Raw genomic sequence first — 288,214 nt, forward strand, 5'->3', positions numbered from 1 at the left:
GTCACTTTGTGCACTCAGCCCAGGGGGACCAGCGTAAGTCCAGATCCCTGGAAGGAACGGCTTTTCCTGGGAGCTGCTAAATGGAGTGGCTTGCACAAAGTCTGCCCAAGGAAGCCCTCTGAAGAGCTGCCAACCTTCCTCTGAATGCACACGACGGCTCGTCCAAATCCTCCCCCTGTCAGCGTCAGGCAGGATATCTGTATGGCCGTGAGTATAATTGTGTATACGCCATTCCCAGGAGAACACGTTGTTGCACGTAGTCACTAAATTAATCGTCTGCTCTGGGAAAAGCGTCTCCCCCCACAACATACTGACAGACAGCAGAGACTTGGAGATCACAAATTATCGTAGATAAATCCAAAGGAAGAAGAAATCAGCAGCAACACTTGCGTTATGTGAAGAAGAAACCTTAGTCCTTTATTTCCAATATAAATTCACGGACAAAGTAATAAGAGCAGGGACAGTGCAAGTAAAAGGACGATGGCCGTTTCGCGTTATACACGCTTGCACGGGTCCAGATGGTTATATGCACTTTTAAATGGCCTTCCAATAATCCGCAGCGCTTGCCCAAAATTTGTATAACGATGAACTATTATTAGGACAGTTCATCAATAACAGATTAGTGGGGTCCGACACCCGGCACCTCCACCGATCAGCTGTTTCCAGGATCGGCAGCGGCCGGAGCCGCACAGCACAGCGCCGTTTACTCAATAGTGGCCGCGGAGAGGTACTACACCCAGCCTCTATTGGTTTGAATGTGCAGTACCCATCCGCAGCCACTATACAGTAGACGGAGCTGTGCGACTCCGACCATGGCGATACAGAGAGCAGATGATTGGCGGAGGTGCCGGGTGTTGGACCCCCCACCGATCAGACATTGGATAGGCCATCAATGCTAAAGTCCCAGATAACCCCTTTAAAGCTCCTAGGCCCAATACAAAAAAAACAGTAACGGGCGCAGCCCACCGTGTGACATTTTGAACTGCTGTTTTGCACCCCCTTTTGCTACACAAAAGTCTTAACATGCAGGTCAGACACGTGTCAGGCTTCGGATTATTGAAAATCTAGTAATTTTAATCAGTTTGGCAATTAAAAAAATTAAAAAACAAAAAAATAAAATCCTCAATGTAAAAATCCCGTCAGTCCGCGGGTGCCCGCTGTCCTGTCGGCGTCTGCCTACGTTTACGTTAAGTGCAGCCATGTTTTGTTTGTATCCCCTTGGAAGGCGGCTGCTTCACGGGCACTTTGCACATAGGTTCGGTGGTGACGCGCCGACCCTTCATGGTTGTGACATGAGCCCGGGCTTCGTGTAACCTGTCATTAGCGTTCTGCAGAACAGCAGACCCGAGCGCGACCTTTTCAGAAGCGTTTTCAATCTGGAGCACCAGCTGCCTGCAAAGAACAAAAAAAGAAAGATTGAAAATGATGTAAAACCTTTGTCTCCACATTCAAGGACTACAATTGATTTCCTTTTGCACCGTGTACATGAAGCGCTCAGGTCCGGCCGGATCTAACGTTCTGCAATATTTAGTAAATTACATTGACATTTCTTCATTTCGCTCCTGTAATGACTTTTATATAAGAGAAAATTTAATGTAAAAAAGGTACAAAAAAGTATTTCCTCAAAACTAAAAACCTGTCTGCTTTTATGGTCCACTGAGAAGAGTCCTCTAAAAATAAGCTGATTGCACGTTTCTCCACCGCTGAGATCTAATGCAATCAGCTGTAATGTCCAGGGAAAGTGTTACATTCTCCTGCAGCACCCCCACAGGAGACATGGAGCATTACATGGTGGCATATGTGTCGGGTCCTCCGGACACACTCGTTGCAACTTTTGGCTAACTGATGGAGATATTAACTCAAAATTTGATAATAGTGGATTTTAGGAGGTTTCCAAACCAGACAGTCTGTTCAAATTCTTAAAAATTAAGTGCATTTCAAGGTGGTGTCGCACTTTGTACAGCTTTGTTATTCCTCCTGGTCCTCTATTCACATGCACATTGTGGTGTAAGTCGCTATTATAGCAGGCTGGCAGTGGCTATTCTGCCTTGACAGCAAAAGATCAGGCATATTGGAGTTTAACATGTCCGATCCTTCTTTTTCCAAACATCTCAAGTCGTGGGAGAATCAGGAAGCCACCAAAATAAATATTGATGTTTCATGTGTGTCTCTGGCCAACATTCATACGTGCCAACAACTGGAATGCTCCTGTAATAAGTGGGGCCTCCTGGACTGAAATGAGGTAGCCAAACCGCCCAGATGGCTTCCTCCACCATAAGGAACTATGGTACATGGACACTCAGTTATGATTGAGTCAGAAAAAGCTGGGTGACAACCTATATGGAAGTCAATGGACGTTCCAGAGAGGTTGTCAAACAGAATTTACAGCCCTTAAATAGGAAATCTGCCTAGAAACACCTTCATTTATCCAAGTTACAAATAAATGGATGTGGCTGGAAAAGTAAGGGCAAGCAAGCAATAAAAAATAAGGAAAAGTAAGGAAAACAGAAAAAAAAATAAGGAAAAGTAAGGAAAAAAAAGCAATAAAAAAAAATTAAGGAAACAATTAAGGAAAAGCAAGCATTAAAAAATTCACAGTTCCTCAAGTTTACAGATTATTTTTACCAGGTTAACCCTTGGATGCCAAAATTCTCAAGAGTAAAAAGGCGAATACGGACGGAAACAGAACAATGACATAGAGTTTTTTAAAAAAAATACACATTTCCATTATTACTGCGAGGACAGAGAACGAGACGCCCCATCACTAATGAAAAATCAATAGAACCAAAGAGGATTCTAATCGTCTTGTCAATGTTACTAACCGGACCCGTCTACATGGTCGAGTCACTGGATGCCCTATTGGAGGGAGACACCGAGAGAACATGGATTGTGCTTTGGTAGATGGTTAATAGCCCTTGCAGCGTTTTATCTGTATGATATATCAGAGGTGAGATGTTCAATGGAGCTTAGGGTTAGGGTTGACTAAAAGGATAGGTGATACATGTAAGAAAATGGGGGTCCCATTGCCTGGATTCACATCAATCTGAAGAAAGTGGATCCCGATACCCCATTTGAATGGAGTGATGGTCACACATGAGCACAACCACTTTTCTCTTTGTTGGTCCTATCGAGTATGAATGGAACAGTAGTGTTCATGCACGACCACTGGGTCATTCTCGTAGATTGGTGGGACCCTAGCAGTAAGAACCGAACGATCGTATAATTATCACTGCTAATGTGGGTAAGTCATATGTGTTGTTTATGGGTCAAGCCCTCCTCACCAAGATAGTACTGTTATTTTGGAGAAGGGTCTTTTGGGTGGATAATGGTGTGATCGCCACTTCCTCATCCCTTAAAGTTATGTAATTTTTGGCCTAATTTACAATGACCTTGTTATCATCACTCAACCACTGCGCTACCCTTCCTTGGTCTTGGGCGATCAGTCAACATTCATGGTATTACTGACAGCATTGCTTTCACCGTGGGTCAAGCAGCTGGGTGTGGAGCATTACCTGTGCTCCTGGATACACTTTGTAAATTCCTTTTGCCTTTCATGGTCTTCTTTCAAAGCTTGTACTTGTCCGATCTTCTCCTTCATCTCCTCCTGGCTTCTGATCATCCGGTCGTGTCTGATCAAAGTCTTGGTGACAGACAAGTGGTGCAGATTAAACTCTTTAGCCAGTAAATGTTCCGACCTCTTTGCCTCTTTTTGCTTACAGAATTGTCTGTGTCTATATTTGACTTTGTCCATGAAGTTGGAATTGTCCAAGATGTTGCCTTGTGCTTGCTGCTGTATGGTCAGAGAATCCATCGCATGCTGGTCTACGGCCACTTTAGTTTTGTTTCCCAGAAACTCTCCGATGTTATATTTTGCTCGTTTTCTGTCGTCGTGCATCTTCATCACCAGATTCCTGTTCTTCATGAGACTGTCATATTTCTCCCGATTTTCATAAGCCTTGTCTATGGCACACAAGGATAACAGTTTTATTAAATGTTTGCCTCTTGCTGAACGTCTCGCACAAGGCTGGTCTTTTCTAAGCTTTGCCGCTTCTCTCTTTGCCTGTATAGCGGAGTGGATGTGTTGAATGGAGCGGCGGATGTCCTCTGCTGACTTTTCGTTGGATATCGTGATGTCTTTTGGGTCAGATATGTAGACGATTACTTTTTTTCCAAAAACACCAAATTGTATATCACTTTTTTGGTCAGGCTCTAAGGTGCCTAATGAGATAAAAATTTTTGAGTGTGAATATTTTTGTGAGAGTCCATAAAAAAGATTCTTCTCACCCACCAATCTTTATAAATGTTCTACCAATTATTCATCAAGGTCCATAAAACAAAGTATCAGAAAAATAATTTAAAGGGTTATTCCCGACGTTAAAAGTCATCACCTATCTAAAGAATATGTGATAACTTGTGGATCGAAATGTGTCCAACTATGGGAACCCCTACCCATCTCAAAAACAGTTCTCTGAAATGACCCAAAGGAAGGTGTGGTGGCCGGTGATGACTAATCCATTATTTCCCTCATGGTCTGCCAAAGATAGAGTACAGAGCCCATGTGTGACCACCGATCCCGTCTAAGGGAGTATTTCAGAGCCATGTTCTCAAAAAACCAGGGTCCTAGTGTTCAGACCTCCACTGATCTGCAATTTATCAACTATTCTTTAGGCAGGTGATGACTTTAAATGTTCGGAATAAACCTTTAAGTAAAGATATAGTTGTTTGGTCCAACTATTCAAAAAATCTAACAATCCACTGCTTGATCCTTGCTCGAAACTTTTCGACTGTAATATTTTAACATGAAATAAAGGCAACCAACCAATTAATGAGTCTCGTCTAATTAAAGGGGTTTTAGGCTAGGCTATTTTAAAACACAATCTAAATAGACCCAAGGTGGTGGGAAAAATTTGAGATTCAATTACCGGATCAGCGCTGTGCCTCCTTACATCCCTCACAAGACTCCTGACTTCTTCTGGATGCGGTGGATGTTACGTGACCACTGCAGCCAATCAGTGGCTGCTAATTGGTGGTCAGAGCTGCTGACTGGCTGCAGCATCCTTTGCCTTTGATCATGTACAAAGCGTTAAACTGGGAGCAGCGCGAGTTTAACGCTTTGTACATGATCATCAGGCCTATAGATATTGGGAACACCTATGTAATCACACATACCGTACTAGATATAGGGAGCACGTATGTAATCACACATACCAAACACACCCTAGTTTTTCAATGAATCCCCTCTTTAGGGCATTTAGTAGGTGGGGGCTTTTTTACATACTTTTAATTGGAGCCCAGGTTAAATCTCTGTTAATTATCATCCCCCAATAATGTCTGCACAGCAATCATTTTATACACAATTCCTGCCCACGAATAGTGAAGAAGATATTAATATTTCATTAAATAAGGTTGTAATGATTCCGCCTTCTGGCCACACACGGAGGTGCAATGTTCATCTGTCAGGTAATCAGTCAGTAAAAGAGCAGGAGAGGAGCACTAACCTTGGTCTCTACGTGTACAAGCTGCTAATTTGACATCTTTTGCTCTTTTTTCTCCATGTAACCCCTCTGATCTGGGAGGAGGTGGCAGCGGCTGATTTTGCTTCCCCAGATCATAAACAATTTCTGCTTCGGGCAAAGCCTGCTCATAAAAGTGACACTCGGCTTCAGTTGTGGACACATGACGTTAAACAGTCTTATCTGATACAATAGATGTTCGGCTTTGTTAATGTCACATTGTTTAAACCCATCATGGCTTACAGAAGATTTAGTTACAAGGACACAAGTCCAATGCCCAGAGCAAGATTCATCTAATGAGCCACTGGCATTAACATCAGGAACAACAAGAATACTGATGAGCAAAAATACAAAACAAACCACAAAATATAGAGGATCACATTCACACAACAGTGAGATAGTTATCCTTTACTGATCATAAATAGTATATCCAGAGCTGTACTCACTATTCTGCTGGTGCAGTCACTTTGCACATATACACATTGCACATATTACATTACTGATCCTGAGTTACATCCTGTATTATATTGCAGAGCTGCACTCACTATTCTGCTGGTGCCGTCACTGTGTACATGCATTACATTACTGATCCGGAGTTACATCGTGTATTATACCCCAGAGCTGCACTCACTATTCTGCTGGTGCAGTCACTGTGTACATACATTACATTACTGATCCTGAGTTACATCCTGTATTATATTGCAGAGCTGCACTCACTATTCTGCTGGCGCAGTCACTGTGTACATACATTACATTACTGATTCTGAGTTACATCCTGTATTACACTCCAGAGCTGCACTCACTATTCTACTGGTGCAGTCACTGTGTACATACATTACAGATCCTGAGTTACATCCTGTATTATACTCCAGAGCTGCACTCACTATTCTGCTGGTGCAATCACCGTGTACATACATTACATTACTGATCCTGAGTTACATCCTGTATTATACTCCAGAGCTGCACTCACTATTCTGCTGGTGCAGTCACTGTGTACATGCATTACATTACTGATCCTGAGTTACATCCTGTATTACACTCCAGAGCTGCACTCACTATTCTGCTGGTGCAGTCACTGTGTACATACATTACATTACTGATCCTGAGTTACATCCTGTATTATACTCCAGAGCTGCACTCACTATTCTGCTGGTGCAGTCACTGTGTACATACATTACAGTACTGATCCGGAGTTACATCCTGTATTATATTGCAGAGCTGCACTCACTATTCTGCTGGTGCCGTCACTGTGTACATGCATTACAGTACTGATCCGGAGTTACATCGTGTATCATACCCCAGAGCTGCACTCAATATTCTGCTGGTGCAATCACTGTGTACATGCATTACAGTACTGATCCGAAGTTACATCGTGTATTATACCCCAGAGCTGCACTCACTATTCTGCTGGTGCAGTCACTGTGTACATACATTACATTACTGATTCTGAGTTGCATCCTGTGTTATATTGCAGAGCTGCACTCACTATTCTGCTGGTGCAGTCACTGTGTACATACATTACATTACTGATCCTGAGTTACATCCTGTATTATACTCCAGAGCTGCACTCACTATTCTGCTGGTGCAATCACTGTGTACATACATTACATTACTGATCCTGAGTTACATCCTGTATTATACTCCAGAGCTGCACTCACTATTCTGCTGGTGCAGTCACTGTGTACATGCATTACAGTACTGATCCGGAGTTACATCGTGTATTATACCCCAGAGCTGCACTCACTATTCTGCTGGCGCAGTCACTGTGTACGTACATTACATTACTGATTCTGAGTTACATCCTGTATTACACTCCAGAGCTGCACTCACTATTCTACTGGTGCAGTCACTGTGTACATACATTACATTACTGATCCTGAGTTACATCCTGTATTATACTCCAGAGCTGCACTCACTATTCTGCTGGTGCAATCACTGTGCACATACATTACATTACTGATCCTGAGTTACATCCTGTATTATACTCCAGAGCTGCACTCACTATTCTGCTGGTGCAGTCACTGTGTACATGCATTACATTACTGATCGTGAGTTACATCCTGTATTACACTCCAGAGCTGCACTCACTATTCTGCTGGTGCAGTCACTGTGTACATACATTACATTACTGATCCTGAGTTACATCCTGCATTATACTCCAGAGCTGCACTCACTATTCTGCTGGTGCAGTCACTGTGTACACACATTACTGATCCTGAGTTACATCCTGTATTATACTCCAGAGCTGCACTCACTATTCTGCTGGTGCAGTCACTGTGTACATACATTACATTACTGATCCTGAGTTACATCCTGTATTATACTCCAGAGCTGCACTCACTATTCTGCTGGTGCAGTCACTGTGTACACACATTACATTACTGATCCTGAGTTACATCCTGCATTATACTCCAGAGCTGCACTCACTATTCTGCTGGTGCAGTCACTGTGTACACACATTACTGATCCTGAGTTACATCCTGTATTATACTCCAGAGCTGTACTCACTATTCTGCTGGTGCAGTCACTGTGTAACATAGTAACATAGTAACATAGTTAGTAAGGCCGAAAAAAGACATTTGTCCATCCAGTTCAGCCTATATTCCATCATAATAAATCCCCAGATCTACGTCCTTCTACAGAACCTAATAATTGTATGATACAATATTGTTCTGCTCCAGGAAGACATCCAGGCCTCTCTTGAACCCCTCGACTGAGTTCGCCATCACCACCTCCTCAGGCAAGCAATTCCAGATTCTCACTGCCCTAACAGTAAAGAATCCTCTTCTATGTTGGTGGAAAAACCTTCTCTCCTCCAGACGCAAAGAATGCCCCCTTGTGCCCGTCACCTTCCTTGGTATAAACAGATCCTCAGCGAGATATTTGTATTGTCCCCTTATATACTTATACATGGTTATTAGATCGCCCCTCAGTCGTCTTTTTTCTAGACTAAATAATCCTAATTTCGCTAATCTATCTGGGTACTGTAGTTCTCCCATCCCCTTTATTAATTTTGTTGCCCTCCTTTGTACTCTCTCTAGTTCCATTATATCCTTCCTGAGCACCGGTGCCCAAAACTGGACACAGTACTCCATGTGCGGTCTAACTAGGGATTTGTACAGAGGCAGTATAATGCTCTCATCATGTGTATCCAGATCTCTTTTAATGCACCCCATGATCCTGTTTGCCTTGGCAGCTGCTGCCTGGCACTGGCTGCTCCAGGTAAGTTTATCATTAACTAGGATCCCCAAGTCCTTCTCCCTGTCAGATTTACCCAGTGGTTTCCCGTTCAGTGTGTAATGGTGATATTGATTCCCTCTTCCCATGTGTATAACCTTACATTTATCATTGTTAAACCTCATCTGCCACCTTTCAGCCCAAGTTTCCAACTTATCCAGATCCATCTGTAGCAGAATACTATCTTCTCTTGTATTAACTGCTTTACATAGTTTTGTATCATCTGCAAATATCGATATTTTACTGTGTAAACCTTCTACCAGATCATTAATGAATATGTTGAAGAGAACAGGTCCCAATACCGACCCCTGCGGTACCCCACTGGTCACAGCGACCCAGTTAGAGACTATACCATTTATAACCACCCTCTGCTTTCTATCACTAAGCCAGTTACTAACCCATTTACACACAATTTCCCCCAGACCAAGCATTCTCATTTTGTGTACCAACCTCTTGTGCGGCACGGTATCAAACGCTTTGGAAAAATCGAGATATACCACGTCCAATGACTCACCGTGGTCCAGCCTATAGCTTACCTCTTCATAAAAACTGATTAGATTGGTTTGACAGGAGCGATTTCTCATAAACCCATGCTGATATGGAGTTAAACAGTTATTCTCATTGAGATAATCCAGAATAACATCCCTCAGAAACCCTTCAAATATTTTACCAACAATAGAGGTTAGACTTACTGGCCTATAATTTCCAGGTTCACTTTTAGAGCCCTTTTTGAATATTGGCACCACATTTGCTATGCGCCAGTCCTGCGGAACAGACCCTGTCGCTATAGAGTCCCTAAAAATAAGAAATAATGGTTTATCTATTACATTACTTAGTTCCCTTAGTACTCGTGGGTGTATGCCATCCGGACCCGGAGATTTATCTATTTTAATCTTATTTAGCCGGTTTCGCACCTCTTCTTGGGTTAGATTGGTGACCCTTAATATAGGGTTTTCATTGTTTCTTGGGATTTCACCTAGCATTTCATTTTCCACCGTGAATACCGTGGAGAAGAAGGTGTTTAATATGTTAGCTTTTTCCTCGTCATCTACAACCATTCTTTCCTCACTATTTTTTAAGGGGCCTACATTTTCAGTTTTTATTCTTTTACTATTGATATAGTTGAAGAACAGTTTGGGATTAGTTTTACTCTCCTTAGCAATGTGCTTCTCTGTTTCCTTTTTGGCAGCTTTAATTAGTTTTTTAGATAAAGTATTTTTCTCCCTATAGTTTTTTAGAGCTTCAATGGTGCCATCCTGCTTTAGTGGTGCAAATGCTTTCTTTTTACTGTTAATTGCCTGTCTTACTTCTTTGTTTAGCCACATTGGGTTTTTCCTATTTCTAGTCCTTTTATTCCCACAAGGTATAAACCGCTTACACTGCCTATTTAGGATGTTCTTAAACATTTCCCATTTATTATCTGTATTCTTATTTCTGAGGATATTGTCCCAGTCTACCAGATTAAGGGCATCTCTAAGCTGTTCAAACTTTGCCTTCCTAAAGTTCAGTGTTTTTGTGACTCCCTGACAAGTCCCCCTAGTGAAAGACAGGTGAAACTGTACAATATTGTGGTCGCTATTTCCTAGATGCCCAACCACCTGCAGATTTGTTATTCTGTCAGGTCTATTAGATAGTATTAGGTCTAAAAGTGCTGCTCCTCTGGTTGGATTCTGTACATACATTACATTACTGATCCTGAGTTACATCCTGTATTATACTCCAGAGCTGCACTCACTATTCTGCTGGTGCAGTCACTGTGTACATACATTACATTACTGATCCTGAGTTACATCCTGTATTATACCCCAGAGCTGCACTCACTATTCTGCTGGTGCAGACACTGTGTGCATACATTACATTACTGATCCTGAGTTACATCCTGTATTATACTCCAGAGCTGCACTCACTATTCTGCTGGTGCAGTCACTGTGTACATACATTACATTACTGATCCTGAGTTACATCCTGTATTATACTCCAGAGCTGTACTCACTATTCTGCTGGTGCAGTCACTGTGTACATACATTACATTACTGATCCTGAGTTACATCCTGTATTATACTCCAGAGCTGCACTCACTATTCTGCTGGTGCAGTCACTGTGTACATACATTACATTACTGATCCTGAGTTACATCCTGTATTATACCCCAGAGCTGCACTCACTATTCTGCTGGTGCAGTCACTGTGTACATACATTACATTACTGATCCTGAGTTACATCCTTTATTATACTCCAGAGCTGCACTCACTATTCTGCTGGTGCAGTCACTGTGTACATACATTACATTACTGATCCTGAGTTATATCCTGCATTATACCCCAGAGCTGCACTCACTATTCTGCTTGTGCAGTCACTGTGTACATACGCCCAATTCCACACATTGTCTTCTGACATCACGCCTGCATTATTACAAAACAACAGTGATTGTCTTTCCGCTGTCTCCAACATCATGTCCACCCTCAGCAATGTAATCTGTCAAAAACTTCGCTCTCTCTGTCCCCCGTATAGGATATTACAAAACCCGTATGACTGGTGACTTGAGCCTGTTTATAGGGTCTCTTAGATAACCCTTCTCTGTGGGTGTTACCGTGCCTCTCGGGTGTAGGTGCGGACAGGTAACCTGCAATTAGCTGTCCTGCCGGTCTCTGAAATAAGGCGTAGAGGTCCTTACTTCCTCGGTGTTCCAGCTAGCCTGTTTGGGGCTGGTCCCCTTCTGGTCCCCTCTTCTTTGCTTTGACTTCCTTCACGCTTGCTGCAATACAATTCTGCCTTCCAATGTCTCTTTCTGGGAGCTGCAGCTCTGAGGGCATGCACAGCTCCGTTGACCCTCTGAACACCTCAGACTACTGTCTGGAACTTTCTCCTAACTGGAACTGACTAACTTTCCCTACAGACTACCAGTTATATATATGTGGGGAGTGACATAATAAATAGGAGCAGAAGCTCCCCCTGGTGGCCTGGAGTGTGAATGTGCTGCATGTTTGTGATACCTGGATGCAGTTATCCTTTCTTGCCTCCAAACGTAGCATCACTCTCCCCTGGAGGAAAGCAATACCACTGCGACGACCAGGACCCTGGGGCGCCGCATATATACCAGGATGGGGAGCATATATACCAAGATGGGGCCATATATACCAGGATGGGGAGCATATATACCAGGATGGGGGATGTATATACCAGGATGGAGGACATATATACCAGGATGAGGGGTACATATACCAGGATGGGGAGCATATATACCAAGATGGGGCCATATATACCAGGATGGGGAGCATATATACCAGGATGGGGAACATATATACCAGGATGGAGGACATATATACCAGGATGGGGAGCATATATACCAGGATGGGGCCATATATACCAGGATGGAGAGCATATATACCAGGATGGGGGATGTATATACCAGGATGGGGGATGTATATAACAGGATTTAGGACATATATACCAGGATGGGGAGCATATATACCAGGATGGGGGGCATATATACCAGGATGGGGGATGTATATACCAGGATGAGGAGCATATATACCAGGATGGAGGACATATACAGTACAGACCAAAAGTTTGGACACACCTTCTAATTTAAAGATTTTCCTGTATTTTCATGACTATGAAAATTGTACATTCACACCGAAAGCATCAAAACTATGAATTAACACATGTGGAATTATATACTTAACAAAAAAGTGTGAAACAACTGAAAATATGTCTTATATTCTAGGTTCTTCAAAGTAGCCACCCTTTGCTTTGATGACTGCTTTGCACACTCTTGGCATTCTCTTGATGAGCTTCAAGAGGTAGTCACAGGTAGTCACTTCACAGGTGTGCCCTGTCAGGTTTAATAAGTGGGATTTCTTGCCTTATAAATGTGGTTGGGACCATTAGTTGTGTTGAGCAGAAGTCTGGTGGATACACAGCTGATAGTCCTACTGAATAGACTGTTAGAATTTGTATTATGGCAAGAAAAAAGCAGCTAAGTAAAGAACAACGAGTGGCCATCATTACTTTAAGAAATGAAGGTCAGTCAGTCTGAAAAATTTGAAAGTGTCCCCAAGTGCAGTTGCAAAAACCATCAAGAAACTGGCTCACATGAGGACCGCCCCAGGAAAGGAAGACCAAGAGTCACCTCTGCTTCTGAGGATAAGTTTATCCGAGTCACCAGCCTCAGAAATCGCAGGTTACCAGCAGCTCAGATTAGAGACCAGGTCAATGCCACACAGAGTTCTAGCAGCAGAAACATCTCTACAACAACTGTTAAGAGGAGACTTTGTGCAGCAGACCTTCATGGTAAAATAGCTGCTAGGAAACCACTGCTAAGGACAGGCAACAAGCAGAAGAGACTTGTTTGGGCTAAAGAACACAAGGAATGGACATTAGACCAGTGGAAATCTGTGCTTTGGTCTGATGAGTCCAAATTTGAGATCTTTAGTTCCAACCACCGTGTCTTTGTGCGACGCAGAAAAGGTGAACGGATGGACTCTACATGCCTGGTTCCCACCGTGAAGCATGGAGGAGGAGGTGTGATGGTGTGGGGGGGGCTTTGCTGGGGACCCTGTTGGGGATTTATTCAAAATTGAAGGCATACTGAACCAGCATGGCTACCACAGCATCTTGCAGCGGCATGCTATTCCATCCGGTTTGCGTTTAGTTGGACCATCATGTATTTTTCAACAGGACAATGACCCCAAACACCTCCAGGCTGTGTAAGGGCTATTTGACCCAGATGGAGAGTGATGGGGTGCTACGCCAGATGACCTGGCCTCCACAGTCACCAGACCTGAACCTGTTATGAAAGGCAATTCAGTACCACAATGGACATAGCGGTCAGAGCACATACAGTGATCTGACAATAACCAAAAATCATAGAACGAGCTCTGAGACGTGGGAACTCTGCAGACCGCAATCCCTAATCCTCTCCAAACAACACTAGAGGCAGCCGTGGATTGCGCCTAACTCTGCCTATGCAACTCGGCACAGCCTGAGAAACTAACTAGCCTGAAGATAGAAAATAAGCCTACCTTGCCTCAGAGAAATACCCCAAAGGAAAAGGCAGCCCCCCACATATAATGACTGTGAGTTAAGATGAAAAGACAAACGTAGAGATGAAATAGATTCAGCAAAGTGAGGCCCGACTTTCTTGACAGAGCGAGGATAGAAAAGGTAACTTTGCGGTCTACACAAAACCCTAAAGAAAACCACGCAAAGGGGGCAAAAAGACCCTCCGTACCAAACTAACGGCACGGAGGTACACCCTTTGCGTCCCAGAGCTTCCAGCAACAAATTAGACAAGCTGGACAGAAAAAATAGCAAACAAATAGCAAAGAAGAACTTAGCTATGCAGAGCAGCAGGCCACAGGAATGATCCAGGGAAAAGCAAGTCCAACACTGGAACATTGACAGGAAGCCAGGATCAAAGCATTAGGTGGAGTTAAGTAGAGAAGCACCTAACGACCTCACCAGATCACCTGAGGGAGGAAACTCAGAAGCCGCAGTACCACTTCCCTCCACCAACAGAAGCTCACAGAGAGAATCAGCCGAAGTACCACTTGTGACCACAGGAGGGAGCTCTGCCACAGAATTCACAACAGTACCCCCCCCTTGAGGAGGGGTCACCGAACCCTCACCAGAGCCCCCAGGCCGACCAGGATGAGCCACATGAAAGGCACGAACAAGATCGGGAGCATGGACATCAGAGGCAAAAACCCAGGAATTATCTTCCTGAGCATAACCCTTCCATTTAACCAGATACTGGAGTTTCCGTCTAGAAACACGAGAATCCAAAATCTTCTCCACAATATACTCCAATTCCCCCTCCACCAAAACCGGGGCAGGAGGATCAACAGATGGAACCATAGGTGCCACGTATCTCCGCAACAATGACCTATGGAATACGTTATGTATGGAAAAAGAATCTGGAAGGGTCAGACGAAAAGACACAGGATTAAGAACCTCAGAAATCCTATACGGACCAATGAAACGAGGTTTAAACTTAGGAGAGGAAACCTTCATAGGAATATGACGAGAAGATAACCAAACCAGATCCCCAACACGAAGTCGGGGACCCACACGGCGTCTGCGATTAGCGAAACGTTGAGCCTTCTCCTGGGACAAGGTCAAATTGTCCACTACATGAGTCCAAATCTGCTGCAACCTGTCCACCACAGTATCCACACCAGGACAGTCCGAAGACTCAACCTGTCCTGAAGAGAAACGAGGATGGAACCCAGAATTGCAGAAAAATGGCGAAACCAAGGTAGCCGAGCTGGCCCGATTATTAAGGGCGAACTCAGCCAAAGGCAAAAAGGACACCCAGTCATCCTGATCGGCAGAAACAAAGCATCTCAGATATGTTTCCAAGGTCTGATTGGTTCGTTTGGTTTGGCCATTAGTCTGAGGATGGAAAGCCGAGGAAAAAGATAAGTCAATGCCCATCCTACCACAAAAAGCTCGCCAAAACCTTGAAACAAACTGGGAACCTCTGTCAGAAACGATATTCTCTGGAATGCCATGTAAACGAACCACATGCTGGAAGAACAATGGCACCAAATCAGAGGAGGAAGGCAATTTAGACACGGGTACCAGATGGACCATCTTAGAAAAGCGATCACAGACCACCCAAATGACTGACATCTTTTGAGAAACGGGAAAATCAAAAATAAAATCCATAGAGATATGTGTCCAAGGCCTCTTCGGGACCGGCAAGGGCAAAAGCAACCCACTGGCACGAGAACAGCAGGGCTTAGCCCGAGCACAAATCCCACAGGACTGCACAAAAGCACGCACATCCCGCGACAGAGACGGCCACCAAAAGGATCTAGCCACTAACTCTCTGGTACCAAAGATTCCAGGATGACCAGCCAACACCGAACAATGAACCTCAGAGATAACTTTATTGGTCCACCTATCAGGGACAAACAGTCTCTCCGCTGGACAACAATCAGGTTTATTAGCCTGAAATTTTTGCAGCACCCGCCGCAAATCAGGGGAGATGGCAGACACAATTACTCCTTCCTTGAGGATACCCGCCGGCTCAGACAAACCCGGAGAGTCGGGCACAAAACTCCTAGACAGAGCATCCGCCTTCACATTTTTAGAGCCCGGAAGGTACGAAATCACAAAGTCAAAACGGGCAAAAAAACAACGACCAACGAGCCTGTCTAGGATTCAACCGCTTAGCAGACTCAAGATAAGTCAAGTTCTTATGATCAGTCAATACCACCACGCGATGCTTAGCTCCTTCAAGCCAATGACGCCACTCCTCGAATGCCCACTTCATGGCCAGCAACTCTCGGTTGCCCACATCATAATTTCGCTCAGCAGGCGAAAACTTCCTGGAAAAAAAAGCGCATGGTTTCATCACTGAGCAATCAGAACCTCTCTGCGACAAAACAGCCCCTGCTCCAATCTCAGAAGCATCAACCTCGACCTGGAACGGAAGAGAAACATCTGGTTGACACAACACAGGGGCAGAAGAAAAACGACGCTTCAACTCTTGAAAAGCTTCCACAGCAGCAGAAGACCAATTGACCAAATCAGCACCCTTCTTGGTCAAATCGGTCAATGGTTTGGCAATACTAGAAAAATTGCAGATGAAGCGACGATAAAAATTAGCAAAGCCCAGGAACTTTTGCAGACTTTTCAGAGATGTCGGCTGAGTCCAATCATGGATGGCTTGGACCTTAACAGGATCCATCTCGATAGTAGAAGGGGAAAAGATGAACCCCAAAAATGAAACCTTCTGCACACCAAAGAGACACTTTGATCCCTTCACAAACAAAGAATTAGCACGCAGGACCTGAAAAACTGTTCTGACCTGCTTCACATGAGACTCCCAATCATCCGAGAAGATCAAAATGTCATCCAAGTACACAATCAGGAATTTATCCAGGTACTCTCGGAAGATGTCATGCATAAAGGACTGAAACACTGATGGAGCATTGGCAAGTCCGAATGGCATCACTAGATACTCAAAATGACCCTTGGGCGTATTAAATGCAGTTTTCCATTCATCTCCTCGCCTGATTCGCACCAGATTATACGCACCACGAAGATCTATCTTGGTGAACCAACTAGCCCCCTTAATCCGAGCAAACAAATCAGATAACAATGGCAAGGGGTACTGAAATTTAACCGTGATCTTATTTAGAAGGCGGTAATCTATACAAGGTCTCAGCGAACCATCCTTCTTGGCTACAAAAAAGAACCCTGCTCCTAATGGTGACGATGACGGGCGAATATGCCCCTTTTCCAGGGATTCCTTCACATAACTGCGCATAGCGGCGTGCTCAGGCACGGATAAATTAAACAGTCGACCTTTTGGGAATTTACTACCAGGAATCAAATTGATAGCACAATCACAATCCCTATGCGGAGGTAGGGCATCGGACTTGGGCTCATCAAATACATCCCGGTAATCAGACAAGAACTCTGGAACCTCAGAAGGGGTGGATGATGAAATTGACAGAAATGGAACATCACCATGTACCCCCTGACAACCCCAGCTGGACACCGACATGGATTTCCAATCTAATACTGGATTATGGGCTTGTAGCCATGGCAACCCCAACACGACCACATCATGCAGATTATGGAACACCAGAAAGCGAATAACCTCCTGATGTGCAGGAGCCATGCACATGGTCAGCTGGGTCCAGTATTGAGGCTTATTCTTGGCCAAAGGCGTAGCATCAATTCCTCTCAATGGAATAGGACACTGCAAGGGCTCCAAGAAAAACCCACGACGCTTAGCATACTCCAAGTCCATCAAATTCAGGGCAGCGCCTGAATCCACAAATGCCATGACAGAATACGATGACAAAGAGCAGATCAAGGTAACGGACAGAAGAAATTTTGACTGTACCGTACCAATGGTGGCAGACCTAGCGAACCACTTAGTGCGCTTAGGACAATCAGAGATAGCATGAGTGGAATCACCACAGTAGAAACACAGCCCATTCAGACGTCTGTGTTCTTGCCGTTCAACTCTGGTCAAAGTCCTATCGCACTGCATAGGCTCAGGTTTAAGCTCAGGTAATACCGCCAAATGGTGCACAGATTTACGCTCACGGATTTACGCTCACGCAAGCGTCGACCGATCTGAATGGCCAAAGACATAGACTTATTCAAACCAGCAGGCATAGGAAATCCCACCATGACATCCTTAAGGGCTTCAGAGAGACCCTTTCTGAACATAGCTGCCAGCGCAGATTCATTCCATTGAGTGAGCACGGACCACTTTCTAAATTTCTGACAATATACCTCTATCTCATCCTGACCCTGACAAAGAGCCAGCAAATTTTTCTCTGCCTGATCCACTGAATTAGGTTCATCGTACAGCAATCCGAGCGCCAGGAAAAACGCATCGATATTACTCAATGCAGGATCTCCTGGCGCAAGAGAAAATGCCCAGTCCTGAGGATCACTGCGCAAAAAAGAAATAACAATCAAAACCTGTTGAACTGGATCACCAGAGGAGCGAGGTTTCAAGGCCAGAAATAATTTACAATTATTTTTGAAACTCAGAAACTTAGTTCTATCTCCAAAAAACAAATCAGGAATAGGAATTCTTGGTTCTAACATAGCTTTCTGATCAATAGTGTCTTGAATCTTTTGTACTCTTGCCGAGAGCTGATCCACAAATGAAGACAGACTTCTAATGTCCAGCGCTACACCTGTGTACTGAACCACCCAAATGTCTAGGGGAAAAAAAAGGCAAAACACAGTGCAAAGAAAAAAAAATGGTCTCAGAACTTCTTTTTTCCCTCTATTGAGAATCATTAGTACTTTGGGCTTCCTGTACTGTTATGAAAGGCAATTCAGTACTACAATGGACATAGCGGTCAGAGCACATACAGTGATCTGACAATAACCCAAAATCATAGAACGAGCTCTGAGACGTGGGAACTCTGCAGACCGCAATCCCTAATCCTCTCCAAACAACACTAGAGGCAGCCGTGGATTGCGCCTAACTCTGCCTATGCAACTCGGCACAGCCTGAGAAACTAACTAGCCTGAAGATAGAAAATAAGCCTACCTTGCCTCAGAGAAATACCCCAAAGGAAAAGGCAGCCCCCCACATATAATGACTGTGAGTTAAGATGAAAAGACAAACGTAGAGATGAAATAGATTCAGCAAAGTGAGGCCCGACTTTCTTAACAGAGCGAGGATAGAAAAGGTAACTTTGCGGTCTACACAAAACCCTAAAGAAAACCACGCAAAGGGGGCAAAAAGACCCTCCGTACCGAACTAACGGCACGGAGGTACACCCTTTGCGTTCCAGAGCTTCCAGCAACAAATTAGACAAGCTGGACAGAAAAAATAGCAAACAAATAGCAAAGAAGAACTTAGCTATGCAGAGCAGCAGGCCACAGGAATGATCCAGGGAAAAGCAAGTCCAACACTGGAACATTGACAGGAAGCCAGGATCAAAGCATTAGGTGGAGTTAAGTAGAGAAGCACCTAACGACCTCACCAGATCACCCGAGGGAGAAAACTCAGAAGCCGCAGTACCACTTCCCTCCACCAACAGAAGCTCACAGAGAGAATCAGCCGAAGTACCACTAGTGACCACAGGAGGGAGCTCTGCCACAGAATTCACAACATGAACCCAATCGAGATGGTTTGGGGTGAGCTGGACCGCAGAGTGAAGGCAAAAGGGCCAACAAGTGCTAAGCATCTCTGGGAACTCCTTCAAGATTGTTGGAAGAACATTCCCGGTGACTACCTCTAGAAGCTCATCAAGAGAATGCCAAGAGTGTGCAAAGCAGTCATCAAAGCAAAAGGTGGCTACTTTGAAGAACCTAGAATATAAGACAATTTCAGTTGTTTCACACTTTTTTGTTAAGTATATAATTCCACATGTGTTAATTCATAGTTTTGATGCCTTCAGTGTGAATGTACAATTTTCATAGTCATGAAAATACAGAAAATTCTTTAAATAAGAAGGTGTGTCCAAACTTTTGGTCTGTACTGTATACCAGGATGGGGAGCATATATACCAGGATGGGGACATATATACCAGAGTGGGTCCAGGATGGGGAACATATATACCAGGATGGGGACATATATACCAGGATGGGGACATATATACCAGGATGGGGACATATATACCAGAGTGGGTCCAGGATGGGGAACATATATACCAGGATGGGGACATATATACCAGGATGGGGACATATATACCAGGACGGGGGACATATATACCAGGATGGGGGACATATACATGGTTTAGGGGCCATATATATGGAATGGAGGAGCATATACAAGGATGGGGGCATATGCATGGAATGGGGGGAGCATACACTGCCACATGATGCCTATTCTTTGGCCGCCTATATGTTGTATTGACAGAGTCCCTTCCCCTGTAAGAAGAGATGCTTTTAATGTACAGGGCATTTATCTGTTCCATGTCAATATTTGGACAGATGGCACGCTCCCAAGGAAGGGGGAGCAGTTACGGGAGATCATTTCCAGATATGCAGAAGTCGGCATTAATTTCTCCGATTTACTGTACAATGTAGAATTTATGACTCCTACTCTCATCATCATTTTATTGTTTATAGATTGAGTGCCGGTTCCGCGCCACCAAGCAGAATGAGTATTTAAAGCTAAGCTGATAAATCCAAGAAGCTTAAATAGCTTTTTTGCAATGAATTCCGTATTCTCATTGCTGGAGAAATGGTCTACAGGCTGCAGGAATGAAAAACTCTGGAAAATACATATCTAGTAACGAATACACATAATGGTCATTAAAGGGTTATTCCCAGAAATGAACATAATCCCCATCAATAGGATAGGTATAAACGTTATGACTGTTGGAGGTCCATATGTAGGGACCCCCAGTGATACCAAAAACGGGGCTCTGTATCCCAGGACCGGAGCTCTGCAGAGGAGCCCATGCTCTTCCTCCACTCCATTCATTGTCTATGAGACTGCCTCCGAGTACAGCGCCCCACAATCTCCGGAAGTCCTATATAAAGTGAGTGGAGTGGATCATACTAATCCCGTGCCATTCAGAATATTTCAGAGCCTTGTTTTCAGGATTACAGCCATTGCACCCCAGTGATTCCATCTTTTGGATTGGTGATAACGTTCGTTTTTTGGGAATGTGCAGAAAATCTGCAGCAACAGTAGTGAGAGTTACATGCAGATCTGTAGCGGATTTTGGTGCAGATTTCCAACAGATTACAAAGAATGGAATCCACAGGTAAATTATCCAGCAGTATGTCTATTTAGCTGGTACTGGTCGGTTCACAGTGACTCTTCTTACATGGATACACTTCAAAATCCACATCAAAAAGTGTTCAAAGAGCATTTGCAGTGGTTTTCCATGAGAATTTTGAAGCAGATTTAGTCTAAAAAAAACAAGTAGAAAAGCTCAGTGTGAACTTACTCTTGGTTTTGAAGTGGGCCAACTTTTAAATCCACATCAAAGAATATTCAAAGAGCATTTAAAGCAGTTTTTGATGATAATTTTGAAGTGGAGTTTTCTGCCGAGAAGATGAAAAATCAGCAGCGTATCAGCCCTGGGTAAACATACTCTTGGTGAGCTGAAATCGATGGACGATGCATTTAATCCTGCATCCTCCAGACACAGAGAACCTGTATTAAACTTGAGAGATTATGACTCAGTGACTTTTTGACTATTTTTGGGGCTTTTTTTCCGTACATGACGCCGGTATCAGTCCAGAATATTTGCTGGAGATTGGATAAACAGCAGATGAAGCGGCGACTGCTGGGAATGATTCACACGTTCCGTCTCGCTGTTAACTCTTGCCTAGATTTATCTCCGAAGGGAAAGCAATCAAGAAAGTGAACTAGATGCTGAATCCCATGGAGAGCGGCTGCTGAATTCCCACTTAGCAGGCTAATAATAAATGTATTTTGCTTCTCCTGGGCGGTGAGTCACTGGAGGTTCTTAAGATGGCAGATGTTTCTTATATTACAGTCTGAATCTTCTATTCCTTGGAAAATCTGACAGGAGCAGATAACGTCAATCATGGCGCAGCACGACTCTGCGCGGATTATTTAGTGTTTATGTTCTTGTGACCGGTATATTCCAGATACACCCTCTGCATACAGGAGAAAGGCCGTGTGACTCTGTGGAGAGGGTGGAGGACGTCGGGCACCTTCTTAACAATTGTATTTTTGATGTGTTGGGGCAGAACGACCTCGGCAGAAAGATATATATGTGTGCGCTTGCTCTGATTCACCACCATGTTGACGTGGGCATGAACTGTTTCCTGCGAGGGGTCAGTCCACGTAACGAGAGACTAAAGTAGCCAGAGTACCAAAGAAAAGAAAAAGCTGTGAAGTGACCAGAAGAGCACCATCTGGTTGTGCGAGTGGGCACTGTCAGGACAAGGGTCTGGGGTGCAGCCGTGGTGACCAGGATACAATCATCATGGTAGTGTGAGTGGTAATGGTGAGGATGATGGCCTCAGGTGCAGAACAAGTCACCAGGTGACGACTGGTTGTGTGAGTTGGCAAAGTGTAGACGGAAGCCTGAATGGCACTAGTGGCCAGGGGGGTGACCATCCGGTTGTGTGAGTGGGCACTGTGAGGACAAGGGTCTGGGGTACAGCGCTAGTGACCATGGGGTGACCATCCAGTTCTATGAGTTGGCGCTGTGAAGATAACTGACCAGGGGGTGCCTGTTGCGTTGTAAGAGCGAGTGGGTACTGTGAGGACAAGGGTCTGGAGGACAGCAGCGGTGACCAGGATAGAATCATCTGGTAGTGGGAGTGGTAATGATGAGGATGATGGCCTCAGGTGCAGAACAAGTCACCAGGTGAGGACTGGTAGTGTCAGTTGGCAAAGTGTGGACAGGGGCCTGAATGGCACTAGTGGCCAGGTGGGTAACCATCCAGTTGTGTGAGTGGGCACTGTGGTTATTAGGTCATCCCATACAGCGCTAGTGACCATGGGGTGACTGTCTAGTTGTAAGAGTGAGTGGGCACTGTGAGAACGAGGGCCTGGAGTACAGCACTAGTGACCAGGAGGGAACCATCTAGTAGTGTAAGCATGGTGAGGACGAGGGCCTGGAGTACAGCACTAGTGACCAGGAGGGAACCATCTAGTAGTGTAAGCATGGTGAGGACGAGGGCCTGGAGTACAGCACTAATGACCAGGAGGGAACCATCTACGAGTGTAATCATGGTGAGGACGAGGGCCTCGAGTACAGCACTAATGACCAGGAGGGAACCATCTAGTAGTGTAAGCATGGTGAGGACGAGGGCCTGGAGTACAGCAGTAGTGACCAGGAGGAAACCATCTAGTAGTGTAAGCATGGTGAGAACGAGGGCCTGGAGTACAGCACTAGTGACCAGGAGGGAACTATCTAGTAGTGTAAGCATGGTGAGGACGAGGGCCTGGAGTACAGCACTAGTGACCAGGAGGGAACTATCTAGTAGTGTAAGCATGGTGAGGACGAGGGCCTGGAGTACAGCACTAGTGACCAGGAGGGAACTATCTAGTAGTGTAATCATGGTGAGGACGAGGGCCTGGAGTACAGCACTAGTGACCAGGAGGGAACTATCTAGTAGTGTAAGCATGGTGAGGACGAGGGCCTGGAGTACAATACTAGTGACCAGGAGGGAACTATCTAGTAGTGTAAGCATGGTGAGGACGAGGGCCTGGAGTACAATACTAGTGACCAGGAGGGAACCATTTAGTAGTGTAAGCATGGTGAGGACGAGGGCCTGGAGTACAGCACTAGTGACCATGAGGGAACCATCTAGTAGTGTAAGCATGGTGAGGATCAGGGCCTGGAGTACAGCACTAGTGACCAGGAGGGAACCATCTAGTAGTGTAAGCATGGTGAGGACGAGGGCCTGGAGTACAGCAGTAGTGACCAGGAGGGAACAATCTAGTAGTGTAAGCATGGTGAGGACGAGGGCCTGGAGTACAGCACTAGTGACCATGAGGGAACCATCTAGTAGTGTAAGCATGGTGAGGATCAGGGCCTGGAGTACAGCACTAGTGACCAGGAGGGAACTATCTAGTAGTGTAATCATGGTGAGGATCAGGGCCTGGAGTACAGCACTAGTGACCAGGAGGGAACTATCTAGTAGTGTAATCATGGTGAGGATCAGGGCCTGGAGTACAGCACTAGTGACCATGAGGGAACCATCTAGTAGTGTAAGCATGGTGAGGACGAGGGCCTGGAGTACAATACTAGTGACCAGGAGGGAACCATTTAGTAGTGTAAGCATGGTGAGGACGAGGGCCTGGAGTACAATACTAGTGACCAGGAGGGAACCATTTAGTAGTGTAAGCATGGTGAGGACGAGGGCCTGGAGTACAATACTAGTGACCAGGAGGGAACCATCTAGTAGTGTAAGCATGGTGAGGACGAGGGCCTGGAGTACAGCACTAGTGACCAGGAGGGAACTATCTAGTAGTGTAATCATGGTGAGGATCAGGGCCTGGAGTACAGCACTAGTGACCAGGAGGGAACTATCTAGTAGTGTAATCATGGTGAGGATCAGGGCCTGGAGTACAGCACTAGTGACCATGAGGGAACCATCTAGTAGTGTAAGCATGGTGAGGACGAGGGCCTGGAGTACAGCACTAGTGACCAGGTGGAAACCATCTAGCAGTGTGAGTGAGCATGGTGAGGACGAGAGCCTGGAGTACAGCACTAGTGACCAGGAGGGAACCATCTAGTAGTGTAAGCATGGTGAGAACGAGGGCCTGGAGTACAGCACTAGTGACCAGGAGGGAACCATCTAGTAGTGTAAGCATGGTGAGGACGAGGGCCTGGAGTACAGCACTAATGACCAGGAGGGAACCATCTAGCAGTGTGAGTGAGCATGGTGAGGACAAGGGCTTCAGGGGCAGAACAAGGACCAGGAGTCCGGTTTTGTGAGTTGGTGAGGGCCTGAATGGCGCTTCTGACTAGGGGGTGACAGTCCAGTTGTGTGAGTGCGCGCGGTGAGGACAAGGCCCTGAGGTGCAGAACAAGTGACCTGGAGGGGGCTGCTTGTGGTAGTGGGAGTGACAGCACTAAAGGCCAGGGGGTGACAGTCCAGTTGTGTGAGTGGGCATGGTGCGGATAAGAGCCCTACATTATGCTGCTATCAGATTAAATAGCAAAAACCTGATTCCCTTTAACCCTAGCTAAGGTTAGAAAAAGAGTAAAAACCTAAGAGCAGTTCTTAGTAAAAACGTAAAAGCAGCACGTGTGTCACTAGCCGCCCATGTTCTGTCATCTCGGTCGCTGCATATGCAGAGCGCAGCAGTGGAGACGTGCTGGTTATTGGGTGCTGCGCTCTGCATTGGCAGTAACAGAGATGACAAAGCTGACTTCATTGTACTCGGTCTAATAAGTGCTGGAAATGTTCTCATTCTCCATTTTTAACAAAAAACGGTCATTTCAGCTGTGAGATTATTTGTGGACATTGAGCCTCGTGGGTTATTCTGTAATGTCGCCGCTGGTTCTCTGAGCTTTATCGCTCCTCACCTGCAGAACGTCTCGCTGCAGCTTCCACAGATCCACCGTAATGTGCGTCACCGGCGGCCGGTCCGGAGCGCTGCTTACTCTTCTCACAGGCTGTTAAATATCAGTAATAGAAAAAAGCACCATGAAATCGCGTCCTCCTGCTCCGCAAAGTCACCGCGCCACCATCCCATCTCATCACGCCACCAACCCATCTCATCACGCCACCAACCCATCTCATCACGCCACCGTCCCATCTCATCACGCCACCGTCCCATCTCATGACGTCACCGTCCCATCTCATCACGCCACCATCCCATCTCATCACGCCACCAACCCATCTCATCACGCCACCAACCCATCTCATCACGCCACCGTCCCATCTCATCACGCCACCGTCCCATCTCATCACGCCACCGTCCCATCTCATCACGCCACCAACCCATCTCATCACGCCACCAACCCATCTCATCACGCCACCAACCCATCTCATCACGCCACCGTCCCATCCCATCACGCCACCGTCCCATCTCATCACGCCACCGTCCCATCTCATCACGCCACCGTCCCATCTCATGACGCCACCGTCCCATCTCATCACGCCACCGTCCCATCTCATCACGCCACCGTCCCATCTCATCACGCCACCATCCCATCTCATCACGCCACCGTCCCATCTCATCACGCCACCGTCCCATCTCCTCAAATTATGTTGCATTTAACTCCGGCAGTGACGATAACCTCCCCCGTCCTCCATAAAGCAGGGCTGTCGCCAGCCACATCGCTGCCATTATCGGCGATTAAAGGGAAACTCTACTTTCCGACAAAAATTTACAATACACATTGAAATTACATCTGGGAAAATCCTTAGCTTTAGGCCTCGTCCAAATGTCAATTATGTTTTTGCATAGAAAAAAAAGAAAAAAAAAAGAAAAAGAAAAAAAAGATCAGTTTTTCATGTATTTTTGGCACGGGTGGCAGTGTGTCCTTTTTTAGTATTAGTGTCTTATCTATTTTGTTCAGTGCAAAAAACAAATACATTTCCCATGTTTTTCTTAGACTAAGCTCACGTTGGGCATTTTTGCAGCGTTTTTTTAAGTACTTTTTTTTATGCTGCTAATTTTTAGCTGCGTTTTACAGCACCAGCAAAGTCTATGAGATGTCAGAACTCTCATGCACGCATTGTTTCTTTTGTCTTCAGTATTTTGTGCTTTGCGTGGTTTTTTTGCACAATGGACAATGTCACTTCTTTCCACGTTTTTCACCCATTGAAATGAATGGGCGGTGAAAAATTGCTGAAAAAAATGCACCAAAAACGCAGGTATCAGGTTTTGCTGCATTTTTTGTGCCAAAACCTGATTCTACGGAATAGGACTTTTTTTTTTTTCAACACGAAACTTTATCAGCGTACACAAGAGACAAATCGAGCATGCCAAAACCGCAGCAAAAAAACGCATAAAAAACTCGAGAAAAAAAAAAAAACATGTAAAACCAGGAAAAAATGCTTTTATTTCTGCAGCTTCTTTCCTGCCAAAAGATCATGTTTTGCTACAGAAAAAGAAAAACACTGAGTGTGAACATAGCCTTACGGATCATGTAGCAAAACCAGATGACACATAGATGGCGTCTGTCTGCTGCGGTTTTTTTTTTGCTTTTTTCCTTTTACTGATCCGTTCATTTAAAGGCCAAGTTTGATCTGGATGAAAAATGGATGTCACCTATTTTTTTTCAGTCAATAGGTTTGAAAAAAGAAGTATGAACAGCCCTGTAAACTATAAAGGGTGCGTGCTCTATGTGAGCAACACACGGGTAAAATACGTACTCTAAACGCATTTTACTGGGGTCTTAAACCATGTTCCCAAGAGGAGGAAACAGCTGTAAGTAATGGGTGATCCTGGAAGCAAAAACAAATCTGCTGCAGCACCTCCGCAGGAAGAATGAAGCATTACACATGTCAGGTCCTCCAGAGCAAGAAATTGACTAATAGGTGAACGGACGTCCTGCTGACCCTATATATAATATACACTTCCCCTTTAAGGCATTTTTTTTTTCCATATCGATCCCTTATTTCCATTTTTACCTGTATAATCTCCGGGAGGCGTCCGCGGTTCAACGGAAGGTCCCACAAGTTCGGTTCCACCACGGCTTTAGCAGGAGGGCTCGCCCTCCGCTCCCGACTTCCCCAGTAATGTAATTTCACCCTCTTGGTCTCCAGCGGAGGAGTGAAGCTGTGAATATAGACCCAGAGAATTATTTCTAGCCTACTTTGCAAATATTCTAAGCCCGGGGTAATATATGAAGGATGGAAAGTCGCACTGTGACCCTGCACATTAATAACGGTGATTCGCGTCGCCGCCATAGTGAAGATTGGATTTTCTGTATCTTACTTTACTTCCTATACGGATACTTCATTTTTCTTTTTTATGTCGCCATCACTTCTCCCTAAGTCCCAGCGCCCTCCTTAGCTGTGAGCGATCTCCCAGCCGCCTGCGCGGCGCTCTCCCTTCACTTGCTAACTCTTCACCCAGACAGGTATATCTCCCGGAGGAAAACTCAGCGGCATTATCCGGATCAGGGGATGAGTGGACAGTGGAGCGAAAATAGCAGCGAGACTGCAGGAACGGAAGGCCGCAGACTGAAAACGTGTGTGTGGAGCGAAGGCTGGAAGGAATGAAAACAAAAAATGTCAAAATTATGAAATTTGCCCAGATGAGCAGGATGACACAATGTAATGGGGAAGGATTCAGTGTCACCCGTGTAATCCCGGCTCCTTGTGGGTTTTACGTCCCCGATGCGGCATGTACTTCATGATTGACAGTTCGACCTCTGCACAAATACACAGATACGGCTGTCAGTCATCCATACAGCACTCTAAGTAGCAAGTGTCAACTTGTAGGCAATGCCATCGTGATCAAGGTTTCTATTCAGGGAAATCGCCATATCGAAAGGAGATCCAGTATACTTAAGAAAGTTGTTATCCCCTTAATTAAGAAATATGTGGCAAGTACAGAAAATGCTATGGATCGCCCCCAGACACAGGGCCACGAGTTCTCGGTACCGGGCCTCTCTGGTTCGGTTCTGAGGCTGTCACGGTGGCTAGACCCGGTCCGTGACCCTGCTAAGGGGCGTCCAATAAAGGTGGTGCAGTCTGTCAGGGATTCGTGACGCCACCTGTGGTGTTCGGTCAGGGTGACCGACGCTGCTGTGGGGTCCGCTGGGGTGATGGAATGGCAGCTAGATGGTATACCTTCCCACAGGTGAAGTGTGTCCCCAGGGCTTCCCAGTAAGGAGGATGGTGATGGTGTGAGGTGCAGTCAATAACGAGGACACAGGGTTGCAGTCTCTTTACCTCTTTACTGAAGACTTCAGGATCCTCAATCCAGAGCACGCTTAACAGGGCTATCAGAGACCGGCCGGTCCGATGGGCACATCCAGAGTTCCCTTTGCAGGTGGAAATCGTTGCCTACTACTAGCACCTGTGTGTTGTAGTCCTACCCTGCTGAGCATTCGGAATAGTCCTCACAACTTCTGTTCTCATTCGTTCGTTTTTTCTAATGTGTTCCAGATGTTTCTAGTTCAACGTCCCCCAGATAAGTTTTGGCTAGGACGCACCCGTATGACGGGAAGGCCTGGAGGTCTTCCGGGAACCTAGAGACGCCCCTTTCCCACTGTTGCCCCCTATGTCTTCGTAGGTGTTTAGGTGAGACAGCCAACCTATAATTAACTGTCCTGCGGAGTTTGAAGTAAGGCCTAGAGTCAGTTACTCCCTCGGTGTTCCGGCCACCGGCTACGCGCCTCAGTAGGATGTTGCCTCGGTTTCACGGCACAACTACTACTGGCTCTCCTTTGTGCTTGATCTCGTTTCTCACTGTCTCACAATATCCTTCGCTTCGTGTCTCTTTCTTAGGATACCGCCGCGGGGTGTGCAGGCGCGGTTCCGTAACGTTCTATTCTGGTCGCTAGGTGCCTGCCAGGTTCCCACGCCTGACAGGGACCCCCCTGTGTCTTCTCCCTGCAACACCCCCTGCCACGGGATGTTACCTGAATACAACCCAGTCAGCTTCTGCCTAACTTCCTCCCCAACCCCTAGTTTTACCAGTGTGAGGAGTGGCCCAATAAATAAAACCTTTGTCTCCCCCTAGTGGCCGGAGTGTGAAGTGTAGTGTGTGCTGGTGATACCTGGTCAGTAGAATTCCTTCAGTGCCATCAGACGTACCATCACTCCCTTTAGCGGCAGAGTGTCATACTGCAACAACCAGATCTCTGGGGCGCTGCAGCTACATTACTGATCCTGAGTTACATCCTGTATTATACTCCAGAGCTGCACTCACTATTCTGCTGGTGCAGTCACTGTGTACGTACATTACATTACTGATCCTGAGTTACCTCCTGTATTATACCTCCAGAGCTGCACTCACTATTCTGTTGGTGCAGTCACTGTGTACATACATTACATTACTGATCCTGAGTTACATCCTGTATTATACTCCAGAGCTGCACTCACTATTTTGCTGGTGCAGTCACTGTGTACATACATTACATTACTGATCCTGAGTTACATCCTGTATTATACTCCAGAGCTGCACTCACTATTTTGCTGGTGCAGTCACTGTGTACATACATTACATTACTGATCCTGAGTTACCTCCTGTATTATACTCCAGAGCTGCACTCACTATTCTGCTGGTGCAGTCACTGTGTACATACATTACATTACTGATCCTGAGTTACATCCTGTATTATACTCCAGAGCTGCACTCACTATTTTGCTGGTGCAGTCACTGTGTACACACATTACATTACTGATCCTGAGTTACCTCCTGTATTATACTCCAGAGCTGCACTCACTATTCTGCTGGTGCAGTCACTGTGTACATACATTACATTACTGATCCTGAGTTACATCCTGTATTATACCCCAGAGCTGCGCTCACTATTCTGCTGGTGCAGTCACTGTGTACATACATTACATTACTGATCCTGAGTTACATCCTGTATTATACCCCAGAGCTGCACTCACTATTCTGCTGGTGCAGTCACTGTGTACATACATAACTGATCCTGAGTTACATCCTGTATTATACTCCAGAGCTGCACTCACTATTCTGCTGGTGCAGTCACTGTGTACATACATTACATTACTGATCCTGGGTTACATCCTGTATTATACTCCAGAGCTGCACTCACTATTCTGCTGGTGCAGTCACTGTGTACATACATTACATTACTGATCCTGGGTTACATCCTGTATTATACTCCAGAGCTGCACTCTCTAGGTCTCCTGGGCGCCATTACATGTAGCAGACGCTGGGTGGTAGTGGCTGGACTGTCATCTTGTGAATATTATGACCTCCATGTAATGTCGGGGCTGCAGGTTGCGGCCATGCTCTCTGGCCGGTCACCTTATTTTACGGGCGGATATTGTGCATCGAGCCTCTGAACTCCGCGGCTGCATTTTCTTCCCAGTCCTCCGTACATTGGAGAGGCCTCTTTTCTCTGCCCTCCAGACTTTGCTACTTAAGCGTTTATTTCACCCTGAAGATCGGAGCGCAGAGAGGCGCGGGCGCTTTATGGAGCCTATTACTGTTACGTAGCAGCATGTTCACGGCACGCTGGGGCCACACACTTTATGGGGACATAAACCACTTTCTCAAACACGATTTTCTTTTTTCTTCTTTTTTTTTGTTGCCAATTTTGCTCAAAACAAACATAAACCGAGAGTGACCGTGCGGCACGCACCCCATCCTCCGACGCAGTAAATATCCGCGGATCCATTTCTGGACAATTAGCACCGGGGAACAAGTCGCCAGAACGCGATTGATTTCTCTAATGATTTCGTCCACCGCTTTCATTTCATTCTCCAGGCTGAACACCTGCAACATAAGGAGAGCACAATCAATGGCGCACGCGATTCCCAAAAAAGGAGAGACGCTGCGCACAGGCGCTCGTTTCAGGATTACGCATGAAACATTGAAGATTCACCGCGGAGACGGAGCGTTCGTAACTTCGCCTTCCAATAAACAAAGTATCGTCTGATTAATGTGTAACAGCCCGAGCCTCCGATACGTGGGCCATAAAGGAAGGCCACAAAGATTCTCGAAAGGACGAGCTCGATTACTGGAGGCGTCTGCAGGGGATTCTCTAACCTTTACACCCAAGACGTAACGCACGCGCCACCAGCTTCCGGCTTCTTAAAGGAAATGGGAGAAGAATCTTCACTGCTGGATTTATCATACGAGTTCTCGGCAGATGAGACGTAGACTTATCTTTACATTTGCGTTGCAAAGATTACAGCGAAGGTTCTAGATTCTGAGGTTTAATCCATTTCCCAATCGGACACTTTTTCATTTTTTACTTTTCTTATTTCCTCCCCTTCTTACAAGTCCCATACCCTTTTTATTCTTCCATCTTCCCAGCCGTATGATGAGGGCTCATTTTTCTGCAAGACGATTTAAATTTTGAATGACACCATTATTAAAAACAAAGATAAAAAATACAACGCGTTTCGGCTGCTAACAACCTTCCTCAGGTGCCTAAATGGTCTCAGCACCGAAGGGGTTAATGATGCCTGCACCCGGCAATGGGGACCCTCCACATACCTCCACATATGTGCCATCTACCCCTTCAATGATGAGAAGATATAGGCACCTGAGGAAGGATGTTACCAGCCGAAACGCGTTGTGCTTTTATCTTTGATTTTTATTTAAAAAGATTTATAACATTGTAGATATTTTTGTCAACACTCCATTTTTTTTTTTAATCATTTCCCAACTGTGGGAGTGCCAAAAATCCGGGTCTCACCGCTACCGTTGTGTTTTGGCTTTTTTTTTGTGTGTGTGTGTTCATTATTCGGAAAAAATAACCTAATAACATAATTATTCACTTCTTTATGACTACAACGATTCCAAACTTGTATATGTATTATATTTTATTCAAGTGGTAAAATAAAAATTTGATATTGGAAAAAGAAAAGAAAAGAAAAGAAAATAAAAGTGGCTTTTGACTATTTTTTTCTGTGACCCATGACTTTTTATTTTTTTCCGTATTGGTTAATGAATTTGATATTTTGATAAATCAGACTTACGTATTTGGCAAAAACAAATATTTTTCATTTCTTTATTTTAAGAGGGAAAAAATAAGTGAAGAATTTGTATTTTTATATTTTCCTTTTACCCTAATTTTTTAGTCCCCTTTGGGGACTTGAACATGTGACCCCTTAGGCTATATACTACAATACTATTGTATTACAGTATACAAGAAGACTTTGGTCTACATTCCCGGAATCCGGTAGGGTCTTCTCAGCTTAACCCCCCCCCCCCCTCTTTATCTGCTAGAACCAATACCCCCCATACTCCATAGTATCTCCGATTGCACGTTTCGCAGCTGTGTTGACCAGTCTCTTATTGAAACCAATATCAATCCAGGGCTTTTTATGGATTCACTTCCTGACGGACAGGCTATCAAGATCTGATCGGGGAGACTTAGAACCGTAAGATGAATTCAAAGGTTTTAGGTGCGACTGGCCGTATAAGAAGTAGACAATGTGGGCGATGAGTCCTTGTCTCCATCATTCTTCTGATCGGCAGCGGTGCCAGGAGTCGGAACCATAGATCAAATATTGTTTGCCTGTTTTAAGACTAACAATCGTTATAAAAATCCCAGATTGGTTCAAAGGAACCAATTAATAAAGCTCGGAGATAAGGGAACCTCCAAATGATAACGTTTGAAGGCAACTTTGCTCTAACAGCCGGTGGGACCATGATAATATTTCCTTACGTGACGGTGTACCTTCACCTTTAACATTATATGTGCCCATGTGCTCAATCACTTATTAGCAAAAGTGAATATCCTATTGGTCGATCGTTATATTGGGGCCTTATCCACACATTCGGGAGGAGACCATGAGTTAATGGGGACCCATTTTCACCTTGGCTTTATCACTTTTTGGGGTTCCTAATATGATAACCATTGGGCCTTCTGACCTGTGTGCGACATGATAACAAAAGAATGGACATTGCTCTTAAAAGTGGACGTGCACCTGTTCTGCAAAATTCCAGAATGGACCCTCAAATGATTTCTTATGGTGGACCCTAGGTTCTTTAGAAGTCATGTATACCGCATATACGTTATTTTCTAAGGCCGTACTCCGCTGTTATCTCCATCTCACATTACCTTGCTGGGTACAGGTGACATGTCGATGTATAATTCAGGGTTAAGAGCCTTGAACCTTCCCCCGAGTTTCCAATCTTCAATGATTTCTTCATCGGAAACAACAAAGTTATCCAGGGCTTTTAACGACCATATGCTATTGACGACTATATGCCTGTAACCCTTCTGCAGGCTCAGCGGCGTGTCATACAGGGTCAGTCCGGTGAGATTTGGGCAGGAGGACAGGGATTCGATGTTATCCACACTTCTGATGCGGTTGTCATGCAGATACAGCAGCTTCAAGCTCCCTAATTGCCTCCAAAATTCCAGATCTGGAAGATTCTGAATCTGAAAGAAACAGTGTGAAATTGGTATTTAAATGAGACGTAGTCCAACCCTCGCTCTCCTACTCTGACCTCTGTTACAATAACGAAGCTCCGCCCCCGAGGAACTGATGAACCAAGAAAAGTATGTGGATGCATATGGTTCATGGTGTGGACTACCTAATTAGGAATGCTCACATTACTTTTGTTTCTTTATAACATTCTCCTGCCCAAAGTATTCTTGGCAATGACGAATTATGTTAAAGTTAATTACATTTAATTTTCATACATTTTAAAAAAAGATATTTTTGGCGACGCTCGTCACGAAAGACCATTTTCCCCAGATTCTCTGTATATTTAAATGACTTTATTTTTAACATTCATTTGTTCATGCAACAATGGACAGCGCGGTCACCTGATGGCACTTATAGACCTGATTAAAAGCGCTGTCAGCTGGGAGAAAGTGGCGAGAAGATAAATTATGCTCTTGCAATTAAATTGTCCTTATTGTACTTCAACAGGAAGCTTCCCGGGTTCCTTCACTAAAAATAAATGAGACGCTGCAAACTCTTTTCATCCTCTGTTTTCTAAGTGAGTCGCAAATCCAAAAGTTAGAGGAAAGTTCTTGGGTCTCCACAACTTCTTCATTTTAATTATAGGTTGTTTATAATAGGTTCTTGTATCTTGCGCTGTGCTATTTGTCCTGCGCGACTCTGTGGGTTATTATTTGGCCATTGTATGGGTATTTCTGACTATTCTGAAAAGTACAGGTGACCCTCCTGGAATCAGTGCGACGTTTCTCATGGGTCCAGAGTCCGGAAAGTTTACGTAGTCCGGGCCGCGGTTACTGGAAATTATTATTATTATTTATTATTATAGCGCCATTTATTCTATAGCGCTTTACATGTGAGGAAATTGACACATTGTTGCTCCTTTGACGTCAATTCTGTTAATCCCTTAACAACCAGTCAATGTTTTTCATCTATTTTTCATCAACACCAGGTCTTGTTTTACGCAGGATTGATTATTTTCTTTTTTTGCCGCTGTTTTGGGGTACAGATAAATTACTGTGTAATTTAGATTATTTTTTTGTAGTTGCATAAATAAAAAAAAATGAATTATTATATTTTTATACTTTTTATTTGATTTTATTTTTTATTATTTTTACTATGCGCGTTTCATACAAAATCACCTGCTTTGTTCTTTTTTTCCAGGTTGTTATGGACGTATTGATACCTAAATTGTGCAGGTTTTTTTTTGCTTTTTTATATGTATTGTAATGTATTTGATATAAAAAAAAATGTGTCTGACAGCCAGAGAATATGGTAAAGACTATAAAAATTAGCGTTAAGTAAAAATGACCATATTTCTATGATCTATGTAAAAAAAAAAGAAAAACAGAAAGTCTCAGGGGAGCAGCAGGAATAAAATAATAGCAAAAACTGGACACTTGTGACCTGGTAACCGGTCGTCAGGTACGGGCACACGTAGATGAAACCTCTGCGGATTTTTCCGCACCTGTTTTGAGAAATCTGCAGGTAAAAAGCACTGCGTTTTACCTGCGGATTTACCACGGATTTTATGCCGTTTTTGTGCGGATTCCACCTGCGGTTTTACCCCGTGGATTCCTATTATGGAGCAGGTGTAAACCGCTGCGGGATCCGCACAAAGAATTGTCATGTTGCGGAATAAACAACGCTACGTTTCCGCGTGTTTTTTTCCGCAGCATGTGCACTGCAATATCAGCCACATGGTGGCTCAGTGGTTAGCACAGCAGCCTTGCAACGCTGAAGTCCTGGGTTCTAATCCCACCAAGGACAACATCTGCAAAGAGTTTGTATGTTCTCCCTGTGTTTCCGTGGGTTTCCTCCGGGTTCTCCGGTTTCCTCCCACATTCCAAAGACATACTGATAGGGAATTTAGATTGTGAGCCCCATTGGGGACAGTGATGATAATGTGTGCAAACTGTAAAGCGCTGCGGAATATGTTAGCACTATATAAAAATAAAAAGAATAAAGAACCTGTGGACCAGAGTGACCATGTTTTTTTTTTAATTCCTAAAACCCCCGTTTTTAGGATGGATTTCCTCTTTAATAAATTGGTCACATTGTATTTTAACACTTTAATGAGGCTAAAGTGCAATCTGATAAAACTAAAATAGGAGTAGTCGGAGTAATGATGCCTCTGGAAACAGTCACCGTGTATTCCTCTTTAAATATTAAGTGGTTGTACAGAAGATGCAAATCCGAGCTTAGACTATTGGACTATTTTGGGAGAAAGTGGAAAAGATTTTTCCAATCTCAAACATCCCTTTAAGATGACTTTACCCTTTAAGGGTTGGTCCCATAAACAACATTTTTCACCTATCCTCAGACTAGATGATAAATATGTGATTCCCGGGGGATCTGATGGCTAAGACCCCTGGTGAGGCCATGAGAACGTGAGGCCCAAAGTGCACTGTGTGAATGGAGCGATAGGGAGCGCCTGCCACCTCCATTCCTACAGACGTGACGGAGGCAGCGGCTGCACATGCTCAGTACGGCTCCACACCCTCATTATCTGGATGGATGGAGCAATCATACAGTTATCGGCTGTACTGTGGATAGCGGATAAATGGTGGTTATGGGACGGCCCCTTTAAATTAAAGAGAAATTCTCAATAGAAATTAAACACGAGACCGAGCTGCAATACCAAGAACGGCCAATGAAGAAGGGGGGCGCTGTTTATAAAAGAAAGTAACAACGTTGTATTTAAACATCATATTGAAAACTATTTACAACGGCCATAAGACGCCTCACCTGGTTCCCGTGCAGGTCTAAGGTGACGACGTGCACGCAGCTCCTCAGCGCCGCGACGTCCGTCAGGTAGTTATTAGCCAGGGTGCAGGACCTGAGGGCCGAGCAGGAGGCCAGGACCTTCACCTGCCTCAACAGCTGCTTACTTAAATCTAAAATCACAAGTTTCTCGAGCTCCGCGGTCCGACAATTATCCAGGGAGCGCCCATGTGCAAGTAACATGTCCTCCGAGGCCGACACCAGATATCGTTCCTCCATGTTGTCAGATCATCGGTCGGGATCCTGTAAGAGATCCAGAAGGTCAGACGAAGTCACAAAGGGCAGCCGGGCCGGCGCTAGAGGGGGGCAAACCGGGCGGTTGTCAGGGTACCGCTTCATAGGGGGCACCAAACAAAAACGATGCAGGATTAGTTAGCGGGGGGTTTATTTGGGGATTGAGGTGCAGCATTATGTGGGGACTATATGGCATTATTATATGGCCACGATAACGCATTATTATATGGGTAATGTACTGTATGGTTCTGGGTATATGTGAGTGACACGGCACCCTATAACAGTATAATATAATCGCTCTATGGCAGTATTATCTTTGCACGAAACGGAATGATGTAACTTTATGTGGCAGTATTGTCTTGGCACTTTATAGCAGTTTTATGTATCTATATGGCATTATTATATGGCCACGATAACGCATTATTATATGGGTAATGTACTGTATGGTACTGGGTATATGTGAGTGACACGGCACGCTATAACAGTATAATATAATCGCTCTATGGCAGTATTATCTTTGCACGAAACGGAATGATGTAACTTTATGTGGCAGTATTGTCTCGGCACTTTATAGTAGTGTTATGTATCTATATGGCATTATTATATGGCCACGATAACGCATTATTATATGGGTAATGTACTGTATGGTACTGGGTATATGTGAGTGACACGGCACCCTATAACAGTATAATATAATCGCTCTATGGCAGTATTATCTTTGCACGAAACGGAATGATGTAACTTTATGTGGCAGTATTGTCTCGGCACTTTATAGTAGTGTTATGTATCTATATGGCATTATTATATGGCCACGACAACGCATTATTATCTGGGTAATGTACTGTATGGTACTGGGTATATGTGAGTGACACGGCACGCTATAACAGTATAATATAATCGCTCTATGGCAGTATTATCTTTGCACGAAACGGAATGATGTAACTTTATGTGGCAGTATTGTCTCGGCACTTTATAGCAGTTTTATGTATCTATATGGCATTATTATATGGCCACGATAACGCATTATTATATGGGTAATGTACTGTATGGTTCTGGGTATATGTGAGTGACACGGCACCCTATAACAGTATAATATAATCGCTCTATGGCAGTATTATCTTTGCACGAAACGGAATGATGTAACTTTATGTGGCAGTATTGTCTCGGCACTTTATAGCAGTTTTATGTATCTATATGGCATTATTATATGGCCACGACAACGCATTATTATCTGGGTAATGTACTGTATGGTACTGGGTATATGTGAGTGACACGGCACGCTATAACAGTATAATATAATCGCTCTATGGCAGTATTATCTTTGCACGAAACGGAATGATGTAACTTTATGTGGCAGTATTGTCTCGGCACTTTACAGTAGTTTTATGTATCTATATGGCATTATTATATGGCCACGATAACGCATTATTATCTGGGTAATGTACTCTATGGTACTGGGTATATGTGAGTGACACGGCACGCTATAACAGTATAGTATAATCGCTCTATGGCAGTATTATCTTTGTACGAAACGGAATGATGTAACTTTATGTGGCAGTATTGTCTCAGCACTTTACAGTAGTTTTATGTATCTATATGGCATTAATATCTTGACACTATATTATGTTAGCTCTATATGGCAGCATTATTTTGACAGTAAACACCAGTATTATGTGACTCTGTTAGGCAATATTATCTTCGGACTTTATAACAATATTATGTAAATACTATGTAACAGTATTACGCGCTGTATTTGACAAACTATATTGGCACTTTATAGCACTACCACGTAGCTATATGGCAGCATTATCTTGACACCTTTTAGCGGTACTATATACTTGTATATTGCATTATTATCTGCAATAGGGCAACACATTCATGGGCAACCCCCGAAAAATTAGACCTTGCGACTCCTCCATGCACCTGTAAAAATACCATGGGCTTTTTCATATTTTTTATTTTGCATTGTAACTTGTTTTTACAGGAGTTTCTCAAGCTCTATAAAGAAATTTAACAGAAAAGTGCCTCCAAAAACACCATCCCGAGAGCACGCGGAATATTAAAAAACACAAAAATACAATGAAAAATCAGATTTAATGAAAGAAAAGCCACGACAAGGAGGAATTTGCAGCATTAATACCCATGAGATGTATGGACAGTATGCAGTGGTGTGAATAAGCCCTTACTCAGACTTTTTGCCAGGCTGCGTCTGTCCTGGAGAGAGATGAAGGGTTAATCAGGGTGCCAGCTGCTGGCAGTGCCCATTATATATAGGCGGGCAGGTATACAGTATATACCGGCTATTCCCAGGTGAGAATCGCCCACAATTACCTGCGCTCAGACGCTTGTCTCCCAATGGAATGTTCAGATACAGGACTGTGTGCTACATTCCGTTGCCATAGAAACCACAACAAGCCTTAAAGGGCCAGAGCCACCAGGCCTGCCCTGACTCTAGTCTACACTGTCAGACAGCAAAGCCAGAACTATCACATGGGGGGAAAAAATCACCCAAAATATTTTAAAAAAATCAATTTTAAGCAAATATTAGATTTAAACAACAGGTGATATTGTGATGATTGCTTCCCTGTAACAGGTTGTATTGAGTTGAGGTTTAACAATGATAAATGTAAGGTTATACACATGGGAAGAGGGAATCAATATCACCATTACACACTGAACGGGAAACCACTGGGTAAATCTGACAGGGAGAAGGACTTGGGGATCCTAGTTAATGATAAACTTACCTGGAGCAGCCAGTGCCAGGCAGCAGCTGCCAAGGCAAACAGGATCATGGGGTGCATTAAAAGAGGTCTGGATACACATGATGAGAGCATTATACTGCCTCTGTACAAATCCCTAGTTAGACCGCACATGGAGTACTGTGTCCAGTTTTGGGCACCGGTGCTCAGGAAGGATATAATGGAACTAGAGAGAGTACAAAGGAGGGCAACAAAATTAATAAAGGGGATGGGAGAACTACAATACCCAGATAGATTAGCGAAATTAGGATTATTTAGTCTAGAAAAAAGACGACTGAGGGGCGATCTAATAACCATGTATAAGTATATAAGGGGACAATACAAATATCTCGCTGAGGATCTGATTATACCAAGGAAGGTGACGGGCACAAGGGGGCATTCTTTGCGTCTGGAGGAGAGAAGGTTTTTCCACCAACATAGAAGAGGATTCTTTACTGTTAGGGCAGTGAGAATCTGGAATTGCTTGCCTGAGGAGGTGGTGATGGCGAACTCAGTCGAGGGGTTCAAGAGAGGCCTGGATGTCTTCCTGGAGCAGAACAATATTGTATCATACAATTATTAGGTTCTGTAGAAGGACGTAGATCTGGGTATTTATTATGATGGAATATAGGCTGAACTGGATGGACAAATGTCTTTTTTCGGCCTTACTAACTATGTTACTATGTTACTATGTATGAGGCTGTGCTGCTGTTACATCAGGTTATCATTTCATGCAATCGGTCATTAATTATAAGGCCGCGTTCACACCAGGAGCTTTTGATGTTGCAGATTTTCTCCTCCTATACGGAAATCAGGCTACATTCATTCTTTCATTGCATTTCTTCATTTGTGTTTTTTTACGTATGTTAATATTGCTTTTTTTCATTGTTTTTTTTTTTTACATATGGTATTATTGCATTTTTTCATTGTGTTTTTTTTTACATGTTATTATTGCATTTTTTCATTTTTTTTACATCATATTATTGCATTTTTTCATTGTTTTTTACATACGTTATTGCATTTTTTCATTTGTGTTTTTTTACACGTTATTATTGCATTTTTTTCATTGTGTTTTTTACATGAGTTATTATTGCATTTTTTACTCTTGTTGGTCATTCATGTTTTATATTTGGCTACTTTGTTTTTGTTACTTGTGGGTATTTGGCTTTGACACAACTTTATTCACATACAGACACAAAAGAGAATAGTAAAACCAAAAACACTCAGTTTGAAAAAATGTTGCAGTAATCCGCAAGTGCTAGTAAAAGATGTAAAAAACAGGGTATTTGGTTGATACGTTTTTTGCAAAAAATGTATACTAAGCTGCTCTACCAATCTTCACGGTATACCCTTATCAGAGCAGTCCTAACTAATGTATGCAATCCCTATCTGATGTATTAAAAGCCTGATCATCTGTATATAACCTGTGTGAACAGGGTTCAGAGAGGAAAAATCCATGTGTGCATACAGGGTAGAACAGCTTTTGTGCAGATAGCCCAAGAGGAGTGGTGGAACTCCCCAGTCTTGTAGACACAAGAGAACAATTATGGAAACAGGAACACATGGGCTACCTGCACAGTGAACAAGTCTGTATGATCATGTTCACACACCACCAAGAAACCTGAAGACACAAAAGAGAATAGTAAAACCAAAAACACTCAGTTTGAAAAAATGTTGCAGTAATCCGCAAGTGCTAGTAAAAGATGTAAAAAACAGGGTATTTGGTTGATACGTTTTTTGCAAAAAATGTATACTAAGCTGCTCTACCAATCTTCACGGTATACCCTTATCAGAGCAGTCCATGTGTTCCTTTATTCACATACAGTACAGGCCAAAAGTTTGGACACACCTTCTCATTTAAAGATTGTTCTGTATTTTCATGACTATGAAAATTGTACATTCACACTGAAGGCATCAAAACTATGAATTAACACATGTGGAATTATATACTTAACAAAAAAATGTGAAACAACTGAAAATATGTCTTATATTCTAGGTTCTTCAAAGTAGCCACCTTTTGCTTTGATGACTGCTTTGCACACTCTTGGCATTCTCTTGATGAGCTTCAAGAGGTAGTCTCCAGGAATGGTCTTCCAACAATCTTGAAGGAGTTCCCAGAGATGCTTAGCACTTGTTGGCCCTTTTGCCCTCACTCTGCGGTCCAGCTCATCCCAAACCATCTCGATTGGGTTCAGGTCTGGTGACTGTGGAGGCCAGGTCATCTGGTGTAGCCCCCCATCACTCTCCTTCTTGGTCAAATAGCCCTTACACAGCCTGGAGGTGTTTGGGGTCATTGTCCTGTTGAAAAATAAATGATGGTCCAACTAAACGCAAACCGGATGGAATAGCATGCCGCTGCAAGATGCTGTGGTAGCCATGCTGGTTCAGTATGCCTTCAATTTTGAATAAATCCCCAACAGTGTCACCAGCAAAGCCCCCCCCCCCCCCCACACCATCACACCTCCTCCTCCATGCTTCACGGTGGGAACCAGGCATGTAGAGTCCATCCGTTCACCTTTTCTGTGTCACACAAAGACACGGTGGTTGGAACCAAAGATCTCAAATTTGGACTCATCAGACCAAAGCACAGATTTCCACTGGTCCAATGTCCATTCCTTGTGTTCTTTAGCCTAAACAAGTCTCTTCTGCTTGTTGCCTGTCCTTAGCAGTGGTTTCCTAGCAGCTATTTTACCATGAAGGCCTGCTGCACAAAGTCTCCTCTTAACAGTTGTTGTAGAGATGTGTCTGCTGCTAGAACTCTGTGTGGCACTGACCTGGTCTCTAATCTGAGCTGCTGTAAACCTGCGATTTCTGAGGCTGGTGACTCGGATAAACTTATCCTCAGAAGCAGAGGTGACTCTTGGTCTTCCTTTCCTGGGGCGGTCCTCATGTGAGCCAGTTTCTTTGTAGCGCTTGATGGTTTTTGCCTCTGCACTTGGGGACACTTTCAAAGTTTGCCCAATTTTTTGGACTGACCGACCTTAATTTCTTAAAGTAATGATGGCCACTCGTTTTTCTTTACTTAGCTGCTTTTTTCTTGCCATAATACAAATTCTAACAGTCTATTCAGTAGGACTATCAGCTGTGTATCCACCAGACTTCTGCACAACACAACTGATGGTCCCAACCCCATTTATAAGGCAAGAAATCCCACTTATTAAACCTGACAGGGCACACCTGTGAAGTGAAAACCATTCCTGGTGACTACCTCTTTAAGCTCATCAAGAGAATGCCAAGAGTGTGCAAAGCAGTCATCAAAGCAAAAGGTGGCTACTTTGAAGAACCTAGAATATAAGACATATTTTCAGTTGTTTCACACTTTTTTGTTAAGTATATAATTCCACATGTGTTAATTCATAGTTTTGATGCCTTCAGTGTGAATGTACAATTTTCATAGTCATGAAAATACAGAAAAATCTTTAAATGAGAAGGTGTGTCCAAACTTTTGGTCTGTACTGTAAGTGCAGATTACAATGCGTTTACGACACAGAAACGCACTAAACCCCCGTGTGTGTACAGTGCATTTTTCCAAGAATAATCCGCCTCAAAAACTCACCAGAGACGCACTGTGTAGAGATCTCATGATTTGACGCCGGTAATTAACCCCTTGGTGTTTTTCGTGCCATTCCGCGCCGTGTCCGCACCATTAACTACAATAAGCTACTTGCATTTTTTTTTTCAAAACTGCGCAGTGTAGAAACGTCACCAAAAACGCCTCGTGTGAACGTCGCCTAATAAACACTAGTTGTAGAATTACATAACACAGACTGTAGCGGCTTCAGGACATTTTTTTTACTTTGCTATTTTTTCTATAGATGTAAAATCCAGGTGATTTTTTCTCTTATGATCGCGCCGCTGCAGCTTTAATAGGAAGTTGTTGTTGTTTTGCAGCCACATTATATCTGACCCGGGTGAGGGAGGGGTCTACAGGGGACGCAGACCACGCCCCTCACACAGGAGCCCCGCCCTCTCACCGACGTCACACGGACCTTCCTCGGCCCTCGCCCTGAACAATCATGGCGGCTGCGGAGGCCACGTGTTCGCTGACGTCAGAGGTTGGAGTCACCGGTCCCTGCACCGGGATGTGTGAGCCGGGAGCCGGGGGTCTGCAGGGGGAGACCCGGCGGAGGCTGGCGCGGTACAGCGCCCTGAGAGGTAGGTGTGCACTGTGGAGTCAGCACGCTGGGACTTGTAGTGCGCTCTGCAGCCTCACACTTCTTGTGTCACGTGACCTGAGCTGTCAGGATCTCTGCTGTGATGGACACCGCCATTATTTGCACCTGGTGTCAATGCACTGACAGAAAGCAGAGTTCTGACACAATGGACACGACCGGATCTGCTTTATTATTTCTGCAAGAATCTCACGAACTTTTCTGCTTTTTTTTCACTATTTTCGGTGACTTTTTTTTTTTTTTCTTATTTGCGATGAAAATACAGAACTGTTCCCACCCGTGTGCTGTGCCAGGAAGTGTTGTCATAGGGTCTGTTCCGTGTATTGTATGTATCAGAGTCAGGCACGTGAGCCGGCCTCCGCAGAGCGCACGTGTATCCGCCGTACACCACCGCCGCCGCCACCTATCTCCCAGAGGATAAGGCCTGTGATTGGCTGCGTCGTCCAGGCGCCTGGAGAAGGCTGCAGCCGATCACTGACGTGACTCCTCCTCACCTGGCAGTAAGGAGTTAACACTAATCGCCCCATGCGCTGCCTCCACCATCAGGCCCAGGTTTTCTCCCACCTCGTCCCAGGATAAGGCGACTGTGTCCTAATCCAGACGCCAAAACGCCACACGTAGCCCAGAACTGATCAATGGAAACGTACAGCTCCGAGCGAAAGAAAATAAATTATCAACAGAAAAGTGAAACACTTACAGGTCTTGGAATCAGGACACGCAGAGCATCGCAGCTGTGATAGAACGGAGTCAGGACACGCAGAGCATCGCAGCTATGATAGAACGGAGTCAGGACACGCAGAGCATCACAGCTATAATAGAACGGAGTCAGGACACGCAGAGCATCACAGCTATGATAGAACGGAGTCAGGACACGCAGAGCATCGCAGATATGATAGAAGGGAGTCAGGACACGCAGAGCATCACAGATATGATAGAACGGAGTCAGGACACGCAGAGCATCACAGCTATGATAGAACGGAGTCAGGACACGCAGAGCATCGCAGATATGATAGAACGGAGTCAGGACACGCAGAGCATCACAGCTGTGATAGAACGGAGTCAGGACACGCAGAGCATCACAGCTGTGATAGAACGGAGTCAGGACACGCAGAGCATCACAGCTATGATAGAACGGAGTCAGGACACGCAGAGCATCACAGCTATGATAGAACGGAGTCAGGACACGCAGAGCATCACAGCTATGATAGAACGGAGTCAGGACACGCAGAGCATCACAGCTGTGATAGAACGGAGTCAGGACACGCAGAGCATCACAGCTATGATAGAACGGAGTCAGGACACGCAGAGCATCACAGCTATGATAGAACGGAGTCAGGACACGCAGAGCATCACAGCTATAATAGAACGGAGTCAGGACACGCAGAGCATCACAGCTGTGATAGAAAGGAGTCAGGACACGCAGAGCATCACAGATATGATAGAACGGAGTCAGGACACGCAGAGCATTACAGCTATGATAGAACGGAGTCAGGACACGCAGAGCATCACAGCTATGATAGAACGGAGTCAGGACACGCAGAGCATCACAGCTATGATAGAACGGAGTCAGGACACGCAGAGCATCACAGCTGTGATAGAACGGAGTCAGGACACGCAGAGCATCACAGCTGTGATAGAACGGAGTCAGGACACGCAGAGCATCACAGCTGTGATAGAACGGAGTCAGGACACGCAGAGCATCACAGCTGTGATAGAACGGAGTCAGGACACGCAGAGCATCACAGCTGTGATAGAACGGAGTCAGGACACGCAGAGCATCACAGCTATGATAGAACGGAGTCAGGACACGCAGAGCATCACAGCTATGATAGAACGGAGTCAGGACACGCAGAGCATCACAGATATGATAGAACGGAGTCAGGACACGCAGAGCATCACAGCTATGATAGAACGGAGTCAGGACACGCAGTGCATCGCAGCTATAATAGAACGGAGTCAGGACACGCAGAGCATCACAGCTATGACAGAAAGGGGTCATTATGTTGTTAGATTATGTCCTGGGGACACCGTTTCTTGGTGCCCAGAGGTGTTGTCTCGTTTCCCTCCCTAGGAGTGTGTGGTAGATGGACGCTCCTACTTGAGGCGCGGTGTCGGTGTGCAGCGCTCTCGGGATGAATCGCCTCTCTTATCCCAGGTAATTGTGCTCTGATTCTGTTTCTGCTCCCCTGCACAGGTAGAGAGGCGCCGGCCGGGGAGTTCTGGGATGTGGTTGTCATTACCGCGGCTGACAGACAGCAGGAGCGAGCTTATCACCGGCAGATCGCTGATAAACTGGCGAGGAGAGAACTTCCTCTCGGAGTTCGTTATCACGTTTTCTCTGATCCGCCGGGACCTAAAATAGGTGAGTTCTTCAGCTATCGTTATAATTGGTAGCCTTACACCCGGAGCAGCGCTCCCATCTGTGGCTTTGTGTCTCCGCTGAGCACACGGGCTGCCAATTAGTGTTTGATCTGAGCCTATAAATATCCGTCCGTTCCTCCGCCTTATTGTTAGCGGGAGAAATGCCGGCATCCCCTCTAATCTTCTCCCCACAACACTTGACTTCCCAAACAGCCGCGGTGTGCGCCCACCGGGTGCTGCCCCCTAATGAGCACGGCGCCTGGCAGGGACGGGCCGCACCGCTCATCTCCACAGGCAGGGACGGGCTGCACCGCTCATCTCTACCGGCAGGGATGGGCCGCACCGCTCATCTCTACCGGCAGGGACGGGCCGCACCGCTAATCTCTACCGGCAGGGACGGACCGCACCGCTAATCTCTACCGGCAGGGACGGGCCTCACCGCTCATCTCCACAGGCAGGAACGGGCCGCACCGCTCATCTCTACCGGCAGGGACGGGCCGCGCCGCTCATCTCTACCGGCAGGGATGGGCCGCACCGCTCATCTCTACCGGCAGGGACGGGCCGCGCCGCTCATCTCTACCGGCAGGGACGGGACGCGCCGCTCATCTCCACAGGCAGGGACGGGCCGCACCGCTCATCTCCACAGGCAGGGACGGGCCGCGCCGCTCATCTCTACCGGCAGGGACGGGCCGCGCCGCTCATCTCTACCGGCAGGGACGGGACGCGCCGCTCATCTCCACAGGCAGGGACGGGCCGCGCCGCTCATCTCTACCGGCAGGGACGGGCCGCGCCGCTCATCTCTACCGGCAGGGACGGGCCGCGCCGCTCATCTCTACCGGCAGGGACGGGCCGCGCCGCTCATCTCTACCGGCCGGGACGGGCCGCGCCGCTCATCTCTACCGGCAGGGACGGGCCGCGCCGCTCATCTCTACCGGCAGGGACGGGCCGCGCCGCTCATCTCTACCGGCAGGGACGGGCCGCGCCGCTCATCTCTACCGGCAGGGACGGGCCGCGCCGCTCATCTCTACCGGCAGGGACGGGCCGCGCCGCTCATCTCTACCGGCAGGGACGGGCCGCGCCGCTCATCTCTACCGGCAGGGACGGGCCGCGCCGCTCATCTCTACCGGCAGGGACGGGCCGCGCCGCTCATCTCTACCGGCAGGGACGGGTCGCGCCGCTCATCTCTACCGGCAGGGACGGGCCGCGCCGCTCATCTCTACCGGCCGGGACGGGCCGCGCCGCTCATCTCTACCGGCAGGGACGGGCCGCGCCGCTCATCTCTACCGGCAGGGACGGGCCGCGCCGCTCATCTCTACCGGCAGGGACGGGTCGCGCCGCTCATCTCTACCGGCAGGGACGGGCCGCGCCGCTCATCTCTACCGGCCGGGACGGGCCGCGCCGCTCATCTCTACCTGCATCCACACTGCAGAAGTCCTCTAATCTGGAATCCTCTGACAGTTTATCAGATATTCTGGATTATTGGACAGAGAACTGCATGGGATGTGCTGTGGCCGTGTTATATCGGCCTCGTATTTATCCTCTGCATTACCTCCTGCCAGCTGACCATGTACATAGGTTTTGGTTCCAAGACTCGGAGACATGAAAGTTGAGGGGCGCAAGGCATGGTGGTCTGTCCCTCCAGACCCCCCCAGACAATGACCCTGCACGGCTCTGGTCTATGGCTGCTGGACCGAAGCCCTGCGGACCTCCTCCTACCTGTCGGAATCTTCCGAGAGGAGGTTTTTATTACTTTAGGTTTTTTTGCTGTATTTTTTACTGTAGTTTTCCTTCTTGCCATAATAAACTATTATTTGCATTAATGGGACAGTTGTGACTGCTCAGTGCTGCCCCCGCACAGATGACCGAACAGGTGCAGTGCGACCATGACCTCTGTCCGGTCTCCCCGGTGCGGCCCCTCACATCGCTGAGGCTGAGATGACACTTTCCCTTTAAGCTTCTAAAATCTTTGCAGTTTTCTCGGCTTCATCCCCCCCATGTGATGAGTGTAACATCTGACTGATCTGCTCCTCCTGTTGTCTGATAGATAGTGACGCCGCTCGTCCCCTGCCGCTGTGCTGCTGCAGGCGGATCAGCGGGGGGCCGGGCAGGCCGCTCTACCGCAGTCAGCCATATAATCTGACCCCAATTTTACTAAAGTTTCTGCCAAATTGTAAATATTCGCCCAGGACCGAATGCAAATCCCAAATCTAATAATCGTCTGCTGCACACAGGGGTCCGTGTCACTGGCGCATGCGGGGGGTGGTAGTCTGGCTTGCACATACGAGGAACTCTTTTTTTTTTTTTTTTTTTTAGCGCACACTGGGGGACCATTTTTCTGGCAAACATGGGGGACACACCTGGCCCCCTGCTGATCACAACCTCTGACGTCCTCTGCTGTTGACTCCTGGGGGCCATTTCTGTAGCCCGTGAGCGTGTGTCTGACCGTGCGCACAGTGTAGGGACGCATCCTCATCCGACAACACCCGGATGTTCGTTCATACATCTCCAGGAGGAGCAGCGCACTACAGAGTCCAGGATTGTCATTTTGTGGGAAATGGAAGAATTTGTTCAATAAGTCAATAGAATCGATCTGTCCTGCTTTACATATTACAGTATTCGTGTGCGTTACCTTTTTTTCTGGATTATTGTAATTTTATAATTTTGCTCTTTTTTTTTTTTTTTCTTTGTACATACAGGTAACGGGGGCTCGACGCTGTGCGCCCTGCACCGTCTGCAGCAGCTGTACCCCGGCGCGCTCTCCTCCTATACGGTGATCCTCATCCATGCCGGTACGTCGCAGCTTTCTCTGATAATTTTCCCATTATACGAGGAATAATTAGCAGCCGGGATAATCGATGGATAATCTCCACTCATCGTGTTGTAACTAATTAGACATAATCAATGCGCTTACATGGAGCGGCGGCTCTACTAATGATTCTCAATTATCCAAACATCCTTCCCGTGTCGAGAAGAGTTTGTTTAATGGTCTCTGTTGGGGTCAATGTCCGCTAAGTGCTTCACATCTATCCACATGTACCGCTGCCGCTCTGCGGGGAAATGTCTATAGGAGAGCCGCCGATATAACATAGGTAGTCATTGGCTGCAGGCTGGTTCACCTGAGAGACATCCCCCTGCACCCTCACATACTCAGGCACAGTCAGGTCTAGTGTACATGTGTTCTCAATAGGGAGAGGGGAGTAAGCTAAACTGCTACCAAACCCCATCCTCCCCTCTCCTCTTTCGACCTTCTCCTCTGGGCCCCCCTCCTCCTCCTCTTTCGACCTTCTCTTCTAGGCCCCCCTCCTCCTCTGTCGACCTTCGTCTCTGGGCCCCCTCCTCCTGTTTCGACCTTCTTCTCTGGGCCCCTTCCTCCCGTGTTGACCTTCTTCTCTGATCCCCCTCTTCCTCTGTCGACCTTCTCCTTTGGGCCCCCTCCTCCTCTGTTGACCTTCTCCTTTGGGCCCCCTCCTCCTCTGTTGACCTTCTCCTCTGGGCCCCCTCCTCCTGTTTCGACCTTCTCCTCTGGGCCCCCTCCTCCTCTTTCGACCTTCTCCTCTGGGAACCCCTCCTCCTCTTTCGACCTTCTCCTCTGGGCCCCCTCCTCCTCTTTCGACCTTCTCCTCTGGGCCCCCTCCTCCTCCTCTTTCGACCTTCTCTTCTAGGCCCCCCTCCTCCTCTGTCGACCTTCGTCTCTGGGCCCCCTCCTCCTGTTTCGACCTTCTTCTCTGGGCCCCTTCCTCCTGTGTCGACCTTCTTCTCTGATCCCCCTCTTCCTCTGTCGACCTTCTCCTTTGGGCCCCCTCCTCCTCTGTTGACCTTCTCCTCTGGGCCCCCTCCTCCTGTTTCGACCTTCTCCTTTGGGCCCCCTCCTCCTCTTTCGACCTTCTCCTCTGGGCCCCCTCCTCCTCTTTCGACCTTCTCCTCTGGGCCCCCTCCTCCTCTTTCGACCTTCTCCTCTGGGCCCCCTCCTCCTCTTTCGACCTTCTCCTCTGGGCCCCCTCCTCCTCTGGGCCCCCTCCTCCTCTTTCGACCTTCTCCTCTGGGCCCCCTCCTCCTCTTTCGACCTTCTCCTCTGGGCCCCCTCCTCCTCTTTCGACCTTCTCCTCTGGGCCCCCTCCTCCTCTTTCGACCTTCTCCTCTGGGCCCCCCTCCTCCTCTTTCGACCTTCTCCTCTGGGCCCCCCTCCTCCTCTTTCGACCTTCTCCTCTGGGCCCCCTCCTCCTCTTTCGACCTTCTCCTCTGGGCCCCCCTCCTCCTCTTTCGACCTTCTCCTCTGGGCCCCCCTCCTCCTCCTCCTCCTCTTTCGACCTTCTCCTCTGGGCCCCCCTCCTCCTCCTCCTCCTCTTTCGACCTTCTCCTCTGGGCCCCCCTCCTCCTCCTCCTCTTTCGACCTTCTCCTCTGGGCCCCCCTCCTCCTCCTCCTCTTTCGACCTTCTCCTCTGGGCCCCCCTCCTCCTCCTCCTCTGTCGACCTTCTCCTCTGGGCCCCCCTCCTCCTCCTCTGTCGACCTTCTCCTCTGGGCCCCCCTCCGCCTCCTCTTTCTACCTTCTCCTCTGGGCCTCCGCCTCCTCCTGTCGACCTTCTCCTCTGGGCCCCCTCCTCCTCCTCCTCCTCTGTCGACCTTCTCCTCTAGGCCCCCTCCTCCTGTTTCAACCTTCTCCTCTGGGCCCCCTCCTCCTGTTTCGACCTTTTCCTCTGCGCCCCCTCCTCCTTTTTCGACCTTCTCCTCTGGGGCCCCCTACTCCTGTTTCGACCTTCTTCTCTGGGCCCCTTGCTCCCGTGTCGACCTTCTTCTCTGAGCCCCCTCCTCCTTTTTTGACCTTCTCCTCTGGGCCCCCCCCTCCTCCTCCTCTGTTGACCTTCTCCTCTGGGCCCCCTACTCCTGTTTCGACCTTCTTCTCTGGGCCCCTTCCTCCCGTGCCGACCTTCTTCTCTGAGCCCCCTCCTCCTTTTTTGGCCCCCTCCTCCTCTTTCGACCTTCTCCTCTGGGCCCCCTCCTCCTCTTTCGACCTCCTATGGGCCCCCTCCTCCTCCTCCTCTTTCGACCTTCTCTGGGCCCCCTCCTCCTCCTCTTTCGACCTTCTCCTCTGGGCCCCCTCCTCCTCTTTCGACCTTCTCCTCTGGGCCCCCTCCTCCTCTTTCGACCTTCTCCTCTGGGCCCCCTCCTCCTCCTCCTCTGTCAACCTTCTCCTCTGGGCCCCCTCCTCCTCCTCTTTCGACCTTCTCTTCTAGGCCCCCCTCCTCCTCTGTTGACCTTCTCCTTTGGGCCCCCTCCTCCTCTGTTGACCTTCTCCTCTGGGCCCCCTCCTCCTGTTTCGACCTTCTCCTCTGGGCCCCCTCCTCCTGTTTCGACCTTCTCCTCTGGGCCCCCTCCTCCTCTTTCGACCTTCTCCTCTGGGCCCCCTCCTCCTCTTTCGACCTTCTCCTCTGGGCCTCCCTCCGCCTCCTCTTTCTACCTTCTCCTCTGGGCCTCCGCCTCCTCCTGTCGACCTTCTCCTCTGGGCCCCCTCCTCCTGTTTCAACCTTCTCCTCTGGGCCCCCTCCTCCTGTTTCGACCTTCTCCTCTGCGCCCCCTCCTCCTTTTTCGACCTTCTCCTCTGGGCCCCCTCCTCCTCCTCTTTCGACCTTCTCCTCTGGGCCCCCTCCTCCTCTGTCGACCTTCTTCTCTGGGCCCCTTGCTCCCGTGTCGACCTTCTTCTCTGAGCCCCCTCCTCCTTTTTTGACCTTCTCCTCTGGGCCCCCCTCCTCCTCCTCCTCTGTCGACCTTCTCCTCTGGGCCCCCTCCTCCTCCTCTGTCGACCTTCTCCTCTGGGCCCCCTCCTCCTCCTCTGTCGACCTTCTCCTCTGGGCCCCCTCCTCCTCCTCTGTCGACCTTCTCCTCTGGGCCCCCTCCTCCTCCTCTGTCGACCTTCTCCTCTGGGCCCCCTCCTCCTCTGTCGACCTTCTCCTCTGGGCCCCCTCCTCCTCCTCCTCTGTCGACCTTCTCCTCTGGGCCCCCTCCTCCTCCTCCTCTGTCGACCTTCTCCTCTGGGCCCCCTCCTCCTCCTCCTCTGTCGACCTTCTCCTCTGGGCCCCCTCCTCCTCCTCCTCTGTCGACCTTCTCCTCTGGGCCCCCTCCTCCTCCTCCTCTGTCGACCTTCTCCTCTGGGCCCCCTCCTCCTCCTCCTCTGTCGACCTTCTCCTCTGGGCCCCCTCCTCCTCCTCCTCTGTCGACCTTCTCCTCTGGGCCCCCTCCTCCTCCTCCTCTGTCGACCTTCTCCTCTGGGCCCCCTCCTCCTCCTCCTCTGTCGACCTTCTCCTCTGGGCCCCCTCCTCCTCCTCCTCTGTCGACCTTCTCCTCTGGGCCCCCTCCTCCTCCTCCTCTGTCGACCTTCTCCTCTGGGCCCCCTCCTCCTCCTCCTCTGTCGACCTTCTCCTCTGGGCCCCCTCCTCCTCCTCCTCCTCCTCCTCTGTCGACCTTCTCCTCTGGGCCCCCTCCTCCTCCTCCTCCTCCTCCTCCTCCTCCTCCTCCTCCTCCTCCTCTGTCGACCTTCTCCTCTGGGCCCCCTCCTCCTCCTCCTCCTCTGTCCACCTTCTCCTCTGGGCCCCCTCCTCCTCCTCCTCCTCCTCCTCCTCCTCCTCCTCCTCCTCTGGGCCCCCTCCTCCTCCTCCTCTGTCGACCTTCTCCTCTGGGCCTCCTCCTCCTCCTCCTCCTCTGTCGACCTTCTCCTCTGGGCCCCCTCCTCCTCCTCCTCCTCCTCCTCCTCCTCCTCCTCCTCCTCCTCCTCCTCTGTCGACCTCCTCCGGGCCCCCTCCTCCTCCTCCTCTGTCGACCTTCTCCTCTGGGCCCCCTCCTCCTCCTTCACTGTCGACCTTCTCCTCTGGGCCCCCTCCTCCTCCTCCACTGTCGACCTTCTCCTCTGGGCCCCCTCCTCCTCCTCCTCCACTGTCGACCTTCTCCTCTGGGCCCCCTCCTCCTCCTCCTCTGTCGACCTTCTCCTCTGGGCCCCCTCCTCCTCCTCCTCTGTCGACCTTCTCCTCTGGGCCCCCTCCTCCTCCTTCACTGTCGACCTTCTCCTCTGGGCCCCCTCCTCCTCATCCTCTGTCGACCTTCTCCTCTGGGCCCCCTCCTCCTCATCCTCTGTCGACCTTCTCCTCTGGGCCCCCTCCTCCTCCTCCTCTGTCGACCTTCTCCTCTGGGCCCCCTCCTCCTCCTCCTCTGTCGACCTTCTCCTCTGGGCCCCCTCCTCCTCCTCCTCTGTCGACCTTCTCCTCTGGGCCCCCTCCTCCTCCTCCTCTGTCGACCTTCTCCTCTGGGCCCCCTCCTCCTCATCCTCTGTCGACCTTCTCCTCTGGGCCCTCTCCTCCTCTGTCCAGAAGCCCATGTTTGGCGTTTAGCGCCGGACACTGGTACAAATGCTCATCTCTGTCCGGCCCCTCTTTCGTTCTGCTGACGGACTTGCTACAAGTTGTTTATATACTTTGTTTTTCCTTTTTCCCCATGATATAGGCGGCTACAGTCAGCGATTGCCGAATGCGAGTGCTCTGGGCAAGATCTTCACAGCATTACCGTGCGGTGACCCTGTGTACCAGATGCTGGACCTGAAGCTGGCCATCTACATAGATTTCCCCTCCTGCATGAAGCCGGGCGTGCTGGTAACGTGCGCAGACGACATAGAGCTGTACAGCAGTGGCGGGCTGGCGGTCACCTTCGATAGACCGGGCATCACCGCGCTCGCTCACCCGTCCACCCTGGAAATAGGAACGACGCACGGGGTGTTTGTGCTGGAGAATCCCCCCTCTGAATATACGGCCTTGCAGTACCGGACGTGCCGATCGTACCTCCACAAGCCCAGCATTGAGACAATGCGCCAGGCGGGGGCCATTTCCGGTCCCAAGTCCGCGTCTGAGGTGGTCTATACAGACAGCCTGTATTACATGGATCACGGCACCGTGGCGTTGTTTCTCCAGTTCTTCGAAGAATTAGGAGTTGTTACTTGTGAAATCGATGCCTACGGAGATTTTCTGCAAGCCCTGGGACCCGACGCGACCTTGGACTACACCGAGAACACGGCCAACGTGTCCAAGATCGAATCCCAGCTCGCGGAAGTGAGAAGAAGAATCTTCCATCTCCTTAGAGGAACGGAATTCACGGTCATCGCCCTCAACAAGTCCAAGTTCTACCACATCGGGACCTTGCAGGAATACGTCCACCACTTCACCTCCGACGCCTCGCTCCGGGCAGAACTTGGGTTACAGTCGAAGGTTTTTAGCATTGTTCCGGATCATGATGGAGATGTTAGCGAGAAGGCGTGCGTCATCCACAGCCGATTAGATGCCAAGTGCAGAGTCTCACCTGGGGCAGTCATCGAATATTCCAGGCTGGGCCCCGACGTGTCCGTGGGGGGATCCTGCGTTATCAGCGGCTCCTCCATGAACCTCAGATGTGTCGTCCCAGACAAGTCTTTCGTGAGTTCCTTCAGTCTCACGATTGACGGCCGAGTGATGTTTGCAACCGTCCTGTTTGGGATTGAGGATGACTTGAAGAAGAGCGTGGCTTCCCTGACGGATCTGAACGTGCTTCAGATATTCGGATCCAGCCTCGTTCTGCGCTTCCAGCTCTGGGGCATAAAAGTTTGTGAAGAGCTTTTCTCCGGCGATAAGAAGTCTTTCAGTTTATGGAACGCCCGCATTTTTCCGTGTTTTGCGACGATGCAGGAGTCTGCTCGGGCCTCGGTGGAGATGCTGGAGGCTATGAGCGGCAAGGCGGCGGTGGATCTTGGAGGCGTCAGGAGGGTTTCCATCGAGGAGATGTTGGCTTACAAAAACATTAATGAAATGTTAAACTTCAGACGGCTTCTTCATGAAGAAATCCAGACTCAGCGGCAAAGAGAAGCCGCTAATTAAACATCGTGTCTGTTGAAATGGACTTAAAGGTACCAGTAGGCGACTGCTCAGAATAATCTGTACATGAGGAATAAGACCTTTTCTGGCCATTACCTGACGTGTAGCCTGCATTTTTCTCCATTATTCCCCTTTTCAGACTGCCTATTTCATTTTCACTTGTCTCTGAGCTAGTGGGTATAGATAAGCGGTTATGATGTCTCCCATACACAGCACACAGAAATTAGGGATTCCTGTCTCTTTGTAGCAGTACTGAGCAGTGTAACTGTGAATTCAGCTCTAAGGTGAGAAACACTTACTATTCAGTTTCTGTTGCACAGAGGGCATTGCACAACAGTACTGAGCACTGTAGCTGTGTATCAAGTTCTGAATAGAGATAAGAACAAACACTTGCCAGTAAGTAGCAGCATAGGTATGCAAGTTGTTTGGTTTTTTTTTTAGTCTTGCCCCAGAGCTGGATTCTCAGCTACTCTGCTCAGTGCTGTTACATAATGTCATCCAAGCTGCTGCTTTTTACTGTGTCTTTTGGCTTCTCTCTCTGTCAGTTTCTTCCTCCTCTCCATAGACTTTAATAGGCAGCTCTATTTTGATGTCCCGGTGAGTTGGCAGTCTGTTTGTCTTGTTTTAACCAGGGCAGATTTTAGAAGAATTTTTAAGTGAATGATGAATTTAGGAGGAGCTGGGAAGGTGGTAAGAAGTTGCTCATAAGTGGTGAAAGGAACAGATTTCTCTTATGATATAATATAAAGTTTTTTTTAAATTCACTTGTACTATTGTTTAATCTGACAGTCTCCATTTTCTGTAGTGAAGCCACACACAGAGAATGTCTCTATAGATCTATATATTATATACTCACCACCGTGCAAAAAATGTCCAAGATGGAGACTTGTGCCTTGTCTGTTACTATGTCTGTCCAGGGATTGTAGACTTTTTCATACATTGTATCACGCGGCTTTGTATTGATGCCAATCTGTGTTTTATGTTACATAGTATCTTTCCAACGTAAAGGAGATTTGTTTGATAACCTATGAACATTCTCTTGTTGGCCCCGTTGCATTGATCCGCCGGTCACCATTCTCTTCTGACTGTAGCAGCGTACGATTGTAATAGCTAAGCCAGACCCCTTCTCCGATCTATAGGCGGCTTAGCTATTAAAAATAGCGGTCAGACAGTCTCCTTCAGGCAATGTGCCAGTAACCGCCAGACCTAAGATACGCCGTCCTGTGTGGAGCAGCTGGGACCGCGACCGTTGGGTCAGGACATCGGGATTAATGGTAGCGTATTAATGATGTATCTTAACCAGTCCACACGCCGTCAACACCGCTATGTGGGTTTCTATAGGACAATGAGCCGGACGTGGCGTCTTCCCATAGCAGACGTGCCTGTATATAAGGATGGAGTGATAATTCTCATTAATTACCGAGTCACTAATGTAGACGGCACGTCCGGCTGTGATAACCATCACCATTCCGTAATGTGACTACAGCACTAATTACTCCGCTGCTGGAGGGGAGTGTTCACCGCCCAAACCTGGGGATAGCGGCATTCAGGTCCCGGCGGAGGCGGCTCACATCATCACATAAGACGTCCATTGTAAGGTGCTGCAGCGCTCCGCTTGTTACATGCAGATTGGCCGCGCGCTTGTTACGAGCTCACCCTTTGCAAAGCCTGACATCTGCAACAAGTCCGCACCTATATCTTCCAGAAAATCGATGTGATACAAGCAGAGTTTTGGATAGATTTACCGTGGACAAATCTGATGTGCAAACTACCCTAATACAGCCCCATAGCAAACTGTGCGGCCGCGCTGCACCCCGTATACCTCCCTTTACAGGTGACATGGTTTTGCATGCTGTGTTAGTATCCAGATAGTAGCTCAAAAATTATCAAGTTTTCTCCAGGCCGTGATGGGAGGGCATCCCAGGCTGCCGATGGCCGTGACGGGAGGGCGTCCCAGGTTACGGATGGCTGTGACAGGAGGGCGACCCAGGCTGCTGACGGCAGTGACGGGAGGGGTGACCAAGGCTGCTGGCAGCTGTGACGGAGGGCGACTCAGGCTGCTGGCGGCCATGACGGCAGGGTGTCCCAGGCTGCCGATGGCCATGACGGGAGGGGTGACCAAGGCTGCTGACGGCCGTGACGGGAGGGCGAACCAGGCTGCTGACGGCCGTGACGGGAGGGCGAACCAAGGTTGCTGACGGCCGTGACGGGAGGGCGTCCCAGGCTGCCGATGGCCGTGACGGGAGGGCGACCCAGGTTACGGATGGCCGTGACGGGAGGGTGACCCAGGTTACGGATGGCTGTGACGGGAGGGCGACCCAGGTTACGGATGGCCGTGACGGGAGGGGTGACCCAGGCGGCCGACAGCCATGACGGGAGGGGTGACCAAGGCTGCTGGCAGCCGTGGCAGAAGGGGTGTTCCAGTTTGTGGATGGAAGTGGAGGCTAAGACTGCGTACTGCCGTGACAAAGCGGTCGCCCAGACTTCGGATGGCCATAACTGTTTAGGGCAGTTGTCCCCAACTCCAGGCCTCGAGGGCCGCCAACAGTGCAGGTTTTCAGGATTTCCTTAGTATTGCACAGAGGTTGGAATCATCACCTGTGCAGATGATCACATTACCACCGATGCAATACTAAGGAAATCCTGAAAACCTGCACTGTTGGCGGCCCTCGAGGCCTGGAGTTGGGGACCACTGGTTTAGGGGGTGTTCAATGTACCGTAATTTTGTTTTGTTTTGTTTTTTAACAAATCTAATTAGAAGAATATTAGAAATATTTGTATTTTTTTTCCCAGCTATTTATTATTTTATTGGTGACATTGATCTTTCTTTCTTTCTATATGGTTTTGTTCGGGATGTTCCATCACTTCTCATCTTTCATGGTGCTGGTTACTTACGCTGTTTTTATCTGTTTGTGCCTCTGACAATAAATCCACCTTGAGATCAGTGTCCGTGTCGGCCGCTCTCTCTGCACACAATTATCATCTAATGAATGAAGACACCGGGATGACGTCTGCCACATCTGCACCTATTATACACCCATTTCGGCTGTGTCCTGGGGAAAGCCTTAGAAACTGAACAACAAGAACATTCTGGGAAACCGACGATAAGAAATAATATACAAGATTAGAAAATCACAGGTATTTTTATTATTAAACAGTGCCCCTTCTATCCACAGGTTGGGTCTGGTATTACAACACTTAAGGGGAATGTGTTAAAGACAAAGTTATCTGTTTGGTAGACAGCACTCCTCACAGTCATCTCATTATCATCACAGACAGGATCACATCTATAGCAAGATGATGCAGGATCTCCAATTTTCAGTATATGATGTCACAGCTCACCTTCTCCTCCTCCTCCCTGCACAGTGACCTCTGCACAGATCACAGAGCATGCTCACAAGGAAATCAGTTGGTGATGGTCACAGCTCACTCTCTCCCCTTCTCTGCACAATGTCCAGTGCATGCCCACAACTCTCTCCCATTAGTCAACTTCAGACTATTGGTACCTAAGCGCCTTGCTCACTGAGCCGGCCCGTGGCAGCACGTGCTATGATTTTGTATCGTCGGCCCGTTTTGTGATATAACATTCCATTTGGTAACAATGTTTTTGCCTCTTGTATCTATACAGAAATAGTTATCATTTTGGGGCCACAATCTGAATTCCCTGTCATACACATACTAGACCCTAATATAGGTGAGATTCACCTATTTTTATTTATTTTTTTTTAATTGTTCATTTTCTTCCTAAGTGTAGAGTTAGTTTAAGAATAGTCAAAAAGTTTCCTTGTTTCCAGCCTTTTTCCAAAGTGTCTGCAAGTTCTGTATATTGACAACTGTTCTGCAAAAATGTTACGAAATCCATCAGAGCTCCTGGTTTTCACAGCTCTCTCTGCCTTCCCTTGTTTTGTTGTTAGAAGTAACAGCACAGGAGGGTGGTGGGGTACACAGATCTCCTCAGTTTGAACATGGAAGAAAGCATCTACGATATCAGGGAGGGCAGATAAAACAGGTTGCAGATGATGAGGAAAGTACTTGAAAATGAAATACGTGCAAGATAGACACTGTACTGATATGTAAGCTAATGAATATAGCAGCACCTTTAATACACACAGAGCTCACATCCAGACTATGTTACTGGGAAAGACACACAGAGCTCACATCCAGCCTATATTACTGGGAGAGACACACAGACCTCACATCCAGATTATGTTACTGGGAAAGACACACAGACCTCACATCCAGCCTATGTTACTGGGAGAGACACACAGAGCTCACATCCAGCCTATATTACTGGGAGAGACACACAGATCTCACATCCAGCCTATATTACTGGGAGAGACACACAGAGCTCACATCCAGCCTATATTACTGGGAGAGACACACAGAGCTCACATCCAGCCTATATTACTGGGAGAGACACACAGACCTCACATCCAGCCTATGTTACTGGGAGAGACACACAGAGCTCACATCCAGCCTATGTTACTGGGAGAGACACACAGAGCTCACATCCAGCCTATATTACTGGGAGAGACACACAGATCTCACATCCAGCCTATATTACTGGGAGAGACACACAGACCTCACATCCAGTCTATATTACTGGGGGAGACATAGAGCTCACATCTAGCCTATATTACTGGGAGAGACACACAGATCTCACATCCAGCCTATATTACTGGGACTGACACACAGAGCTCACATTCAGCCTATATTACTGGGAGAGACACACAGACCTCACATCCAGCCTATATTACTGGCAGAGACACAAGGACCTCACATCCAGCCTATATTACTGGGAGAGACACACAGAGCTCACATCCAGCCTATATTACTGGGAGAGACACACAGAGCTCACATCCAGCCTATATTACTGGGAGACACACAGATCTCACATCCAGTCTATATTACTGGGGGAGACACACAGACCTCACATCCAACCTATATTACTGGGAGAGACACACAGACCTCACATCCAGCCTATATTACTGGCAGAGACACAAGGACCTCACATCCAGCCTATATTACTGGGAGAGACACACAGAGCTCACATCCAGCCTATATTACTGGGAGAGACACACAGATCTCACATCCAGCCTATATTACTGGGAGAGACACACAGATCTCACATCCAGCCTATATTACTGGGGGAGACATAGAGCTCACATCTAGCCTATATTACTGGGAGAGACACACAGATCTCACATCCAGCCTATATTACTGGGACTGACACACAGAGCTCACATCCAGCCTATATTACTGAGAGAGACGCACAGAGCTCACATCCAGTCTATATTACTGGGGGAGATACAGACCTCACATCCAGCCTATATTACTGGGGGAGACACAGAGCTCACATCCAGCCTATATTACTGGGAGACACACAGACCTCACATCCAGCCTATATTACTGGGGGAGACAGAGCTCACATCCAGCCTATATTACTGGGAGAGACACACAGATCTCACATCCAGTCTATATTACTGGGGGAGACACACAGACCTCACATCCAGTCTATATTACTGGGGGAGATACAGACCTCACATCCAGCCTATATTACTGGGGGAGACACAGAGCTCACATCCAGCCTATATTACTGGGAGACACACAGATTTCACATCCAGTCTATATTACTGGGGGAGACACACAGACCTCACATCCAACCTATATTACTGGGAGAGACACACAGACCTCACATCCAGCCTATATTACTGGCAGAGACACAAGGACCTCACATCCAGCCTATATTACTGGGAGAGACACACAGAGCTCACATCCAGCCTATATTACTGGCAGAGACACAAGGACCTCACATCCAGCCTATATTACTGGGAGAGACACACATACCTCACATCCAGCCTATATTACTGGGAGAGACACACAGATCTCACATCCAGCCTATATTACTGGGAGAGACACACAGATCTCACATCCAGCCTATATTACTGGGAGAGACACACAGACCTCACATCCAGTCTATATTACTGGGGGAGACATAGAGCTCACATCTAGCCTATATTACTGGGAGAGACACACATACCTCACATCCAGCCTATATTACTGGGAGAGACACACAGAGCTCACATCCAGCCTATATTACTGGGAGAGATCACATCCATCCTGTATTATAGCTTCAAATTTAGTGCAATCTCATTAACTTAAAGTAACTACTCTCTTCTGTCAATATTATTTTAAATAATTCTTTATTTAAACATTTTAGTAAACAAAATCACACAACTGCGACAAGTCATGAAATGCAATGGAATCATAACATGTGATGTCACAAGAGGCAGCCTAAGGTGCTCAAAAACATTTTGAGACAGACCAAATTAGAAAACGGACAACTATGACTATTAAATGAAAAAGAAAAAAAGAGTACATAGAAAGGGACCTAACCATTTTCTGGATATGCTAGGCTGTCTCACAACAGAAAAGTAGTTTCACGTGAGGTCAGTGACTTCTAAAAATAATTATTTTGATGCTGGAGAATTCCATAATTTTTAACCATTTAGATTAAGGGGTGTAGGAAAAAAACACAAGTCTAGGGCAAAATTACAAACTCCTAGTAGATGTTTTGATTGATGACCGTTCTGCCGCTTGTCTACAACCCTCACTCCTGGGATCTAACAATTCCACATATAGACAGTGTGAGTCCTGGCCATTTTGTGATTGGCTGCAGCGGTCTTGCTGGTGGAAAGGCGACTTCTTCTGTTCCTGTGTAAGCACAGACCGTGGAGCGGACTGCACTGGATCCAGGTGGGTGCCAATAGGGGAGTATCACTTGATTTCTTGTTTTTTTTTTTGCTATTGCTACAAACCACTGATGAATTTTTCATTTTGCCTGGAGAACCTGGTTCTGCCCCAGGATTTGTTTCCAGGCTTCAAGAACGTCACGACTATAGCACGTGACCACTGCAGTCAAACAAAGCATTCCCAGGGACTGGCTGCAGTGGTCATATCTATGCAGTAGTTGTGACGTGACCACTGCAGCCTGTCGGACAAAGACCGAGGGTGGCAGCAGAGGAACGGATTGCTTTGTTTTTGAACCACATAGTCTTGACTAGTGTAAAAATACCAAAGTTAATCTTGAAAAACCCCTTTAAGGGGCAGGAGTTCTCCTTGCGCAGATCTTGCAGGTGTAAGGAGTGTGGAGGTGATAGCACGGAGCCAACAGGCGGCCATATTGGTACTCTGGAGAAGACGAGCCACCCTAGGACTCTGTAACATTGGCGCTGTGTACAACTAGTGATCAGATGATCGCAGGTCAAGTTGCCTAAGTGGACAAAAGAAAAAAAAAGTTAATAAAAACATAAAAGTTCACAACTTTCCCCCCTTTAAAAAATAAAGCGATAAACGAACACATTTGATATTGACACGTCCATAAATCGATCAAAATATTACAAACTAAAATAAAACTAAAGTGCGAAAATAAAAATTGTCCATGGTGGAAAGGGGTTAATCAAATGGAAATCACGGGCGCGGAGCTTGCAATCTAATGATTGGACGGAGCGTCTGATGGTCCCGGGGTCCTGCAGGTTTTTGGTGCACACCTAGATATTGGATGCGGACTGCTATCGTACATTTGCTTGAGAGCCGAGATCTTAAGAAAGTAGTGTAGGAATTAATCTGCCGTCTCCGAGCCTTTGTGTCGGCCTAAACTTCTGTAATGGATTTTGCAGAGAAAAAAAAAAAGAAGTTGTAATTGGTGTAGAATTGTCTGCGCTGTCATGTCAGTCTAATATCGGGTGATGGATTACCAGCAGGATGGCACCCGGGCTTTCATTAGAAAGGTGTTTGTGCAGATTAGTGGTCTGTGCAAGTACAGCACTGATAATTCTAATGGCCGGACGGCAGGTAATTAATTTTATTTTTAATCAAGTTAATGGCAGGAGAGTAAGGAAAGGGCAACGATGTTCCAGTCCTCCCAGCTATACTGCCTCGATTCATTCTCGCATCCGCTATTTCATAGGAATAAAATCATCTGGAAAATTTAAACCTCAGATATGATGGTGACTCTTACTGGGAAAATAAATAAGAGCAGATTTCCTTCAATTTATGTTCAGCCCCCAAAAATTCCAGATTTTAAGAATTTCATTTTTCATAGTGAAATTTTTATTTTTTTATATCTTACACGATGATTACATCTGAAATTCCCGATAAAAATTGAACAAGAGTAACAAATTGTAATGAGCGGCTGGAACATGGTTTATCAAATATATTTCTCCCTAAGTAATTGAATGCCTATTCGTGATGAGCGAGCGTGCTAACCAAGTGTCTGTGGCGTGCTCGCATGTTAAGGGGATTTGTAATGTCTATGTTTGTGATGCCACCTGTGGTGTTCGGTCAGTGGGGACTGATGTTGCTTAAAGGGGTCTTCTGGGGTGATGGTATGCAGCAACATGGTGATGCTTCCTATAGGTGAAGCGGGGTCCCCACGGCTTCCCAAGTGTAGTGCACCGATGGTGTAGTGGATGGTATGGCAAAGAACGAGGACACAGGTTTGCACTCTTTACCTGGTTTACTGATGATAGCAGTCCTCAGTCCAGGGTACCAGGTGCAGGGTAGCTGTGGTCCGGCTGGCTTGGAGGCAATAGGAGATCCCTCTCCCAGGTGACGTCCGTAAGCCTTTCCTATTTGCGCTACTTTAATTGGCGAGGTCCCTGCAGCTTGAAGCTTGGTTGCAAAGTCCTCTCCTGTCCTAAGACAGTGGTCTGTACGATAGGCAGTGCGATCCTGTTTATAGGGTATCTATCATGACCCAGGCTCTCAGTTTACTACTTCACCTCAGACTTGATGCAGGCAATTGACATATAGTCCTATGCCCTCCGGTTCTGGAGAACAACACGACCTCGGGCTCCCGGTACGCGGTTTCTGCGCTCTGACTGAGGGTGTCCTGCTGCTCCCCTCCTGAGCCTCTCCCTCCTCTGTGCTTCTTCGCTCTAAGCTCCTCCACTGTTCAACTCCTTCACATTTTCACTCTTTCCAGGGGTCGCAGCTCCTACGTGGCTGTGCGACTCCTCCGTCTTTTCCAGACGTCCTCCTCTACTCACTCCTCTACAACTGGCTGACTCCTCCTCCAGACCAGGATACATAAAGTCTAAGGAAGCTCCCTTGAATCTGGGTCCTGAGCTCCCCCTCCTGGCCTAGATTCAGATGTGTTGAATGTGAGTGCCTTACCTGATAGAAAGAATCTCCCTCGCCTCCAAGCGTGACATCACCGTCCCCGAAAGGAAGGCAACATCACTGCAACAACCAGTTACCTGGGGTGTTGCACTCGTGTGCTAACCGAGTGTCTTAGGTTTGCTCATGTGCTAACAGAGTGTCTTCAGCGTGCTCTTTTGCTAACCGAGTGTCTGCGGCGTGTTTCGGTGCTAACAGAGTGTCTGCGGTGTTCTCGCGTGCTAACCGAGTGTCTGTGGCATGCTTGCGTGCTAACCGAGTGCGGCGTGCTTGCGTGCTAACCGAGTGTCTGCGGCGTGTTTCGGTGCTAACAGAGTGTCTGCGGTGTTCTCGCGTGCTAACTGAGTGTCTGTGGTGTGCTAACCGAGTGTCTGTGGTGTGCTAACCGAGTGTCTGTGGTGTGCTAACCGAGTGTCTGTGGCGTGCTAACCGAGTGTCTGTGGCGTGCTAACCGAGTGTCTGCTGCGTGCTAACCGAGTGTCTGCTGCGTGCTAACCGAGTGTCTGTGGCGTGCTAACCGAGTGTCTGTGGCGTGCTAACCGAGTGTCTGCTGCTGCTAACCGAGTGTCTACAGTGTTCTCGTGTGCTAACAAAGTGTCTTCTGTGTGCTCTAAAACTATGTTCAAGTCCCGCGTCTGTTCGACAGCTGTAACACATGCAGGGATTGCCTGTTTGCCTATTTGTTAGGCAATGCCTTCATGTGTTACAGCTGTCGAAAAGACGCGGGGACTTGAACATAGTTTTCGAGCATGCCGATGACACTCGGTTAGCACACGAGCATGCTCGCTCATCACTACTGCCTAGTCACTGGTAGAGGGTCTAAAAGGAGTTTTCACTGTAAATCTGTCTATGATTACTCAGACCCCCATTAATCATCAGAGTATGTGAATGCTGGTCCATTCACTTCTGTGGGACTGATAAAGGAAGAGAATGAAGCCCCGCTCACACCGCTGCGTTTACAAAGGGGACTTTGGTGCGCCTGTTTTGGGGTTACGTTAGGTTACAAGTGGTCAGACACCGATGGGTCACATCACCAGTGACAATCTTTTGTCCTGTGAGTAGGAGATAAAGGGGTCCTCTGCTTCAGATGGTCCCCTTCTGTTATTGCTCAGCTGTGACCTGGAAGAGGATCTGTTACGAAGGTTCAATTTTTCTGCAGCTCCCCCACAGGTGATATAAAGTATTACATGCACAATGGATTGTGCTGATTGGATGTGTTGGGTCCTCCAGACAACCTCTGGTCAAGTGTGACGCTGCTTCTGGAGAAAAATAGAGCCATGTTTTACTGAAAAAAGAAAGTTTACATTGTTTTTACCAACTCTTAAATCGCTGTAATTTTCACGTTTCGAGGCGGCGCCATTATGGTAGAGATTGTCTTGCGGTCTCTTACGTGACATAACGATCCTACATGGAGCACACACTGGTGGTTTTATATACCCGGGTGGTTTACACTGGAGACCTCAAATCCGCTGCTGACGGATGAGAAAGTCCGGATTCGTGAACTTCATTTGATCCCTTCCCGTGGGTGCTACCCCCTCGCCAGGAGGCACTATCACAAGTAATAAAAATTCAGGCTTGTTTTTACAGTACGGGATCTTTGGGGTCCATTATGCCCATTCAAAATGGCAAAACTAATTCCACCCGGCGCTGAAACACTTCACCGTAACGCTTCATCCAGGAACATTTCAGTTTTAAAGCTTTTGTGTTAATATAAACATAAAACTAACAGAAATGTGGAGGGGAAACGGTCGTAAAATTGGCTAATTATTAAATCTCATAAAAAGTAACGATCAATTTCCTTCATTAGATTCTAATACGGCTTCTCCATCCCGGCTGCGGACATTAGATAAAGTATAATGTCTGACTTATGAACATTATCACTTCATACAACACAATTCCCCCGTGGGCAAAGCTTAGATCTCTCACTTGGCTAATCGCCAGAGAAATAAATTCATCATTTCATGGAAATTATACCTAAACAAAGAGCCGGCGAGCGTAAATTACTTATTACACTATTATATCTGTATCCGAAAGAGAAGTGACAGAATGTGTTATACTCATGTACATGATAGGAAATACTATAGCTACATAATAATGCAACAGGGCAGTATTATAGTAGTTATATTCCTGTACATAGGGGCAGTATTATAGTAGTTATATTCCTGTACATAGGGGCAGTATTATAGTAATATTCCTGTACATAGGAGCAGTATTATAGTAGTTATATTCTTGTACATAGGGGCAGTATTATAGTAATATTCCTGTACATAGGAGCAGTATTATAGTAGTTATATTCTTGTACATAGGGAGCAGTATTATAGTAGTTATATTCTTGTACATAGGGGCAGTATTATAGTAGTTATATTCCTGTACATAGGGGCAGTATTATAGTAGTTATATTCCTGTACATAGGGGCAGTATTATAGTAGTTATATTCTTGTACATAGGAGCAGTATTATAGTAGTTATATTCCTGTACATAGGGGCAGTATTATAGTAGTTATATTCCTGTACATAGGGGCAGTATTATAGTAGTTATATTCTTATACATAGGAGCAGTATTATAGTAGTTATATTCTTGTACATAGGGGCAGTATTATAGTAGTTATATTCTTGTACATAGGAGCAGTATTATAGTAGTTATATTCTTGTACATAGGAGCAGTATTATAGTAGTTATATTCCTGTACATAGGGGCAGTATTATAGTAGTTATATTCTTGTACATAGGGGGCAGTATTATTGTGGTTATATTCTTGTACATAGGAGCAGTATTATTGTGGTTATATTCTTGTACATAAGAGGCAGTATTATAGTAGTTGTATTCTTGTACATAGGAGCAGTATTATAGTAGTTATATTCTTGTACATAGGGGGCAGTATTATAGTAGTTATATTCTTGTACATAGGAGCAGTATTATACTAGTTATATTCTTGTACATAGGAGCAGTATTATAGTAGTTATATTCCTGTACATAGGGGCAGTATTATAGTAGTTATATTCTTGTACATAGGGGGCAGTATTATTGTGGTTATATTCTTGTACATAGGAGCAGTATTATAGTAGTTATATTCTTGTACATAGGAGGCAGTATTATAGTAGTTGTATTCTTGTACATAGGAGCAGTATTATAGTAGTTATATTCTTGTACATAGGGGGCAGTATTATAGTAGTTATATTCTTGTACATAGGAGCAGTATTATAGTAGTTATATTCTTGTACATAGGAGCAGTATTATAGTAGTTGTATTCTTGTACATAGGAGCAGTATTATAGTAGTTGTATTCTTGTACATAGGGGGCAGTATTATAGTAGTTATATTCTTGTACATAGGAGCAGTATTATAGTAGTTATATTCTTGTACATAGGAGCAGTATTATAGTAGTTATATTCTTGTACATAGGGGGCAGTGTTATAGTAGTTATATTCTTGTACATAGGAGCAGTATTATAGTAGTTATGTTCTTGTACATAGGGGGCAGTATTATAGTAGTTATATTCTTGTACATAGGGGCAGTATTATAGTAGTTATATTCTTGTACATAGGGGCAGTATTATAGTAGTTATATTCTTGTACATGGGGCAGTATTATAGTAGTTATATTCTTGTACATAGGAGCAGTATTATAGTAGTTATATTCTTGTACATAGGAGCAGTATTATAGTAGTTATATTCTTGTACATAGGGGGCAGTATTATAGTAGTTATATTCTTCTACATATGAGCAGTATTATAGTAATTATATTCTTGTACATAGGGGGCAGTATTATAGTAGTTATATTCTTGTACATAGGGGCAGTATTATAGCAGTTATATTCTTGTATATAGGGGGCAGTATTATAGTAGTTATATTCCTGTACATAGGGGGCAGTATTATAGTAGTTATAGTCTTGTACGTAGGAGCAGTATTATAGTAGTTATATTCTTGTACATAGGAGCAGTATTATAGTAGTTATATTCTTGTACATAGGGGCAGTATTATAGTAGTTATATTCTTGTACATAGGGCAGTATTATACTAGTTATATTCTTGTACATAGGAGCAGTATTATACTTGTTATATTCTTGTACATAGGGAGCAGTATTATACTTGTTATATTCTTGTACATAGGGAGCAGTATTATAGTAGTTATATTCTTGTACGTAGGGGCAGTATTATAGTAGTTATATTCTTTGTACATAGGGAGCAGTATTATAGTAGTTATATTCTTATACATAGGGGGCAGTATTATAGTACTTATATTCTTGTACATAGGGGGCAGTATTATAGTAGTTATATTCCTGTACATAGGGGGCAGTATTATAGTAGTTATATTCTTGTACATAGGGGGCAGTATTTTAGTAGTTATATTCTTGTACATAGGGGGCAGTATTATAGTAATTTCATTTAGCTTTGCTGCATTATCTTGGTGCTCGATTTTTCTTTATGTCCCTGTCTGTCGCATTTTATTTATCGAGCAGAACATTATCTCTTTCCATCTTCTAAACATATGTAAATATAATGTTGGACAGACATTAAAATATGCTCAGCCTGGAATAAATGCATTTGTTATTGCAGACACCAGGCATTCATTGTACCTGAATCCAGCCGGCAAATAACTATTATTAATACAGTAATGATACAATAACGCGTCTCCAGCTGGGTGATTTATCGCTCGCTCGCACATATAAACAGCTCCAGCTCCTGATTGAAAATCTGACGCCTCGCTCGGCCGTTTTTCACTTTTTGTCATTAAACGCATGTAAAGTAGGTCAGTTATTACGCTGAATGATGTATAGATTAATTGTGGCGGCTGATGAAAAGTCTGGATATTCTGCATCTAAAGTGACACCGGACGGATATTTATCGCCCTAAATAAAATCCGATATTGAACGAGCGAATTTCGGGCTTTTGAATGAATTTCTGAGTAGCTCCGGATTTTACATACAGATGTAGCGGAAATGTCATCTGGTTAAATGTCTAGCGATTCCTTGTCATTCGTGATTTACATAGGGCTGCAGATAATATTTATCTTAAAAGGAAAACACACATAGAAACCTCTTATTTCCCAGAATAATAACTTATTTCTGACTCTTTTTAAAGGGGTAGTCCAGGATTACAAAAGCAAGGCCGCCTCTTTCAGAATCTGCTCTACACCTGTCCATTGAAGTGAATGAGGGCGACCTGCAATACCACACACAACCACTGGACATGGGCGGCGCAGTTTTTTTTTTTTTTTAATAAATATATAATGTTTTGTCTAATACTAAATACCCTTTTTAATAATGTTTATGATAATCAGATAGGAACTTTGTGAGTGGTGACAAGGCCCTTATGCCTTCTAAGAAAACACCATTATTGTACATGGCACATGATGGGTGCATTTATTTGAGATGCTAAATTTGGGATCTTCCCAGGAATACGGACACTTGGGTGTGCTGGTGTTATACTGCTATAATACTTGGGTATTAAATCAAAACTATAAGGCTATGTTCACACTTTGCGGATTTTGCTGCGGATCTGCAGCGGAGTTTCCCATGAGTTTACAGTACAATGTAAACCTATGGGAAACAAAAAACGCTGTGCACATGCTGCGGAAAAAAACGCGCGGAAACGCAGCGGATTACATTCCGCAGCATGTCACTTCTTTACTGCGGATTTTCACCTGCTCCAATAGGAAACTGCAGATGAAAATCCGCAGAAGAAACCGCAGTAAAAACCGCGATAAATCCGCAGTAAAAACCGCAACGGGTTTTCACTGCGGATTTTGGAATTCCGCTGCGGAAAATTCCACAGTGGAATCCGCAAAGTGTGCACATAGCCTGAACCAACAGTCCCGATTTTTTTTTTTTTTTTTTTTTGTTAAGCCCCCATTGTATCTGCACCTTCCTGCGACAATCCAGAAACGCCTGCATCTGTTCTTAGATCGTTGTCCGTTCCCAATGTTTGGTTTTGGATTTCTTAAAATGACTTTGCAACTTTTTTTTTAAAGTTGCAATTCATAAACCAATCTAAAACCTCATATAAATAAGAATATCCACTTTCGAAAAGTGCCAAAAACAAAATAATATAGCAAAAAGTAACTTTTTTTTTTTGCACCAAAAAAATAGCTTGCTCCAAAATTTGCAACTTTTTGACTTCAGAAAACATCTGCAAAATCCTTGATGCCCCCGAAGCCCCGCACCCGAAGCCCCGCACCCGAAGCAGATGAGAAAGTTGCAGACAGATCATAAGTGCCATCCTCTGCCTGCCAGTCATTACTGTGCACGCACACGTTCGGCTCTGCTACATCTGCGGACTGATTAGCTCCTCTCCTGGCATTGTTGTCTGGCATTCCATGGACAGGAGGATATTTTTAGCTGGGGGCCATCGCTTTGTGTTCAGCAGTTGTGATAGCTGCGACTCATATTCCTGGGATCCGCGGCCGCTACAGAGGAGACGTCCTATAAAGTAATGGGGAATTATAAATCTAGGCCGAGCCAGACCTGCACGGGTAATGTATAGGATTCTATATGTCTATAGTGGGTGGGATGGACGCTTACTATTACAGGCTCCGTTGTATGGACACCGTGTGACCCCACTGTGGATTATTGGTGATGCCCACTATTGGGCACTGATAACTCGTGTACTCCGCTGTCACAGAAGCCAGGGGAGGAATAATTGGGACGTCGCCTGAGTCATATTTTGGGAAAAAAAAATCTGATCTGTGCAAAAACCCCACTAATATTGGTGAAGCAATCCTACACTGGGCTCGCCGCTCTACAGAAATGACATGTCTGCTGTCGTGGCCAAAAGTTTTGAGACTGACCCAAGTTTTATTTTTTTTACAAAGTTTACAGCTTCAAACGTTTCAGAAGTTTTTACAATTTTATTGTCAAATACATGAAATTTCTGTTAAACCTCAATATTCCCGGCGCCGACCCTTTATTTTTAAGGTGAAAATAACTTTGCAGGAAGTTCAAGGACCGACAGCAGAGGTCGGGGGACAGATATTTTGATGAAGACCAGGTCACACGGCAAAAGTGATAACTAAGTGGCTCAGAGAGTAAAACTTGAATATTTTTGGTCAATGGCCAGGAAACTCCCCAGATCTCTGTCCCATCAATTCTAAAAAGCCACAAACAAAACAAAAAAAAGACAAATTGTGATAATTCCAAGCTCTGATGAGACAAGAACGGGCGGCCAGCAGTTAACATTTGGCCCAGAAGCCGATATCCAGCCACGGGGTGAAGGGCAGGAGCGCAGAGAGTAAGGGGCAGGAGAACGTAGAGTAAGGGGCAGGAGCACGGAGAGTAAGAGGCAGGAATGCGGAGAGTAAGGGGCAGGAGCATGGAGAGAAAGGGGCAGGATGGCAGCGAGTGAGGGGCGGGAGCGCGAGAATAAGGGGCAGGAGCGCAGAGAGTAAGGGGCAGGAGCATGGAGAGTAAGGGGCAGGAGCGCAGAGAGTAAGGGGCAGGAGCGCAGAGAGTAAGGGGCAGGAATGCGGAGAGTAAGGGGCAGGAGCATGGAGAGTAAGGGGCAGGAGCGCAGAGAGTGAGGGACAGGAATGCGGAGAGTAAGGGGCAGGAGAGTGAGGGGCAGGAGCGCGGAGAGTAAGGGGCAGGAGCGGGGAGAGTAAGGGGCAGGAGCGCAGAGAGTAAGGGGCAGGAATGCGGAGAGTAAGGGGCAGGAGCGCAGAGAGTAAGGGGCAGGAGCGCAGAGAGTAAGGGGCAGGAGCGCAGAGAGTAAGGGGCAGGAGCGCAGAGAGTAAGGGGCAGGAGCGCAGAGAGTAAGGGGCAGGAATGCGGAGAGTAAGGGGCAGGAGCATGGAGAGTAAGGGGCAGGAGCGCAGAGAGTGATGGACAGGAATGCGGAGAGTAAGGGGCAGGAGAGTGAGGGGCAGGAGCGGGGAGAGTAAGGGGCAGGAATGCGGAGAGTAAGGGGCAGGAGCGCAGAGAGTAAGGGGCAGGAGCATGGAGAGTGAGGGACAGGAATGCGGAGAGTAAGGGGCAGGAGAGTAAGGGGCAGGAGCGCAGAGAGTAAGGGGCAGGAGCGCAGAGAGTAAGGGGCAGGAGCGCAGAGAGTAAGGGGCAGGAGCGCAGAGAGTAAGGGGCAGGAGCGCAGAGAGTGAGGGACAGGAATGCGGAGAGTAAGGGGCAGGAGAGTGAGGGGCAGGAGCGCGGAGAGTAATGGGCAGGAGCGCAGAGAGTAAGGGGCAGGAGCGCAGAGAGTAAGGGGCAGGAGCGCAGAGAGTAAGGGGCAGGAGCGCAGAGAGTAAGGGGCAGGAGCGCAGAGAGTAAGGGGCAGGAGCGCAGAGAGTAAGGGGCAGGAGCGCAGAGAGTAAGGGGCAGGAGCGCAGAGAGTAAGGGGCAGGAGCGCAGAGACTAAGGGGCAGGAGCGCAGAGAGTGAGGGACAGGAATGCGGAGAGTAAGGGGCAGGAGAGTGAGGGGCAGGAGCGCGGAGAGTAATGGGCAGGAGCGCAGAGAGTAAGGGGCAGGAGCGCAGAGAGTAAGGGGCAGGAGCGCAGAGAGTAAGGGGCAGGAGCGCAGAGAGTAAGGGGCAGGAGCGCAGAGAGTAAGGGGCAGGAGAGTGAGGGGCAGGAGCGCGGAGAGTAATGGGCAGGAGCGCAGAGAGTAAGGGGCAGGAGCGCGGAGAGTAAGGGGCAGGAGCGCGGAGAGTAAGGGGCAGGAGCGCGGAGAGTAAGGGGCAGGAGCGCGGAGAGTAAGGGGCAGGAGCGCGGAGAGTAAGGGGCAGGAGCGCGGAGAGTAAGGGGCAGGAGCGCGGAGAGTAAGGGGCAGGAGCGCGGAGAGTAAGGGGCAGGAGCGCGGAGAGTAAGGGGCAGGAGCGCGGAGAGTAAGGGGCAGGAGCGCGGAGAGTAAGGGGCAGGAGCGCGGAGAGTAAGGGGCAGGAGCGCGGAGAGTAAGGGGCAGGAGAGTGAGGGGCAGGAGCGCGGAGAGTAATGGGCAGGAGCGGGGAGAGTAAGGGGCAGGAGCGCAGAGAGTAAGGGGCAGGAATGCGGAGAGTAAGGGGCAGGAGAGTGAGGGGCAGGAGCGGGGAGAGTAAGGGGCAGGAGCGCAGAGAGTAAGGGGCAGGAATGCGGAGAGTAAGGGGCAGGAGCGCAGAGAGTGAGGGACAGGAATGCGGAGAGTGAGGGGCAGGAGCGGGGAGAGTAAGGGGCAGGAGCGGGGAGAGTAAGGGGCAGGATGGCGGAGAGAAAGGGGCAGGATGGCGGGGAGAAAGGGGCAGGAGTCTGGAGAATAAGGAGCAGCGCTGGGAATATTGAGGCGTTACAGAAACTTCATGGATTTTTCATTAAATTGTAAATAGTTGAGTCAATCTGAAATCTTTTGGCTGCTCCTGTATAGGATCCAGCGCCATGACGGATCCCCAGGGTGGTCCTGCCAATAAATGCTGTCGGGGGGCAGCCAAATGGTGGCACATGAACTACCGTAGACGCTGTAATATAAAGAAGTCCGGACTCCATATTGCATGGAAAATATATTCAAACTAATAGACAGGAAAAGGGGAACTACTGAAAATCAGGTTCCCAATCCCCCATTTTTCGAGGTGACCCGGCCACATTACCTTCACCTCACAACTGCATCCAGAGATAACGAGGGGCTTATTAACCACTATAATGTCCGGCTTGTTATAGATGAGTGGAAGAAAAAAGTGAGCGAGTCGTATCAGGTGATTGTGGAGCGGCTGGAGGACGACCTTCACCTGAAGGAGCTGGAGCAGACGGAGCTACAAATGGTTTTCAGGTAAAGTCCTTCTGTGAATTCTCCACTATCAGATGTAGCAGAGTTGGTTTAGCCCAGCCCCTCACCATGAGCTTTACATGGGACTGTCAGCAACCCCATTCATTATATACAGTGGCGCTAACCTATTCCATAGTGTTGTACACAGCGTGTGGTTATTAATATCAGTTCTTGCCTCCCAATGTCTCATCTCACACCCACGGGGGTCATCCTGAGTTTTGTGAAGCTGTGGTCATCCCATGGGGAGATGATCTCCTCTTCTAGGAGTAACGGTGCTCCTCATTCACAGGCTGCAAGCGGTGATGTTGATGGTCACCCACAGCGAGAATGGACAATCGGCTTTCACAGATTTCCCAACTATTCCAAATAATTGCGTCGACCCTGGAAAAAATAAATCTGAAAGATTCCCTAAAAAGCAGCAAATACACTACGGTTCCAAAGTTTGGTGTCACCCAGACAATGTTGTGTTTTTCCATGAAAACTCCTACTTTCATTAATCCAATGAGTTGTCAAATGAATTGAAAATCTAGTCCAGACATTGACCAGGTTCGAAAAATAATTTTTATTTGAAATAATAATTTTCTCCTTCAAACTTTGCTTTCCTCACAGAATGCTTCCTTTGCAGCAAATCCAGCATTGCAGACCTTTGGCATTCTAGCAGTTAATTTGCTGAGGTAATCTGGAGACATTTCCCCCCATGCTTCCAGAAGCCCCTCCACAAGTTGGTTTGGTTGATGGGCACTTTTTGCACCATACGGTCAAGCTGTTCCCACAACAGCTCAATGGGGCTGAGATCCGGTGACTGCGCTGGCCGCTCCATTACAGATAGATACCAGCTGCCGGCTTCTTCCCTAAATAGTTCTTGCATAATTTGGCGGTGGCTTTGGGTCATTGTCCTGTTGTAGGATGAAATTGGCTTCAATCACGCACTGTCCACAGGGTATGACATGGCATTACAAAATGGAGTGATAGCCTTCTTTATTCAATATCCCTTTTATCTTGTACAAATCTCCCACTTTACCAGCACCAAAGCAACCCCAGACCATCACATTACCTCCACCATGCTTGACAGATGGCGTCACACTCTTCCAGCATCTTTTCAGTTGTTCTGCGTCTCACAAATGTTCTTCTGTGTGATCCAAACACCTCAAACTTGGCTTCGTCTGTCCATAACACTTTTTTCCAATCTTCCTCTGTCCAATGTCTGTGTTATTTTGCCCATATTAATCTTTTATTAGCCAGTCTCAGATATGGCTTTTTCTTTGCCACTCTGTCCTGAAGGCCAGCATCCCGGAGTCGCCTCTTCACTGTAGACGTTGACACTGGCGTTTTGCGTGTACTATTTAATGAAGCTGCTAGTTGAGGACCTGTGAGGCGCCAATTTCTCCAACTACAGACTCTAATGTACTTGTCTTGTTGCTCAGTTGTGCAGCGGGGCCTCACACTTCTCTTTCTACTCTGGTTAGAGCCTGTTTGTGCTCTCCTCTGAAGGGAGTAGTACACACCGTTGTAGGAAATCGTCAGTTTCTTGGCAATTTCTCACATGGAATAGCCTTCATTTCTAAGAACAAGAATAGACTGTCGAGTTTCACATGAAAGTTCTTTTTTTCTGGTCATTTTGAGGGTTTAATGGAACCAACAAATGTAATGCTCCAGATTCTCAACCAGCTCATAGGAAGGTCAGGTTTATGGGTTCTCTAATCAGCCAAACTGTTTTCAGCTGTGCTAACACACTTGCCCAAGGGTTTTCAAGGGTATTCTACCATCCATTAGCCTTCTTACACAGTTAGCAAACACAAAGTACCATAAGAACACTGGAGTGATGGTTGTTGGAAATGGGCCTCTATACACCTATGAAGATATTGCATTACAAACCAGACGGCTGCAGCTAGAATAGTCATTTACCACATTAACAATGTATAGAGTGTATTTCTGAATCATTTAATGTTAGCTTCATTGGAAAAAACTGTGCTTTTCTTTCAAAAATAAGGAAATTTCCAAGTGACCTTAACCCCTTCCCGACCTTTGACGCATACGCTGCGTCATGAAAGTCGGTGCCATTCCGACCCATGACGCAGCATATGCGTCATGGAAAGATCGCGTCCCTGCAGGCCGGGTGAAAGGGTTAACTCCCATTTCACCCGATCTGCAGGGACAGGGGGAGTGGTAGTTTAGCCCAGGGGGGGGTGGCTTCACCCCCTCGTGGCTACGATCGCTCTGATTGGCTGTTGAAAGTGAAACTGCCAATCAGAGCGATTTGTAATATTTCACCTAAAAAACTGGTGAAATATTACAATCCAGCCATGGCCGATGCTGCAATATCATCGGCCATGGCTGGAAACACTTATGTGCACCCACCCCACCCCTCCGATCGCCCCCCCAGCCCCCCGATCTGTGGTCCGCTCCCCTCCGTCCTGTGCTCCGCTCCCCCGTCCTCCTGTCCGCTTCCCCGTGCACCAATCACACCCCCCGCGCTCCAATCAAACCCCCCCGCACTCCGATCCCCCCCCGCACACAGCGACCCCCCCCCCGTGCTCCGATCCACCCCCCCCGCACAGCGATCCCTCACCCCGTGCTCCAATCCTTCCCCGTGCTCCAATCCTCCCTCCCGTGTTCCGATCCACCCCCCCCATGCTCCGATCCACCCCCCCGTGCTCCGACGCCCCCCCCGTGCCCTGATCTCCCCCCCTTATACTTACCTGGCCGCCCGAGGTCCGTCCGTCTTCTTTCCTGGGCGCCGCCATCTTCCAAAATGGCGGGCGCATGTGCAGTGCGCCCGCCGAATCTGCCGGCCGGCAGATTCGTTCCAGAGTGAATTTTGATCACTGAGATATAACCTATCTCAGTGATCAAAATAAAAAAAATAGTAAATGACCCCCCCCCCGTTGTCACCCCCATAGATAGGGACAATAAAAAAAATAAAGAATTTTTTTTTTTTTCACTAAGGTTGGGGTAAGAACTAGGGGTAGGGTTAGGGCTAGGGTTAGGGCTAGGGTTAGGGCTAGGGTTAGGGTTTCGGTATGTGCACACGTATTCTGGTCCTATGCGGATTTTTCCGCAGCGGATTTGAAAAATCCACAGTGCTAAACCGCTGCCGATTTATCGTGGATTTACCGCGGTTTTTCTGCGCATTTAACTGCGGTTTTACAACTGCGATTTTCTATTGGAGCAGTTGTAAAACCGCTGCGGAATCCGCAGAAAGAAGTGACATGCTGCGGAATGTAAACCGCTGCGTTTCCGTGCAGTTTTTCCGCAGCATGTGTACAGCGATTTTTGGTTCCCATAGGTTTACATTGAACTGTAAACTCATGGGAAACTGCTGCGGATCCGCAGCATTTTCCGCAGCGTGTGCACATACCTTTAGAATTAGGCTATGTGCACACGGTGCGGATTTGGCTGCGGATTCGCAGCAGTGTTCCATCAGGTTTACAGTACCATGTAAACATATGGAAAACCAAATCCGCTGTGCCCATGGTGCAGAAAATACCGCGCGGGAACGCTGCGTTGTATTTTCCGCAGCATGCCAATTCTTTGTGCGGATTCCGCAGCGTTTTACACCTGTTCCTCAATAGGAATCCACAGGTGAAATCCGCACAAAAAACACTGGAAATCCACGGTAAATCCACAGGTAAAACGCAGTGCCTTTTACCCGCGGATTTTTCAAAAATGATGCTGAAAAATCTCATACGAATCCGCAACGTGGGCACATAGCCTTAGGGTTGGGTTGGAATTAGGGTTGTGGTTAGGGTTAGGGGTGTGTTGGGGTTAGGGTTGTGGTTAGGGGTGTGTTGGGGTTAGGGTTGTGATTAGGGTTACGGCTACAGTTGGGATAAGGGTTAGGGGTGTGTTGGAGGTAGAATTGAGGGGTTTCCACTGTTTAGGCACTTCAGGGGGTCTCCAAACGCAACATGGCGCCACCATTGATTCCAGCCAATCTTGTATTCAAAAATTCAAATGGTGCTCCCTCACTTCCGAGCCCTGACGTGTGCCCAAACAGTGGTTTACCCCCACATATGGGGTACCAGCATACTCCGGACAAACTGCGCAACAATTACTGGGGTCCAATTTCTCTTGTTACCCTTGAGAAAATAAAAAATTGCTTGCTAAAACATCATTTTTGAGGAAAGAAAAATGATTTTTTATTTTCACGGCTCTGCGTTGTAAACGTCTGTGAAGCACTTGGGGGTTCAAAGTGCTCACCACATATCTAGATAAGTTCCTTGGGGGGTCTAGTTTCCAAAATGGGGTCACTTGTGGGGGGTTTCTACTGTTTAGGCACACCAGGGGCTCTGCAAACGCAACGTGACGCCCGCAGACCATTCCATCAAAGTCTGCATTTCAAAAGTCACTACTTCCCTTCTGAGCCCCGACGTGTGCCCAAACAGTGGTTTACCCCCACACATGGGGCATCAGCGTACTCAGGAGAAACTGTACAACAACTTTTGTGGTCCAATTTCTCCTGTAACCCTTGGGAAAATAAAAAATTCTGGGCTAAAAAATTATTTTTGAGGAAAGAAAACGTATTTATTATTTTCACGGCTCTGCGTTATAAACTTCTGTAAAGCACTTGGGGGTTGAAAGTGCTCACCACACATCTAGATAAGTTCCTTTGGGGGTCTAGTTTCCAAAATGGGGTCACTTGTGGGGGGTTTCTACTGTTTAGGTACATTAGGGGCTCTGCAAACGCAACGTGACGCCCGCAGACCATTCCATCAAAGTCTGCATTTCAAAAGTCACTACTTCCCTTCTGAGCCCCCACGTGTGCCCAAACAGTGGTTTACCCCCACACATGGGGTATCAGCGTACTCAGGAGAAACTGGACAACAACTTTTGTGGTCCAATTTCTCCTGTAACCCTTGGGAAAATAAAAAATTCTGGGCTAAAAAATTATTTTTGAGGAAAGAAAACGTATTTATTATTTTCACTGCTCTGTGTTATGAACTTCTGTGAAGCACTTGGGGGTTCAAAGTGCTCACCTCACATCTAGATAAGTTCCTTTCGGGGTCTAGTTTCCAAAATGGGGTCACTTGTGGGGGGTTTCTACTGTTTAGCCACATCAGGGGCTCTGCAAACGCAACGTGACGCCCACAGAGCATTCCATCAAAGTCTGCATTTCAAAACGTCACTACTTCACTTCCGAGCCCCAGCATGTGCCTAAACAGTGGTTTACCCCCACATATGGGGTATCAGCGTACTCAGGAGAAACTGGACAACAACTTTTGGGGTCAAATTTCTCCTGTTACCCTTGGGAAAATAAAAAATTGCGGGCTAAAATTCATTTTTGAGAAAATAATTTTTTTTTTTTATTTTCATGGCTCTGCGTTATAAACTTCTGTGAAGCACTTGAGGGTTCAAAGTGCTCACTACACATCTAGATTAGTTCCTTTGGGGGTCTAGTTTCCAAAATGGGGTAATTTGTGGGGGATCTCCAATGTTTAGGCACACAGGGGCTCTCCAAACGCGACATGGTGTCCGCTAATGATTGGAGATAATTTTCCATTTAAAAAGCCAAATGGCGTGCCTTCCCTTCTGAGCCCTGCCGTGCGCCCAAACAGTGGTTTACCCCCACATATGGGGTATCTGCATACTCAGGACAAACTGGACAACAACATTTGTGGTCCAATTTCTCCTATTACCATTGGCAAAATAGGAAATTCCAGGCTAAAAAATCATTTTTGAGAAAAGAAAAATTATTTTTTATTTTCATGGCTCTGCATTATAAACTTCTGTGAAGCACCTGGGGGTTTAAAGTGCTCAGTATGCATCTAGATAAGTTCCTTGGGGGGTCTAGTTTCCAAAATGGGGTCACTTGTGGGGGAGCTCCATTGCATAGGCACACAGGGGCTCTCCAAATGCGACATGGTGTCCGCTAACAATTGGAGCTAATTTTCCATTCAAAAAGTTAAAAGGCGCGCCTTCCCTTCCGAGCCCTGCCGTGTGCCCAAACAGTGGTTTACCCCCACATATGAGGTATCGGCGTACTCGGAAGAAATTGCTCAACAAATTTTAGGATCCATTTTATCCTATTGCCCATGTGAAAATGAAAAAATTGAGGCGAAAATAAATTTTTTGTGAAAAAAAAGTACTTTTTCATTTTTACGGATCAATTTGTGAAGCACCTGGGGGTTTAAAGGGCTCACTATGCATCTAGATAAGTTCCTTGGGGCGTCTAGTTTCCAAAATGGGGTCACTTGTGGGGGAGCTCCAATTTTTAGGCACACGGGGGCTCTCCAAATGTGACATGGTGTCCGCTAAAGAGTGCAGCCAATTTTTCATTCAAAAAGTCAAATGGCGCTCCTTCCCTTCCAAGCCCTGCCGTGCGCCCAAACAGTGGTTTACCCCCACATATGAGGTATCAGCGTACTCAGGACAAATTGGACAACAACTTACGTGGTTCAGTTTCTCCTTTTACCATTGGGAAAATAAAAAAATTGTTGCTGAAAAATCATTTTTGTGACTAAAAAGTTAAATGTTCATTTTTTCCTTCCATGTTGCTTCTGCTGCTGTGAAGCACCTGAAGGGTTAATAAACTTCTTGAATGTGGTTTTGTGCACCTTGAGGGGTGCAGTTTTTAGAATGGTGTCACTTTTGGGTATTTTCAGCCATATAGACCCCTCAAACTGACTTCAAATGTGAGGTGGTCCCTAAAAAAAATGGTTTTGTAAATTTCGTTGTAAAAATGAGAAATCGCTGGTCAAATTTTAACCCTTATAACTTCCTAGCAAAAAAAAATTTTGTTTCCAAAATTGTGCTGATGTAAAGTAGACGTGTGGGAAATGTTATTTATTAACTATTTTGTGTCACATAACTCTCTGGTTTAACAGAATAAAAATTCAAAATGTGAAAATTGCGAAATTTTCAAAATTTTCGCCAAATTTCCGTTTTTATCACAAATAAACACAGAATTTATTGACCTAAATTTACCACTAACATGAAGCCCAATATGTCACGAAAAAACAATCTCAGAACCGCTAGGATCCATTGAAGCGATCCTGAGTTATTACCTCATGAAGGGACACTGGTCAGAATTGCAAAAAACGGCAAGGTCTTTAAGGTCAAAATAGGCTGGGTCATGAAGGGGTTAAACTTTGGAACGGTAGTGTATATCCTGCTCTCAAATACTGTCACCTCTCTGCGTATCTGCACTTTCCCTGCTCCTCTGTGCTGATACTGAGAATATTCTGTGCACGGTGCTGCCGGGAGCGGAAGGAGAGGGGTAAGCAATGGAGCGACAGTGTCAAGAATACACAGCCAGGGTGATCAAGCAAGCTCCATCAGTGTTATCACGCGGTTAGAGGAACGCGCTCATGTAATAGTCTGACAAGTGATGGCCGCCGCTCCGGATGCTTCCACTGCTAGATCGGTTATTGGGCAAATCACAGTAAGCATATGGTATATACACCTTTGATGCCAACGCATGGGACATATATTTATATACACGGACCCCTGTACGGTCACTGTCAACTCCGCTGCCACCACCAATCATTTATACAAGCCGATTGGACACCCGTTACAGGAAGCGTACAGAAAGCTATAGGATGCATCTTAGTCTTTAAACATTGAGATTCTCCGCTTTTTTTTTACCCTTGAAGATCCATGGTGAAAGATATCACCGTCATGTTTCCTATCACAAATGTATCTGTTCATAGATGGGAGACATGCCATAGATCTTGTCGTCTATCTGGCAGATCTCCATTTGGCGGTATGCCGACCATCGCACAGCGATGTGAAACCTTGTTTTCCATTTGCCATTTCATCACGTTTCCAAAAATAGGAATTTCCTATCTATTACAGTGGGGCAAAAAAGTATTTAGTCAGTCAGCAATAGTGCAAGTTCCACCACTTAAAAAGATGAGAGGCGTCTGTAATTTACATCATAGGTAGACCTCAACTATGGGAGACAAACTGAGAAAAAAAAATCCAGAAAATCACATTGTCTGTTTTTTTAACAATTTATTTGCATATTATGGTGGAAAATAAGTATTTGGTCAGAAACAAAATTTCATCTCAATACTTTGTAATATATCCTTTGTTGGCAATGACAGAGGTCAAACGTTTTCTGTAAGTCTTCACAAGGTTGCCACACACTGTTGTTGGTATGTTGGCCCATTCCTCCATGCAGATCTCCTCTAGAGCAGTGATGTTTTTGGCTTTTCGCTTGGCAACACGGACTTTCAACTCCCTCCAAAGGTTTTCTATAGGGTTGAGATCTGGAGACTGGCTAGGCCACTCCAGGACCTTGAAATGCTTCTTACGAAGCCACTCCTTCGTTGCCCTGGCGGTGTGCTTTGGATCATTGTCATGTTGAAAGACCCAGCCACGTTTCATCTTCAATGCCCTTGCTGATGGAAGGAGGTTTGCACTCAAAATCTCACGATACATGGCCCCATTCATTCTTTCATGTACCCGGATCAGTCGTCCTGGCCCCTTTGCAGAGAAACAGCCCCAAAGCATGATGTTTCCACCACCATGCTTTACAGTAGGTATGGTGTTTGATGGATGCAACTCAGTATTCTTTTTCCTCCAAACACGACAAGTTGTGTTTCTACCAAACAGTTCCAGTTTGGTTTCATCAGACCATAGGACATTCTCCCAAAACTCCTCTGGATCATCCAAATGCTCTCTAGCAAACTTCAGACGGGCCCGGACATGTACTGGCTTAAGCAGTGGGACACGTCTGGCACTGCAGGATCTGAGTCCATGGTGGGGTAGTGTGTTACTTATGGTAGGCCTTGTTACATTGGTCCCAGCTCTCTGCAGTTCATTCACTAGGTCCCCCCACGTGGTTCTGGGATTTTTGCTCACCGTTCTTGTGATCATTCTGACCCCACGGGGTGGGATTTTGCGTGGAGCCCCAGATCGAGGGAGATTATCAGTGGTCTTGTATGTCTTCCATTTTCTAATTATTGCTCCCACTGTTGATTTCTTCACTCCAAGCTGGTTGGCTATTGCAGATTCAGTCTTCCCAGCCTGGTGCAGGGCTACAATTTTGTTTCTGGTGTCCTTTGACAGCTCTTTGGTCTTCACCATAGTGGAGTTTGGAGTCAGACTGTTTGAGGGTGTGCACAGGTGTCTTTTTATACTGATAACAAGTTTAAACAGGTGCCATTACTACAGGTAATGAGTGGAGGAAAGAGGAGACTCTTAAAGAAGAAGTTACAGGTCTGTGAGAGCCAGAAATCTTGATTGTTTGTTTCTGACCAAATACTTATTTTCCACCATAATATGCAAATAAAATGTTAAAAAAACAGACAATGTGATTTTCTGGATTTTTTTTTCTCAGTTTGTCTCCCATAGTTGAGGTCCACCTATGATGTAAATTACAGACGCCTCTCATCTTTTTAAGTGGTGGAATTTGCACTATTGCTGACTGACTAAATACTTTTTTGCCCCACTGTATATCAAGGCAGTTCATAAAAACCTCACTTCATAATTTCTGTGAAGTAGACAAACGGGTTTTACATTTTCTGTTTAGGTCTTATTTCTACCGATCATAAATCTGCCCTTCTCCACATTCCTATGCATTCAAACTGATTGACCTAACATCTGCTAGCTATTAGGATTTTCCTTAGTTACCTGTTTCCAAAGGAGGGTGTGGGCTGCATAGGGGGTCAGTTGAAGGTAACTTGCTAGATTGCCAACAATTTTATCCCTTCTCTGAAGATGTCTGTAAAGATTTTAATTTTTATCTCTGACAGTCAGTATTAGGGTAGCCGAGAAGAAAAGAGGGGATGTTCCCAGCTCCATTTAAAATGGTTCTTTTACTGAAAAACTAAGATTAGAATATGCTTTCCATGGGAGGAAAGGTCATACGCACTCTGGCGTCATTTGTCAAAGGATGTAGGAGAGTGTCTGAAACGAGTTGCATTATGTCCATTGTATATATATAAAGGATATTGTAATCTTAGTTTTTCAATGAAAGAACATATTTTAACTGGAGCTGGAAACATCCGCAATTTTCTTATCTGTTGCCTCTCACCTGGTCAGGACAAAACTCCTGCACATTGAGCCACTGCAGGTCAGCTGGTTTACATCTATGCACTTTATCAGTATTGGGGTAGCTCCGCAGTTTGTATACAGCAGAATAGCGAGTGCAGCTCTGGAGTATAATACAGGATGTAACTCAGGATCAGTAATGTAATGTATGTACACAGTGACTGCACCAGCAGAATAGTGAGTGCAGCTCTGGGGTATAATACAGGATGTAACTCAGGATCAGTAATGTAATGTATGTACAATGACTGCACCAGCAGAATAGTGAGTGCAGCTCTGGAGTATAATACAGGATGTAATTCAGGATCAGTAATGTAATGTATGTACAATGACTGCACCAGCAGAATAGTGAGTGCAGCTCTGGAGTATAATACAGGATGTAACTCAGGATCAGTAATGTAATGTATGTACACAGTGACTGCACCAGCAGAATAGTGAGTGCAGCTCTGGAGTATAATACAGGATGTAACTCAGGATCAGTAATGTAATGTATGTACACAGTGACTGCACCAGCAGAATAGTGAGTGCAGCTCTGGAGTATAATACAGGATGTAACCCAGGATCAGTAATGTAATGTATGTACACAGTGACTGCACCAGCAGAATAGTGAGTGCAGCTCTGGAGTATAATACAGGATGTAACCCAGGATCAGTAATGTAATGTATGTACACAGTGACTGCACCAGCAGAATAGTGAGTGCAGCTCTGCAGTATAATACAGGAGGTAGCTCAGGATCAGTAATGTAATGTATATACACAGTGACTGCACCAGCAGAATAGTGAGTGCAGCTCTGGGGTATAATACAGGATGTAACTCAGGATCAGTAATGTAATGTATGTACACAGTGACTGCACCAGCAGAATAGTGAGTGCAGCTCTGGAGTATAATACAGGATGTAACTCAGGATCAGTAATGTAATGTATGTACACAGTGACTGCACCAGCAGAATAGTGAGTGCAGCTCTGCAGTATAATACAGGATGTAACTCAGGATCAGTAATGTAATGTATGTACACAGTGACTGCACCAGCAGAATAGTGAGTGCAGCTCTGGAGTATAATACAGGATATAACTCAGGATCAGTAATGTATGTACACAGTGACTGCACCAGCAGAATAGTGAGTGCAGCTCTGGGGTATAATACAGGATGTAACTCAGGATCAGTAATGTAATGTATATACACAGTGACTGCACCAGCAAAATAGTGAGTGCAGCTCTGGGGTATAATACAGGAGGTAGCTCAGGATCAGTAATGTAATGTATATACACAGTGACTGCACCAGCAGAATAGTGAGTGCAGCTCTGGGGTATAATACAGGATGTAACTCAGGATCATTAATGTAATGTATGTACACAGTGACTGCACCAGCAGAATAGTGAGTGCAGCTCTGGAGTATAATACAGGATATAACTCAGGATCAGTAATGTAATGTATGTACACAGTGACTGCACCAGCAGAATAGTGAGTGCAGCTCTGGGGTATAATACAGGATGTAACTCTGGATCAGTAATGTAATGTATGTACACAATGACTGCATCAGCAGAATAGTGAGTGCAGCTCTGGGGTATAATACAAGATGTAACTCCGGATCAGTAATGTAATGTATGTACACAGTGACTGCACCAGCAGAATAGTGAGTGCAGCTCTGGAGTATAATACAGGATGTAACTCAGGATCAGTAATGTAATGTATGTACACAGTGACTGCACCAGCAGAATAGTGAGTGCAGCTCTGGAGTATAATACAGCATGTAACTCAGGATCAGTAATGTAATGTATGTACACAGTGACAGCACCAGCAGAATAGTGAGTGCAGCTCTGGAGTATAATACAGGAGGTAACTCAGGATCAGTAATGTAATGTATGTACACAGTGACTGCACCAGCAGAATAGTGAGTGCAGCTCTGGGGTATAATACAGGATGTATCTCGGGATCAGTAATGTAATGTATGCACACAGTGACTGCACCAGCAGAATAGTGAGTGCAGCTCTGGAGTATAATACAGGATGTATCTCAGGATCAGTAATGTAATGTATGTACACAGTGACTGCACCAGCAGAATAGTGAGTGCAGCTCTGGAGTATAATACAGGATGTATCTCAGGATCAGTAATGTAATGTATGTACACAGTGACTGCACCAGCAGAATAGTGAGTGCAGCTCTGGAGTATAATACAGGATGTATCTCAGGATCAGTAATGTAATGTATGTACACAGTGACCGCACCAGCAGAATAGTGAGTGCAGCTCTGGAGTATAATACAGGATGTATCTCAGGATCAGTAATGTAATGTATGTACACAGTGACTGCACCAGCAGAATAGTGAGTGCAGCTCTGGAGTATAATACAGGATGTATCTCAGGATCAGTAATGTAATGTATGTACACAGTGACTGCACCAGCAGAATAGTGAGTGCAGCTCTGGAGTATAATACAGGATGTATCTCAGGATCAGTAATGTAATGTATGTATACAGTGACTGCACCAGCAGAATAGTGAGTGCAGCTCTGGAGTATAATACAGGATGTATCTCAGGATCAGTAATGTAATGTATGTACACAGTGACTGCACTTTCATGTTGTAGAATATTTCTATTTGTGATCTGTATATGAACCTTTGCTCTCAGCTTTCAGTAATTATGTTTCTGGCAGAAATAAGGTGGCCGTCTAAGAACACAAATAAAGACAAGTCTTGAGATTTGGCAAATTGATTATTTATTGCTTGTATTTGTCTTTTCTGCACAGAATTTACAAGCGCGGGGCGATGTGCGAGGAGAGATTTGCGGAATGTCATGGTTAATTACATTGTAATTATGTCAGTGAGATATTATTTCCATTAGCGCTGATGCAGATTGTGGTTTAACATTATCTAAACAATCCTTCTTGGCAAGCAGATAAATATTGCAAAGAAATTTATTAAAGGTTCGCCATGAATTCTTCACACAACTTTTATTGTTCAGAACTTGCATTAGCATTAATATAATTACACGGAGTATCTTAAAGTCGTAGAGGCAGATTATCCGTCTAGCTATTTTAATTTTACAGGGTTAATATGCAGAAACAGCGCCACTCCTGTCCAATGGCCGGGTATGGCATTGCAACTTGGCACCATTGAAAAACTTCACCATCTATGTGCAGGATAATACATTTTTTTCTGAATGGAAAAAGCTGAATTTTTCTAACCTCTAATCTATGTGGAACTACAATGTTCATCTGTTCATCCTGGACCTCCTAGTTCACGCACATTCTGTCATTAGATGTAGATAGATCAAATAGTCAGATGCAATAAATGGTTAACTCTTCAACTTTGACTGCTTGGTTTTGGAGATGGCAGCTGCCAGCTGATGCAGGTAGTCACTGCCGTTAGTGGGATGGGAAGTGAATACACATGTATACTGGAAAGATTGCAGGATCCTGAAGCCACTGGTTCTGTGATGATGTCCTGTCCCAGGAGGGTTTATTGGTACATTTGTTTTTTTGTGGAAAATGTAACTTATACATGCAGCACCCCAGGTAACCGGTTGCTGCAGTGATGTTGCCTTCCCTTAGGGGAGGGTGATGTCACGCTTGGAGGCGAGGGAGATCCTATCTATCAGGTAAGGCACTCGCATTCAACACAATCTGAATCTAGGCCAGGAGGGGGAGCTCAGGACCTGGATTCAGGGGAGTTTCCTCACACTATATGTATTCTGGTCTGGAGGAGGAGCCGGTCAGTTTGAGGGAGACAGTGGAGGGAGACAGTTGGTCTCCAGTAGCTGAAGGACGTCTGGAGCAGATATGGGGACGAGCAGCCACGAGGGAACTGCTACCCCTGGAAAGAGAAACAGAAGGAGAGTTGAATTGTGGAGGAGCTGAGAGGAAAGAAGCACAGAGGAAAAGGCTCAGCAGGGGAATAGAGGAAGGACACGCTCAGAGTCAGAGCGCAGAAGTCGGGTACCGGGAGCCCGAGGTCGCGTTGTTCTCCAGGACGCGTGACCGAATCGGAGGGCATAGTACTATATGTCAATTGTCTGTAACAAGTCTGAGGTGAAGCATTAGCCCTAAGAGCCGGGTCATCTAAGAGATCCTATGAGCAGGCTCAAACTGCCTATCGTACAGACATCTGTCTTAGGACAGGAGAAAGGGGACTTGCACTGAGCTTCAAGCAGCAAGGACCTAATTAACTAAACGGCGCTAGCAGGAAAGGCTTACGGACCTCGCCTGGTAAAGGGTTCTCTTATTGCCTCCAAGCCGGCCGGACCACAGCTACCTTGTACTTGGTACCCTGGACTGAGGCCTACTACTGCCATCAGTAAACCAGGTAAAGACTTGCAAATCTGTGTCCTCTTTCTTTGTGCATTTATCGGCTTACACCATCTTGCCATACACCTGGGAAGCCCTGGGGACCCCGCTTCACCTGTGGGATGCGTTACCATCCTGCAACAAAATCACCCCAGAGGACCCCTTTAAGCAGCGTCGGTCCCTACTGACCGAACACCACAGGTGGGGTCACAAACATAGACATTGCAAATCCCCTTAAAGACCTTTCCCTTTAATTGGACACCCAGGGCCACGGACCAGGTCGCAGCCACCGTGACAACCCCTTTAAGACCGGACCCGGTACCAAGTACACCCATGCCCTGGTGGGCGCTCCATACAAAACGAGACTTGAACTGCGCTACTGTCTATGATGAATTCATTATCCAAACATGGAGAGAGGAGACATCATAAATCACACCCCGGACAGAAAACAGAGGAAACACCATAGTCACAAAGTGATACATAAAATGCATAACTTATACCTGCTAAATAAAAATAATGTTAATACAGTTACACATTCTTCTCCAGAGGGGGCAGTATTATAGTAGTTATATTCTTGTACATAGGAGCAGTATTATAGTAGTTATATTCTTGTACATAGGAGCAGTATTATAGTAGTTATATTCTTGTACATAGGGGCAGTATTATAGTAGTTTATTCTTGTACATAGGGGCAGTATTATAGTAGTTATATTCTTGTACATAGGGGCAGTATTATAGTAGTTATATTCTTGTACATAGGAGCAGTATAATAGTAGTTATATTCTTGTACATAGGAGCAGTATTATAGTAGTTATATTCTTGTACATAGGAGCAGTATTATAGTAGTTTATTCTTGTACATAGGGGCAGTATTATAGTAGTTATATTCTTGTACATAGGGGCAGTATTATAGTAGTTATATTCTTGTACATAGGAGCAGTATTATAGTAGTTATATTCTTGTACATAGGGGCAGTATTATAGTAGTTATGTTCTTGTACATAGGAGCAGTATTATAGTAGTTATGTTCTTGTACATAGGAGCAGTATTATAGTAGTTATATTCTTGTACATAGGGGCAGTATCGTAGTTATATTCTTGTACATAGGAGCAGTATTAAAGTAGTTGTATTCTTGTACATAGGAGCAGTATTATAGTAGTTATATTCTTGTACATAGGAGCAGTATTATAGTAGTTATATTCCTGTACATAGGGGGCAGTATTATAGTAGTTATATTCTTGTACATAGGAGCAGTATTATAGTAGTTATATTCTTGTACATAGGAGCAGTATTATAGTAGTTATATTCTTGTACATAGGGGCAGTATGATAGTAGTTATATTCTTGTACATAGGGAGCAGTATTATAGTAGTTATATTCTTGTACATGGCAGTATTATAGTAGTTATATTCTTGTACATAGGGGCAGTATTATAGTAGTTATATTCTTGTACATAGGAGCAGTATTATAGTAGTTATATTCTTGTACATAGGGGGCAGTATTATAGTAGTTATATTCTTGTACATAGGGGGCAGTATTATAGTAGTTATATTCTTGTACATGAGGGCAGTATTATAGTAGTTATATTCCTGTACATAGGAGCAGTATTATAGTAGTTATATTATCGTACACAGGGGCAGTATTATAGTAGTTGTTGTCACGATTCACACCGTGACCATCACCCCTACGTCACGGATCGGGGTGACTTTAGGCCAACAGACGGCTATCACATGTGCAGGGGGGCTTATCTTAGTTATCCCTCCACTGCTACAATGTGATTAAAAAACACACACAAGGCTATTGACCTCTTAATTTACAGCAGGGGCTTATTTTAGGTATCCCACTGCTCTTCAATATACCACGAACTGCAGAGATTTATGTATATTCAGCTTTACAGTTCCGCTTGAAAACTTGCAGCTCTCTGGCGCCCCCTCACCCTCAGGTCAGACTAGGTACTGCACCTAGTTTAATTAGTCACCAGAAAGGCTCCTTGCTATGTACTGGCTATTGGGCATGCTGCAGTGAGGCGATATAAATACACCCACTCAGGCAGGAACAATAATTATCAATGCCGCAGTCGCTACAACGACTCCCAAAGGCAGAGCACATGCTATGCTGCCACCAGCTTCAATTAAACGGGTCCGACGCTAACCCAAAACAGTAGCGTAATCCCCTTCAGAAGACAGGGTACGTTTTAGAGCAGGAAGAACGAAACTAGTATTTTATGTATTTTACTCCGTTAAAATTAAGGCAGTATTTATAAAAAGATGTTACAATATGAGACAATTGAAAATATGTAGAAGGTAATTATAAAAATAACATGGATTAAAAAAGAAAGGTAAAACTCACATGTTTTCAAATCATGTCAGGCAAAACCATGCAGGCAGGCAGACCCCCAAATGTCCCAGTGCATCAGGAGGTCTGGGTTGAAACAGCTCCTCAGGTAAGATTCAGGCTCCGACTGAAGACTGGGTTAAAGGGACACTGTCACCTGAATTTGGAGGGAACAATCTTCAGCCATGGAGGCGGGGTTTTGGGGTTTTTGATTCACCCTTTCCTTACCCGCTGGCTGCATGCTGGCTGCAATATTGGATTGAAGTTCATTCTCTGTCCTCCATAGTACACGCCTGCGCAAGGCAAGATTGCCTTGTGCAGGCATGTGCTACGGAGGACAGAGAATGAACTTCAATCCAATATTGCAGCCAGCATGCAGCCAGCGGGTAAGGAAAGGGTGAATCAAAAACCCCAAAACCCCGCCTCCATGGCTGAAGATTGTTCCCTCCAAATTCAGGTGACAGTGTCCCTTTAAGTGTAGAGATTTTTAAACCCCAGCCTCGTGACCTCACAAAAGGGCTGGTTAATGATATTAACTGAGGTCAGAGATCTTTACATTCTCAGACCCTGGAGACAAAGAAATTCCTGACTGAGAAGGGATGGACCACAGGTGGCTTTGCAGGATTGGTCACCTGTAGTTTTTAAGCCACACCCTGCTCACACACAAGCTTCAGGTTACCCAGTGTCTGCCATAGGGCTGGTTTGTTGTATTCAGAGGAGGGGGGGAGAAATAGAGGGGGTTTTACAGCTGCCATGAGTTTTCCGGACCATGGTTAGAAGTGCAAAAATCCCTCAGCTAAACGCAGAGTGAAGGGGTGTCAACGCCCACCCTATATGTGCTGGCAGAGAAACTAAAACGTATATTATACATTTTCCTCACAGTTGTATTCTTGTATATAGGGGGCAGTATTATAGTAGTTGTATTCTTGTATATAGGGGGCAGTATTGTAGTAGTTATATTCTTGTATATAGGGGACAGTGTTATAGTAGTTGTATTCTTGTATATAGGGGCAGTATTATAGTAGGTATATTCTTGTACATAGGGGCAGTATTATAGTAGTTATATTCTTGTACATAGGGGCAGTATTATAGTAGTTATATTCTTGTACATAGGAGCAGTATTATAGTAGTTATATTCTTGTACATAGGGGCAGTATTATAGTAGTTATATTCTTGTACATAGGAGCAGTATTATAGTAGTTACATTCTTGTACATAGGGGCAGTATTATGGTAGTTCTATTCTTGGACATTGAGGACAGTGGATTGTTCATTCTAGGGTGTTTCCATAGTTGTCATTGATTTCACTGATCAATCTCCAGCTCTGCTACATCTCTGCTTGTACGACTAGGAGTAACACATATGGAAGTTGTAAAATGTGCAGTTTTACTTCTTAAGTTCACTTCTCCGTTATTATTGTGCCATCAATCACTTTAACCCTATCATCACTTCTCTTTTTTTTTGTACTTGTCTGATTAATAGTCACATACCTACATAAAGTAGCGGCAGCGATGACGCTGGTGTGATCAGCTGTAAAATCTTTTTCGCAGCTCAGACGAAGCCTTTGGCAAAGTTAATTTAAACTATCGAACAGAGCGCGGCCTCTCTCTCCTGCACTTGTGCTGCATCTGCGGCGGTGAGTACACGACTTCCGACTCCGCAGATGTCCATAATGCTGCAATGTTAGTGGATTCAGCTCTGCTTTATCTGCAGGTAATAAATCGCATGTTAGGACTCTGATGCTGAAAGGGTTAAGACCATCCAGGCTGACGAAGAACGGCTTCACCGCGCTCCATATGGCGGCATACAAGGTAACACCGAAAGGGAGACTGTGAGTAGTAAAAACGGAATTTACCTGCTGATACAGTTGCGATCTGTGCAGAACTGCGGGAGAACAAGAATTGATATTCTCCCTGCAGCCGCTTGCTTCTCGCACTGTCGCCCATTGCACCTTGTCATTACCCCATGCCCAACACCAGCAGGGATTATTTTAATAAACCTGATCGTAGACCGCAAGTGATTACTTTGAGTCCTGGTTCTAGACTCTAATGATGTACTGCTGAGGTCAGCGATTGGCTGCAGCGGTTCAGTTGATTTGTGATATCTCTGCAGCCAACTAAACAGAATCAAACCGAGGAAGGAACGATCTTTACTAAATCCTGGAAAACTGCTTTACTCCTTGGGCGCCTATTGCTCACCAGGGTTTTCTTGCTACGGACACAATCGTACATCGCCAGGAATATTAGCATTGCCTCATAGTATTACCTCGACTCGTTACTCGCCTGGTGGAAATGTCGCCGATGACCTGAATCCGGCAATGTTTTTCATTCCTTCATGCGCATCTCCATTCCCAAGATATGTTTAAAATGTATTATGTTTTACCAAATAGGCGTGGTCCTCAGCGATTATGGGGGGACACACCCACTTGTCTAAAAAGAGTGAAATAAAAGGCCATATCTCAGGAACGGAAAGGAGCAGAAAGAAAAGAAAAACATCGCCGGATTCAGGAGAACAGCGGCAATTACACCAGGAAAGAAATATTGTATATTTATGGCAAGTGACCGGTCCTAAGAAAACAGCATTAACCAATTAATTACAATAAATGTTAATATTCACCCTTCACTGTGCTAGGAGACATTACAAGCTTTACCTCCACAATCTCAGATTTTTTTTTTTATCCAGAGATCACTTGAGATCCCCTCCCCCTATACTTTCTCCAGGAAGTATCAGATGATGATTTTAGGTGACATTTCTCTTTAAATGTATCCAATATTTTTGTATTTTTGTCTGATCCTTATGGTGAAATAAGATTCCGGGTACATTGAGATGGCTCCTCTCCCGGGGGACCGCGGCTGCCTCCCTGACACCGCATGCATCACTGCGCCTATAAACCAATTACAGCAGCTTCTCCCTTATCGCCATCACATCTGACTACAGAGCCGCCGCCACCGCCGCATCTCTATGGCAGTCTAAATGTTTCTTAGACAGCCTAATTCTCCCGCAATTAAGTAAATGGCAGGTCAATGCATCAACAAAGAAAACTTTAACAAAACTGCATCCTGTCTATTAAATGAGGTTCCACTCGCTAGTTTTGATATTTAATCAAAATCCAGTTAATCCAGTGCATTATGTTTACAACGCGCTGCAAACAAGAGGATTGTGCTGGGATAAAGCAGAAAAAAAGAGACTGCTGGAAAATAATGGTCATGAAATAGATAAGAAAATCGCCACCTAGTGGTGAATATGAAGCCAGGACAAGAATATAACTGCTATAATACTGCCCCTATGTATAAGCATATAACTAATACTACATAGTGGCCCGATTCTAACACATCGGGTATTCTAGAATATGCATGTAGTTTATGAAGATTTCAGAATAATGTAATAAATACACAGGATTCGGCCGGCCGGGCGCGACCAATTAGCGAAGCGTGATTCAAATCCCGTGTCAATTCGCGGCTGGACTGCGTCTGTTGCTGATTGTTCGTAGTCAGCCAGGCACAATTAATCAGTGAAGCCAGGGCCTGCTCCAGGTTTTTGAGTTCCCCGGGCGAAAGAGTCTCACAGTCCACGTAGCATATAACACAGCCCACGTAGTATATAGCACAGCCACGTAGTATGTAACACAGCCATGTAGTATATAACACAGCCATGTAGTATATAACACAGCCATGTAGTATATAACACAGCCACGTAGTATATAACACAGTCACGTAGTATATAGCACAGCCCACGTAGTATATAGCACAGCCCATAGTATATTGCACAGCCCACGCAGTATATAACACAGCCCACGTAGTATATAACACAGCCACATAGTATATAGCACAGCTATGTAGTATATAGCACAGCTTACGTAGTATTTAACACAGCCCACGCAGTATATAACACATCCACATAATATATTGCACAGCCACGCAGTATATTTGCCGGCTATGTAGTATATAGCACAAGCTACGTAGTATATAGTACAGTAACATAGTATATAACCCAGCCCACACAGTATATAACACACCCCACGTAGTATATAGCACAGGCCATGCAGTATATAACACAGGCCACGTAGTATATAGTACAGCCCATGCAGTATATAACACAGCCCACGCAGTATATAACACAGCCCACGTAGTATATAACACAGCCCACATAGTATATAGCAATGTGGGCACCATATCCCTGTTAAAAAAACAATTAAAATAAAAAATAGTTATATACTCACCTTCCGGCAGCCCCCGGATCCAGCGCAGGCCTTTAGCGATGCTCCTCGCGATGCTCTGTTCCCAGTAATGCCTTGCGGCAATAACCCGTGATGATCTAGCGGTCTGGCGAGACCGCTACATCATCTGGGGTCATTGCCGCAATGCATTCTAGGGACCGGAGCGTCGCAAGGAGCGGGAAAGGCTGCCACGGACGCTGAAAGGTGAGAATATATTGTTTTTTTTTCCATTATTATTTTTAACATTATATGTTTTTACTATTGATGCTGCATATGCAGCATCAATAGTAAAAAGTGAAGCAGTGTTTAAATCTCGCCCCAATATCGCTGATTGGTCGCGGCCTGCCGGGCGCGACCAATCAGCGACCCGGGATTTCCGTTACAGACAGACAAACAGTCGGAAGTACCCCTTAGACAATATATATATATAGTATATATAGATAATACTGCTCCTATGTTCAAGAATATAACTACTATAATACTGCTCCTATGTACAAGAATATAACTACTATAATCCTGCCCCTATGTACAAGAATATAACTACTATAATACTGCTCCTATGTACAAGAATATAACTACTATAATACTGCCCCCTTTGTACAAGAATATAACTACTATAATACTGCTCCTATGTACAGGAATATAACTACTATAATACTGCCTCTATGTACAAGAATATAACTACTATAATACTGCTCCTATGTACAAGAATATAACTACTATAATCCTGCCCCTATGTACAAGAATATAACTACTATAATCCTGCCCCTATGTACAAGAATATAACTACTATAATACTGCCCCCTTTGTACAAGAATATAACTACTATAATACTGCTCCTATGTACAGGAATATAACTACTATAATACTGCCTCTATGTACAAGAATATAACTACTATAATACTGCTCCTATATACAAGAATATAACTACTATAATACTGCCCCTATGTACAAGAATATAACTACTATAATACTGCCCCTATGTACAAGAATATAACTACTATAATACTGCCCCTATGTACAAGAATATAACTACTATAATACTGCCCCTATGTACAAGAATATAACTACTATAATACTGCCTCTATGTACAAGAATATAACTACTATAATACTGCTCCTTTATACAAGAATATAACTACTATAATACTGCCCCTATGTACAAGAATATAACTACTATAATACTGCCCCTATGTACAAGAATATAACTACTATAATACTGCCTCTATGTACAAGAATATAACTACTATAATACTGCTCCTTTATACAAGAATATAACTACTATAATACTGCCCCTATGTACAAGAATATAACTACTATAATACTGCTCCTATGTACAAGAATATAACTACTATAATACTGCCCCTATGTACAAGAATATAACTACTATAATACTGCTCCTATGTACAAGAATATAACTACTATAATACTGCTCCTATGTACAAGAATATAACTACTATAATACTGCTCCCTATGTACAAGAATATAACTACTATAATACTGCTCCTATGTACAGGAATATAACTACTATAATATTGCCTCTATGTACAAGAATATAACTACTATAATACTGCTCCTATATACAAGAATATAACTACTATAATACTGCCCCTATGTACAAGAATATAACTACTATAATACTGCCCCTATGTACAGGAATATAACTACTATAATACTGCTCCTATGTACAGGAATATAACTACTATAATACTGCTCCTATGTACAAGAATATAACTACTATAATACTGCCCCTATGTATAAGAATATAACTACTATAATACTGCCCCTATGTACAAGAATATAACTACTATAATACTGCCCCTATGTACAAGAATATGACTACTATAATACTGCCCCTATGTACAAGAATATAACTACTATAATACTGCCTCTCTGTACAAGAATATAACTACTATAATACTGCTCCTTTATACAAGACTATAACTACTATAATACTGCCCCTATGTACAAGAATATAACTACTATAATACTGCCCCTATGTACAAGAATATAACTACTATAATACTGCCTCTATGTACAAGAATATAACTACTATAATACTGCTCCTTTATACAAGAATATAACTACTATAATACTGCCCCTATGTACAAGAATATAACTACTATAATACTGCTCCTATGTACAAGAATATAACTACTATAATACTGCCCCTATGTACAAGAATATAACTACTATAATACTGCTCCTATGTACAAGAATATAACTACTATAATACTGCTCCTATGTACAAGAATATAACTACTATAATACTGCTCCCTATGTACAAGAATATAACTACTATAATACTGCTCCTATGTACAGGAATATAACTACTATAATATTGCCTCTATGTACAAGAATATAACTACTATAATACTGCTCCTATATACAAGAATATAACTACTATAATACTGCCCCTATGTACAAGAATATAACTACTATAATACTGCCCCTATGTACAGGAATATAACTACTATAATACTGCTCCCTATGTACAGGAATATAACTACTATAATACTGCTCCTATGTACAAGAATATAACTACTATAATACTGCCCCTATGTACAGGAATATAACTACTATAATACTGCTCCTATGTACAGGAATATAACTACTATAATACTGCTCCTATGTACAAGAATATAACTACTATAATACTGCCCCCTATGTACAAGAATATAACTACTATAATACTGCCCCTATGTACAGGAATATAACCACTATAATACTGCTCCTATGTACAAGAGTATAACTACGATAATACTGCTCCTATGTACAAGAATATAACTACTATAATACTGCCCCTATGTACAGGAATATAACTACTATAATAAATATAATATGAATGTTGCTTTATCCTTCCCAGGAACCTAATGACATATGTTCCACCTTTTAGGACAACTCTGAGCTTCTTACCGCGTTGCTCCATGGCGGAGCCGATATTCAGCAGGTCGGCTATTGCGCGCTCACCGCTCTTCACATTGCAACAATCGCAGGGAATCATGAAGTGAGTGCGGTAATTATTTCATGGCACGTAGCTGATTACTTTCTTATGAGAGGTGGTGGTTTGATCAGTTGGGTTCGGCCGCAGTTATCACCGGACTGATCGCCGTGAATCGTTCTTATATGAGGATCAGGACAGCAGAGAATTTCTTCGCCTATAAACTACGGAGATTTCTATAAGGATGAGTAGAGTTTTTGAAAATAAGGAGGATTTTTTTTCTATTTTATTTTTGCTTATGTTTTTCTGGGGTACAATGCAATTGTGATATAGTCACTCTGTGAGGTGGACGCGTGATGTCTGGGTCATTCAGCGTCACTTCTCTGCAGTTCTGCGTTGGTGCGATAGTCTGTAGTGGAGTTTTTTTTTTTTTTCAAAACTGCCGCAGAATTTAGACCTTCTCCTCTTCTGATTTTTTTATTTTTTTTATATTTCTTCTTATTTCATGAAGCACATTGCAGAAAACTCAATGTGAACAGCGCCCGGCGTGTGAGCCGCGGCTCCATTGTATCTGTGAAGTTTAATTGGCGCGTAACAATAATAATTGTAGTTGTTTTGTGCTGGGGATGAAGGCGTGCGGAGAGGTGAGAGGTCTGCAGATTTTATTTTATTTTTTCCCCTAAAGAAGCCTCTCATTTGTCAGCGCACAGCGTGTTCTTCGGAGATACCCTCAGTCTCAGACCCTTGTATTAAATCATGTGGATGTAAACAAGACCCCGACTCTGACCCCGACCCCGAATGTTTTGCCATCCAGGGAAATTGATATAGACTTCTATTTAAAAGCAAATGCCGAGGTCACCGCTTTTCCATTCTCTTCTAAAAGGCTTCACTAGACTTCAATATATTTCACCGTCTCAATTATTTGTCGATGTCTTGTGGTCTCGACATAAATCCCTCAAGGACGCCTATGTGGGTCGGGGCGTCTGTGATTTGTCTGCAGTTATCAGGGCTAATGTCAGGTTTTTGCATCATTTTTATGTCCGTGTTCTGATTCCTGGATGTTATGAAGGGGGTCTCCAATGTCAGGTCCTCTTCTATTAGATTTGCCCCCTAGGTAAGAGGGTCTTCTGCTCTGGAGGACTCAGCCTGTCCATAAGGACTTGATTCATGTTAATGGGAGGGATGCAGTTCTACATTTGTCCTGTAGTGGCCACTGTAGGGGAATCGCACAACTTCACCTGGTGATTGAATCTGACGATCACCAGGGATTTTTAGAAACTGGATCCCCGGATGCTTCAGTTAAGAATTAAAAAAGTTATTAATCATATTATATAAGAAGTTAAATGTCCCAGTAACGCTCTAAAGCCAAATGTTGCCCAGGGATTGGTTCAAGGTACAGGGTTAATGTCCACCACTATGGATTCTGGCAGGATGAGGCATTGTTCATCATAAAGTCACGATGGTAGACCAGAAGGGTTTCTGAAAATATTAGAGATGAGTTACTAGATTGGCAGGACCTTTCTCCAGTGGGGTCTCAGTAGGCCATGGCCGCCTCACCGGAGCCCTGCCATCCGCCTCCCACCTGCCGGCATCTCCAGCGCCAATTCTGGCCGGCAGCCTCGGAGCAGTCTCATGCGTGCGGCAGTTTTGTAATCACGACATTGTGTCAGGCCTACAAATCAGAAGAAGAGACCGGTAGGGTGCGGTTCACAGAGTTCTAGTCCGGTGGCCATGGGCCAGTGATGAGGCCGCCGGAGCAGCGTCCTGCCAATCTATTCGCAGAAAATATTTTTTACCCTTGAAATTCTTCTTAGTTCTTTGTAGTCCAATGACCTGCAATAAAAAAAAAAAATTATGATTATGATACTCTGTCTGGAGATGTTTCTGCTATATGTGTCTATGTGGCCACCTGGTGGCTCAGATGGGAACTGCAGCCTGTTGAGGGTCTTTCCAGCATGTCTTGACCATGCATTGAATTATATTGTAAGAAATTAGGATTCTGAAGCAAATTTATAGAAATGTAAGAAGGAAGGCGGTCTCCTTTGCCCCCCAAAATTGTAATCTATAATCAAGGGTTCACTTATGACTTTACTGAACCGTGATTGGCATGAAGTGGCCGCTATTGGGCACATTTCTAGGTGGGGGTCTCAATAATGGGTGTTTCTTTCCCCGCTGTTGACCTCCGACCGCCCTCGTGTCGTTCCTTCTCACACATGAAATGTTTCATCTTTTGCACTCAGGCTGTGGACATCTTACTGCAACACGGGGCGTACGTCAACGTTCAGGACGCCGTATTCTTCACCCCGTTACACATCGCCGCATACAACGGCCACGAGCAGGTGAGACCGTAACTGAGTGTCGGGATGTAGCAGAGCTGAATGTGTTATATCAGACTATGGAGTCCTGGGCAGAAAACATTCCATGGTTCTTCCAAGAGTGAGGACTGAATAATGCCGTCCATCCACCGACATACGGACCGTCCATCGGCTGCAGACACACAGGAGGACAGGAGGGCGCCAACGTTATATACACGGGAGGAAGATGCTGCAGAGTGAGAAGCTGTAAAAATAGAAGTGTTCAAAGTTTATATCAAATGCAAACTGAATGAAAAAAGAGAAATGGAAATCCCATCATCAGTATCTGGTGACTGCCCATCACCTCCATCATCAGTGTCTGATGACCGCCCATCACCTCCATCATCAGTGTCTGGTGATCGCCCATCACCTCCATCATCAGTGTCTGGTGACCGCCCGTCACCTCCATCATCAGTATCTGGTGACCGCCCGTCTCCTCCATCATCAGTATCTGGTGACTGCCCGTCTCCTCCATCATCAGTATCTGGTGACCGCCCGTCACCTCCATCATCAGTATCTGGTGACCGCCCGTCTCCTCCATCATCAGTATCTGGTGACTGCCCGTCTCCTCCATCATTAGTATCTGGTGACCGCCAGTCTCCTCCATCATCAGTATCTGGTGACCGCCCGTCACCTCCATCATTAGTATCTGGTGATCGCCCGTCACCTCCATCATCAGTATCTGGTGATCGCCCGTCACCTCCATCATCAGTATCTGGTGATCGCCCGTCACCTCCATCATCAGTGTCTGGTGATCGCCCGTCACCTCCATCACATCTTCACAGATGGAGGATCAGGTTCTGGAGGATCTCAGCAGGAGGTTGTTCCAAACATCTTGGAGACCTGACCCCAGATCTCCTGTGTATGATTCTTGTGCGGATCCTTCTGTGATCCCCGACAGACAGGATGATGTGAGATCAGGGGTCCGGATCATCCCCTCCAGAACTCCTGGTTATTAATGACACTGGCTGGATGTTGGGGGTTGTTGTCCGGCTGTAGAATAGATTTGGAGCCGATCAGCCGCCTCCTGATGACATTACATGATGGGTCGGTATCTACCCGGATTTCTCACCATTGAGGACACCAGGAATCCTGACCACATCCACAACTACATTGCAGAAATGCAGCCACCAGGACTGATGGGATTTACATTTCTCTTTTGTTCGTTCACTTTGTATTTAGTTAATTGCTAAAAGTAAACGATTAACATTTCTATTATAGAATCGTCTTACTCTGCAACATGTTATTCAAACTACCTATGAAACCTCCGTGTCCTGCCGTTCTTCTATTATCCAGCCTGAAAAACATTGAGTAAATTGGCAACTGGGCGTTACTGGTTAAGGTGTATGGTAATCAGTACTGACCAGAGCATGTGGACAAATTCCTCTAAAAAGGAGGAATCACAACAAACTGTCGAGGAGAAACAACAGAACAACGAAAAAGGTATAAGAATAATACAGGATATAACTCAGGATCAGTAATGTAATTTATGTACACAGTGACTGCACCAGCAGAATAGTGAGTGCAGCTCTGGAGTATAATACAGGATGTAACTCAGGATCAGTAATGTAATGTATGGGCACAGTGACTGCACCAGCAGAATAGTGAGTGCAGCTCTGGAGTGTAATACAGGATGTAACTCAGGATCAGTAATGTAATGTATGTACACCGTGACTGCACCAGCAGAATAGTGAGTGCAGCTCTGGGGTATAATGCAGGATGTAACTCAGGATCAGTAATGTAATGTATGTACACAGTGACTGCACCAGCAGAATAGTGAGTGCAGCTCTGGAGTATAATACAGGATGTAACTCAGGATCAGTAATGTAATGTATGGGCACAGTGACTGCACCAGCAGAATAGTGAGTGCAGCTCTGGAGTGTAATACAGGATGTAACTCAGGATCAGTAATGTAATGTATGTACACCGTGACTGCACCAGCAGAATAGTGAGTGCAGCTCTGGAGTATAATACAGGATGTAACTCAGGATCAGTAATGTAATGTATGGGCACAGTGACTGCACCAGCAGAATAGTGAGTGCAGCTCTGGAGTGTAATACAGGATGTAACTCAGGATCAGTAATGTAATGTATGTACACCGTGACTGCACCAGCAGAATAGTGAGTGCAGCTCTGGGGTATAATGCAGGATGTAACTCAGGATCAGTAATGTAATGTATGTACACCGTGACTGCACCAGCAGAATAGTGAGTGCAGCTCTGGAGTATAATACAGGATGTAACTCAGGATCAGTAATGTAATGTATGGGCACAGTGACTGCACCAGCAGAATAGTGAGTGCAGCTCTGGAGTATAATACAGGATGTAACTCAGGATCAGTAATGTATGTACACAGTGACTGCACCAGCAGAATAGTGAGTGCAGCTCTGAAGTATAATACAGGATGTAACTCGGGATCAGTAATGTATGTACACAGTGACTGCACAAGCAGAATAGTGAGTGCAGCTCTGGGGTATAATACAGGATGTAACTCAGGATCAGTAATGTAATGTATGTACACCGTGACTGCACCAGCAGAATAGTGAGTGCAGCTCTGGAGTATAATACAGGATGTAACTCAGGATCAGTAATGTAATGTATGTACACAGTGACTGCACCAGCAGAATAGTGAGTGCAGCTCTGGAGCATAATACAGGAGGTAACTCAGGATCAGTAATGTATGTACACAGTGACTGCACCAGCAGAATAGTGAGTGCAGCTCTGGAGTATAATACAGGAGGTAACTCAGGATCAGTAATGTATGTACACAGTGACTGCACCAGCAGAATATTGAGTGCAGCTCTGGAGTATAATACAGGAGCTAACTGAGGATCAGTAATAATGTAATGTATGTACACAGTGACTGCACCAGCAGAATAGTGAGTGCAGCTCTGGAGTATAATAACTGTAATGTAATGTGTCTGTTTTTTCTTGATATGTGACAGGTCACTCGTCTCCTCTTGAAGTTTGGGGCAGATGTTAATTTGAGCGGAGAGGTGGGGGACAGACCCCTGCACCTGGCCTCAGCCAAAGGATATCTCACCATCACAAAGTTACTGATGGAAGAAGGCGTGAAGGCAGATGGTAACACTTCAGCTCTTTGCATTTTCCTCCCTCCATTCTCCGCTGAGTGTGGTCGCTCCGGCAGGTTCTGGGATCGCTGCTCCATGTAGGGTTTGTTTCCAGCGGTCGGACATGAATCTATCAGACCGTTAATATCTTCTTCTTTATGGGTTCACTCGGTGGAAACACCCCTGAAAGTCCCGTTCTGCCCCTCACTAACATTGGCCACATGTAGTCAGCCCTAAATTCTTACAAATATTTGCTGATGACCCAAGTTCTTTTTCTCTTTTTACTGTCTGGTACATGGAAACCATCAACAAGCAGGTGAGTTGCTTTTGATGGATTTTTTTCCGGGTGTTTTTTGTTTTATGTTTATTATCAGTTCAGTTTATTTACATAATAAATTCCATAATGTCTGATAACATCCTTAAATATAGGAATACTTATAGCATAGGGCGAGCAGGAGGGACCAGGGGCTGCTGGGAACCCTCATTATTCAGGCCTGTCCTTTATCTTGCACCACTCATCTTAGGAAAGATAATCGGCTTTGAGAAATAAAAAAAAAAAACATCATCATTTTGTGATACTCTGTAGGGAGATGTTGACGCTATATGTGTCTCTATGCTGCCGCCCAGTGGTTGTGATGTTAATTGCAGCCTATCATGAATTTAGCTTCCACATTAAATGGGATCTGTCAACAGCAGCTCGTTGCTTGTTTCCAAGTATTTTTCATATTTTATAAAGAGAAAAAGTAAGATCCAAAGTGTTGTTCTACAGACGGGACTTAGACCTGGGGTTAATGAAGCATGTTTTCCACAGTCAACGCCCAGGATAATGAAGATCACGTGCCGCTGCATTTCTGCTCACGGTTCGGACACCATGAAATTGTCAGATATCTTCTGCAGGATAACGCCGACGTGCAGCCCCACGTGGTGAATATATACGGGGACACGGCCCTACACCTGTGAGTATACAGGACCACCGGTCATGGGCCCCAGCGGCTGTAGGGGCACAGTCTACAAAAGGGGTCTCAAGATCCGTGTCAGACGGGAGACCCCACATCTATGGAAAAGACTTGTCCATGATGTAATGGGGTCTAGTGCGGATTATGGGTTATGGGGTCACGGACGGGTCCTCTGCTCAGTCAGTTTTACTGGAAAGCATAAAATATCTGGTGTCTTCCACCTCTCCTCGGGGTACATGGGTCCAGAAGAAGGAAGCCGACCTGAGCCGGGGCCCTGTACACCGCACCAGGGGCCACCGCTGGATGACGCTTCTCTCTTTCTCACAGCGCCTGTTACAATGGAAAATTTCAGGTCGTGAAAGAATTGATTGAGCTGTCGGGTTCAGAGAGTCTGAGCAAGGAGAACATCTTCAGCGAAACGGCGTTCCATAGGTAATAGAAAGTCACAGAGAATATATAATATAGTGTGGATTGTAATGTGTGATACAGAGTAACGTAAACCAAACTGTGCACATCTAATATACCGCACTAGATACATTCATGTGATACAGAGTAACGTAAACCAAACTGTGCACATCTAATATACCGCACTAGATACATTCATGTGATACAGAGTAACGTAAACCAAACTGTGCACATCTAATATACCGCACTAGATATAACCATGTGTGATAATTATTGTATCTGATACGTTATACATCATACTGTACATAATGAGTGATACATTGTAATACAGAATATGCCGAACATTCTAATGTGTGATACATAATACACTTATTGCATCTGACATGTGATACATTATACACAATATATTTGGCGAGCATTTTGCTCTTTCCATTAAAGTCTATGGGAGTTTTTCCAACTGCTGGAGATGGCGGGAGATTAGTGATGCTCCGCTGCTCCGCTCTATCCGCTCTGCGAACCTGAGCAGAACCTACAGCCCCATAACTAGATAGTCACATCCTGGGGAGAGGTTCACACCTGCGTTTTGTTAATTCCGTTTTTTTTTTTTGCTCCGCCATTGGGGCAGAACAATAATATTATGGTCAGTGCTGGAACCGTCACAGGGTGGAAGCCCATTGAGTGCCGTCATGGTGTCCGCCATAGAGCCGCACGCTGCTGTTTGTGGCGCAGTCTGTGCCGCCTCCAGCGCAGGTGTGAACCGCCGTCATGATGTCCGCCATAGAGCCGCACGCTGCTGTGTTTGTGGCGCAGTCTGTGCCGCCTCCAGCGCTGGTGTGGACCAGTGCGAAGCTTTGAGGCGATGGACTGTGATACCATGAGATGTTTTGGGCTTGTTACGTTGCATCGTGATATTTTCTGGGTTTCCCCGCAGCGCCTGCACATACGGCAAAAATCTGGAGCTGATTAAATTCCTTCTTGATCAAAATGTCCTAAACATCAATCACCAGGGAAGAGACGGACACACAGGTAAGAGGATGAGGCGGAAGGAGACCCCCTGTGCACAGACAATAGATGGGACCTCTGCAGTCTAATAACTCATCATAGTGCACAATTCCACCTGCCTTGGAGGAGATAGTGGCCCCCGCACCTCTTGGGCCCCGTACGGCTGCACAGGTTGCACCATTAACTAATGTCCCGCCCGGGATCGCGGGGCTGACTGTCAAAATCAGGACAGTCCCGCGGGATCCGGGACGGTTGGGAGGTATGCCATTGATATGTCCGCCCTGCGCTGAGCAGCCTTTCCCGCCATCTCTATCCTCTCCTTCCTGCGCCGGGGCAGTGATTTGACTACTAAAACGGGGTCAAGAACAAAGGAGAAAGTTTGGATGAAACAATTGCCTGCCTTTCCCAGACATAAGACTGGTAGAAGTGGAAGGAGCTGGTTGACCCGTTGTCCTAAGACGTTCCCCGTAGCCTCCAATATGGCTGACCATGGTTACAGTTAGGGAGCGCAGCTCCGGTGTCGTAACGCTGCTTCTCGTGACTTTGCAGAATGCAGGAGAGTTTTCTGAGTGACGGCGGAGAGGAAGTTTAAGGGTTACCCATCTGGCACCGGGTAGCAATTAATTTAGATTAAGAAACGTTAACGTCTTGGAATGACGGATGTTCCGTCCTTTCCGCACTCCCAGCGCTTCCAATTCTTCTCTCCTCTCTTTCTTCTGGATTCATTTTTGTTTGGAGCTGATCATTCTTCTCGGCTGGCAGGATAAGCACCAGCCTGTTGGTTGCAATAAAATGAAATCATCTTGTCCTTTCAGCACTTGGTAATTTTCGGCATAACATATTTCCCCGGGAAGAATATCACTCGCGGCTTTATGATTATTGGCTGCACTTGCATCGTGCTCATGTATCGCCGGCGACGTCCTCTCTTGCAGGATTGCACTGCGCGTGCTTCCACGGACACATCCGTCTGGTTCAGTTCCTGCTCGACAACGGAGCCGACATGAATCTGGTCGCCAGCGATCCCAGCAGATCGAGCGGGGAAAAAGACGAGCAGACGTGTCTAATGTGGGCTTACGAGAAAGGTAACAGTTCAGCCCCCGTCACTGCACGTAACGAAATTCCAATTTTGTAACCAATTTTATATCTGTGAACTACGTGAAAGAAGTGGTTAATTTCTGTTCAGAATAAAATAGAAGAAAAAGTATTATGCAATACTGGCCTATGTTCCAGTTATCATCTGTCTACATTGCTGATACATTTGTGGCCTGATGGTTTTTCTTACAATTCCCAGATATTGGTCAAGGACATATTGTTGTTTCCAAAATTCTGTTTTCAGCCTGACATGAGTTTAATTTTACACCAGATACAGAATTTGTAAGTTGGGAGCTGTGACGGCACCAAATACCGTGAGGTCACACGAGTTATCACCTGTGATACAATGTATCGTTTAATAGCAACATTCCGTGACAATATTGCTCTTTTGTTCTCGGCACCATTTGTGGCACAGATCACAATGTCGCCGCGCTGCTTTGCCGCACATAGAACCGGTTCACTTTTATGATGTTTGTGTTCAGTTTTACTCCAGATCTCTTCTGTCTTCCGCTCGCAAAATGCATTAACCCATAGAATGCGTCTTAGAAACAAGTGTTCTCCTTCTGCAGGTCATGACGGCATTGTTACCCTGCTGAAGCACTACAAGCATCCGCAGGAGGAGTCCCCCTGTAACGAATACTCGCAGCCCGGCGGAGGTAGCTAACATTCAGATGTTTCATTACAGTCCATCCGGAGCTCAGAGATGGCCGCGGGCTCCTGGGGGGGCGGTAACGCCCTTCTGTAAGCAGAGTCCATACATGACGATGGGCGATTGCGGGTTAACCAAAGTTAGGAAGATTTTTGTTTTTTTATGTGAAGAAATGTTAAAGTTTTGACCATTTATTTTATTTTTTTTCAATCCCAGAGCAACTTTTCGTTATGTATTTAGCAGAGATGAGCCAATCGAAGCGGATCGATCTCATGTCAAATTGTTGGGAAATTCTCTGGACCCGTTGAATTTGAGCTATTTGCAAATCACCACAAAGATAACGTCAGGCGCAGACGCGGAGGCTTCCCCATAATACCTTGCAGATATCGCGTCACATAGAATAATGCAGCCAATCGGGAGAGATTATCGTGTCCTGTATAAAAGCCGAGGCAGGGAACGCAGCAGCCAAATGGTGGTGAAACTGAATAGTGAGAGGACGTCACAGCTTAGCCATACAGATAGGAAGAGAAAGCCATAAAACACTGAATAAACTATACAGAGAGTGTGACAGCGCAGTAATGATGAACCGTTACCCTTAGCCTTATAGGTTGAAGTCACACGGTCATTATTAAGGCTCTTTACGCTGTGTGTAATACAGTCCTAGCAGACGTCAGAGTGTTACGTGTTTTCTGGGCAATCGCAGGCTTTGAAGTACTTGCAATTTGCTGCAAATTTTAAATTTTCGGGGAAAAATTCCACAAAGCTGGTGAATTAGAATTTTAAAAGATTTGTTAATCTCTAATATATAATGTGATAATATAGAAAGATAAAGGGTTAATATTCTTAGTCATAAATTATACACTTATAGGGAACCTGTCAGCAGGGTTTCACCCCTTCAAACTAATATGTACATGAAGCTCTTTCACAGACAAGTCAAGCGATATCTGTACATGGCCGATCTGATCCTCCATGACTGAGAAATCAGCGTTGGAATTGATATGCAAATGAGGCTGAAGAGCTATGGTAGATCTGAAGCCTCCGTCACTCCAGCTCTAGCCCCTCCCAGTGCCGCCTGCTTCACTGACTGCCTCTCTGCTGTGTGACTTCAGACAAAGGAGCCGTCAGTCCAACAGGAGCTGGGAAACGGCAGGTGTAGCAGAGTTGTAGACCACGAGGGTGCGGAGTAGACTCGCTGAGGGTCAAAGGTAGAACTGGAAGAGTGGCATAGAATAAGTGACCCTCTGACGCGGCAGAGCTGAGTTTGTCCAGAAATTCACTGCGGAGCTGTGACAGTGACATAGCAGGGCTGACTATGCGATGTAGCAGAGCTGAGATTGCAATGTAGTCCAATGACAGTGCTGCGACAGATGTAGCAGAGCTTAGTTAGTTCTCAGTTCAGTATGATGATGAAGGGTCATAAACGCCACCCACCCGAATACTCAGGCAGTGTGCAGCCACCAGAGCCTGGTAATATGACTGGAGAGGGGGAAGCAGATGGAGGATGAAGTGATCACCTGGTTCAGGAGCGGCTTGATAAAAGAGATGGGACTAGGCGTGGTGTTAGTAAATGTGCTAAATGCTTTAATATTGTGACAGAGCCTTTCCGTCATGTCTGTGTCCGGCTGTCGGCTCCACGGCGGCTTCTGTGTAGAGGGATGTCGGCTCCATGGCGGGTTCTGTGTAGATTGATGTCGGCTCCACGGCGGGTTCTGTGTAGAGGGATGTCGGCTCCACGTCGGGTTCTGTGTAGAGGGATGTCGGCTCCACCGCGGGTTCTGTGTAGATTGATGTCGGCTCCACGGCGGGTTCTGTGTAGAGGGATGTCGGCTCCCCGGCGGGTTCTGTGTAGAGGGATGTCTGCTCCACGCCGGGTTCTGTGTAGAAGGATGTCGGCTGCACCGCGGGTTCTGTGTAGAAGGATGTCGGCTCCATGGCGGGTTCTGTGTAGAAGGATGTCGGCTCCATGGCGGGTTCTGTGTAGGGGGATGTCGGCTCCATGGCGGGTTCTGTGTAGAGGGATGTCGGCTCCACGCCGGATTCTGTGTAGAAGGATGTCGGCTCCACGCCGGGTTCTGTGTAGAGGGATGTCGGCTCCACTGCAGGTTCTGTGTAGAGGGATGTCTGCTCCACGCCGGGTTCTGTGTAGAAGGATGTTGGCTGCAACGCGGGTTCTGTGTAGAAGGATGTCGGCTCCATGGCGGGTTCTGTGTAGAGGGATGTCGGCTCCATAGTTGGTTCTGTGTAGAGGGATGTCGGCTCCACGCCGGGTTCTGTGTAGAGGGATGTCGGCTCCACTGCGGGTTCTGTGTAGAGGGATGTCAGCTCCATGCCGGGTTCTGTGTAGAGGGATGTCAGCTCCATGCCGGGTTCTGTGTAGAAGGATGTAGAAGGATGTCAGCTGCACCGCGGGTTCTGTGTAGAGGGATTTCTGCTCCACGGTGGGTTCTGTGTAGAGGGATGTCGGCTGCACCGCGGTTTCTGTGTAGAGGGATGTCGGCTCCACTGCGGGTTCTGTGTAGAGGGATGTCTGCTCCATTGCGGGTTCTGTGTAGAGGGATGTCTGCTCCACGCCGGGTTCTGTGTAGAAGGATGTTGGCTGCATCACGGGTTCTGTGTAGAAGGATGTCTGCTCCATGGCGGGTTCTGTGTAGAGGGATGTCGGCTCCATAGTTGGTTCTGTGTAGAGGGATGTCGGCTCCCCACCGGGTTCTGTGTAGAGGGATGTTGGCTCCACGCCTGGTTCTGTGTAGAGGGATGTCGGCTCCACTGCGGGTTCTGTGTAGAGGGATGTCGGCTCCACTGCGGGTTCTGTGTAGAGGGATGTCAGCTCCATGCCGGGTTCTGTGTAGAAGGATGTAGAAGGATGTCGGCTGCACCGCGGGTTCTGTGTAGAGGGATTTCTGCTCCACGGTGGGTTCTGTGTAGAGGGATGTTGGCTGCACCGCGGTTTCTGTGTAGAGGGATGTCTGCTCCACGACGGGTTTTTTGTAGAGGGATGTCAGCTCCACTGCGGGTTCTGTGTAGAGGGATGTCTGCTCCATTGCGGGTTCTGTGTAGAGGGATGTCTGCTCCATGCCGGGTTCTGTGTAGAGGGATGTCTGCTCCACTGCGGGTTCTGTGTAGAGAGATGTCGGCTCCACTGCGGGTTCTGTGTAGAGGGATGTCTGCTCCACGCCGGGTTCTGTATAGAAGGATGTTGGCTGCATCGCGGGTTCTGTGTAGAAGGATGTCGGCTCCATGGCGGGTTCTGTGTAGAGGGATGTCGGCTCCATAGTTGGTTCTGTGTAGAGGGATGTCGGCTCCACGCCGGGTTCTGTGTAGAGGGATGTTGGCTCCACGCCTGGTTCTGTGTAGAGGGATGTCGGCTCCACTGCGGGTTCTGTGTAGAGGGATGTTGGCTCCACTGCGGGTTCTGTGTAGAGGGATGTCAGCTCCACGCCGGGTTCTGTGTAGAAGGATGTCGGCTGCACCACGGGTTCTGTGTAGAGGGATTTCTGCTCCACGGTGGGTTCTGTGTAGAGGGATGTCGGCTGCACCGCGGTTTCTGTGTAGAGGGATGTCTGCTCCACGACGGGTTTTTTTAGAGGGATGTCGGCTTCACTGCGGGTTCTGTGTAGAGGGATGTCTGCTCCATTGCGGGTTCTGTGTACAGGGATGTCTGCTCCATGCCGGGTTCTGTGTAGAGGGATGTCTGCTCCATGGCGGGTTCTGTGTAGAAGGATGTCGGCTGCACCGCGGGTTCTGTGTAGAAGGATGTCGGCTCCATGGCGGGTTCTGTGTAGGGGGATGTTGGCTGCATCGCGGGTTCTGTGTAGAAGGATGTCGGCTCCATGGCGGGTTCTGTGTAGAGGGATGTCGGCTCCATAGTTGGTTCTGTGTAGAGGGATGTCGGCTCCACGCCGGGTTCTGTGTAGAGGGATGTTGGCTCCACGCCTGGTTCTGTGTAGAGGGATGTCAGCTCCACTGCGGGTTCTGTGTAGAGGGATGTTGGCTCCACTGCGGGTTCTGTGTAGAGGGATGTCAGCTCCACGCCGGGTTCTGTGTAGAATGATTTCGGCTGCACCGCGGGTTCTGTGTAAAGGGATTTCTGCTCCACGACGGGTTTTTTGTAGAGGGATGTCGGCTTCACTGCGGGTTCTGTGTAGAGGGATGTCTGCTCCATTGCGGGTTCTGTGTAGAGGGATGTCTGCTCCATGCCGGGTTCTGTGTAGAGGGATGTCTGCTCCACGCCGGGTTCTGTGTAGTAGGATGTCGGCTGCACCGCGGGTTCTGTGTAGAAGGATGTCGGCTCCATGGCGGGTTCTGTGTAGGGGGATGTCGGCTCCATGGCGGGTTCTGTGTAGAAGGATGTCGGCTCCATGGCGGGTTCTGTGTAGGGGGATGTCGGCTCCATGGCGGGTTCTGTGTAGAAGGATGTCGGCTCCATGGCGGGTTCTGTGTAGAGGGATGTCGGCTCCACGCCGGATTTGTGTAGAAGGATGTCGGCTCCACGCCGGGTTCTGTGTAGATTGATGTCGGCTCCACGGCGGGTTCTGTGTAGAGGGATGTCTGCTCCACGCCGGGTTCTGTGTAGAAGGATGTTGGCTGCATTGCGGGTTCTGTGTAGAAGGATGTCGGCTCCATGGCGGGTTCTGTGTAGAGGGATGTCGGCTCCATAGTTGGTTCTGTGTAGAGGGATGTCGGCTCCACGCCGGATTCTGTGTAGAGGGATGTTGGCTCCACGCCTGGTTCTGTGTAGAGGGATGTCGGCTCCACTGCGGGTTTTGTGTAGAGGGATGTCAGCTCCACGGTGGGTTCTGTGTAGAGGGATGTCGGCTGCACCGCGGTTTCTGTGTAGAGGGATATCTGCTCTACGACGGGTTTTTTGTAGAGGGATGTCGGCTCCACTGCGGGTTCTGTGTAGAGGGATGTCTGCTCCATTGCGGGTTCTGTGTAGAGGGATGTCTGCTCCATGCCGGGTTCTGTGTAGAGGGATGTCGGCTCCACTGCGGGTTCTGTGTAGAGGGATGTCGGCTGCACCGCGGGTTCTGTGTAGAGGGATGTCTGCTCCACGCCGGGTTCTGTGTAGAAGGATGTAGAAGGATGTCGGCTGCACAGCGGGTTCTGTGTAGAGGGATTTCTGCTCCACGGTGGGTTCTGTGTAGAGGGATGTCGGCTGCACCGCGGTTTCTGTGTAGAGGGAAGTCTGCTCCACGACGGGTTTTTTGTAGAGGGATGTCGGCTCCACTGCGGGTTCTGTGTAGAGGGATGTCTGCTCCATTGCGGGTTCTGTGTAGAGGGATGTCTGCTCCATGCCGGGTTCTGTGTAGAGGGATGTCTGCTCCACTGCGGGTTCTGTGTAGAGGGATGTTGGCTCCACGCCTGGTTCTGTGTAGAGGGATGTCGGCTCCACTGCGGGTTCTGTGTAGAGGGATGTCGGCTCCACTGCGGGTTCTGTGTAGAGGGATGTCAGCTCCACGCCGGGTTCTGTTTAGAAGGATGTAGAAGGATGTCGGCTGCACCGCGGGTTCTGTGTAGAGGGATTTCTGCTCCACGGTGGGTTCTGTGTAGAGGGATGTCGGCTGCACCGCGGTTTCTGTGTAGAGGGATGTCTGCTCCACGACGGGTTTTTTGTAGAGGGATGTCGGCTCCACTGCGGGTTCTGTGTAGAGGGATGTCTGCTCCATTGCGGGTTCTGTGTAGAGGGATGTCTGCTCCATGCCGGGTTCTGTGTAGAGGGATGTCTGCTCCACGCCGGGTTCTGTGTAGAAGGATGTCGGCTGCACCGTGGGTTCTGTGTAGAAGGATGTCGGCTCCATGGCGGGTTCTGTGTAGGGGGATGTCGGCTCCATGGCGGGTTCTGTGTAGAAGGATGTCGGCTCCATGGCGGGTTCTGTGTAGAAGGATGTCGGCTCCATGGCGGGTTCTGTGTAGAGGGATGTCGGCTCCACGCCGGATTCTGTGTAGAAGGATGTCGGCTCCACGCCAGGTTCTGTGTAGATTGATGTCGGCTCCACGGCGGGTTCTGTGTAGAGGGATGTCTGCTCCACGCCGGGTTCTGTGTAGAAGGATGTTGGCTCCATTGCGGGTTCTGTGTAGAGGGATGTCTGCTCCATGCCGGGTTCTGTGTAGAGGGATGTCGGCTCCACTGCGGGTTCTGTGTAGAGGGATGTCGGCTGCACCGCGGGTTCTGTGTAGAGGGATGTCTGCTCCACGCCGGGTTCTGTGTAGAAGGATGTAGAAGGATGTCGGCTGCACAGCGGGTTCTGTGTAGAGGGATTTCTGCTCCACGGTGGGTTCTGTGTAGAGGGATGTCGGCTGCACCGCGGTTTCTGTGTAGAGGGATGTCTGCTCCACGACGGGTTTTTTGTAGAGGGATGTCGGCTCCACTGCGGGTTCTGTGTAGAGGGATGTCTGCTCCATTGCGGGTTCTGTGTAGAGGGATGTCTGCTCCATGCCGGGTTCTGTGTAGAGGGATGTCGGCTCCACTGCGGGTTCTGTGTAGAGGGATGTCTGCTCCATTGCGGGTTCTGTGTAGAGGGATGTCGGCTCCACTGCGGGTTCTGTGTAGAGGGATGTCGGCTCCACTGCGGGTTCTGTGTAGAGGGATGTCTGCTCCACGCCAGGTTCTGTGTAGAAGAATGTAGAAGGATGTCGGCTGCACCGCGGGTTCTGTGTAGAGGGATGTCTGCTCCACGACGGGTTTTTTGTAGAGGGATGTCGGCTCCACTGCGGGTTCTGTGTAGAGGGATGTCTGCTCCATGCCGGGTTCTGTGTAGAGGGATGTCTGCTCCACAGCGGGTTCTGTGTAGAGGGATGTTGGCTCCACGCCTGGTTCTGTGTAGAGGGATGTCGGCTCCACTGCGGGTTCTGTGTAGAGGGATGTCGGCTGCACCGCGGGTTCTGTGTAGAGGGATGTCTGCTCCACGCCGGGTTCTGTGTAGAGGGATGTCGACTCCACTGCGGGTTCTGTGTAGAAAGATAAAGTTATTATTGCATTTCCCTTACATCTCATCTGTGGTAACATTCTCTATGTCTCTTAGATGGCTCCTACGTGTCCGTCCCATCTCCTCTGGGGAAGATTAAAAGCATGACAAAAGGTACTGGAAGAAAGTTCTTGGGACTATCCTAAGTTTAGAAAAACAATTTTCATATATTCTGAGGAATATTGTGGTGGTCCACAGGATCCACATCTTTTGATCAGAGTGGTTGCAGGAGCATCTCTCACTCTATAGGACCAGTCCAGTCCTGAATTGCACACAACCCATTGATGTGAATGGACATCATGTAATTCTTCATCTCGCCTGTGGTGGCGCTGCAGGGAAACTGAACCCTTACCATCAGATTTCCTCACAGATCACAGCTGATCACATCTCCAACCGTGAATATTGTTTTGTTTCTGGACCAAAATTCTTTGCTAATTAATATCATAATATTTATATGGGTCGGGCTTCATTTTATTGCTACGGAGCTCCTAATCGCCTCCTTCCTTTCATACAGCTTTAATGCTATATTACTTTATGACTTCCTTCAGCCACCACTAGAGGGAGCTCACTACATATTAATGTATACAGCTGTCCCGGCACTCCATGTTGTGTGAGCTCCCCCTAGTGGTAGAAAATTGTATATTTCAATCATATGTCTGTGTAGAGGATTTAAATCTGTACAGCCGTAAAACTGAGCTCCGAACCCATAAAGATAATATATAGAATGAATCAACATATCGTTTTAAACCTGAAAAATGAAATGCTGGTACAAATCGGAGTTCCCCTTTAAATCCCCAAACCCAAACACACTTTTACTCACCCTCTGATTTATGCCCCAGGTTTGTTTCTATTATTGATCTTTGTATCCCCGAGTACTAATCTTTCTATATATGGAAAGAAATGGTTAAATCCTTGCAGTTGATTCTAAGTGTACAGTATTCAGGTGAAGGGAAGTTTCCTCCGGATTAATCTTCCACGAAGGTCTCTTCATCGACAAATGCTTTTAATCCTCCGCGGCATAAATATTATATCAGCCCATTCCAAACAGATTGTCATTAAATGTTCCCTGCGACAGCAGCAGATGCACTTAAAAAATAAATCGCCCCCAAAAAACACATTGATAGATATAACATGGGCAAAATTCCAATCTGCGGAGAGCGCACAGATATCCGCGTTTAAAGGGAAAAATGCTTTTTTTTTTTTTTATTAATGGCTGTTTTCTGGAAAACTTCCTCCTGAGAAGTAAATAAATATGGAACGAGTCCAATAGTTACAATAACAAACTATGAAGCCTGGTTAACCCCTTCACTACCGGGGGATTTTTCTTTCTGTTTCTCCTTACGGAAGCCTCGATCTGGTCGTCCGAATTGGGTGACTTTTTTTTGAATATTCTCCATGAGATGATGATCAAGGAAAAAAAAAATGTAAATCCATAAAGACCTCTCCAGAGAGGGGACATATCACCCTCACGTCGATCATATGGGATTAATTATAACAGGGGAAGTAAGAAATTAGTTGTAACTGGGGAAGAGAGAAAGCTGATATGTCCACCTCCATTGAAGTAGAGATCTCCTGCAGTGACCAGGTAATTACAGCAGGAGATCTGCTATGAGAACTAGACACCAGGACTGGAATTTGTTTATTCAGATGAAAAGAAGTACAGTACTGAGGCCAGAGCCTCCTCCGTTCAAAGCATCGATCCCCAGACGTTTTGGATCCAGTAGTCAGTGATTAATATTGGAATTTTCATCGATCTGAAATTTATGGGAGATATATTTTCTGCATTGTAACAAACTGACAAACATAATGCATTCACTTTCGTCACCATAAGACCATTCTAACCCCTCCAGCTTAATATCGGTCAGATGGATGATGCTATCCATGCCATGCTTCATCACTGTAGAGAGGTAAAATCATAATAAAAAAAAAAAAACATGATGACAATATCTACTGCCTGGGACCTCCAGGGGTGAAGATATCCTATTGGCTGCTGCAAGTGTATCATAACCCTAAGCAGTCAGAGCTCAGAAGCGAGAAGTGTTGTCATGGGGAACAGACAAAAAAACTTCTCCATCTAAAAACTGAAGACAATGGAAATACAAACTAGATAATCTTTCTCATATTTTCACCTGGCACTGTAGTGGGCTACCAAGGTCTCCTCCACAGTTAACTCTTACCTCCCTGGACCCTGCAGTCAGAAATGATGGCTCCTATACACCATAGTTCTACTTATTTGCACTGCAGGTTTGCCCACAGGAGCAGACGCCAACACAAGACCCCCATGTCCGTTTTCTCCTGGGGGGCGCATGCAGGGTCTGTCCCCTTTAACACTTCTCCTTTGTATTCTATGTAGCAATCAGATAAATCGCTTCATTTTCATTCACAGGCGTTTTGCTACTTTATCTTATTTTTTTGTTATTTTCTTGCAGAGAAGGCCGACGTCCTCCTCCTGCGTGCCGGCCTGCCCTCACACTTTCACCTTCAGATGTCAGAAATTGAATTTCACGAAATAATTGGCTCAGGTGTGAGAAGCGTCGCGGCCGCGGCCCCTGAAGCACCGTTAATTATTTAGCCGCAGCAGTTAACAATTCTTTGATATTTTCGCAGGGTCGTTCGGAAAAGTATACAAAGGAAGATGCAGAAATAAAATCGTCGCCGTTAAGAGGTGAAAAGTCTCAGAAGTTTATTACAAACCCACATTAGGGCTAACGAAGGAAACGAGCGGAAAATGATATTTCTTCATTATAAAAGTTCTTCATTTAAATTATATTCTTATTGTTGCTACAATACAGCCGTCTCCGTGCAGCAGAGGCACAAGTGATGGATTATCAGATATGACGGATTATTGGACGGTTTCATAACCCAGATGATTTTTTCAAATCTGTTATTTCCTGATTTTAAGTGATTTTTTTTCCATACATAATTATGGGGAGTCCATCATGTTGCCAAAGCTTCTGCTAACAATATTACTAGATCTGCTTTAAGATAGTTACATGTATTGTATCTGATTATGGGGGGAGTGTTGTGGACATGCCCAGTGACCTGTGCAGAGAACACTGTGCAGTGTGGGAGGAGGAGGTGAGCTGTGACCGCTACTGTGAATGATGGATCCTGTGTTATCTACTGTATATAGAGGTGTTATCAGTCATTGTACAGGAGGAGCAGGTGAGCTGTGACATCACCTATTGTGAATGGTGGATCCTGTGTTATCTACTGTATATAGAGGTATTATCAGTCATTGTACAGGAAGAGGAGGTGAGCTGTGACATCACCTATTGTGTATGGTGAATCCTGTGTTATCTTCTGTATATAGAGATGTTATCAGTCATTGTACAGGAGGAGGTGAGCTGTGACATCACCTATTGTGAATGGTGGATCCTGTGCTATCTACTGTATATAGAGGTGTTATCAGTCATTGTACAGGAGGAGGAGGTGAGCTGTGACATCACCTATTGTGAATGGTGGATCCTGTGCTATCTACTGTATATAGAGGTGTTAGCAGTCATTGTACAGGAGGAGGAGGTGAGCTGTGACACCACCTATTGTGAATGGTGGATCCTGTATTATCTACTGTATATAAAGGTGTTATCAGTCATTGTACAGGAGGAGGAGGTGAGCTGTGACACCACCTATTGTGAGTGGTGGATCCTGTGTTATCTACTGTATGTAGAGGTGTTATCAGTCATTGTACAGGAGGAGGAGGAGGTGAGCTGTGATATTATTTTTTTAATGTAAATAGTGATATGAAAAATTAGCAAAAATATCACCAAATTGTATAATATATGTCTAAAATGCGAGTTTAGACTAAACAAAGGTCTATTTCTCGACACATTTTCTATAAGAATTAATTTCTGCCATTGTGGTGGTGATGGGATTTTATTATTTACCTTTCGTCTATTCAGTTCGGTTCTTTCCTCCTTATTCTTCCCTCGTTTCTCTTAGATACAGAGCCAACACCTACTGTTCCAAATCTGATGTGGACATGTTCTGCCGGGAGGTCTCCATTCTATGTCGCCTCAATCACCCCTGCGTCATCCAGTTTGTGGGGGCTTGTCTGGATGACCCCAGTCAGTTTGCAATTGTTACTCAATACGTCTCAGGAGGGTCTTTGTTTTCACTTCTGCATGAGCAAAAAAGGTAATTTATATGGAAGATGGTAAACAAATTCAGCCATGACTACGACGCCTTCCAGCAGACCAAGAACGGCTGATTTCTGCAGCTTCGTGTGCAGTCACACACGTCCCATTGGGCTCCATAATAAATCTGTATACAATTAGCTCTTCAGCTCCCTCTAGTGGTGGGTGCAGGCAGACACAATTGTACCTTATACCCTTGCAAAATTTAAGACCTGGATGCCACGATTCATCAAATAGTTTGCCCTAAAATTTTGTCATAAAACAGAGTTAATATTGCAAAGTGTTTGCATAAATCAAAATTTCACAACCATTTGCAACTTTTGGTATTTTTCTACCAGCTTTGAAAACATTTTGAAAAGTTGTCATAACTGGGAAGGAGCAGGGCAAAACCGGACACATTTGGTATAATGTAGATCCCGGAAGAAGCCTACATTTCCTCTGAAATGTTCTCCCGTCAATATATTTGCACTTATTTTTTTGTGTGTGTTTTACTCCAAAATATTGAGCCCAATTCATTATTTCTTTTGTGCCTTTTTTGTCTTGTTTTACCGTTTTGCACCTCATTATTCTTTTAATTTGCACCTTTTTTAAACTCCCATTTTCTATGTGTTCATCCGTTTGTTTCTTTTATGTTCATCGTTGAGGCTGAGGTTTGGGGTTCTCCGATATTTTCACATGATTCATCAATTGCAACTTTTTAAAAAAACTACAAACTTTTTGCGCAAATGTCCTCCAGTCCTCTCCCTAGGGACATTTTATGAGCGCCTGAAGTTTTTCTAGGTTTTATTTTGCAGGTAAAGAGGGAAATGTTACTTTTTAAAGGCTGTTTTGCTGTAAGCAGTGCTGCAACAAATGCAATCAGATCTTATGCAACAATTTGATACATTAGATTACTCTGGATTTGTATCTTTGATCTTTACTTGAAAGTGCACAAAAAGTTTGCAACTTTTTTTGAAAGTTGCCTTATTAATTGTGTCTAAGTGGCTAAATAAATACTTAGCAACATTTCTGCTGGAGTAACAGAGATGTCTAAGTCTTGTCCCAGCCCCGACCTTACCAGTAGTACCTACTTTGGGGTGGGGGGGTAACATAAACTTCACCCCTTTCAGTTTGAAACACTCCAACTTGCAACTTTTTGCTCAATTCTTGGGCCCAGTTAGCACCATCAAACTGATGGAAACGGATTAATAAATGCATGCCGATATCCTAGTAAATGAACATTGAACAAGGTTTGATAAAACTTTAACAAAGAGTTTTTAACCTTTTTTTGCTTCCTTCTCTCCCCAATACGTTTTACCTGCCTAGTTCTTTCTCTTTTACAAGCTGCTTTGAACTGCTGCTCTGGCAAGAATCTGTAAAACACCATTTACAAGCACTCTTGCTGCCTAAGCTTCTCTGTGCCTTTCCTCTATGCTCGGATAGGATTTGTGTCTGCAAATTGTGTCTTTACAGATTCTTGTTAGAGCAGCAGTTCAAAGCAGCTTTTAAAAGAGCATGAACTAGGCAGCTCTTTCAGTATAAATTAAAAAAAAAAAGTCTAGTTACTATTGAAAAAAAAGTAAAAAAGAAACATTTTACATTCATGGCAGGTGAAGGAAAACAGAGGATTTGGAACTCAATAGCAGAAAACTTGAGCTTTGTAACTTAGAAATGTGAGTGTGTGATATAAGTGAGCAGCCAGAAGGGGCCAGATACTTCCCCACACCCCATTTATGCTTTTATTCTGGGCTCATGTTATTTACCAATATATAGGGTAAGTCCGAGGACATTCTATATGGAATGTAATTGTTTTTACTTAATTTTTGCTGCAGGAATCTTGACTTGCAATCGAAGCTGATTATTGCTGTGGATGTCGCCAAAGGCATGGAATATCTTCACAACCTGACCTACCCCATCATCCACCGGGATCTGAACAGGTAGCCAGGGGCAATGCTTTCTCTATGATTGTTTATAGGCTGTGAAGTGTCATAAATATGAGATTCATTGTATGGCGCCATATGTGAGGGTCTCGCGTCCCCTCCCCCGACAGCATTTATATGGATAATATAATCCTTGCAGACCTAATATACAGAGTTATTAATGTTAATATTAGTCCATGTGAGTATCACGGCTTCGGAGCGGTAATACAGATGTAGCAGAGCTGAGCCCACAATTAACATCTGCAGACTTCTGCTGGTTTGGACTTTGGAGGGAATCTGTCGGTATATGGTTACAAGTGACATAGCCGATCGCTTTTTTATGTAGAGATCCGATCATGTGAAATCTAGATTAGAAGTTGTATGCAAATCAGGTGGTAAGTGCACTGGGGGCGTGTCCTTATGATCAAATTGCTACTTCCAAGTGCATTGACACGCCCCCAGTGCACTTAGTCTGATTTACATATGATTTCAACTCTATATTTCTCATGACCAGTAAATCTGATCTCTCCAAAATAAGGAAAAAAGGTATCGGCCTTGTCACTTCTCCCACGCTGAGACAGATCAGTCTATGTAATAATTTGTGTTTTTTCATAATGACGCAAAATGTTTGCGCAATTGTGCTCCAGTACACTGGTGGAGTGCACAATCTCTTCTTTTTTTTTTTTTTTGTTTTCTTGCACAAATCGACACAATTTAAAGAATTCTGCAACTTTTGGCTTTAAAAGTTTACCAAAAAGGTAAAAGAAAAATTTTTTTTTTAAAAAAGAGCATTAATGGACAAGAAGAATTTGGTGCAAAGAAAAAAAAAAGGGAACAACAGAAAGATCCCTAAACATCATAGGGATAAAATGCAAACATTATAAAATATGCCTATTTTGTGCAGTAATGGCCCCGATTCTTTTTTTTTTGTGTTGTTGTCTTGTGGCATTCCTTGCCTTTGTCTTTATTTATTATTTCGCACCAAATTCTTCGAAATGTCAACTATCGAATAATGATTTTTTTTTTTTTCTTTTGTGCACCTTTTTTAGAACAAAGTTTTGTGATCCTTCAAAAATGTTGCACGTTAGTCTTCAACTGCGCAAGAAAAAAATAATAATTTTGTCCTTTATTAGAATATAACACTCAACACTTCGCGCAAAGAACAAGTTGCGTGTTCCCCTAAAACATCACAAAAAAATCAAGCTTGCGTAAAATTACTCCATGCTAAATAGGAACAAGAGAACATTTATGCAAAAGTCAGAATTGATGTATCAGCCGAAAACATCTGGAAACTCCAAAACCAACAACAGGAGATCACATAAAATAGACTTTAATAAAGGTGCAAATTAGAAGAAGAAATTGGGTGCAAAATGAAAAACTATTAAAAAAAACACCAAAAACTAAACACAAAAACGGCAAATCCACAGTGTCATCACTGCATTAGAGAACAGTTTGCAGCTTTCTACCGTTTTATGGGAAATTTCCGAGTGGAATTTTTGAACTCCGTTTTCCTTGTGGCTCCGTCGCCGTTACTTTTCCCAACATTCTGCTCGATGTCTGATCCATGTGGCGTCTTTGTATGTATCAGTTCTCTCCAGAAATATTATTCCAGCTTTCACCCTCCAATCTTCCTCTACACTGATAATTGCAACTTTTTTAAAAAGTCCCAATATTCTAAATCTCTCACATTTCCTCCCATGTTTCCAAAGTGGCAAGAATGTAGCACAAAATAGGAAAAGTAGCAAATTTCTTAGCAAAACTAGTTCCAACATTTGTGAGTTTTTAACTTCAGATAACTTGGATAAAGGCGTTAGCAAAACTCCCCCTTTATGCTTTAATCCATAAGATGTCTGCTGCCTGTCAGTGCATGTACGTGTGTAAATAGTGTCTAAATTATCTGCCGCTCACTTGGCTCTGCAGCGCCGGACATTGCAGGTTTTCTAGGGTATGTCCTGGCCGGGCTCGGGCTCGGAATCACAAGACTGTTTCTACCATCGGACGGACCGCAGAGATCTTAGAAACTTTGAAGAACTGAAAATAAAAGTATTTAAAAAGTTCTGAAACTTTATACTAATGGGTCATATCTAAAATATGAAGTTTATAGGAGATAATTAAGTTATTGCTGAGCGCTGGAACCCCCTCGATTCTAAAATTGATGGATTGAATTTTGGAAATAATAACCCTATAATGATAAAAGGATTTGCACAGATTTATAAAAAAAAAACATGCCCGGTTATCTCAATAAACCGCACCACACCTGTCTATGGGTTGTGTCTGAAATGGCAGCTCAGCTTCATTGAAGTGAATGGTGCGGAGCCGCAATACCGCTTACAGCCTGTGCACAGAGTGGCGCTGTTTCCATAATTCTGTAGGAGTTTGATAAGATTCACTTCTAAATAAATAAATAAAGACCCATTATCACGTGTAAGCACAGCGCCGTCCCTGCGATAATTACACAGGATCCGTATTACTTTGTGTAGGTTAATTACCTTGTACTACTTAGAATTGGGTTTTCTCCTACGCATGAGATACGTAATTAATTCTAAACTGAAAGCTCAAGTGGTGAGGGTTAAACATCGCCTTAATTAAAAGTTAATATCTTGTTAAGTTGCCGTATCTGATTCCCATCTATGGCGCTGCATGACGGAAAATGACGGCGACATTCTGCATCTGGGTGAGCACAGTGTCCGGTATACAACGTCTATAATGAATGTGCAGAAGTGGGACGCCGGGTCATTTATAGCCACATTCGGTATAAACGTGGACCCTTTATCTGCAGTTACCCCCATCATGTGCATTGGCTCCATCTACATTTCATTTTACATCTTACTGACTGCAGATGGCGCTATTGCTAATACTACGGCGACACAATGTCATTGATGGCAGCATGCAAGGGAGCTCTCTCCCAGTCTCACTACTGCCCCTTAGTGGAGAAAGCCGCTCCATAAATAAGTCCATGTTCAGAGCCTTGCAGCATGACCCAGGCATACTTGTAATCCGTCTGCAGACAGCTGTTTCGGGAGGCTTGACCCCATCAGTACAGAGCAGGACTCGCCCCGCTGAAAGAGAAGCCCTTTTTTTGCATCTGCTGGAAGGTGCTGGATTTCCTTAAGGAGACCAGCCCTACTGGCAATGCACCAATCCAGAAACGTCAGTGGCTGGATGAAAGATGCAAGAGTCTGTCTGGATCCCTCACTCAGCTTTTATGCACACACACTGATTACAAGCAAACAGGTCACAGCTGAGGATGTTACATTTAGTAGCCATTCACACCCATTTGTGTCACCTTCTGCACATGTTATCAGGCCAGAATCACCAGGGTATGTGAACTTTTGATCAGGGTCATCTGGATATTTTGGGTTGTCATTATGATTTAAAAATTGATTCAAAAAGAGAAAACACAGTAGTCTGACAATAACCACCAACCATGAGTGGAGGAAAGGTTTTGGTGTAATCTAATATATAAAGCTGAATGTATGTGTGTATGTCCGGGATTGGCATCTGCACCGTCGCAGCTACAGCCACAAAATTTTGCACAGTCACACGTCTGGACCCTGAGAGCGTCATAGGCTATGTTGTGAGGTGAAATTTTCACCCCGCGCTTTCCAATTCACCAAACAATTTTGCCCCTATCTACATAATGGGAAAAATGAAAGGAAAAGTGTTGGAGGCAAATTGACAGCTGCCAGATGTGAACAAGGGGGACTTAAAGAATGAGAGAGATGGCGCCAAAGAGTATATACCGTACAGTTGCTAAGGTGGGGCCCCGACATGGGATACTCACCACACACGGGGATATGAACACACACACAAAATGCGCCACACACTACCACGTGCTTGAACACATATACCACCCTCGGCACACATTTCACCACACATACACCAACCTTGCCACATAAAAGTCGAAACACAAAAGTCGCCACTCAAAACTCGCCACGCGCAGAACTCGCCACGCGCAGAACTCGCCACATGCAAAAACTAGGCTCTTGCAAAACTTGCTCGACACACAAAAAGTTGCTACACGCATGTCGCCACACAAAACTCATCTCACAAAAGTCGCTACATGCATGTCGCCACACACAACTCAACACACACAACTTGACACATGAAACTTGCCCTAAAACACACACAAGTCTGGTATCCTTCAAAAATAAAAATCTGATTAATAAGCAGACAAACTACAAGAGCAACAAATGTACCATATAGGAAATACAGCAGCTGTCAGTCACATGACCTGTCTATTATGTGTATGTGTGAGCTAATATATACTGCCAGGGGGAGGGCTTCCTGTTGGCTGGGGATTTATCAGGCTGCCAATTTAGCTTACAAATACTGAGGTAAAAATACTCAGCAAATAACGTGTGAACGAGGTCTAATACAGGAGGAGATGACACAGGTATATACTATATACAGGGGAGATGACACAGATATATACTATATACAGGAGGAGATGACACACAGGTATATACTATATACAGGGGAGATGACACACAGATATATACTATATACAGGAGAGATGACATACAGGTATATGCTATATACAGGAGGAGATGACATACAGGTACATATATATACAGGAGGAGATGACATACAGGTATATACTATATACAGGGGAGATGACACACAGATATATACTATATACAGGAGAGATGACACACAGGTATATACTATATACAGCAGGAGATGACACACAGGTATATACTATATACAGGAGGAGATGACATACAGGTATATACTATATACAGGAGGAGATGACATACAGGTATATGCTATATATAGAAGATGACATGCAGGTATATACTATATACAGGAGGAGATGACACACAGATATATACTATATACAGGGGAGATGACACACAGGTATATACTATATACAGGAGGAGATGACATTCAGGTGCATACTATATATAGGGAAGATGACACACAGCAGGTATATACTATATACAGGGGAGATGACATACAGGTATATACTATATACAGGAGATGACATACAGATGTATACTATATATAAGGGAGATGACAAACATGTATATACTGAGGTAATGAGGTGAAAATGAGAGGTGTGAGGTGAAAATGAAAAGGTGTGAGTGCAAAATGAGAGGAGTGAGGAAAAATAGTGGATTGATCAGAAAATGACAGATGTGAGGTTGAAATGACAAGTGTTAGGGGGAAAATGAGAGGCGTGATGGGAAAATGAGAGAAGTGAGGTGCTATAACTAACCACAGATATTTACTATGCCCAGGCAACGCTGGGCTCTTCAGCTAGTCTACTATATAATTGTCTAAGGGTCACTTCCGTCTTTCTGTCTGTCCTTCAGTCTGTCACGGATATTCATTGGTCGCGGCCTGTCTGTCATGGAATCCAAGTCGCTGAATGGTCTCGCCAGCTGCCTGTCATGGCTGCCGCGACCAATCAGCGACGTCCACAGTCCGATTAGTCCCTCCCTACTCCCCTGCAGTCAGTGCCCGGCGCCCGCTCCGTACTCCCCTTAGTCACCGCTCACACAGTGTTAATGCCAGCGGTAACGGACCGCGTTATGCCGCGGGTAACTCACTCCGTTACCGCCGCTATTAACCCTGTGTGGCCAAGTTTTTACTATTGATGCTACCTATGCGATGTGATGGTATGCGACAAGGACCTGCCATGACGTCACGGTCATGTGACCGCGACGTCATCACGGGTCCTGCGCCACCAACCCTGGGAACGGAAGCTGCCGAGTGCACCGCACGCAGGCGACATAACTACAAGGGCTCCTTCGGAAGGTGAGTATATGTTTATTTTTTATTTTTTAACCTGTGACATACGTAGCTGAGCAATATACTGCGTGGACATGCATATTCTAGAATACCCGATGCGTTAGAATCCGGCCACGATTTAGTCATTCATATTCTCTGAAAAAAGGTCAAGAAAGCAAAAATTCTGTCGAGGTATGTAAACTTTTGAGCTCAAATGAATTCTTGAACATAGGGGCAGTATTATAGTAGTTATATTCTTGTACATAGGGGGCAGTATTATAGTAGTTATATTCTTGTACATAGAGGGCAGTATTATAGTAGTTATATTCTTGTACATAGGGGCAGTATTATAGTAGTTATATTCTTGTATATAGGGGCAGTATTATAGTAGTTATATTCTTGTACATAGGAGCAGTATTATAGTAGTTATATTCTTGTACATAGGGGCAGTATTATAGTAGTTATATTCTTGTACATAGGGGGCAGTATTATAGTAGTTATATTCTTGTACATAGAGGGCAGTATTATAGTAGTTATATTCTTGTACATAGGGGCAGTATTATAGTAGTTATATTCTTGTACATAGGAGCAGTATTATAGTAGTTATATTCTTGTACATAGGAGCAGTATTATAGTAGTTATATTCTTGTACATAGGGGCAGTATTATAGTAGTTATATTCTTGTACATAGGGGGCAGTATTATAGTAGTTATATTCTTGTACATAGAGGGCAGTATTATAGTAGTTATATTCTTGTACATAGGGGCAGTATTATAGTAGTTATATTCTTGTACATAGGAGCAGTATTATAGTAGTTATATTCTTGTACATAGGGGGCATTATTATAGTAGTTATATTCTTGTACATAGGGGCAGTATTATAGTAGTTATATTCTTGTACATAGGAGCAGTATTATAGTAGTTATATTCTTGTACATAGGAGCAGTATTATAGTAGTTATATTCTTGTCCATAGGGAGCAGTATTATAGTAGTTATATTCTTGTACATAGGGGCAGTATTATAGTAGTTATATTCTTGTACATAGGAGCAGTATTATAGTAGTTATATTCTTGTACATAGGGGCAGTATTATAGTAGTTATATTCTTGTACATAGGGAGCAGTATTATAGTAGTTGTATTCTTGTACATAGGGGCAGTATTATAGTAGTTATATTCTTGTACATAGGGGCAGTATTATAGTAGTTATATTCTTGTACATAGGGGCAGTATTATAGTAGTTATATTCTTGTACATAGGAGCAGTATTATAGTAGTTATATTCTTGTACATAGGAGCAGTATTATAGTAGTTATATTCTTGTACATAGGGGCAGTATTATAGTAGTTATATTCTTGTACATAGGAGCAGTATTATAGTAGTTATATTCTTGTACATAGGGAGCAGTATTATAGTAGTTGTATTCTTGTACATAGGGGCAGTATTATAGTAGTTATATTCTTGTACATAGGGGCAGTATTATAGTAGTTATATTCTTGTACATAGGGGCAGTATTATAGTAGTTATATTCTTGTACATAGGAGCAGTATTATAGTAGTTATATTCTTGTACATAGGAGCAGTATTATAGTAGTTATATTCTTGTACGTAGGGGCAGTATTATAGTAGTTATATTCTTGTACGTAGGGGCAGTAATGTAGTAGTTATATTCTTGTACATAGGGAGCAGTATTATAGTAGTTATATTCTTGTACATAGGGGGCAGTATTATAGTAGTTATATTCTTGTACGTAGGGGCAGTATTATAGTAGTTATATTCTTGTACGTAGGGGCAGTATTATAGTAGTTATATTCTTGTACATAGGGGCAGTATTATAGTAGTTATATTCTTGTACGTAGGGGCAGTATTATAGTAGTTATATTCTTGTACGTAGGGGCAGTATTATAGTAGTTATATTCTTGTACGTAGGGGCAGTATTATAGTAGTTATATTCTTGTACATAGGGGCAGTATTATAGTAGTTATATTCTTGTACATAGGAGCAGTATTATAGTAGTTATATTCTTGTACATAGGAGCAGTATTATAGTAGTTATATTCTTGTACGTAGGGGCAGTATTATAGTAGTTATATTCTTGTACGTAGGGGCAGTATTATAGTAGTTATATTCTTGTACATAGGGGCAGTATTATAGTAGGTATATTTTTTAGGTAGCAGTAATCGTGGGTACAATATTGATATTCTCTTTAGTGTAAAGATAATTTCTATATTTTTCAGGTTTCATCGACTATTCGATAAATGTAATGGTGAACAGGAGGCCACAATGAGCAGAAAACAAAGATTTTTCCATAACATGCAATTTGTGTTGAGTGAAATCCCTATATTTTATATTTTTATGTCTTTACCTTAGAACTTGCTGCGCCATTGACGTTAATCTGAATTGTAACTAGAACGGTCCTTTATATTCCGGCAGTGCTTTCCGCTTATTACAGAATGTAACCATTTTGCTTAATAACAATTCCGAGATCTTCTGCATCTGTGTGGAGCAGATACCAACACAATTTCCCATTTCCATTTGTTATGCGTCCGTAGCTTAAATACTTCATTTTTTTTTCTTTTCTCTTGAATGTTTCTAACCTTCTGATTCTGCACGGATCAATTCCGACTGTATGAACAATTAGGTTTTTTTTTTTTTCATTCCGTCTCGGCTTTATTTGCTGTATCATTTAGTATTTTATAGGCTTTATTGTTTCCCGAGCTTAGGAAGCACATTTGTTTTATCGTCTGCTGTAGAATATGTCCTGGCTAAGCAGTAGCACTCGCAATGGGACGCTCTCAAGTAATAAGCCTCCACGTGTGAATCGCTTTATGTCCCCATAAGGTTTTCGCAGCATAAAAAGCGTCTTACTGGAGATATTTCTTCATTTGTGGTGGGAGGGAGAACTTTACCATTACATTTGCAGTAAGCAGCGATAGGAGGCATTAATATGGATTAAAGGATATATTTGTGTGCTGAAGACATTTTGTTACAATGTATCTAAAGGTACCTGGTACCAATGGTGAAGATGGAGGAGAGCGGGCCCCAGGGCAAAGATTGGGAGCCCTCCTGTTATGGAGCCGGGGGTTTGTCACTTAGAGGGGCAGGTGGTTGATTCTTTTTCCGAAATCTTTCCATGACGCTAAGACCAAATCTCATCCGCTTCTTGCTTAGCAATCAGAGATGAGCAAATCTGTGAGATTTGCGCCAACTGGCTAAAAAAATTTTCCACCGCCATTTTACACAAAGAGTTGCAAGGGTCAGAGAAGGCGCAGTCATCTCAGGAGTCTACATAATGCCATGCAACTGTGAAATAACAAACACGGTGTAGGAAGGACCATTGTGGCCAGTATAAAAGCCAAGGCAGGAAATGCAGCAGCCAAATCGTAGCGAACCTGGATAATGAGAGGACGTCAGAGCTCACCAATGGAGATTGGGATAGAAAGCCTTAAAACACTGAATAAACATTACACACAGAGTCTGTCGGCACAACCACAATTTGCCGCTTATCAAATATTTACCAAGAATTCAATTTTCAAAAGATTTTCTCATCTATAGCGATACATTGTCTACAGAGAGGAGTCTTTCCAACATGTAGCAAAGGAGATTGGACCAATCAGAGCCGGACCGCCTCTCTCCAAATGTCTGCAGGACCGCTCGGTAACACCCCCGAAAGCGCCAGCTTATGGTGTGTTTGTTCCTCCATGCTTTCCATACTGGATTCATCGCGTGATAGTCCTTGTAAAATCAGGGATCCAAAAGTAGCCATATGGGGGGCCTCTCAACCCGCTGACTAAACTTATCCTTTGTTGTAAGGACCCGCAGCAGCAAATTCTGTGTGAGGAATTGCCGCTCCGCTTCTTTGAAATAATCAGCGCAGAGCTGCAGTACCACACACAACCTGTGGAACGAGGTGGCGGTGTTTTTGGAAAAAAATGCAAAATTGTCTTTCTAATCTTAGCCATCTCCTTTTTATTTCTAAAACACCCGATTAATGACTCGATACACATCAAATGGCTGTAAAAGAGATCAGCTGCAAAAAGTGTCTCTTTCAGAAAGACCCATCAAGTGCCTGCATTACACAGACATCGTCTTTATGGCAATAGGCACCATGTAATGCTTCATCTCGCCTGCGGAGGCACTGCTGGAAAATCTACCACTTGTCTTCAGTTTCATCTACAGATTACAGCCGATCGCCGTGATCAACTTATTTTTGCCCATACTCTTCTAAACAAAAAAATGCTTGGAGGTTCACCTCCCCTCGGATGACGAAATAAAATATAAGGTAATAAAGAAAAAATATATATATTTATTTCTTATCGCTGGAAAAATCAAAGCCTGATCAACCGAAATTGAAAATTATTTAACCCGTACGTTAAAATCCAAATAGAAAAAATCAAAACGCCAGAATTGCCATTTTTTTAATGGACTGCACAACTCAACAATTCAATAAAAAGTAATCCAAACACATTATGCACCCCAAAAATTATCAATAAAATGGTACAGCTCTAAGCCCAAAAATAATCCCTGCGTCTCAAAATTAAAAAGTAACAGGTCTCAGAACATGGCGATACAAATATTTTTATTTTTATAAAGTTCTATGTTTAACTACTAAAATATAATAAAAACACAATAACAGTTTGCTTTTTCCATAATCGCACTCACCTGGGAATAACAATGGCGGAATTGCTCTTTTTTTTTTCACTGCACTTGCAATTTTTTTTACCCGTTTTACGGCACATTATTTGGTAAAATGATTGGCGTCATTTTTAAACTACAACTTGTCACAGAAATATACGAGCCGTCGTTCCGCGATGTAAACGGCCAAATTATAAAGTTCCTGCTCTTTGGAGGAAGGGGAGGGAAAAAGTAAGTGCAAAAAAGAAAAAATACCCACGTCGTTAGGGAGTTAAAGTGCAGCCTCCCATCCGGTGCGCCGTGTGTCCTCGCTTTGTTTGTAATGAATACGTGAGACCAAAAAAGTGGCGCATCATGACGCCACAATAACGCAAAGCGCGTCACCCAAGGACTAGTCAGCGCCTCTGGCAAAGTGAAAACCACAAATGACCCGATGCCGAGTGAAGATGACAGGAGGATGCACTGACACATGGATCACCGGACGGAGTGCTGCCGCGGTGGGCCATGTTAGCGATATATATATATATATATATATATATATATATATATATATATATATATATATATATATATATATATATATATATATATATATATATATATAATTTTTTTTTTTTTTTTCACCATTTTGTTTTTTACAATTAAGCAAAAAAATGTTGTTAGGAATTGTTCCTAATGCTTTACATGCAATTACGTCTAATAGCCGACATCGCCCGTACGCGGTAACACAAAGCGGCACCGGCGCACAAAGCCCGCTCCCTCACATCCGCTGCCACTGTCTGCGGTTTGATGCGGCCGATGCCTAAAATCTTTTTCCGTTTATTAAGATTTCTGTTTCCATGACTTCAAAGGCTCGTAATAAAACGAATCATTTTACATATCGCAGCGCTAGAAATGCTCGCGCACAAAGTCATTTGCATAATCTGATTTCCGATAAGGCCGTTCTGCTTAAACCAGGAGGATTTTGTCTTTTTCCGTTTTTTTTTTGTTTTTTTTTATCATGTAGAAATTCACATTTTACACCCCATTTATTTAGATAAATTTAACCCTGCCCCCCCTCCCCTGTAAACGTTTCCCCGGCGGCTGAATGCGGCTGCAGTTTGGCGGCGTCTGACCGCTCCGCTGCGTATGGAGATGGCGGAGGATGGGGAGATGCAGATTTCAGCTCCGGGAGACGCTGCTTTTGATTTCTGTTCACTTTTGATGACGGGCGATTTACTGGTGTAGCGGCCACTAACGACAGAGCCACAGACAAGGGATGGAGCAGAGGGGTTTGCACTTGGCCATTGTTGGTAGTGATGACCGATTCTAACGAAATCTGAATCCAGCAGTTCGTCCAAATTTTGGCACGAATTTCCATCCAAATGGAAATATGGATTTCACAGAACCTTAAAAAAAACGCCAAACTTAGCATTAGGCCTCCTTCAGACGTCAGTGTGTCCGCTACGTGTGGTGACCGTTGTCACACGTACCGCAGACACGTACACACGTAGACCCATCGGTGCGCAGGTCAGTGTGTTTCCACGGACCGTGTGCATGTGTGCAAAACATAAAGACATGTCCGTTGTTTGTCGGAAGCACGGACTGTAATACGTCCCGCACCTGTGCACTGATGACCCACCAATAACATCCATGTGTCATCAGTGTGACACATACCGGCAGCTGGGAAAAGCTGTACAGTTGTCGCTGTTCTCAGCCGCCGGGTTCTGAAGGCAGCTCTCTTCATTGTCACCTGGTCTCCCTGTGACACCAGGCGACGCTGATGACACGTCGCAGTGTTCTCGCACTCAGCTCTGTGTGCTCCAGATGGTGTGGTAAGGGGGTCACATTACTGGTGGGGAGCATCATGAGACCGCCGCTGTCTGTTTAGCCTTTGCTGGTTAGTAAAGATTAGGGGGGCCACATATCATTTTTTGAGGGGCTCCCCCTTTTTCTAACCAGTAAAGGCTAAGCAAACAGCTGTGATCTGTTATTAATTCCCAGACTATTGGTCCCTTCCCAGAATAATAACACCAGCCCCCAGCTTGTCAGCTTTCCCTCAACTGGTTAGGAAAATAATTAAATACGCATGATACAAAAACGGCGTGTGCTGTTTACAACTATCACCAGCGTCGCCTGGTTGTGCTGATCGCAGGGACACCAGGCGACAATGATGAGAGTTGTAGTTAATGCTATTCCCAGGCGGACTGTGCTGACTACAACTGTCATCAGCGTCGCCTGGTTGTGCTGATCGCAGGGACACCAGGCGACATAAGAGTTGAATTCAGCACCTGGGAACAGCGCTAACTGTACTGCTTTCCCAGATGCCTGTATGTGTCACAGTGATGGTGCACATGGATGTTACACATGGACATGGATGGTACCGGTACTGTTTACTCCAGTACCGGAAATATCAGGCGTGTGTAAGAGGTCTAAACGATAGAAAATAATGGAGTACAATCCCGCCACCGCTGTTTCTCAGCCTGAAGGAGTTTTTTCATGTTTCTAACCCAATGAATCTTGTAGAAGTCCTGAGGAAAAAAAATCTTGATGATCTGTTCCATTTTAGCTGGCGATCAGTTAAAGGTTTAGGAATTTGTTTATCCAACAAGGAGGGACTTTCCATCAATTTGTCCTACTGGAGACAGGGCAGAGGGGGGAGGCTCCTGCTGCAGGCAGTTCTCTACAGCCAGGTACAGGACAGTGAGGAGGAGGTAGGGGACGTGGTTAATTTCCTAGCATATGTGGAATTCTACATATATTTCTATACAAATATCTTATTTTAATATGGGCCATAATATTCAATGAAGCGAGGACGTGCTGCCATTATTATTATTTTTTCTGCCGTTTCGTTTGGTGTTTTCCTTTTTCAGTAAATGACTGATGGGCAGAAGTCGGGCTCCTGGGAACAATGCACACAGTTAAAGTTGCAGAGTGGCAGGCAATGGCAGATGTTCCGGGACTCAGCAGCTTCTAGGACTCAGAAGCTTCTAGGACTCAGCAGCTTCTAGGACTCAGCAGCTTCTAGGACTCAGCAGCTTCTAGGACTCTGCAGCTTCTAGGACTCTGCAGCTTCTAGGACTCTGCAGCTTCTAGGACTCAGCAGCTTCTAGGACTCTGCAGCTTCTAGGACTCTGCAGCTTCTAGGACTCAGCAGCTTCTAGGACTCTGCAGCTTCTAGGACTCTGCAGCTTCTAGGACTCTGCAGCTTCTAGGACTCTGCAGCTTCTAGGACTCGGCAGCTTCTAGGACTCGGCAGCTTCTAGGACTCTGCAGCTTCTAGGACTCTGCAGCTTCTAGGACTCTGCAGCTTCTAGGACTCTGCAGCTTCTAGGACTCTGCAGCTTCTAGGACTCTGCAGCTTCTAGGACTCGGCAGCTTCTAGGACTCGGCAGCTTCTAGGACTCGGCAGCTTAGGAGGCGACTCTATACAGAGGCGCTGTACAACAAGGAATGAGGGTAAAATTGAGCGCAGATCTCTGAGCAATCTTTTGCATCTCAGTTCTCATTTTGCTTTTCCTGTAAATTCTTCTCCAATATTCATCTTATTTCTTTAAATTAAAGAGGAGCCGACTCTTACCATATAAATGAAGAAAGCCTCAGTTCTCCTGAACCCGGCGATGTTCTTCTTTTGTTGCTGCTCCTCTCTGTTCCTGATATACGGCCTCCTCTTTTTTTGTTTATAAAATGTAGTGTTTTAGCCAACAGGGCTGCACACGTCTGCAGAGAAGATCCGATGACCACGCCTACTTGACTAATAAGAGTAGATCTATCTACAGGGAAGATGGGGCCATATCTCCGGAATGGAGAGGAGCAGGAACAAAAGAAAAACATCTCCGGATTCAGGAGAACAGCGGTGTTTACACCAGGTGGAAAAAAACACACATTTATGGCATGAGATGTAATGGGCTAAAGTAACGAGCCTGGAATAAACTGTGAGTCACGGATTCAGTATCGATACAATGTTTCATTACTTACCGGCAGGTTCTTGGTGAACGCGCCGTCTCCCGTGCGCCCCTCTGTTTGGGCCTTCAGGCTTCTCGGTGGAAATTCTGCTGATTATTCCTGTGTTTGTCTCCGTCCGTCCTCCTATTCTCTCCTTTCTCTTATGAACACATTGAACTTTTGCTTTGAATTTATTCATGGCCGGTTATCAGATAATTAATTGCTATGACGACCATTTATAAAACTGCTGTGAGCTACTGATCTATCACATTATCGTTAGATGAGACGACGTGGCTGCGGTGGCTGCTCAGGTCCATTAAGCCTCCGTGATGCCGTTATTGATCTTCTCTATGGATCTTTTTGGTAAATATTTCGGAAATACTCACAAAAAAAGGTTTATACTGTGGACAGAAGAACCAACACAAAGATTCCCCCCAAAACACTGTTTTATGCCTCCTTCACACACGTCCTGGTGATTCGTGTACAGGAAAAAAACAGCACTGGTGAGATCCGTGTATCCATGTGTCACATCCGAGTGTGACGTACCGGCGCCTGGGAAAAGTGGTGCAGTTCACGCTGATCCCTGGCACCGGCTGCTGAAGGCTGCTCTCATCATTGTCGCTTTGTCTCCCTGAGATCAGCGCCACCAGGAGACAATGATGAGAGTTGTATTCTGCGCCTGCTGTGTCCCTCCTATTTTACACATTTCTTTAAAAATAAAAAACAAACATGGTGTTCTGTTTTATTTCAAATAAAAGATTTCACTTTTGCTGTGTTTATTTCAAAACTTACTATGGGGATTATGTTACTAACTTACTGATCCTGAGTTACATCCTGTATTATACCCCAGAGCTGCACTCACTATTCTGCTGGTGCAGTCACTGTGTACATACATTACATTACTGATCCTGAGTTACATCCTGTATTATACTCCAGAGCTGCACTCACTATTCTGCTGGTGCAGTCACTGTGTACATACATTACATTACTGATCCTGAGTTACATCCTGTATTATACCCCAGAGCTGCACTCACTATTCTGCTGGTGCAGTCACTGTGTACATACATTACATTACTGATCCTGAGTTACATCCTGTATTATACCCCAGAGCTGCACTCACTATTCTGCTGGTGCAGTCACTGTGTACATACATTACATTACTGATCCTGAATTACATCCTGTATTATACTCCAGAGCTGCACTCACTATTCTGCTGGTGCAGTCACAGTGTACATACATTACATTACTGATCCTGAGTTACATCCTGTATTATACCCCAGAGCTGCACTCACTATTCTGCTGGTGCAGTCACTGTGTACATACATCACATTACTGATCCTGAGTTACATCCTGTATTGTACTCCAGAGCTGCACACACTATTCTGCTGGTGCAGTCACAGTGTACATACATTACATTACTGATCCTGAGTTACATCCTGTATTATACCCCAGAGCTGCACTCACTATTCTGCTGGTGCAGTCACTGTGTACATACATTACATTACTGATCCTGAGTTACATCCTGTATTATACCCCAGAGCTGCACTCACTATTCTGCTGGTGCAGTCACTGTGTACATACATTACTGATCCTGAGTTACATCCTGTATTATACCTCAGAGCTGCACTCACTATTCTGCTGGTGCAGTCACTGTATACATACATTACATTACTGATCCTGAGTTACATCCTGTATTATACCCCAGAGCTGCACTCACTATTCTGCTAGTGCAGTCACTGTGTACATACATTACATTACTGATCCTGAGTTACATCCTGTATTATACTCCAGAGCTGCACTCACTATTCTGCTGGTGCAGTCACTGTGTACATACATTACATTACTGATCCTGAGTTACATCCTGTATTATACCCCAGAGCTGCACTCACTATTCTACTGGTGCAGTCACTGTGTACATATATTACATTACTGATCCTGAGTTACATCCTGTATTATACCCCAGAGCTGCACACACTATTCTGCTGGTGCAGTCACTGTGTACATACATTACATTACTGATCCTGAGTTACATCCTGTATTATACTCCAGAGCTGCACTCACTATTCTGCTGGTGCAGTCACTATGTACATACATTACATTACTGATCCTGAGTTACCTCCTGTATTATACTCCAGAGCTGCACTCACTATTCTGCTGGTGCAGTCACTGTGTACATACATTACATTACTGATCCTGAGTTACATTCTGTATTATACTCCAGAGCTGCACTCACTATTCTGCTGGTGCAGTCACTGTGTACATACATTACATTACTGATCCTGAGTTACCTCCTGTATTATACCCCAGAGCTGCACTCACTATTCTGCTGGTGCAGTCACTATGTACATACATTACATTACTGATCCTGGGTTACATGCTGTATTATACCCCAGAGCTGCACTCACTATTCTGCTGGTGCAGTCACTGTGTACATACATCACATTACTGATCCTGAGTTACATCCTGTATTATATTCCAGAGCTGCACTCACTATTCTGCTGGTGCAGCCACTGTGTACATACATTACATTACTGATCCTGATTTACATCCTGTATTATACTCCAGAGCTGCACTCACTATTCTGCTGGTGCAGTCACTGTGTACACACATTACATTACTGATCCTGAGTTACCTCCTGTATTATACTCCAGAGCTGCACTCACTATTCTGCTGGTGCAGTCACAGTGTACATACATTACATTACTGATCCTGAGTTACATCCTGTATTATACTCCAGAGCTGCACTCACTATTCTGCTGGTGCAGTCACTGTGTACATACATTACATTACTGATCCTGAGTTACATCGTGTATTATACCCCAGAGCTGCACTCACTATTCTGCTGGTGCAGTCACTGTGTACATACATTACTGATCCTGAGTTACATCCTGTATTATACTCCAGAGCTGCACTCACTATTCTGCTGGTGCAGTCACTGTGTACATACATTACATTACTGATCCTGAGTTACATGCTGTATTATACCCCAGAGCTGCACTCGCTATTCTGCTGGTGCAGTCACTGTGTACATACATTACATTACTGATCCTGAGTTACATCGTGTATTATACCCCAGAGCTGCACTCACTATTCTGCTGGTGCAGTCACTGTGTACATACATTACTGATCCAGAGTTACATCCTGTATTATACTCCAGAGCTGCACTCACTATTCTGCTGGTGCAGTCACTGTGTACATACATTACATTACTGATCCTGAGTTACATGCTGTATTATACTCCAGAGCTGCATGCTGATTACAGGATTTGATATACTGTAACTGTCTCAGATCTCAGTGAAATTACTGTTACTTTGTTTTATGTAAATATTTGATTTTCCATTTTCTCCCTTTCAGTCACAACATCTTGCTGTATGAAGATGGTCACGCTGTGGTCGCTGACTTTGGAGGTGAGAACCACATAGATAATAAACACCGCACCGATTACTGACACTATTCTCTATGAGCTGTCAGAGCAGCGTTCCTGTTCCTAAATGTGTAGATTTGGTTTAACTCTCGCGCTGCCTCGGAGGTTGTGTCTTTGTAGAGGTGAGGACTCCATGACTACTGCAGATGTAAAAGTCTGTGTCTCTGCAGCCGCCACTAGAGGGAGCTAGAACATTCAATCCAATATAACATCTGCTGTATGTGTATGTGTGCCCCCTAGTGGTGACTGCAGGAAGCCAGAATCTATATACATAATTCATAATTGTCTAAGGGTCACTTCCGTCTGTCTGTCCTTCTGTCACGGTTATTCATTCGCTGATTGGTCTCGGCAGCTGCCTGTCATGGCTGCCGCGACCAATCAGCGATGGCCACAGTCCAATTAGTCCCTCCCCTACTCCCCTGCACTCACTGCCCGGCGCCCGTTCCGTAATCCCCTCCACTCACCGCTCACACAGGGTTAATGGCAGCGGTAACGGCCCGCAGTGTAATGCACTCCGTTACCGCTGCTATTAACCATGTGTGTCCCCAACTATTTACTATTAATGCTGCCTATGCTGCATCAATAGTAAAAATGTCATGTTAAAAATAATAAAAAAAAACAAAAAACCTGCTATACTCACCCTCCGCCGCCTTTCTCGCTCCTCTCCACGCTCCTGGGACCGCTCCATTGCAAGCGGCAGCTTCCGCTCCCGTCCCAGGGCTGGTGTGCGACAAGGACCTGCCGTGACGTCACGGTCATGTGACCGCGACGTCATCATAGGTCCTGCTCACACCAGCCCTGGGACCGGAAGCTGCCGCTTGCAATGGAGCGGTCCCAGGAGCGTGGAGAGGAGCGAGAAAGGCGGCGGAGGGTGAGTATAGCAGGACTTCAACGGGCTATAGGTGAGTATATGTTTTTTTTTAAGTCTCTATACTACGTGGCTCTGTGCTGGGCAATATACTACATGATTGGGCAATATACTATGTGGCTCTGCTATATACTACGTGACTAGGCAATATACCGTACTACGTGGGCTGTGCTATATACTATGTGGCTGGGCAATACGTGGCTGGGCAATATACTACGTGACTGGGCAATATACTACGTGGCTGGGCAATATACTACGTGACTGGGCAATATACTATGTGGGCTGTGCAATATTCTACGTGGCTGGGCAATATACTACGCGGCTGGGCAATATACTACGTGGCTGGGCAATATACTACGTGGCTGGGCAATATACTACGTGGAAATACATATTCTAGAATCCCCGATGCGTTAGAATCAGGCCACCATCTAGTTGTGTTATATTTCCCTATAATAGAGGGCAGAGGTCACACATCACAAGAATAGAAGGCAGCGCTTATATTTATCATTGGCATATGTCATTTTTCTGCATATATAATATACATGAAATCATTAATTAGTACAGAAGTGACATTTAAAAAAAAGAACATTAGAAAAACCTTCACTTTACAGTAGACCCTAACTTGCAGCAGCACAAGTTATAGATGTTATACTTCAGGGGGCGACGGGGCCAGATGTTATAAACTGTGGACAACTGGGTCAGATATTAAATTCTAGGTGAGGAATGGGTCTGCATGGTAAACACTGGGGGTCACGGACCCAGAGGTTATACACTAGGGCCAATGGGGCTGAATGTTATACACTGGGGGTAATAGGGCTGGATGTTACACACCAAGGGCAATAGGGCTGGATGTTCTATACTGGGGGACTGGAAGTTATACAGTGGGGGCAATGGGGCCGGATTTTATGCACTGGGGGGCAATGGGTCTGGATATTATTCACAGTGGGGTGAGGGTCCAGATTTTATATACCCGGGCAATGAGGCCAGATGTTATACACAGGGAGACAAGGGGTTAGATGCTATACACAGGGGCCAAATATTATACATCAGGGGCAATGGTGCTGTCACAACTCTGTTGTCAGGTGTCCCGTGACAGGGGCTACTTCCTTAGCTCACCCTGTTCCCCTGTTTACTTCTGATGGTGAAGACGCCAGGGTCACGTACCTTGCCTTAGCTCCTGAATCCGCCATCAGTGTGTACCCTTCCCCCACCCAGGAAAGGGGGGAGTAGAAGTGTACCATAGTACACCAACCAGACTAACAAGGTAACACGAACAGGGATAAAGGAAAATGCCAATCATACAAATATAGTCACACATGTAACAAAGGTAAATACCGTGAAGTGGAGGATGTGATGAACCAAAATAAGAGAAGAAAGGGAATTGTCACAGAATCAATAGCTAGCAAAAGTCACTGAGAAATCCACCAAACGCCTTCTCCAATAAAAACCACTAACAACCTCCAGCCATGCAGCATAAGCTACCTCTGACAATGAGTGCTAGTCAGGGCCCAGATAATATACGAGATGAGAGTGGTTAACAGTGAACAGCTGAGAGCCTTAATGCAGGAAAGCTTCCAGGAGCTTTCAACTGAGCAGATTAACCCCTGCACTGCTAAAAGAAATGTACACTGTTTAATCTGAAGGTGAAGTGCTCCTAATCAGTGCGGGAGTAGGAGAAATCAAACGCCGCTCTTCTGGCTCCTCTGTGTCACTGTAAACCTGACAGCGGTGCTGAATGTTGTGATACTTTGTCCTTCACTACTGGACTGTTTCTCCGTGTGATGTGACATGTAGATTTGCGCGCTTTGTGGTGAGCGGCGCAGTGTTGTGTGTCGCCTCAACCAATCCGTGAATTTCTCATCGGTCAATAATCCGAGCTTGTTGTTCTTAACCTTGGCTCCATGTAGACAGAAGACCCCGACCTTTCTTGTGATAAGATGTCTTGTCCGTGAAAACATCTCCTCGCTCCGCAGACATTTCTTTTGGTATCAGTAAAGTGGGTGAAGTATGAGGACTGAGCGGTTTTCACGCTTCACTGACTTTTCATTTATTTCTGTTACTTTGTTCTTCACCAGATGTTCAGGTTTTCATAAAAAAACACTTTTTTATTCTTTGTAATTTTTTTTTTTTTCTTGCAGAATCGAGATTTCTTCAGTCAATGGACGAAGACAACATGACAAAGCAGCCCGGGGTGCGGCACCTTCTCTGCCTTCACCCTTTCGCTGCTGTGCGGTTATGTTAGGATGGCGGAATTCTCCTCCATCGCAGCGTTACATTGTGACTTTGCTGCTATCAGCCCCTAAAAGCCTCAATAATTTTATACGTTGATAGTTCAGAGTTTTACGGATGGCTCCCAGCGATCCCATGATTGGCTGCAGCCTTTCGGGACGTCTTATGAATGGTCGCCCTCTTTGACGGAAGTGCGAAGGCTGCAGCTGATCGGCGACCTCTGATTGCCTGCAGTGGTCCCTTTGAATAAAAAAAATGAAAATAAATAGATATCTGTGAAAGAAAATACACAAATTGAGCAAAGTTTAATCTAATCAAAATAATGTTCACTGGTAGAGTTTGCAACTCCAAAAAGTGAAAATTTAGTCTTAGGTTTAAAAGGGTTAAAGAGGTTTTACAAAATTAGGAGTTAAGTGGAAAGGTCCCTCCATTACTCCAAAAACTGGTCCCCTCGACACTGGAGATTTCTGTGCATGAAGCTAATCTCTAGTCACAGCCCACAGACACAAGCGGTGCTTTTATGGGGGAAAAAAGGATTTATTTTTGTATTCTCACATATCGCTGTTAACCGAATCACCATAAAAATCCATGAATAAAAATGTAAGATTTCCAATGTTTGCCAACATGCCATGCTGCTCTGGTAGGAGGAGGTTCTCGCGGGAGGTTCGCTCAGGTCCAGTGGCCATAATATCCTGGCATTGGCTGCTGGACCAGGGCTCTGTGGATCTATTCTCTCACCTCTATCCATCGCTAATTACCAATTTCTGGTGTATCTAAAGTTTTTGAGATCTGATATGCATGACTCGATCAAAATATAGTTCCCCGTTGGCTGACACGTTTCTGTCTTCTGTTTTTGGCTGAGAAGGTGTTAAAATAATATTTATTTTACTCACTTCAATCATAATTCCTCAACTGTTCGTACACTGCATCCGATGAAATTACCGATTCCCCGATCCTCCACAGCTCCCCTGGTTCGCCCCAGAATCCCCGGCCCTCCCCCAGAATTCTGTCCTACCTCAGAAACCTCTGACCTCCCCCCCCCCCCCCAAAATCACCAGTCCTCCCCCCAGAATCCCCGATCGTTTCCCAGAATCATCAGTCGTCTCCCAGAATGCCAGGTCAGTTCGTAAATTCTCTGGTCCTCTCAAGGAATTCCTTGTCCTCTTCCAGAGTCCCTCAGTACTTCCTCAGAATCCCCCATCCTTTCCCCAGATTCCCCTGTCCTTCACCCCAGAATCCCTGGTCCTCCCCCCCCCCCTCCAGAATCCCCGGTCCATCCCCCCCCCCAGGATCCCCGGTCCTTCCCCCCAGAATCCCCGGTCCTTCCCCCCAGAATCTCCGGTCCTTCCCCCCACCCCAGAATCCCCGATCCTTCCCCCCCCAGAATCCCCGATCCTTCCCCCGCCCCCCCAGAATCCCAGGCCCTCCCCCCCCCCCCAGAATCCCGGTCCTTCCCCCCCCCAGAATCCCCGATCCTCCCCCCCCCCAGAATCCCCTGTCCTCCCCCCCCAGAATCCCCGATCCTCCCCCCCCCAGAATCCCCGATCCTTCCCCCCCAGAATCCCCAGTCCTTCCCCCCCAGAATCCCCGCTCCTTCCCCCCCAGAATCCCCGCTCCTTCCCCCCCCCCAGAATCCCCGCTCCTTCCCCCCCCAGAATCCCCGCTCCTTCCCCCCCCAGAATCCCCGCTCCTTCCCCCCCCAGAATCCCCGCTCCTTCCCCCCAGACTCCCCGGTCTTTCCCCCCAATATCCTCAGTCTTTCCCCCCAGACTCCCCGCTCCTTCCCCCCCAGACTCCCCGCTCCTTCCCCCCCAGAATCCCCGCTTCTTCCCCCCAGAATCCCCGCTCCTTCCCCCCCAGAATCCCCGCTCCTTCCCCCCAGAATCCCCGCTTCTTCCCGCCCAGAATCCCCGCTCCTTCCCCCCCAGAATCCCGCTCCTTCCCCCCAGAATCCCCGCTCCTTCCCCCCCCCAGAATCCCCGGTCCTCCCCCCCCAGAATCCCTGCTCCTTCCCCCCCCAGAATCCCCGGTCCTTCCCCCCCCCCCCAGAATCCCCGGTCCTTCCCCCCCCCCCCAGAGTCCCAGGTCCTTTCCCCCCCCAGAATCCCCGGTCCTCCCCCCCCCCAGAATCCCCGGTAAGAATCCCCGCTCCTTCCCCCCCCCCCCCAGAATCCCCGGTCCTTCCCCCCCCCAGAATCCCCGGTCCTTCCCCCCCAGAATCCCCGGTCCCTCCCTTCCCCCCCCAGAATCCCCGGTCCTTCCCCCCCCAGAATCCCCGGTCCTTTTCCCCCCCCCCCAGAATCCCCGGTCCTTCCCCCCAGAATCCCCGGTCCTCCCCCCCCCCAGAGTCCCCGGTCCTCTTCCCCCCCCAGAATTCCTGCTCCTTCCCCCCCCAGAATCCCCGCTCCCCCCCCCCCAGAATCCCCGCTCCTCCCCCCCCAGAATCCCCGCTCCTTCCCCCCCCCAGAATCCCCGCTCCTTCCCCCCCCCCAGATTCTCCGCTCCTTCCCCCCCAGACTCCCCGCTCCTTCCCCCCCAGAATCCCCGCTTCTTACCCCCCAGAATCCCCGCGTCTTCCCGCCCAGAATCCCCGCTCCTTCCCCCCCAGAATCCCCGGTCCTTCCCCCCCCCCCCAGAATCCCCGGTCCTTCCCCCCCCCCCCAGAATCCCCGGTCCTTCCCCCCCCCAGAATCCCCGGTCCTTCCCCCCCCCCCAGAATCCCCGGTCCTTCCCCCCAGAATCTCCGGTCCTCCCCCCCCCAGAATCCCCGGTCCTCCCCCCCCCCCAGAATCCCCGGTCCTTCCCCCCCCCCCAGAATCCCCGGTCCTCCCCCCCCCCCAGAATCCCCGGTCCTCCCCCCCCCCCCCAGAATCCCTGGTCCTCTTCCCCCCCAGAATCCCCGGTCCTTCCCCCCCCCCAAGAATCCCCGGTCCTCCCCCCCCCCCGAATCCCCGGTCCTTCCCCCCCCCCCCAGAATCCCCGGTCCTTCCCCCCCCCCCCCCAGAATCCCCGGTCCTTCCCCCCCCCCAGAATCCCCGGTCCTTCCCCCCCAGAATCCCCGGTCCTTCCCCCCCCCCCCCCCAGAATCCCAGGACCTCCCCCCCCCCCCAGAATCCCGGTCCTTCCCCCCACCAGAATCCCCGATCCTCACCCCCCCAAGATTCCCCTGTCCTCCCCCCCCCAGAATCCCCGATCCTTCCCCCCCAGAATCCCCAGTCCTTCCCCCCCAGAATCCCCGCTCCTTCCCCCCCAGAATCCCCGCTCCTTCCCCCCCCCAGAATCCCCGCTCCTTCCCCCCCCAGAATCCCCGCTCCTTCCCCCCCCAGAATCCCCGCTCCTTCCCCCCCCAGAATCCCCGGTCTTTCCCCCCAATATCCTCAGTCTTTCCCCCCAGACTCCCCGCTCCTTCCCCCCCCAGACTCCCCGCTCCTTCCCCCCCAGAATCCCCGCTTCTTCCCCCCAGAATCCCCGCTCCTTCCCCCCAGAATCCCCGCTTCTTCCCGCCCAGAATCCCCGCTCCTTCCCCCCCAGAATCCCCGCTCCTTCCCCCCAGAATCCCCGCTCCTTCCCCCCCCCAGAATCCCCGGTCCTCCCCCCCCAGAATCCCTGCTCCTTCCCCCCCCAGAATCCCCGGTCCTTCCCCCCCCCCCCCAGAATCCCCGGTCCTTCCCCCCCCTCCAGAGTCCCAGGTCCTTTCCCCCCCCAGAATCCCCGGTCCTCCCCCCCCCCAGAATCCCCGGTAAGAATCCCCGCTCCTTCCCCCCCCCAGAATCCCCGGTCCTTCCCCCCCCAGAATCCCCGGTCCCTCCCTTCCCCCCCCAGAATCCCCGGTCCTTCCCCCCCCAGAATCCCCGGTCCTTTTCCCCCCCCCCCCAGAATCCCCGGTCCTTCCCCCCAGAATCCCCGGTCCTCCCCCCCCCCCCCCAGAGTCCCCGGTCCTCTTCCCCCCCCAGAATTCCTGCTCCTTCCCCCCCCCCCAGAATTCCTGCTCCTTCCCCCCCCCCCAGAATCCCCGCTCCCCCCCCCAGAATCCCCGCTCCTCCCCCCCCCAGAATCCCCGCTCCTTCCCCCCCCAGATTCTCCGCTCCTTCCCCCCCAGACTCCCCGCTCCTTCCCCCCCAGAATCCCCGCTTCTTACCCCCCAGAATCCCCGCGTCTTCCCGCCCAGAATCCCCGCTCCTTCCCCCCCAGAATCCCCGGTCCTTCCCCCCCCCAGAATCCCCGGTCCTTTCCCCCCCCCCCCAGAATCCCCGGTCCTTCCCCCCCCCCAGAATCCCCGGTCCTTCCCCCCCCCCCCAGAATCCCCGGTCCTTCCCCCCAGAATCTCCGGTCCTCCCCCCCCCCAGAATCCCCGGTCCTCCCCCCCCCCCAGAATCCCCGGTCCTTCCCCCCCAGAATCCCTGGTCCTCCCCCTCCCCCCAGAATCCCCGGTCCTCCCCCCCCCCAGAATCCCCGGTCCTCTTCCCCCCCAGAATCCCTGGTCCTTCCCCCCCCCCCCCAAGAATCCCCGGTCCTCCCCCCCCCCCCGAATCCCCGGTCCTCCCCCCCCCCCCAGAATCCCCGGTCCTCTTCCCCCCCAGAATCCCTGCTCCTTCCCCCCCCCAGAATCCCTGCTCCTTCCCCCCCCAGAATCCCTGCTCCTTCCCCCCCCCAGAATCCCCGCTCCTTCCCCCCCCAGAATCCCTGCTCCTTCCCCCCCCAGAATCCCCGCTCCTTCCCCCCCCAGAATCCCCGCTCCTTCCCCCCCCCAGAATCCCCGGTCCTTCCCCCCCCCCCCAGAATCCCCGGTCCTTTCCCCCCCCCAGAATCCCCGGTCCTTCCCCCCCCCCCCCCCAGAATCCCCGGTCCTTCCCCCCCCCCCAGAATCCCCAGTCCTTCCCCCCCCCCCCAGAATCCCCGGGCCTCCCCCCCCGAAATCCCCGGTCCTCCCCCCCCCCCCAGAATCCCCGGTCCTCTTCCCCCCCAGAATCCCCGGTCCTTCCCCCCCAGAATCCCCGGTCCTTCCCCCCCAGAATCCCCGGTCCTCCCCACCCCCCCCCCCCAGAATCCCCGGTCCTCCCCCCCCCAGAATCCCCGGTCCTCTTCCCCCCCAGAATCCCTGCTCCTTCCCCCCCCCCCAGAATCCCTGCTCCTTCCCCCCCCCAGAATCCCCGGTCCTCCCCCCCCCCCCCCAGAGTCCCCGGTCCTCCCCCCCCCCAGAATCCCCGGTCCTTCCCCCCCAGAATCCCCGGTCCTCCCCCCCCCCCCCCAGAATCCCCGGTCCTCCCCCCCCCAGAATCCCTGGTCCTCTTCCCCCCCAGAATCCCTGGTCCTTCCCCCCCCAAGAATCCCCGGTCCTCCCCCCCCCCCCGAATCCCCGGTCCTCCCCCCCCCCCAGAATCCCCGGTCCTCTTCCCCCCCAGAATCCCTGCTCCTTCCCCCCCCCCAGAATCCCTGCTCCTTCCCCCCCCAGAATCCCTGCTCCTTCCCCCCCCAGAATCCCCGCTCCTTCCCCCCCCAGAATCCCCGTTCCTTCCCCCCCAGAATCCCCGCTCCTTCCCCCCCCAGAATCCCCGCTCCTTCCCCCCCCAGAATCCCCGGTCCTTCCCCCCCCCCAGAATCCCCGGTCCTTCCCCCCCCACCCCAGAATCCCCGGGCCTCCCCCCCCAGAATCCCCGGTCCTCCCCCCCCCGAAATCCCCGGTCCTCCCCCCCCCCAGAATCCCCGGTCCTTCCCCCCCAGAATCCCCGGTCCTCCCCCCCCCCCCCAGAATCCCCGGTCCTCCCCCCCCCCAGAATCCCTGCTCCTTCCCCCCCCCCCAGAATCCCCGGTCCTCCCCCCCCCCCCCCAGAATCCCCGGTCCTCCCCCCCCCAGAATCCCCGGTCCTCTTCCCCCCCCCCAGAATCCCCGCTCCTTCCCCCCCCCCCCCCAGAATCCCCGGTCCTTCCCCCCCCAGAATCCCCGGTCCCCCCCCCCCAGATTCCCCGCTCCTTCCCCCCCCCCCCCAGAATCCCCGGTCCTCCCCCCCCCAGAATCCCCGGTCCTCCCCCCCCCCCGAAATCCCCGGTCCTCCCCCCCCCAGAATCCCCGGTCCTCTTCCCCCCCAGAATCCCCGGTCCTTCCCCCCCAGAATCCCCGGTCCTCCCCCCCCCCAGAATCCCCGGTCCTCCCCCCCCAGAATCCCTGCTCCTTCCCCCCCCCCCCCCAGAATCCCTGCTCCTTCCCCCCCCCCCCCCAGAATCCCCGATCCTCCCCCCCCCCCCAGAATCCCCGGTCCTCCCCCCCCCCCCCCCCCCAGAATCCCCGATCCTCCCCCCCCCCCCCCAGAATCCCCGGTCCTCCCCCCCCCCCCCCCCAGAATCCCCGGTCCTCCCCCCCCAGAATCCCCGGTCCTCTTCCCCCCCCCCCAGAATCCCTGCTCCTTCCCCCCCCCAGAATCCCCGCTCCTTCCCCCCCCCAGAATCCCCGCTCCTTCCCCCCCCCCCCAGAATCCCCGGTCCTTCCCCCCACCAGAATCCCCGGTCCCCCCCCCCCCAGATTCCCCGCTCCTTCCCCCCAGAATCCCCGGACCTTCCCCCCCCCCCAGAATCCCCGGTCCTCCCCCCCCCAGAATCCCCGGTCCTCCCCCCCCCCCCCCAGAATCCCCGGTCCTCCCCCCCCAGAATCCCCGATCCTCTTCCCCCCCCCAGAATCCCTGCTCCTTCCCCCCCCCAGAATCCCTGCTCCTTCCCCCCCCAGAATCCCCGGTCCTCCCCCCCCCCCAGAATCCCCGGTCCTCCCCCCCCCCCCCAGAATCCCCGGTCCTCCCTCCCCAGAATCCCGGGTCCTCTTCCCCCCCAGAATCCCCGGTCCTTCCCCCCCCCCCCCAGAATCCCCGGTCCTTCCCCCCCCCCCAGAATCCCCGGTCCTCAACCCCCCCCCCCCAGAATCCCCGGTCCTCTTCCCCCCCAGAATCCCTGCTCCTTCCCCCCAGAATCCCCGCTCCTTCCCCCCCCAGATTCCCCGCTCCTTCCCCCCAGAATCCCCGGTCCTTCCCCCCCCCCAGAATCCCCGGGCCTCCCCCCCCCAGAATCTCCGGTCCTCCCCCCCCCCAGAATCTCCGTGCCTCCCCCCCCCCCAGAATCCCCGGTCCTTCCCCCCCAGAATCCCCGGTCCTCCCCCCCCCCCCCAGAATCCCCGGTCCTCCCCCCCCCTCCCAGAATCCCCGGTCCTCTTCCCCCCCAGAATCCCCGGTCCTTCCCCCCCCCCCCAAGAATCCCCGGTCCTCCCCCCCCCCCCCCAGAATCCCCGGTCCTCTTCCCCCCCAGAATCCCCGGTCCTCTTCCCCCCCAGAATCCCCGGTCCTTCCCCCCCCCCCCAGAATCCCCGGTCCTTCCCCCCCCCCCCAGAATCCCCGGTCCTTCCCCCCCCCCCCCAGAATCCCCGGTCCTCAACCCCCCCCCCAGAATCCCCGGTCCTCTTCCCCCCCAGAATCCCCGCTCCTTCCCCCCCCAGAATCCCCGCTCCTTCCCCCCCCAGATTCCCCGCTCCTTCCCCCCAGAATCCCCGGTCCTTCCCCCCAGAATCCCCGGTCCTTCCCCCCCCCCCCCCAGAATCCCCGGGCCTCCCCCCCCAGAATCTCCGGTCCTTCCCCCCCCCCCCCAGAATCTCCGGTCCTTCCCCCCCCCCCCCCAGAATCCCCGGTCCTCCCCCCCCCCCCAGAATCCCCGGTCCTCCCCCCCCCCCCAGAATCCCCGGTCCTCCCCCCCCCCCCCCCAGAATCCCCGGTCCTTCCCCCCCAGAATCCCCGGTCCTCCCCCCCCCCCCCCAGAATCCCCGGTCCTCTTCCCCCCCAGAATCCCCGGTCCTCCCCCCCCCCCCCCCCCCCAGAATCCCCGCTCCTTCCCCCCCCCAGAATCCCCGGTCCTTCCCCCCCAGAATCCCCGGTCCTCCCCCCCCCCCCCCCAGAATCCCCGGTCCTCTTCCCCCCCAGAATCCCCGGTCCTTCCCCCCCCCCAAGAATCCCCGGTCCTCCCCCCCCCCCCCCCCCAGAATCCCCGCTCCTTCCCCCCCCCAGAATCCCCGCTCCTCCATGCTGCCATTAGATTCCTCCGGTGCTGAGGCCATTGTTTGGCAACTTATCTCATTGATGACAAGAACGTTTTCGGCCCTTTTCCTCCACTTGGCAGCATGAGCCTCAGTGTCAGGAGGACCGGGAGTTGATGTTTTTAGCATTTTAACCCCTTATTTGGTGAATCCCTTTTAGGTATAAAACATTCCCGGAATTTTCGGCAGCACGGGGTCTCCAGTCTGCGCCTCGTGTTCGCAGATTTTGTCGTTGTGTCGTTCACGTCCTGCTTGTTACACAAATCTCATGGCAAGAGCCAAGCCGTATTGTCGCATTAGCAGCTGCCGCTAATCGCGGGCAGAACCCGGTGACAATCGCAGGAATAATGATGAGGAGCGGCTGGTAATAATGGAAGCGTTTCTTCGGGATGCTAATCCCATATTTGGCCCAATAGCTGCCGCTTGTTCCTGAAATCCGCAGCTTAAGTAGGAACATGTTATGTTAAGAGCCTTACTGTCCCCAGAGAGGTAAATACGTCCTTAAAAGGAATGTGTCACCAGAAAATGCTGGATTGTTTAATTCAAGTTTTTCTGTTATATGTATTGTTCTGATTGCTAGTACCATTTTGTTTGCTTTTGTGTGTTTTGAATTTTCTGCATCACTATATGTATAAAATCTTCAATTTTAACACTGACCACCAGGCCATACATTAGACTTCTGTTTCATATTCTGTACAGATGACTTTTCAACAGTCTCATTATCACAACAGGAATGACTGCCATGACAGATAGCAGCTCTATATAATGTACAGCTGATAACACAGGATCCACCTCTATATACAGTAGATAACACAGGATCCACCATTCACAATCGGTGATGTCACAGCTCACCTCCTCCTCCTCCTGTACAATGACTGACAACACCTCTATATACAGTAGATAACACAGGATCCACCATTCACAATAGATGATGTCACAGCTCACCTCCTCCTCCTCCTGTATAATGACTAACACCTCTATATACAGTAGATAACACAGGTTCAACCATTCACAATAGATGCCACAGCTCACCTCCTCCTGTACAATGACTGATAACACCTCTATATACAGTAGATAACACAGGATCTACCATTCACAATAGGTGATATCACAGCTCACCTCCTCCTCCTCCTGTATAATGACTGCTAACACCTCTATATACAGTAGATAACACAGGTTCAACCATTCACAATAGGTGATGTCACAGCTCACCTCCTCCTCCTGTATAATGACTGATAACACCTCTATATACAGTAGATAACACAGGATCCACCATTCACAATAGGTGATGTCACAGCTCACCTCCTCCTCCTGTGCAATGACTGATTACACCTCTATATACAGTAGATAACACAGGATCCACCATTCACAATATGTGATATCACAGCTTACCTCCTCCTCCTGTATAATGACTGATAACACCTCTATATACAGTAGAGTAGCTGACTATGTGCCTTTAAATATAGTCTCTTGTAGAGCAGAAGACCCAAGTATCCCTGAACTGAACTAATGTAGCATTATATATCCATAGAACTTGCGATGGATGGCTCCAGAAGTCTTCAGCCAGTCCACCCGGTATACCATCAAGGCTGACGTTTTCAGCTATGCCTTGTGTCTCTGGGAGCTGCTCACTGGAGAAATCCCTTTTGCTCATCTAAAACCAGGTAGGTGTCTGATGGAAGTGCTAGATACCAACATTACATTGGAATTTTGCCCAAAAATGAAAGTGTAATTTTCAGTTAAAGTAAGCAGTAAGTGTGGATAAAGCAGTCTGCTGATCTCACCAGTCTTGGTCCACAGGAGAAGACAAGTATGTTTTTTTGTTGTTGTTAACATTTTTTGTTATTAAATTACTTCCCTAAGACAGCATGTAAATAAGAAAGTTTGTAATTGATTCTCCTGCTGTGAGAGCTATTATCTTACATAGTGCACAGCTGGTTCCCATGGAGCTCGGCCACCAGAGCCTGCAGTGTGCATAGAGATAAATTACAGGAGAAGAGTTAACTCCTAACATCCCAGCCACCTGTCTCCAGACCATTGATTTCTATATAGCAGCTATCTGCTCCCCTCCCTCTCTGTTACTTAAAGGACTTCACTCAGAGATGTGCCCATCCTCCAAGCAGCCAGGAAGAAAGGAGACTGCAGAGCGACGAGCTGCTCACGAGACTGAGACAACTTTTACCAGATTCACGCAAATCGAATCCCCCCAAAATTAGGATTTCTTAGAATTTGAATTAGATTTTGTTTAGAATTGTTTTGACCCTCTGTACCCCTGACCAACCTCCCTGCCACGCTGCGGGTTCATGCCAGATATCAGTCAGCCGATTCCATGTGTCAAGATCTGCCATGTTATGTTAGGAATAAATCCTAGAACAAAAATGTCAGGAACTCTGCAAAATGCCATCGTATGGAGGGGGGTATGTCGAGGTATTGTTGTCTTTAGCTTTACTTTTACTCTACTATCTATTAAACATTAAGAAGTAATTTCCGAGACGATGCAAATGAGCGATCATGCGCTTCACAGAGGAGAACAGTATCAATATTTTCGATGAGATACATTTGCATACATATTTATACTTAAACTTTTTTTTTTTTTTTTTTATCTGCACATTTAATCCAATGGAGGGCTGATTGGCACTCTGCCATAATTATATGCTTATCGTATTTTAACCTACAATTTCTATGCTTAATTACATACACCCACGCTCTTACATATACAGTTGGCTTTTTATTTTTATGATGAATTTCCTGAGATGTTTTAAAGTTTAATAAGAGGATGCCCTGAAAAAGTGTTTACACAGAGTGCAATGAAGACCAATCACCCAGGGTTTACCGCCTAAGACCAACCCAGGAGCATGAGAATACAGTCTGGATGTGAGGTCTGTGTGTCTCCCAGTAATATAAGCTGGATGTGAGGTCTGTGTGTCTCTCCCAGTAATATAGGCTGGATGTGAGGTTTGTGTGTCTCTCCCAGTAATATAGGCTGGATGTGAGGTCTGTGTGTCTCTCCCAGTAATATAGGCTGGATGTGAGGTCTGTGTGTCTCCCAGTAATATAGGCTGGATGTGAGGTCTGTGTGTCTCTTCCAGTAATATAGGCTGGATGTGAGATCTGTGTGTCTCTCCCAGTAATATAGGCTGGATGTGAGATCTGTGTGTCTCTCCCAGTAATATAGGCTGGATGTGAGGTCTGTGTGTCTCTCCCAGTAATATAGGCTGGATGTGAGGTCTGTGTGTCTCTCCCAGTAATATAGGCTGGATATGAGGTCTGTGTGTCTCTCCCAGTAATATAGGCTGGATGTGAGGTCTGTGTGTCTCTCCCAGTAATATAGGCTGGATGTGAGCTCTGTGTGTCTCCCCCAGTAACATAGGCTGGATGTGAGATCTGCGTGTCTCTCCCAGTAATATAGGCTAGATGTGAGGTCTGTGTGTCTCTCCCAGTAATATAGGCTGGATGTGAGCTCTGTGTGTCTCTCCCAGTAATATAGGCTGGATGTGAGATCTGCGTGTCTCTCCCAGTAATATAGGCTGGATGTGAGGTCTGCGTGTCTCTCCCAGTAATATAGGCTGGATGTGAGAACTGCGTGTCTCTACCAGTAATATAGGCTAGATGTGAGGTCTGTGTGTCTCTCCCAGTAATATAGGCTGGGTGTGAGGTTTGTGTGTCTCTCTCAGTAATATAAGCTGGATGTGAGGTCTGTGTCTCTCTCCCAGTAATATAGGCTGGATGTGAGGTCTGTGTGTCTCTCCCAGTAATATAGGCTGGATGTGAGGTCTGTGTGTCTCTCTCAGTAATATAGGCTGAATGTGAGGTCTGTGTGTGTCTCTCCCAGTAATATAGGCTGGATGTGAGGTCTGCATGTGTCTCTCCCAGTAATATAGGATGGATGTGAGGTCTGTGTGTCTCTCCCAGTAATATAGGATGGATGTGAGGTCTGTGTCTCTCCCAGTAATATAAGCTGGATGTGAGGTTTGTGTGTCTCTCCCAGTAATATAAGCTGGATGTGAGGTCTGTGTGTCTCTCCCAGTAATATAGGCTGGATGTGAGGTCTGCGTGTGTCTCTCCCAGTAATATAGGATGGATGTGAGGTCTGTGTGTCTCTCCCAGTAATATAGGATGAATGTGAGGTCTGTGTCTCTCCCAGTAATATAGGCTGGATGTGAGCTCTGTGTGTCTCTCCCAGTAATATAGGCTGGATGTGAGGTCTGTGTGTCTCTCCCAGAAATATAGGCTGGATGTGAGGTCTGTGTGTCTCTCCCAGTAATATAGGCTGAATGTGAGCTCTGTGTGTCTCTCCCAGTAATATAGGCTGGATGTGAGATCTGCGTGTCTCTCCCAGTAATATAGGCTGGATGTGAGGTCTGTGTGTCTCTCCCAGTAATATAGGCTGGATGTGAGGTTTGTGTGTCTCTCCCAGTAATATAAGCTGGATGTGAGGTCTGTGTGTCTCTCCCAGTTATATAGGCTGGATGTGAGGTTTGTGTGTCTCTCCCAGTAATATAAGCTGGATGTGAGGTCTGTGTGTCTCTCCCAGTAATATAAGCTGGATGTGAGGTTTGTGTGTCTCTCCCAGTAATATAAGCTGGATGTGAGGTCTGTGTGTCTCTCCCAGTAATATAGGCTGGATGTGAGGTCTGTGTGTCTCTCCCAGTAATATAGGCTGGATGTGAGATCTGTGTGTCTCTCCCAATAATATAGGCTGGATATGAGGTCTGTGTGTCTCTCTCAGTAATATAGGCTGGATGTGAGGTCTGTGTGTGTCTCTCCCAGTAATACAGGTCCTTCTCAAAAAATTAGCATATAGTGTTAAATTTCATTATTTACCATAATGTAATGATTACAATTAAACTTTCATATATTATAGATTCATTATCCACCAACTGAAATTTGTCAGGTCTTTTATTGTTTTAATACTGATGATTTTGGCATACAACTGCTGATAACCCAAAAAACCTGTCTCAATAAATTAGCATATCAAGAAAAGGTTCTCTAAACGACCTATTACCCTAATCTTCTGAATCAACTAATTAACTCTAAACACATGCAAAAGATACCTGAGGCTTTTATAAACTCCCTGCCTGGTTCATTACTCAAAACCCCCATCATGGGTAAGACTAGCGACCTGACAGATGTCAAGAAGGCCATCATTGACACCCTCAAGCAAGAGGGTAAGACCCAGAAAGAAATTTCTCAACAAATAGGCTGTTCCCAGAGTGCTGTATCAAGGCACCTCAATGGTAAGTCTGTTGGAAGGAAACAATGTGGCAGAAAACGCTGTACAACGAGAAGAGGAGACCGGACCCTGAGGAAGATTGTGGAGAAGGACCGATTCCAGACCTTGGGGAACCTGAGGAAGCAGTGGACTGAGTCTGGTGTGGAAACATCCAGAGCCACCGTGCACAGGCGTGTGCAGGAAATGGGCTACAGGTGCCGCATTCCCCAGGTAAAGCCACTTTTGAACCATAAACAGCGGCAGAGGCGCCTGACCTGGGCTACAGAGAAGCAGCACTGGACTGTTGCTAAGTGGTCCCAAGTACTTTTTTCTGATGAAAGCAAATTTTGCATGTCATTCGGAAATCAAGGTGCCAGAGTCTGGAGGAAGACTGGGGAGAAGGAAATGCCAAAATGCCTGAAGTCCAGTGTCAAGTACCCACAGTCAGTGATGGTGTGGGGTGCCATGTCAGCTGCTGGTGTTGGTCCACTGTGTTTCATCAAGGGCAGGGTCAATGCAGCTAGCTATCAGGAGATTTTGGAGCACTTCATGCTTCCATCGACTGAAATGCTTTATGGAGATGAAGATTTCATTTTTCAGCACGACCTGGCACCTGCTCACAGTGCCAAAACCACTGGTAAATGGTTTACTGACCATGGTATTACTGTGCTCAATTGGCCTGCCAACTCTCCTGACCTGAACCCCATAGAGAATCTGTGGGATATTGTGAAGAGAAAGTTGAGAGACGCAAGACCCAACACTCTGGATGAGCTTAAGGCCGCTATTGAAGCATCCTGGGCCTCCATAACATCTCAGCAGTGTCACAGGCTGATTGCCTCCATGCCACGCCGCATTGAAGCAGTCATTTCTGCCAAAGGATTCCCGACCAAGTATTGAGTGCATAACTGAACATTATTATTTGTTGGTTTTTTTGTTTGTTATTAAAAAACACTTTTATTTGATTGGATGGGTGAAATATGCTAATTTATTGAGACAGGTTTTTTGGGTTATCAGGAGTTGTATGCCAAAATCATCAGTATTAAAACAATAAAAGACCTGACAAATTTCAGTTGGTGGATAATGAATCTATAATATATGAAAGTTTAATTGTAATCATTACATTATGGTAAATAATGAAATTTAACACTATATGCTAATTTTTTTAGAAGGACCTGTATAGGCTGGATGTGAGATCTGTGTGTGTCTCTCCCAGTAATATAGGCTGGATGTGAGCTCTGTGTGTCTCTCCCAGTAATATAGGCTGGATGTGAGCTCTGTGTGTCTCTCCCAGTAATATAGGCTGGATGTGAGGTCTGTGTGTCTCTCCCAGTAATATAGGCTGGATGTGAGATCTGTGTGTCTCTCCCAGTAATATAGGCTGGATGTGAGGTCTGTGTGTCTCCCAGTAATATAGGCTGGATGTGAGGTTTCTGTGTCTTTCCCAGTAACAGTCTGCAGTGAAACATACATGTACACCTTCCCTGCCTCTCTCTCTACCACTTGGAGAAGGAAGGGACAGAGGCAGGAGAGCATCAGAACTAGATTCAGGAGTTTTCAGTGACTTGTATCCGTTTTGCAGAGCACTCAGTTAGATTTACTGTCACTCAGCAGCAGCAAAATGATATATATTTTTATGAAGACTATTTAGAAGGTTTTGCTATTGGAAAGAATATTAACAAGAAAATATAAATTGTGTGTAAAGGTGTACATCGCCTCTGAGGTTCCGGCAGCTCATTGAACGTCTTCACTAGTTTTTGTCACTCCCTTTCGTTGGTTCGGCTGGCACCGCGTCTGCTCTCGTTCCCGACCTTTGCTGACTGTCTCACGAGCGATAAACCTTCAGTCTCCCCCGGTCTGATTTCTTTTGATGAGATTTCGTGATGCGGTCACATGAATACATTTTCCATTCTATTCCTATTTGGTGACTGTGATTTAGTCGGTAATGTTTCCATAATTCAATGGATGATTGATATTTGATTCAATATAGGCAGCTAATAAATTAGATTCCCCGTGTCCTATAACAGAAGCTTTCTCTCCACTTGTTTCTTCTCTTCCCTTTCATAGTCCGGCAGGGGTAGAGACGAGCGATTATTTTTATGCGCCTGATGCCTCCACGTTCCTTTCTTCAGTCTTTCTCTTTCTTACCAAATTTTAAATATTTGCGATCAACAGCGACTAAAGAATATTTTTTGAACTCGAATTATTATTAGAAAAAGAAGGTCAAAGCCACAAAGTGAAGGCTAAATAGAGACGCGACCGATTCAGCGACCGGAGATTTTTTCAAACCGGCATCTGAAATTGAATTTGAGGACAAATTTGCATAAATAAAAAAAAAAAAAAATCTTTAGTCACACATAAGAATTGATTTTTATCCAATCATTGTCCGGCAATGTGGGATACAAAGTTTTTGTTTCTTTGTAAATGGAAAGTTAAAACGAAAAATTGAGATTTGGGTGAGAAGATATGAATTTGTATAAGGGAGAAAAAAAAAACAGGATGCAAAAAAAAAAAAAAAGAATCTTAAAGATGAAAGCGTTCGATGACACGCGGAGGATTTTCTCTCTGATAAAAGGATGGCACCAATTAGCAAATGAACTTCCATGAGAGTAATATCATCTGATCACAGGACCACGACGTCGCGGGAGTTTATAAATGTATCGATCTGAGAGGAAGAAAGAGAATAAATAACGGAACAGTTACAGAGGGATTAAAGGGAGTGCAGACGTACGCCAGTCATATATTAAAGGGGACGCGTTCCTACAGACAGGACCCTCAACCTCCGCTGCAGGCGGCTAATGCAGATGTCTGTAGGATGGGTTTATCTTAACCCCATTTTTATCTTTGCACTTTTGTTTTTCCCTTTTTCTTTTTTTTGCTATTTAGATGAGTGGAAAAGAGGGTGATTAAACTTTCATATTTTTTTTTTTGTTTGTTTGTTTTTTTGCTCTTTTATCAGTCCCTTTGGGGAACTTCAACCTACGCTCACTTGATCGGCTATTCAATACACTGCAATACTGTGGTATTGAAGAGTATCATTAAAATACTGACCCCCTATGTCCTCAATCCGCAGGATGGACTCCATAGGAATCATACCACCCCATAACACTCCAGCTGCCATGACGGCCTATCCGCATCCTACGGTCGTGTGTGTATGCGTCAAATCAAATGTGTGATGGAGGAGCAGCCCGGGTCAGTTGTCGGCTCTCGTATATTTCTATCCTGAGATATTCCTCATCATGATCCTATGCCCGCTGTCATGTCTCTTCTTACTTTCCAACTTTTTATAAGTTTCCAAAGTTTGTAATAAAGCAACAAACTTTTACCGCACTGCCCACCCCCTTCATAGGACCCAAACCTCTGCTATTCACACATAATAAAATCCAATGTACTACAGCGCCCGCCATTACTACAGACTCCAGACCAGATCCTCTTTATGTACAGACCCTCCTTTCTATAGGCAACCCCTAAATTTATTTTGTGACCTTGAACCCCAACCTTAGTGTCTATTTAGAAGTTGGAACTCTACAATTCCTGTTCAGGCCTCAACAATAATTCATCATTAGACTTCAGACCAAGCCAGCCCCCTTGTGACCCATACATTACCGCCATGGGGAGTGTAGCGCCGGCGTCCCTGCACGCTGCTCCTCTCCCCCAGCAGGGATGCTGCCAACTAACTCACCCGGTGCTCCTTCTCCTCTCTCCTCTGCTGCTGCCCTGGGGACGCGCACGGCGCGCAGATCCGCTGTGTTAGTTCATTCTCTATTTATAGGAGAAGAGGACATGATTGCTCCGATTAGTTGACTGTAGGGTTTTAGGGGTTTTTTTTTGCATGGGGTGTTACAAAAAGGGAACATTACGACCCTATAGGGGCGATATTTCTTTTAAGGAGGCGCATTATTTATTGAAAGGGGGTCACTCAAGAAACATTTTTTTTTTTTAGTTAGGTGGGGCATTTCTTGGTTTGCTCCACATTCTGGCATCTCATGCTATGCCACTTTATACTTTTGGTAGCTACAAATAAAACTTCCAGCAGTTGAGCCCACGCCGCCAAAATGTGGAAATATCACCAAGGGGGTGAGGTCCTGGCAGGGCAGTACTTAGAGGTTTCCTGTTACTATGTCTGCGACAATCAATGGAGCTGACAAAATAAAAGTAACTAATATCTGTGACGATTTGTTACGTTTCTGAGGCTTGTAGTGCCTCTGTGTTCAGTAGTAATGATGGTGTCATCTATTCATAGGCATCTGCAGATGAAGATGGCTTCTGGCTCCCCATGGTTGACTGTAGATGGTTTTTTTTTTTATCTTGCAGTATTTTGGTAGGGGGGAACTAGAAGGGGTTTTTGTTGGAGATTTTCATTTTGTGTTAATATTTTTTTAATTCCCCAATGAGAACCCTGGTAACTGCTAAAAGAGAACCGGTCACCAGATCAAAAGTGGCCAGTTTGTGCTCTTATTTTATTCCCACTGTTCCCGTGAGTGTTCTACTTTTTGTTTTTTGAAAATCCCCTGTACGGTTCCAGAGATAAGGTCCTTTTTTCAATTATTGCTTTTTATGGTCTATCCTCAGGGGCGGTGCTCGCGGGATAATTATGCAGAGCAGCCTAAAGACACGCCCAAGAGATTCTTGTGAGCCATGAAAAAGACCATAATAAATAACACTAAAACAAAAAAAGCCATATTTCTGGAACCGTATGGCGGATTTATTAAAAAAAAACAAAAGTAGAATACTCCGGGTAATGGCTGGAATGAAAAAGGAACAAACATTGGACATTTTAAACCAGGTGAAGGTCCTTCTTAAATAACAATTTTTAAAGGCACCCTCAAGTTAAAGGCATTAATGGGCACCGAGCCAATAGGGCCGCTAAAGCCTTTATATAACACCCGCCCATCTATCCCGCGTCCGTGTTATGCATGCTATCTGCAGTATACATTATCCACCATGTTACCTCTTCTTTGATGTGAATTTTATGTCGGTAATAAATGTTTCATTTTCCAATCCATCAGATCCATCCCGGCGAGGTCACGGTGAACTTGTAATGGGCCCTTGCTGGGAATCACAAGTAGCATGGGGGCAATTAAGAGGGAGTGTGCGGTGTATCTTGTATCTCGCTAATTAGCATCACTATCCGATGACAGCTATCGATGGGGCCGCTATATTTATACCGCACTAATTTGGGTGCAGTAATTGGAAGCTTTTAGCGAGCCTTATTTTGCATTGATGGATTTGGTGCTTTAATGGAACATTATTAATACATCTTCCGTTTGTATGGGAATTTATAAAAAAAAAAAAATTTGCAATGTGATGTACAAGGGTTGTGGCTCTTGTACCTTCTCCCATGCGTCTTGCTGCCTTCATTCAGATATTCTCTCACTTTTTGCTCTTTTGAAGGATATGAACACCATCGTTTATTTATTTTTTACTTAAATGCTTGTATATTGGCTTAAAAATCACTTTTATTATTGGGTTTATTAAAAATGTTGTACTGTTTCCCTTTTATAGATGTTTATTGTTGGCTGCTGAATGAGTTTACAGTGAGACTGTCAGTGAGCTCGTTTTTTACAGGGAGGCTGTAACTCGCATGTTTTTCCAACTCCTCCGTCCGCCCGACTTGTGATCACAGACCAGATTTGTTGTTGAGGCAAACTTTGATTCGGTCATAATAATCTTTATTTTTATATAGCGCTAACATATTCCGCAGCGCTTTACATTTTGCACACATTACTGTGATGTCGCAGACATCACTGTCCCCGATGGGCTTTACAATCTAGAATCCCTATCAGTATGTCTTTGGAATGTGGGAGGAAACCGGAGAACCCGGAGGAAACCCACGCAAACACAGAGAGAACATACAAACTCCTTGCAGATGTTGTCCTGGGTGGGATTCGAACCCAGGACCCCAGCGCTGCAAGGCTGCAGTGCTAACCACTACGCCACCGTGCTGCCCAATCAGCTTAGAAGAGCGAAGAAAAAAAGACAATAAACCCCCCCCCCAGAAATTAGCTCGCTGATGGATTCTTAAAAAACTCATTCAACAGCCGGCAGCAGAGGCCATGGAAGGAAAATGTGCACGATTATTTAATGAAACCCAATTGCAAAAATAATTTTTAGCCCAAAATAGATGGGATAAGATAAAAAAAAATTCATGTTCTCAAAGGTGTCCATAAAATCCATCTCCTTTAAGGAGCAGGACTGCATTGTAACCTCTGCTGCTGCAGCGCAGCTTCTGTAGAGGGAGAAGTCCAGCAGCCAACACCGCACCGCTGCCGGAGCCCCTGAGGTGGCCTCGCTCGGCTCTACGCTCGGGATCTCTAGGGTTCTCGTGTGCATGAGAATTAATCTTGAGCTAGAATATAATTTGGGAGGATAATTTTAACATAACTGCTTAGATTGGGGCATTTTAAAGATTGGCTAATTTAAAGGGATTTTCCAGTTTGAAAATGTTTCGCAACCATTTTCAATTAAAGGGGTTTGTCCGAGGTTAGAGAAGCCTGGTTTGGCTACGTGGTGTTAGCGCTCGGCTCCATAGAAGTGAATGGTGCAGATCTGACTGTGACCAGTGCTGGGTATTACTATCCCGGGACAGCCGCTGTATACCGGGGCCTCGTTACCGGCCGCTCTCTCTTCTCCTTACCGCCGTCCTGCACGTTTTTCGCCTCCTAATAGATGCAAATGTGGAGTCGTTAGCAATTTTCTCTGCATAGTTAATTTTAGTGCAAAGAAGACGATGGATAAGTTAGTCATGATTGAGTTAATTAAAACCAGAACGGCACCATCTTAAAGGGAAATCTGTGTCCTGTCTAGGAAATATTAAAGGGGTCATCGGGCGCCAATCACTGTTACATCAGAAGTGGCGCTAATGAAATAATTAATTCACTTTGAATTTTACAAAAAATGTGAACCGTTACTGTTTTGCGATTCGATTCAATTTGGACAATTCCTACAAAATAGCGTCTGCCATTATGCTGGGTCTGTATGACTGGGAAGGGGTTAAAAAAAAAAATCTAATATTCGCCCGTCCCTGATCCTCGGCTGTCCTTCCCCGCACAGTCCTCTGTGCTCCTCTAGATGTCAACTACTTATTCGTTGCCCCAGACCCCCAGGAATTGTATCATTAAATTTACATCTTTAGACAACCAAAGACATAACTATCATCCGGTTATTACCCTAGACAACCAGGGACATTACCTTTAATGCGTTTACTACCATAGGCTATAACCATTACCTAGTCAATGCTCCTGACCATCACGGACTTTATCATTAACGTATTTACTAACCGAAACCACCAGAGACCTAATTATTACCCGGCCACTACCCTAGACCACCAGGGATGTAACCATTACACAGTTATTACCAAAGACCCCCAAGACCATTGGCATTAATGCATTTACTACCCTTCACTATAACCATTACCTAGTTACTATGTAAGACCACCAGGGCAGTTATTATTAATACATTTACTACTCCAGATCATCAGGAACATAACTAGTACCCAGTTGTTACCGTAGACCACCAAGGACTTTATTATTAACACATTTGGTACTCAAGCCACCAGGGACCTTATTACTAATAGATTTGCTACCCTAGACCACCAGGGACTTCATTATTGATACTTTTGGTACTCTAGACCACCAGGGACTTCATTATTAATACATTTGCTACCCTAGACCACCAGGGACTTCATTATTAATGCATTTGCTACCCTAGACCACCAGGGACTTCATTATTAATGCATTTGCTACCCTAGACCACCAGGGACTTCATTATTAATACATTTGCTACCCTAGACCACCAGGGACTTCATTATTAATGCATTTGCTACCCTAGACCACCAGGGACTTCATTATTAATACATTTGCTACCCTAGACCACCAGGGATGTCATTATTAATACATTTGGTACTCTAGACCATCATGGACTTCATTATTAATAGATTTGCTACCCTAGACCATCATGGACTTTATTATTAATGCATTTGCTACCCTAGACCACCAGGGATTTCATTATTAATACATTTGGTACCCTAGACCACCATGGACTTCATTATTAATACATTTGCTACCCTAGACCACCAGGGAATTCATTATTAATACATTTGCTACCCTTGACCACCAGGGACTTCATTATTAATAGATTTGCTACCCTAGACCATCATGGACTTCATTATTGATACTTTTGGTACTCTAGACCATCAGGGACTTTATTATTAATAGATTTGCTACCCTAGACCACCAGGGACTTCATTATTAATGCATTTGCTACCCTAGACCACCAGGGACTTCATTATTAATACATTTGCTACCCTAGACCACCAGGGAATTCATTATTAATGCATTTGCTACCCTAGACCACCAGGGACTTCATTATTAATACATTTGCTACCCTAGACCACCAGGGACTTCATTATTAATGCATTTGCTACCCTAGACCACCAGGGACTTCATTATTAATACATTTGCTACCCTAGACCACCAGGGATTTCATTATTAATACATTTGGTACTCTAGACCATCATGGACTTCATTATTAATGCATTTGCTACCCTAGACCACCAGGGAATTCATTATTAATACATTTGCTACCCTAGACCACCAGGGATTTCATTATTAATACATTTGGTACTCTAGACCATCATGGACTTTATTATTAATGCAGTTGCTACCCACTAGGACCATTACTGTTACCCAGCCACTATTGTAAATCAGCAAGGACCTTATAATCAGTCCAGTTACTTTTCTTGAACACCACAGACATTACCATTAATGCGTTTACTACCCCCAGACTACCAGGGACCTTACCTTTGATCACTTTCTCAGCACCCATGTCACCTGTGTAGGCTCCAGACCAGATGCCAAAATATATTTAGTCTCCAGACCTTTACATTATTTCAGATTCCAGATCCCCAAATTAATTCAGATGTCAAACCAAATGCCTAAATTATTTGAGACTCCAGACCGGATCCCCTAAATATGTAGAGACCCCAGAACGGAGTAATTCAGCGTTATTTGTAAATACTGTAAGTAGGTAAAGAAATGATAAAGACAATGTCTATCGCGGCTGAGGAGAGGTGTGAGACTTTCTAGACAGCTCATGTGTTCACCACTGTCTGCGAGAGGAGTAAAATCAGAGATTATAAGACAGCCGCACTCACGGAGACCCGACCTGCGTTAATAGAAAAAGAAGGTAGTAAGTGCCTGGTATGCTCCGCAAGAGAAATATGGGGTCCAGAGGATAATCTCCAAAGGAGGACATGGAAGGTGCTGTCCTGGGGGCCGGGTGTAAGGTGCTGTCCTGGGGGCCAGGAGTAAGGTGTTATCCTGGGGGCCGGGTGTACGGTGCTGTCCTGGGGCCGGGTGTAAGATGCTGTCTGGGGGGCCGGGTGTAAGGTGCTGTCCTGGGGGCCGGGTGTAAGGTGCTGTCCTGGGGGCCGGGTGTAAGGTGCTGTCCTGGGGGCCGGGTGTAAGGTGCTGTCCTGGGGGCCGGGTGTAAGGTGCTGTCCTGGGGGCCGGGTGTAAGGTGCTGTCCTGGGGGCTGGGTGTAAGGTGCTGTCCTGGGGGCCGGGTGTAAGGTGCTGTCCTGGGGGCCGGGTGTAAGGTGCTGTCCTGGGGGCTGGGTGTAAGGTGCTGTCCTGGGGGCCGGGTGTAAGGTGCAGTCCTGGGGGCCGGGTGTAAGGTGCAGTCCTGGGGGCCGGGTGTAAGGTGCTGTCCTGGGCTATTGGTGTAAGGTGCTGTCCTGGGGGCTGGGTGTAAGGTGCTGTCCTAGGCTATTGGTGTAAGGTGCTGTCCTGGGGGCTGGGTGTAAGGTGCTGTCCTAGGCTATTGGTGTAAGGTGCTGTCCTGGGGGCCGGGTGTAAGGTGCTGTCCTGGGGGCTGGGTGTAAGGTGCTGTCCTGGGGGCCGGGCGTAAGGTGCTGTCCTGGGGGCCGGGCGTAAGGTGCTGTCCTGGGGGCTGGGTGTAAGGTGCTGTCCTGGGGGCCGGGTGTAAGGTGCTGTCCTGGGGGCCGGGTGTAAGGTGCTGTCCTGGGGGCCGGGTGTAAGGTGCAGTCCTGGGGGCCGGGTGTAAGGTGCTGTCCTGGGCTATTGGTGTAAGGTGCTGTCCTGGGGGCTGGGTGTAAGGTGCTGTCCTAGGCTATTGGTGTAAGGTGCTGTCCTGGGGGCCGGGTGTAAGGTGCTGTCCTGGGGGCTGGGTGTAAGGTGCTGTCCTGGGGGCCGGGCGTAAGGTGCTGTCCTGGGGGCCGGGCGTAAGGTGCTGTCCTGGGGGCCGGGCGTAAGGTGCTGTCCTGGGGGCCGGGCGTAAGGTGTTGTCCTGGGGGCCGGGCGTAAGGTGCTGTCCTGGGGGCCGGGCGTAAGGTGCTGTCCTGGGGGCCGGGCGTAAGGTGCTGTCCTGGGGGCCGGGCGTAAGGTGCTGTCCTGGGGGCCGGGCGTAAGGTGCTGTCCTGGGGGCCGGGCGTAAGGTGCTGTCCTGGGGGCCGGGCGTAAGGTGCTGTCCTGGGGGCCGGGCGTAAGGTGCTGTCCTGGGGGCCGGGCGTAAGGTGCTGTCCTGGGGGCCGGGCGTAAGGTGCTGTCCTGGGGGCCGGGCGTAAGGTGTTGTCCTGGGGGCCGGGCGTAAGGTGTTGTCCTGGGGGCCGGGCGTAAGGTGCTGTCCTAGGCTATTGGTGTAAGGTGCTGTCCTGGGGGCTGGGTGTAAGGTGCTGTCCTAGGCTATTGGTGTAAGGTGCTGTCCTGGGGGCTGGGTGTAAGGTGCTGTCCTGGGGGCCGGGCGTAAGGTGCTGTCCTGGGGGCCGGGCGTAAGGTGCTGTCCTGGGGGCCGGGCGTAAGGTGCTGTCCTGGGGGCCGGGCGTAAGGTGCTGTCCTGGGGGCCGGGCGTAAGGTGCTGTCCTGGGGGCCGGGCGTAAGGTGCTGTCCTGGGGGCCGGGCGTAAGGTGCTGTCCTGGGGGCCGGGCGTAAGGTGCTGTCCTGGGGGCCGGGCGTAAGGTGCTGTCCTGGGGGCCGGGCGTAAGGTGCTGTCCTGGGGGCCGGGCGTAAGGTGCTGTCCTGGGGGCCGGGCGTAAGGTGCTGTCCTGGGGGCCGGGCGTAAGGTGCTGTCCTGGGGGCCGGGCGTAAGGTGCTGTCCTGGTTGCCGGGCGTAAGGTGCTGTCCTGGGGGCCGGGTGTAATAATGTCTCCACAGGAAGAGCGCACACACAGACTTGGCTCTATCCATATTTTTCACGGATTCCACTCGTACCCATTATAGTCTATGGGGCTGTTCACGTCCATTTTTTTCCTGGCAGCGCCAACACAAGTCTATGGGTCCATAAAAACCTCGGACAGCATGCGGATGGATCAGTACCGCCTGTGAGCTGCACGTATTTAACATTGCGAAGACTTGGAGAAGCCTTGGAATTTATTTATCCCAACATGTAAAATACTAATGACGCACGCACCATTTTTTTTCGTGCTTGAAAAATACTGATGTCTGAATGATGTTTAGACTGATGGGAGCAGCGCAGCAACTAAGCAGACGGTGACCACCTCCGATGGGGGCTGGAAAGAAAACCAAAGATCGTCCTGCGGAAGACGCTGGAGCAGCGCTGAGCGGGTCACCTGGACTTTCCGCCTCTAATTTTAATCCCTGTTTGTTGTTTCCTTTGATAGTTTTGAGTAACATTGTAATTCATTAATATTAATGGACAATACTCTGTACTCCTACTTCTAGACCTGTCCTCTGCTTTCGACACAGTTGACCACTGCCTCCTACTACAGATCCTCTCCTCCTTTGGCATCAAAGACCTCACCCTATCCTGGATCTCCTCATACCTTTCCAACCGCACATTCAGCGTCTCCCACTCCCATACTACCTCCTCATCCCACCCTCTCTCTGTTGGAGTCCCCCAAGGCTCTGTCCTAGGACCCCTACTCTTCTCAATCTATACACTTGGCTTGGGACAACTCATAAAGTCCCATGGATTCCAGTACCACCTTTATGCTGACGACCCTCAGATCTACCTCTCTGGCCCAGACGTCACCGCTCTGCTGTCCAGAATCCCAGAGTGCCTATCAGCCATATCCTCCTTCTTCTCCTCTCGCTTCCTCAAACTCAATGTGGACAAATCTGAACTCATCATCTTTCCTCCATCCCATAGATCTTCCTTACCTGACCTTTCTACCACTATTAAACACATCACGCTTTCCCCCGTACTGGAATTCCGCTGCCTCGGAGTAACCTTCAACTCTGCTCTGTCCTTCAAACTACACATCCAAGCTCTTTCCCCCTCCTGTCACCTCCAGCTCAAAAATATCTCCAGGATCCGTCCTTTCCTCAACCGTCAATCTACTAAAATGCTTGTGCACGCCCTCATCATCTCCCGCCTTGACTACTACAACATCCTTTTCTGCGGCCTCCCTGCTAACACCCTTGCACCTCTCCAGTCCATCCTTAACTCTGCTGCCCGACTAATTCATCTCTCTCCTCGCTACTCCTCCGCTTCTCCCCTCTGCAAATCTCTTCACTGGCTCCCATTCCCTCAGCGTATCCAGTTCAAATTACTAACACTGACCTACAAAGCCATCCACAACCTGTCTCCTCCATATATCTCTGAACTAATCTCCCGATATCTTCCCTCACGTGATCTCCGGTCCTCCCAAGACCTCCTTCTCCTCCACACTTATTCGCTCCTCATCCAACCGCCTCCAAGACTTCTCCCGAATATCCCCCATCCTCTTGAACTCTCTGCCCCAACACGTCCGACTATCAACCACAGTCGGATCCTTCAGACGGAACCTGAAAACCCATCTCTTCACGAAAGCCTACAGCCTGCACTGACCCCGCTGCCGCCTCACCAACACCGGAGCTACCGCCTCACCAACACCGGAGCTACCGCCTCACCAACACCGGAGCTACCGCCTCACCAACACCGGAGCTACCGCCTCACCAACACCGGAGCTACCGCCTCACCAACACCGGAGCTACCGCCTCACCAACACCGGAGCTACCGCCTCACCAACACCACAGCAGGGACGGCCGGGGTCTCTGGCGCACACAGCGGTGGCCGGGTGCTCTGGCACACACAGGGGTGGCCGGGGTCTCTGGCACACACAGCGGTGGCCGGGGTCTCTGGCACACACAGCGGTGGCCGGGGTCTCTGGCACACAGGGGCGGCCGGGTGCTCTGGCGCACACAGGGGCGGCCGGGGTCTGTGGCGCACACAGGGGCGGCCGGGGTCTGTGGCGCACACAGGGGCGGCCGGGTGCTCTGGCGCACACAGCGGTGGCCGGGGTCTCTGGCACACACAGCGGTGGCCGGGGTCTCTGGCACACACAGCGGTGGCCGGGGTCTCTGGCACACAGGGGCGGCCGGGGTCTCTGACGCACACAGCGGCGGCCAGGTGCTCTGGCACACACAGGGGCGGCCGGGGTCTCTGGCACACAGGGGCGGCCGGGGTCTCTGGCGCACACAGGGGCAGCCGGGGTCTCTGGCGCACACAGGGGCAGCCGGGTTCTCTGGCGCACACAGGGGCGGCCGGGGTCTCTGGCACACACAGCGGTGGCCGGGGTCTCTGGCGCACACAGGGGCGGCTGGGGTCTCTGGCGCACACAGCAGGGACGGCCGGGGTCTCTGACGCACACAGGGGCGGCCGGGGTCTCTGGCACACAGGGGCGGCCGGGGTCTCTGGCGCACACAGGAGCAGCCGGGGTCTCTGGCGCACAGGGGCGGCCGGGGTCTCTGGCGCACACAGGGGCAGCCGGGTTCTCTGGCGCACACAGGAGCAGCCGGGGTCTCTGACACACACAGCGGCGGCCGGGGTCTCTGACGCACACAGCGGTGGCCGGGTGCTCTGGCACACACAGGGGCGGCCGGGTGCTCTGGCGCACACAGGGGCGGCCGGGGTCTCTGACGCACACAGGGGCGGCCGGGGTCTCTGGCGCACACAGGGGCGGCCGGGTGCTCTGGCGCACACAGGGGCGGCCGGGGTCTCTGGCGCACACAGGAGCAGCCGGGGTCTCTGACACACACAGCGGCGGCCGGGGTCTCTGACGCACACAGCGGAGGCCGTGTGCTCTGGCGTGTGTATACTGCAGTCACAGCGGCAGATCTGGTTCACTTGTTCTGACAGATCATCTTCTTATCACATTTGTTCTTTTCTTTCTCTCTGTTTATCTAAATAATTAAAATAAAAAATTGCAACACTGCAACAATGCTAAATTGAAGTGATGAGAGCGGATTATTCACATGTAACGACGCCACATTTTGGTCCTGTATGGAAACTATCTCAACCTTATTTTTTCTACAAAAAAAGATCGAGTGGAAATCCAGGGATTAGCGGCACCGAAACTGCAGTGGCGGTGATGATGTTTCTGCATGTTGTAGTCCGCCATCAGGTGATACCGGGTCCGCTCGCCCTTTTGACCTATGTTCTTCATGATCAGATATAGAGAAACTTCCTCCATCCTGCACACTGCCGCTTCTCCGGCACTGATTACCCCCGTCCTCATCATTCATTGTCTATGGGACTGGTGCAGCGCTGTACTTATCTCCTGCCGTCCCATAGACAATGAGGTGTGGAGTTCGAGGCTGTGCACATTCCCTTTATTCAGTACAAGGCTGAAGTACTTAGTTCCTGGGCTCCAGACCGCCCGATCTGGAGATGACGGGAGCCCCAGTGATCAGAACATTACTCCTTATCCCAAGAATGTAGAATAACCTAATATTTTTCTAATAATCATTTCACCCTCCACTTCTTGAGTATAAAATGTTCTCCTGTTGTTTCAGCCTGGTCCAAAAAGACCGCTAATGATATTTGTGAGTAGCAGTGCAATGGAGGGGAGATGAAATGTCCCCATATCTCCATGTACATCAGTTCTGACTCTTCTCTCCGGGGGTTTACTGCAGCGGCCGCAGCGGCGGACATGGCGTATCATCATATCAGACCACCTATAGGATATTCCATACCCAAGCCGATCTCCTCGCTGCTGATGAGAGGATGGAACGCCTGCCCTGAAGTGAGTGACTTTCTTTTTCTTTATAGCCACAGTTGTTGTTTCTCCATCTAATGTGAGATCAGGCTGCAGAGAAGATCTGCACAACCCCTTTAAGGGGCTTTTTACTTCTGTATAGGACAGTCTAAGTTAATAACAGTTAGCTAACTAGAGTCTGATTGGCCCCCAACCTGATTTTATATATATCACCCTGGCCGCAGGGTTCTTTTATGTACAGAAAAAATAAACCATTATACTCATCAGGGGCGTTCATAAAAATCATGGGGCCCCATAGCAGAAGCACAATGCACTCCCCATATTCCTCCATATAGTATAACACACAACTCAATCCTCCATATGGTATAATGCACCCCCGTAGTCCTTCATATAATATTTTTCATCCTCCATAGTCATTCATGTAGTAAAATGCAGTCTACAGTCCTCAATACAGTATATTGCACTCCCCTTAGTCCTCCATATAGTATAACGCACAACTCATAGTCCTTCATATAATATATTGCACCTTCCATAGTCATCCATATTGTAAAATGCACAGCCTACCGTCCTCCATACAGTATAATGCACTCCCCATAGTTCTCCATAGAGTATAACGCACAACTCCTAGTTCTTCATATAGCTTAATGCACCCCCATAGTCCTTCATATAATATATTGCACCCTCCATAGTTATCCGTATAGTAAAATGCACAGCCTACAGTCCTCCATACAGTATAATGCACTCCCAATAATCCTCCATATAGTATAAAGCACCACTCATAGTCCTTCATATAGTATAATGCACCCCCAATAGTCCTTCATATAATATATTGCACCCTCTATAGTCATCCATGTAGTAACATGCAGTCTACAGTCCTCCATACAGTATAATGCACTCCCAATAGTCCTCCATATAGTGTAACACACAACTCATAGTCCTTTATATAGTATAATGCACCCCCATAGTCCTTCATATATATTGCACCCTCCATAGTCATCCATATAGTAAAATACACAGCCTACAGTCCTCCATAAAGTATAATGCTCAGCCCATAGTCCTCCCTATGGTATAATGTACCCCATATTCTTCCATATAGGATAATGCACCCCCATAGTCCTCCGTACAGTATAAAGCACCCCCATAGTCCTTCATATAGTACAATGCATCCCATAGTCTTCCATATAGTATAATGCACCCACCTTAGTCCTCCATATAGTATAATGCACTCCCAATAGTCCTCCATATAGTACAATGCATCCCATAGTCTTCCATATAGTATAATGCACAGCCCATAATCCTCTATGTAGTGTAATGCACAGCCCATAGTCATCCATGTAGTATAATGTGCAGCACATAGTCATCCATGTAGTATAATGCACAACGCATAGTCATCCATGTAAAATACTGCACAGCCCATAGTCATCCATGTAGTATAATGCACTACCCATAATCATCCATGCAGTATAATACACAGCCATAGTCATCCATGTAGTGTAATGCACAGCCCATAGTCCTCCATGTAGTATAATGTGCAGCCCATAGTCATCCATGTAGTATATTGCACAGCCCATAGTCATCCATGTAGTGTAATGCACAGCCTATAATCATCCATGTAGTATAATGTGCAGCCGATAGTCATCCATGTAGTATATTGCACAGCCCATAGTCCTCCATGTAGTATAATGTGCAGCACATAGTCATCCATGTAGTATATTGCACAGCCCATAATCATCCATGTAGTATAATGCACAACGCATAGTCATCCATGTAGTATAATGCACTACCCATAATCATCCATGCAATATAATACACAGCCATAGTCATCCATGTAGTGTAATGCACAGCCCATAGTCATCCATGTAGTATCGTGTGCAGCCCATAGTCATCCACGTAATATAATGCACAGCCCATAGTCATTCATACAGTATAATGTGAAGCCCATAGTCATCCATGTAGTATATTGCACAGCCCATAGTCCTCCATGTAGTATAATGCACTACCCATAATCATCCATGCAGTATAATACACAGCCATAGTCATCCATGTAGTGTAATGCACAGCCCATAGTCATCCATGTAGTATAATGCACAGCCCATAGTCATCCATGTAGTAGTATATTGCACAGCCCATAGTCATCCATGTAGTGTAATGCACAGCCCATAGTCCTCCATGTAGTGTAATGCACAGCCCATAGTCATCCATGTAGTATATTGCACAGCCCATAGTCCTCCATGTAGTATAATGCACAGTCCATAGTCATCCATGTAGTATAATGCACAGCCCATAGTCATCCATGTAGTATAATGCACAGCCCATAGTCCTCCATGTAGTATAATGCACAGTCCATAGTCATCCATGTAGTATATTGCACAGCCCATAGTCCTCCATGTAGTATAATGCACAGCCCATAGTCATCCATGTAGTATAATGCACAGCTCATAGTCATCCATGTAGTATAATTTACAGCCCATAGTCATCCATACAGTATAATGCATGGCCCATAGTCCTCCATGTAGTATAATGCACAGCTCAGTCATCCATGTAGTATAATGCACAGTCCATAGTCATCCATGTAGTATAATGCACAGTCCATAGTCATCCATGTAGTGTAATGCACAGCCTATAATCATCCATGTAGTATAATGTGCAGCCGATAGTCATCCATGTAGTATATTGCACAGCCCATAGTCCTCCATGTAGTATAATGTGCAGCACATAGTCATCCATGTAGTATATTGCACAGCCCATAATCATCCATGTAGTATAATGCACAACGCATAGTCATCCATGTAGTATAATGCACTACCCATAATCATCCATGCAATATAATACACAGCCATAGTCATCCATGTAGTGTAATGCACAGCCCATAGTCATCCATGTAGTATCGTGTGCAGCCCATAGTCATCCACGTAATATAATGCACAGCCCATAGTCATTCATACAGTATAATGTGAAGCCCATAGTCATCCATGTAGTATATTGCACAGCCCATAGTCCTCCATGTAGTATAATGCACTACCCATAATCATCCATGCAGTATAATACACAGCCATAGTCATCCATGTAGTGTAATGCACAGCCCATAGTCATCCATGTAGTATAATGCACAGCCCATAGTCATCCATGTAGTAGTATATTGCACAGCCCATAGTCATCCATGTAGTGTAATGCACAGCCCATAGTCCTCCATGTAGTGTAATGCACAGCCCATAGTCATCCATGTAGTATATTGCACAGCCCATAGTCCTCCATGTAGTATAATGCACAGTCCATAGTCATCCATGTAGTATAATGCACAGCCCATAGTCATCCATGTAGTATAATGCACAGCCCATAGTCCTCCATGTAGTATAATGCACAGTCCATAGTCATCCATGTAGTATATTGCACAGCCCATAGTCCTCCATGTAGTATAATGCACAGCCCATAGTCATCCATGTAGTATAATGCACAGCTCATAGTCATCCATGTAGTATAATTTACAGCCCATAGTCATCCATACAGTATAATGCATGGCCCATAGTCCTCCATGTAGTATAATGCACAGCTCAGTCATCCATGTAGTATAATGCACAGTCCATAGTCATCCATGTAGTATAATGCACAGTCCATAGTCATCCATGTAGTATAATGCACAACCCATAGTCATCCATGTAGTATAATGCACAGCCCATAGTCATCCATACAGTATAATGCATGGCCCATAGTCCTCCATGTAGTATAATGCACAGCCCATAGTCATCCATGTAGTATAATGCACAGTCCATAGTCATCCATGTAGTATAATGCACAGTCCATAGTCATCCATGTAGTATAATGCACAGCCCATAGTCATCCATGTAGTATAATGCACAGCTCATAGTCATCCGTGTAGTATAGTGTGCAGACCATAGTCATCCATGTAGTATAATGCACAGTCCATAGTCCTCCATGTAGTATAATGCACAGCCCATAGTCCTCCATGTAGTATAATGCACAGCCCATAGTCATCCATGTAGTATAATGCACAGCTCATAGTCATCCATGTAGTATAATGCACAGCCCATAGTCATCCATGTAGTATAGTGTGCAGCCCATAGTCCTCCATGTAGTATAATGCACAGCCCATAGTCATCCATGTAGTATAATGCACAGCTCATAGTCATCCATGTAGTATAATGCACAGCCCATAGTCATCCATGTAGTATAGTGTGCAGCCCATAGTCCTCCATGTAGTATAATGCACAGCCCATAGTCATCCATGTAGTATAATGCACAGCTCATAGTCATCCATGTAGTATAATGCACAGCCCATAGTCATCCGTGTAGTATAATGCACAGCCCATAGTCATCCATGTAGTAGTATGACCACTCTGTACTCACTGATAATACTCACCTTCTCTCCGCTCCCCTGCGTCCTCTGCTGAACCCGGCAGCGGTAGTGCATGACGTCCCTGGAATGCTCCTCGGTCACATGCAGGCCGACGTCAGCTGCTGGTCTCTGATTGGTCGGCAGCCTGTATTACCGCACACGGGTTTGATGGGTCTATGTGCTGGAATACACTTCAGTTGAGTGTGCGTCACATCCGGCTGAAGTATTTGCTGGCGTCAGCGGGCCTCTCACCCTCCGGGTCCGGTCGCCGTGGTCAATGCTGCAACTGCAGTAGTTACGCCCCTGATTAATATGTAAGATGCTCCCGGTTCTGACCCATAATGTCTAAGCATTGTCCATACCTTTTATATGTAATTCCTCATTTCACCTGCGGTGGTGCTGCAGGAATATCAGACACTTACTGCCAGGTTACCTGCTGATTGCTGGGGGTCTCATCAGCAGGACACTGAGCAGGGGCAGATAATTTTTGTATCTGTTTTTTTCTGTTAATTGCCACCACCATTTTACAGAAACTGAAGTTTTGGAGATCGGCATTGGATTTTGTTCACAATGTTGTAATTTATGCACCACACAATTAACCTATTTGTGACATTGATAACAAGGCACATCCACAAAAATAAAATCATCTTTAAGCAGCAGATAAGGATTGCTTTCTTGTGTCTTTGTGTCTGGAGTGATTGCTTTTTGCAAAAAAAAAAATAGTAATAATAATAAAAATGATTAATAATAAGCGATGAAATGTCTCCACCTAGTGGTCGTCTGGTGAATTTATCACTTTTTCATCATTTATCATTTTTTTTGCAGAATAAAATATGCAAAATATAAAAAATAAGTTTTTATTTTAATAATTGCTATTGACTTCTTTAAATGACCATATTTATCAATGAACTGATCATACGGTATAATCCGAAATAAGCCGCTAAACCTTTGTTTGCTGTGTCTGCCAAGAATACGTGTGTTTATGGAGACTCTAGAGATAAGTTATGGTAACAGTGATACTGTGATGGCTGATAACTGGGAAAAATAGCTGCATGGCAAATGTAATTAATATGCACTTAAGGTTTAGTGTCCCTTTAAGAGCGACTCCACCTTAAAGGGGTTGTCCTGTTTATCCAATTTACTTGACAAAGCTCTTCATTTGCCTTCCTCCTGTTCCTTCTCTGTGTCCCTGGTGCCTGGACCCTGCACTGCGCCCGATGATCTCATGACCTTTTGGCGTGACGTCATCAGTGGATTATATTATAGCAAACGTTTGGGGTTTTCATAAGTGGAAAACCCCTTTAATTCTTATTAAAGTGGACCCCAAACATTTCCTGTGATGTAAAATAGCATCAGATAGTTCTCACACTCCTCATTCTCCACTGATGCTTCTGTCTCTGTGATTGGCTGCAGCGGTGATGCGCATTGTCAACATGACGTTAACGCTGCAGTCAAAAACAGAGGTAGAAGTCATGATGGTGGGGGGAGGGCGAGTACCACCCAATTGTGTTATTTTACATTGCAGAAAGCGTTTGCCAACCTCTTTAAGCATGATCAGCAAACATCTGCCTTTTACTTTTCTCTTTTCTGTCCAGTTGTTAAAAGTCTGTTTCTGGGAAAGCTGGGTGACCTTCACAATGCCCCTTATCATAGCACCTATGCTACATGGGGGTACCTGGGGCCCACCTGAGAAATGCTGAGGAACACTCTGTATATATGATGTAGGTGCAGAGATAGTATCTGTACAGATGGTGCTGGTAGGGAGGTATTCTCTGTACATATAGTGTCAGTACAAAGGTATGCTCCCAAAAATATGGTCCCGGTATGGAGGTAGTCTTTATACCTCTGGTGTCAGTAGTACCTCTGTACATATAGTGCTGGTAGAGCGGTAGTCTCTTTCTGTATGGTGTCAGTACAGAGGTAATCTCTGTACATATAGTGCTGGTAGAGCGGTAGTCTCTTTCTGTATGGTGTTAGTACAGAGGTAATCTCTGTACATATAGTGCTGGTAGAGCGGTAGTCTCTTTCTGTATGGTGTCAGTGCAGAGGTAATCTCTGTACCTATAGTGCTGGTAGAGCGGTAGTCTCTTTCTGTATGGTGTCAGTACAGAGGTAATCTCTGTACCTATAGTGCTGGTAGAGCGGTAGTCTCTTTCTGTATGGTGTCAGTACAGAGGTAATCTCTGTACATATAGTGCTGGTAGAGCGGTAGTCTCTTTCTGTATGGTGTCAGTACAGAGGTAATCTCTGTACATATAGTGCTGGTAGAGCGGTAGTCTCTTTCTGTATGGTGTCAGTGCAGAGGTAATCTCTGTACATATAGTGCTGGTAGAGCGGTAGTCTCTTTCTGTATGGTGTCAGTGCAGAGGTAATCTCTGTACCTATAGTGCTGGTAGAGCGGTAGTCTCTTTCTGTATGGTGTCAGTGCAGAGGTAATCTCTGTACATATAGTGCTGGTAGAGCGGTAGTCTCTTTCTGTATGGTGTCAGTGCAGAGGTAATCTCTGTACATATAGTGCTGGTAGAGCGGTAGTCTCTTTCTGTATGGTGTCAGTGCAGAGGTAATCTCTGTACATATAGTGCTGGTAGAGCGGTAGTCTCTTTCTGTATGGTGTCAGTACAGAGGTAATCTCTGTACCTATAGTGCTGGTAGAGCGGTAGTCTCTTTCTGTATGGTGTCAGTACAGAGGTAATCTCTGTACATATAGTGCTGGTAGAGCGGTAGTCTCTTTCTGTATGGTGTCAGTACAGAGGTAATCTCTGTACATATAGTGCTGGTAGAGCGGTAGTCTCTTTCTGTATGGTGTCAGTACAGAGGTAATCTCTGTACATATAGTGCTGGTAGAGCGGTAGTCTCTTTCTGTATGGTGTCAGTACAGAGGTAATCTCTGTACATATAGTGCTGGTAGAGCGGTAGTCTCTTTCTGTATGGTGTCAGTGCAGAGGTAATCTCTGTACCTATAGTGCTGGTAGAGCGGTAGTCTCTTTCTGTATGGTGTCAGTGCAGAGGTAATCTCTGTACATATAGTGCTGGTAGAGCGGTAGTCTCTTTCTGTATGGTGTCAGTGCAGAGGTAATCTCTGTACATATAGTGCTGGTAGAGCGGTAGTCTCTTTCTGTATGGTGTCAGTGCAGAGGTAATCTCTGTACATATAGTGCTGGTAGAGCGGTAGTCTCTTTCTGTATGGTGTCAGTACAGAGGTAATCTCTGTACATATAGTGCTGGTAGAGCGGTAGTCTCTTTCTGTATGGTGTCAGTACAGAGGTAATCTCTGTACATATAGTGCTGGTAGAGCGGTAGTCTCTTTCTGTATGGTGTCAGTGCAGAGGTAATCTCTGTACATATAGTGCTGGTAGAGCGGTAGTCTCTTTCTGTATGGTGTCAGTACAGAGGTAATCTCTGTACATATAGTGCTGGTAGAGCGGTAGTCTCTTTCTGTATGGTGTCAGTACAGAGGTAATCTCTGTACCTATAGTGCTGGTAGAGCGGTAGTCTCTTTCTGTATGGTGTTAGTACAGAGGTAATCTCTGTACATATAGTGCTGGTAGAGCGGTAGTCTCTTTCTGTATGGTGTTAGTACAGAGGTAATCTCTGTACATATAGTGCTGGTAGAGCGGTAGTCTCTTTCTGTATGGTGTGAGTACAGAGGTAATCTCTGTACATATAGTGCTGGTAGAGCGGTAGTCTCTTTCTGTATGGTGTCAGTGCAGAGGTAATCTCTGTACCTATAGTGCTGGTAGAGCGGTAGTCTCTTTCTGTATGGTGTCAGTACAGAGGTAATCTCTGTACCTATAGTGCTGGTAGAGCGGTAGTCTCTTTCTGTATGGTGTCAGTACAGAGGTAATCTCTGTACATATAGTGCTGGTAGAGCGGTAGTCTCTTTCTGTATGGTGTCAGTGCAGAAGTAATCTCTGTACATATAGTGCTGGTAGAGCGGTAGTCTCTTTCTGTATGGTGTCAGTGCAGAGGTAATCTCTGTACCTATAGTGCTGGTAGAGCGGTAGTCTCTTTCTGTATGGTGTCAGTACAGAGGTAATCTCTGTACCTATAGTGCTGGTAGAGCGGTAGTCTCTTTCTGTATGGTGTCAGTGCAGAGGTAATCTCTGTACATATGGTGCTGGTATAGCGGTAGTATTTTTACATATGGTGTTAAACCAGAGATAGTCTCCATACATATGGTGCTGGCAGAGCCGGTACCACAGTACGCTGGGGCTGTCTGGCTCTGTACTAGTGTTTAGATAAAAACTGGAATGATAATAAGCGCAATAGAGTCTTATCCGGATTACAGTTACAAAGGGAAGAGTAAAATGGGATTTTCTCACCTGGGGGGGTTGTGAAAATCATAACACCTTTATTAGCTTTTGTGCCTAAGATCCACCAAAATGGTAGCAAGCACACCTGGAGATGAAGGCGAGTCTAAAACCCGCGCTGCCGAGGATCCAGTATACGAATCAGATGTGTTTTTATTAGTGGCCACGTCTGGAGGTGACCGTGCCTCCTCACCAGGACGCTCCACAATGACAGCCATCACTGGGGTTGTCCTGATCACGTGGTCTGGTCACTGATAAAGCCGCAGCGGTTTCCCCATCGTACGTTGGATCCTCGGCAGCGCTTGTTTTATACCCACTGTCCTCTCCACGCTGGTTCTGTACTGGGGCAGACGTACGGCGTACAGGATGGGTGCTCGGGCCTAGCACGAATCCTTCAGCCTCAGTTCAGGTTCTCCTATATGGGGCCACTTCTGTTAACCCTTTGGTCCAGCAGACGAGCTCCGGTCCCGCTGCGCGGCCGATCCAACCCTGAGCCTAGTGTTGTGAATTCTGCTTTTGGGCTCCCTCCGGTGGTTGTAGATGGTAATGCAGTTGTGCCTGGACTGCAGGATTGGACAGGTGTATCTGCTAATTGTAAAGCTGACTGAGGTATTTAGCTTTGCAGGACTCATTAGTCCCTGCCAGTTGTCAATGTTCTATTGCCAGTAATGCCTGCTGCCATTTCAGCTAAAGATAAGTGTCTGATTCTTTTTCTTAGGCTCACAGGCTGTGTGTCTATTTTTCAGTGCTGTTCATAGTTTCTATTTTGTTCCAGCTTTTACTGTCCTGTTGTTTTCTCAGTCTGGTTGGATTCGCTGGAGTTGCAGATATACTCTCCACACCTTTAGTTAGGTGGTGGAGTTTTTGTATTTTTCTGCTGTGGATATTTTGTAGATTTTGTGCTGACCGCTCAGTATCCTGTACTATACTTCCCTATCTAGGTCGAAGTTGCCTCCTTTGCTAAATCTGTTTTCCACCTGCGTGTGTCTTTTCCTCTCCTACTCACCGTCATTATTTGTGGGGGGCTGCCTATACTTTGAGGGTCTACTCTGAGGCAAGTCAGTTTTCCTATTTTCCATCTTTAGGGATATTTAGTCCTCCGGCTGTGTCGAGGTGTCTAGGTCTGGATAGGCACACCCCACGGCTACTTCTAGTGTCTGTGATAAGTTCAGGGTTAGCGGTCTGTATAGTTACCACTACTCCAGCGAAGGTTTTTTCATGTTGTTCCAAGGCCGCCTGATCATAACAGCCTAGATGTACAATCATTCACCCTCAGTCCATGTATCGTTCCTTAGAGTGATTCTGTCCCTCAGACATTTGGTAATTATCAGAAGGTTCCCCCCGATAATAAGCTGATCACAACGTTTTCCGTGATGGGACCACCAGCGGTCAGCTGTTATCTGGTGGAAAACTTTGCAGTATGTGTTCAATTTCCCTGCAGCGCCTCCATAGGGGAAGTGAAGCATTACACCGTGTCTGTTCATATCTGTGGGTTATCTGTGTAATGCAGGACAGGACGGTCCTCCAGAGAGAGAGGCTCTCCCGGTAACTGCCCCCTACTTTGGCCAAGAGACGAGGATGCCTAGGACCCCTCCATTTACTCACATCCCCCACAATCCCGTTAGGAAATGTTGCCTTTTATTCATTTGCCAAAACATCTTATAGGGTTGTTGTAATGTCCTTTCCACTTGCCCAGTGACGGTGATCCACTAAAGATGGCATGGTCGCCCCGCTGGTCCGGCTGTGCCCTCACTCAGATGCTGCGGGCAGAGGCAGCTCGGTCTGTCAATCATCGGGCGAGCGCTGGGGTCCTAAATAGTGATGAGCGACCGTACTCGGACAACGTGGATCCGAGCAAGCTCGGGTGTTATCAGAGTATCCGGGGCGTGCCGGATAATATGTCCAAGTCCCTGCAGTTGCCTAACAGACAGGCATGTCTAACAGCCACGGGACACGCAGCCGCAGGGAAACGAGCATACTACCGAGCACGCCCCGGACACTCCGATAACTACTGAGCATGCGCCAATCCACGTTATCCGAGCACGTTCGCTCATCACTAGTCCTAACACTCGAGGGATCCAGCCAATCTGGCCAACTTCAGAGCAGCGCTCACAAAATGTGTCCCAAACAGGTTACATGCGCGCGTCTTGTCTAGGAAACCGACCACTCTTACTCCAGAAGTGGCCGATAACTGAGACAATGAGGAGTAGACTATTAACACTCTGTCCATTCTTAAGAGGTCCATTGATTTGTTTTTACGAGCAGTTTGTAATTTTAAGACGTTGAGGCAACGCTTGTAACCTAATTATTAGTAACGGGTCAGTCGTGGAGACTCGTCGTGACGACGACTTCTCCGGAATGTTTTCGGATATCTTGTAACAGAAGTCACTTGATTTTTTGGCTGGCTGATTTAGAGTCTCCGGTTCCAGATTTCTCCGGGAGGATCAGGCAGATTTTCTTCTTCTGGCTGCCGCTTTCGCTGCTGGAGGGATTTGCCGTCTGCCAGGTTTGGCGTCTCGTGCTGCGTTCGCTCAGATATTTTTGTATGTTGATTGTTTTGTTTAGACTTTCGACGACTATGATGACTTTGGAGCTGTCGGACAGGCTGAGCCGTTTCCTCCCGCTCTCCGCACCGGCTTTGGAGTGATTGTTATTTGCATTATTTTGCCTGTTTAGCGGCGGGGGTGACGCTGGTGTATGAGCCGCCGAACCTTCTGAAGCCTCGTTATTTTGCCTTGGAGTTAAAGGAATGTCATCGGTTACAGAAGACCCGGCTTCTCGTGATGGATGAGACTTGAGGGGCAGGTTCTGTTCCGACATGACATCTTGTGGATCAGGTTTATGATCGTGGCGTGGTGTCTTCTCCACCTGCTGATTAACGCTACACTGAAGGTCAATGACTGTGCTTAATGGTGGATCATCTCTTCTGGGGGTGCTTTGTAAACAAGATGCAGACAATATTTTTCCGTGGTCCACATGATCCGTAACCTTCTCATTTCCTTCGAATTGTTCATGTTCCTTTTCGCTTCCTTCAAGACGCCTTGCTTTGCCTGCCTGGGAATCGGCAGTAGAGCTGTCAGCGGCCTCCTTCTCTCTATCTGGTGCTTCATTGATTGTGGTGGTGTTAATTGAATTATCAGGTCCGGGTAAATGACCCACTTCAGGAATTTCATCTTTTCTATTGCCCTCTAAATGGCCATTGACCTTATTACCCGGCAATGATGAACCAGCAATATCTATTTCACAGTTAATGTTATTTCCACATGACAGAGAGCCTGTTCCTCCAGAATTACCGGTGACATTTGACGGCGTTGGATCAGGCACATTTCCGCAGAGAGCACTGGTGTTATCTCGACTTTCCAACTGTGCCTGCAGCTCACTTTCGGTTAACTCCTCGCTCTCTCCCTGAATTTTCTCATCTTTAAGCTTGCCATGATCCCGACTGTGGTCTGTCGAAAGATTTCCTTTAGATTTTAAAGACTCGTATGAGTTGAAGGCTCTTTTTGAACCTTGATCTTCATCAACAATTGATGAGGAGCCTTCAACTGTCCCATTGGGTAGACCTTCAAGACTACGATGCCTTTCTTTAAGTGGTGTCATGGCTTCTTTACCAGATATATCATCCGTATTACTGAGTTTTTTCGCTTTCTCCTTTTTATCAGGAGCATCTTTAGCTTTTGACCTTGGGAAATCTTTCGAGACAGTGCCTACTTTGATTGGGTGGTCAACGTGAGATGATTTATCTGCCACTTGGCTCATCGCCTTTGTCTCGGCAGTAGACGAAGATAAATTTCTTGGTCTTGATTTCTTCCTGGATGACTGTGATGGGAAACTTTTAGGACTTTTGCCTCTTTTGATGTTCTCCATAGTTTGCTGAGGGTGGACTCTTACTTTCCGAAATGGATGCAGATTAACTTTCACCCTTAGGTAGTCTTGTTTTTTCCTTGTGTACATCGTGTTGCTGTTGATGTATACATCTTTGAAGGTATCCACCAAGGTGCCAGTATAGCTCGTCTGTCTGGCTTCATAGTCCTTGTGATTTATAGTCAGTAGATACTTGCTACAGAGGTGCGGGCGGCAGAACTGTTCCTGACGTGGTTGAGGTATGTTTACCGCTATGTCTGACTTGTGCTGAATGTGTGGTATATAAAAACCAACACTTTTCGGAATATCCACTTTCCGTATCCTGGCTGACAGAAGCACGCTGTCATTATTCACAAAACCATTTTCTTCAGTGACACGAGTTTGAATTTTCTGTTCCTCAAATTTTACATTTCGTGTCTCCTGTTCAGTTATTTGTCTTCTGGGTTCCTCTAATTTATCACATTCCATGTATTTACAGATAAGGCCATTGTCTGTTTGCGAAGAAATATCTTTTCTCTCATTCAGAAGAACGCTGGGGCCACCTCTTTGTGATCGATGGGCGCACAGCGGCGGTCTCGCAGCGTGCATCTTCATTTCCACCGATCCCTTTGTTGTTAAACGACTCATGACATCAGCACTTTGCTTGTAAGGAACCATATTTCTCTGTGATGTCTCCGGAAAGTTGGAGCACAGATTCACTTTGGGAATGGCATCGGGATTGAGTCTCATCATATCAGGTTTAAGGTGAAAGGATCTTCTTATATTCGTCTCACCTATGAGGGAAAACATGGACGTTAGATGGTGGATAATCAGTCACAGGACAGTGCTACATTTTTATGCAGGTGAGGAAAATGTTGCAAAGTTAGAAGCTCTCAAATATAGAAGTGCTAATGATTTAACACTATAGGAACCACTGTTATCTGAAACAGCTGTGTAGGAGGCTTAAACCTTGGAGGTCAAAAACTCTGCTACAATGGTGAGGTTGCAAGACTGAGCACAGCAACAAGACACAAGGCAGTTATACTGCATCAGCAAGGTCTGTCCCAAAGATTTCATGATGTGCTGTTCATGCTCTACTGCAGAAGCACCAAGGAATAGGCGACACTGAAGAGTGTAGACGCAATGGTTGGCCAAGGAACTTAGTGCAGCAGATGAAGGACACATCATGCTACTTCCCTGCAAAATCAGATGTCCAGCAGTGCCATCAACTCAAAACCCTGAGAATCAAAATCAGAGCCCTGATCTCAAAACATCCTGTCCGACTGAGATCACATGAAGAGATAGAAGGATCCGCACATGCCTCATACACAGGAGATCTGGGATCAGTTCTCCAAGATGCTTGATACAACTTCCTGCCGAGATCGTCCATAACCTGTGTACAAGAGGAAGTGATGGAGGCGACGGGTGGTCACCAGATACTGATGATGGAGGTGACGGACAGTCACCAGATACTGATGATGGAGGTGACAGGCAGCCACCAGATACTGATGGAAGGGATGGGTGATCACCAGATACTGATGATGGAGGTGACAGGCAGCAACCAGATACTGATGGAAGGGATGGGTGATCACCAGATACTGATGATGGAGGTGACAGGCAGTCATCAGATACTGAGACAGGCGGTTACCAGATATCGAAGGTGGAGGCAACAGGTGGTCACCATATACTGATGATGGAGATGGCGGGCTGTCAATAGATACCGTTAATGGAGGTGATAGGTGGTCACCAGACACCGATGATGGAGGCGACGTGTGTTCACCAGATACTGGATCCCTGGATCTGCGGAAATCTGCCCCGAGTGCAGCGCTACTGTCTGTCTTGTTTCCTTACAGGCAGAAGACGAGCAGCGATGTTTCCATATGATGATATTATCAGGCGTGTGAAGCGAGGGAGAAGAATACTCTTTAATACACTGGCTCCGTCTCGCAGGTGTTAGGTTAAACTTTGCTAAATTGCTTGTAAAGTGTAAAAGCTTTCCGAATGAGGGCAGCGCAGAGGGCAGGACACACGCCGGAACAATGGATTGTAGCAGGTCACTCGGCAGCTCGTGATTTGCAGCCGCACGGAAAGAAATTAAAAATGGTTATTACTAGTCACTGGCAGAAGTTGTATCTAGAAGGAAAAATTAAAATAATCAGCAGTGATGTCATTGCATTGGATCATGGACCTCTTTCACCTTCAGTTTTTTTACAGATGGTGTTAGGTTTGCATCAAGAATTTGTTGAAATTTCATTGAATCCATTCTTCCCTCTACCCATGAAATGTTCCTTATGCCATTGGCTGCAACACAAGCCCAAAGCATGATTTATCCATGGCATTTGGAGGATGGTAGTGTAATACCGCACTGTGGAAAGGACCAGTAGGGTGGTAGACAGAGATGAGGAAGGAGATGTGTAGGGTGGTGCAGCACTGTGGAGAGGACGGGTTGGGTGGTAGATGAAGATGAGATGTAGGGTGGCGCAGCACTGTGGAGAGGACGAGTAGAGTGGTAGATGAAGATGAGCAGATGTAGGGTGGCGCAGTACTGTGGCGAGGACTGGTAGACAGATGAGGAAGGAGACATAGGATGGTGCAGCACTGTGGAGAGGACGGGTAGGGTTGTAGACGAAGAAGAGATGTAGGGGGCGCAGCTCTGTGGAGAGGACAGGAAAGATGGTAGTCGAAGATGAGGAGATGTAGGGTGGCACAGCACTGTGGAGAGGACAGGTAGGGTGGTAGACAAAGATGAGGAGATTTAGGGGGTGCAGCACTGTGGAGAGGACGGGTAGACAGAGATGAGGAAGGAGATGTAGGACAGTGCAGCACTGTGGAGAGGACAGGTATGGTGGTAGATAGAGATGAGGAGGAGATGTAGGGTGGTGCAGCACTGTGGAGAGGACGGGTGGGATGGTAGATAGAGATGAGGAGATGTAGGACTGTGCAGCACTGGAGAGGACGGGTGGGATGGTAGATATAGATGAGGAGATGTAGGGTGGTGCAGCACTGTGGAGAGGACGGCTGGGATGGTAGATAGTGATGAGGAGATGTAAGGCAGAGTAGCAGCGTGGAGCGCTTTGTAGTTGAGAATGGTACATTTATATTGTATTTTATAATAAGTGGGTAACCAGTGCAGTGCCTGGCACAGGGTTGAGACTTCAGTGTAGCAGCTGAGTAGAAAGATAGGCTTTGCTACTGCATTAATTATGCTGTTGATTGCAAATAGAAACGTTTGGAGATTGGATGACGGATTACTAGCATGTTTTAGTAATCAAAACCAAAATGAGTTTTGGTTATTTTCTCAGTAAAAAAAGGCTACATTACAGCACCATGGCTGCTATGGTGCTAGTTCTACCTGCTATTTGTCCGTCTTATGTAATCCCTGTATTACTTGAGCAGATTATGGCAGTCATACAGTGGCATGTGCAAATTCGGGCACCCCGGTAAAAATTGCTGTTATTGTGAAGAGTTAAGCAAGTTGAAGATGAAATGATCTCTAAAAGGCCTAGAGTTAAAGATGACACGTTTCCTTTGTATTTTAGGTAAATAAATATTATATATATTAGGTATATAGGTGTATGTATGTATATAATATATATATATATATATATATATATATATATATATATATTATAAGGGAGAGCGATATACTTTTGTCTTATTTTAAAAATTACAAAAAAAAACTGTCCGATGCAAAAGTTTGTGCACCCTTGCTGATCTGTGAGCTCAGATGGCTTTGACCAAGGTTTCAGACCTTAATTAGCCTGTCAGGGTTTTGGCTTGTTCACCATCATCAGTACGAAAGGCCGGGTGATGCAAACTTCCCATCTTTATAAAAACCCGGCCTCCTCTAACCCTGCGCAAGAAGACAGCCATAGGTTCTTCTAAGCAGCTGCAGAGCACTCTGAAGATTAAAATGGAGGCCACAAAGAAGGAGAAGGCTAAAATACGATAGGAAAGCGGTTTCAAGTTGCCATTTCCTCAGTTTGAAATGTAAGAAATGCCAGTTACCAGGAACAGTGCAGGTCAAGATAGAACCCCGGCTTCACAGCAAAAGATCTTCAGAAAGATTCAGCAGACTCTGGAGTTGTGGTACATTGTTCTACTGATCAGAGACTCCTGCACAAATATGGCCTTCATGGAAGAGTCATCAGAAGAAAACCTCTCGTGTCTTCACCATATAAATCATCGTAAGTATAAAAAGCAACATCTAAACAAGCTTTCTGCATTTTGGAATCAAGTCCTATGGACCAATGATGTTAAAATAGGTCTCTTTGGCCACAATGATAAAAGGTATCTGTAGAGAAAAAAGGGCACAGAATTTCAGGAAAAGAGCATCTCACCAACCATTAAGCATGGGGGTGGATCAATCATGCTTTGGGGTTGTGTTGCAGCCAATGGCATAAGGAACATTTCATGGGTAGAGGGAAGAATGGATTCAATGAAATTTCAACAAATTCTTGATGCAAACTTAAAACCATCTGGAAAAAAGCTGAAGAAGAAAAGATGAAGAGGATGGCTTCTACAAATGGATAATGATCCTAAACACACGTTGCAATCCACAATAGACGACCTGAAAAGGTGCAAACTGAAGGTTTCACAATGGCCCTCACAGTCCCCTGATCTGAATGTCATTGATAATCTGTGGCTAGACCTCAAAATAGCAGAGAATGGAAGACGGCCCGGGAATCTCACAGTACCGGAGGAATTCCCCAAAGAAGAACGGATGAAAATCCGTCAGAGATGAATTGAAAGCCTATTGTCCGGCTACAAAAAGCGTTTACAAGCTGTGATATTTGCAAAAGGGGGAGCTACTAAGCACTAACCATGCAGGGTGCCCAAACTTTTGCATTCGCCCATTTTCCTTTTTGTAATTTTTAAACTGTAAAAGATGAAAAGATATTTGTTTTTTGCCTAAAATACTAAGGAAATGTGTCATCTGTAACTTTAGCCCTTATAGAGACTATTCTATCTACAACTGTTCACAATAACAGTAATTTTGACCAGGGGTGCCCAGACTTTTACCCACCACTGTATATGAGACCTACTTAGCGATATTATATAAGCACTGTATGGCGGTACGTTATGGGCATCGGCGCTGTCAGGTCTGTGCCAGTCGGGGTGTGGATCACGTATGAGAATCCAGAAATAATCTAAATAATCTGTTATTTTCCGACATTTTAGAGAATTCCTCGTAGATTCATCTTTGGCCATTGACACTAATTTGTGTTCTCTCAACCCCGTCGGTTTAAGAGGAGCGCAGCGGCCGCCCTGGATCGCGGCTCTTTTGACACTCGGATTTCAGTACAAAGGCAAAAATATAAAAAATCTTAAAGGGTTATCTCTCAGAAAGCTTTACCTTTATTAAATCTTGACAACTCCTGTAAGACAGTTGTGTTGGCGCCTTCCCGCGGAGCAGCGTGCACAAAGTCGTGCGGATTATCGGGAATCCTTTGAATGCTGTTTGAAATGCAGCCGACTTCATTAGTGTCAAACATGGTTGCAGGGGAGGGAGGACGCCACTGCACCAGCCGACAGTGGAAGCAGATGTAATACCGTCCTGGCAGGCTCTCTGTGCCGCCGCTCACACACTTGCCTGATTTCTGCACATTACATCCCATATGTGGTTTACCGGTCCTGGTAGATTCCACAGAGGACATGACATCACGGAGATCTTCAGGGGTGAAGTCGATTTTACAGACGGGGCCTCGTATTCTTGGGAACCGTTGGGCTCCTTCGCATGAGCACCTTGTTGGATCCCGTTCATTCGACTTGTTCGGCTTTAGGGCACATTTTGCAACGAGGATGATGAGGAGCGTGACCGCAATGAGTCCTGCAAATCAATGAGGGATGGGATTAACACGAGCAACGGCCAAACTGTAGCACAAAAAAATCACAGACTATTGTGGGGCAATCAAGAAACAGAGGCCAAAGACGAGGAACAAATATCATGGCCGCTATGATGGCGCCAAGAGGGAAGACATTTAGCAAGTTCCGCAGAGGGTCTCTCTCCTTGTTCTTTCCGAGTTCTCTTATCTTGTTAAATGGGTAAAATTGCAAATGTCTCGTAAAGACAAGCAACTTCACATAAGCCGTAACGTACTGGGAACTTCCCTTTAAAGATCCTGTGATTGGCCTTTCCTTATACAGTGGAGGAAATAAGTATTTGATCCCTTGCTGATTCTGTAAGTTTGCCCAATAACAAAGACATGAACAGTCTATAATTTTAAGGGTGGGTTAGTTTTTACATTGAGAGAGAGAATATCAATAGTCACCTTTATAAAAGACTCTTGTTCACAGTCAGACTCTAACCTCTACAACATGGGCAAGACCAAAGATCTTTCTAAGGATTTCGGGGACAAGATCATAGACCTGCACAAAGCTGGAATGGGCTACAAAACCATAAGTAAGACGCTGGGTGAGAAGGAGACATCTGTTGGTGCAGTAGTAAGAAAATGGAAGAAATACAAAATGACTGTCAGTCGACATCGATCTTGGGCACCATGCAAAATCTCATCTCGTGGAGTATTCTTGATCATGAGGAAGGTGAGAGATCAGCCTAAAACTACACGGGGGGAACTTGTTAATGATCTCAAGGCAGCTAGGACCACAGTCACCAAGAAAACCATTGGTAACACATTACAGTGTAAAGGTGTAAAATCCTGCAGTGCCGCAAGGTCCCCCTGCTGAAGAAGGCACATGTGCAGGCCATCTGGAGTTTGCCAATGAACACCTGGATGATTCTGTCAGTGATTAGGAGAAGGTGTTGTGGTCAGATGAGACACAAATTGAGGTCTTTGGCATAAACTCAACTCACCGTGTATGGAGGAAAAGAAATGCTGCCTATGACCCAAAGAACACCATCCCCACTGTCAAACATGGAGGTGGAAACATTATGTTTTGGGAGTGTTTCTCTGCTAAGGGCACAGGACTACTTCACCGCATCAATGGGAGAATGGATGGAGCCATGTACCGTAATATCCTGTGTGACAACCTCCTTCCCTCCACCAGGACATTAAAAATGGGTCATGGCTGGGTCTTCCACCTATAGTTTTAAAGGGTTTTGTTAGTTACAGATTATTGGGAGTTCAATCACTGGGACCCCAGAGAGCAGGACCCCAAGTTGTCCTGTTGGAATGGTTGGAGATAGCCAAGTGTAGCACTCGGTTATGATCAGCCGTGCCATAGACAATGAGTGGAGCGGCCGCTGCTCCTTACAACAGGTCTTTTCAGAGTCTTGCTCTCAGGATCTCATGCGCAGCCACCTCTCCATTTATTCATTGACCATTTCAAAGCTCCATTTTCAGGATCTATGGGGTCTCTTGGAGTCAGATCCCTCAGTTGTGCATAAGCAATAAGTTGCTAAGTTCGGAAAAACCCATCGGTTATCTTCAGTAGTCCCGTAGAGAATGAATGGAGTGGAGATGCACACTATTCGGACAGAGCTTTGCAGAGCCCCATTTTTGGGGTCACAGCGGTCAGATCCTCAGTGATCAGTAACTTGTCCATTACCCTCTGGATAGGACATGACATAAGGTCTTGTCATAAACCCTTAAAGAACACAAAATTAAACGTGCCCGATCCCCAGTCCTCCATGTGCAATAGATCAACAGGTTCCCCCATAAGTGTCAAATTTGGCCAATCTAATGCTATGACCTTATTCGCTTTGCTAATGTTCCTTTTACTCAATGCTATCTGTAATAAATCACTAATGATCTTTTCACAAGGCGACATTTTGTGAGTGGCCCTACCTGTGATGACCAGGATTGATATCAGCAGACCTTCTCTGGAGGGTCCTCTGTTCTTCTCCCTTGTGAGGACTGTGATGTTATAAGATTTGGATCCACAGTTCCGATCCGTTAGCTGCAGCAGAGATGTGACCGCCGGGTTACTGGAGGAACTACACTGAAGACCATTTTTACCCTTCAGGACTCGTCTTGTGGAATATGTGTAATTCCTTAAAAAATCAGCCAACTCGTAAAGTTCACAGCTACAGTTCCAATGGTTATTGCCCAAGTTTAAGAAGGTGAGACTGGGCAATAAAGAGAAGACATCCGGCAGTTTGGTCAGCCTGTTCTTGGACAGGTCCAGTTGCTTGAGTTGCAGGAGGCTTCGAAAACTCCCTTCGTGGATAAAATTGATAAAATTGCTGGAAAGGTCCAAGTGCTGTAGACGGTGAAGAGCGTTGGATCCCAAACTGTCGTGTGTCAGGTTTGTGACCTGGTTCTTGTTGATCTCCAGTCTGACGAGACGTTTGGTGCTCCCAAACCAAGTCCCATGGATGCTACCGAGGTCATTACTGTTCAGCTGCAGAGTTTCGAGATTCTGAAGGGAGAAGAAGGTTCCATTAGTGATGGACGTGGACGAGATCTGATTGTTGTCCAGTGCTAAGGTCTGCAGTTTGGTGAGATTGGTGAAGGCTCCATTTTGGATCTTCTTGATTTTGTTGCCACTTAATTTAAGCAATGTGAGGTCTACGAGATGAGAGAAGTTGTGGACGCCGATGACCGATACGTTGCCATCTGTGATAGTCAGGAGCTTGGTGCTGCCAGGAAAAGCTGTAATATCATAGGGAGAGGTAATTAAGTTCTGCTCAAGCCGCTCCACCTATACAGATAATTATCAGCTCTACTGCCACATTGACCCATGTGCGATTGCTGCCTCACCAACCCCCGACAACCCCGCCACAAATACTCAACATCTCTTCAGATTCCGGAAAGTTTCAGAAATGGATTTCTACTGGTGGAGTTTTTCAATGGCTTCAACGGCTCGAATAATCACATGGTTATTCAAGCCATAAATATATATAGCTTGTATGTTCATTGTTCTGCCAAACCAATGGATCATACCATGGCATACGGTAGGTCTGAAATGTGACATAGCAAATCCATGAGGAAGCCCTGGAGATATTCCTGTGGGATCACTTGGGACAACTCCAAGAGCAAAGTAAAAACCACCCAGTATTATTTCATTTACGGTGGTAACTTTTAGGGAATGGAATTGTAGTATTATGTGGACTCCTAGAGGAGTTGTTATTTGGGTACAATATGGGAGCAGGTTGGTATTATGGAGGATGAGACTATGAGAAGCCCCTGCTTTGGTTATTGCTCAGGGCACTATGTTCTATTAAAAATAAATGTAGAGCAAAAGGGCAAGAAGCAAAAGATACATACCAAGACATACGGCCTTCCCAAAACCCTGTCTGATGTCAAATGCACACTTAGCAGGATGCAGCAGGCCTCCACTGATAAAGGCAGGGGGCGGCACAGGTGCAAACAACTTGATAAAAACAACCACCCCAACCAAACATTGCAGGGGGTTGACTGCCTAGCAGAAAAAATGAACATTGATATAACTCAAATAGGACGCCAGTAACACAGGTAAGTGTGGTGCACAGTGTCTGGTATGCAACCTATTAATGACGCCCCTTGTATTAACAGGCGGGCTGCCCAGCACTATAATATGCAGCACACAGTGACAGACGCCCCCATTGTGACTGGCGTCCTATGCGAGTTATATCAATGTGCATTTTTTCTTCTAGGTACTTTCTTAAAGAAACTAAGTCATTTCTTATAATTGGGCTAAGTTGCAATACCCAACACGGACTAAATACAAGAGTGGCGCTAGTTCTGTTTTCATTTAATTGCATCCATCCCCTTTAAGAATTGTCCTCCTCAGATGTTTTTAGCCTTCGTTCCTGGCATATGTGTTTTATGAAAGGAGTTAATGGTAGTGAAGAAAATGACTTGTAATCAGATAGAAATCGCCTCTCCTCAGTATGTTCATTTAGACAAAGGCGAAAAAAAATAGACTGGCATTAAAAATCCAGAATCGGCCATAATGCGCCAGACGCCAGTCATATAAGCCGCCGCACCAACGATACTAATGATTCTGCAGATTGGTTTTTAAAGACACGGATACAAGTCATTAAATGGAAGCCGCGCTCTCCCGAAAACACTGAATGTCCATATGTAATCGCCACGAAGCATAATGTGGACAATGCGGGAGGCAGTCTGCACGATGAGATCTGTCACCTGCACGTAGTAATGCACGACCCTGAACCATGAGCGAGGACGAGAATATCCGTGTGCTGACCTCGAAACTCGCCTGATACAAACCAACCCATGGAGCAGAGCCGGCGTCCGTCCCTGCCCCCTCCTCCGAGGAGCACAGTCAGTGATGGGGCTGAGGACACACAGAAATAGATGTCAGAACCCGGCTCTTATTGTGGGGTTCATCGTCCCGCGACACCAATGGTCCCAGTTATCCCCAGTGGTCGTTGTCTCCGGTGGTCGTTATCCCCGGTGGTCGTTATCCCTGGTGGTCGTTATCCCCGGTGGTCGTTATCCCCGGTGGTCGTTATCCCCGGTGGTCGTTATCCCCAATAATCGTTATCCCCGGTGGTCGTTATCCCCGGTGGTCGTTATCCCCGGTGGTCGTTATCCCCGGTGGTCGTTATCTCCAGTGGTTGTCTCTGGTGGTCGTTATCCCTGGTGGTCGTTATCTCCAGTGGTTGTTATCCCCGGTGGTCGTTATCCCTGGTGGTCGTTATCCCCGGTGGTCGTTATCCCCGGTGGTCGTTATCCCCAATAATCGTTATCCCCGGTGGTCGTTATCCCCGGTGGTCGTTATCCCCGGTGGTCGTTATCCCTGGTGGTCGTTATCTCCAGTGGTTGTCTCTGGTGGTCGTTATCCCTGGTGGTCGTTATCTCCAGTGGTTGTTATCCCTAGTGGTCGTTATGGTCGTTATCCCCAGTAGTCGTTATCCCCGGTGGTCGTTATCCCCAGTGGTCGTTATCCAACAGTGGTCGTTATCCCCAGTAGTCATTATCTCCGGTAGTCGTTATTCTCAGTGGTCATTATCCCCTGTGGTCGTTATCCTCTGGTGGTCATTATCCCGGAGGTCGTTATCCCCGGTAGTTGTTGTCCCTAGTGATCGTTATCCCCAGTAGTCATTATCTCCGGTAGTCGTTATTCTCAGTGGTCATTATCCCCTGTGGTCGTTATCCCCTGTGGTCGTTATCCTCTGGTGGTCATTATCCCGGAGGTCGATATCCCCGGTAGTCGTTATCCCCGGTGGTTGTTATCCCCGGTGGTTGTTATCCCCGGTGGTTGTTATCCCCGGTGGTTGTTATCCCCGGTGGTTGTTATCCCCGGTGGTTGTTATCCCCGGTGGTCGTTATCCCGGAGGTCGTAATCCCCGGTGGTCATTATCCCCTGTGGTCGTTATCCTCTGGTGGTCGTTATCCCCGGTGGTCGTTGTCCCCGGTGGTCGTTGTCCCCGGTGCTCACTGCAGTAATTGCAATCCATTCAAATCAACGGACGTATGATACTTGGCCACTATGAGTCCTCTAATTCTGGAGTCACACTGAACAAGGCCAAGTGCACCGTCATGCAGAATTTCCTTCCTAAATGTCCAGTTAGCCACATTCTAGAGTCTTCATTAATACTTTTCTAGAATTTTGTCTGTCAGTCCGTTATCTAGCTGAGTGCTCTGCAAAAATGTTACAAATCTGGTTCTGATGACTCTCTCTGCTCTCCCTTCACCTCCTCTCAGTGTAAAAAAAAAAATAGCAGCAGGAAGGGGTTATGTACAAATCTACTCAGTGATTATAGGGCAGAAAGTATGTACAGTGTCAGGAAGAGCAGAGAAAGCAAGCTACAGAAAAGGAAGAAGGTTACTGGGAGAGAAACACACATCTCACATCCAGTCTATATCAAAATAAACTCTGGATTATTAGACTTTTTGGATTTTTGTGTGGTGTTAAAGGAATTGTTTGTTTGTTTTTTTATAACTTTCCAGCTTCATATAAATTGGAAATGTTTTCATTGCTGAATCTTGCGGTAAAATAAACCTCCTATAGTGAGGGTCCAGTTCTGGCTTTTCTTGGTCTTGGGGGGATAAGTATTTATTGTACCGCTGCGTTTCGCTCCTGATTTGTGACATTTGATGATTTCCACAGTGAGATTCATTACCGGTGGATTGTGCTCCACGCCGGCGAGGACTCTTACCTCTTATATACGCGAGGCCGTGACAGACAGTCGCCTCTTCTGAGCAAACCGCACAGGAAGACGGACAGCTCTCCACTAAATAAAGGGAGGCGCCGAGCAGGAGGACGATGGCACCTGCAACACACAATCGGGACACAAGTACCGCTGTCGCCGCGGCCATTAGTGAGACGGATTAACGCTCGGAGGACCCGGCCACGTCTCTCCGCTTTACAAATGGATCTGTGAGGACTCATTATTCATGGCGCGGCATTGGCGAGAGCACTACATCATGTAATCTCATCCCTGCTCCGTGCGTGGAAGGACGAGACGCTTCTGTGTCCTGGAATTATGAAACGGTTTAAAGGGCGACGCCGCTTCCACCAACATGTCACATACTGGGAGCTTCATAGAATTATATACTTTGCTTCACCAGATGCAGTTCTAGCCCTTTATATAATAACCACCTTTCCATGACACAGCCGTACATCACCAAGCACAATGCCGAGCGTCGGATGCAGTGGTGTAAAGCCGCCACCGCTGAGAGTTTCATGGCCGAGCAGCTGCATGCAGCCGTACATCACCAAGCACAATGCCGAGCGTCGGATGCAGTGGTGTAAAGCCGCCACCGCTGAGAGTTTCATGGCCGAGCAGCTGCATGCAGCTGTACATCACCAAGCACAATGCCGGGCATCGGATGCAGTGGTGTAAAGCCGCCACCGCTGAGAGTTTCATAGCCAAGCAGCTCTGTGCAGCCGTACATCACCAAGCACAATGCCGAGCGTCGGATGGAGTGGTGTAAAGCCGCCACCGCTGAGAGTTTCATGGCCGAGCAGCTGCATGCAGCTGTACATCACCAAGCACAATGCCGGGCGTCGGATGCAGTGGTGTAAAGCCGCCACCGCTGAGAGTTTCATAGCCAAGCAGCTGCGTGCAGCCGTACATCACCAAGCACAATGCCGAGCGTCGGATGGAGTGGTGTAAAGCCACCACCGCTGAGAGTTTCATGGCCGAGCAGCTGCATGCAGCTGTACATCACCAAGCACAATGCCGAGCGTCGGATGCAGTGGTGTAAAGCCGCCACCGCTGAGAGTTTCATAGCCAAGCAGCTGCGTGCAGCCGTACATCACCAAGCACAATGCCGAGCGTCGGATGGAGTGGTGTAAAGCCGCCACCGCTGGACTCTGGAGGAGACGTGTCCTGTGCAGTGACGGATCACACTTCTCTGCGTCTGATGGAGGTGTCTGGGTTTGGTGATTCCAGGAGGACGTTACCCCCCGACTGCATTGTGCCCCCTGTACAGAAGGTGGAGGAGGATAATGCTAGGGGCTGTTATCAGGGGGCGGCCTCGGGCCCTCGGCTCTAGTGATGGGAAATCTTCATCTTCAGCACAAGACATTGTGGACAATTGTAGCTTCAGCTTTGTGGGAACATTTTGGGGAAGACCCTTATGTGCCCCCTATGACTGTGCCCAGTGTATGAGGTCCATACAGGCATGGAGGGGGGAACATGAGCTACGGCACAGAACGCGGACCTCCGCCCCATCCAAGAATGGAGATTCTGAGCCCGGACCCCCCAACATCAGGGTCTGACCCCACAAATGCTGTTTTTGTGCAAAAGGAATTTTTAAGGAGCGGTGATTCTCCGGCGTGAAGGTCAGGGATGCACCGAGCTCCTGTGTTTGGTTTACAGTCATTTTGTGCTGACAGATCCCCTGTAGAGACCACCTGGAGCCAAAAAATGATGTCTGTTGGGCAAATTGACCGATCCCTTTACATTCTGTCCTTGACCCTCGAAGTGATGATCTGTGACCTTTCTTGTTATGATCATAATTTGTTGCGCTTCTTCTCATTTGCAGGGACGGCCGGAGTTCTCAGAAGTTGTGTCCAAGTTAGAAGAATGTCTCTGCAACATCGAGGTAACTGTGCGCCTTCTACATCTCTCCCAAAGTTCCATAAAGTTTATCAACTTTTAATAAAAAGTTTTTAATGCAAAGGCTGTAATGAGAGGCCAGAGGTGGTTACTCCAGTCCCATCGTATCATGGGAGATGGCGTTCCCCATTCTGTCCTACACGGTGGGTCATGGTGGAAGCTGTTGGTGGGTGTTCAGTATTAGATCCACTGAGCCCCACTAGGTAGATGAAGATCGATCTGCACATGCCCAGGCAGCAGCACAGAGGAGTCTCATGTGCCTGCCGCCCTGCGCTGCTGGCCGGGAACATGTTTGCTCTTGTTCCCCTGTGAACCCTGTCCTATCCGCTCACTGACCGCTCCTCTGTTGGCTCGCTTACTCCTTTGGCTCCAATCTTATCTCCGCTTTATAGTCTTTTTCACTCCCACCATTGGGGGCGCTAAAATGTAAAAACGGTAGAAAAGACCGGAGCCGCAGGAGCAAAGCGATTCACTGGGAGAGCTGCAGCACCAGGACTGGTATGGGGCAAGGGACTGTAATGATTTTTTTTTTCACCCTCCCCCAGCAGGCCACCATTTTGCTTTATTTGAGTAAATCGACATACATGCTAGAACCGGTCCTGGTCAATCTGAATTTTTGGTGACATTTGAAGAGAATTCAATTTAGCTCCAAATCTATTTGCTTCTATAAGATATACATTTATTGGTGGAGCAACCCCTTTTTTTTCAGATCCAATATGTTCTATTGATTATTTCTATTTAATATATCTTTATAGCAGTGCAGGAATAACTGTCTAAAAAAAAAAAAATCCTGTTAACTGATAAAATGCTGCCTGTTTCCAGCCACCACTAGGGGGAGCTCTCTGCGCACTGTTCTGATGTTGAGTCTTGTGTCTACACAGTTGGCTCCTGAGCTCACCCTGGTGGCGGCTGCAGGCACTCAGAATCTCCTGGACAGACATGATGATCACATTCTATCTCATTGCTATGAAGATATTTTAAGAAATGTATTATTATAGCATTTTAGACTTCACATCAAGAAACTGTGTTTAGGGTTAGACATTGGCTTTGAGGTCACCGTAGGCCATCACTAGGGTCCTGTTATTTTATACGCAGACTTTTTTAGGATAAATTCCTATGTAACCAGTGGAAAAAAAAATTATTTTTTTTTCTTCCTGTATTATCTGCATTATCGAAAGTTGTTTGTTTTAAAACCTCTCACAATTGACAGCAGATGCGGCTTAAGAAAATCCAGCGGCAGCGCGATGTCGCGGCAGATAAATAATCAGGTGGAAATTCGCTGTTTGCAGGGGATTGTGTGTTTTGTTAGTGATGAATATAGTCTGAGGTCTCTGCACAAGCCGCATATATCAAGTTGTAGGACGGCGGCGCGGCAGCGGGATATTAACCAGTGCTGTGACTATGCTGCAGCCGCCATTGTACTAGACACAGTCGTTATACATGGAGGCTGGGGGTGCGCTGGTCCTTGGCGCATCCATTGTACAAGGGGAGAGGAATTATATGTGAAAAGCGGATAATGTCATCTCATTAGCTACAACTACTTGGTATCGGTGTCCTTACATGGCCGAGAGTCCATAATATACAGCAATATGGAAGCAAGATAATCCGTCACTCGCCATAAACATAGAATTCTTCTTACCTGGTGTAAACGCCGCTGTTCTCCTGATTCCGGAGATATTTTTATTTTCTTCCTGCGCCTCTCCATTCATGAGATATGACCTCCTCTTTCCTATATATAAATCTACTCTTGTTAGCCAAGTAGGCGTGGTTCTTACATTTTCTCCTTTGGGACCACGCCTTCTTGTTAATAAGACTAGATTTATACACAGGGGAAAAGGGGCCGTATCTCAGGAATGGCAAGGCGCAAGAAGAAAAGAAAAACATCGCCGGATTCAGGAGAACAGCGGCATTTACACCAGGTCTAAAGATTACATGTTTCTGGCTTTAACCCTACTCACGCCGTCACTATATCTGGCTCCGATCACATCAATTTAACCTCTTGAGTGCTCCTGGCAAGCGTGACAATGGCATTTAAGAGACCTCCAACATGGCAGCTATCAGACCGGAGTCCCATGGTCCCCTACAGAGTCACAGGTGCCGAGAGGGACCTTCAGAAAAGCTCTGCGTCTGCAATGATATTATTCGGACCAAGCCCAATTCATAGGAGACCTTGACTTTTACTATACACTGCAATACTGTAGTATTTCACTGCATTGTTTAGGTCATCAAGAGACCACAAGTTCAAATCCGCTAAAGGAACCAATAAAATATTTGTAAAAAAATAACAAAGATATATAAAAGTTTATATTACCTCTTTTTCTCAAATGAAGATAGCAACATTTAAGAAATTAAAAGAGTAACATATCGACCAAAGTAATGGAGAAACAGAGTACACAAATAATAATCCAATAAGGGGAACTGCAAAAAAAAAATGCAAAAAAAAAAAAAATCAAAGCGTAAGAATTGCCATTTTTTGTTGTCACACATTCCTCCAAAACAAAGTCAGTAAAAAGCTATAAAAACATTCTACATAAACTGATGAATGGGGCCGTTAAAAACTAAAGCTCGCCGCAAAAAGAAAGAAACTCGAACACATTTCCGCTGGTGGAGAATGAAGCCAGGGCGTCTGCACGCCGAGTCTTTTTGCAGAGTTTTCGGAGGAAAAACTAAACGGATCCGCCAAGATTTGGGGAGGATCTAGAAAGTTTATGCTCAGTTTCCAATCCAAAACCTCCTAAAAAAAAAAAAAAAAAAAAAAAAAAAACCTCTGTGCACACAGAGCCTTACAGGGCTATAAAAAATAGCGACACCAAGCAAAATTAATTTTTGCAAAGTTAAGAATTGTTTAAGCCGCTACAATAATAATAATTAAAAAATGAAACTGCCTAACTTTAGGAATTGTGGTAATTGTATCGACTCGGAGAATCTTGACACGAGATCGTCCTAAAAACAAAACTAAAAAAAACGCTTAGAATTTTTTGTTTTCATTTTCAATATATTTAAAAAAAAAAAAGAAGTATGGCGCCTGGAAGAAAGGGAGGAACAAAGAAGAAAAGGCAAAAATGAAAATTGGTCTGGTCCTTAAAAGGTTAAGAATGCTCCATTTATTTGTTAATAATCTACAGATCATTACAATGAAGAAATAAATAAAAAGGAAAATAGTACATAAAAGCCTCTACACCGTAAAGGCAGCCCATGTAATGGGACCCAGAGCTGAAAAATAACAAGGAATGGTTGTAAAGGGGTTAAAAATAATGATATTGGTATACATATATGTAGCAATCGTCACGACACATTTATAAGACCCCTAAATGTGACATAAAATACAAGACTCATCTCTCTTTGCTGCCGCGTAAGGAAACAATAAAAGAACCTAGCAGGAGGATTCACCTGACTGACAGCAGCATGGAGATACATTATTGCAGCCGGCTGTAATTTATAACCCTCATCGTGCGATGTCCCTGGTGTGAACGGAGCTCAGCCATAAAAATGAGCGGCCGTCACTTGTATGAAGAGCGGCGAGAGCAGGCGCGGTAAATTAATGGCGCCACAGATTGCTTCACGGTCAAATTAGGTGAACTGAAAAATCTCTTTAATTTCCCCCCTCGTTTTTCACGGCCGCCTCTTCTTTCTGGGTAGATTTTGTTGTCCGGATCTTGTGGTGTTTTGTGTATTTTGGGCGGCTGATCGTTAGATAACGGTACTCTGCCGCCGTTCTGATCATTATTCTATCCGGCGCAGAGCCCGAGGCCGGCACTCATCTGTGCTCAGCATTAATGCCCTTAAAGGGATCCATTGTCTATTGCTTCTTTTGTTACAGGATGAGCATTGGAAGCTTTAGATGTTTGAACATTTGTGTTCCAAAATCGGGGAATAGAAAACATAAAAGAAAGTCGGACATAAGACCTGGTATAGAGGCGCAACCAGGAGCTGCTGGGCCCCAGTGCAAACCAGTGGCGGGTCACCAGTGCGGCCCTGTACACAGAGGATTGTAGCCCCGATTCGCCAGTTCTCCCTGTACACAGAGGATTGTAGCCCCGATTTGCCAGTTCTCCCTGTATACAGAGGATTGGTACTGTGTAAGAAGAAGCGGCAACACTCACCGGTCCTGTGTGGTCCAAGTTTTTATTATTAAAACACATACATGGTATCTTCACGGCATCGGGGAACAGACGAAAGAGGAGGTGAGCAGGATGTGACGACGGCCGTTTCGCGCCGACGATAGCGCTTCCACGGGTCGGATTTATAAGAAGTGACACGTATACCATGTGTATCGCTGTTGGTCAAGGAAAGGCTGTGCGGCGGTTTTGCCCTAGATTGTATACAGAGGATTGTAGCCCCGATTCGCCAGTTCTCCCTGTACACAGGGTATTGTAGCCCGGATTCACCAGTTCTCCCTGTACACAGAGGATTGTAGCCCCGATTCGCCAGTTCTCCCTGTACACAGAGGATTGTAGCCGCGATTCGCCAGTTCTCTCTGTACACAGAGGATTGTAGCCGCGATTCACCAGTTCTCCCTGTACACAGAGGATTGTAGCCCCGATTCTCCAGTTCTCCCTGTACACAGAGGATTGTAGCCCCGATTCACCAGTTCTCCCTGTACACAGAGGATTGTAGCCCCGATTCGCCAGTTCTCCCTGTACACAGAGGATTGTAGCCGCGATTCGCCAGTTCTCCCTGTACACAGGGGATTGTAGCCCCGATTCTCCAGTTCTCCCTGTACACAGAGGATTGTAGCCCCGATTCACCAGTTCTCCCTGTACACAGAGGATTGTAGCCCCGATTCGCCAGTTCTCCCTGTACACAGGGGATTGTAGCCCCGATTCTCCAGTTCTCCCTGTACACAGAGGATTGTAGCCCCGATTCACCAGTTCTCCCTGTACACAGAGGATTGTAGCCCCGATTCACCAGTTCTCCCTGTACACAGAGGATTGTAGCCGCGATTCACCAGTTCTCCCTGTACACAGAGGATTGTAGCTGTGATTCGCCAGTTCTCCCTGTACACAGAGGATTGTAGCCGCGATTCACCAGTTCTCCCTGTACACAGAGGATTGTAGCCGCGATTCACCAGTTCTCCCTGTACACAGAGGATTGTAGCCGCGATTCACCAGTTCTCCCTGTACACAGAGGATTGTAGCCGCGATTCACCAGTTCTCCCTGTACACAGAGGATTGTAGCCGTGATTCACCAGTTCTCCCTGTACACAGAGGATTGTAGCCGCGATTCACCAGTTCTCCCTGTACACAGAGGATTGTAGCCGCGATTCACCAGTTCTCCCTGTACACAGAGGATTGTAGCCGCGATTCACCAGTTCTCCCTGTACACAGAGGATTGTAGCCGCGATTCACCAGTTCTCCCTGTACACAGAGGATTGTAGCCCCGATTCACCAGTTCTCCCTGTACACAGAGGATTGTAGCCGCGATTCACCAGTTCTCCCTGTACACAGAGGATTGTAGCCGCGATTCACCAGTTCTCCGTGTACACAGAGGATTGTAGCCGCGATTCACCAGTTCTCCCTGTACACAGAGGATTGTAGCCCCGATTCACCAGTTCTCTCTGTACACAGAGGATTGTAGCCGCGATTCACCAGTTCTCCCTGTACACAGAGGATTGTAGCCGCGATTCACCAGTTCTCCCTGTACACAGAGGATTGTAGCCGCGATTCACCAGTTCTCCCTGTACACAGAGGATTGTAGCCGCGATTCACCAGTTCTCCCTGTACACAGAGGATTGTAGCCGCGATTCACCAGTTCTCCCTGTACACAGAGGATTGTAGCCGCGATTCACCAGTTCTCCCTGTACACAGAGGATTGTAGCCCCGATTCTCCAGTTCTCCCTGTACACAGAGGATTGTAGCCGCGATTCACCAGTTCTCCCTGTACACAGAGGATTGTAGCCGCGATTCACCAGTTCTCCCTGTACACAGAGGATTGTAGCCCCGATTCACCAGTTCTCCGTGTACACAGAGGATTGTAGCCGCGATTCACCAGTTCTCCCTGTACACAGAGGATTGTAGCCGCGATTCACCAGTTCTCCCTGTACACAGAGGATTGTAGCCCCGATTCACCAGTTCTCCCTGTACACAGAGGATTGTAGCCGCGATTCACCAGTTCTCCCTGTACACAGAGGATTGTAGCCGCGATTCACCAGTTCTCCCTGTACACAGAGGATTGTAGCCCCGATTCGCCAGTTCTCCCTGTACACAGAGGATTGTAGCCCCGATTCGCCAGTTCTCCCTGTACACAGAGGATTGTAGCCCTGATTCACCAGTTCTCCCTGTACACAGAGGATTGTAGCCCTGATTCACCAGTTCTCCCTGTACACAGAGGATTGTAGCCCCGATTCACCAGTTCTCCCTGTACACAGAGGATTGTAGCCCTGATTCATCAGTTCTCCCTGTACACAGAGGATTGTAGCCCTGATTCACCAGTTCTCCCTGTACACAGAGGATTGTAGCTGCGATTCGCCAGTTCTCTCTGTACACAGAGGATTGTAGCCCCGATTCGCCAGTTCTCCCTGTACACAGAGGATTGTAGCCCCGATTCGCCAGTTCTCCCTGTACACAGAGGATTGTAGCCCCGATTCACCAGTTCTCCCTGTACACAGAGGATTGTAGCCCCGATTCGCCAGTTCTCCCTGTACACAGAGGATTGTAGCCCTGATTCACCAGTTCTCCCTGTACACAGAGGATTGTAGCTGCGATTCGCCAGTTCTCTGCACAATTCTACAAATGTGACAATTTGTTTCTACAACTCTTAGTGTCTGTGTCCATGTAAAGTATTTGCAGCAGAAACTTCTCCACTATTTCTGCATCTCTGGGCAGGAAAAACGCAGCGTAAAAGAAGCGCATTTTAGCCGCATTTTTGTTATATTTTTGTCACTTTTTTTTCATGTTTTTTTTTTTTATTTGAATTTTTGTTACAGATTTTTCCCCATTCATTAGTGTAATTGAAAACTTCAGGGGGAAAAAAACGCAGAAAGAATCGACATCCTGCAGATTTAAATCTGCATCAAACCTGCAAGGAAAAATAAGCGGCGTGTGTACAAGACTCCAGGAATCTGATTGACTTTGCAGGAATTCAGAAATCATTCAGGGTTTTGCGATAAATCTGCGCAGAAAAAAAAACCGCCATGAGTGCAATGCGATGTGAAAGTTCAGCAAATGTTGGAATTGTTACATTTTGTAAAATGAGCGGAACTTTCGGAAATCCTCCCCTTTATGGGGCTCCAGAAATAATTCATTCTCCTTTCTTCCGATCGCAGTTGATGTCTCCGGGATCCAGTAACAGCAGCGGTTCCCTTTCCCCGTCAGCCTCATCAGATTGCCTGGTTGCCCGCGGTGGCCCTGGTCGTAGCCATGTGGCGGCTCTTCGTACTCGCTTTGAGTTAGAGTATGCCTTAAATTCGAGGGCTTACTCGGGCTGCCCTCAGAGGTGAGTGCACTGCGACATTGGGTTCCGTGGACAATCCTTCTACGGTGTGTCATAGCCGATCGCAGTGATTGGCTGCAGCGGTCACATGTGGTATATGGTGTGACACATTTATATGTGCATCGATTGGAGCGCACCATATGATCGTTGATGGTTAGGATGAAACCAAATCATTATTTTTCACACGGCATTTATTGTCGGGGGAGGTAAACCGCCCCCCAAGGAGTCTGACAGCGACCGGCTCCCCTCTCCCCATTAAGAACACTCGCACTATTGTCCAATCATGGCAGCCATGTGTATCGTGCCACCTGCAAATATCCGATTCAGTTGGCAGCAGCAATACAGAGCCCCAATAACACATCCTGCCCGTACAATGCATTGACTAATATATTGTCACATTAACGGAACACATCGCAATAAGTCAATTACTCTTGGGCTTTGTAGACTGTAAAGTTCTAGTCTGCCACTATTGAGTTATTCTGAGCATCATTATTGTATATGGGATGGAACTAAACCATTCTGTGCAATGTACAGACAATGCACATTCATTCTTCCACACAGCGCACCATGTGGCCTGGCATGGTACTGCAAGTAAAAAAAAAAGCAAAGTACTAAAAATATCAGTTAACAATACAAAACATAGCAGCTCGATGCTTATTACAAGTATGTGTGTATATTTTATATGTGTGTGTGTGTACACATTATATTTGCAGGGATTATTTAATACACGATCTTATTATTTTTTAATTATTACTCATTTTTGCTACAGTCAACCATAGGAAAGATCAAACAACCGGAGTGAAATGTAAGGCTGCGGTGTATGTAGAGCAGGCGCAGGGTTATGTGGAGGTAACGTCTCGGGGGTCACTCAATTTTCGATGAATAATCCCGTTAATAATTCCTACCTGCAGTGTTTTGGTTTTCATATAATATCAATTATTCACGTTGCACTTTCTGTTGCTTCTGTTTATTCTCACCACATAATTAAAAATGAAATTCCCCAGACGGTTCCTATTTCCATCTCTCTAAAAAAATTAAAAAAAATAAAAAGCCCTTTATGCCAGAACAGAGCGGACTGACTCCGGGATGATTACTGTACTAATTTATCAGCCCATCGCGTGTCGGCACAACACGGATCCTCATTCCTCGCCATCTCCGTCGCTCCATAGTTCTCTGTCTAGACGCTTTATCTGTGTGTCATTGTAGGTTTTGTTTTGTGCCGCTGCATTATCAGATTTTTCTCTTTTTTGCTACAATTCTCAGTCCTATTATTTTATCTGTATTTTTATTTGTAGTTCATATATCTCCTGACAAGGATGTAAGTATATGGGGCTGCTACAGGCCCCTAATAATGCGGCCCATACACCTATACATGGGGCTGCTACAGGCCCCTAATAATGCGGCCCATACACCTATACATGGGGCTGCTACAGGCCCATAATAATGCAGCCCATACACCTATACATGGGGCTGCTACAAGCCTCTAATAATGCGGCCCATACACCTATACATGGGGCTGCTACAAGCCCCTAATAATGCGGCCCATACACCTATACGTGGGGCTGCTACAGGCCTTTAATAATGCGGCCCATACACCTATACATGGGGCTGCTACAGGCCCCTAATAATGCGGCCCATACACCTATACATGGGGCTGCTACAGGCCCCTAATAATGCGGCCCATACACCTATACATGGGGCTGCTACAGGCCCATAATAATGCGGCCCATACACCTATACATGGGGCTGCTACAAGCCTCTAATAATGCGGCCCATACACCTATACATGGGGCTGCTACAAGCCCCTAATAATGCGGCCCATACACCTATACGTGGGGCTGCTACAGGCCTTTAATAATGCGGCCCATACACCTATACATGGGGCTGCTACAGGCCCCTAATAATGCGGCCCATACACCTATCCATGGGGCTGCTACAGGCCCCTAATAATGCGGCCCATACACCTATACATGGGGCTGCTACAGGCCCCTAATAATGCGGCCCATACACCTATAAATGGGGCTGCTACAGGCACCTAATAATGCGCCCCATACACCTATACATGGGGCTGCTACAGGCCCCTAATAATGCGGCCCATACACCTATACATGGGGCTGCTACAGGCCCCTAATAATGCGGCCCATACACCTGGAAAGGATTTAAAGAGAACCTGTGACCAGATCAAAAGTATCCGGTTTGTCCATGTATTTTATTCCCGCTTCTCCCCTGAGTAATCCTCTTTTTGTCTTTTATAAATCCGCCTTACGGTTCCAGAGATCTGGGCCTTTTTATGTAGCGCTAACTTTGATGGTCTTTCATGAGGGGGCGTGGCTCAAATGATAATTATGCAGATTAAGCTAGACACGCCCCTGAGGATCATGTGCGCCGTGACACTTTCGAAAAGTCCATAAAAATCAGCACTAAATAAAAAGACCCATAACTCTGAAACCGCATGGCGGATTTATATAAAATAAAAAAACAGATTACTGGGTGGATCAGTGGGAATAAAATAAGAGCAAAAACTGTCCACTTCTGGCCTGGTGACAGACCTCCTTAAATTCAGCCTGTCAGTCCTTTTCTTACATATGAAAGTACAATGTTTGGCACAGAGCACATGTAGAGACACTTCTAATTGTAGAGGCTTCTGGGCACAGAAATATGTCGGGCTGAAGGTGCTCCATTATACCAGCCAGTCCTCATCTGGTCACCATGCACACGTTTGTGGACAGCCTTATAGTAGACATTTGGCTGCAGTGTTACACCAGACTGCCCCTCACCCATCAAGATGTCTGAGCGTGGGACTGGAGCGAGAGGTCACCACCAGAAGAGGCAGACCGCTCAGTAGCTGCTGAGAGCGGGATGGGTCACGTCCGTGATGTAGAGTTGTGGAGACACAAAGAGTTGATTGATGAAATGTCCACGTCGTACACCCAGATGGTCGCTTGTCGAGGAGCAACCAGGGGGTGTAGTAACGTCTCTGCAGGAGATGGACGGCGATGGTGGAGTCTGGTGGAATGGTTGGTTGAGCGGCCTGGGTGGATCTAGACGCAATCATGTGGAACTGTTCCCAGCGATCGGCCTCCTGGTGGAAGACGTCAAGCGCACAACTCCATGGACTGCTTCTCCTTTTCGTGGCTTTGTGTTGTGGTTCCCAGTGTAGCTTTCTGTCCTCACTATCGAGAGCGTTTCAACATCCAGGATTCCCCGTTACACCCCAATGGCGGTGCTGTCTGACGGCGGCTCTGCCAGAGCTTTTACTCATGTCACAATCCACCGTGAACAATTACATAAGGGGTGAAAACCAGTTATCACCTATCCAAAGGGTCGATGATAAGTTATTGATTGGTGGAGATCTCACTACTGGGACCCACACCAATCGGCAGAATGGAGCAGTAGGGAATATGCTCCATATCCTCCACCTCCACTACATTCATTCCCTGCTTTTTTTTGACAACCCCATAGGGAATGAATGGAACAGTTGTCAGACATCTGAGCTACAACTCCATTTTGTAATGGGAAAAAAATCCCATTTTGCTGATTGCTGCTGGTCCCAGCAGTGGGACACCCAACGGTCAGCAAGTTATCACCTCCCCTGTAGGTACAAAGTGCTTCTCACAAAATTAGAATATCATCAAAAAGTTACATTTATTTCAGTTCTTCAATACAAAAAGTGAATCTCATCTATTATATAGAGTCATTACACACGGAGTGATCTATTTCAGCTGTTTATTTCTGTTAATGTTAATGATTATGGATTACAGCCAATGAAAACCCAAAAATCATTATCTCAGTAAATTAGAATAATTAACAATAAACACCTGTAAAGGCTCCTAAGTGTTTATAAAGGTCCCTTAGTCTGTTTCAGTAGCTCCACAATCATGGGGAAGACTGCTGACCTGACAGATGTCCAGAAGGCGTCATTGACACAGTCCACAAGGAGGGGAAGCCACAAAAGGTCATTGCTGAAGAAGTCGGCTGTTCACACAGTGCTGTATCCAAGCAGATTAATGGAAAGTGGAGTGGAAGGAAAAAGTGTGGTAGAAAAAGGTGCACAAGCAACCGGGATAACCGCATCCTGGAAAGGATTGTTAAGAAAAGGCCATTCAGAAATGTGGGGGAGATTCACAAGGAGCGGACGCTGCTGGAGTCATTGCTTCACCACACACAGACGTCTCCAGGACATGGGCTACAAGTGTCACATTCCTTGTGTCCGGCCGCTCATGACCAATAGACAACGCCAGAAGCGTCTTACCTGGGCCAAGGAGAAGAAGAACTGGACTGTTGTCAGTGGTCCAAGGTGTTGTGTTCAGATGAAAGTAAATTCTGCATTTCATTTGGAAATCCAGGTTCCAGAGTCTGGAGGAAGAGTGGAGAGGACACAATCCGAGCTGCTGGAGGTCTAGTGTGAAGTCTCCACAATCAGTGATGGTTTGGGGAGCCATGTCATCTGCTGGTGTAGGTCCACTGTGTCTTATCAAGACCAAAGTCAGCGCAGCCGTCTACCAGGAAATTGTAGAGCACTTCATGCTTCCCTCTGCCGACAAGCTTTTTGGAGATGGAAATGTCATTCTCCAGCAGGACTTGGCCCCTGTCCACACTGCCAAAAGTACCAATCCCTGGTGTAAAAACAACAGTATCACTGGGCTTGATTGGCAGCAAACTCGCCTGACCTTAATCCCATAGAGAATCTATGGAGTATTGTCAAGAAGAAGATGAGACACCAGACCCAACAATGCAGACGAGCTGAAGGCTGCTATCAAAGCAACCTGGGCTTCCATAACCCCTCAGCAGCGCCACAGGCTGATCGCCTCCATGCCACGCCGCATTGATGCAGTAACTGATGCAAAAGGAACCGCGACCAAGTATTGAGGGCATTTACTGAACATACATTTCAGTAGGGAACATTTCAGATTTTAAAATCATTTTTCAAGTTGGTGTTAGAAAGTATTCTAATTTACTGAGATAATGACTTTTGGGTTTTCATTGGCTGTAAGCCATAATCATTAACATTAACAGAAATAAACACGTGAAATAGATCACTCTGTGTGCAATGACTCTATAAAATGAGTTTCACTTTTTGTATTGAAGAACTGAAACAAATTCACTTTTTAATGATATTCTAATTTTGTGAGAAGCCCCTGTAAGCGGTCACTTGCTTTCACCAGAAATCACCTTTAATGTAATCTGTATACAGCACAGGTTTTCTCTTTTCCCTTTTGCATTTTTCTGTCAGTTTTTCTCGGCTTTCATAGACGCTACCTGGTCAGTAAAGTTGTAAAATAAAAAAAATAAATAAAAACAACTTCTCAAACTTCATCCAAACCTTTTTCTGAATGTGTCAATTTAAGCAAAGTGCAGAAAGTTTTTAAACGACCCCAAACTTTTATTTTTTTTTATTTTTACGTCACGAGAATCCGCTAGGAAGTTTCTAGATAATTGGAATGGATTCTCTGCTACAGAAAGTAAAGAAGAAGAAGAGGAGGAGGAGGCGGAAGCTCTGTGGATCTAATTGTATTATTATATGAAGCAGACACTTGACAATACGTTACCTGGGCTTATAAAGAAGCAGAATAGAGACATTAGCATAGTAATAGCAGGCAAGAAAGCGCTGTAGATAGCCGGGAGGAATGTTTCAGCGCCTTTCATCAACGTCTTTTGCGCTTTCATATTATAAATACCGTCCGTAATTTATTGAAACCCTCGATATTTCTACTATAAAAAAAAAAAAAGAATAGTAGAGACTGTGACATGTTGAGCTGGTTACATGGGACTGCGCTCTTGGCCGGCGGGTAAGAGGCGACCGCTGAATTCTGATCTCTCGGCAGATTATTACAGGGGAGCTCTAGTTGTAACATATCCTTTTAGGTTACTCCGTATCAAGCGAATATTAGTTGTCAGGTCGGGTTCTATGAGGAGCAAATCCTCTCCAACTTCTTCTTAAACCTGCTCCTCTGTTCGTTTCCACTATACACTTGTACTGCTCCGGTCATTTTTGACCGGACCTATTAAAATGCTGTTTTAGCTACTTAAAATTTTTTTTTAATACCTGTTGCATTATTATACTGTATGTGAACATGGTTGGTCATTATAAAAAAAAAAAACGTAAAAAACTCATTTTTTTTTAATTTATTTTGTGTTTATAAAGGTTAAAAGGGCTTAGTGAATTCTGCACAGAAATTACAAATTTGAGCTTAACTAACTAAAACAACTACTACTGCTACTATAACAACTATAACTAACTATAACTAAAATTAACTATAGTATAAAACTTAACTGCGTGCAAACATTTTGAAAAAAATAGTAAAAATAATAAAAAAAAATAAAAAAAAATGCATAAGCAATATAAAAATAATTGAGATACTGAGCCTGATATGTCATGGACTCCTATACCCCACCCTGGAAACATATCAGACTCCTTTTAGAGGATAGGGGATATCCTGGACCTCTATATGCCTCCCTCCCACACCCCCATATGTTGACCATATGCTTTGGCAATGCTACGGTGTACTTAAGGTACCTTCACACATAACGATATCGTTAATGATATCGTTGCAGCGTCACGCTTTTTGTGACGTAGCAACGATCCCGCTAACGATCTCGTTATGTGTGACAGCGACCAACGATCAGGCCCCTGCTGGGAGATCGTTGGTCGCTGGGGAATGATCAGGACCTTTTTTTGGTCGCTGATCACCCGCTGTCATCGCTGGATTGGCGTGTGTGACGCCGATCCAGCGATGTGTTCACCTGTAACCAGGGTAAATATTGGGTTACTAAGCACAGGACCGCGCTTAGTAACCTGATATTTACCCTGGTTACCATTGTAAAAGCTAAAAAAAAAAACAGTACATACTCACATTCCGATGTCTGTCACGTCCCCCGCCATCAGCTTCCCAGCACTGACTGTCAGCGCCGGCCGTAAAGCAGTGTTGCTCTGCTTTACGGCCAGCGCTGACAGTCAGTGCGGGAAGCTGACGGCGGGGGACGTGACAGACATCAGAATGTGAGTATGTAGTGTTTTTTTTTTTTTTTTTTTTTTTACTTTTACAATGGTAACCAGGGTAAATATCGGGTTACTAAGCGCGGCCCTGCACTTAGTAACCCGATGTTTACCCTGGTTACCCGGGGACTTCAGCATCGTTGAAGACAGTTTCAACGATGCCGAAGTCGTTCCCCTGATCGTTGGTTGCTGGAGAGAGATGTCTGTGTGACAGCTCCCCAGTGACCACACAACGACTTACCAACGATCACGGCCAGGTCGTATCGCTGGTCGTGATCGTTGGGAAGTCGTTTAGTGTAACGGTACCTTTAGCCAATAAAGCTCATTTGAATTGAGTTGAATTGAGATAAGAAAAGAGACACCAGACACCACCCCCTGGAATGCTGAGATAGCAGAGAAGAAAAAAAACATTTGGCAGACATGACTCGTTAGCTTTTCAGGTCTGCTTTGCTCAGAGAACCAACACAAGGAAAAAAAATCTTTTCTTTTACAATATGCAATCTGGACAACAGAATTTATTTATTTTTAGAGGAAAAGAAGGGTAAATAACATACAGAGAAAAAAAATTGCACAGAACTGTACTGAAAGCCAATGCGTATGGTTTGTACTGAAAGCACGTGTAAATCTGCACCTAAAGCAACTGTTTACTTCATAAACAATAGTAGATGCAATAAGTAGTCTCAAAAGAAATTATAGCTCGTTTGTTTTACTCAAAAATGGCTGAAATTAGCATAAAATGCTATTCGGTCATTTTTGACCGGGAACAGTACAAGTGTAAAAAAAATGTGGCGCGAAAACTAAACCAAAAAAAAAAAAAAAATTACCCTTAGAAAGAACCCCTCAAATTAGGAAAATAGAAGTAACCACAAGTTTCAGAACCGCATAATTATTTTTTTTTTAAATATAAAAGTTCGAAAATGGTCATTTTTGACCGAACAGTAGAGCAGGGTTAAGAAAAACACTTAAAAAAATTCTTCCCGCTCACTTCTATGGGAAATCCATTTTGCTGTTTGAGTAGCTTTTTCAATTTTTTTTTTTTTTTTTAGAGTTTGAAAGAAATAAGCGCAAATCACACATTTTGAAGATATTGCTAAAGGAAACCTCTCCAAACTAAAATTAAAAAAAAAACTTCTAAGACTCTTCAAAACTTTTTTAGGAAAAGAAAAACTTCTGTAAATTTGAAAGAATTGTGTTTATTGGAACATCTGAAAAAAACTTGGTGTGAACATGGCTTTAGGTACCAAGGCAGGGGGGATATTACTTTTAAAAACTTCTTGGGCATTAACGCTCTTCGGACACCGGTCAGCCGGACTTCACTTTAAAGGGACTCTGTCACCCCCTCCAGCCGTTATAAACTAAAAGAGCCACCTTGTGCAGCAGTAATGCTGCATTCTACCAAGGTGGCTCTTTTAGTTTTAGGTTCAAGTATACTCCACAGGGCCGCCATCAGGGCATTACAGCCGTGACTGGCGTATGGGGCCCGGTGAGCAGAGGGGGCCCGCATCGGGCCCCGTGTAATCTGCTCACCGGGTCCCTACCGGCAGGCGCAGGCTGAACCGGGCCCTTAGCGGCGGCCGGCGCTGCATCTGTTTAACGCTATTGATGTGCGGGCCCGCGCCCGCACGTCTATAGTTAACAGCCGCCAGCCAATCTGAGGCTGGCAGCTGACGTCAGCCACAGCGTGCAGGTCGCCGGCGTCTGACGTCATTGTCAGTCGGCGGCGAGTGCACGCTGCAGCTGCGTGGAGAGAGCAGGAGCGCGGCAGGTAAGCAGAACTTTTTTTTCTTTTTTTCTTTTTTTTTTTTATTGAGAGCGGCGATCCGGGGGGGCCCAGGGCAGTAAAGCTGGACACAGGGAGGGCAGAAAGCTGGACACAGGGGGGGGGGGCAGAAAGCTGTACACGGGGGGGGGGGGGGCTGGACACAGGGGCAGATTGCTGGACTCAGGGGCAGAATGGAGAAACGGGGCATGATTGGAGACACAGGGGGCAGGATGACAGACATGGTGGCATGACTGGAGACACTGGGGCATGACTGGAGACAGATGGGGCAGAATTGAGACACGGGGCATGATTGGAGATGGGGCAGAATGGTGATACAGGCATGATTGGAGACACTGGAGGCAGGATTGGAGACAGATGGGGCAGGATCATGGGGCAGGATGTATACGATGGAGACAGATGGGGCAGGATGGGGAGATCATATGGGGCAGGATGGATACTCATTAGGGCAGGATGGGAGAACATATGGCTGACGCCAGGAATGAGACACACGGGGGCAGGATGGCGAATATTATTACCATAGGGGCTAATTAAGGGATATTATTACTGCAGTGATGTATTTATTTTATTTTTTGAGTATACTGTTCTAAATGGGGGGCGGTCCTATTGCTGTGTAGAGTGATACTATGTCGCCTTCTTCATGTGGTGTAATGTAGAAGTTGGGAAAATTAAGTAATGTGTTCTGCAAGTGGAACTCGAGATAACTGTGTTATTTCCTGCAGAGACGAGTCCTGGCTGGATGAAGTGATGGCGGTCTGTGTGTGTTACCTATACACTGACTGTGTTATGCATTATGCACAGTGCGGGGCTGGGATTCCAAAGGTGGCTGGCCGCAATGCCCGCGCAGGCGCAGTCTGCAAGCCTGGCTGGGACGTCAGACGGCCAGAGCTTACTGCGTCTGCGCAGCACAGCAGTACACTCCGCAGGCGCCGGTTTTGAAACGTACACAGCGCTGAGGGGGCGGCGCCGAAAGCGCAGGAAGATTGGAGTGACGGCAGAGGAGCGGTTAGAGCTGGGGAGTGAGGACCCGCCTCCCTGGCTAGAGACAGGAATTGTGGCTAAGTATAAAAACGCTTTATTTGGGGGTATACTTGAACCTAAAACTAAAAGAGCCACCTTGTTAGAATGCAGCATTACTGCTGCACAAGGTGACTCTTTTAGTTTATAACGGCTGGAGGGGTGACAGTGGCCCTTTAAAGGAGTTGTCTCCACATAACAGATGGGTAAGTTTGAAAAGTGTTTGTTAAATCAAGCGACCTTGCAATTAGCCTACAGGGAAAGGAGGGATCTTTAATTCTGCAGTTTGTAGCTTGTGTACAAATTACAGGCCACCTCTGCAATCTATCAGAGGTGGCTGGATTCCTATGCAAGTAGTGCAGAGCGCTTACAAGCTGTGTGCTATAGAGCTTGCAAACGCTGCTCAGAAGCTGGCCAGATCACGAGATCCCTCTGCGCTCCTCTGATGCTACAGATGACATCCGAGTGCAGGCCGTCACGCACCCATTTGATTACAATTTTTTTGACACTACTGAGATTTCCTTATTTTTATCTGGATTTCTCTTTTGTTCACCCTTTTGAGATACTTTTTTTTTTTTTGCAATTTTTTGTGGCGATGGAAAGCGTGAAATTAAAACAGCAACAATGTGATTGTATTATTCTTCATTATTCTTGTTATTTTACTGCGTGCACTTTGCAGAATAAGCAAAATGAAATAAACTTTATTCTGCAGGTCAGTGCGATTATCGCAAAGCCATTTTTTTATGTTTGGCAACTTTTGCACAATAAAAACAAAAATATAATTAAAAAAAAAAATAAAAAATTCTGGCTCTGCTACAACCCCAAATATTATTTAACCCATGAAAAGAAACCGACGTGGAGAGAGCAATTCAGTCTGTTATGTATTTGTTACATAATAAAAGATGGAGTAACGGGCAGCGCGTCCTGATACAGGGTGAAGCCCCCACTTCTGCTCAACATGACCGAATAGGTTTTATATTAAGGGTAAATGCTTTTTTTGGGTAGAAAATCATCATCATTCAATAGTTCCAGCAGAATTGGTGGGATTTCAGGATGACACTTCTCTTCTGTGCATATAAAGACGCTGTAGAAATGTTCATTTTTTTCCTACACTTTTTTCCTTTTAGGCTTCTATGTGATTTTTTTTTTTTTTTTTTGGAGCAGATCTGCTCTAAAACCACAGCAAAAAATTATCCTAAAAACCGTTTGGAAAAGTCTTTCTATTCATTTCTATGGGAGATAGAAGAGGTTTTTTTTAGTTTTTTTTTTTCCCCATTTCATGTTTTCGGAAAATGTCATTGAGGAGGATCCTTATGGAATCTGCTCCAACCTAAGCACTGTAAGGGTATGTTCACACGTTCAGGATTTCCATCCTTTTTTTTTCAGGACAGTTTTTTTAAAAAACTGCAGCTCTTGGCAGAAAACGCAGGTCCTTTTTTTGGTCCTTTTTTTGTCCTTTTTTGATGCGTTTTTTGATGCGTTTTTTTATCCTTTTTTTATGCAGTTTTCTATGCAGAGACTGTGTGTTTCCTAGGAAGCTTTTTAGGGCTAAAATGGCTGAAAATACCCTAACCCTACCCCTAACCCTAACCCTACCCCTAACCCTACCCCTAACCCTACCCCTACCCCTATTCTAACCTTAGTGAAAAAAAAAAAAAAAAAATTCTTAATTTTTTTATTGTCCCTACCAATGGGGGTGACAAAGTGGGGGGGGGTGTCATTTACTATTTTTTTATTTTGATCACTGAGATAGGTTATATCTCAGTGATCAAAATGCACTTTGGAGCGAATCTGCCGGCCGGCAGATTCGGCGGGCGCACTGCGCATGCGCCCGCCATTTTGCAAGATGGCGGCGCCCAGGGAGAAGACGGCCGGACGGACACCGGGACGCCGGGTAAGTATAAGGGGGGAAGATTAGGGCACGGGGGGGGGCATCGGAGCACGGGGGGGCGGGATCGGAGCACGGGGGGGCAGCCACACTCCGCCCACGAACTTCCGCCCGCTCCCCCGCACTTCCTGCTGCAGCGGTTCTGCACATCAAATCGCAGTAAAACCCGCAGATATATTTTTGATCTGCGGGTTTTACTGCGATTTTGACCTCACAATGGAGGTCTATGGGTGCAGAACCGCTGCGGTTCAGGAAAAAGAAGTGACATGCTCCTTCTTTTTTGCCGCAGCTATTCTGCGCGGCTTTTTAAACAAAATTACGGACCATGTGCACAGCAGTGACTGTTTTCCATAGGGTTACATTGTTATGTACCCTGCATGGAAAACTGCTGCGGAACCGCAGCGGCAATACCGCTGCGGTTCCGCAGTAAAAAACGCACTGTGTGAACATGGCCTAACACTTCTGGAAACCTTGCACAACCCTCCTCTAGCCCCCCACACCCTCCAAAAAAATCTCAGAAGCAGTTTTTGGGGTTGAAAACTTTTTGTAGGCCTCAGAACTTCTGATTGACCCTTAAAAAAAGAAAAACCGAACATGGCCTTACAATCATCTAGTTTCCCGACCTTCTTCTCTTTCCGAGAGCTCGTCTCCTCCCTCACAATGGATATATTACATCTATTTGTTAGGATATGAAATTTTCATTACACAGAAAATTAGGCAGAAAATGAGGCAGAATGATTCCGCTTCTTCCCATTACACATAAACAATCTCTATAAATTTGTCTCGTATTATTTCAAATGATCCAACTTATTAAAGTTTCCTGAGAAATTTCACTTTTGCCTTAAAGGGGGTCTTCTATTTATTTATTTTATGATTTCATTTATTTTAGTGTCTAGAATAAGACGTCTTAACCCTTTAATGACTCGGTTTTGTTTTTTTTCGAATACTTCTATTTTGGAAATTACCCCGTGAAGGCGATTATTATGGGATGTAGAGTCATGGCCAAAAATGTTGAGACTGACACGAGTTTTTTCGCTCTTTTAGTCGGACGTTTCTATGGTTACTGACGGACAGTAATAAACATTCCGTGCGCTGTTACATATTTTTGAAGTTTCTGTGACGCCTCAATATTCCAGGCGCTGCCCCTTTTTCTCCAGACTTTCGCCTAGCTGGATATCGGCTTCTTTTTCTTTAACTTTTTACAAAGTTTTGAATTTACTTTCAGCATATTAATAATATTAATAACAATAAAATAATTAAATGAATGTATGCAAGGTTGGTATCTCGATAATTGTATTAATCTGGAGATTCATGCTCCCGGGTCAATTCTATCACCATCAATTCTATGCCGTTGAAGCAAAACCCCAAAAACAATGGCAAGTTCTCCCCCCTCACTTGGATTTTTTTTCCCATTTTACAGTCCATTTTATGGTGCTGTAAAACGAAAGGCAAAGAAAAAATGAAAGCGCTAAAAATTAAAATTTGCCAGGTCGCTAAGAGGTTTTGTGTTGTAAATTGATAATTACTTTTATGGGGTTCCGATTCGTTGGCCTCTGTGTCGTCTCCGCCCAAGTCTGAGCCCCTTTCTCTATAGGGGGGACCCCCTATCGGCTTTTATGGCAGACCCCCTTTGAGTAGCGAGTGGTAATGGCGGAGCATCGCCCGCTCCCGGCACGCTCCCTGACTCGGGGTGTTTCTTCCGCTGCTTCATTTTGCTCTTCCCCACCAGGTCGGAGTGATTTACATTTTAGTCAGTGGAAATAAATGAATCTTTAATCTTGTGGAGCAGGAGGAGAGCGGCTTCACAACAAGCAACGTACGAGCCTGAGAAGGAGAGATAACTCCGCCGCGCACCTCAGCCGCTTAATAATATACATCGGTTCATTACTTCGTAAACTGAGACCATTAGACTTATTTTATAGGGCGACAGCATCAAAGACATTACTCTGCCGGACAAAGAAAAATCTGCGCTGTATATTCAGGGCAAGAAATCATCAATAATGACCGAGAGATGTGTCCCGAAATGGACTGAAACAGGAAAAATCAGACTTTTGGAAAATGAGATACAAGTAAAGGAGGATTCCGGGTGGAAGAATTTATCACCTATATGATAACTTATAATTCGGTGGCGGCCCGACCGCTGGGATCTGCACCGATCACCCGAATGGGGCACTTGTATCCCTGCTAGAATCAGGTGGATGTGCCAGTGCTGCTCCAATAATATTCTATAGGGCTGCCGAGCGCTGGAGCAGCTGTTGAGCATGTGCATTGCTGCTGCATTTATTCTCTAGAGGGCTGCCGAGCACTGGAGCAGCTGTTGAGCATGTGCATTGCTGCTCCATTTATTCTCTAGGGGACTGCCGAGCACTGGAGCAGCTTTTGAGCATGTGCATTGCTGCTCCATTTATTCTCTAGAGGGCTGCCGAGCGCTGGAGCAGCTGTTGAGCATGTGCATTGCGGCTCCATTCATTCTATAGAGGGCTGCCGAGCACTGGAGCAGCTGTTGAGCATGTGCATTGCTGCTCCATTCATTCTATAGAGGGCTGCCGAGCGCTGGAGCAGCTGTTGAGCATGTGCATTGCAGCTCCATTCATTCTATAGAGGGCTGCCGAGCGCTGGAGCAGCTGTCGAGCATGTGCATTGCTGCTCCATTCATTCTCCAGAGGGCTGCTGAGCGCTGGAGCAGCTGTTGAGCATGTGCATTGCGGCTCCATTCATTCTCTAGAGGGCTGCCAAGCACTGGAGCATCTGTTGAGCATGTGCATTGCATCTCCATTCATTCTCTAGAGGGCTGCCGCGCTGGAGCAGCTGTTGAGCATGTGCATTGCTGCTCCATTTATTCTCTAGAGGGCTACCGAGCGCTGGAGCAGCTGTTGAGCATGTGCATTGCGGCTCCATTCATTCTCTAGAGGGCTGCTGAGCATGTGCATTGCTGCTGCATTTATTCTCTAGAGGGCTGCCGAGCACTGGAGCAGCTGTTGAGCATGTGCATTACTGCTCCATTTATTCTCTAGAGGGCTGCGGAGCACTGGAGCAGCTGTTGAGCATGTGCATTGCTGCTCCATTTATTCTCTAGAGGGCTGCCGAGCGCTGGAGCAGCTGTTGAGCATGTGCATTGCTGCTCCATTTATTCTCTAGAGGGCTGCCGAGCGCTGGAGCAGCAAATGAGCATGTATACAGCAAACGAGCGCTGGAGCAGACAATGCACATTGCTGCTCCAATCATTCTCCAGATGGCCGCTGAGGGCTGGAGCGGCCTTCACAGGGACACAACGATGGCATTGTCAGGAGGCTTCAGGAGGCCGATGGCTATCAGGCTAGCCCAACAGTCAAACGGCAAACAGGCCAGTGGCTGCCCAAACAGATGCCAGTACTGACCCAAATCATTCACATGCTGCGCTCAGAGATTTGCAGCAGCATTTAAGTGGTTAAACAGCAGAGATAAGAGGACGATGCTGCCTGTATAACACAGCCGACACCCACTGTGTATGCTGCAGGCTCAGCTCCTGTGGCCACTGAGTTGTTTTTTTTTAAAGGGCTACAAAAGCTGAAAAACTCTTAAGAAAACAAAAGGAAAAACAACAAAAAGTATGAAATCAAGCTCTGATGTCGTATGCAAATTAGCTTCTCGGCGCTGACACGTCGGATTACTGCACTTTGAGGTGTCGTGGTTATTGTTGTCCGGCGACCTGCATTGGGGACGGGCGGGCTCTCTACGTCCCCCTGTTCCGGCTGCGTTCAGCTCCGCAGCCGTGCTTGCATTGTTTTCTCATCTCCCCATCATTATATCTATTCCCGGAGATTATGGCTTCACATCCCGCTGTAAATATTAATGTGTCGTCTCAGCCGCTGAGTGCCGCGTTACTTTGTATAATTTTATTATAACATGAAGCAATTTCCCAACTGGCAGATGTGTCATTTTGGATTCTGGCAAAGTGGCGCGTCAGAGGCAGATTGTGCTGTAGATTATTCTAAGCAGTCCGTGGTATCCAGCCAGGCCGACGTGCCCAGAAGAGGGATGGAGACGTTCCGAATACTGACACTGGAATATATCAACATTTACCCACTGATAATTGAAATAAGTGATTGTTTATCACAATGGAGTTCTGGAACACACAAGAACGCTGCCGTGTGTGGTCACAAGAATTCTCCACTTCCAATTTTTTTACACTTAAAGGGATCCTGTCAGCACGTTGCTACGTATGTACATAGCAGTAAGGCTGAGTAGCCACTTCTTCCCCAATCAAAATGACACCTATTTTGTAGAGATCCGATGACTCAATCATGAGAAATCACCTGGAAATGCACTGGGGGCGTGTCTGTGCACTCTGACTGAGTCTTAATGACACGCCCCCTGTGCACTCCCAGCCTGTTTTGCATATGAATTCTACACTAGATTTCTCATGATTGGAGCATCGGATCTCTACAAAATAGGTGTCATTTTTATTGGGGTAGAAGCAGCTCCTCATCATTGCCAAATTTTCCATATGTAAAAATCTGCTAATAGATTCCCTTTAAGCACCAAATGTATCATATAGTCTTATTTTTAAGGCATATGTTCCTACTCCTAGGAGTAATTTTTGGACATATTCTGTTATGTGGCACTATCTGGGGGGTGATATTAATATGGATGGTTCCAGCACTTTCCCGGTGTAGCGTAGGATGCGTCAGTACGTCCTATGTCAGTAAATGTCAGTAAGGGGGTAAACTCCAGCACATGTTACATTTGGTCCCTGGAATGGAGGGTTCCTGTATTTGCTACATTATATGTAAATGTAAGAAGAGAGATCTTGGAATTTGGATACATAGAATCGAGCGTGCGGTACCGAGATCTGTGGCGCGTCTCGGGGGCACCATGTCACGTCCTGCAGACCCAATAATGCCTCTTGCGGCCCCGTCCGGTCCGGCTGACAATATGGCGCGGCGTCATTCTGCGCAGTCTCGCTGTTGTGCCGTTACGTTCTGAAAACTTATGTTGATTATTCGCCTTTTTTTATTAAAATCTGCAATGAGCATTAGGACGGTAAAACCATGACTAATGCCGCTCTACTCCAAAGCTCCGCAAGGTTAATGTCGGCGTTATCGGCAGAGGCAGCCGCAAGAAGCGCAATATTCACATCAGCTTTATGGAGCATTAAAGTCAATAGCCCTCAGTATTAGTCCTAACAAAAAGAGCCGCACATGGTCTGATGGAGCGGCCGCGAGACGGCCTTCCGGACGCCCTAATAAAAGCATCGCTCTCATTTATTGCACTTTGTTTTCTCTCTTTCTTTTGACATTGTGGAAATATTTCGTTTGCAAAAGTATCAAGAGCTGGGAAGCGAAAGTGTCCCGGAGGAGCCATCGGCATTAACATAGCGGAACTGTAAATGTGAAAATGCTAATTTCTAGCTGAACGCAAACAATGGCATCGCTCCTCGGTAATTGGGGGATACAGTGTATAACCAGCACTATACACCGCCAGTGAGCCGCGCCGGAGCCACACTAACCGACCGGACCCTAATAGGGTTACACCTCTCCTGCCAAAAGATGAACGCCCGCGGGTGACCCGGGATACGTGTGAGCAGACACCGAGCGCAGACACCGTGTGCAGCCTCTTCACTGTGAAGCTATCCGAACTCGCTCCAGAAGTCTATATTCTCCTTCCATACAGGAAGTAGTTGGCTCCTAGTCCCACCCGTCCCACCCGAAGCAAATCCGAAAAGGGTGATCTGGATCCTGAGGACAGGAGATTGTGCAGACGCTCAATTTCATAGACCCCATCATCCTGCTGACCCCCGTAGACACTATTATCCTGCTGGCCCCCGTAGACACTATTATCCGCTGGCCCCCGTAGACCTCATCATCCTGCTGGCCCCCGTAGACCCCATCATCCTGCTGGCCCCCGTAGACCCCATCATCCTGCTGGCCCCCATAGACATTATTATCCTGCTGGCTCCCATAGACCCCATCATCCTGCTGACCCCCCATAGACCCTATTATCCTGCTGGCACCCATAGACCCCATTATCCTGCTGACCCCTGTAGACCCTATTATCCTGCTGGCCCCCATAGACCCCATCATCCTGCTGGCCCCCATAGACCCCATCTTCCTGCTGGCCCCCATAGACCCCATCTTCCTGCTGGCCCCCATAGAGCCTATTATCCTGCTGGCCCCCATAGACCCCATCATCCTGCTGATCCCTGTAGACCCCATCATCCTGCTGGCCCCCATAGACCCCATCTTCCTGCTGGCCCCCATAGACCCCATCATCCTGCTGACCCCTGTAGACCCCATCTTCCTGCTGGCCCCCATAGACCCCATCTTCCTGCTTGCCCCCATAGAGCCTATTATCCTGCTGACTTTAATAAACTCGATTATCCCGTTATAAAGGATTATCTTGTTGGATCCCAGACTATCATCCCACTGATCCCTATAGACCCCATTATCCTTCTGGTCCCTATATACCACATCATTCTGCTGGTCTGTATAGACATCATTAATCCTGTGGTTCTATATAGACCCCATTTTTCTGCTGGTCTTTATAGACTCGGTTATTCTGCTGCTCCCTATAGACTCCATAATCTTGCTGGTCCCTATAGACCTCATTATCCTGCTGGTCCTTATGAACCCTATTCTCTTGCTGGACCTCATTATACTGCTCATCCCCACAAACCTTTCCAACCTAGAACACCATCCAGCCACATTTTGCTACCAATTGTTCTGACATTTTATTACTATTTTATTAAAGGGGGTTTCTCACAATGACCACCTCATTACAAATGTTATATTAGCGCATATAACTGGCATAAAGGGGGCGCTCGCTCGGGACCCTCCTATAAGAGCTTCAATATTGAGTTGCTAAGACGTAGCGGCCATTCCCTGGAGTGGGGGGTGCGCAGCGTTGCGTTTCCTTGCGTTTTATATAAATTCTGTGTAATTAGAGGCTCCGTCACATTCCCGTCCTTGTGTTTCATTCCTCCCCATTTTCACAATCTCTGGTTGCTGTCAGGGAATTAGATCATTTCTGTTAATATCAATAACCTGAGGCCGTTGTTTTTCACTTGTTTTCTTTTTGCTGCCGGCAGAACCGTGACATTTTGCCATATTTTGGAAAACGGCACAAAACGATGCGGTGCTGCCTCCAAAATAAACCCACCATGGCTGCAAGGTGATCACAAACGAAATCCGTCTCCTGTTCTGATACTTTGCTACAATGTATCAGCGTGTATGAAATGTCTGGTTAGAACACAGAGGAGATCGGAGACTGCATACAATTGTAACAAACCCGCAGCTGTGAGATACATGAGATCCATACAGGTTGTCAGTACCTGCATAAATATACTCAGTCACTGGCTGCTATCAATCATCTGCAAAATGGGGAAATATCCAAGTAGAAGTTATACTATAAAGTTTCAGAACTTTTCGATATGCAAAAAAAAAAACAGGAATGCCCCTTTAAATGTTAATATCTCCAATGATCTGAGCCCCAAATTAATAGGATTATTAGCACAGAGATCCAGACTCACCTTCCATGTGCCGGAGGATTGCATCCTAAGGACTGATGGGACCAGACCTGAGCGAGGAGCCTGCAGGACGCCCCGAGCGGCTCCTCTCCTCTCTTTATATGCCCGGATGATGTTCTGCTATCTGAGAGGGGAAGGAAGAATCAAGATTAAGGTTTGTCTTACCTGGAAAAAGCAGATAAACCTTCTAGAAGACGAGAGCGACACTTGTGCATGGCGAAGACGCCATAAGGAGTCTGTCCGGAACCTGATAGCGGAGCAGCCCATCAAATATTTATACGGGAAGGACAAAGGCGCCACATGTCCGGGAGCTGCTGCTATACAGGCAGGTCCTTCGTGCAGACGCCATGTATACAACCAAGAATGTGCATGAAGACGCTGTTCACACGGAGCGTTACCATTCAACCAAGAATGTGCGTGGCCCCGGGCACTCAAGCTAAAGGGGGAAAGGTCTTTAAAGGGGGTTTAATAAAGTCTGTATTCGTGACGCCACCTGTGGTTCTCGGTCAGAGGTGGCCGACGCTGCTTCAAGGGGTCCTCTGGGGTGATGTTACTGCAGCAAGATGGTGACACTTCCCACAGGTGAAGCGGGGTTCCCCGGGCTCCCAAGGTCTATGGTCCAGATGGTGTGGTGGTTGCCAGCAAATAAATGGAGGACACGGTTTTAAAGTCTTCACCTGGGTTACTGGTGGTAGCAGGCCACAGTCCAGGATACCAGCAACAGGTGGTGATAACGTCCAGCCGGCCTGGAGGCAATAGTGGATCCCTCTCTCCGGTGAGGTAAGCCTTCCTGCTAGCGCTCGTATGCGAGGTCCTTGCTGCCTGTGGCTTCCGTACAAAGTCCTCTCTCTCCTGTCCTGGGACAGTTACTTGTATGATGGGCAGTTCGAGCCTTTTTATAGGGTCTCTATCGCTACCCGGGCTCATAGTTCTGCTTCATCTCCAGGTGTGGTGTGGGCAAATCACATACAGTTCTAAGCCCTCCGGTTCTGCCGTGTGACCTGGAGTACAACACGACCTCGGGCTCCCGGTGCCCGGTTCCTGCACTTCGGCTCTGAGGGTGCCCGGTCACAGTTCCCCTCTGAGCCTCTTTCCTTCTTCTGTGCTCCTTTCCTCTGATGCTTCACTAACATTCAACCCCTCGGGTTATCCTTCTTTCTTGGAGCTGCAGCTCAGTCCTGGCTGCACGGCTCCACTGTCTGCTACAGATTTCTTTCTCCTATCTCTCCCTCCAACAGACTAACTGACTCCTACTCCATACCAGAATACATATATCTGATGGAAACTCCCCTGAATCCGGGTTCAGAGCTCCCCCTTCTGGCCTGGATTCAGAATGTGTTGAATCGAGTGGCTTACCTGGTAAAGATAATCCTCCTTGCCTCCAAGCATGATATCGTCCTCCCCAAAAGGAAGGCAATATCACTGTAACAACAAGCTACTTGGGGTATTACATGTACGCCATCCAAAAGGGTCGCCGGTGAAAAGACAAGAACACCTATCCATGGAGCAGGTGATAACTTGTGCATCTGGGGGGCTCCAACCACTGGGGGCCGCAGGATCAGCAGAATGGAGCACTAAGTCAGTGCACATACTTGACTGCCGCTCTATTCTTTGTCTCCGCTTTTTCCAGCAGTCCCCATAGAGAATCGATGGAGCGGCGGTCCAACAGGTGCTCTGCCACTTCATTCTAATGGGGATAAAAGTGCCCCCTTCTGCCAATCGGTGGGACCCCCATGGGTCAATAACTTGTCGCCTTTCCTGTGGACAGAAGAAAAGTTATTTTCACTGGACAACCCCTTTAAGGCTCCAGTATGTGTTCCAAAAATGTGGCACGATTCAACCGCCCGTCTAACGTGTATAGGCGCCCCCTACCTCTCCTTAAAGGATGATGTCAGAGGAGAGACCCCCAATCCTCTAATTCTCCAGGGAGAAACCTAGCAGCAGCCGATTCCACATATACAGCATACGTGCACGCTCATCCTAACCGAGCATGCATGTTTAGCTACTGTGATTGTGCTAGGAAGAAAAATGGGGTCTCTGTAAGCAGTGATTTGAGGGTGTCTAAGTGAATAGGAGCAGAGATGCAGTACCCAGGAACGGCCACTACACGGTGTCGAGAGTTGTGCGGTTTGCTCCATGTAGTGTTTATATCCAGCTGGAGCTGGTGGTAACTGCTGATCAGTGGGGGCAACGGTGTCGGACCCCATCTACCTGATATTGATGGATAGCTTATCAGAATCCTAATACTGGAAACCCCCTCTAATATTAAGCCCTAAATCACTCCAAGAGTCAGAGATACTTAAAGCGGATCTGCAGTCTGCAGACATTATTATATATTTCTAAGTCTGCTGCAGATCAGGAGCAAAGAAACCAGGTGCAATTTTCAAGGCAAAATTGCCACAAATTTTCATCAGAATTGGCGTGTGGGTTTTGCAGCAAATATTGTTAGAGAATTGCTGCAGACTTTACCCCGTGCATTGTAAGGGCGACGTCCGCACAGAATCCCGCCCATACAATTAGCATAATGCGGGTTTGAGAGTCGGCAATTTACATGCAGATAACGACCAAAACGTGAAGATGAGTTCTGATGCACGACCTCCGTGTGTGTACTGAGCCTTACAGCGGACCAGGCAGAAAATCTGCAGCATCCGGGAAGATTGATGCGCGGTTGAATCCACAGAGGGTCAATTCTTTCTGAACATTTCACTACTTAAAATGACCAGGACAAAATTTCCATCAAATCCACTGTAGATTTTGCTGCAGAACAGCTGCATGAAGCGATACAAAGTGTGAACCGATGATAGTGGTCCGAACCCAGAACTGCAATTAATATACGAAGACCGAATAAATTAACTACAAACACATCGCAGACGGGAACTAATCGCTGCAGAGCCCAATTTAGGCTCCTGACAAGATGAAAGTGACGCCCGCACGGAGCCCGGGTAGATTTCTGAGTGTTTTTATAACCTGATTACAACCAATGACATTTCCCTCCCTGTTTTCTATGATGTGTTCATTATTATTAGCTTCGCCGCTCAATATTACAAGTGACTTAAGTTCCTGAGCCTGATTAATTAATCACTGAAGATATTTTAAGATACTTATGATAATTTACTTTCCTTTTGATTTGCAAATAATAAAAACATTTCTGCTTCTGCTGACAGATCCTCGCAGGTTACGGTAATTACACCGACTTTTATGTCCATGATTGGGCACCAATTAAAAAAAGTGCAAAGAAGAAAATAAAAAGAGAAAAAAGTAATTCCCGACTTTACAAAGGGTTGTGTGTGATAAAAAAATCTAAAGTTTTACTTTCTCAATCTGCACCACTCCTGTATATAGGATCTGCCTGGGAATGAATTTCAGTCTCATTAGGTTGTAACTCAGGATCAGTAATGTAATGTATGTACACAGTGACTGCACCAGCAGAATAGTGAGTGCAGCTCTGGAGTATAATACAGGATGTAACTCAGGATCAGTAATGTAATGTATGTACACAGTGACTGCACCAGCAGAATAGTGAGTGCAGCTCTGGAGTATAATACAGGATGTAACTCAGGATCAGTAATGTAATGTATGTACACAGTGACTGCACCAGCAGAATAGTGATTGCAGCTCTGGGGTATAATACAGGATGTAACTCGGGATCAGTAATGTAATGTATGTACACAGTGACTGCACCAGCAGTATAGTGAGTGCAGCTCTGGAGTATAATACTGGATATAGCTCAGGATCAGTAATGTAATGTATGTACACACTGACTGCACCAGCAGAATAGTGAGTGCAGCTCTGGGGTGTAATACAGGATGTAACTCAGGATCAGTAATGTAATGTATGTACACAGTGACTGCACCAGCAGAATAGTGAGTGCAGCTCTGGAGTATAATATAGGATGTAACTCAGGATCAGTAATGTAATGTATGTACACAGTGACTGCACCAGCAGAATAGTGAGTGCAGCTCTGGAGTATAATACAGGATGTAACTCAGGATCAGTAATGTAATGTATGTACACAGTGACTGCACCAGCAGAATAGTGAGTGCAGCTCTGGAGTATAATACAGGATGTAACTCAGGATCAGTAATGTAATGTATGTACACAGTGACTGCACCAGCAGAATAGTGAGTGCAGCTCTGGAGTATAATACAGGATGTAACTCAGGATCAGTAATGTAATGTATGTACACAGTGACTGCACCAGCAGAATAGTGAGTGCAGCTCTGGAGTATAATACAGGATGTAACTCAGGATCAGTAATGTAATGTATGTACACAGTGACTGCACCAGCAGAATAGTGAGTGCAGCTCTGGAGTATAATACAGGATGTAACTCAGGATCAGTAATGTAATGTATGTACACAGTGACTGCACCAGCAGAATAGTGAGTGCAGCTCTGGAGTATAATACAGGATGTAACTCAGGATCAGTAATGTAATGTATGTACACAGTGACTGCACCAGCAGAATAGTGAGTGCAGCTCTGGAGTATAATACAGGATGTAACTCAGGATCAGTAATGTAATGTATGTACACAGTGACTGCACCAGCAGAATAGTGAGTGCAGCTCTGGAGTATAATACAGGATGTAACTAAGGATCAGTAATGTAATGTATGTACACAGTGACTGCACCAGCAGAATAGTGAGTGCAGCTCTGGAGTATAATACAGGATGTAACTCAGGATCAGTAATGTAATGTATGTACACAGTGACTGCACCAGCAGAATAGTGAGTGCAGCTCTGGAGTATAATACAGGATGTAACTCAGGATCAGTAATGTAATGTATGTACACAGTGACTGCACCAGCAGAATAGTGAGTGCAGCTCTGGGTATAATACAGGATGTAACTCAGGATCAGTAATGTAATGTATGTTCACAGTGACTGCACCAGCTGAATAGTGAGTGCAGCTCTGGGGTATAATACAAGATGTAACTCAGGATCAGTAATGTAATGTATGTACACAGTGACTGCACCAGCAGAATAGTGAGTGCAGCTCTGGGGTATAATACAGGATGTAACTCAGGATCAGTAATGTAATGTGTGTACACAGTGACTGCACCAGCAGAATAGTGAGCGCAGCTCTGGAGTATAATACAGGAGTTAACTCAGGATCAGTAATGTAATGTATGTACACAGTGACTGCACCAGCAGAATAGTGAGTGCAGCTCTGGAGTATAATACAGGATGTAACTCAGGATCAGTAATGTAATGTATGTACACAGTGACTGCTCCAGCAGAATAGTGAGTGCAGCTCTGGAGTATAATACAGGATGTAACTCAGGATCAGTAATGTAATGTATGTACACAGTGACTGCACCAGCAGAATAGTGAGTGCAGCTCTGGGGTATAATACAGGATGTAACTCAGGATCAGTAATGTATGTACACAGTGACTGCACCAGCAGAATAGTGAGTGCAGCTCTGGGGTATAATACAGGATGTATCTCAGGATCAGTAATGTAATGTATGTACAGAGTGACTGCACCAGCAGAATAGTGAGTGCAGCCCTGGAGTATAATACAGGATGTAACTAAGAATCAGTAATGTAATGTATGTACACAGTGATTGCACCAGCAGAATAGTGAGTGCAGCTCTGGAGTATAATACAGGATGTAACTCAGGATCAGTAATGTAATGTATGTACACAGTGATTGCACCAGCAGAATAGTGAGTGCAGCTCTGGAGTATAATACAGGATGTAACTCAGGATCAGTAATGTAATGTATGTACACAGTGACTGCACCAGCAGAATAGTGAGTACAGCTCTGGGGTATAATACAGCATGTAACTCAGGATCAGTAATGTAATGTATGTACACAGTGACTGCACCAGCAGAATAGTGAGTGCAGCTCTGGAGTATAATACAGGATGTAACTCAGGATCAGTAATGTAATGTATGTACACAGACTGCACCAGCAGAATAGTGAGTGCAGCTCTGGGGTATAATACAGGATGTAACTCAGGATCAGTAATGTAATGTATGTACACAGTGACTGCACCAGCAGAATAGTGACTGCAGCTCTGGGGTATAATACAGGATGTAACTCAGGATCAGTAATGTAATGTATGTACACAGTGACTGCACCAGCAGAATAGTGAGTGCAGCTCTGGGGTATAATACAGGATGTAACTCAGGATCAGTAATGTAATGTATGTACACAGTGACCTAACCAGCAGAATATTGAGTGCAGCTCTGGAGTATAATACAGGATGTAACTCAGGATCAGTAATGTAATGTATGTACACAGTGACTGCACCAGCAGAATAGTGAGTGCAGCTCTGGAGTATAATACAGGATGTAACTCAGGATCAGTAATGTAATGTATGTACACAGTGACTGCAGCAGCAGAATAGTGAGCGCAGCTCTAGGGTATAATACAGGAGGTAACTCAGGATCAGTAATGTAATGTATGTGCACAGTGACTGCAGCAGCAGAATAGTGAGTGCAGCTCTGGAGTATAATACAGGATGTAACTCAGGATCAGTAATGTAATGTATTTAAACAGTGAACGCACCAGCAGAATAGTGAGTGCAGCTCTGGGGTATAATACAGGAGGTAACTCAGGATCAGTAATGTAATGTATGTACACAGTGACTGCACCAGCAGAATAGTGAGTGCAGCTCTGGAGTATAATACAGGTTGTAACTCAGGATCAGTAATGTAATGTATGTACACAGTGACTGCACCAGCAGAATAGTGAGTGCAGCTCTGGAGTATAATACAGGATGTAACTCAGGATCAGTAATGTAATGTATGTACACAGTGACTGCAGCAGCAGAATAGTGAGCGCAGCTCTAGGGTATAATACAGGAGGTAACTCAGGATCAGTAATGTAATGTATGTGCACAGTGACTGCAGCAGCAGAATAGTGAGTGCAGCTCTGGAGTATAATACAGGTTGTAACTCAGGATCAGTAATGTAATGTATGTACACAGTGACTGCACCAGCCGAATAGTGAGTGCAGCTCTGGAGTATAATACAGGATGTAACTCAGGATCAGTAATGTAATGTATGTAAACAGTGACCGCACCAGCAGAATAGTGAGTGCAGCTCTGGGGTATAATACAGGAGGTAACTCAGGATCAGTAATGTAATGTATGTACACAGTGACTGCACCAGCAGAATAGTGAGTGCAGCTCTGGAGTATAATACAGGATGTAACTCAGGATCAGTAATGTAATGTATGTACACAGTGACTGCATCAGCAGAATAGTGAGTGCAGCTCTGGGGTATAATACAGAAGGTAACTCAGGATCAGTAATGTAATGTATGTACACAGTGACTGCACCAGCAGAATAGTCAGTGCAGCTCTGGGGTATAATACAGAATGTAACTCAGGATCAGTAATGTAATGTATGTACACAGTGACTGCACCAGCAGAAAAGTGAGTGCAGCTCTGGGGTATAATACAGGATGTAACTCAGAATCAGTAATGTATGTACACAGTGACTGCACCAGCAGAATAGTGAGTGCAGCTCTGGGGTATAATACAGGATGTAACTCAGGATCAGTAATGTAATGTATGTACACAGTGACTGCACCAGCAGAATAGTGAGTGCAGCTCTGGAGTATAATACAGGATATAACTCAGGATCAGTAATGTAATGTATGTACACAGTGACTGCACCAGCAGAATAGTGAGTGCAGCTCTGGGGTATAATACAGGAGGTAACTCAGGATCAGTAATGTATGTATACAGTGACTGCACCAGCAGAATAGTGAGTGCTGCTCTGGAGTATAATACAGGATGTAACTCGGGATCAGTAATGTAATGTATGTATACAGTGACTGCACCAGCAGAATAGCGAGTGCAGCTCTGGAGGATAATACAGGATATAACTCGGGATCAGTAATGTAATGTATGTACACCGTGACTGCACCAGCAGAATAGTGAGTGCTGCTCTGGGGTATAATACAGGATGTAACCCAGGATCAGTAATGTAATGTATGTACACAGTGACTGCACCAGCAGAATAGTGAGTGCAGCTCTGGAGTATAATACAGGATGTAACTCAGGATCAGTAATGTAATGTATGTACACAGTGACTGCAGCAGCAGAATAGTGAGTGCAGCTCTGGGGTATAATACAGGATGTAACTCAGGATCAGTAATGTATGTACACAGTGACTGCCCCAGCAGAATAGTGAGTGCAGCTCTGGAGTATAATACAGGATGTAACTCAGGATCAGTAATGTAATGTATGTACACAGTGACTGCACCAGCAGAATAGTGAGTGCAGCTCTAGGGTATAATACAGGATGTAACTCGGGATCAGTAATGTAATGTATGTACACAGTGACTGCACCTGCAGAATAGCGAGTGCAGCTCTGGAGGATAATACAGGATGTAACTCAGAATCAGTAATGTAATGTATGTACACAGTGACTGCACCAGCAGAATAGTGAGTGCTGCTCTGGGGTATAATACAGGATGTAACCCAGGATCAGTAATGTAATGTGTATGTACACAGTGACTGCACCAGCAGAATAGTGAGTGCAGCTCTGGGGTATAATACAGGATTTAACTCAGGATCAGTAATATAATGTATGTACACAGTGACTGCACCAGCAGAATAGTGAGTGCAGCTCTGGAGTATAATACAGGATGTAACTCAGGATCAGTAATGTAATGTATGTACACAGTGACTGCACCAGCAGAATAGTGAGTGCAGCTCTAGAGTATAACACAGGATGTAACTCAGGATCAGTAATGTAATGTATGTACACAGTGACTGCACCAGCAGAATAGTGAGTGCAGCTCTGGAGTATAATACAGGATGTAACTCAGGATCAGTAATGTAATGTATGTACACAGTGACTGCACCAGCAGAATAGTGAGTGCAGCTCTGGAGTATAATACAGGAGGTAACTCAGGATCAGTAATGTAATGTATGTACACAGTGACTGCACCAGCAGAATAGTGAGTGCAGCTCTGGAGTATAATACAGGATGTAACTCAGGATCAGTAATGTAATGTATGTACACAGTGACTGCCCCAGCAGAATAGTGAGTGCAGCTCTGGGGTATAATACAGGATGTAACTCGGGATCAGTAATGTAATATATGTACACAGTGACTGCACCAGCAGAATAGTGAGTGCAGCTCTGGAGTATAATACAGGATGTAACTCAGGATCAGTAATGTAATGTATGTACACAGTGACTGCACCAGCAGAATAGTGAGTGCAGCTCTGGAGTATAATACAGGATGTAACTCAGGATCAGTAATGTAATGTATGTACACAGTGACTGCACCAGCAGAATAGTGAGTGCAGCTCTGGAGTATAATACAGGATGTAACTCAGAATCAGTAATGTAATGTATGTACACAGTGACTGCACCAGCAGAATAGTGAGTGCTGCTCTGGGGTATAATACAGGATGTAACCCAGGATCAGTAATGTAATGTGTATGTACACAGTGACTGCACCAGCAGAATAGTGAGTGCAGCTCTGGGGTATAATACAGGATTTAACTCAGGATCAGTAATATAATGTATGTACACAGTGACTGCACCAGCAGAATAGTGAGTGCAGCTCTGGAGTATAATACAGGATGTAACTCAGGATCAGTAATGTAATGTATGTACACAGTGACTGCACCAGCAGAATAGTGAGTGCAGCTCTAGAGTATAACACAGGATGTAACTCAGGATCAGTAATGTAATGTATGTACACAGTGACTGCACCAGCAGAATAGTGAGTGCAGCTCTGGGGTATAATACAGGATGTAACTCAGGATCAGTAATGTAATGTATGTACACAGTGACTGCACCAGCAGAATAGTGACTGCAGCTCTGGGGTATAATACAGGATGTAACTCAGGATCAGTAATGTAATGTATGTACACAGTGACTGCACCAGCAGAATAGTGAGTGCAGCTCTGGGGTATAATACAGGATGTAACTCAGGATCAGTAATGTAATGTATGTACACAGTGACCTAACCAGCAGAATATTGAGTGCAGCTCTGGAGTATAATACAGGATGTAACTCAGGATCAGTAATGTAATGTATGTACACAGTGACTGCACCAGCAGAATAGTGAGTGCAGCTCTGGAGTATAATACAGGATGTAACTCAGGATCAGTAATGTAATGTATGTACACAGTGACTGCAGCAGCAGAATAGTGAGCGCAGCTCTAGGGTATAATACAGGAGGTAACTCAGGATCAGTAATGTAATGTATGTGCACAGTGACTGCAGCAGCAGAATAGTGAGTGCAGCTCTGGAGTATAATACAGGATGTAACTCAGGATCAGTAATGTAATGTATTTAAACAGTGACCGCACCAGCAGAATAGTGAGTGCAGCTCTGGGGTATAATACAGGAGGTAACTCAGGATCAGTAATGTAATGTATGTACACAGTGACTGCACCAGCAGAATAGTGAGTGCAGCTCTGGAGTATAATACAGGTTGTAACTCAGGATCAGTAATGTAATGTATGTACACAGTGACTGCACCAGCCGAATAGTGAGTGCAGCTCTGGAGTATAATACAGGATGTAACTCAGGATCAGTAATGTAATGTATGTAAACAGTGACCGCACCAGCAGAATAGTGAGTGCAGCTCTGGGGTATAATACAGGAGGTAACTCAGGATCAGTAATGTAATGTATGTACACAGTGACTGCACCAGCAGAATAGTGAGTGCAGCTCTGGAGTATAATACAGGATGTAACTCAGGATCAGTAATGTAATGTATGTACACAGTGACTGCATCAGCAGAATAGTGAGTGCAGCTCTGGGGTATAATACAGAAGGTAACTCAGGATCAGTAATGTAATGTATGTACACAGTGACTGCACCAGCAGAATAGTGAGTGCAGCTCTGGGGTATAATACAGAATGTAACTCAGGATCAGTAATGTAATGTATGTACACAGTGACTGCACCAGCAGAATAGTGAGTGCAGCTCTGGGGTATAATACAGGATGTAACTCAGAATCAGTAATGTATGTACACAGTGACTGCACCAGCAGAATAGTGAGTGCAGCTCTGGGGTATAATACAGGATGTAACTCAGGATCAGTAATGTAATGTATGTACACAGTGACTGCACCAGCAGAATAGTGAGTGCAGCTCTGGAGTATAATACAGGATATAACTCAGGATCAGTAATGTAATGTATGTACACAGTGACTGCACCAGCAGAATAGTGAGTGCAGCTCTGGGGTATAATACAGGAGGTAACTCAGGATCAGTAATGTATGTATACAGTGACTGCACCAGCAGAATAGTGAGTGCTGCTCTGGAGTATAATACAGGATGTAACTCGGGATCAGTAATGTAATGTATGTATACAGTGACTGCACCAGCAGAATAGCGAGTGCAGCTCTGGAGGATAATACAGGATATAACTCGGGATCAGTAATGTAATGTATGTACACCGTGACTGCACCAGCAGAATAGTGAGTGCTGCTCTGGGGTATAATACAGGATGTAACCCAGGATCAGTAATGTAATGTGTATGTACACAGTGACTGCACCAGCAGAATAGTGAGTGCAGCTCTGGGGTATAATACAGGATGTAACTCAGGATCAGTAATGTAATGTATGTACACAGTGACTGCACCAGCAGAATAGTGACTGCAGCTCTGGGGTATAGTACAGGATGTAACTCAGGATCAGTAATGTAATGTATGTACACAGTGACTGCACCAGCAGAATAGTGAGTGCAGCTCTGGAGTATAATACAGGATGTAACTCAGGATCAGTAATGTAATGTATGTACACAGTGACTGCATCAGCAGAATAGTGAGTGCAGCTCTGGGGTATAATACAGAAGGTAACTCAGGATCAGTAATGTAATGTATGTACACAGTGACTGCACCAGCAGAATAGTGAGTGCAGCTCTGGGGTATAATACAGAATGTAACTCAGGATCAGTAATGTAATGTATGTACACAGTGACTGCACCAGCAGAATAGTGAGTGCAGCTCTGGGGTATAATACAGGATGTAACTCAGAATCAGTAATGTATGTACACAGTGACTGCACCAGCAGAATAGTGAGTGCAGCTCTGGGGTATAATACAGGATGTAACTCAGGATCAGTAATGTAATGTATGTACACAGTGACTGCACCAGCAGAATAGTGAGTGCAGCTCTGGAGTATAATACAGGATATAACTCAGGATCAGTAATGTAATGTATGTACACAGTGACTGCACCAGCAGAATAGTGAGTGCAGCTCTGGGGTATAATACAGGAGGTAACTCAGGATCAGTAATGTATGTATACAGTGACTGCACCAGCAGAATAGTGAGTGCTGCTCTGGAGTATAATACAGGATGTAACTCGGGATCAGTAATGTAATGTATGTATACAGTGACTGCACCAGCAGAATAGCGAGTGCAGCTCTGGAGGATAATACAGGATATAACTCGGGATCAGTAATGTAATGTATGTACACCGTGACTGCACCAGCAGAATAGTGAGTGCTGCTCTGGGGTATAATACAGGATGTAACCCAGGATCAGTAATGTAATGTGTATGTACACAGTGACTGCACCAGCAGAATAGTGAGTGCAGCTCTGGGGTATAATACAGGATGTAACTCAGGATCAGTAATGTAATGTATGTACACAGTGACTGCACCAGCAGAATAGTGACTGCAGCTCTGGGGTATAGTACAGGATGTAACTCAGGATCAGTAATGTAATGTATGTACACAGTGACTGCACCAGCAGAATAGTGAGTGCAGCTCTGGGGTATAATACAGGATGTAACTCAGGATCAGTAATGTATGTACACAGTGACTGCCCCAGCAGAATAGTGAGTGCAGCTCTGGAGTATAATACAGGATGTAACTCAGGATCAGTAATGTAATGTATGTACACAGTGACTGCCCCAGCAGAATAGTGAGTGCAGCTCTGGAGTATAATACAGGATGTAACTCCGGATCAGTAATGTAATGTATGTACACAGTGACTGCACCAGCAGAATAGTGAGTGCAGCTCTAGGGTATAATACAGGATGTAACTCGGGATCAGTAATGTAATGTATGTACACAGTGACTGCACCTGCAGAATAGCGAGTGCAGCTCTGGAGGATAATACAGGATGTAACTCAGAATCAGTAATGTAATGTATGTACACAGTGACTGCACCAGCAGAATAGTGAGTGCTGCTCTGGGGTATAATACAGGATGTAACCCAGGATCAGTAATGTAATGTGTATGTACACAGTGACTGCACCAGCAGAATAGTGAGTGCAGCTCTGGGGTATAATACAGGATGTAACTCAGGATCAGTAATATAATGTATGTACACAGTGACTGCACCAGCAGAATAGTGAGTGCAGCTCTGGAGTATAATACAGGATGTAACTCAGGATCAGTAATGTAATGTATGTACACAGTGACTGCACCAGCAGAATAGTGAGTGCAGCTCTAGAGTATAACACAGGATGTAACTCAGGATCAGTAATGTAATGTATGTACACAGTGACTGCACCAGCAGAATAGTGAGTGCAGCTCTGGAGTATAATACAGGATGTAACTCAGGATCAGTAATGTAATGTATGTACACAGTGACTGCACCAGCAGAATAGTGAGTGCAGCTCTGGAGTATAATACAGGATGTAACTCAGGATCAGTAATGTAATGTATGTACACAGTGACTGCACCAGCAGAATAGTGAGTGCAGCTCTGGAGTATAATACAGGATGTAACTCAGGATCAGTAATGTAATGTATGTACACAGTGACTGCCCCAGCAGAATAGTGAGTGCAGCTCTGGGGTATAATACAGGATGTAACTCGGGATCAGTAATGTAATATATGTACACAGTGACTGCACCAGCAGAATAGTGAGTGCAGCTCTGGAGTATAATACAGGATGTAACTCAGGATCAGTAATGTAATGTATGTACACAGTGACTGCACCAGCAGAATAGTGAGTGCAGCTCTGGGGTATAATACAGGATGTAACTCAGGATCAGTAATGTAATGTATGTACACAGTGACTGCACCAGCAGAATAGTGAGTGCAGCTCTGGAGTATAATACAGGATGTAACTCAGGATCAGTAATGTAATGTATGTACACAGTGACTGCCCCAGCAGAATAGTGAGTGCAGCTCTGGGGTATAATACAGGATGTAACTCGGGATCAGTAATGTAATATATGTACACAGTGACTGCACCAGCAGAATAGTGAGTGCAGCTCTGGGGTATAATACAGGATGTAACTCAGGATCAGTAATGTAATGTATGTACACAGTGACTGCACCAGCAGAATAGTGAGTGCAGCTCTGGGGTATAATACAGGATGTAACTCAGGATCAGTAATGTAATGTATGTACACAGTGACTGCACCAGCAGAATAGTGAGTGCAGCTCTGGGGTATAATACAGGATGTAACTCAGGATCAGTACATATCATATAATGTATTTACAAGTTAAATCAGCTCTTTATGCAGATTATGTTGCTGAAAGGTGAACGTGCCATTAAAAAGCCTTTGAGAAGTAATTTTGCATATAAGATAATATTTTGGCTGTTTTGTTATCTCCTCTTGGTATTTGCAGCACAGATGCCGCCCCCGGACGGGGTCTAACCTTAGAAGAAATGAAGAAAAGTTTCCAGTACCCACCAGTAGACAAGAATGGTAAAGTACAGATGTCTCCCCACCAGTAATCACATAATCACCGCGTTGTTCTTCGTTGCAAGACGCTGAAAATCTGAACGTTTATTTTAAGACAAGTACAATGTGTTATTTCTAGCGGCAGCTTGGACTCTTAACACTTAAATACACGGCTGGAGCTGTTATCTGGAAGATTGATTTTAAAAACTTGTGTATATAGATAGATCATAGATAGATATGAGGATTTACTACTGACTTCTAGAAGGTATTTATTATCACTGTTAAGATCTCCCCCAAAATAAAAAGACCCCGAGTCCCTGTGCTGAGATTAGTTGCAGTTGGTGGGAGAACGTGGACACAAGTGTTCATTCTTCCTGCAGTGCCCCCGCAGGGGGAATAAGGCATTACACAGTTGGAAATAAAATCAATGCATAGACTGGACCCTTCTCTGTAACGTAAAACGCTCGTTCGTCAGGTGAAACGAGTTTTAAATTTGCCTAAAATCCATGATTGTCTGCAGCACATAGGATGGGATAAACAGTGTCGGACTGGGGTGCCAGTGGTCTACCAGTAACATTGACTTTGGGGGGCCACTTTTCACCTGCATACAAATATTACACAACCCTCGTTCACAAATCTACCTATATCTCTATATAATAATACACCGGGTAGTTTGGTTAATGAATGAGATGCTGCTTTTTTCTGTACAGAGTGAATCAAGTGAATTATGCCGAGTACTGCTCATACAGTGGGGTTGGGGGCCCAGATCTGCACAGGGGCCCACCGGGGGATTCCCCTGTTCCCCTGTGGGCCAGTCCGAGCATTTGCGTAAATATAACATGTAGCGGGTCGGCGGTCATTTTGTAGCCTAGTTACACAGAATGACAAAGAATGCCATTGTTCTCGGCAGCACATGTGAACACAGAGTGATGTGCTGCCGAGAGCAATGATTTTTAATCAAGCATAAAAATCATTTCACGGTTCATCGGGTGATTGACAGCCTGTTAAGACAAACCAATAATCGTGAAACTAGAAGTCCAAATTTTCGCATCTCGCACCGTCAGTCGACGTGTAAAGCAGCCACGGTCGTGGGAGATGGATGCTCTCTCGCGTGTCGCGGACGTGATGCTTCGCCGCCGCTGCATTTACTTTATTTCCCTTCATTTCGCAGGTTATGTGTCTGATCCCATGAGCACAATGCGATTTCATTCTTGCTGCAGGAGCAGCAGCTTCGAAGACGGTAACTGACAGATGGAGCCGTTACTGCCTGTGACGATATCCCGGTGAAAAGGGCGAGCGCACCGCCACCTGACAGCCCGGAGGGGAGTGTTCACACACAGCCATCAGCTTTAGTTTTCATTGATGTGGGATAATTCATCTTTATAGCTTTGTTTTGCTCTTGTTTCATTACATGATTCGGCTGTGAGCTTATATCCAGTGTAACCTGGCACCAAACCACCCGATCCCGGGAACTTTACCGCACACGAGCCGCGCTCTCCTACCGCCGAGTCGTCACTTTCTTGACGTTTGTTAAATCATTAATCCATTAAAAATATAAAACATTGCTCCATCTTCTGTTCTACGTCCTTTATTCCCCTGTGATAAACTCCGCTTCACCTGTTACATCAGCAGTTACATAAAAGATGCATTAAACTTTGTAACATTTCTTAGATGCATCTTCCTCACCTTCCGGAAGCCGTTAGTTCCCCGGTCCTGTCTACGTTTCTCTGTAAATGCTCAAACTTCATTTATCAAAAATCTCCACAGTGCTAAGAAGTCAAGGAGGAGAGGTGAGGGGGGAGGAGGCGATGCAGCTGCAGATTCTCTCTTTTTCCTAATAGTGACCCTTTAAATCCAGAAGTAAATTTTCCTTTTAACTCATTGGTTATGGAGCCCCATGTAATAGTTTGGAAAGGGTCCATTATTGGACATAGCGAATAGCAGCTTCTACGTAGCCATTTTTAGTTATTTAAAGAAAGAGGGCTGACTAGTCTGGGGAGCTAATGCGCCATCAATCAGTCAAAGCCATCATTAGCATAGAAAACAGGGGCAATATAACTGCTTGTTTTTTAAAACTTCATTTGTACAGAGAAGGGTTATCCAGGGCTGGTTAGGCAGGGAGTTTACTCATAAATAAGTGAACCCTGCTGGGTTGGAGACATGGGGGACCTGACAGGATCCCTTTAATGTAAGAATTTCTACATTTCTAATTTTTATTAAGAAAAAAAAAAAAGATTGTGATCTGAAAAATAACTTTGCCAACATGTTTTAGAAAAAATAAATGTAACACAAAACCTGATTTAAACTGTCGATATTCCCTGTAAGACCCTCACTTAGAGGGATACTTGTGCCCATCGAGCTTTGTATGTCCAGCCCTTCCTGACTGCGAATACTCGTGTGTGAGGTGAATGTAGATGGTGCATGGACACTTAAAGGCCAGCGGAGGAGAGCTGTGTACTACACTTCTGTCTGAGCCGGCATCGAATGCTGCACGGGATCCAGGATTTACCTGCAGGACCTTTTCCCTGGGATCAGGTTCTTACATACACTGTATTGATGTTACCATAGAGGGACAGACTTACCTTGTTCTAAACATGACATCCAGAGCAGATCATTATGTTCATACTCATCTTCCCATGTAAAATAAAAGAAGACGAAGTCTGAAATAAAGAAAAGTAATGATCCGATAAACCCTGCCTGGCACGTCCATAAAACCAGTCCCCTGCCAATGGCGGCTGATACAAATTATCTCACAGACAATAACACACACTTCATGGGATTCATGTGCTTGGTTGTGTTACACTGTGTATGGATTACTGCTAGAACTGATCGGAGTGGTCTGACCTCATTGTGGGGAAGGATGTGAAAAACTGAGCTATAAATGATGCAGAAATCAGCGATGTAGCTTCTTTAGGTAGTATGTACTATTCAGATAATGGCTCATGGAAAGTGTAATGAGCATGCTCTGTGATATGTGCAGCAATCACTGCGCAGAGAGGGAGGAGGATCTGAGCAGTCCCCATTTACTTGCTGAGAGTTTCATCAAAGGCAACATTCAGTTTGCTGCCTTAGCCCATACTTATTACCTGCCGGTATGGATGAGGTGGGTTCTCGAAGTCCCAAGTCAGGGAGAGCAGAACAGGATGCATTCATGCATCGGACCAGAACCAATCTGTTGGGTGTGTGAACACGTAAGAATCAGTAGAGCTCGATATGAAGGGCAGCACATGGATCAGCAGAGCTGGAAGTGCAAGAAGCAGCAGATCTGAGTGTGCAGACAGTACCTTGAATCAGCAGAGTCGAGTAGGCAAGCCGATAATTTGATGCACACAATTGCACCTTGAATCGGCAAAGACAAAAAGGCAATCAAGTACCCGCTTATACCAGGGTTGGATTTGTGGATAGCACTCAGGAACAGCAAAGCTGAGTACACAATCAGGCACTTTATTGTAGCAGAGGTGGATGTGTGGGTATCACTCAGGGACAGCAGAGCCAAGTCGGTAATCATGCAGCACCCCAGGGTCCTGGTCGTCGCAGTGGTATTGCTTTCCCCTCGGGGAGAGTGATGCTACGTTTGGAGGCAAAGAAGGATAGCTGCATCCAGGTATCACAAACATGCAGCACATTTCACACTCCAGACCACCAGGGGGATATTCTGCTCCTATTTATTAAGTCACTCCCCACATATATATACAGTTAGGGCCAGAAATATTTGGACAGTGACACAAGTTTTGTTATTTTAGCTGTTTACAAAAACATGTTCAGAAATACAATTATATATATATAATATGGGCTGAAAGTGCACACTCCCAGCTGCAATATGATAGTTTCCACATCCAAATCGGAGAAAGGGTTTAGGAATCATAGCTCTGTAATGCATAGCGTCCTCTTTTTCAAGGGACCAAAAGTAATTGGACAATGGACTCTAAGGGCTGCAATTAACTCTGAAGGCGTCTCCCTCGTTAACCTGTAATCAATGAAGTAGTTAAAAGGTCAGGGGTGGATTCCAGGTGTGTGGTTTTGCATTTGGAAGCTGTTGCTGTGAGCAGACAACATGCGGTCAAAGGAACTCTCAATTGAGGTGAAGCAGAACATCCTGAGGCTAAAAAAAAGAAAAAATCCATCAGAGAGATAGCAGACATGCTTGGAGTAGCAAAATCAACAGTTGGGTACATTCTGAGAAAAAAGGAATTGACTGGTGAGCTTGGGAACTCAAAAAGGCCTGGGCGTCCACGGATGACAACAGTGGTGGATGATCGCCGCATACTTAATTTGGTGAAGAAGAACCCGTTCACAACATCAACTGAAGTCCAGAACACTCTCAGTGAAGTAGGTGTATCTGTCTCTAAGTCAACAGTAAAGAGAAGACTCCATGACAGTAAATACAAAGGGTTCACATCTAGATGCAAACCATTCATCAATACCAAAAATAGACAGGCCAGAGTTAAATTTGCAGAAAAACACCTCAAGAAACCAGCTCAGTTCTGGAAAAGTATTCTATGGACAGATGAGACAAAGATCAACCTGTACCAGAATGATGGGAAGAAAAAAGTTTGGAGAAGAAAGGGAACGGCACATGATCCAAGGCACACCACATCCTCTGTAAAACATGGTGGAGGCAACGTGATGGCATGGGCATGCATGGCTTTCAATGGCACTGGCTCACTTGTGTTTATTGATGACATAAGAGCAGACAAGAGTAGCCGGATGAATTCTGAAGTGTACCGGGATATACTTTCAGCCCAGATTCAGCCAAATGCTGCAAAGTTGATTGGACGGCGCTTCATAGTACAGATGGACAATGACCCCAAGCATACAGCCAAAGCTACCCAGGAGTTCATGAGTGCCAAAAAGTAGAACATTCTGCAATGGCCAAGTCAATCTCCAGATCTAAACCCAATTGAGCATGCATTTCACTTGCTCAAATCCAGACTTAAGACGGAAAGACCCACAAACAAGCAAGACCTGAAGGCTGCGGCTGTAAAGGCCTGGCAAAGCATTAAGAAGGAGGAAACCCAGCGTTTGGTGATGTCCATGGGTTCCAGACTTAAGGCAGTGATTGCCTCCAAAGGATTTGCAACAAAATATTGAAAATAAAAATATTTTGTTTGGGTTATGTTTATTTGTCCAATTACTTTTGACCTTCTAAAATGTGGAGTGTTTGTAAAGAAATGTGTACAATTCCTACATTTTCTATCAGATATTTTTGTTCAACCCTTCAAATTAAACGTTACAATCTGCACTTGAATTCTGTTGTAGAGGTTTCATTTCAAATCCAATGTGGTGGCATGCAGAGCCCAACTCGCGAAAATTGTGTCACTGTCCAAATATTTCTGGCCCTAACTGTAACTGGTAGTCTGTAGGGAGAGTTAGAGAGTTCCAGACCGGAGTCTGAGGAGGATGGAAGGTTAAAGGAGCTGTGCATTCCCTCAGAGCTGCAGCTCCCAGCAAGAGACATTGAAAGGCAGAACTGTATTGCAGCGAGCGCGAAGGAAGTCGAAGCAAAGGAGAGGATACCAGAAGAGGACCAGCCCCGAACAGGCTGCCTCCTTCTGAGGCGCAACATCCCGGTAGCTGGAACACCGAGGGAGTAAGGACCTCTACGCCTTATTTCAGAGACCGGCAGGACAGCTAATTGCAGGTTACCTGTCCGCAACTACACCCAGGAGGCACCGTGACAGCCACAGAGCCGGGTTATCTAAGAGACCCTATAAACAGCCTCAAGTCACCAATCATACGGGTTTTGTCCTATCCTAAATGGGAGACAGAGAGAGCGAAACATCGCATCTGTGAGACCCTTATGCAACAAGGGGGCTCTAGATTTGCCTCAAAACCGGCCGGACTCTGCCTGCCCTGTGATCTGGTGCCCTGGACTGTGGATGCTGAAGCCTTCAGTAAAGGTAAAGAGACTGCAAACTTGTGTCCTTGTTCTTCTCTGCACCTCTCACCATCATTCACCATCTACACACCGGGAAGCCCTGGGGACATACTTCACCTGTGGGAAGGTATACCATCTAGCTGCCATAACATCACCCCAGTGGACCCCTTAAAGCCGCGTCGGTCACCCTGACCGAATACCACAGGTGGCCTCACGAACATTCCGCTTAAAGACCTTTCCCTTTTACATGGACGTCCCAGGGCCACGGACCGGGTCAGCCACCGTGACATTCCCCTGTGAACCGAAGGTCCCGGTACCGAGTACCCCACGGCCCCTGGGGGCGATCCATTTTGGCACCTTATAGCTGAGCTGGATGCTTTAGACGGCTGTCCGTGACTGAAGCCGATGTAGCAGAGTCAGATGTGTGGATAGTACTCTGGAGCATGAGTGAGTGGGAAGTTTACCTACACGCCTGGAATCACATGACAGCTGCGTGCACTTCCTACCTGAATACTCAGGCTGCATGCGCCATCCTGAGCGGCCATCCATCAGAGGTGCGCGTTTGCTTGCCGTAATAACCAGAGGAAGCCGGCTGCCGGGGAAGCAAAGCCTAGTGCTGGAGCCAGGACCGGCATCACATGGCGCTGGTGTCAGAGTACAGACATGTAGGTTCCACCCAGGAATTCCCACAACCCACCCGCATTGAGCACAAACTTTGCTGGACTTTGGGGCAAAGTTCACATAAGCCACAACCTTTCCAGTGCAGAATTTGCCAAGGTTGTTTTCCGAAAAAATAGCAAAATGTTCATCAACAATTTCTGTAATGGAATCTCCAGAGTTTTTCCCCCGTGGTCGCGGACCCTCACTCCTCCTTTTACAAGAAACCTCATTTGTATCCTGTGTTCTATTTGCTTTTATGAATCCCCCGCCGTCGCACAGCTATCTATACAGACACATTTACTGTACATGATTGATTCGCCCATCAAAAACAAACCGCGCTACGTAACATGAAAGCCGCGCGACAAACGCCCCCAGAATTCTGTGTTTTCCTGTCTCTTATTATCATTCACATTTAATTAACCAAATGTCTCGAGGAGTCCGGAAGACGGGAAGAGGCTCCAAGTGTCTCACATCAATAGCGCCCCCTAGGCTCCGGAAATGGTGGCGCATGTGCAAACAATGTCAATAACAATCTCTGCGAGGCACCTTGTCCCTGGGGGGCAGAAATGTTTATGTTTTATGTTTGTTTTATTTTTACATTATAGTTATTAACGTTTTAATGGGGGGGTGTAAAAAAAAAAAAACAATTCCACCAGCGTTTTTTTGTGATTTAGGTTTATGCCCTTCTGCTGCTGGTTTCCTCTGGGAAATGCTAAAGTGCCCCGGACTGGCACCGCTCCGGCAATGCTGGCTCTCTGTCTCCCACCAGTCATGTGACATTATTATGATACAAGACCGATATTGCCAATCAGCTGTCAGAGATTGGCTGCAGCGGTCTCATTACATAACAATTTCACATAAGACACAGGAGTGCTGACAGTCCGCTGATTGGCAGCAGCCTTCAGTATTCCGTGGGAGGTTTTTACAATGTTGCAAAGCACAACAGTACTGTTAACTGCGCCACCGTGCTGCCCATAAGAATGCGCTGTCCAGTGGTAGACAACCGCTGTTATCATGGATGTAAAATGTGCATGTATATGTGTAGTGTATGTATGCTTAGTATATGCGTAATGTGTGGATGTTTGTGTGCATTTTGTGTATATACAGTATGTGTAATGTGTATATGAATGCATGTAATGTGTCTATACATGTAGAATGTGAATTTACGTTTTATGGACAGTACAGACCAAAAGTTTTTTTATTTTCATGACTATGAATGCCTATGAATGCTATTCCATCCGGTTTGCGTTTAGTTGGACCATCATTTATTTTTCAACAGGACAATGACCCCAAACACCTCCAGGCTGTGTAAGGGCTATTTGACCAAGAAGGAGAGTGATGGGTGCTACGCCAGATGACCTGGCCTCCACAGTCACCAGACCTGAACCCAATCGAGATGGTTTGGGGTGAGCTGGACCGCAGAGTGAAGGCAAAAGGGCCAACAAGTGCTAAGCATCTCTGGGAACTCCTTCAAGATTGTTCGAAAACCATTCCCGGTGACTACCCCTTGAAGCTCATCAAGAGAATGCCAAGAGCGTGCAAAGCAGTCATCAAAGCAAAAGGTGGCTACTTTGAAGAACCTAGAATATAAGACATAATTTCAGTTGTTTCACACTTTTTTTGTTAAGTATATAATTCCACATGGGTTAATTCATAGTTTTGATTGTGTGAATGTACAATTTCCATAGTCATGAAAATACAGAAAAATCTTTAAATGAGAAGGTGTGTCCAAACTTTTGGTCTGTACTGCATATGTACAGAATGTGTGCAAAATACATATAGGCATGTGAATGTATGTATGTTGTTATATTTTACTCTGCTGCCACCCAATGGCCTTTTTCCATATGGCAGCTGGTTATTCACTAATTCTTGTGGGCATGTCTTTCACTTCCGGTTCAGGGGTCAAGTCTTCTCTTCCTCTGGCAGCCATTTCAGTTTCAGTTTCATGCTGTTGTGAGAGGACGCTCTTTAACCGGCTTAGGAAGGCATCAGTCTTTCGACCTCTTTTGTTGCTCACACTTGCAGTCATACTTGGTGCTACATCTTACTGTACCCTGTCTACACCTGCATTTCTGGAGAAAGTACTGTATTACCAGTTATACGCTGTATGTCCAGGTTTCCAAATAAACAAGTCTGGATTGCACAATCCCTGGAGTGCATCATCTCTTCGGACGCTGAGCAGCATCGGTCCTGTCTGCCCTATAGCGAGGAAAATACTGAAGGTACGATTCTCTCTCACAACGCTTATTAATCAACCACACCTCCATTCGCCTCATGTGGGGACAGAACACAACCTATATAAATATATAATATGAATACTCCTGCGTATGTGTGCATTTTATATATGCATCTGCAATGTGTATACTTTTGTGTGCATTTTCTAAATATATGTGTAATGTGTTTATGTATGTGTACATGGTATATATATATGCATGAGTAAATTTTATATGAAGGTGTAAGTATATTTTTACTCCATAAGTAGTGTGCATATTACATATAATATGTATATAATGTGTATATTTATGTACTTTATATATGTATGTTTAATGTGTATATGTATGTGTGCATTTTACTGTACATATGAAAGTGTAGGTGCATATATTGTACTATAAATGTATTTGTAATGTGTATATGAATGTGTGCATTTTAATATAATCATGTATGTGCATATTTTGCATTGTTTATGTATGTGTGCTTTTTATATATATATGTATAATGTGTATAGGAATGTGTATGTACATATATTATACTGTATAAGGCTAGTTTCACATTTGCGTTAAAAAACGCAGCGTTTTTAACGCAAACGCAGGTGGTGCAAAAAACGCATGTAAACGCATGCAAACGCTGCGTTTTTTAGACGCATGCGTTTTTGCATGTGGTAAAAAAACTCGGCGTTTTGACGCGTTTACATGCGTTTTTCCTGCGTTTGCGTTTTTGAAACGCATGATGAGAAGTGTGTGACAGCTGCCAATCATCAAAATCAACTAGAAAACCCACTATAAACAGAAATAGCTAGGGTTAGGATCCTTAGGGTTAGGGTTAGGATCCCTAGTAACCCTAGGGATCCTGATCCTAACACTAACCCTAACTCTAACCCTACCCCTAGGGATCCTAACCCTAACCCTAGTGATCCTAACCCTAACCCTAACCCTTAGGGTTAGGGTTAGGATCCTAACCCTTAGGGTTAGGGTTAGGATCCCTAGGGTTAGGGTTAGGGTTGGGGTTAGGATCCCTAGGGTTAGGGTTAGGATCCCTAGGGGTAGGGTTAGAGTTAGGGTTAGTGTTAGGATCAGGATCCCTAGGGTTAGGATCCCTAGGGTTAGGGTTGGGGGGTGGCTTATCATTGTGTATTCTTGTGTTTTTCTATTGAAACGCATGCGTTTACATAGACAGCAATACGTTTTTTTGCGGCAAAAAAACGCCACTAGAAATTACTACAGGTTGCATTTCCGCAACAAAATGCAAGCATAGAAACGACGCACGCGTCGTCAAAACGCGGCAAAATGCATGCAAAAAACGCATGCAAAAAAACGTATGCATTTTTAATGTTAAGTATAGAAAAAAAGCATGCGTTTTTTTGCGCTAAAACGCAGCGGCAAAAAACGCAAATGTGAAACCAGCCTAAGTAGTGTGTGTAATGTGTATATGTAAGTATTTTATATATGTATGTTTAATGTGCGTTTTATATATGAATGTGTGTGTACATATTTTGCAGTGTATATGTATTTGTAATGTGTCTGTGTTTTATATATGTATGTGTATTATCAATGTGTATGTACATATTTTATACTGTATGTGCAGTGTTTAATGTGTATATGTATGTATTTCGTATATGTGTAATGTCTTTGTTTGTGTGCATTTCATATGTGTTTATGAACGTGGATGTATATATTTTATGAATGTGTGCATAGTATATGTTTGTATTTTATATGTACGTGTCTTGGCATGTGTAATGTGTACATGCATAGAAGAGTACGGGCATATTTAATATAAATATTTCTCTGTATAGGCAGAAGGGGCCCAGACATTCTTCCGAGGTCTTTTGCTGTGTTTGCCTCTGTACCAAGTATGTGAGTTTCTTTTCAACTACTTTTTTTTTTACACAAATAGTTTTAATTATTTCTCCATCATTGTTGGTGTGATAGTGTTTTTCTGGGATTGTTCGCTCTTCGCTGGCTCTGTCGATTGTGTGGTACCAGAGAAGGAACCTGTGACAGTTTGGTTCATATAAATTATTGCTTGTGTGAAACAAAGTGTTTTTGAAGTTTGTTTGTTTTTTCTTGTAAGTTTTTGGACAAGATTTTCTAAAACCCTAAAGATGAAGTTGCATAAATAATGAGGCGGCTTTCAAAATTCGACGTGATTACTTGACACTTCCACTGAACACTACAATATGTTCTCCTGCGCCTCCTCCTACACGCACATATGCCAAAATATATCGAGAAAGAGTAATTAATCAGATATCTTCAGGCTGACAATGTGCCGAGAAACACAAGGAACCGAATATAGAAGAATCACATGTTATCCACAAGGGGGGTTGTTTACAGCAGACGTCACCCCTTGTGTATTGAGACATCTTCACCCCAGTTACATTCTGTTATCACAGAAGAACTAAAGCTGCAGGGTAAAGAATGGTAAAAAAAACTGATCGGAAACCTAAAATAAAATAAGAGAGCAGGAAACTATTTTCAGACTACCGAAGACTCCCATGGACACTGCAGCTGGAGTCACTGCTCATAGCCGAGTCCTGAACTGGCAGATAAGCTGCAGAATGGGCCATTCACCGGCTCCGGGAAGACGCAATTTGGTGACACTTGAAGCCACTAAACTGTACAAGCCCCGATGCTCCCGGCAAGTTTCTACTGGACCATCCCAGTACCAGCTATTATAATGGGAGATAACTCTGATCTTGGCTGATTAACCCCTTAGGTGGCGCAGTCACCAGCGAAGCACAGCATCTAGGCGGTTAGACACAATGCGCAGCTTTGTTAACCCATCAGTGGTCCCCGACACGATCGATGAGACGATACCAAGAGTCTCCCAGTAAAGCTACGTTCTTCACGCTTTTCTTTTGGCAACAAAAGTTTTTTCAGGAAAGAAAATCCTTAAAAACCTCTTCATGTAAACAGACAAATTGATTTTCTATAGATTTAGCACCCTCCCGCTATTAAGAAAAAAATGCTCAGAACGCAACCTAAGATAGAGACTTTACCAAAACAACATCTAGGACCTCGCGCTGGACTGAAATGATTGAGTATTTAATGTGATTTCATAACATTTTTTTTCTAAACTCCACTGCAGTTTTTCATACAATTTTTTGAGCCAAACCAAGGGATACAATAGGGATGGTGGAGGAAACTCTGTTAATCCTTCCTGTTGGTTCCACTTTTCGATTTGGCTAAAAAAAATGCATCAAATTTGAAAGTGATGTTTTTCTAAAAAAAATAAAATAAAAAATGCTGTGTGTGAAATCAGTAGCATTTTATAGAGGCAAACAGAGGTATGGCTGTATAGATCACTGATCAACAAGTGACACCTTATCAAATAAATCCTTTGCTTCGCTGCAGAGAAATCTGTACTTTTAGTTACAAGTAATTTAGGCTGCAAGTGCGCTGGGCGTTAGAAGTGCGCTGGGCGTTAGAAGTGCACTGGGCGTTACAAGTGCGCTGGGCGTTACAAGTGCGCTGGGCGTTACAAGTGCGCTGGGCGTTACAAGTGCGCTGGGCGTTAGAAGTGCGCTGGGCGTTAGAAGTGCGCTGGGCGTTAGAAGTGCGCTGGGCGTTAGATGTGCGCTGGACGTTAGATGTGCGCTGGGCGTTAGAAGTGCGCTGGGCGTTAGATGTGCGCTGGGCGTTAGAAGTGCGCTGGGCGTTAGAAGTGCGCTGGGCGTTAGAAGTGCACTGGGCGTTAGAAGTGCGCTGGGCGTTAGAAGTGCGCTGGGCGTTACAAGTGCACTGGGCGTTAGATGTGCACTGGGCGTTACAAGTGCGCTGGGCGTTACAAGTGCGCTGGGCGTTACAAGTGCGCTGGGCGTTAGAAGTGCGCTGGGCGTTAGAAGTGCGCTGGGCGTTAGAAGTGCGCTGGGCGTTAGATGTGCGCTGGACGTTAGATGTGCGCTGGCGTTAGAAGTGCGCTGGGCGTTAGATGTGCGCTGGGCGTTAGAAGTGCGCTGGACGTTACCACTTGCAGTAAATGTTTTCTCTTCAGCGCTCCCCACCCAATGCCGCCCCCGGCATTTGATTGGCAGCAGAGACGGAGGATATTCTCTGTGGCATTATCTACAGACAACAACCTCTGTCTCCGCTGTCAATAAAGCAGCCGGAGTCGGCGTCAGTCAGAACGAACTGAAGGGGAGTCGTGGACTGCAAGTTCACCTGTAGCCTAATTTACATGTGGATAAAAGTGCAGATTTCCCTGCAATGAAGCTTCAGTTTGGGATGGTAGTAAATTGCTGAACACTGACCTACAGGTCACTAGACGATAGTGTGACCAATGCTGGGAAATTATTGGCTGCCGCACTTGCACATTGCCAGAAGCGGAAGAGAGGAGACAGATGGGAGCAGCACGGTGGCTCAGTGGTTCGCTCGATTACCGCTCAATGATTGGGTCCTTAGTTCATTTCTGGCTAAGGTCGGAGTAATTCTAACTCTCAGTTGCACTTTAGAAATACAAATTGACCCGCTCTAGTTTTTCCTGATCTTCACATTGGTGCTGCGAGTCTTATCAATGATTTTGCCAAAAGTTATCTTCCAAGCAGCACGGTGGCTCATTGGAAAGCACTGGCGGTTTGCAGCACGGGAGTCCAGGGTTCAAATCCCATCATGGAGGACATCTGCAAGGAGTTTGTATGTTCTTCCTGTGCTCCAAAGACCTACAGGTCGGGGCCAGTGGTGGAAGTGCTGCAGCTAATGATGGTGTTACTTGTGCAGCATCCAGGAGGGCTGCTTGCCTGTCTGCTTCATTGGGCAGCTATCCTGATTGGGTGAATGTTCTGATACAAGTAGCAAGAGATTGACTGTTACGTATTCAGCTCAGTTTTGGCTGAGCTGTGAAAAGTCCTTTTTGGACTTAGCAAAAATTTTCAAGCTTTTATCCAGCTCATTTCCCTAAATCCAAATGTTCCTCGAACCCTCAGAAATACAGGAGAGCAGCTGGTACCTCCTTGATCCAGGTAACACCACCATTTAGCACAGCACTTCCCCCTACCTGTATGTCTTGGGAGCGCAGGGAGAACATACAAACTCTTGCAGATGTCATCCATGGTGGGATTTGAACCCTGGACTCCTGTGCTGCAGAGCACCAGTGCTGTCCACTGAGCCACCGTGCTGCTTGGAAGATAACCTTTGGCAAAGTCATTGATATCACTACCAGCACCTATGGGAAGGTCAGGAGAAACTAGAGTGGGTCCCATTACAATCACTGACTGCAATTTTTAAAAGTACAACTGAGAGGAAAAATCTCATTGTTCTTAGTCAGAGTTGAACCCAGGACAGAAGCAGTGCTAACCACTGCACCATCATGTGCTAACCACTGCACCATCGTGTGCTAACCACTGCACCATCATGTGCTAACCACTGCACCATCATGTGCTAACCACTGCACCATCATGTGCTAACCACTGCACCATCATGTGCTAACCACTGCACCATCATGTGCTAACCACTGCACCATCATGTGCTAACCACTGCACCATCATGTGCTAACCACTGCACCATCATGCTACTCAAGTGCTAACCTCTGGTCATCTATAGCAGGGGTCCCCAACTCCAGTCCTCAAGGCCCACCAACATGTCATGTTTTCAGGATTTCCTTAGTCTTGCCCAGGTAATAATTGCATCACCTGTGCAATGCAAAGGAAATCCTGAAAACATGACCTGTTGGTGGGCCTTGAGGACTGGAGTTGGGGACCCCTGATCTATAGGACTCCCGGCCCCTATGGGAAGGTCAGGAAACAAAGACACAGCTGCCCAACACATCTAACCGATCCGTTCATTGATTTCAATTTCTAAAGTGAGGTGGACAATGAGATAATGTTACAACCTGAGCTTTCATTGAATGCCAACTTCAGGTGTACCGGCTCTTTAAGAGCTTCATACATTTTCTGTTCTGCTTATATCTAATTTTTAATTACTTTAAAAGAAAACAATTTATATGAAGTTGGAAATTATTTCTGGAGCTTTATATTAAACAAACAACAGAAGATTGGACCCCGGCCAAGATATGAAACAGTGACAGCTGCTAATGAATATGCCGGGGATGGATTACACTTCATATAATTGTATAAAAAGTGACAGGACGGCAGATCTAGCAAATGCTTGTTTATTATAATTAAGAAATAAAACATAAGTGTCAGAAGTGTCCTGTGCGCTCGCAGCAAGGGGGAAAGTCAAGCAAGGTCAACCCTGAAAACCGCATGAACTCCGAATGTGTTCGTATAGACCCATCCCACGGAAACCGAAGAGAACGACATTGTACATAGGAGCAGTATTATAGTAGTTATATTCTTGTACATAGGGGCAGTATTATAGTAGTTATATTCTTGTACATAGGAGCAGTATTATAGTAGTTATATTCTTGTACATAGGAGCAGTATTATAGTAGTTATATTCTTGTACATAGGAGCAGTATTATAGTAGTTATATTCTTGTACATAGGAGCAGTATTATAGTAGTTATATTCTTGTACATAGGGGCAGTATTATAGTAGTTATATTCTTGTATATAGGAGCAGTATTATAGTAGTTATATTCTTGTACATAGGGGCAGTATTATAGTAGTTATATTCTTGTATATAGGAAGAAGTATTATAGTAGTTATATTCTTGTACATAGGGGCAGTTGTTGTGAATTCTGTTGTCGAACTCCCTCCTGTGGTCGTGAGTGGTACTTCGGCGAGTTCTGTCTATGGGCTCCCTCTGGTGGCTATGAGTGAAGCTGCTGCTTCTGAGGTTCCTTACACAGGTGACGTGGTTTATCCTTTGGTTGGCTTCTCTATTTAACTCCACTCAGATCGTTACTCCATGCCAGCTGTCAATGTTTTAGCATTGGTTCAGTTCGCTACTGGATCTGCCTGGTGACCTGTCTTCTCCTGCAGAAGCTAAGTTCCATATTGTTATTTTTGCTCATTGTTTCTTTGTCCAGCTGGTTATCCTGATTTTGTCTTGCTAGCTGGAAGCTCTGGGATGCAGAGTGGCCCCCCCTCCACCCCGTGAGTCGGTGCGGAGGTCTTTTTTGCACACTCTGCGTGGTCTTTTGTAGGTTTTTGTGCTGACCGCAAAGATTCCTTTCCTATCCTCTGTCTATTTAGTAAGTCTGGCCTCTCTTTGCTGAAACCTATTTCATTTCTGCGTTTGTGACTTTAATCTTTTCTCACTGTCATTATATGTGGGGGGCTGCCTATTCCTTTGGGGAATTTCTCTGAGGCAAGGTAGGCTTTATTTTCTATCTCTACGGCTAGCTAGCTCTGAGGCTGTGACGAGGCGCCTAGGGAGAGTCAGGAGCGCTCCACGGCTATTTTTAGTGTGTGTGATAGGATTAGGGCTTGCGGTCAGCAGAGCTCCCACATCCCAGAGCTCGTCCTGTATGAGTTTAACTATCAGGTCGGGCGCTCCTAACCACCAGGTCATAACAGGCAGTATTATAGTAGTTATATTCTTGTATATAGGAAGCAGTATTATAGTAGTTATATTCTTGTACATAGGAGCAGTATTATAGTAGTTATATTCTTGTACATAGGGGCAGTATTATAGTAGTTATATTCTTGTACATAGGAGCAGTATTATAGTAGTTATATTCTTGTACATAGGGGCAGTATTATAGTAGTTATATTCTTGTACACAGGGGTGTATTGTAATAGTTATATTCTTGTACATAGGAGCAGTATTATAGTAGTTATATTCTTGTATATAGGAGCAGTATTATAGTAGTTATATTCTTGTACATAGGAGCAGTATTATAGTAGTTATAGTCTTGTACATAGGAGCAGTATTATAGTAGTTATATTCTTGTACATAGGGGCAGTATTATAGTACTTATATTCTTGTACATAGGGGCAGTATTATAGTAGTTATATTCTTGTACATAGGGGCAGTATTATAGTGGTTATATTCTTGTACATAGGAGCAGTATTATAGTAGTTATATTCTTGTACATAAGGGGCAGTATTATAGTAGTTATATTCTTGTACATAGGGGCTTCGTTATATTCTTGTACATAAGGGGCAGTATTATAGGAGTTATATTCTTGTACATAGGAGCAGTATTATAGTAGTTATATTCTTGTATATAGGGGCAGTATTATAGTAGTTATATTCTTGTATATAGGGGCAGTATTATAGTAGTTATATTCTTGTACATAGGGGCAGTATTATAGTAGTTATATTCTTGTACATAGGGGCAGTATTATAGTAGTTATATTCTTGTACATAGGGGCAGTATTATAGTAGTTATATTCTTGTACATAGGTGCAGTATTATAGTAGTTATATTCTTGTACATAGGGGCAGTATTATAGTAGTTATATTCTTGTATATAGGGGCAGTATTATACTAGTTATATTCTTGTACATAGGGGCAGTATTATAGTAGTTATATTCTTGTATATAGGGGCACTATTATAGTAGTTATATTCTTGTACATAGGGGCAGTATTATAGTAGTTATATTCTTGTACATAGGGGCAGTATTATAGTAGTTATATTCTTGTACATAGGGGCAGTATTATAGTAGTTATATTCTTGTACATAGGGGCACTATTATAGTAGTTATATTCTTGTACATAGGGGCAGTATTATAGTAAAAAAACAGGGAAGAAGCCAGCACTGCTTATGGTCAGAACGCAATAACTGAAGTGCAATTGCACATAAATTCTAACTGTATTTCAAATATGAGACATTTAGCAAACAATTGATCAATTCTTTGAGCTACCCCGCCACTTCACGGCAATCTCATAATGGGGCAGTCCTAATCTTCATATTTTATTTACGTTGTGCCATTATGGCCTCCTGAATGTATAAAAAAAAAAAAAAAAAAAAGGACCACATTAAATGCTAACTGTACCTGGAGTATTTTCAGAATCGCTCCCTTGGTGCCAGGAAAGGCAAGCGCAGGTAAAGGCCGATCAGGTCCAGTGCGGACATATCAGATCTGGCTTCCACACTGCCAAACCCGCACCAAAGATGAAGGGTGAGACAGGCTGAGACACAGGTGCACAATTAACTTGAGCCTGAGGCGGGGCAGGGCTGCTGTGTGTGTGCACAGCAGCCTATCAATCACAGTGAACACAGAAAGAATGGCGCACATAACCCAGCGTGCGCGGCAACAGTGGTGGTCAGTGTATTATAGTGGTTATATTCTTGTACATAGGAGCAGTATTATATTAGTTATATTCTTGTACATAGGGGCAGTATTATAGTAGTTATATTCTTGTACATAGGAGCAGTATTATAGTAGTTATATTCTTGTATATAGTGCAGTATTATAGTAGTTATATTCTTGTATATAGGAGCAGTATTATAGTAGTTATATTCTTGTACATAGGGGCAGTATTATAGTAGTTATATTCTTGTACATAGGGGCAGTATTATAGTAGTTATATTCTTGTACATAGGAGCAGTATTATAGTAGTTATATTCTTGTACATAGGGGCAGTATTATAGTAGTTATATTCTTGTACATAGGGGCAGTATTATAGTAGTTATATTCTTGTACATAGCGGCGGTATTATAGTAGTTATATTCTTGTACATATGAGCAGTATTATAGTAGTTATATTCTTGTACATAGGAGCATTATTATAGTAGTTATATTCTTGTACATAGGGGCAGTATTATAGTAGTTATATTCTTGTACATAGGGGCAGTATTATAGTAGTTATATTCTTGTACATAGGGGCAGTATTATAGTAGTTATATTATTGTACATAGGAGCAATATTATAGTAGTTATATTCTTGTACATAGCGGCGGTATTATAGTAGTTATATTCTTGTACATAGGAGCAGTATTATAGTAGTTATATTCTTGTACATAGGAGGCAGTATTATAGTAGTTATATTCTTGTACATAGGGAGCAGTATTATAGTAGTTATATTCTTGTACATAGGAGCAGTATTATAGTAGTTATATTCTTGTACATAGGAGCAGTATTATAGTAGTTATATTCTTGTAGATAGGGGCAGTATTATAGTAGTTATATTCTTGTAGCACTTTGCAGTTGTACATGTACAGATACTGTCCGGTGACCTGTTCATGCTGCGTTATTTAAATTCCCCTATTTATTATAGTAATGGCTGGACCTTACATGACAAGCATTTTATGTTTATCTTTTGTGTTCCCCCGATGTCCTCATAGATTGTAAGTTCTTGTGAGCACGGCCCTCACTCTTCTTGGTGTGCGTTGAACTATGCGTTACTCTATAATATCTGTTCTTCTTTGTACAAGTCCCCCTGAATTGTAAAGTGCTGTGGAATATGTTGGCGCTATAGAAAGAATATTACTGTTATTTTTGCTACTTTTCCCTGATAAAATACAATGGCGTAGATTTAGGAATTCTGTCTAAACAAATGAAAAGCTGTCTCTGTTACTTTTATAAAGTTTGGATAAATGAGTCCCTTTTATTTTACATATTCCACCTGCAGAAAAACAGAATCTTAGAACCACAGCAATTTACAGCACATTTTCTAAAGCAGTTTTTAGCCATGCAGTCAAAATGTCTAAGTACCTTTGGTAAATCGGGGTTCGGTGAGTCCACCCTAGGATCATATCAGCCAAAATCGATACGAACAAACACGATCCCACACTGATAATTAGTATTATGTCATATTCTAATAATAATTCTAATTATTTTAAATCTTGTTTGTTATCCTACAGTACAGTATAGCAATACAACAGTCTAAAGATAATTAGCAAGTGACCTGGCACTCGCTAATGATCATATATAATAATTGAGAGCTGAATCAATGAGCTATGGTATATATTGTGTGACATGGAGGTAAAAATATGATAAGAGGATTTTTCACAGGTGACTTCAGCATCTCCATATATTCGTCCTTTATTACAATCTGATATGAGAGGCCAATACGGCGCCTGCTGCTTTCAACTGAAATGAACCTCAAGTCTTTTAAAATATATTTTTTTTCTGTTTGTTTTTCCCCGTAGACTTTGATGAAGATTTTGAAGTTGAGGAATACAAACCTGATGAGAAACATAATGAGGGAGGACGGGTAGATGATCAAGTGAAAGAAAAGTCAAAGTTCCCTCTCGGATGATGAAAAAGATGATATAAGCCTGGTACGCTGCACCAGAGGCTTCTGACAGAGCAGCAGATGAAAGGGACGGGCGCTGCGACAGCGACTGCGAGTATAAACAAAGTTAGTTACTTTCTTACTATTTAGCGTTTCATTACTAAGATTGCCCATTCTACACTCATCTTTGCATTGTGATGTTGTTTATTGTAAGGCGCCACCATATTCAGGTCTAAAGGTCATTGCAGCGTTCATTTCCCAATATCTCTGTATAACATCATGTTCCGGATACAGAGCTCCAAATCCTCCGCAGTGTGGGGTGATTGATACAATATCGACCTCCCGCAGTCACCACTAGGGGGAGCTCACTGCATACTCTATTATTATTTATTTCAAGGTACCGTATATATAAGGTAATATACAGTGGGGCAAAAAAGTATTTAGTCAGTCAGCAATAGTGCAAGTTCCACCACTTAAAAAGATGAGAGGCGTCTGTAATTTACATCATAGGTAGACCTCAACTATGGGAGACAAACTGAGAAAAAAAAATCCAGAAAATCACATTGTCTGTTTTTTTAACATTTTATTTGCATATTATGGTGGAAAATAAGTATTTGGTCAGAAACAAACAATCAAGATTTCTGGCTCTCACAGACCTGTAACTTCTTCTTTAAGAGTCTCCTCTTTCCTCCACTCATTACCTGTAGTAATGGCACCTGTTTAAACTTGTTATCAGTATAAAAAGACACCTGTGCACACCCTCAAACAGTCTGACTCCAAACTCCACTATGGTGAAGACCAAAGAGCTGTCAAAGGACACCAGAAACAAAATTGTAGCCCTGCACCAGGCTGGGAAGACTGAATCTGCAATAGCCAACCAGCTTGGAGTGAAGAAATCAACAGTGGGAGCAATAATTAGAAAATGGAAGACATACAAGACCACTGATAATATCCCTCGATCTGGGGCTCCACGCAAAATCCCACCCCGTGGGGTCAGAATGATCACAAGAACGGTGAGCAAAAATCCCAGAACCACACGGGGGGACCTAGTGAATGAACTGCAGAGAGCTGGGACCAATGTAACAAGGCCTACCATAAGTAACACACTACGCCACCATGGACTCAGATCCTGCAGTGCCAGACGTGTCCCACTGCTTAAGCCAGTACATGTCCGGGCCCGTCTGAAGTTTGCTAGAGAGCATTTGGATGATCCAGAGGAGTTTTGGGAGAATGTCCTATGGTCTGATGAAACCAAACTGGAACTGTTTGGTAGAAACACAACTTGTCGTGTTTGGAGGAAAAAGAATACTGAGTTGCATCCATCAAACACCATACCTACTGAAAAGCATGGTGGTAGAAACATCATGCTTTGGGGCTGTTTCTCTGCAAAGGGGCCAGGACGACTGATCCGGGTACATGAAAGAATGAATGGGGCCATGTATCGTGAGATTTTGAGTGCAAACCTCCTTCCATCAGCAAGGGCATTGAAGATGAAACGTGGCTGGGTCTTTCAACATGACAATGATCCAAAGCACACCGCCAGGGCAACGAAGGAGTGGCTTCGTAAGAAGCATTTCAAGGTCCTGGAGTGGCCTAGCCAGTCTCCAGATCTCAACCCTATAGAAAACCTTTGGAGGGAGTTGAAAGTCCGTGTTGCCAAGCGAAAAGCCAAAAACATCACTGCTCTAGAGGAGATCTGCATGGAGTAATGGGCCAACATACCAACAACAGTGTGTGGCAACCTTGTGAAGACTTACAGAAAACGTTTGACCTCTGTCATTGCCAACAAAGGATATATCACAAAGTATTGAGATGAAATTTTGTTTCTGACCAAATACTTATTTTCCACCATAATATGCAAATAAAATGTTAAAAAAACAGACAATGTGATTTTCTGGATTTTTTTTCTCAGTTTGTCTCCCATAGTTGAGGTCTACCTATGATGTAAATTACAGACGCCTCTCATCTTTTTAAGTGGTGGAACTTGCACTATTGCTGACTGACTAAATACTTTTTTGCCCCACTGTATAGTAATAATACTAATATACTAATATACTATAATAATATAGTATAATATATAGTAATATTTTCTTAACTTCCTCTATTATTTACTGCAGGAAATCAGATTTTGCATTTAAGATAGGTCTTCCAATACTTAAGTTCTGCTGCTCAGCTCTGCTATATCCAAGTCTTCTGCTCCACTTTCATTAATCACCTCTGCTACATTATTATTATTATTATTATTTATTATTATAGCGGCGTTTATTCCATGGCGATTTACATGTGAGGAGGGGTATAGATAATAAAAACAAGTACAATAATCTTCAACAATACAAGTCATAACTGGTACAGGAGGAGCGAGGACCCTGCCCGCGGGGGCTCACAATCTACAAGGGATGGGTGAGGATACAGGAGGAGCGAGGACCCTGCCCGCGAGGGCTCACAATCTACAAGGGATGGGTGAGGATACAGGAGGAGTGGGGACACTGCCCGTGAGGGCTCACAATCTACAAGGGATGGGTGAGGATACAGGAGGAGAGAGGACCCTGTCCGCGAGGGCTCACAATCTACAAGGGATGGGTGAGGATACAGGAGGAGAGAGGACCCTGCCCGCGAGGGCTCACAATCTACAAGGGATGGGTGAGGATACAGGAGGAGAGAGGAACCTTCCTGCGAGGGCTCACAATCTACAAGGGATGGGTGAGGATACAGGAGGAGCGAGGACCCTGCCCGCGACGGCTTACAATCTACAAGGTATGGGTGAGGATACAGGAGGAGAGAGGACCCTGCCCGCGAGGGCTCACAATCTACAAGGGATGGGTGAGGATACAGGAGTGAGAGAGGACCCTGCCCGCGAGGGCTCACAATCTACAAGGGATGGGTGAGGATACAGGAGGAGAGAGGACCCTGCCCGCGAGGGCTCACAATCTACAAGGGATGGGTGAGGATACAGTAGGTGAGAGAACCCTGCCCGCGAGGGCTCACAATCTACAAGGGATGCGTGAGGATACAGGAGGAGAAAGGATCCTGCCCGCGAGGGCTCACAATCTACAAGGGATGGGTGAGGATACAGGAGGAGAGAGGACCCTGCCCGCGAGGGCTCACAATCTACAATGGTTGGATGAGCATACAGGAGGAGCGAGGACCCTGCCTGCAAGAGCTCACAATCTACAAGGGATGGGTGAGGTACAGGAGGAGAAAGGACCTTGCCCACGAGGGCTCACAATCTACAAGGGATGGGTGAGGATACAGGAGGAGAAAGGATCCTGCCCGCGAGGGCTCACAATCTACAAGGGATGGGTGAGGATACAAGAGGAGAGAGGACCCTGCCCGCGAGGGCTCACAATCTACAATGGTTGGATGAGGATACAGGAGGAGCGAGGACCCTGCCTGCAAGAGCTCACAATCTACAAGGGATGGGTGAGGTACAGGAGGAGAAAGGACCCTGCCCACGAGGGCTCACAATCTACAAGGGATGGGTGAGGATACAGGAGGAGAGAGGACCCTGCCCGCGAGGGCTCACAATCTACAAGGGATGGGTGAGGATTGTTGTGAATTCTGTGGCAGAGCTCCCTCCTGTGGTCACAAGTGGTACTTCGGCTGGTTCTCTCTGTGAGCTTCCGTTGGTGGAGGAAAGTGGTACTGCGGCTTCTGAGTTTCCTTCCTCAGGTGATGTGGTGAAGTCGTTAGGTGCTGTTCTATTTAACTCCACCTAGTGCTTTGATCCTGGCTTCCAGTCAATGTTCTAGTATTGGACCTGTTTCCTCCTGGATCGTTCCTGTGGCCTGCTGCTCTTCATAGCTAAGTTCCTCTTTGCTATTTGTTTGCTGTTTTTTTCTGTCCAGCTTGTCAATTTGTTTTTTTCTGCTTGCTGGAAGCTCTGGGACGCAGAGGGTGTACCTCCGTGCCGTTAGTTCGGTACGGAGGGTCTTTTTGCCCCTTTGCGTGGTTTTTGTAGGGTTTTGTGTTGACCGCAAAGTTACCTTTCCTATCCTCGCTCTGTTCAGAAAGTTGGGCCTCACTTTGCTAAATCTATTTCATCTCTACGTTTGTCTTTTCATCTTTACTCACAGTCATTATATGTGGGGGCTGCCTTTTCCTTTGGGGTATTTCTCTGAGGCAAGGTAGGCTTATTTTCTATCTTCAGGCTAGCTAGTTTCTCAGGCCGTGCCGAGTTGCATAGGGAGCGTTAGGCGCAATCCACGGCTGCCTTTAGTGTGGTTGGGTAGGATTAGGGATTGCGGTCAACAGAGTTCCCACGTCTCAGAGCTCATTCTTGTTTTTTGGGTTATTGCCAGGTCACTGTATGTGCGCTGACCTCTATGTCCATTGTGGTACTGAATTACCTTTCATAACAGTACTGGAGGCCCAAAGTACTAATGATTCCCAATAGATTGAAAAAAGAAGTTCTGAGACCATTTTTTTTTCTTTGCACTGTGTTTTGCCTTTTTTTTCCCCTAGACATTTGGGTGGTTCAGGACACAGGTGTAGCAATGGACATTAAAGGTCTTTCTTCATGTGTGGATCAGCTCACGGCAAGAGTGCAAAGTGTTCAAGACACTATTGATCAGAATTCTATGTTAGAACCGAGAATTCCTATTCCTGATTTGTTTTTTGGAGATAGAACTAAATTTCTGAGTTTCAAAAATAATTGTAAACTATTTCTGGCTTTGAAACCTCGCTCCTCTGGTGACCCAGTTCAACAAGTTAGGATCGTTATTTCTTTTTTGCGTGGCGACCCTCAGGAATGGGCATTTTCTCTTGCGCCAGGAGATCCTGCATTAATATCGATGCTTTTTTCCTGACGCTCGGATTGCTGAGTCAGTCTGGGTGAGATGGTGGATGAGGATGAGGAAAAAGCCAATATGCTAAATGACTTTTTTTCATCAGTATTTACACAAGAAAATCCCATGGCAGACAAAATGTCTAGTGATAAAAATTCCCAATTAAATGTCACCTGCTTAACCCAGCAGGAAGTGTGGCGGCGTCTAAAAATCACTAAAATTGACAAATCTCCGGGCCCGGATGGGATACACCCTCGAGTACTGCAGGAATTAAGTACAGTCATTGATAGACCATTATTTTTAATCTTTAAAGACTCCATAATAACAGGGTTTGTGCCACAGGACTGGCGTATAGCAAATGTGGTGCCAATATTCAAAAAGGGAACAAAAACTGAACTCGGAAACTATAGGCCAGTAAGCTTAACCTCTACTGTGGGTAAAATCCTGGAGGGCATTCTAAGGGACGCTATACTGGAGTATCTGAAGAGGAATAACCTCATGACCCAGTATCAGCACGGGTTTACTAGGGACCGTTCATGTCAGACTAATTTGATCAGTTTCTATGAAGAGGTAAGTTCCGGATTGGACCAAGGGAACCCAGTGGATGTAGTGTATATGGACTTTTCAAAAGCTTTTGATACGGTGCCACACAAAAGGTTGATACATAAAATGAGAATAATGGGGATAGGGGAAAATATGTGCAAGTGGGTTGAGAGCTGGCTCAGGGATAGGAAACAAAGGGTGGTTATTAATGGAGCACACTCGGACTGGGTAGCGGTTAGCAGTGGGGTACCACAGGGGTCAGTATTGGGCCCTCTTCTTTTTAACATATTTATTAATGACCTTGTAGGGGGCATTCAGAGTAGAATTTCAATATTTGCAGATGACACTAAACTCTGCAGGGTAATCAATACAGAGGAGGACAATTTTATATTACAGGATGATTTATGTAAACTAGAAGCTTGGGCTGATAAATGGCAAATGAGCTTTAATGGGGATAAATGTAAGGTCATGCACTTGGGTAGAAGTAATAAGATGTATAATTATGTGCTTAATTCTAAAACTCTGGGCAAAACCGTCAATGAAAAAGACCTGGGTGTATGGGTGGATGACAAACTTAAATTCAGTGGCCAGTGTCAGGCAGCTGCTACAAAGGCAAATAAAATAATGGGATGCATTAAAAGAGGCATAGATGCTCATGAGGAGAATATAATTTTACCTCTATACAAGTCACTAGTTCGACCACACTTAGAATACTGTGCACAGTTCTGGTCTCCGGTGTATAAGAAAGACATAGCTGAACTGGAGCGGGTGCAGAGAAGAGCGACCAAGGTTATTAGAGGACTGGGGGGTCTGCAATACCAAGATAGGTTATTACACTTGGGGCTATTTAGTTTGGAAAAACGAAGACTAAGGGGTGATCTCATTTTAATGTATAAATATATGAGGGGACAGTACAAAGACCTTTCTGATGATCTTTTTAATCATAGACCTGAAACAGGGACAAGGGGGCATCCTCTGCGGTTGGAGGAAAAAAGGTTTAAGCATAATAACAGACACGGATTCTTTACTGTAAGAGCAGTGAGACTATGGAACTCTCTGCCATGTGATGTTGTAATGAGTGATTCATTACTTAAATTTAAGAGGGGACTGGATACCTTTCTGGAAAAGTATAATGTTACAGGGTATATACACTAGATTCCTTGATAGGGCGTTGATCCAGGGAACTAGTCTGATTGCCGTATGTGGAGTCGGGAAGGAATTTTTTTCCCCAATGTGGAGCTTACTCTTTGCACATGGGTTTTTTTTGCCTTCCTCTGGATCAACATGTTAGGGCATGTTAGGTTAGGCTATGGGTTGAACTAGATGGACATATAGTCTTCCTTCAACCTTAATAACTATGTAACTATGTAACGATGAGCCTAATTCTGTGGATCAGGCAGAGAAGAATTTGCTGGCTCTGTGTCAGGGTCAGGATGAAATAGAGGTATATTGTCAGAAATTTAGAAAGTGGTCCGTACTCACTCAGTGGAATGAAGGTGCGCTCGCAGCTATTTTCAGAAAAGGTCTCTCTGAAGCCCTTAAGGATGTCATGGTGGGATTTCCTATGCCTGCTGGTCTGAATGAGTCTATGTCTTTGGCCATTCAGATCGGTCGACGCTTGCGTGAGTGTAAATCTGTGCACCATTTGGCGGTATTACCTGAGCTTAAACCTGAGCCTATGCAGTGCGATAGGACTTTGACCAGAGTTGAACGGCAAGAACACAGACGTCTGAATGGGCTGTGTTTCTACTGTGGTGATTCCACTCATGCTATCTCTGATTGTCCTAAGCGCACTAAGCGGTTCGCTAAGTCTGCCACCATTGGTACGGTACAGTCAAAATTTCTTCTGTCTGTTACCTTGATCTGCTCTTTGTCATCGTATTCTGTCATGGCATTTGTGGACTCAGGCGCTGCTCTGAATTTGATGGACTTGGAGTATGCTAGGCGTTGTGGTTTTTTCTTGGAGCCCTTGCAGTGTCCTATTCCATTGAGAGGAATTGATGCTACGCCTTTGGCCAAGAATAAGCCTCACTACTGGACCCAGCTGACCATGTGCATGGCTCCTGCACATCAGGAGGTTATTCGCTTTCTGGTGTTGCATAATCTGCATGATGTGGTCGTGTTGGGGTTGCCATGGCTACAAGTCCATAATCCAATATTAGATTGGAAATCCATGTCTGTGTCCAGCTGGGGTTGTCAGGGGGTACATGGTGATGTCCCATTTCTGACTATTTCGTCATCCACCCCTTCTGAGGTTCCTGAGTTCTTGTCTGATTACCGGGATTTATTTGATGAGCCCAAGTCAGATACCCTACCTCCGCATAGGGATTGTGATTGTGCTATCGATTTGATTCCTGGTAGTAAATTCCCAAAAGGTCGACTGTTTAATTTATCTGTGCCTGAGCACGCCGCTATGCGCAGTTATGTGAAGGAGTCTTTGGAGAAGGGGCATATTCGCCCGTCATCGTCGCCATTGGGAGCAGGGTTCTTTTTTGTAGCCAAGAAGGATGGTTCACTGAGACCTTGTATAGATTACCGCCTTCTAAATAAGATCACGGTTAAATTTCAGTACCCCTTGCCATTGTTATCTGATTTGTTTGCTCGGATTAAGGGGGCTAGTTGGTTCACCAAGATAGATCTTCGTGGTGCGTATAATCTTGTGCGTATTAAGCGAGGCGATGAGTGGAAAACTGCATTTAATACGCCCGAGGGCCATTTTGAGTATCTAGTAATGCCATTCGGACTTGCCAATGCTCCATCAGTGTTTCAGTCCTTTATGCATGACATCTTCCGAGAGTACCTGGATAAATTCCTGATTGTGTACTTAGATGACATTTTGATCTTCTCGGATGATTGGGAGTCTCATGTGAAGCAGGTCAGAACGGTGTTTCAGGTCCTGTGTGCTAATTCTTTGTTTGTGAAGGGATCAAAGTGTCTCTTTGGTGTTCAGGTTTCATTTTTGGGGTTCATCTTTTCCCCTTCTACTATCGAGATGGACCCTGTTAAGGTCCAAGCCATCCATAATTGGACTCAGCCGACATCTCTGAAAAGTCTGCAAAAGTTCCTGGGCTTTGCTAATTTTTATCGTCGCTTCATCTGCAATTTTTCTAGTATTGCTAAACCATTGACTGATTTGACCAAGAAAGGTGCTGATTTAGTCAATTGGTCTTCTGCTGCGGTGGAAGCTTTTCAAGAGTTGAAGCGTCGTTTTTCTTCTGCCCCTGTGTTGTGTCAACCAGATGTTTCGTGTTGTGAATTCTGTGGCAGAGTTCACTCCTGTGGTCACAAGTGGTACTTCGGCTGATTCTCTCTGGGAGCTTCCGTTTGTGGAGGAAAGTGGTACTGCAGCTTCTGAGTTTCCTCCCTCAGGTGATCTGGTGAGGTCGTTAGCTGCTTCTCTACTTAACTCCGCCTGATGCTTTGATCCATGCTTCCTGTCAATGTTCCAGTGTTGGACTTGTGTTTCTCTGGATCATTCCTGTGGCCTGCTGCTCTGCATAGCTAAGTGCTTCTTTGCTATTTGTTGCTATTTTTTCTGTCCAGCTTGTCTATTTGTTTTGCTGGAAGCTCTGGGACGCAAAGGGTGTACCTCCGTGCCGTTAGTTCGGTACGGAGGGTCTTTTTGCCCCCTTTGCGTGGTTTTCTTTAGGGTTTTGTGTAGACTGCAAAGTTATCTTTCCTATCCTCGTTCTGTCTAGAATATCGGGCCTCACTTTGCTGAATCTATTTCATCCCTACGTTTGTCTTTTCATCTTACTCACAGTCATTATATGTGGGGGGCTGCCTTTTTCTTTGGGGTATTTCTCTGAGGCAAGGTAGGCTTATTTTTCTATCTTCAGGCTAGTTAGTTTCTCAGGCTGTGCCGAGTTGCATAGGCAGCGTTAGGCGCAATCCACGGCTGCCTCTAGTTGTGTTTGGAGAGGATCAGGGATTGCGGTTTACAGAGTTTCCACGTCTCAGAGCTCGTTCTATTATTTTTGGGTTATTGTCAGATCACTGTATGTGCTCTGATCACTATGTACATTGTGTTACTGAATTGTCTATCACAACAGTACAGGAAGCCAAAGTACTCATAATTCTCAATAGAGGGAAAAAAGAAGTTCTGAGACCATTTTTTTTCCTTTGCACTGTGATTTGTCTTTTTTTTCCCCTAGACATTTGGTTGGTTCAGGACACAGGTGTTATAATGGACATTAAAGGTCTGTCTTCATGTGTAGATCAGCTCACGGCAAGAGTTCAAGATATTCAAAATTTTGTGGTTCAGAATTCTTTGTTAGAACCTAGAATTCCTATTCCAGATTTGTTTTTTGGAGATAGAACTAAATTTCTGAGTTTCAAGAATAATTGTAAACTGTTTCTGGCTTTGAAACCTCGCTCCTCTGGTGACCCAGCGCAACAGGTTAGGATCGTCATTTCTTTTTTGCGCGGCGACCCTCAGGACTGGACGTTTTCTCTTGCGTCAGGAGATCCTGCATTGAGTGATATCGATGCGTTTTTCCTGGCGCTTGGATTGCTGTACATAGTAACATAGTAACATAGTAACATAGTTAGTAAGGCCGAAAAAAGACATTTGTCCATCCAGTTCAGCCTATATTCCATCATAATAAATACCCAGATCTATGTCCTTCTACAGAACCTAATAATTGTATGATACAATATTGTTCTGCTCCAGGAAGACATCCAGGCCTCTCTTGAACCCCTCGACTGAGTTCGCCATCACCACCTCCTCAGGCAAGCAATTCCAGATTCTCACTGCCCTAACAGTAAAGAATCCTCTTCTATGTTGGTGGAAAAACCTTCTCTCCTCCAGACGCAAAGAATGCCCCCTTGTGCCCGTCACCTTCCTTGGTATAAACAGATCCTCAGCGAGATATTTGTATTGTCCCCTTATATACTTATACATGGTTATTAGATCGCCCCTCAGTCGTCTTTTTTCTAGACTAAATAATCCTAATTTCGCTAATCTATCTGGGTATTGTAGTTCTCCCATCCCCTTTATTAATTTTGTTGCCCTCCTTTGTACTCTCTCTAGTTCCATTATATCCTTCCTGAGCACCGGTGCCCAAAACTGGACACAGTACTCCATGTGCGGTCTAACTAGGGATTTGTACAGAGGCAGTATAATGCTCTCATCATGTGTATCCAGACCTCTTTTAATGCACCCCATGATCCTGTTTGCCTTGGCAGCTGCTGCCTGGCACTGGCTGCTCCAGGTAAGTTTATCATTAACTAGGATCCCCAAGTCCTTCTCCCTGTCAGATTTACCCAGTGGTTTCCCGTTCAGTGTGTAATGGTGATATTGATTCCCTCTTCCCATGTGTATAACCTTACATTTATCATTGTTAAACCTCATCTGCCACCTTTCAGCCCAAGTTTCCAACTTATCCAGATCCATCTGTAGCAGAATACTATCTTCTCTTGTATTAACTGCTTTACATAGTTTTGTATCATCTGCAAATATCGATATTTTACTGTGTAAACCTTCTACCAGATCATTAATGAATATGTTGAAGAGAACAGGTCCCAATACTGACCCCTGCGGTACCCCACTGGTCACAGCGACCCAGTTAGAGACTATACCATTTATAACCACCCTCTGCTTTCTATCACTAAGCCAGTTACTAACCCATTTACACACATTTTCCCCCAGACCAAGCATTCTCATTTTGTGTACCAACCTCTTGTGCGGCACGGTATCAAACGCTTTGGAAAAATCGAGATATACCACGTCCAATGACTCACCGTGGTCCAGTCTATAGCTTACCTCTTCATAAAAACTGATTAGATTGGTTTGACAGGAGCGATTTCTCATAAACCCATGCTGATATGGAGTTAAACAGTTATTCTCATTGAGATTATCCAGAATAACATCCCTCAGAAACCCTTCAAATATTTTACCAACAATAGAGGTTAGACTTACTGGCCTATAATTTCCAGGTTCACTTTTAGAGCCCTTTTTGAATATTGGCACCACATTTGCTATGCGCCAGTCCTGCGGAACAGACCCTGTCGCTGTAGAGTCACTAAAAATAAGAAATAATGGTTTATCTATTACATTACTTAGTTCTCTTAGTACTCGTGGGTGTATGCCATCCGGACCCGGAGATTTATCTATTTTAATCTTATTTAGCCGGTTTCGCACCTCTTCTTGGGTTAGATTGGTGACCCTTAATATAGGGTTTTCATTGTTTCTTGGGATTTCACCTAGCATTTCATTTTCCACCGTGAATACCGTGGAGAAGAAGGTGTTTAATATGTTAGCTTTTTCCTCGTCATCTACAACCATTCTTTCCTCACTATTTTTTAAGGGGCCTACATTTTCAGTTTTTATTCTTTTACTATTGATATAGTTGAAGAACAGTTTGGGATTAGTTTTACTCTCCTTAGCAATGTGCTTCTCTGTTTCCTTTTTGGCAGCTTTAATTAGTTTTTTAGATAAAGTATTTTTCTCCCTATAGTTTTTTAGAGCTTCAATGGTGCCATCCTGCTTTAGTAGTGCAAATGCTTTCTTTTTACTGTTAATTGCCTGTCTTACTTCTTTGTTTAGCCACATTGGGTTTTTCCTATTTCTAGTCCTTTTATTCCCACAAGGTATAAACCGCTTACACTGCCTATTTAGGATGTTCTTAAACATTTCCCATTTATTATCTGTATTCTCATTTCTGAGGATATTGTCCCAGTCTACCAGATTAAGGGCATCTCTAAGCTGTTCAAACTTTGCCTTCCTAAAGTTCAATGTTTTTGTGACTCCCTTACAAGTCCCCCTAGTGAAAGACAGGTGAAACTGCACAATATTGTGGTCGCTACGATGAGCCTAATTCAGTAGATCAGGCAGAAAAGAATTTGCTGGCTCTTTGTCAGGCTCAGGATGAGATAGAGCTATATTGCCAGAAATTTAGAAAATGGTCCGTGCTCACTCAATGGAATGAATCTGCGCTTGCAGCCATTTTCAGAAAGGGTCTCTCTGAAGCCATTAAGGATGTCATGGTGGGATTTCCTATGCCCGCTGGTTTGAATGAGTCTATGTCTTTGGCCATTCAGATCGGTCGACGCTTGCGTGAGCGTAAATCTGTGCACCATTTGTACAGTCAAAATTTCTTCTGTCCGTTACCTTGATATGCTCCTTGTCGTCGTATTCTGTCATGGCGTTTGTGGATTCAGGCGCTGCCCTGAATTTGATGGACTTGGATTATGCTAAACGTTGTGGGTTTTTATTGGAGCCCTTGCAGTGTCCTATTCCATTGAGAGGAATTAATGCTACACCTTTGGCCAAGAATATGCCTCAATACTGGACCCAGCTGACCATGTGCATGGCTCCTGCACATCAGGAGGTTATTCGCTTTCTGGTGTTGCATAATCTGCATGATGTGGTCGTGTTGGGGTTGCCATGGCTACAAGCCCATAATCCAGTATTGGATTGGAATTCCATGTTGGTGTCCAGCTGGGGTTGTCAGGGGGTACATGGTGATGTTCCATTTCTGTCAATTTCGTCATCCACCCCTTCTGAGGTTCCAGAGTTCTTGTCTGATTACCGGGATGTATTTGATGAGCCCAAGTCCGATGCCCTACCTCCGCATAGGGATTGTGATTGTGCTATCAATTTGATTCCTGGTAGTAAATTCCCAAAAGGTCGACTGTTTAATTTATCTGTGCCTGAGCACACCGCTATGCGCAGTTATGTGAAGGAATCCCTGGAGAAGGGGCATATTCGCCCGTCATCGTCGCCATTAGGAGCAGGGTTCTTTTTTGTAGCCAAGAAGGATGGTTCGCTGAGACCGTGTATAGATTACCGCCTTCTTAATAAGATCACTGTTAAATTTCAGTACCCCTTGCCATTGTTATCTGATTTGTTTGCTCGGATTAAGGGGGCTAGTTGGTTCACTAAGATAGATCTTCGTGGTGCGTATAATCTGGTGAGAATCAGGCGAGGACATGAATGGAAAACTGCATTTAATACGCCCGAGGGTCATTTTGAGTATCTAGTGATGCCGTTCGGACTTGCCAATGCTCCATCAGTGTTTCAATCCTTTATGCATGACATCTTCCGTGAGTACCTGGATAAATTCCTGATTGTGTACTTGGATGACATTTTGATCTTCTCGGATGATTGGGAGTCTCATGTGAAGCAGGTCAGAACGGTTTTTCAGGTCCTGCGTGCTAATTCTTTGTTTGTGAAGGGATCAAAGTGTCTCTTTGGTGTGCAGAAGGTTTCATTTTTGGGGTTCATCTTTTCCCCTTCTACTATCGAGATGGATCCGGTTAAGGTCCAAGCCATCCATGATTGGACTCAGCCGACATCTCTGAAAAGTCTGCAAAAGTTCCTGGGCTTTGCTAATTTTTATGTCGCTTCATCTGCAATTTTTCTAGTATTGCCAAACCATTGACCGATTTGACCAAGAAGGGTGCTGATTTGGTCAATTGGTCTTCTGCTGCTGTGGAAGCCTTTCAAGAGTTGAAGCGTCGTTTTTCTTCTGCCCCTGTGTTGTGTCAACCAGATGTTTCTCTTCCGTTCCAGGTCGAGGTTGATGCTTCTGAGATTGGAGCAGGGGCTGTTTTGTCGCAGAGAGGTTCTGATTGCTCAGTGATGAAACCATGCGCTTTTTTTTCCAGGAAGTTTTCGCCTGCTGAGCGAAATTATGATGTGGGCAACCGAGAGTTGCTGGCCATGAAGTGGGCATTCGAGGAGTGGCGTCATTGGCTTGAAGGAGCTAAGCATCGCGTGGTGGTATTGACTGATCATAGGAACTTGACTTATCTTGAGTCTGCCAAGCGGTTGAATCCTAGACAAGCTCGTTGGTCGTTGTTTTTTGCCCGTTTTGACTTTGTGATTTCGTACCTTCCGGGCTCTAAAAATGTGAAGGCGGATGCTCTGTCTAGGAGTTTTGTGCCCGACTCTCCGGGTTTATCTGAACCGGCGGGTATCCTCAAGGAAGGAGTAATTGTGTGTGCCATCTCCCCTGATTTGCGGCGGGTGCTGCAAAAATTTCAGGCTAATAAACCTGATCGTTGCCCAGCGGAGAAACTGTTTGTCCCTGATAGGTGGATGAATAGAGTTATCTCTGAACTTCATTGTTCGGTGTTGGCTGGTCATCCTGGAATCTTTGGTACCAGAGAGTTAGTGGCTAGATCGTTTTGGTGGCCCTCTCTGTCGCGGGATGTGCGTACTTTTGTGCAGTCCTGTGGGATTTGTGCTCGGGCTAAGCCCTGCTGTTCTCGTGCCAGTGGGTTGCTTTTGCCCTTGCCGGTCCCGAAGAGGCCTTGGACACATATCTCTATGGATTTTATTTCTGACCTTCCTGTTTCTCAAAAGATGTCAGTCATTTGGGTGGTCTGTGATCGCTTTTCTAAGATGGTCCATCTGGTACCCTTGTCTAAATTGCCTTCCTCCTCTGATTTGGTGCCTTTGTTCTTCCAGCATGTGGTTCGTTTGCATGGCATTCCAGAGAATATTGTTTCTGACAGAGGTTCCCAGTTTGTTTCGAGGTTTTGGCGAGCCTTTTGTGGTAGGATGGGCATTGACTTGTCTTTTTCCTCGGCTTTCCATCCTCAGACTAATGGCCAGACCGAACGAACCAATCAGACCTTGGAAACATATCTGAGATGCTTTGTTTCTGCTGATCAGGATGACTGGGTGTCCTTTTTGCCTTTGGCTGAGTTCGCCCTTAATAATCGGGCCAGCTCGGCTACCTTGGTTTCGCCGTTTTTCTGCAATTCTGGGTTCCATCTTCGTTTCTCTTCAGGACAGGTTGAGTCTTCGGACTGTCCTGGTGTGGATACTGTGGTGGACAGGTTGCAGCAGATTTGGACTCAGGTAGTGGACAATTTGACCTTGTCCCAGGAGAAGGCTCAACTTTTCGCTAATCGCAGACGCCGTGTGGGTCCCCGACTTCGTGTTGGGGATCTGGTTTGGTTATCTTCTCGTCATATTCCTATGAAGGTTTCCTCTCCTAAGTTTAAACCTCGTTTTATTGGTCCGTATAGGATTTCTGAGGTTCTTAATCCTGTGTCTTTTCGTCTGACCCTTCCAGATTCTTTTTCCATACATAACGTATTCCATAAGTCATTGTTGCGGAGATACGTTGCACCTATGGTCCCATCTGTTGAGCCTCCTGCCCCGGTTTTGGTGGAGGGGGAATTGGAGTATATTGTGGAGAAGATTTTGGATTCTCGTGTTTCAAGACGGAAACTCCAGTATCTGGTTAAATGGAAGGGTTATGCTCAGGAAGATAATTCCTGGGTTTTTGCCTCTGATGTCCATGCTCCCGATCTTGTTTGTGCCTTTCATGTGGCTCATCCTGGTCGGCCTGGGGGCTCTGGTGAGGGTTCGGTGACCCCTCCTCAAGGGGGGGGGGAATTGTGAATTCTGTGGCAGAGCTCCCTCCTGTGGTCACAAGTGGTACTTCGGCTGATTCTCTCTGGGAGCTTCCGTTTGTGGAGGAAAGTGGTACTGCAGCTTCTGAGTTTCCTCCCTCAGGTGATCTGGTGAGGTCGTTAGCTGCTTCTCTACTTAACTCCACCTGATGCTTTGATCCATGCTTCCTGTCAATGTTCCAGTGTTGGACTTGTGTTTCTCTGGATCATTCCTGTGGCCTGCTGCTCTGCATAGCTAAGTGCTTCTTTGCTATTTGTTGCTATTTTTTCTGTCCAGCTTGTCTATTTGTTTTGCTGGAAGCTCTGGGACGCAAAGGGTGTACCTCCGTGCCGTTAGTTCAGTACGGACGGTCTTTTTGCCCCCTTTGCGTGGTTTTCTTTAGGGTTTTGTGTAGACCGCAAAGTTATCTTTCCTATCCTCGTTCTGTCTAGAATATTGGGCCTCACTTTGCTGAATCTATTTCATCCCTACGTTTGTCTTTTCATCTTACTCACGGTCATTATATGTGGGGGGCTGCCTTTTCCTTTGGGGTATTTCTCTGAGGCAAGGTAGGCTTATTTTCTATCTTCAGGTTAGTTAGTTTCTCAGGCTGTGCCGAGTTGCATAGGGAGCGTTAGGCGCAATCCACAGCTGCCTCTAGTTGTGTTTGGAGAGGATCAGGAATTGCGGTTTACAGAGTTTCCACGTCTCAGAGCTCGTTCTATTATTTTTGGGTTATTGTCAGATCACTGTATGTGCTCTGATCGCTATGTACATTGTGTTACTGAATTGTCTATCACAACAGTTTCGCTTCCGTTCCAGGTCGAGGTTGATGCTTCTGAGATTGGAGCAGGGGCTGTTTTGTCGCAGAGAAGTTCTGATTGCTCGGTGATGAAACCATGCGCCTTCTTTTCCAGGAAGTTTTCGCCTGCTGAGCGAAATTATGATGTGGGCAATCGAGAGTTGCTGGCCATGAAGTGGGCATTCGAGGAGTGGCGTCATTGGCTTGAAGGAGCTAAGCATCGCGTGGTGGTCTTGAATGATCATAAGAACTTGACTTATCTCGAGTCCGCCAAGCGGTTGAATCCTAGACAAGCTCGTTGGTCGTTGTTTTTTGCCCGTTTTGACTTTGTGATTTCATACCTTCCGGGCTCTAAAAATGTGAAGGCGGATGCTCTGTCTAGGAGTTTTGTGCCCGACTCTCCGGGTGTATCTGAGCCGGCGGGTATCCTCAAAGAGGGAGTAACTGTGTCTGCCATCTCCCCTGATTTGCGGCGGGTGCTGCAAAAATTTCAGGCTAATAAACCTGATCGTTGCCCAGCGGAGAAACTGTTTGTCCCTGATAGGTGGACGAATAAAGTTATCTCTGAGGTTCATTGTTCGGTGTTGGCTGGTCATCCTGGAATCTTTGGTACCAGAGAGTTAGTGGCTAGATCCTTTTGGTGGCCATCTCTGTCGCGGGATGTGCGTACTTTTGTGCAGTCCTGTGGGATTTGTGCTCGGGCTAAGCCCTGTTGTTCTCGTGCCAGTGGGTTGCTTTTGCCCTTGCCGGTCCCGAAGAGGCCTTGGACACATATCTCTATGGATTTTATTTCAGATCTTCCCGTCTCTCAAAAGATGTCAGTCATTTGGGTGGTCTGTGATCGCTTCTCTAAGATGGTCCATTTGGTACCCTTGTCTAAATTGCCTTCCTCATCTGATTTGGTGCCATTGTTTTTCCAGCATGTGGTTCGTTTACATGGCATTCCAGAGAATATCGTTTCTGACAGAGGTTCCCAGTTTGTTTCGAGGTTTTGGCGAGCCTTTTGTGGTAGGATGGGCATTGACTTGTCTTTTTCCTCGGCTTTCCATCCTCAGACTAATGGCCAGACCGAACGAACCAACCAGACCTTGGAAACATATATGAGATGCTTTGTTTCTGCTGATCAGGATGACTGGGTGTCCTTTTTGCCTTTGGCTGAGTTCGCCCTTAATAATCGGGCCAGCTCGGCTACCTTGGTTTCGCCGTTTTTCTGCAACTCTGGGTTCCATCCTCGTTTCTCTTCAGGGCAGGTTGAGTCTTCGGACTGTCCTGGTGTGGATACTGTGGTGGACAGGTTGCAGCAGATTTGGACTCATGTAGTGGACAATTTGACTTTGTCCCAGGAGAAGGCTCAACGTTTCGCTAATCGCAGACGCTGTGTGGGTCCCCGACTTCGGGTTGGGGACTTGGTTTGGTTATCTTCTCGTCATATTCCTATGAAGGTTTCCTCTCCTAAGTTTAAACCTTGTTTTATTGGTCCGTATAGGATTTCTGAGGTTCTTAATCCTGTGTCTTTTCGTCTGACCCTTCCAGATTCTTTTTCCATACATAACGTATTCCATAGGTCATTGTTGCGGAGATACGTGGCACCTATGGTTCCATCTGTTGATCCTCCTGCCCCGGTTTTGGTGGAGGGGGAGTTGGAGTATATTGTGGAGAAGATTTTGGATTCTCGTGTTTCAAGGCGGAAAGTCCAGTATCTGGTTAAGTGGAAGGGTTATGCTCAGGAAGATAATTCCTGGGTCTTTGCCTCTGATGTCCATGCTCCCGATCTTGTTCGTGCCTTTCATATGGCTCGTCCTGGGAGCTCTGGTGAGGGTTCGGTGACCCCTCCTCAAGGGGGGGTACTGTTGTGAATTCTGTGGCAGAGCTCCCTCCTGTGGTCACAAGTGGTACTTCGGCTGGTTCTCTCTGTGAGCTTCCGTTGGTGGAGGAAAGTGGTACTGCGGCTTCTGAGTTTCCTTCCTCAGGTGATGTGGTGAAGTCGTTAGGTGCTGTTCTATTTAACTCCACCTAGTGCTTTGATCCTGGCTTCCAGTCAATGTTCTAGTATTGGACCTGTTTCCTCCTGGATCGTTCCTGTGGCCTGCTGCTCTTCATAGCTAAGTTCCTCTTTGCTATTTGTTTGCTGTTTTTTTCTGTACAGCTTGTCAATTTGTTTTTTTCTGCTTGCTGGAAGCTCTGGGACGCAGAGGGTGTACCTCCGTGCCGTTAGTTCGGTACGGAGGGTCTTTTTGCCCCCTTTGCGTGGTTTTTGTAGGGTTTTGTGTTGACCGCAAAGTTTCCTTTCCTATCCTCGCTCTGTTCAGAAAGTTGGGCCTCACTTTGCTAAATCTATTTCATCTCTACGTTTGTCTTTTCATCTTTACTCACAGTCATTATATGTGGGGGCTGCCTTTTCCTTTGGGGTATTTCTCTGAGGCAAGGTAGGCTTATTTTCTATCTTCAGGCTAGCTAGTTTCTCAGGCCGTGCCGAGTTGCATAGGGAGCGTTAGGCGCAATCCACGGCTGCCTTTAGTGTGGTTGGGTAGGATTAGGGATTGCGGTCAACAGAGCTCCCACGTCTCAGAGCTCGTTCTTGTTTTTTGGGTTATTGCCAGGTCACTGTATGTGCGCTGACCTCTATGTCCATTGTGGTACTGAATTACCTTTCATAACAGAGGATACAGGAGGAGAGAGGACCCTGCCCGCGAGGGCTCACAATCTACAAGGGATGGATGAGGATACAGGAGGAGAAAGGACCCTGCCCGCGAGGGCTCACAATCTACAAGGGATGGGTGAGGATACAGGAGGAGCGAGGACCCTGCCTGCGAGGGCTCACAATCTACAAGGGATGGGTGAGGATACAGGAGGAGAGAGGACCCTGCCCGCGAGGGCTCAAAATCTACAACGGATGGGTGAGGATACAGGAGTAGAGAGGACCCTGCCCACGAGGGCTTACAATCTACAAGGGATGGGTGAGGATACAGGAGGAGAAAGGATCCTACCCGCGAGGGCTCACAGTCTACAAGGGATGGGTGAGGATACAGGAGGAGAAAGGATCCTGCCCGCGAGGGCTCACAATCTACAAGGGATGGGTGAGGATACAAGAGGAGAGAGGACCCTGCCCGCGAGGGCTCACAATCTACAATGGTTGGATGAGGATACAGGAAGAGCGAGGACCCTGCCTGCAAGAGCTCACAATCTACAAGGGATGGGTGAGGTACAGGAGGAGAAAGGACCTTGCCCACGAGGGCTCACAATCTACAAGGGATGGGTGAGGTACAGGAGGAGAAAGGACCCTGCCCGCGAGGGCTCATAATCTACAATGGTTGGATGAGGATACAGGAGGAGCGAGGACCCTGCCTGCAAGAGCTCACAATGTACAAGGGATGGGTGAGGATACAGGAGGGGAGAGGACCCTGCCCACGAGGGCTCACAATCTACAAGGGATGGATGAGGATACAGGAGGAGAAAGGACCCTGCCCGCGAGGGCTCACAATCTACAAGGGATGGATGAGGATACAGGAGGAGAAAGGACCCTGCCCGCGAGGGCTCACAATCTACAAGGGATGGGTGAGGATACAGGAGGAGCGAGGACCCTGCCTGCGAGGGCTCACAATCTACAAGGGATGGGTGAGGATACAGGAGGAGAGAGGACCCTGCCCGCGAGGGCTCACAATCTACAAGGGATGGATGAGGATACAGGAGGAGAAAGGACCCTGCCCGCGAGGGCTCACAATCTACAAGGGATGGGTGAGGATACAGGAGGAGCGAGGACCCTGCCTGCGAGGGCCCACAATCTACAAGGGATGGGTGAGGATACAGGAGGAGAGAGGACCCTGCCCGCGAGGGCTCACAATCTACAACGGATGGGTGAGGATACAGGAGTAGAGAGGACCCTGCCCACGAGGGCTTACAATCTACAAGGGATGGGTGAGGATACAGGAGGAGAGAGGACCCTGCCCGCGAGGGCTCACAATCTACAAGGGATGGGTGAGGATACAGGAGGAGAAAGGTCCCTGCCCACGAGGGCTCACAATCTACAAGGGATGGGTGAGGATACAGGAGGAGAGAGGACCCTGCCTGCGAGGGCTCACAATCTACAACGGATGGGTGAGGATACAGTAGGAGAGAGGACCCTGCCCGCGAGGGCTCACAATCTACAAGGGATGGATGAGGATACAGGAGGAGAAAGGACCCTGCCCGCCAGGGCTCACAATCTACAAGGGATGGATGAGGATACAGGAGGAGCGAGGACCCTGCCTGCGAGGGCTCACAATCTACAAGGGATGGGTGAGGATACAGTAGGAGAGAGGACCCTGCCCACAAGGGCTTACAATCTACAAGGGATGGGTGAGGATACAGGAGGAGAGAGGACCCTGCCTGCAAAGGCTCACAATCTACAAGGGATGGGTGAGGATACAGGAGTAGAGAGGACCCTGCCTGCGTGGGCTCACAATCTACAAGGAATGGGTGAGGATACAGGAGTAGAGAGGACCCTGCCTGCGTGGGCTCACAATCTACAAGGAATGGGTGAGGATACAGGAGTAGAGAGGACCCTGCCCGCGAGGGCTCACAATCTACAAGGGATGGGTGAGGATACAGGAGGAGAGAGGACCCTGCCTGCGAGGGCTCACAATCTACAAGGGATGGGTGAGGATACAGTAGGTGAGGATAGAGCTGGTCATGCAGCGGTTTGGTCGATCGGTGGTTACTGCAGGTTGTCGGAAGAGGTGGGTATTCAGGTTCTTTTTGAAGGTTTCGATGGTAGGTGACAGTCTGATATGTTGTGGTAGAGGGTTCCAGAGTAGGGGTGATACGCGAGAGAAATCTTGTATACGATTGTGGGAAGAGGAGATAAGAGGGGAGTAGAGAAGGAGATCTTGTGAGGATCGGAGGTTGCGTGTAGGTAAGTACCGGGAGACGAAGTCACAGATGTATGGAGGAGACAGGTTGTGGATGGCTTTGTATGTCATGGTTAGGGTTTTGTACTGGAGTCTCTGGGTAATGGGGAGCCAGTGAAGGGATTGACAGAGGGGAGAGGCCGGGGAATAGCCTCCACCAAGTCTCCACTACTCCAGTTCTGCTACTCAGCTCTGCTACATCCAGGTTTCCATTACTCTAGTTCTGCTACTATGCTCGCCTACATCCAGGTATCCACTACTTCAGTTCTGATTATCAATTCTGCTACATCCTGATACACGGCTGACCTCTGCTACATCCAAATCTCCACCACTCCAGTTCTGCTACTCAGCTCTGCTACATCCAGGTATCTACTGTGTAGGAGTTGGAGTTTTCATTGCAAGACTTCAATGTATCCTGAGGTTCACCCCGTGTACGACTTACACCCGCATCTACCCTGTACATTAGGGCCACTGTCCGTGATGCTCAATGATGCAGCCAGATGATGCAGTGTGGACGGAGCTCTGTCCCCCAAGGTTCGCCAACAGCCACATGATTGTGAGACACCAGTGTGCAGCAATTGTCCACCATGGCAGACGTTCCGCAGTGCGTGGTCTGACTCTGCCAATAACCCGTCCATCCAGACCAGAGGCTTCGTGACTCCATCTTATCACCCTGGGCGTCTTCCTTACCTTGGAGGACACGGTGTATTGTGGTATTGCACATGGCACTGCATTTATTTCCAAGGAGCCATGTCATCATGAAATAATGGCCAAGCCGACCGGTGGCTTCCTCCATTGGTGACCACTAATGGTGGGTAACGGGGAGAGCGCTGCTGCTGCAGATTGTTAGGAGTCAACACTAATGAAAAAAGTCTCGAAACCAAACAACCCCATAATAAAAGGCATAAAACCAGTTCAATGTTCTATATCCAGATTTAATGGAGGCCGACGAGTAAAGTACCGTCATAGCGAGCCGCTGGGGCGATATATACTGCTATATAACACGGCTTATATAAGATTATATATATGATTTGTTACACTGCCCAGTGCCCCTCAGTGGTCGTCTGTATATTCTACATATTTTCCCATTTGCATGTCTTTACCATATTTATTGCAATCCTCGAGGCTCGGTATTGACACATCGAATAATGAAGGATTCGCCGACTGTTCGTTTTTTCTTTCATTACCTCCTTACATAAATTCTCTTTCCTTTGAACTCGGCGGCTCCTTTGATATTGTATTTTCCATATTGAATAGGGAAACATAGTGCAGCTGACGAGGAAAATCCAGACCCTTTATAGAGAACATAGAGTCCTGCGACAGAGCGGTCGGACGGAGAAAGGTTTGGAATCAGAAATCACGCAGGAGAATCCACTTTTTGATTAAATTCACTAATTGACCTGGCGTTTGGGGGCCAATCTCGCCATTTCTCCTAAATTCCTGATCGAAGATGACTAAATCAGCTTGTTCTACAATCAATATTTCTATGTGATCAAGTCTTCCTTTATTTTAATTATTCAGTTAACTAAAAGCCCAATCATAGCTGGAGAATGCATAGAAGAAATGATGCTGAGAAGTCATCATACCGGTGTCATTTATGCTTTACACATGCAGGAAGTGAAATTCCTGGTAATAAATGGCTCTGGTATTGCATATATGGCACTGTGACATTTTTAGGATTGTTTACTGTAACCTGCAATAAACAGTCAAACTAATATGATGTGATTTGCCTAAAGCAGATCCTCGGGGGCGGAGCAGATCCTCAGGGGTGGAGCTTAACACAGCACAATAAAGAGAAATTCCATGTGCTGTTCTACACCCCTGCAGAACCTAGATTGGGAATGAAATCCTGCACCAGTTCTGCTTGGTGCTCTTTTAAGATAACATTTTGGGATATTCATTTTGATTTACAGTGATAATTGTTAGGTTTTATTGTTCTCATCCCATTCCACTATGTAATGAATACAAATTAGCAACTGGAATATTTCATTCAGTGATATCTAGGATGTGGGATCTTAGTGTTCCCTTTATTTTTTTGAGCCGTGTATATGGGATCTATAGTGATCTGGTAACTTTGACATCACTTTCCTTGTGAGTTTCTGTTCTTGTATTTTTGCACTGATTGATAGTTACTACCTGCTGGTGTGTTGTATTTTTTTAATTTACGCGGCTGATAATATTTCACTATTAAGGAGATTTCTCAAGATTTTCACCAGTCTGCTCCCCATTGTTGTGCACGCCGCTCTACACATGGTTTTAATGGTTTTTTTAATTGTCGTTTTCTGTCTGTTTGGCATTTTGTATCCATGCATGGTATATGCTGTGTGTGCGCTATTTTTGCGCGGCCCTGTAGGATAACGTGGTCGAGTGCGATCTGCCAATATGACGGATAGCACTTGTCTGATTATCACAGTCATGGAAAAGCAAAAAATGAAAAAACAAAAATGTGATAAAAAAATATTGGCTCATTTCCAGGAGTGTGTAGAAAAATGGTTGATATTTGCTGTGGATTCTAAGCGCTTTGATAAAAAATTATTTTAAAATGTTTCACGTTGTTTCCCAAAGTAATAATTCCGATCCATTCGTTATTGTCGCTCGTTATCGCGTTCAGGGTGACGTCGCTGTCACCGTTTAGAGCTTGCTCTGCGGTCGTGTAATCAGCAGCTTTGTGTTGTTGTTGTTGCTACTTTGTATCGCTTCTCCCTGGTTTTTTTTTTTTTTTGCTCTTTTGTGTCGTATTGTTCTCGCAGCGTTTCTGAATTGGCGCAGCGTGCACAGAATAAAGGATCGTGCCATTTCCCTGCCTCGGGTTTCTCAGATTACACGTTCCGTGCTCTGCCTTCCTTTGTTCAGCAGCAATGGAAGAAGTTGTTCAACATTTTCATGGGGTTTTAAATAAATAAATAAATAACAAAAAGGAAAAGAAAAATTGTAAAAAAAATAAAAATAAAAAAAAATAATAGAGTACAAAAATGGCAACGTGATAAGAAAAAATAATGTGTAAATTGAACCAGTCAGCATGGTGTTATTATGGACGTCATTAAGAATGACACTTTTCTGTAGAGATCTGATGTGACGACGGTCATGAGAAATCTAGTGAAGAAGCCACATCCAGATCAGGCATGAAGTGCACTGGGGGCGTGTCAATGAACTTAAAAGATGCGGGCCAAGTGCATAGACACGCCCCCAGTGCACTTCAAGCCTCATTTGCATGTGGCTTCTACACTGGATTTCTCATAATAGTCACAATTGATATTTACGATAAAGGTGTAATTTGTATCAGGGAACAAGCACATATGCACCAATGCCACTATTTCCATGTGTTCCATAATAAAATGCATCTCTAATTAGAATGAGTCTTGTAAGTCTTCCTTAAGGTAATCTCATTAAACCCTGAATGTTTGACTGATTCTGTGAAACAATTTTATATTGCAGAATTTGCCAACTAAATAAACACAGAAAAGATGCAACAAGTTGTGCACAAATAAAGCCTTAAAATACCGTGAAAAACGCAAAAATAAGAAGATACTCTGATGTTATAAGGATTGTCGCTCAATTGTCAGGCCTCACGCAGACGGCCATTTTTCACATATTTTAGTGTGTGTTTCTCACACACAGAATAGGTTTATACACTTGTCCCATGTCTGATTTTAGGGTTTTTTGTGGTACGATTTTCCCCCGAAAAACAAAAAAAAAGTATGCAAATTTGTGGATCAAACTTTAAATAAATGAATCAGAAAAAAAAAAATGACTGTAATCTGTGTGCGATCTGATTTTCACTGTGTCATGAATAAGGCTGGTTTCACATTTGCATTTTTTTTGCCGCTGCGTGTTAGCGCAAAAAAAGCATGCGGTTTTTTTTCTATACTTAACATTAAAAACGCATGCGTTTTTTTGCATGCGTTTTGCCGCATTTTGACAACGCATGCGTCGTTTCTATGCTTGCGTTTTGTTGCGGAAATGCAACATGTAGTAATTTCTAGAGGCGATTTTTTGCCACAAAAAAAGGCATGCGTTTTTTTGCGGCAAAAAAACCTATTGCTGTCTATGTAAACGCATGCGTTTCAATAGAAAAAAACAAGAATACACACTGATAAGCCACCCCCCACCATAAAGGTGATAAAGGGATCCAAACCCTAACCCTAACCCTAGGGATCCTAACCCTAACCCTAGGGATCCTAACCATAACCCTAGGGATCCTAACCCTAGGGATCCTAACCCTAATCCTACCCCTAACCCTAGGGATCCTAACCCTAACCCTTGGGATCCTAACCCTAACCCTAGGGATCCTAACCCTAACCCTAGCCCCTACCCTTAACCCTAACCCTAGGGATCCTAACCCTACCCCTAGGAAGCCTAACCCTAACCCTAGGGATCCTAACCCTACCCCTAACCCTAGGGATCCTAACCCTAACCCTAGGGATCCTAACCCTAACCCTAGGGATCCTAACCCTACCCCTAACCCTAGGGATCCTAACCCTAACCCTAGGGATCCTAACCCTACCATTAACCCTAACCCTAGGGATCCTAACCCTAACCCTAGCTATTTCTGTTTATAGTGGGTTTTTTAGTTGATTTTGATGATTGGCAGCTGTCACACACTTCTCATCATGCGTTTCAAAAACGCAAATGCAGGAAAAAACGCATGTAAACGCGTCAAAATGCCGCGTTTTTTTTTACCACATGCAAAAACGCATGCATCTAAAAAACGCAGCGTTTGCATGCATTTACATGCGTTTATTTCACCACCTGCGTTTGCGTTTTAAACGCTGCGTTTTTAAGCGCAAATGTGAAACCAGCCTAAAAGAAACTTTGAAATGTTTTTTTCCCACACATGACAAAAACCAATGCCGCGTGGTTGTAAAAATGGAGACAGCAACCAGAAAATGGCTGAAAATCAAATCAAGCACAGAAGAAAAAAAATCTGTTTCATACATCAAAAAATGGACATCTGAATTAGGGCTTAAAAGAAGAGAAGATTTTTATTTTTCATAACCGTCATATTGCGATTCAGATTAACGCAATATCCCAAAATGATATTGGGCATTTAATGTACTTTATGTTCTGATTAATTGTCGTTTGTGCCCTGAAGTTTGCACAGTTTGGGACAATGTCTTACACAATTTAATTCACCATTTATCACAGCAATGACAACTTGAAAGAGGAGTGTAGATAACCTTGTGGCGCGATAGAAAAATGCCAGCATCTGATTTCAGCTTTATTCCCTAATTTTAAAAGCAGGAGCCATAACATACAAAAAAAAAAGAGCCCACTGTCACTAAGTGATGTGTCTGCTGAAAATAAAGCTGCGCTTGGTGATGTACCTGCTGAATATCAAGCTGCGCTTAGTGGTGTACCTGCTGAAAACCAAGCTGCGCTTAGTGGTGTACCTGCTGAAAATCAAGCTGCGCTTAGTGGTGTACCTGCTGAATATCAAGCTGCGCTTAGTGGTGTACCTGCTGAAAATCAAGCTGCGCTTAGTGGTGTACCTGCTGAAAACCAAGCTGCGCTTAGTGGTGTACCTGCTGAAAATCACGCTGCGCTTAGTGGTGTACCTGCTGAAAATCAAGCTGCGCTTAGTGGTGTACCTGCTGAAAATCAAGCTGCGCTTAGTGGTGTACCTGCTGAAAACCAAGCTGCGCTTAGTGGTGTACCTGCTGAAAACCAAGCTGCGCTTAGTGGTGTACCTGCTGAAAATCAAGCTGCGCTTAGTGGTGTACCTGCTGAAAACCAAGCTGCGCTTAGTGGTGTACCTGCTGAAAACCAAGCTGCGCTTAGTGGTGTACCTGCTGAAAACCAAGCTGCGTTTAGTGGTGTACCTGCTGAAAATCAAGCTGCGCTTAGTGGTGTACCTGCTGAAAACCAAGCTGCGCTTAGTGGTGTACCTGCTGAAAACCAAGCTGCGCTTAGTGATGTACCTGCTGAAAACCAAGCTGCGTTTAGTGGTGTACCTGCTGAAAACCAAGCTGCGTTTAGTGGTGTACCTGCTGAAAATCAAGCTGCGCTTAGTGGTGTACCTGCTGAAAACCAAGCTGTGTTTAGTGGTGTACCTGCTGAAAACCAAGCTGCGTTTAGTGGTGTACCTGCTGAAAATCAACTCTATATGGTTTTAGAAATTATCCATATTGTAGTGATGCTGTTTGGCCACTAGATGTCGCCAGTGTTCTTCTGTATGAGAACTAATAGGAAGTTTCAGCAGTTTTCAGATTTGGTCACAAGATGTCCTAAGATCTATCACGACCATCAGACACTCGGAGAATCATTTCTGAGATCTCATTGAATCCAGAAGATTTAGAATCGTTACCGTCATCACATTTACTCTTCTCACTTTTCATCATCCCAACGTTTCAATAAATATTTATGAACAATATTTAACCTCGTGGCGACATTTGCTGTAGATGTAAGTGGATGTGTGAATGTGACGGAGGGCTCAGGAGCGGAATCCCCCCCCTGTACAGCAAATGTTTATCCCTCATACATCGCGGGTCAATAGCGAACGCTTCATCAAGGTAGTTTAACAAACACATACAGTACCTGCGGTTCTTAGTGTGACGAGTTGTAGTTTTGAATTCCACCATTCATGTTACTGTACAGTCATGGCCAAAAGTATTGACACCCCTGCAATTCTGTCAGATAATACTCAGTTTCTTCCTGAAAATGATTGCAATCACAAATTCTTTGTTATTATTATCTTAATTTAATTTGTCTTAAATGAAAAAACACAAAAAGAATTGTCCTAAAGCTACATTGGATATAATTTCACACCAAACATAAAAAAGGGGGTGGACAAAAGTATTGGCACTGTTGGAAAAATCCTGTGATGCTTCTCTAATTAGTGTAATTAACAGCACCTGTAACTTACCTGTGGCACCTAACAGGTGTTGGCAATAACTAAATCACCCTTGCAGCCAGTTGACATAGATTAAAGTTGACTCAACCTCTGTCCTGTGTCCTTGTGTGACCACATTGAGCATGGAGAAAAGAAAGAAGACCAAAGAACTGTCTGAGGACTTGAGAAACCAAATTGTGAGGAAGCATGAGCAATCTCAAGGCTACAAGTCCATCTCCAGAGACCTGAATGTTCCTGCGTCTACCGTGCGCAGTGTCATCAAGAAGTGTAAAGCCCATGGCACTGTGGCTAACCTCCCTAGATGTCGATGGAAAAGAAAAATTGACAAGAGATTTCAACACAAGATTGTGCTGATGTTGAATAAAGAACCTCGACTAACATCCAAACAAGTTCAAGCTGCCCTGCAGTCCGAGGGTACAACAGTGTCAACCCGTACTATCCGTCGGCGTCTGAATGAAAAGGGACTGTATGGTAGGAGACCCAGGAAGACCCCACTTCTTACCCCGAGACATAAAAAAGCCAGGCTGGAGTTTGCCAAAACTTACCTGAAAAAGCCGAAAACGTTTTGGAAGAATGTTCTCTGGTCAGATGAGACAAAAGTAGAGCTTTTTGGGCAAAGGCATCAACATAGAGTTTACAGGAGAAAAAAGAGGCATTCAAAGAAAAGAACACGGGCCCTACAGTCAAACATGGCGGAGGTTCCCTGATGTTTTGTGGTTGCTTTGCTGCCTCTGACACTGGACTGCTTGACCATGTGCATGGCATTATGAAGTCTGAAGACTACCAACAAATTTTGCAGCATAATGTAGGGCCCTGTGTGAGAAAGCTGGGTCTCCCTCAGAGGTCATGGGTCTTCCAGCAGGACAATGACCCAAAAAACACTTCAAAAAGCACTAGAAAATGGTTTGAGAGAAAGCACTGGAGACTTCTAAGGTGGCCAGCAATGAGTCCAGACCTGAATCCCATAGACACCTGTGGAGAGATCTAAAAATGGCAGTTTGGAGAAGGCACCCTTCAAATATCAGGGACCTGGAGCAGTTTGCCAAAGAAGAATGGTCTAAAATTCCAGCAGAGCATTGTAAGAAACTCATTGATGGTGACGGGCACAAGGGGGCATTCTTTGCGTCTGGAGGAGAGAAGGTTTTTCCACCAACATAGAAGAGGATTCTTTACTGTTAGGGCAGTGAGAATCTGGAATTGCTTGCCTGAGGAGGTGGTGATGGCGAACTCAGTCGAGGGGTTCAAGAGAGGCCTGGATGTCTTCCTGGAGCAGAACAATATTGTATCATACAATTATTAGGTTCTGTAGAAGGACGTAGATCTGGGGATTTATTATGATGGAATATAGGCTGAACTGGATGGACAAATGTCTTTTTTCGGCCTTACTAACTATGTTACTATGTTACCGGAAGCGGTTGGTCGCAGTTATTTTGGCTAAAGGTTGTGCAACCAAGTATTAGGCTGAGGGTGCCAATACTTTTGTCTGGCCCATTTTTGGAGTTTTGTATGAAATGATCAATGTTTTGCTTTTTGCTTCATTCTCTTTTGTGTTTTTCATTTAAGACAAATTAAATGAAGATAATAATACCAAATGATTTGTGTTTGCAATCATTTTCAGGAAGAAACTGAGTATTATCTGACAGAATAGCAGGGGTGTCAATACTTTTGGCCATGACTGTATAATGGACTCAATCTGTGTTTGGGCATTAGGACGTTGTGTGTGGGAGACGGTGGGGCCATCATACAGTGCGCGGGGGATAATACATGGAGGAGGGCATCATTGTATCATAATACTGAGTGTGGGAGACTGTGGAGGCCATCATATTGTGAGAAGGGTTGTGTGGGTCATCCAACTATGTGAGGGTCTGGGAGCCATCATACTGTGTGTGGGGACTGTGAGGGGGTCATTGTTCTGTGTGTGGGGGGGTCATCATTCTGTGTGGGGGGTCATCATTCTGTGTGTGGGGGGTCATCATTCTGTGTGGGGGGGTCATCATTCTGTGTGTGGGGGGTCATCATTCTGTGTGTGGGGGGGGTCATCATTCTGTGTGGGGGGTCATCATTCTGTGTGTGGGGGTCATCATTCTGTGTGTGGGGGTCATCATTCTGTGTGTGTGGGGGGGTCATCATTCTGTGTGTGGGGGTCATCATTCTGTGTGTGGGGGTCATCATTCTGTGTGGGGGGTCATCATTCTGTGTGTGGGGGTCATCATTCTGTGTGTGGGGGGGTCATCATTCTGTGTGTGGGGGTCATCATTCTGTGTGTGTGGGGGGTCATCATTCTGTGTGTGTGGGGGGTCATCATTCTGTGTGTGTGGGGGGTCATCATTCTGTGTGTGGGGGTCATCATTCTGTGTGTGTGGGGGGTCATCATTCTGTGTGTGGGGGTCATCATTCTGTGTGTGTGGGGGGGTCATCATTCTGTGTGGGGGGTCATCATTCTGTGTGTGGGGGTCATCATTCTGTGTGTGTGGGGGTCATCATTCTGTGTGGGGGGTCATCATTCTGTGTGGGGGGTCATCATTCTGTGTGTGTGGGGGGTCATCATTCTGTGTGTGTGGGGTCATCATTCTGTGTGTGGGGGGGTCATCATTCTGTGGGGGGGGTCATCATTCTGTGTGTGTGGGGGGTCATCATTCTGTGTGTGTGGGGTCATCATTCTGTGTGTGGGGGGGTCATCATTCTGTGGGGGGGGTCATCATTCTGTGTGTGTGGGGTCATCATTCTGTGTGTGTGGGGTCATCATTCTGTGTGTGGGGGGGTCATCATTCTGTGTGTGGGGGGTCATCATTCTGTGTGTGTGTGGGGGTCATCATTCTGTGTGTGGGGGGGTCATCATTCTGTGTGTGGGGGGGTCATCATTCTGTGTGGGGGTCATCATTCTGTGTGGGGGGGGTCATCATTCTGTGTGTGTGGGGGGGTCATCATTCTGTGTGTGGGGGGGGTCATCATTCTGTGTGGGGGGTCATCATTCTGTGTGTGGGGGTCATCATTCTGTGTGGGGGGTCATCATTCTGTGTGTGGGGGTCATCATTCTGTGTGTGTGGGGGGTCATCATTCTGTGTGTGGGGGTCATCATTCTGTGTGGAGGGGTCATCATTCTGTGTGTGGGGGGTCATCATTCTGTGTGTGTGTGGGGGGTCATCATTCTGTGTGTGGGGGTCATCATTCTGTGTGTGTGGGGGGTCATCATTCTGTGTGTGTGGGGGGTCATCATTCTGTGGGGGGGGTCATCATTCTGTTTGTGGGGGTCATCATTCTGTGTGTGTGGGGTCATCATTCTGTGTGTGGGGGGGTCATCATTCTGTGTGTGGGGGGGTCATCATTCTGTGTGTGGGGGGTCATCATTCTGTGGGTGTGGGGGGGTCATCATTCTGTGTGTGTGGGGGGTCATTCTGTTTGTGGGGGTCATCATTCTGTGTACGTAGGAGCAGTATTATAGTAGTTATATTCTTGTACATAGGAGCAGTATTATAGTAGTTATATTCTAGTACATAGGAGCAGTATTA

At 45.9% G+C, this 288,214-nt stretch overlaps 3 protein-coding genes across 4 annotated transcripts; 2 read left to right on the top strand and 1 right to left on the bottom strand.

Moving 5' to 3' along the window:
• Positions 1 to 391: 391 nt before the first annotated feature.
• LRRIQ3 (leucine rich repeats and IQ motif containing 3) lies at positions 392 to 39,134 on the bottom strand. Of its 2 annotated transcripts, XR_011315110.1 has the most exons (10): positions 39,066 to 39,134; positions 36,465 to 36,743; positions 33,368 to 33,691; positions 30,935 to 31,068; positions 27,276 to 27,423; positions 25,220 to 25,309; positions 5,499 to 5,637; positions 3,513 to 4,218; positions 868 to 1,392; positions 392 to 643 (listed from the first exon to the last, which is right to left on the bottom strand). XR_011315110.1 is itself a non-coding variant. In XM_069738276.1 (9 exons), the coding sequence occupies exons 2-9, from the start codon at positions 36,717 to 36,719 to the stop codon at positions 1,188 to 1,190; spliced, it is 2,001 nt and encodes a 666-aa protein (XP_069594377.1). In that variant the 5' UTR covers positions 36,720 to 36,743; positions 39,066 to 39,111; the 3' UTR covers positions 392 to 1,187. The 2 variants fall into 2 exon arrangements, 1 of the variants encoding a protein (XP_069594377.1); XM_069738276.1 differs by having other exon boundaries at positions 392 to 1,392; positions 39,066 to 39,111.
• Positions 39,135 to 43,471: 4,337 nt separating this feature from the next.
• On the top strand, positions 43,472 to 57,832 carry FPGT (fucose-1-phosphate guanylyltransferase). The gene is made up of 4 exons (XM_069738277.1): positions 43,472 to 43,627; positions 45,839 to 46,006; positions 48,702 to 48,794; positions 53,495 to 57,832. The coding sequence occupies exons 1-4, from the start codon at positions 43,489 to 43,491 to the stop codon at positions 54,889 to 54,891; spliced, it is 1,797 nt and encodes a 598-aa protein (XP_069594378.1). The 5' UTR covers positions 43,472 to 43,488; the 3' UTR covers positions 54,892 to 57,832.
• Positions 57,833 to 70,460: 12,628 nt separating this feature from the next.
• TNNI3K (TNNI3 interacting kinase) lies at positions 70,461 to 238,285 on the top strand. The gene is made up of 25 exons (XM_069738278.1): positions 70,461 to 70,534; positions 73,677 to 73,785; positions 91,932 to 92,017; positions 92,095 to 92,192; positions 97,493 to 97,603; positions 99,778 to 99,876; positions 102,835 to 102,973; positions 103,772 to 103,916; positions 104,244 to 104,348; positions 105,253 to 105,347; positions 106,256 to 106,405; positions 106,985 to 107,071; positions 114,087 to 114,143; positions 116,459 to 116,551; positions 116,637 to 116,694; positions 117,972 to 118,166; positions 119,977 to 120,081; positions 137,707 to 137,759; positions 140,783 to 140,835; positions 150,470 to 150,602; positions 169,020 to 169,129; positions 195,454 to 195,513; positions 202,792 to 202,961; positions 236,661 to 236,740; positions 237,888 to 238,285. Exons 1-25 carry the CDS (start codon positions 70,495 to 70,497, stop codon positions 237,962 to 237,964), a joined length of 2,508 nt encoding a protein of 835 aa, XP_069594379.1. The 5' UTR covers positions 70,461 to 70,494; the 3' UTR covers positions 237,965 to 238,285.
• The last annotated feature ends 49,929 nt before the right edge of the window (positions 238,286 to 288,214 follow it).

This window comes from Ranitomeya imitator, chromosome 8 (genome assembly GCF_032444005.1).
Source record: "Ranitomeya imitator isolate aRanImi1 chromosome 8, aRanImi1.pri, whole genome shotgun sequence".
Taxonomy (NCBI): Eukaryota; Metazoa; Chordata; class Amphibia; order Anura; family Dendrobatidae; genus Ranitomeya; species Ranitomeya imitator.

Bases quoted from the DNA above. Each gene is read 5' to 3' on its own strand.
- LRRIQ3 (XM_069738276.1), bottom strand. From the start codon at position 36,719: ATGGAGGAACGATATCTGGTGTCGGCCTCGGAGGACATGTTACTTGCA. The intron at 31,069-33,367 runs GTAATGTGAGAT...CTTATGTTGCAG, and splicing joins TGTCACCTGTACCCAGCAAG to GTGTTCAGCCTGGAGAATGA. The intron at 5,638-25,219 runs GTGAGGAGCGAT...TTTTATGAGCAG, and splicing joins TGCAGCGAGACGTTCTGCAG to GCTTTGCCCGAAGCAGAAAT.
- FPGT (XM_069738277.1), top strand. From the start codon at position 43,489: ATGGCGGCTGCGGAGGCCACGTGTTCGCTGACGTCAGAGGTTGGAGTC. The intron at 43,628-45,838 runs GTAGGTGTGCAC...TCCCCTGCACAG, and splicing joins GCGGTACAGCGCCCTGAGAG to GTAGAGAGGCGCCGGCCGGG. The intron at 46,007-48,701 runs GTGAGTTCTTCA...TTGTACATACAG, and splicing joins TCCGCCGGGACCTAAAATAG to GTAACGGGGGCTCGACGCTG.
- TNNI3K (XM_069738278.1), top strand. From the start codon at position 70,495: ATGGGGAATTATAAATCTAGGCCGAGCCAGACCTGCACGG. The intron at 118,167-119,976 runs GTAATTTATATG...TTTTTGCTGCAG, and splicing joins CTTCTGCATGAGCAAAAAAG to GAATCTTGACTTGCAATCGA. The intron at 202,962-236,660 runs GTGAGTGCACTG...TGGTATTTGCAG, and splicing joins TACTCGGGCTGCCCTCAGAG to CACAGATGCCGCCCCCGGAC.